The sequence below is a fragment of the Amblyomma americanum genome, chromosome 7 (genome assembly GCF_052857255.1).
Source record: "Amblyomma americanum isolate KBUSLIRL-KWMA chromosome 7, ASM5285725v1, whole genome shotgun sequence".
In the NCBI taxonomy this organism is placed as follows: Eukaryota; Metazoa; Arthropoda; class Arachnida; order Ixodida; family Ixodidae; genus Amblyomma; species Amblyomma americanum.
The window spans coordinates 94,796,476-95,084,833 of NC_135503.1; the positions used below are offsets into that span (position 1 = coordinate 94,796,476).

At 46.9% G+C, this 288,358-nt stretch overlaps 6 protein-coding genes, 1 non-coding gene and 1 pseudogene across 11 annotated transcripts in view; 4 read left to right on the forward strand and 4 right to left on the reverse strand.

The window, feature by feature from the left end:
- Window positions 1-3,233: 3,233 nt before the first annotated feature.
- On the reverse strand, window positions 3,234-80,516 carry LOC144099418 (cytochrome P450 3A14-like). Its single transcript, XM_077632709.1, has 14 exons — window positions 80,319-80,516; window positions 68,766-68,862; window positions 66,081-66,133; window positions 64,860-64,956; window positions 60,748-60,873; window positions 59,534-59,771; window positions 57,007-57,131; window positions 55,169-55,256; window positions 45,953-46,022; window positions 41,687-41,795; window positions 15,195-15,286; window positions 10,413-10,553; window positions 9,224-9,386; window positions 3,234-3,839 (listed from the first exon to the last, which is right to left on the reverse strand). Exons 1-14 carry the CDS (start codon window positions 80,372-80,374, stop codon window positions 3,690-3,692), a joined length of 1,605 nt encoding a protein of 534 aa, XP_077488835.1. The 5' UTR covers window positions 80,375-80,516; the 3' UTR covers window positions 3,234-3,689.
- LOC144099615 (U2 spliceosomal RNA) lies at window positions 22,599-22,734 on the forward strand (annotated as a pseudogene).
- On the forward strand, window positions 47,527-52,846 carry LOC144096828 (uncharacterized). Its single transcript, XM_077629693.1, has 2 exons — window positions 47,527-48,282; window positions 52,829-52,846. The coding sequence occupies exons 1-2, from the start codon at window positions 47,527-47,529 to the stop codon at window positions 52,844-52,846; spliced, it is 774 nt and encodes a 257-aa protein (XP_077485819.1).
- A 21,419-nt stretch (window positions 80,517-101,935) lies between the features above and the next one.
- LOC144097956 (uncharacterized) lies at window positions 101,936-117,441 on the forward strand. The gene is made up of 4 exons (XM_077630547.1): window positions 101,936-102,306; window positions 105,489-105,666; window positions 113,544-113,893; window positions 116,967-117,441. The coding sequence occupies exons 1-3, from the start codon at window positions 101,936-101,938 to the stop codon at window positions 113,790-113,792; spliced, it is 798 nt and encodes a 265-aa protein (XP_077486673.1). The 3' UTR covers window positions 113,793-113,893; window positions 116,967-117,441.
- Window positions 117,442-118,701: 1,260 nt separating this feature from the next.
- LOC144097346 (glycerophosphodiester phosphodiesterase 1-like) lies at window positions 118,702-120,322 on the forward strand. The gene has a single exon (XM_077630087.1). The coding sequence runs from the start codon at window positions 119,175-119,177 to the stop codon at window positions 120,096-120,098; it is 924 nt and encodes a 307-aa protein (XP_077486213.1). The 5' UTR covers window positions 118,702-119,174; the 3' UTR covers window positions 120,099-120,322.
- Window positions 120,323-132,276: 11,954 nt separating this feature from the next.
- On the reverse strand, window positions 132,277-223,625 carry LOC144099419 (cytochrome P450 3A14-like). 3 transcript variants are annotated; one of them, XM_077632710.1, is made up of 14 exons: window positions 223,450-223,621; window positions 198,023-198,119; window positions 196,992-197,044; window positions 186,386-186,482; window positions 184,532-184,657; window positions 162,967-163,204; window positions 161,931-162,055; window positions 157,819-157,903; window positions 155,482-155,551; window positions 152,109-152,217; window positions 149,840-149,931; window positions 147,594-147,734; window positions 135,610-135,772; window positions 132,277-132,901 (listed from the first exon to the last, which is right to left on the reverse strand). In XM_077632710.1, exons 1-14 carry the CDS (start codon window positions 223,506-223,508, stop codon window positions 132,815-132,817), a joined length of 1,542 nt encoding a protein of 513 aa, XP_077488836.1. In that variant the 5' UTR covers window positions 223,509-223,621; the 3' UTR covers window positions 132,277-132,814. The 3 variants fall into 3 exon arrangements, with proteins under 3 accessions (XP_077488836.1, XP_077488837.1, XP_077488838.1); XM_077632711.1 differs by lacking the exon at window positions 147,594-147,734 and having other exon boundaries at window positions 223,450-223,624; XM_077632712.1 differs by lacking the exons at window positions 132,277-132,901; window positions 135,610-135,772 and adding an exon at window positions 147,373-147,518 and having other exon boundaries at window positions 223,450-223,625.
- A 25,559-nt stretch (window positions 223,626-249,184) lies between these two features.
- The window catches only part of LOC144099421 (luciferin 4-monooxygenase-like), a 41,377-nt gene continuing 2,203 nt past the window's right edge, over window positions 249,185-288,358 (reverse strand). Inside the window, exons 1-10 of one of the 3 annotated variants that reach the window (XM_077632714.1) lie at window positions 282,569-282,712; window positions 275,700-275,847; window positions 270,749-270,950; window positions 267,373-267,476; window positions 261,292-261,494; window positions 260,590-260,758; window positions 255,400-255,675; window positions 253,421-253,565; window positions 251,802-252,074; window positions 249,185-249,379 (exon numbers count right to left, since the gene is read on the reverse strand). In XM_077632714.1, coding sequence (XP_077488840.1) covers window positions 249,252-249,379; window positions 251,802-252,074; window positions 253,421-253,565; window positions 255,400-255,675; window positions 260,590-260,758; window positions 261,292-261,494; window positions 267,373-267,476; window positions 270,749-270,950; window positions 275,700-275,822 — 1,623 coding nt within the window. In that variant the 5' untranslated portion in view covers window positions 275,823-275,847; window positions 282,569-282,712 and the 3' untranslated portion in view covers window positions 249,185-249,251. Of the gene's footprint in view, window positions 249,380-251,801; window positions 252,075-253,420; window positions 253,566-255,399; window positions 255,676-260,589; window positions 260,759-261,291; window positions 261,495-267,372; window positions 267,477-270,748; window positions 270,951-275,699; window positions 275,848-282,568; window positions 282,713-288,358 lie in introns of those variants that run through there. The other 2 variants (XM_077632715.1, XM_077632713.1) reach the window with 2 other exon arrangements.
- TRNAS-ACU (transfer RNA serine (anticodon ACU)) lies at window positions 286,254-286,325 on the reverse strand. The gene has a single exon. It is a non-coding gene; the product is annotated as a tRNA-Ser (tRNA).

Consider the following 288,358-nt stretch of genomic DNA (forward strand, 5'->3'; position numbering starts at 1 on the left):
GGAGCAGCTCGGAACGTTCTTTGCTGAGGACGGTGGTAAAAGCCAGCAAAAACTGAGTCTTGAAGGAGCCCCATGTTGTTATTGTGGCTTCTCGGTTCTCAAACCAAATACGAGCTGCACCCTCCAGTGAAAAAAACACGTGCTGCAGCTTCGAGTCGTCAGCCCACCTGTTGTATTGGGCTATGCGCTCGAACTTCTCGAGCCAGTCCTCCGGGTCCTCACCTGGGAAACCTTGAAAGGTGGGTGGTTCGCGTGGCTGCTGCAGCGCGACAGACGACAAAGGGATGGCATCCGGCATGCTGACGGGGGTGCTTGTGGGCACTGATGGTCGCGCTGAGGTGAGTTTCCTGGCGGTCGGACGAGACTGCAGAGGCCGGAACTCTGGTTGCAGTCCTTGCAGCCGCCGGCTACTTTGATGGGTGTGCGTAACTTCGACTCTCAAAGTGTCAAGCGGGCTAGAGTCCCGGCTTCTTGGAGGGGTCCTGAGCATGGGGTGCACCACCCAGCACCTCCACCAAAATGTCACGCGTGAATGCGGTGATCACTGAACACAGGAACGCAGGATCCGACGAACGTCTGCACCACAGCTCAAGATCGCTGACACCTCCACTTCCTCTTCTTCGAGACGGCGCGTGCTTCAGGTCAGCGCTAAGCGAAAATGCGGAATGGACTGTGTCAATATATATATATATATATATATATATATATATATATATATATATATATATATATATATATATATATATATATATATATATATATATATATATATATATATATATCAGAAGTATTTCATGCAATGCGTGCGTGATTTTACCGAAAACAAGGGCGCAGTTGCTTTCCAAAACAAATGTGGTGTCTGTGTTGATGATATTCCGAAAATAGTTTTGGTCTACTTCAACTCAACGCTCGCTTAATCGGAATCATTCTCGTTTCCTTCAAAAGCAAGGAATTTGATGGACAGGCAATTTGTCTGGATAGACAAATTCTTCCACCCAACACTGTGAACAATCTCTGATCTCACAATCTTGGAAGAATTATTTTTTCTAGTTCTAGATTTTTCACCTTTGCCTTTGACATCTTCATTTCGTGACGTGTTTATATGTTTTCTAACTCGTGGCTGTTACAATTCGGTCGATAAATATGCAGTACTTTGGCGATCTTCGGAAATAAAGTTGAAGTTCAGCGCTTTTTTGCCTTCGTGCCGTTCTGTGCACTTTCCTTGCGCTGCTACACGCTGCTGAAAACGACTGCTGTTACTAGCACGCACTCCAACATTTGCAAATTAAACTGCACCCGCCAGCCAGACCAACCATGACATGAACTATGCGCCTTTTGAACTTTGTTCCTTTGCTTAACGTAAAAGCGCACAAAACAAAGACGTAGAATGAGACAACACGAGCGCTCGTGTTGTCTGTCTTATTCAACGTCCTTGCTTCTTGCGCTTTTACGCTCAGCATGGAAATACAACTCGCCCAGAAGCGGTCTTTATTATTTTCTTTCCTCTGAATTGGATATCTGATTCCAATGAGTGAGACGATGGTGGTATATCGTGTACCATAGCGCAGGTTGTTACGCGTTCTCTTTAGCGTTTGACCACACGTTTGCGGCCTCAGTCACAAGTTCGCTTCCTGGCGCTGTCATGTTTGTAGCGCGAGAGTTTGTTTTGTTCGTGCAGTATAAATTTTGCGCGCTTCGTGAACTCGTTGTGCGCAATAAACTGTGCTTGAGCCAACGCTAGCGTCCTGGTGTGCGCCGGTGCTTGGGAGGGTCACAGCTTGCATTGTTCCAGGCTTTGGGTGTAACGGACGGACGATCACCGCGAGGATGAGCCATATAGTTGTATATTTTTCAACCTAGAGTAAAGGTGATTTGTTCACAAATAATTTTGTGAAGCAGCTGACATAGCGCTGTCCACCGCGTCAGTGACTAATTACCACCCGAACTTCTTCCTCTTTTTAGCTGATATACAAGCATCATTCGAACCATGCTCTCCTCCTAATCGCAGCTGCTCATTCCGCTTAGCTTGATGCGCAATGAGGCGGTGCCCCCCCCCCCTCCTTTAGCGCCCCAGGTTCCCAACCGGTTACCACCGGCTACAACTTGTCAAGTAAGCCACCTGGTGGGCAGGTGAACAGCGGCACAGGGCAGGTGGTATGAAAAATGTTGCCATCGGTAGGACTGGGGTTGCTTGGGGTTGGGTTGCGAAAAGGTTTCTCTTCCCGAGCTGAATGGGCTGCCACCTGACACGATGGTCAGGTGAGCAGCCTGCCACAAAACCCGCTTCAGATCAACAGACAAACACACAACACCGAAATGCGGGGATAGCCACTATAAGTGCTAACGCAATAAAAAGCAGTTGGTAAGCGCGAAGAAGGTATTTTGGGCTGTAAGGAGCGTCTGGATTTCTATGCGACCAAAAAAAAAAACACCTTTCTTTTGAAATATAGTAGCTGGAGACGAAACCTGGGTATATACTTTCTAGTCCAGTGACAAGGCACAGTCACTAAAATCGAATCGCACGTGCCAGTTGAAGCTCCAGTAATTCATTATTTTGACAGCATTTGGACAAATATCAGGTGCCATCCTGTTTGATTCTTCAGAGGACAGTGGAACACCGAACAATATTATCTGCATTGAGCCTCTACAGAACTTCAGGAAGCTGCTCGTGAAAATAACCAGATTCATTTAAAATCTGCCTAAATACTCCAAAAAAATCTCCGGCCTCAGAATTCATTCTAAAATTTAGAGGTGAGTTAACAAATGGGCAGAGTTCTGGTACGACACCTCTTAATATTAATAATAATAATTGGTTTTGGGGGAAAGGAAATGGCGCAGTACCTGTCTCATATATCGTTGGACACCTGAACCGCGCCATCAGGGAAGGGATAAAGGAGGGAGTGAAAGAAGAAAGGAAGTGAGAGGTGCCGTAGTGAAGGGCTACGGAATAATTTCGACCACCTGGGGATCTTTAACGTGCACTGACATCGCACAGCACACGGGCGCCTTAGCGTTTTTCCTCCATAAAAACGCAGCCGCCGCCGTCGGGTTCGATCCCGGGAACTCCGGATCAGTAGCCGAGCGCCCCCCCCCCCCCCTCCCCCCCTCTTGAAGCCCACATTTCGCACTGTGGAGACTCCTATATACTCGCTCCAACGGAAAAAATATCTGAATGCTCACAGATTTTGCGCCCTACAACAAATTAAATAGGCAATAACGCCATAGTTCATTGAACAATTCCCGCTATGTTTAAAAAGTACATCAACAATGTGAGCTCAAAGTTGGGCCAAATGCTTACGCTTCGCTGCGGAACATTTTGTGTAACACCATCAATGTCTTCAATATGTCATTTTTATTTCTACAAGATGTCAATAAAAATAATTAGTGCTTTTCCACGTATCGCCATGCATGTGCTGCATTCGAAACATCCTTTTCATAGAAGAAGACGGTTCCTGTTTGCTTCAACAATATTTACTTACCTCGATACCCGGCCGTTAATAGCGCACACCTCTATCGGACTGACTTTTCTCTCTCTGCCTGTTTGTCTGTTACTGCCAGGAAGAAGGAAGGAAAGTGCACAGGCCTGCTCACTGGCTCAAGCCGAGCCACAATCGCTACCACAAAAATGCTCGGGGCCCCTCAAATTCAGCAACTGCATCCAGAAACATTACGTTTCTGCAATGTCTACTCTAAGTGTTTGTCTTGAAGGCTTCTGAAGTTGGTAGCGTATCCATGATGCGCCAGTCATCCTTGGACGACTTTCTAATGTGGCGGAGAATTATCCATGGCCCATTGATTGGTGTTGACAACATTGCGCGAGACGCCAGCTCTAATTCTTCCTGAAAAGGAAAGAAAAAGGGATAAATGTAAGCACCATATATATCTTTGGCTCCCTCAAAACAGTCCTCTTAAACGCCATATATTTTCTCTTAGTTCTCTAGTGATCAGCAATACGCTATCACGCAGGCCGTAGCCAAGTTAAGTAACACCGAAAGTTGGGCAAGTTGGTTGAAGTTCATATTTGAAAACAGCGCAAACAACAGACGGGTATAAAGCACGGGACGAAACGTTTCTCTTGCGATGAGCTCACCACGTCACTCCTTTGAAGCTGAAAACATCAATCCGGTTGCTTAAACGGTAGCATAATAGGAAATAACCTCAGCGATGCTCAGGCTTTGAGCTTGAAGCTGCACTGCTGCGTTCCTCGCAGGCATTACGGGGCACGCGTCACATATTGGCTTGTGTGAGGTTTGTTGTCAGCGATTATCCCTTCTCCTTCACTTGGTTCTTGTCAGTCAACTCCTAGGGAATTGAACCAGATAGCAGGCTCAAGCAAGGCTACAATGTAATCTTTTTCCGCGCAACGGAATGTGTCCGGAATGACGCTCTTGAATTTAACCTAAATCAACGGATTGAAGTGAGACGAACCGTTTTCTTTTTTTGGATTTCGAATTAGGCTCGATGGTTATACCCGAACAGCACCTAACAATTGGAAGGAGAGATATGTTTCACAGTTTGTATCATCGAGCTGACACCCCTGGGCCTAATTTGCAACAACAAAATTTTATTCTCTGCAAAACTAAAATACCGTTCCTGATTTCTACACTCCAATCAACATGGCTGCCAATATTCAGTCTGTTTCAAATGCCCTCATTTTTCAAATTTCCCTTTTTTCGTTTCAGCGCGAAAATCATGTAAGAGTCTTAAACTCAACTTTTTTTTCTCATAATATTCACACTGTCCCTGCGCGCATACGTCTTCAACCTCATGCCTCGTGGCGCCTTCTTTTCCAGATGGATATGAAACATGTTAGGGAGGGAGTGCACTGAGATGATTGTTGAACATCCAATTTACAGGGTGTTAAAGGAGAATATCAACCAGGGACGACCAACTGGAGGCGCCATATGAACAAAGAAATGAAAGCATGTCAATAAAACTTCCTGAAACCATCCTAATGAGCCATGTTTTGTTGGCGAGTAATAATACACATTTATAAGATGCACTGGCAGTGTTTAAGCAATCATTAGTATTACGGAAACGCCTTAGCAGCATGGGACGAAAAACGATGTGATATTTGCTTATTTATTGACTAAACCAAATAGCACTTGAGGCCTTCAAAGAAGAGACTTCCTTTTGCGGGATCATACAAGAGCTTTTGGTCTAAAAAGCGAGTGGAGCGATTTGTAAAACAGTTATTGGAAATGCAAAGCAAATGCGATGCACGTATGTACACGGGGAAGGAAACCAACAATTTTGATGTCACCATGACCTCAGGAAGGCAGAAATATATCATTAGCCTGTTGTTTTGAAATGCTGGTAGAACTGATGGCCACGAAGGATGTTGTGACACCTGTGTAATGCACGTAAGACAAAACAATTATCTTGGCTCTGCTCTGAAATGCTTTCACTAGACTATTTCAGATGGCAGCTTGTAAATGTGTTGTCGTCTCTGAAAATCACGTTTAAGTTCGCAGAATATCTTCAATATTGACTTTTCACTGGACCTCGCGGCATTCTTTGTGTCCGTGTAGGGGGGGGGGGGGTGGGATTGACGTGTGCCCATAAGATGCCTCTTGTAAGGCGTCTTTGTTGAATGTGAATGCCTTCTGACGTCAAACTAATAAAGAAATATCGCTGCTCACAACTAACAGACGGGAGTTTCAAGTCATCTGTTCCGAGCAGCGGAAGTTTACATTCAGTTAGTTTAGGTTCGAAACAAAGAAAAAGATGCATAAGTTCTGCCTTCATTTCAGATGAGCACGAGTGCACGCGCGAAGTGGGAAGGGTCCTAGAAGTTGCAGTTCCGAGCATGCAAACAAGATATGTTTTTGGTTACCGTAACAGACACGTAAATGTAAGTAGCTTTTATTAAATTGCCGAACAAGCCATTTCTACGAAGCTTAGCCAGCTATACTCTGGCAAAGACAACGGCGGATAAGATTAACGAACTGCCAGTATTTATTGAACAGCGCAGCCTTTAATGCAGAAACTAAACAGGGCGGCGTACTTAACTAAATGTTGCATATTTATATTTAACAAAACATTAATTTTTCAACCTCTAAGAAAAATAGAGCTCATCACTGAGAGTGCGCCGCGTACTACAAATAAGTAGGAAAGTGATCCCTGAGCTGTTAGTGCAGTAGTACGGGCAAGGCACCAGAAAATCAGAGTGCCACTTTGACCTCTCTTTGATCAATAGTTTGCAAATCATCGTTTCCGCAAGGATTACCCAGCAATTCTGGACAAAAGATTTTTTGAGTGGGAAACCGTTTATGAACGCATTTTTTTTCATATAATGTAAGATTTCGCTATTACAATCAATATGTCCGCAGATCGCCCGACGGCAGTCTTGTATTTTTCTTCTATTCACGTTTTTGCTATCGTCAAAAGCATTCTGTATTGTTTTTCTGTGGCAGTATTAAATGATCGAAGCGAATGCTCGAAGCACCTTCAAGAAAGATTTTGCTACATATCAGAATAATGGATCATTACCTTCAATACTTTCAACGCATTTCTTAAAGGTTTCCAATTTTCAAAATGTTTGCCCGTGAAGCTTGACTTGCTCTTGTAAACTATAATGTCCGAAAACTGCAGCCGGAAATAATTCACATAATTTTAAAATATATATTAAGTGAGAGTGCAGTAGATGAAAAGTTAAAACATTATTGTGACCATTGTCGTTTCCAACGCCGCGGCGCGGTGTGGTTTTTGGTTCCGTTCTGCGGCGGTAATACTACTTCGTCGGAGTCGAAAATATAATGTTTAAAAGGAAAATGCGCATCCAAATCTAAGGCAATTGTGCTCTCGCTATTTTTGTCATGAGCGCAAATAATTCTGTAAATGCTAGTGACTGATGTCTAGAATTGCCTCAAGGTCTACAGAATCCCGCCAAGGATAGTGCACTGATATTCCAAAGACATTGCTAAGTTCTTGATATTTAATCGGCGTAAAATCTCGTTCAAGCTTGTCTCACGGCTGTAACAAACGTGACTTTTTCAAAACGTAGGCCTTTGCAGCAGTATTCAGTTACAATTAAAAAACATGTTTTTGTTTCTTTCTGGAGTCGACCCATTTTCATCCATTTTCTGAAAAGAAACTGGGGCTGGTGCACATTGCTATGTTTTGCTCAGCAGGGTTCACAACTTTAAGCAATAGGAAATCGCTGTAGCTCCGTTCACCCCCGTGCATAACAATTTTTGTCTCACGAAACTGCGGCATATTTCATGAAAAACTTAAAATTCATTTATTCTTCCGAGAACATTTGCCCTTAAAGTACTCAATCTATTTTAAAAAAGGTAGGTATTTTAACTCAGCCATGCGTGTGTACGGGGAGGGGGCGGGGGAGATTATTGGTGCCTTGTTGCAAAAAATCTAGAAGATAATTTTCCAAACACTACGGACCCGGGTGATATCACTAAGAGTAACCCTAAACTGTGCACGCATATCCCAACTTTGAAAAATCTGTTTCGCGGCCGGTTTTTTTATGGTGGACGGTTGTTTGTGCAGGAGTCGAAAGCGAAAGAGTAATTACTATCCCGGCAAGCACCCTCCATCCATGCTATTGAGAAAAAAAAATGTCTGGAGAAGCTTCGTAGCCCCCCGCGCAAGTGACATAATTCCTCTAATATGTACGCACAAAAAGGTGAAACTGTATGCATAAAAACTTTTGGCAGGAATAATGTTATCTTAAAGGGACCCCAAAAGGGGGTCCCAATCAAGGTGCGATATGTGTGAGATGTTAAAATACGACGGTTCACAATTATCCCCCCCCCCCCACGAATTATTTTAATGCGTTTTGTGGAAGCTGAGCTTTATGCAGAAAAAATTTGAACTTCCGCGTCTTCGCGCCTTTCCCTCTCCTCTCGCACGCCAAAACGGCGGCGCTCCTCCGCCGGCCCCACTCACTGGGCACCTTCCGTACCTCAGCCACCTGCGGCGCGCGCGGAGTGGCCGCAGCCGCGGTAGCGCGTGACGTGACGTAATGTGGCGCTGTACACCAATGATAACCCCCGGCTGCTGACGTCATTTGCAAGACGTGACGTCGTCTGCAAGGTTTTCATGCGAAAGCCCGGCACCGCGCGTCGCTGCGAGGTGCGAAAGCAGGAATTTTTAAAAATGTATTGTAAATTTCCCACTCGCTTCTGAGGTCTCGTACGTGGAATGGGCGCTCGGTGGCTTCTACTCTACATAGTGCAATTATTTTAAAGCCAAGCTCAAAGACCCCTTTCTGTGGCCCTTTAAGCAAAAGGGATTAAAACACAGTGTCAGGAAGTTTCACTGATATGCTCCTACTGAGTATTTTGTCACATATTGCCGTTTTCCTCGCAAAGGCATGAGTAGTAAAGACGCGTGTAATCAGAGGTGACTTTCATCAAACTGGCAGCATCAGGTATGGCGGCTAGGGAGGCGGGGGTGGGGGGCAGTTTTTCACAACCCTTGCAAGAAATCATGTCGAAAATCCGGCAGAAAAGTTCCTCAAATTGGCATCAGCACCGAAGTTCGGTATGTTTTTCGTCAGTATCCGAGATCATTACAGAAAAGTAATAAATGCTCTTCAATTTCCTTCAACGTTATTCCGCTTGTAGGCGAGAGAAAAAAAGCTATATTATGGGCTTGTGGCGAAAACATGTGTACGTTGTTCACCAAATATAGCCAAAATAGGCGCATGGAGGTCGGACGAAGTATCGTTCTTGCACAATAGATGTTGCCCTCGTCCTTTTTGTTTATATGAATAAGCTCGGGCGGCTGTTTTCGGATATATACGTTTATAAATATACAGTTTGCTTTAACATTTGGAATGCCACTAAAACGTGTTTAGTTCAGTCATTCTTTACTTAATCAACGTGGCCCTTTACAAGAACTGATCTTGTTGCGGGTGGGACGCAGCTTGAGGCGTTTTATAAAAATTGTGTTCATAAACGGTTTTGCGCTAAAATTTTCTTTTGTCCAGAATTGCTGGGCATGCATCGCGTGTATGTAATTAAGGGCACAGAAACCGGCAGCCATGATTCATAACTCGGTATTTTCTCTACAAATCCTGGAAGAATATCCACCATGTGAACTGAAATTCAATTTAGGACTTGTATTCTTTTATTGAGCGCGGCCTTTATCCACTGAAGATAACTACTGCTTAGTTTTGTCCGCAGTGCAAGGCTAAATGTTTGTAGTGAACACATTAGATTTATATACTGAACACTTCTCTAGAGAAGATGTTTTCTCTCACCGTTTGAGAAGGACCAAGTTCCAAGTGGTATCTCATAAGCAGCCTTGCTATGGTAACCTTCATTTTCAATACCGCCATGCTTTTTCCGACGCAAAGTCGCGGCCCCAAACCGAAGGGCATGAAGGCGGTCTTTTTCAAGTGGGCTTCATTTTCAGGAGCGAATCTGCGGTTAGAACGCAGGGCGTTTTATAAACATGTAAAATGCAGCAGTAAAAGAACAGTCGAAGTTAAAGACTTCAAAACTTCGTTCAAAATGATTCTGCTACCTATCGAAAAACTTCATCGGCACTTCGTTAAATGGAGTCATATTTCTAAAATACCCAGTATTTTGCATATTCCCAAAAGCTTGTACGCATGTTTTTGCACCCTAAACATCCCCTCATCTGTCTCGAGTATCTCTTCTATCTGTGAACTACCCCGGCAACGTTCACGTTTGATGGTTGCTGGACACAGTTGTTCGTGTTTTTTACCTTTTATGTTTCTCACAGTTCTTACTATAAAAATGACATGCGAGGTAATTGTGCTCCGGCCACCGCTCTGGTTCAAAACGGGCTCCATTCAGCCGTTCAGGAACGGAGCATGTGACTGCTTCGTCAGTATCTGGATTATCACTGCCAGTAAAAACTACGGGAAGTGTGATCGACAGTTTCATGTTAGTTTTACATAAGTCTTTGCGTTCGCATTTACCCTTTTCTCATACACCGCTCAGCAAAGGGCTTAATGTTTCTGAACAGTGAACGCTGAAAAAAGAATACGATGTCTATGTTCACGTACGGCGCCGGACTATACGGAGGAGCGGCGCCCCCTCATCCATTTTCTTCATGGCGTTGTTAACCTCTCCGCCTGCAGTGAGACAGGTACTGCACTTATGATTCCATGATCACGGGCACAACACCCAACCCCGAGATTTATGGGATGTGCTCTCAGCCTCTGGTTTACTGTCTCTTCAAAGTTACGAAAGTTCGGCTCGAAAATATTTATTTGCCAGTCTCCTGAGGAGCCCAAGGCTCAATAAAAAAGAATGAGCATAATGGCCTTTTTTGACGGCTGCCGGAACGGCGTGTTCGCGCCGTCTCAGGTGATAAAAGCGCTCGCTGGCAACCGGCCATTCTTGCCTCGGAGTCTGGGCCTAAGCGTTAGCAATCGACTCGACGGCATAAGAACGCTCCCGGAATAGATGAGATCGCACCTGTCTGGGTTGAATTGCGAGGGGTCGGGCCAAAATCGAGGATCCCTCTGAATCTGGTAGATTGGGGCCATGAAGCAGGTTCCGGCCTTGAACTTTGTGCCCTTGTATTCAAAATCCTTCTTGGCTTGCCTTGTCAGAAACCTGCAAAATGACGAACACGCCCTCAAGAATGCGCGGAACAGTGCACGCACTGCCTTCTCCTTTAAAAAAAATGCACGTTCCTGAGGCGCCTCCTTTGCAGAAAACCTAGAAAACATTCTGGATTCATGTAACACTGCCATCACCTGTCCTTTCTTCCTTGCCCTCGCCCTCTTTTCTGGAGTGCTTGGCCTCCGCTGGGCTCAGCAGATGATCAGCGGGTTTCAGCCCATTTTTAACTGGGCCTTACGGCTGGCCCTAAATAAGTTTTAAAGCGAATTCATTACTAGCCCTATCATGAGAACAGCCGGAAGCTTGTGTGCGTGTGTTACCCTATTTTTATCCCAGGGTAAAAATAGGGTGACATCCCAAAGTGGCTGTATGACGAACACACCATGCTGAGCACTGCCGCTTCAGACAGTCATACACACGTCGTGAGTCTATATACACTCTTCATTGGCCGACTTATTTATTAATTTATTGGTGACGCTTAATGTGCCGCACTGCATAAAACGTGATGTCAGTAACGAACGTCAAAATACGTTACAAAAAGCATGAAGTTCTGTTATGTATAAAAAGTAACATAATCTTCGGGCCTAAATGTTTTCCCTTAGCTACGAGTAGAAGTTGGAGTCATTGTTTGAAGACAGGCCTGCCTCTTGAAGAACCCTAGCGCGCACCAGCGAAGTTCCTAGGCGTTTCCACAATAGGTGGCGGACAGTGGTGTCGGAAGCGTGTCCTTCGCAGTGAGGGCATTTTTCCGGGGCAGGAATTTTCTCATTTTGCCACTGGTAGCAAACTGCAGGCGTAAGGGCCATACCGACCCGCAGCTGCCTCAGACAGACCTCTTACACCCGTGATAGATTGGGGGCAAAGGGATAGGTACACGGGGGATTGAGAGCACGTGTACGCTGCCTGAGGAAGACTGAAGACGTTAAATGTGTCAGAAGTGGATCTGGTGGCAAAGAGGCAAGGGGAGTTTGTTGGAAGTCCGGTAAAGGACTTCCGACTTCAATAGCGTGCCTGTTTTCCCGACTACATTCGTACCAAAATAGATACGCAACCATTTCTGTGGAGCGACCGGGTGCAGTCATATGATTTCTAGTTGCATAAGATTACATGTGCGGCTCAAGTTAGAGGCTAGCTTGCGACAGGGATCCGAACCAGCGACATATGTACAGTGAATTTTATTTCTTCCCAGACTCTTTCCAATTTCTTTAAGGCGCTGTGCAGGTCTTCACCTCGATGGAAGACAGTTGCTGTGCTATTTCTTTCTTTCTTTCGACAACAATTTTCGTAATAAAATTGTGATAGAACCTTTCATCAGCGTTCCGGGTGATGTCCTATACGCGCATGTGTGTGTGTGTCAATAGTCAATAGTCAATAAGTTTATTTTCCAGGTTCAATTGGAGGGTTTCCTGGCTAAAAACTGCCTGGGCAGCTCGATTAATTGGGTCCAGGAAACCCCTACAAGCAGTAGCACACGACCGGTATAAGATATTTTGCAAAACCGGTCACACAAACAGTAGTAGATTAAATCAAGAAAACACTCGACACATATATACACTGATTTCAAAAATGTTCAAAATTGAGAACACTGAAATGGTCATACATATGTAGAAAGTAAAATACATTAACACTCAAGCAAACGTTCAACAATCAACAAGTGGAGGGATTTGAACAAAATATTTCCTCAGCTCAGCTTTTGTATATCCCGTTGTATGTTAATATGTGTTTAAAACATGAGGCAGATTATCAGACAACTGTAATTTATAATCGGTGCGAAAACGGGGTATATTCTGTGTGTGTGTGTGTGTGTGTGTGTGTGTGTGTGTGTGTGTGTGTGTGTGTGTGTGTGTGTGTGTGTGTGTGTGTGTGTGTGTGTGTGTGTGTGTGTGTGTGTGTGTGTGTGTGTGTGTGTGTGTGTGTGTGTGTGTGTGTGTGTGTGTGTGTGTGTGTGTGTGTGTGTGTGTGTGTGTGTGTGTGTGTGTGTGTGTGTGTGTGTGTGTGTGTGTGTGTGTGTGTGTGTGTGTGTGTGTGTGTGTGTGTGTGTGTGTGTGTGTGTGTGTGTGTGTGTGTGTGTGTGTGTGTGTGTGTGTGTGTGTGTGTGTGTGTGTGTGGGTGGGTGGGCGGTCCTTGTGCGAGCGTTGGTGGGTGGCAATGCACCCAGGGACAGCAATCCTTTTTCGCCTTCCCACGCGTAAGCAGTCTTAAGTGTCTCTGCCAATTCTTTTTCTTTCTCTTCATTGGTGAAACAGGAAATAAATTGAATCTCTGCACGAAATAAACCATGCGACTCCTTCTTGCGAAAGCCAGCAGGCGATACGCAATAAAAAAAGAAATCTAATTAGATTCGTACAAGCCTTCGTAAAAAGAAGGATAGCATATGTAGCTCTCTTCTTTAATCCAAAGGAAGCGGAAAAGAAAAAGCTCGACGGAATTATTCGCAGGTGTGTCATGCAAGCGCTGGGGTAGCCCATCCAAAACCCCTGCTGAAAGCTACTAGAACTGAGTCTCAACAGCACGCTGGACGAAATTGTAGAAGCCGCAAAAATTTCGCAGTGCGAATGTCTCTCGGAGAGCGTCACGGGTAAGGAGATCGCAGGTGCACTAGGAATGAATTATGCAAATCAACTGGCTCGAAAAGTAGATATGCTTAAAAGTGTGCGTTATAGGCTGACCCCACCACAACCTAAGAACACGCATCCCGTTCACCACAGGGATCGCAGAGAGAAACGGGCTGAAGCCCTCGGCAGACGTTTCATAACCTATTGCACGGAAGACGGCGCCTGAGTGGACGCAGCTAACTGTGGGTGAAATGGTAGATAGAGCCGAAATGCATCTCTGAACCGGCGCCTCAATCACGTCGAGCTGCCCGGAAATTGCAGAGGAAGCTGCCATCGCCCTCGGGATTGCGAGCATGAAGGCGGAAATTATAGTCTGCGATTCCAAGGTTGCAGCGATGAACTTCGCCAAATGGAGGATCCCCTGTTGACGAACGCAATCTTGCCGACCGCAGTGGAGGAATTCAAAGCAATAAGGACAGCAGCGCACGCATCCTTCGCTGGTAATGAAGCATCTCACGAGCTTCCTTGAGGTGTCGCTTTCAGAGCTATAGATAGTACTGAGAGCCTCACATATAGGTATCGTATATTACACAACATTCAGATAGCAGGACCGGGCACCCCCCCTCCCCCCAGGCAACAAAATCATAACCAAAACCAGACCACCACTGGCGTCGCCTGCAAACGCATACATTTCCGAACGAATATATTTAAAGTCTTTATTTCCCGGGTTAATATTCAAATCTATGGAAGTTCTGTAAAAATAAAACTAACCTTAATCATGCCCTTTGGAAATGCCCTCTTGTCACTCCGGAGGGCCACGAAATAAAGTTACTTGACCAATGAGAAGCTTCACTACTTAGCTCTTCTTCATAGATCCAAATTGAAGGCGTCCCACTGGCCGAAGTCGCTGCCAAAAGTCAAGACCACTTTGTCTTCCTCTAGGCGGGAAGCCTAAAAACCCCTTTCTGCTGTACAATAAAAGTTTTGCTGTCTAATTCAAGCCTCTTCCTCTTCCTCCTCCTCCTCTTCCTAGCAAGCAGGCCTTTCGTATCGCCGCAAAAAAAAAAAGGAATGGTATGCGCTTCTTGAGTGCAGCCGCACGTACTGCGTTGAGTCTTCTTGTGCGCAGCATTATATGCGTTGCTAATCATATATTTATTTATACTGCTGCTAAGCTTACAGCAGTTTATATGTTAACGCTCAAATGCTCTGACACTAATCTTTATTACTTTGTTTGGGAGGCCAGAGGCCACCAGATTCATTTCGAATCTTCGAAGCTATGCGTAAAAAGTTCTATATTCTTCCAGAATGACGGGGTATGTGCTGTAGGCGCAGGTGGCCACCAAGCCTAACAGCTGGACAACAGTGGTATTTGGTAGGTGTTCAAGAGTAGCCCAGGCCGCCGCATGAACATACAGCATAGGCGCAGCCAATCACTTTCAGAAGTTCTGTGTTTTGAAAGTAAAGATTTGCGACATAGAATCAGATGCACCCACACTCAGCTAAGAGCGGCATCAAGCCAAAAGCGCGCTCCACCATATACTGGCTCGTCTCTGCATTTCAGATGACTCTAGATTAGAGCTACAATTCTATGCCTTTCAATTATACTTCCTCCACGAACATATTACTAATCACTAAAAAAATTGCATTCCTGGTCAACCAAAAAATATAGCTTGTGTCGAAACAAACACTGCCATTTGTGATTACTACCACTCACATCCGTCACGTAGTGCTAAATTACGCAGAGCTACTCTTAACTGACCAGAGACGTGATGCCAAAAAGGTTGCATAAGTGTAGAAGTTTGGAGCATTGTGGCCCTTTGGAGCTGAACAAAGCCACCCGTACACGTGCACCGGATTTAGCTAGAAGTGTGCATAGTTGAGACAGCCATTTTATCCAGCCTAGGTGGTCCGTGCATGATATCATAACATCATGAAACGCAATCCGTGCAGTTAAAAGTTTTTTTCGGAGAAAGACAGCAAACGTATCTGCAAAATCAAGTTGTCAAAATGCACGGTTAGAACGTTTGCGATCCTTAACAAAACACGCAGCCAGTAAAGTTCACAGGAAGCTTACGTGAGACCAGGCGGATACAGACGCAGCGTCTCGTTGATCACCTGGTCCAAGTAGGTCAGCTGTTTCACGAGTGCGTCGAATTCTAGCTTTCCCTGATATGAAATGCAGAAAACAAAATTCACAGGCGTTTAGAGAGACCGCACTCGCTTGAAAGGTCAACCTCAATGCTTTCAGTTTTTTTAGAAAGCTCTCAACATAGTTGATAAACCCCTAAGCGAGAGGTATCAGTTTCAAACTCTAAAAATGCGAAAAGCTTTTCATTTCTGCTCACAGAATATAACGATTTGCAAGGGTAATAAGAGATACGTTCTTCCTAAACTCTTTATGATCCAGGGCAAAAAATACCCGGCACCAGATATTATGGACAAAGTCTAGCATTTCCCTGCTAAATTTTTAAAATTGGAAAACTGTAAGACACTGTTATGAAAATATTGAAGGTAATGATCCAATATTCTGATATGTAACAGAGTCTTTCTAAAAAAGTGTTTTCAGCTATCGCATCGAACAGTTAAGATTGCCATCTAAAGCCAATGAGTAACGCTTTTGACGATAACAAAACGTGAATAGAAAAAAATACAAGACTGCCGTTGGGTGCTCTGCCGATATATTCATTCCTGTTCTGAAATCTAAAACATGAAAAAATTCGTTCTTAAACGGTTTCCCGCTCAAAAATGCTTTTGTCCGAAATTGCTGCATATGGAGCAAAAAAATATAGTTTGTGATTTTATTACAAACATATGCAATACTAACGAAACAACTAGATATTTAAGAAAATTCACGCAGTGTCCAAATATATTCAACCTGCGATAGCTACTACAGAATTTAATTCGGTACTTGACCGTCTTATTGCTAATACTGTGTCATTAACGACTAAAACTGGCTTGGTATCATCTTCTATTAAGGACCACCTCCTGCTATATACCCGCGTCGCCAGGCGAGAATTTGAAAAAAAAAGCGGTAATGAGATGGCTTATTAAACCATTACCAGCCCATTCCTAAATGCCTTGTCTGAAGCGATAAATGAGTGTGCTGGTGGCAGCATATCGAAACGTTAAAAGATTCAAAGTAGGGATATGAAATGTTTACTGCTATGCTTAAGCTATTTTATAGTGCATACTTTACGATAAAATTCCGAGATCCAGAAACCATCAATTTTGCAAACCACACTATGAAAACAAAATAGGACACAAGAATAATCAAAAATTTCCTAGTACCTGTGCATTAAATCTCATCACTAAGCAATATCGACAAAAGTTACTAAAAAACAAAGATCTGCGAGAGCCGAACACCAGAATTCATTTGCAGAAGTTAAATCCAGCCTATCTGACCTCTTCTGGATTCGCTGAAAGTTAATGGACAAATACCGACTCACAATGACCTTGCTAACACATCAATAATTTCTTCACCAATATCGCTATAAGCAGTTCTTCATCAGGTGCTTTACACTATAACCACACTAGAAACCGGTAAATGAGCAATAGGTGCTATCCGGTATTTCGAATTTAAAAAGCGGGCGACACTGATGGTTTGAGTTTTAGTTTCTTTATTCTACCACAGCCAAAATTTTACGTCATAGAAACATACGACAAAAAATGCTGTACAACAAACTGTGATAAGGGAGACGGGAAAAAAGCCATGGTTTTGTGGCTTGACAGGCCCTACCTCCCATAGAACAAACATCTACACCGACAGTGACAGCAAGGGAATGAGTACCATTAACAACAAAACATCACAAAAACTGAAATAACCAACAAAATATCATGTAATGGCAGAAAATAAATGAAAAAAATGAAACTAGACATGTGACTAGAAAAATGATACACTCAAAAAAACATTATTCGCACCTGCCTGATGCGATAACTCGGACCATGTCTTTTTTTTCTGTAATCTACGCAGGTTTCCTGCAATGAGGTGTACTTTATTGAGTGCTTGTGGAAGGCTGAAACAAATAATCTACATATCGTGATTTGTGCGAGGTGCCGCTACGAACCAAATTTATTTCGCAGACACAACGTCTGTAATATGTGGCTGATATTAATGCGCCTGTCTTTGTAGAAATTTTGAAAGCCTGTGCAGACGCCTATCTTTGCCTAGCTATATGTGTGAGGCCAATGAGCGGACATGGGAAGAGATGCTCGTATGACATATATATCAACGAAACCAAAAGTCACCGAAACGAAAGAACAAATGTGCAGTGTAAAGGTTTGGGTAAGTTGGTGGCACGTGTTAAGCGAAGAATGGCGCATTATGTGTGAGTTACCCTCTTGCCCTCGTCTTGTTCTGTCGCGCTAATCTTCGCTGAGCATTGGAGAATCCTTCGAATTTTTCCTAAATATGTGCTGTTTACCAATAGAAATTAATAGTGTAATGATTGTATCTCTGAAATTTAAGTGATTACGAAGTGTAAAAAATTATAGGGACACAAAAGCCATTCTTATGATGTGTAAATGAGAGAGCATTGCATGTCGATGGGTGCGCCTCTCATTTCTTGACGGGGACTTACGTGGTGAACATTGTTTCGCTCCAGCAGCTCCCTTCGCACGTTTCGCTGCGTACCTATGGTCGCGTTCTACGTCGGCAATGACCAGCAGCCTCTGGCCAGGCTTTGCTGCCTCGCCTGATGATGTAGACGCGAGCGATTCAACATGGACGACGAAGACTCCATAGCGCAGCAACCTCATTCTGCGAAGGCTGTAGGCTAACTCACCGGAGTTTCCATGAATACCGCGGTTTACGTGGAGCATTGTATTTCCAGGGGCATCCCGCCGAGGGATGCGCTACTGTTTGCTGCATGTACCATATCAAGTCAGGCTGGATAGTGGCATCTCGCCCAGTGCATGCGGCGGACGGGGCCAGCCGCTTCTATCTCGAGCATAGTCTGCTTTGTTGTTCTAATGACGGGAGGACGACCCGAGGGAGGACGTCGGGCTCCCCCAAACATGTGTTCCTTCATCGCGGAAGTGAACTTGCCCTGCACAGAATGGGAGAGTCGCATTCTGCAGTGCGAGAAGGAGCGCTTGCCTCTCTTGCCTCAGCGGCGGCGGTACTACTCCGCGCTTCCAGGAGGGGTGATGACGTCACTCGTGTGCGGCGTTTCTGCCACGCATACCTGCCACCCGTGCCAGCCAAGGTTTTCAGGCGACGGCGAGGTTTTCGCACAACGATCCAAGTGATGCTCTCGCATTAAAACTGCCAGGCTGGTTACTACTGGTTCTCGGTACATTGAGTGGCAACTGTTAAGGTATTTTTAGTTCCCGTAACGTTGCTGTGGAGAGTATGAGAGCAGCCACATGTCTCATAGTTCTAGAATATCCGTTGTAGTTTTCCACTCATAGTCGTGTTTCATCAAGGTCTGCTCTCCACTCCTCCGCTCCAGAAGCACCGCACCAGCGATGATCCTCACGTCGGGTGGCGCTTTCTGTAGACGCTGCCGCCGATGGACCGTGCTACATTTATCTGCTCTCTCCCTACCCTCCCTCCTCCTTCCATGGTAACCACGTTCCGGCTGGGTACTGTGGTACGCATTCCTACTCTCTCGCCATGCCCTCCTCCTCTCACGGTAACCCTCTCCATTCGTGGTAACTACGTTTCGTATGTTTACCATTATAACCGCCCTCTGATTACGCATTCCCAAAATTGCACCATGCTCTCCTCTTTCCACAATAAGGGCAGCTACATTCCGGATGATTTTCGTGGCGACCACCGATCGGTTGCTCCTACTTAACTCTCGCCGTATCCTCCTCCTTTTACAGCAACCAGCCACCTGTCGGGGATACCCCAACTCTTCCCATACTCTCTTCCTACCTCAGTGCACCCACCCTATAAGTGGTTCTCGCTGTAACCGCACACTGGTATCCCATTTCTATGCTCACGTCTACCTTTCATGGTAACCGCTCCACGAGTGGTTCCCATTGAAACTCACCAACTGATTATGCCGAAGACAACTATATGTTCCGATGCGAAACACAGAAACTCCGATGCGAAACACAGAAACAGCTGCTTAACAGCTATCGAAGTAAAACAGTCACAAGTCGCCGGTAGGATCACAACCCACGACCTCCGAATTTTGCTTGCAGGGCTCTATCGAATGAGCTACGATTGCCGCTGTCCAACCTTTACTTTCAGGAGTAGAACACCAGTGCCACCCCCATCCATAGTGCCACCCCCACCCCATCGTAGTGCATCCTGCATTACCTGTATTACCTTCCATTGTCTCCTCAATAGCTTAACGAGGGCCTTGGTTGTGGCGGTCGTGGTTCCTTTGGTATTATAAAAAGGTTTCCACGCGCCTTCCGCCGTCAGCGTAACGTAGATCTCCACGTGACACTCGCGGAAGCACACGACAAACTTCGTCCGCCGCTATAGACGAGGGTGGTGCTGTTAACACTCTCAAGGTTAGGGGACAGACGAGATCAATTTTCCCCAAAACATAATACTAGACAGCCACCGCCGTAGGTCAATTCAATTCAATTCTTTATTTACCAGAATACTGGACGGTCTCCAGAGCTAAAAGTTGCTGCCTATAACTTGACTGGGTAGAACAGTTCGTAGAGCAGCAGACAAGGAATTTGGAGGTCGTCACGCACGATGGCGAAGGCAACGTATGGTTGTTTTTCTAATAGTTTCTGATTATCTCTCATTCAGGGACAAAACTAAACTCTAAATTTCACATTAACGAACAAGATAATTTTTTTAAAAACTCGAAACATCCTCCTAGGCTCCTTGACATCGCTGACTGGTTTTCTTCATACGTACTACACGACTGATTCCTCGTCTTCGCTGTGCGCAGTTCTCAAGCGTGCGTCTGCCTGAGCCGAGGAACCTGAAGCGGAACCTGAGCAGTTGACATTCAGCCGTTCGCCTCTTCAAGCCGGCCGCCGCTCTGTGGTCTTTCTTCCTCTCTAGTCTTTGCCCAGGAACATTTGTTTACCCGTGATGTCCGGGGGAGGTGCGGCATGGCGCACCTCATGCTTCAGACACCTCCAACAAGCCGAGATTCTATCCCCCTGGGATCTCCTATTTTAGTGATTACGCCTACCCACTAGGGTAGCCGAAGGCTCCGAGGTCTTCACCCTGCGTTCGAGCCTCTCCGATTTCACCATACCGTGGGGATACAGTCAACTACACTGCAGCATCCCCATCAGCACCCACGCAACCCCCCATGAGCATGCGGTTTGCATTCCCATCACCGTCTTTCGTGTTGTAGCAGTCACGGGAGCTACCGACCTTGCAACGCTTCCTAGGCGAATGCCCGCAAGGCTGGCTCGAGAAATTTCAGCTCGCTGCCCAAAACAACAGGTGGGCTGACGACTAAACTCTACTTAATGTGTTTTTTTTTCTCTGGGCGACGTATGTCGCACCTCGTTAGAAAACCAGGAGACCGCAATAATAATGTGCAGTTCCCTTAAAGCCTAATTTCTAGCAGCTTTCACCACCAAGCTACGAAAGGAAAGAGCCGAGCTGCTCCTGCAGGCACAGGTTCCGCTCGCAATCAAGCGCGTCCTAGGTTACTTCAAAGACATGGCGAAGTTATTCTGTCTGGTTGATCCCTACATAACCGAGGCGATTGAACTCTGTTATCTGATGAAGGGCATCAAAGAGCAAACCGTCGTTGGCTTAGCGCGAAGCCCCGCCCCCTTCTCCCCTTCACAATCAAAATAATATGCCCGAGTCATCACCACGAAGACGCTCAAGATGCGATCCTAGCAGAACGAGCGCTCATCCTCTCTCATTGCTGCTCCGTCGTCGATGCTTATTGTTGTGGCATGCTCCGTGAGATGGTACGGTCCGTCGTATGCGAGGAGTTCCACAAGCTCTTTTCGACTACACTGCCACCGTAAGTTTCTTCACTTTCGAACTTGACTCTTGAAAAAGTGCAGCAGGCGTTCATGCCACCCGAATCTCTCTCATAAAGACCTCTACAGGCCGCGAAATACGCCGCAGCCGTTCGTAATGCCGGCCCGCCTCAGGATCACATTAAATGTCATACGCCGGTACAGGAAAATACCAACATGTCACCGTTCGACCTAGTTGCCGACAAGCGAAGTAAGCATGATGCTGGACGCCATGTTACCCCATCTGGACGACGACAGCCTGCATGCTGATGTTCACGTCTTTCGACAGCTTACCGAAGAGACCCGTAAGCTGGCCAGGTGCGGATTCAAAACAAACAAGTCCGGGATGCCCAATGCAGAACCCTCCCTACGTCGTTGTGCTCCGTACCCTACTAGAGACAGTGCATGGTTCTGGTTTCCTATTCACCGATGAGGGCTCCGCAAAAAAAGTGGCAGTGGTTTATCTCTGGTTAAACGTGGAGTGACGCCGAGTGGAACTTGCTCAGTCGGGTTGCAAAGGCAGTCTTTCGCCGCTCCGTTTCGCTGGGCGTTCCTTCTTCATCGTAGTCCCACTTGACAAGGCGCATGCGCACAGCTGTTGCAGCTCGGTGTCGCTGGCGCGCCGCGCCGCCGGCAGCAGCAGCTGCTGCGCATCACGTGACCAACCACGTGACCAGTGGTGGCCGCGGCGGCCACGCTGAAGGCTCGAAGAGGTGGCGTAGTGTATCTATCGCTACAAAACTACTATGCCGATATTTGAACCGTACCGACTGATAAGGCCACTTGGGGACCTCAACTATTAAGCCTTTTCTAATGGCTTTCAAAAGTTGCGAAGATCTGTGTTCCTTCTGGTGGTCGACGTCATCCGTCTGAAAACTTATTACGGCCGGTCATAACGGTCATATCATAACGAGCCTTTCATTTCACTTGTCTAGGATTCTCAAACGCAAACGGAGCCCTCGGTTCTGGGAGTCTTGATTCGAATGGTAAAATAAAAATTCCTAGCACAGCTTTCACCCTTACTGTTGATCACGTTCCTATTGACTCTTGCGGTAATAGAGGTACAGCGTCCGGCGCCAGGGACAAGAGTGGCGCTCGTGAGCACTCTCTCGTTTAGTGTACCCGCTACATAAGTGGCACCGAAAGTATCGGTGTGCACATCCGCCACCGTAGCTCAGTGGGTATATCACCGGATGAGAAATTTGGTGGTAGCGTTCAGATTCCATATGCGGCATATGGTAGTCTTATTTCTACCTTTTTGCCAATAGCCTTTCGAAGATAAAATTATTACACTACTCATATTTCATTTAACAGCTCCACATATTTAAAAGTATTGAAAAATTCGGCTAAGGTCCTTTGTTTTAGTGACAGTTGGCTTCCTTCCTAAGTACATTGTTGTTGCCTTAGGAAAATGAAACATGAAAAGGTGTCATATTTTCAGAGGCAGAAAGAACGAGACTGTAGCGCCCCTCGCTCCGCGCTCTGGTCGCAGTCCCGGACGAGGCGATGGTGACGAACAAGCAAAAAAAGTTCCCGCTAAGCCACATGATATCACCTGATATCTGATTTAATATCTCCTACGCGTCCCATTTGGATCCAATATATTAAACTTATTTTTGGAATTTTGGCAGAGCGCTTGAAGCTTGTTTCATCTCCGCCTCAAGTTAGCCAGGAATTGCACTGCCTCCGGGATCGGCCTGGGACATTATAGCGCGCACCTTTTCTTTCACTCTTTGCTCTCCTCCCTTTCGACTCTCCTACTTTCAACACGTGGCAGCCATTGTGGCTCACCTTGAGCAAGCGGGCAGGCCTGTGCAATTTCCTTTTTATTTTTCCTGACAACAACAGCAAGCAAGCAAGGCCGCTGCAGGACGAGCAGTGCAATAAAAACAGTCCGAACATCAACGCTGTCTGAGCTGGTTTTTTACCGCCTTAGCTCCGACAGATTTGGCGACCCGTCATCGAACACGCAACCCCATCCTCCATGGATTCCGCTGGCTCTTCCACCATTCCTACAGGCGGCAACATGACACAGGACGGTCTGCCTAGCAGCGCTTCGTTGGCCGCGTTCCAACCAGTCAACCTGCCGCCATTTTGCCCCAAGAGCCCCCGCGACTGGTTCCGGCAGTCTGCAGGTTGAGGCGCATTTCCAGCTGCGGCGCATCATTAGCAAAGAGACCAAGTTTCTCCATGTCATGTTCTCCCTGCCTCCTGACGTCGCCGAGGAATTAGCGGACGTCCTTCCTTCGCCTGATACGACCCGACCCTTCGACACGTTGAAGGCGGCTATCGTCGACCGCAAGTCCGCATGTGAGCGCAGAAGACTCCAGCAGCTACTCACCTCTACAGACCTCGGTGACAGCAGTCCTTCGCAGCGCCTCTGTCGCATGCTCCAGTTGCTTGGAGACCCCGCCGCCCAGCAGGACACTCTTCTGCTTGAGATGTTTCTCTGGCGTCTTCCCAAGAACATGGTGCTTTCCCTCGCGCCTGCGGCTGATGCCTAGTTCTGCAAGCTCGGAGAACTCGCTCACCATGTTGCGGACTGCTCAAGACACCCCAACCACATTGCAGCGGCCTCTGCCACCAGCTACTTCCACAGCCGGGCCAGCTTGCGATCATAGAAGGGGGACTAGACGCTCTTAATTGTTATTCACATCGATGTCCTCGCGCCCTTTCCAGCCGTCCTCCGCCAAGGTTCAGGTCACCCGCCACTCCCCGGTACCTTCGTGCTCCCCGGAGCCCCAGCCATCCAACTCGTCGCCAGACACCTCACTCTCAGCTGTCTGCTGGTACCACCGTAACTTCGGCAGCTCTGCCCGAAAGTGCACTCATCCGTGCTCCTGGTCAGGAAACGCTGCGACCAGCCACTGACGGTGGGAAGTTCATGGTGCTGAGAGACGGGCATAACGCCTCTTTTATGTCTCTGACAAGATCACCAGTACCCGTCTCCTGACCGACAAAGGAGCACAAGTCAGTGTCATGGCGGCCTCTTGGGCAGATCGGCGTCGCAACGAAAAGACTTTTTCGCTCCAAGCGATCAACTCCCCCGTAACCTCGGACTGCGCCGCACCTTTCGTTCGATTTTCATTATCGCTGACATCTCGCAAGCTGTTCTCAGCGCTGAAATACTCAGTTTCTTCAAAATCACGGCCGACATGCGAGTTCATCAGACCGTAGATCTCAGCGCGCACCTCGTGCACTTCGAGCTATCATCTCCGCTTCTCCGTTCCCGAAAGTTCGCGCTGGTTTTCCCAATCTTACGAAGCCACACACCAGAGAGTCAACGGGGAAACACTCATCACCCAGCTCACCGTGACCTCCGGTGTCTGCACGCCATCGCTGCCTGTCTGAAGAACGCCTCGCCGTCGCTCGCTGTGAGTTTCAACACATATTTTAACTCGGCATCGTGCGTCCTTCCTCGAGCAACTGCGCATCGCCCCTCCACATGATACCAAAGAAAGATCCGGGCGACTGGAGATCATGCGGATATCGCCGCGTCATCAGAGTTCACACCTTAACAGACAGCTATCCACTTCCTCTTATTCAGGACTTCACATCAATGCAGGCTGCGTGCACGCTCTTCTCTGAGACTGATTTAGTGAAGGCGTACCATCAAGTTCCCGTGGAGCCGGCTGCTATTCTGTACCATTTGGACTCTGAGTGGCGAGGATGCCTTTTTAGGATTGCGAAACGCCGAGCAGACCTTTAAGCAAACTATCAATGAGGTTACGCGAGGACTCGACTTCGTATTGCTTACATCGATGACCTCCTCGTCCCCAGTTCGTCCAGTTCTCAGCATGAAGCTCTCATAGTAAGTAACTTTATTTGCAGGAAGTAATACAATTAATCCCTGCGGGTGGCGTAAATCTAAAGGCTCGGAATCGTGACGAGGCCTTAGCCCCCAATTGTGTACAGCCTGCAGCAGCAGAATCACATTTTCTTTACATAAAACACTTACGCGGTTTCAATAGCACAAACATATTCCCGCACTACCAAATACAACACGAGTACAGCAGTTAAACAATACAATAGAGCAGTACAACACAAGTACACTTAGGGGATTTTGTTAAGGAAAAAGGGTACAGATACATTCATTTACAGCCGAAAGTAACAGTTGTCAGAAATCAAGGAAATAAAAAAGTATGTTCGTGAGAGTTTCTAATAATACCATCCGGTAGAATTGAGCCTTATATTGTGTGGTGCAAAAACAGAATATCAGCTACAGACTACATGATAGCCATCTACACAGGTTTATGGATTCTTGTAGTTTATTCATGGCTCTAAAAATAATTTTGAGGAGAACAATAATTCTTTATATGTTCTTTTAAAAGCTCTGATTGGCTGGCTGAAGTCAATATCAGATTCGTGTAGGTTAAGTATTTTGGCTACTTGGTAGTCCATACCCTGTTTGCCATAGTTAGTTCTAAATTCTTTAATCTTTATTTTAGGGTTTCTAATTTCATATTTCGAGGAAGTATGGCAGATTTCTTCAGTACACAACTGTTTTTTGTAAATATATTGCATTAGCCTTAAATTGTATACTTTTATACCTGGAAGGATGTTATGTTTAGAGAAAAGGGGTTGCGTGGCTAGGTCTTTTATTGGGCCTTTGTAGTTTTCAAGGATTCGAAGTACGCGCTTCTGCAGAATTAATATTCTCTCATAATTACCTTTGGTGGTAGTACCCCACACAAGCATGCCATACAACAATTTAGAATAAAACAATGTGCAATAAATAGATCTTTTCAACCATAAAGGTAAAATATAGGATATTTTGGTTAGGCATGCAACGGTATGCGCGAGTTCCGAAATTAGGTGATTGACATGAAAATTCCAAGACAAATGTTCGTGAAACCATACTGCAAGGAACTCATGCACCTGCACTTTTTCCAAGTAATGGTCTTCGAACATTACCTGAATATCAGTTGGATTTTTGTTGATGGGCCTGAATACTATGTATTTAGTTTTTGTGCATTCAGCCGTAATTTATTTTTTTTCAGCCATTGCGACAATTCTACCAGATAGGCAATAATCTCCTCTCTTATTTCCTGAATTTTTCCACCTGTAAAAAATATGCTTGTGTCATCAGCGAATAGCGTGATGTCAGGTGTGTGTTTTAGCTCAGTGATGTCATTAATATACAACAGAAATAGAACTGGTCCCAGTATTGAGCCTTGTGGGACCCCTGCTTTTGTAAGTAATTTTTGGGACCTCACTTTGTCCAACAAAACGTACTGCTTTCTCAGTGTCAAGAAACTCTGGAAGAGATCGAAGCTAATACCCCTAACGCCGTATCTGTGCAATTTCCTAAGCATGATATTGTGTTTTACCGAATCAAATGCTTTTCGCAAATCGAGAAATACACTTAAGGTGTACAGCCCAGCCTCCTATCAAGGATATAAATTATTTGATTTTTCACTTTTACAAGTGCATCTTCTTTTGTTTTGTTTTTTTGAAAACCATATTGAGATGGCGAGAGTATATTATATTTATTAAGGTATGCTATCAGGCGCTCATGGATGCACTTTTCATAAATTTTTGAAAATGTGGCAAGAACGAGAGTGGCCGATAATTTGAAATATCATTTTTTATGAGATATCATACATGCGCGCCATATTCCATCGACTTGATGATTATGGGCTGATCATCAATCCGAACAAGTGATTCTTCGGCGTCGCTACATTAGAGTTCCTAGGCAATCTTGTCCACAATGTAGTCGGCCTCTCGACCGCAAACTCAAGGCGATTCAAGATTTTCCTCCTCCTGCGTCAGTTAAGAAGCTCAGAGAATTCTTGGACCTTCTGAATTTTCATAGCTGCTTGTTCCCGAAGTCCGACAATTCCCTGAATCCCCTGACGAAGCTTTTCGTTACCAAAAAAGGTCATGCTGCGCCACTTGAGTCGACTGATGACGCTTCATCTGCATTCGCTGCTGTCAAGAAGGCGCTCGCACACGCCACCTTCTTCATACACCCAGTTCCTATCGCTCCATTGCGCCTCGTCTCCGATGCATAAAACATTGCCTTCGGCGCAGTTCTTGAGCAGCACGTCTCTAGTTGGCAGCCTCCCGGTTTTTTCTCGGAAAAGCTGAAGCCACCTGATGATAAATACAGCACCCTCGGTCGAGAACTCCTAGCGGCGTACCTCGCCATCAAGCTTTTTCGCCATTCCTGGAGGGCCGGGACTTTCAGATCGTAATAGACCGTAAGCATTTTGTTTGCCAAACCTTTGTCTTCCAACGGCATCACAACTCCTAAACTGCAGGCGAGATCCGCTAAATGTGCTTTATCTCCGAGTTTGCAGTGGGTCTGAATCACGTTCATGGGCCGGAAAATTCTGCTACTGATGCACTTTTCCTGTGTCGGTGCAATGGTGTCCGAAGCACCAGTGGACGTGCAGGAGATAGCGGCGGCACACCTCAACGACCCAGAGCTGCATCGTCTTTGCTCCTCATTCACATCCCTCTCCTTCAGTGACTGTCCGCTGCCGTTTGCCTCCAACTTCATTACATGCGAGATATCGACTGGTGTCTCAAGCCCTTGCGTACATCTGGCTTTCCGGCGGGCAATTTTTGAAGAACTGCACCGCATGAGCCACCCTGGTATTCCTGCGACGCAGAAGCTAGTCACATTTCGCTTCGTTTGGCCAAGCATCAAAGCAGACGTCCGTCGCTGAGCACAAACCTGTCTTCAATGCCAGCTCGTGAAAGTTCACCGGCATACTGTCACGACTGCCTCTCCTTTTCAGTCTTCCGACGCGAGGTTTTCCCATGTCCACATAGACCTTGTTGGCCCGCTCCCGTCATCATCTGGGGCATCTAACCTGCTCACATGTGTGGATCGTTTCTCCAGCTGGCCTGAGGCGTCGCCCATTCCTGACACTGCGGCAGAGACAGTTGCTTCGGTCTTCATGGCCGGCTTCGCGTGTCGTTTCGGCTGCCCGTCTGTCGTCACCACCGCCCGCGGCCGCCAGTTTCCATTATCCCTTTTACACCGCCCTCTCAAACATACTGGGCGTCAGCCAAATCCATACGAGCGCCTACAATCATACGGCAAATGGCATAATGGAACGTCTTCATCTTCAATTGAAGGCGGCCCTTGCTAATTATCAGCCAAGAGAAGGCTGGTCTCACCACCTTCCTCCCCTCCTCCTGGGAATTCTCTCAACCCTGAAGGCTGACCTCGGCTGCTCTTCTGCTGAGCTAGTCTACGGTGTTCCCCTACGCCTCGCTGGGAAATTCTTCTCTCCTGCGCCCCGTTCGTTCATCCATGATGCTTCCATCTACCTCCGAGACCGGCGCAACACATTTCGCCACATTACTCTTGTCATCCCTGCTGCCAGTCACCGTCAATCCGTGTTTGTGAGCCAGGATCTGGACTCCTGCCACGACTTTGTCCACTGCGAGCACGTTCGTCCACCCCTAGCGCCGGCCTACGATGGACCGTTCTGCGTGCGCCATCGTGAGACGAAGACGTTCACGCTCACATCAACGGCTGTGAAGACATCACGCCTGCTGATAGACCAAAACCAGCTCACATTGTCGCTCCTCGGCCTTTGGTCCCTTCTGTCATTCTCGCTTCGACTTTGCCGCCATTCTGTGCGGCCTCCTCCAAACATGTTAGCTGGGCACATCCTGTGGCGTCCGTTCCAAGGGAGGGGGGGGGGGGGGTAGTGCCCCTCGCACCGCGCTCTGGTAGCATGCCTCGGCGTCAATTTAAGACGCTTTGTGGCGGGGACAGAGAGCTCAACCTGGCCATGCTGACCAGCTTTTTCCTCTGTGCTTCCCATTGCCTACGCGCTTCGTCGTCGACATGAAGCACGTTATATATATTGTCACGTAGTGGTGACGGCAGTCGAAGCAGCGATGAAGACAGACGAAAGGTTCTTCTAAAAGAAAACTGTTTATTGGGCTGACTTGCGCCCAAAATGAACTGAATCACTCGGCGGCGGCGAAGCGACAAGCGTGCTCGACGGTCGTCGAACAGAATGCCCGCCGCTGTCGGCCGTGCTCAATTTAAAGCTGATAGCGAACATTCGAGATAAAGGGCGCAAAGTTACTAGAACCTTCCGGAACAACGTAGAATCAGCTTTGCCTGGCTGCGATCAATCGAGATAAATCTAGTCGCGTCTTGCGTCGCAAACAAAGCGATAAGGTGGTGTCGCGGCATATTTGAAAAACGAACAAACACTGCAAATATTGGCGGCATTACTCCCCTCTCAAAGAAGCATCGACCCGATGCACTAAAACAAATAATGCGACCAGTAAGGGAAAAAAACGGATCTTGCGAAAATAGAGCATGGAAATGCAGCGGCCTTTAGCGCGCATAATACGGCTTCAGACGGACTACATGGACAACTTCTGGTCGTACGCGGCGTCGCTGGGATGCAGTCGTTGCGTCAGGGATGACTTCATAATCCAGTTCACCCAGCCGACGTAGAACCTTGTACGGGCCGAAATAGCGGCGCAAAAGCTTTTCACTCAATCCACGGCGGCGAATGGGCGTCCACACCCAGACTTGGTCTCCTGGCTTGTATTCCGCGTTGCGTCTTCGTAGGTTGTAGCGTGTGGCGTCGGACCGCTGCTGATCTTTGATCCGTAATCGGGCAAGCCTTCGAGCTTCTTCTGCGCGTTGAAGGTAGGCGGCAACGTCGACGTTCTCTTCTTCTGTAACGTTGGGCAGCATGGCGTCTAGCGTGGTCGTGGCATCCCTGCCATGGACGAGCCTAAAAGGCGTCATCTGGGTGGTCTCCTGCACTGCGGTGTTGTAGGCGAAGACAACGTAAGGCAGGATGACATCCACGGTTTTATGTTCGGCATCGACATACATAGCGAGCATATCGGCGATGGTTTTGTTCAGGCGCTCGGTCAGTCCGTTGGTCTGCGGATGGTATGCAGTTGTCCTCCGGTGGCTGGTTTGGCTGTAGCGCAGGATGGCTTGCGTGAGTTCCGCCGTAAATGCTGTTCCTCTGTCCGTGATGAGCACATCGGGGGCGCCGTGTCGAAGAAGAATGCACTCCACGAAAAATTTGGCCACTTCTGCTGCCGTTCCGTTCGGTAGGGCTTTCGCCTCGGCGTAGCGGGTCAGGTAGTCGGTCGCTATGATGATCCACTTATTTCCAGATGTTGACGTTGGAAAAGGGCCAAGCAAGTCCATGCCAATCTGCTGAAAGGGTCTTGAGGGAGGTTCAATGGGGTTCAGAAATCCTGCTGGTCGTGTGGGAGGAGTCTTTCGTCGCTGACAATCTCGGCATGTTTTCACATAGTGTGCGACATCGGCAGACAGTCGGGGCCAGTAATACTTGTCTTGAATGCGGCGGAGGGTGCGAGTAAACCCGAGATGTCCAGCTGTCGGCTCGTCGTGTGAAGCCTGTAGAACGTCTTCGCGGAGACAAGTAGGTACAACAAGGAGGTAGGCTGTTTTGTTCGCTGTAAAGTTCTTCTTCACAAGGACCTCATTCTGCACACAGAAAGAAGACTGTCCTCGCTTGAATGAAGCGGGAAGTGAAGAAACCTTGCCTTCCAGGTACTCGATGAGGCCTTTTAGGTTGGGGTCCGAGCGTTGCTGCTGAGCAAAAGAGCTTGCGCTGATGGGTCCCAGGAAGGCGTCCTCATCGTCGTCCAGTGGCGGTGTATCTACAGGGGCTCGTGAGAGGCAATCGGTGTCAGTGTGCTTGCGTCCGGACTTGTAAACGACCGTGACGTCAAACTCCTGGAGACGCAGACTCCATCGAGCGAGTCGGCCAGAGGGATCCTTCAACTTGGCAAGCCAGCAGAGCGCGTGGTGGTCGCTGACCACCTTGCACGGCCGTCCGTAGATGTAGGGTCGGAATTTCGACGTAGCCCAGATGATGGCAAGGCACTCCTTCTGAGTGGTCGAATAGTTAGCCTCGGCCTTGGAAAGGGAACGGCTAGCGTATGCGATGAGCTTCTCCAGCCCGTCACTTTTTTGAACGAGAGCGGCGCCTAGTCCCACGCTGCTTGCGTCGGTATGAACTTCAGTATCGGCGTTTTCATCAAAATGCGCAAGGATCGGTGGGGACTGTAAACGACGCTGAAGTTCCTTGAAGGCTTCTGCTTGCGGCGCTTCCCATTTAAACGGCACGTCTGCCTTCGTCAGTTGGGTCAGGGGCTCGGCGATGCGCGAAAAGTGTTTCACAAATCGACGGTAATATGCGCATAGTCCGAGAAATCTGCGCACTGCTTTCTTATCGGCCGGCGGTTGAAACTGTTCAATAGCAGCTGTTTTCTGCGGGTTTGGGCGTACTCCTTCCTTGCTAACGATGTGGCCTAGAAACAGCAGCTCTTCGTAGGCAAAGTGGCATTTCTCTGCTTTCAAGGTTAGGCCAGACGACTTAATTGCGTCTAGTACTGTTCGAAGTCTTTTGAGGTGCTCTTCAAAGTTCGAGGCAAAGACAACGACGTCATCTAAATATACCAGGACAAATCTGCCACTTCAGGCCTGCCAGCACTGTATCCATTACTCGCTGAAACGTCGCTGGTGCAGAACAGAGACCAAATGGCATCACCTTGAACTCAAACAGCCCATCCGGAGTTATGAATGCTGTCTTCTCGCGATCTCTTTCGTCGACCTCAATTTGGCAGTAGCCGCTCTTGAGGTCCATCGATGAGAAATATTTGGCGTTGCAGAGGCGGTCCAGTGTGTCGTCGATGCGGGGGAGGGGGTAGACGTCCTTCTTTGTTATGTTGTTTAAGCGCCGGTAATCCACGCAGAATCGAAGTGCGCCGTCTTTCTTTCTCACTAGAACAACCGGTGCCGCCCATGGGCTGTTTGAAGGCTGGATGACGTCGTCGCGAAGCATTTCTTCGACTTGGTCCCGGATGGCTTGTCGTTCTCGCGGAGACACACGGTAGGGGCTTTGACGGAGAGGTCGGACGTGTTGATCCGTTATAATGCGATGCTTGGCAATTGGCGTCTGTCGCACCTTCGGCGATGTCGAAAAGCACTCACTGTAGTTTTGAAGCAGATTGCGGATCTGGTCTTGTCTGTTCCGGTGCAGGGCTGGGTTGATGTCGAAAGTGGGCGAGTTCTCTTGGTCAGGCGGATCTTCTGCGGAGGGGTCGGAGAGGGCGAAGGAATCTCGTACGTCAGATATTTCGTCGTAGAAAGCAATCGTCGTTCCTCTGTTAATATGCCGGTATTTTTCGCTGAAGTTAGTCAGCAGTACTTCGGCCTGGCCATTGCGGAAATGTGCGATGCCTCTTGCGATGCTGATTCCTCGGTCTAGTAGCAACTGCATGTTCCCCTCGATGATGGCTTCAGTGTTTATGGCTTTCGTGGCGCCTACGGTCACGATAACGCTTGAACGGGGTGGGACGCTCACTTCTTCCTGCAGGACACTTAGGGCAACGTGATTTTCCCGAGTTTTCATCGAAGCGATGGCTGCGTCCGTCGAAAGCGTGATCAGCTTGGATCGTAGGTCGATGATCGCCTGATGCTCATTAAGGAAATCCATACCCAAGATCACTTCGCGGGAGCATTGCGGTAGCACAACAAAGGTCGCAGGATAGGTATGTCCTTTGACAGTCACTCGCGCTTTGCATCGTCCTGATGGCGTAATGCGGTGGCCCCCAGCGGTGCGAATTTGTGGGCCGTCCCAAGCCGTTGTGACTTTTCTGAGCTGCGCAGCGAATGTTCCATTCATCACCGAGTAATCGGCTCCTGTGTCGACTAGAGCGGTAACTTTCCGGCCGTCGATAGTCACTTCTAGGTCGGAGGTCCTGGCTCTTGCATTGCATGTCACTCTCGGCGTCGGGTCACGGCTTCGTCGCGTATGCGAGTCACGGGTTGGGCGTGTGGTCGAAGCTCCTCTGGGTGGCGGCGTCGATTTCAAGGTAGCTTGCTTCGTGGTTGAGGTTCTCATTGTGGGCGGCGTCGGGGCAGCGAGTGTCGGTTCTTCATGCGGCGTCGCGGGTGCAGCGTCTTCATGGGGAGTGGTCGGTGGAGGATCTTCGGCGTTTAGCTCGTGAGCAACCTCACCTCCAGAGGTTGCTGCCTTTAGTTTCCCCTACGGGGGCTGGGCGACCTTCCTCGTACCGCGGCTGCGTAGCTGCGGCGTGGCGACGCAAAGCGCGAGGTTGACGGCGATGGTGAGCGCGAAAAGCGGTTCGGCGCGTACTCTTCTCGACGCACGTACTCGTCGATTTCGTGTGGACGTTGTCCGAAGCGTGGTCGTGGGGCGTTAACGGCAAATCCTCGAAGACCGATACGTCGGTACAGGCAGTGACGAAGAATATGGCCGGCCTCACCGCAATGGAAGCACAACGGCCGGTTGTCGGAAGTCCTCCAGGCGTCGCATTTCCTGGGGCTTGAGCGTCGGTCATAGGCTGGGCGGGTAGGGGCTGGGAGGCGGCGTTGTGGAACGATTGGCTCATCTCGGGGAGGACGTGGGGGTTGTCGCTGGGGCTGAGCAGTACTTACTGCAGCGGCGTAGGTCATGGCCTGGGGTTCTGTGGCCGTCGGGGTGTCAAGTGCCTGTTGCACTTCTTCCCGTACCACATCCATCAGAGTCGCTGCTTGTGTGTACCACCAACTCGCCCGTTTGGCTATTGTCCTTTCGGACGATTTCGCGGATAACTTCCCGCAAGCTGTCGCTGGTGGTGGCCGGCGTGTCCGAACGGATTGCACAGGCCGAGGAAGGGCGATTGTACTGCCGAGCTCAGACGTCGAGGGTCTTTTCAATCGTGCAGGCTTCTTGCATAAACTCCTCGACTGTTTTTGGCGGCTGGCGGACGAGGCTTGCAGAGAGTTGTTCTTTTACGCCGCGCATTAAAAAACTGAACTTTTCCTCGGTCATCCCGGGCTCGGCGCGGCAAAATAGGCGCTTCATCTCCTCGACGTAACTGCGGACAGGCTCATTCGGAAGCTGGATCCTGGACTCGAGGAGTCGTTCGGCTCTTTCATTCCTCACGACACTGGTGAATACCTTCAATAGTTCTCTCTTGAATAGCTCCCATGTCGTAAAGGACGACTAGTAGTTTTCGTACCACGTGCGTGCGGAGCCATCCAATGAGAAAAACACGTCTCCAATCTTTGCCGCATCATCCCACTTATTGAATGACGCTACGCGCTCAAATTGGTCCAACCATTCTTCAGGGTCTTCGCCTAGGGATCCATTGAAAGTTGGCGGCACCCGCGGCTGCTGCAGTATGATCGGTGTCGACATCTTCGGCGAGGTTGCGTTGCTCGTAGCAGCGTCTTTTTGCTGTCTGGTGCGGTCTGGCATTTTCCCGAACTCAGGCTCCTCTCCCTAGAGACGTCGGCTGGCTCGCTGAGCTGCTGGTTCGTCCTCGGGTGTGAAGCGCTTAGGGCTGGGTTCACGACTTGAAGGGGGCGTCCGGAACATGGAAGGCTACCCCGCACCTCCACCAGATGTCACGTAGTGGTGACGGCAGTCGAAGCAGCGATGAAGACAGACGAAAGGTTCTTCTAAAAGAAAACTGTTTATTGGGCTGACTTGCGCCCAAAATGAACTGAATCACTCGGCGGCGGCGAAGCGACAAGCGTGCTCGACGGTCGTCGAACAGAATGCCCGCCGCTGTCGGCCGTGCTCAATTTAAAGCTGATAGCGAACATTCGAGATAAAGGGCGCAAAGTTACTAGAACCTTCCGGAACAACGTAGAATCAGCTTTGCCTGGCTGTGATCAATCGAGATAAATCTAGTCGCGTCTTGCGTCGCAAACAAAGCGATAAGGTGGTGTCGCGGCATATTTGAAAAACGAACAAACACTGCAAATATTGGCGGCATTACTCCCCTCTCAAAGAAGCATCGACCCGATGCACTAAAACAAATAATGCGACCAGTAAGGGAAAAAAACGGATCTTGCGAAAATAGAGCATGGAAATGCAGCGGCCTTTAGCGCGCATAATACGGCTTCAGACGGACTACATGGACAACTTCTGGTCGTACGCGGCGTCGCTGGGATGCAGTCGTTGCGTCAGGGATGACTTCATAATCCAGTTCACCCAGCCGACGTAGAACCTTGTACGGGCCGAAATAGCGGCGCAAAAGCTTTTCACTCAATCCACGGCGGCGAATGGGCGTCCACACCCAGACTTGGTCTCCTGGCTTGTATTCCGCGTTGCGTCTTCGTAGGTTGTAGCGTGTGGCGTCGGACCGCTGCTGATCTTTGATCCGTAATCGGGCAAGCCTTCGAGCTTCTTCTGCGCGTTGAAGGTAGGCGGCAACGTCGACGTTCTCTTCTTCTGTAACGTTGGGCAGCATGGCGTCTAGCGTGGTCGTGGCATCCCTGCCATGGACGAGCCTAAAAGGCGTCATCTGGGTGGTCTCCTGCACTGCGGTGTTGTAGGCGAAGACAACGTAAGGCAGGATGACATCCACGGTTTTATGTTCGGCATCGACATACATAGCGAGCATATCGGCGATGGTTTTGTTCAGGCGCTCGGTCAGTCCGTTGGTCTGCGGATGGTATGCAGTTGTCCTCCGGTGGCTGGTTTGGCTGTAGCGCAGGATGGCTTGCGTGAGTTCCGCCGTAAATGCTGTTCCTCTGTCCGTGATGAGCACATCGGGGGCGCCGTGTCGAAGAAGAATGCACTCCACGAAAAATTTGGCCACTTCTGCTGCCGTTCCGTTCGGTAGGGCTTTCGCCTCGGCGTAGCGGGTCAGGTAGTCGGTCGCTATGATGATCCACTTATTTCCAGATGTTGACGTTGGAAAAGGGCCAAGCAAGTCCATGCCAATCTGCTGAAAGGGTCTTGAGGGAGGTTCAATGGGGTTCAGAAATCCTGCTGGTCGTGTGGGAGGAGTCTTTCGTCGCTGACAATCTCGGCATGTTTTCACATAGTGTGCGACATCGGCAGACAGTCGGGGCCAGTAATACTTGTCTTGAATGCGGCGGAGGGTGCGAGTAAACCCGAGATGTCCAGCTGTCGGCTCGTCGTGTGAAGCCTGTAGAACGTCTTCGCGGAGACAAGTAGGTACAACAAGGAGGTAGGCTGTTTTGTTCGCTGTAAAGTTCTTCTTCACAAGGACCTCATTCTGCACACAGAAAGAAGACTGTCCTCGCTTGAATGAAGCGGGAAGTGAAGAAACCTTGCCTTCCAGGTACTCGATGAGGCCTTTTAGGTTGGGGTCCGAGCGTTGCTGCTGAGCAAAAGAGCTTGCGCTGATGGGTCCCAGGAAGGCGTCCTCATCGTCGTCCAGTGGCGGTGTATCTACAGGGGCTCGTGAGAGGCAATCGGTGTCAGTGTGCTTGCGTCCGGACTTGTAAACGACCGTGACGTCAAACTCCTGGAGACGCAGACTCCATCGAGCGAGTCGGCCAGAGGGATCCTTCAACTTGGCAAGCCAGCAGAGCGCGTGGTGGTCGCTGACCACCTTGCACGGCCGTCCGTAGATGTAGGGTCGGAATTTCGACGTAGCCCAGATGATGGCAAGGCACTCCTTCTGAGTGGTCGAATAGTTAGCCTCGGCCTTGGAAAGGGAACGGCTAGCGTATGCGATGAGCTTCTCCAGCCCGTCACTTTTTTGAACGAGAGCGGCGCCTAGTCCCACGCTGCTTGCGTCGGTATGAACTTCAGTATCGGCGTTTTCATCAAAATGCGCAAGGATCGGTGGGGACTGTAAACGACGCTGAAGTTCCTTGAAGGCTTCTGCTTGCGGCGCTTCCCATTTAAACGGCACGTCTGCCTTCGTCAGTTGGGTCAGGGGCTCGGCGATGCGCGAAAAGTGTTTCACAAATCGACGGTAATATGCGCATAGTCCGAGAAATCTGCGCACTGCTTTCTTATCGGCCGGCGGTTGAAACTGTTCAATAGAAGCTGTTTTCTGCGGGTTTGGGCGTACTCCTTCCTTGCTAACGATGTGGCCTAGAAACAGCAGCTCTTCGTAGGCAAAGTGGCATTTCTCTGCTTTCAAGGTTAGGCCAGACGACTTAATTGCGCCTAGTACTGTTCGAAGTCTTTTGAGGTGCTCTTCAAAGTTCGAGGCAAAGACAACGACGTCATCTAAATATACCAGGACAAATCTGCCACTTCAGGCCTGCCAGCACTGTATCCATTACTCGCTGAAACGTCGCTGGTGCAGAACAGAGACCAAATGGCATCACCTTGAACTCAAACAGCCCATCCGGAGTTATGAATGCTGTCTTCTCGCGATCTCTTTCGTCGACCTCAATTTGGCAGTAGCCGCTCTTGAGGTCCATCGATGAGAAATATTTGGCGTTGCAGAGGCGGTCCAGTGTGTCGTCGATGCGGGGGAGGGGGTAGACGTCCTTCTTTGTTATGTTGTTTAAGCGCCGGTAATCCACGCAGAATCGAAGTGCGCCGTCTTTCTTTCTCACTAGAACAACCGGTGCCGCCCATGGGCTGTTTGAAGGCTGGATGACGTCGTCGCGAAGCATTTCTTCGACTTGGTCCCGGATGGCTTGTCGTTCTCGCGGAGACACACGGTAGGGGCTTTGACGGAGAGGTCGGACGTGTTGATCCGTTATAATGCGATGCTTGGCAATTGGCGTCTGTCGCACCTTCGGCGATGTCGAAAAGCACTCACTGTAGTTTTGAAGCAGATTGCGGATCTGGTCTTGTCTGTTCCGGTGCAGGGCTGGGTTGATGTCGAAAGTGGGCGAGTTCTCTTGGTCAGGCGGATCTTCTGCGGAGGGGTCGGAGAGGGCGAAGGAATCTCGTACGTCAGATATTTCGTCGTAGAAAGCAATCGTCGTTCCTCTGTTAATATGCCGGTATTTTTCGCTGAAGTTAGTCAGCAGTACTTCGGCCTGGCCATTGCGGAAATGTGCGATGCCTCTTGCGATGCTGATTCCTCGGTCTAGTAGCAACTGCATGTTCCCCTCGATGATGGCTTCAGTGTTTATGGCTTTCGTGGCGCCTACGGTCACGATAACGCTTGAACGGGGTGGGACGCTCACTTCTTCCTGCAGGACACTTAGGGCAACGTGATTTTCCCGAGTTTTCATCGAAGCGATGGCTGCGTCCGTCGAAAGCGTGATCAGCTTGGATCGTAGGTCGATGATCGCCTGATGCTCATTAAGGAAATCCATACCCAAGATCACTTCGCGGGAGCATTGCGGTAGCACAACAAAGGTCGCAGGATAGGTATGTCCTTTGACAGTCACTCGCGCTTTGCATCGTCCTGATGGCGTAATGCGGTGGCCCCCAGCGGTGCGAATTTGTGGGCCGTCCCAAGCCGTTGTGACTTTTCTGAGCTGCGCAGCGAATGTTCCATTCATCACCGAGTAATCGGCTCCTGTGTCGACTAGAGCGGTAACTTTCCGGCCGTCGATAGTCACTTCTAGGTCGGAGGTCCTGGCTCTTGCATTGCATGTCACTCTCGGCGTCGGGTCACGGCTTCGTCGCGTATGCGAGTCACGGGTTGGGCGTGTGGTCGAAGCTCCTCTGGGTGGCGGCGTCGATTTCAAGGTAGCTTGCTTCGTGGTTGAGGTTCTCATTGTGGGCGGCGTCGGGGCAGCGAGTGTCGGTTCTTCATGCGGCGTCGCGGGTGCAGCGTCTTCATGGGGAGTGGTCGGTGGAGGATCTTCGGCGTTTAGCTCGTGAGCAACCTCACCTCCAGAGGTTGCTGCCTTTAGTTTCCCCTACGGGGGCTGGGCGACCTTCCTCGTACCGCGGCTGCGTAGCTGCGGCGTGGCGACGCAAAGCGCGAGGTTGACGGCGATGGTGAGCGCGAAAAGCGGTTCGGCGCGTACTCTTCTCGACGCACGTACTCGTCGATTTCGTGTGGACGTTGTCCGAAGCGTGGTCGTGGGGCGTTAACGGCAAATCCTCGAAGACCGATACGTCGGTACAGGCAGTGACGAAGAATATGGCCGGCCTCACCGCAATGGAAGCACAACGGCCGGTTGTCGGAAGTCCTCCAGGCGTCGCATTTCCTGGGGCTTGAGCGTCGGTCATAGGCTGGGCGGGTAGGGGCTGGGAGGCGGCGTTGTGGAACGATTGGCTCATCTCGGGGAGGACGTGGGGGTTGTCGCTGGGGCTGAGCAGTACTTACTGCAGCGGCGTAGGTCATGGCCTGGGGTTCTGTGGCCGTCGGGGTGTCAAGTGCCTGTTGCACTTCTTCCCGTACCACATCCATCAGAGTCGCTGCTTGTGTGTACCACCAACTCGCCCGTTTGGCTATTGTCCTTTCGGACGATTTCGCGGATAACTTCCCGCAAGCTGTCGCTGGTGGTGGCCGGCGTGTCCGAACGGATTGCACAGGCCGAGGAAGGGCGATTGTACTGCCGAGCTCAGACGTCGAGGGTCTTTTCAATCGTGCAGGCTTCTTGCATAAACTCCTCGACTGTTTTTGGCGGCTGGCGGACGAGGCTTGCAGAGAGTTGTTCTTTTACGCCGCGCATTAAAAAACTGAACTTTTCCTCGGTCATCCCGGGCTCGGCGCGGCAAAATAGGCGCTTCATCTCCTCGACGTAACTGCGGACAGGCTCATTCGGAAGCTGGATCCTGGACTCGAGGAGTCGTTCGGCTCTTTCATTCCTCACGACACTGGTGAATACCTTCAATAGTTCTCTCTTGAATAGCTCCCATGTCGTAAAGGACGACTAGTAGTTTTCGTACCACGTGCGTGCGGAGCCATCCAATGAGAAAAACACGTCTCCAATCTTTGCCGCATCATCCCATTTATTGAATGACGCTACGCGCTCAAATTGGTCCAACCATTCTTCAGGGTCTTCGCCTAGGGATCCATTGAAAGTTGGCGGCCCCCGCGGCTGCTGCAGTATGATCGGTGTCGACATCTTCGGCGAGGTTGCGTTGCTCGTAGCAGCGTCTTTTTGCTGTCTGGTGCGGTCTGGCATTTTCCCGAACTCAGGCTCCTCTCCCTAGAGACGTCGGCTGGCTCGCTGAGCTGCTGGTTCGTCCTCGGGTGTGAAGCGCTTAGGGCTGGGTTCACGACTTGAAGGGGGCGTCCGGAACATGGAAGGCTACCCCGCACCTCCACCAGATGTCACGTAGTGGTGACGGCAGTCGAAGCAGCGATGAAGACAGACGAAAGGTTCTTCTAAAAGAAAACTGTTTATTGGGCTGACTTGCGCCCAAAATGAACTGAATCACTCGGCGGCGGCGAAGCGACAAGCGTGCTCGACGGTCGTCGAACAGAATGCCCGCCGCTGTCGGCCGTGCTCAATTTAAAGCTGATAGCGAACATTCGAGATAAAGGGCGCAAAGTTACTAGAACCTTCCGGAACAACGTAGAATCAGCTTTGCCTGGCTGCGATCAATCGAGATAAATCTAGTCGCGTCTTGCGTCGCAAACAAAGCGATAAGGTGGTGTCGCGGCAGATTTGAAAAACGAACAAACACTGCAAATATTGGCGGCAATATAACAACCATGACGACCTCCAAATATCGCGTCCGCTACTCCGGACGCGATATTCGGGGATCGTGGGTTCAGATTTCATGTTACGGCACGATTGTTTTTTCTGTTGCTTTGTAAGTAATTTTCTTTAAGCGACAGGTTTGTCACAGTATTATTCTACCATTGAGTGGCACTACAAATAAAAAAAAATAGAAACATTCCCCTCTGCACCTTGGTTTCGGTGACTGTTGGCTCACTTCATATGTTTGTCAAACAAGTCCCTAAAATCATTTGTGCCTTGTTTGTTTGCTAACACACACACACACACACACACACACACACACACACACACACACACACACATATATATATATATATATATATATATATATATATATATATATATATATATATATCGATTAATCATTGTCAATTAACTGGAATTATACAAAGTCGATCTAAATTACAACGGTAAATAATGCGTTGTCCGCTGAGATATTCGCCAAAATGGGTTCTGACTTGCGCCTCGCCTGATATCTGGTAGGATAGGATAGGATAGGATAGGAAAACTTTTATTGAATCATAAGTATTTAGGCGATCAGAAGTCTTCTTGCTTGCTTCGCGTGTCGCTGTCTTCACGCTGCGCTGCAGGGAAGGCTTCTTCAGCAAAGGGTGGTCCCTCAGTCCAGGGCTCCACTGAGTTTGGCTGCATCCCGTGCGTGCTCTACCATCCTCTTTTGGACGGCGAGCTCGCAAGAAACTTGTTACAATCCACATTCATTCTTATGTACATACGTATCAAATCATTAGTATAATATGCACACCTGCTTTTATTGTGACATTCAAATAATGTAGTTCTCAATGTTTAGCATGTAGCCAACTTTTTTGTTTTTTACTATATATTTTTCGAAGATAATATGTGATTATTTTAAGCATTACCTTCACTGTTCCCTGAGCGGCTGGTTTAGCGGGCCAGTCAAATTGTATATAGGCAGCTCCTTCTCACGCCGTTTTATGTATTTTGCTATAAATGAAAGTAAACATTTCATCTTTTTTTTAATTTTGGATATTCAGCCCCACAGAAAGGTACCGTCCTGAACCTGATGGCTTGAAGCCTTAATTTATACGGCAATAATCGCAGCTGCTCGACGAGAGCCCAAATGTACGAGGGTTGAATCAAGTTTCGCAGGCGACCTAAGGAAACAGTGGGCGCGCTCTCTCTTTACGTGTGCAGGGCTGCAATAACCGATCCCTGTCAGCCAGCCGACTGATTAAGTGCAGCCCCGAAACATCCGCTATATAAGGACCGGTAAGCTGAGCTTCTTATCCAGTGCCACATTCTCGTTCGCTTACCTGATTGCCGACGATGTCGTCAACTTCTTGGCGCACTTTTTCTTGGACGTCCGGGTACTTGGCGAGGAAATATGCCAAGTAGCTCAGAGCCGTCGCTGTTGTTTCGTACCTACGTTGAGGTGCGAGACACGTGTAAATAAGAAATAAAAATACGAAAGCAGGGAGGTTATCAAGAAGGATGCTTCGATTGGCTACCATACACAGCGGAATGTTGGGAGGGGGCGTGAAAGAGAGGAAACAGAACTCGGTTAATTGGCAAGGACCCCGTGGAGACACGAACAAGAGTACAGGAGTACCATGCATGCCTTGAGGGCTGCTGAACGCTGCCGCCACTGTAGAGCATAGGCTCCGGCCTTCACCGCCAAACACACAGCCTTCTCACAGCAGGCATTCTATCACGAACCATCTATTCTAGAAAATAAGGATGAAAAATAAATTCTTCCCCTACATGTCGGAACAATGCAGCTGGCGTCGCCATTGTCTCCAGTTTTGTAGAGCTGCAAGCACTGGACTTAGCACGCCAAGCAACTGCAATGTTGGCGAGAAAATAGCGCATGCACCGTGTTGATAAGAGTCTTCGGGATTTTAATAAAAGTCTTTGAGGTGCATCGGTTCTTGGCCTTCGGTCGATCATCAGTAGGCTAAGTATATTGGTTTAACTAATTTCTCACATTGTCTCAACAAGGCTTTCCGAAACCATGTTAGCAGGAAGCGCTGCTTATTGCCTTCACGCACAAAATACAGCACATTTTACATCATTCATCATATGGCGAATGTATATTTCAGATTTTTGTAATGCATTCGACGATGTTTACCACAAGCTGAGTCTGCACAAACTAAAACAGTTCAGTATTGATTGCAGTCTTCTGAAATGCATCAAATGTCCCCTTACTAATCGCTCACGATTTGTTGGAGCTAACTTTCACAACTCCCCGCTTACACGTGTGCACTATTGTCTGCCGCAATGTTCTGGTCTTGGACACTTTTGTTTCTTACCGACACAAAGGTCCACTGAACTATTTAATGTTCAAGTTTTTGCTGAGGACTTCTTTGCTTTTCGTGAAATGGCTATAAAGAATGGTGTTACTCAACAAAATTATGCTATTGCTACAATGGACTGGTGTAACATATAGCTCAGGAAACTACTTGTTAGCATTTATAAATGCTAACAAAATCCAAATAATGCACTTGTCCCCTAAAGATTCAAGTCTCTCGCCTTACCACTTAAATAACCCTGCTTTAGAATATGTTGTCTCATACAATTTCCGCGGAGTTTATATTACAAATGTTTTTATCTTGGACAGCCCAAATAAATTTGTTCATCAAGGATGCACATCCCATGTTTATTTGTTTATTTATTCCAATACCTTCAAGGCCCCTGGGGTCAATACAGAATGTAGTAGAATGCATAAAAAAATATAAATTTGCATAATTATAACACAGGAATTGCGGCAATGCAGAGAAAATCTGGAAGAAAAATTTCGGAACAACAACAATAACGCGGTAAAATGTACATTATATGCGTGGTCACTATGGGATAAAATGTATTCAAGTTCAGAATAGGTTATTTCCGCCGCAATTATTCAAGTAAATCATCTTCCAATAAACAGCTCTCTTAACTAAACTAATGCGCCCAACCCTGGAGTACGTGTCATCAGCATTTGATCCCGTCCACGTTACCTTTAAGGATTTTCTTGAACGTGCTGAAAAAAGTTCCACTACCGTTACTTTTTTCGAAATACAAGCGCACACCCGCTATATCGAGCATGAAAACTACCCTTGTGTCTTCATATTTGCAATCTCGGCACAAAATTTTGCAATTAGCATTATTTTTTATGGAGCTTTAACTTCCCAAAGCGATTCAGGCTATGGGGGACGCCATAGTGAACGGCTCCGGAAATTTTGACCACCTGAGGTCCTTTAACGTGCAGAAACATTGCACAGTACACAAACCTTTAGAAGCTTGTCTTCATCTAAATTCGGCCGCCGCAGCCGGGGTCGAACCCGCGTCTTTCGGGTCAGCAGCCAAGCGCCATAACCAGTGAGCCACCGCGGCGGCCTATTTGCATTAATAAAATTTTTCTTTATCCCATAATCGACAGCCGACTATTTCTTCAACCGGCATGTCGTCTTCATCGCTCTGGTCACATTCGCAAAGTCGCTCTGGTTGTAACACAAAAACTGTTTTTGAGCCACATATTTCATTAGAATCCCGTGAATAGCGCCGCCTTCCTGCTGAAATTTTCTCAATCGACAAAAACCAACTTATTATAAACTGTTTAGCTAACATTTAGTGATTAAGTGAACCTGTTGTCTATAGCTCTTTATTGCAATTTTATTCATTTCGGTTTGTTGTAACCATTGGCCTCTGTAATTCCTATGCCCCTGTAGGTAACAAAAAAAATAAATTACTGCCAAAAACCGTAACTTCTGCCAGCACTAGTGTCATCATAGAGAAAGGTCTACAAGAATATGCCAGTATATTCGCACTGATTTCCAGCAATAAACTGTTCCTTTAAAAAGTTTGACACTAGGCCTTTGTCTGCATGCTCATAAATACGAATGAAGAAAGTTGGCGAGGCAGTGTCGCGAAGTGACCCAACGCTCCGCGTGAGCTACCTTGGACGATACACAGCTGGACGCCCCGCTCCAGCTGGAGTGTACATAGTGTTGTGATCGTGTGCTTTCTCTTCTTTTATAGACTGAACACGCCGGCAACCTGTATATGTGTAATATTGTGCAAATAGCTTATTTGTGTATGTTACGTCTCCCCCTATTCTTTATTACTGTCCCTTCAACTCTTCTTATTTCATTTCTTCATTCTGCCTGTTATCCTTTATTTTCGCTGCCCCAACTCATGTGCGCCGTAGTGATGGCAGATGCCAGGGCTAGCGAAAGTGTTTTCATTCCTTTTGATGTTATATTTCCTTTTATTTTTGAATAAATGCTACTACTACTACTACTACTACTACTACTACTACTGCATAGCAGTAATTCTAACAATTAAAAGGTGGTCTTTTCTGTTAAGATTACGGGGTCTGATCGATTTCTTGTCTGCAGCTGCTTAATCAACGCACATATCAAGCCTGTGTGGAATTTCCTACAGAAACGCTTTGTAGCAGGAACAAATTATCCTATGAGCGCTTCTTACTAGGACAGCTACGAAACAATTCAAAAGCAATAAAAACTCTAAACTAAAACGTCAGTTCCGCTCTGTATAGGCACTCTGGCAGATGATGCTTGCTTTTGATTTGTTACCTTTTTATTCTTTACAAAGCCATAGGGAAGTAAGTATGAATTCGGGACATTTGAACACACTGCTTCAATTCGCTGTATTTCACGAAGTACAATCTTGTACAATCCGTCAGATTGAGCTAAAAATCAACTTGCTTCAACCAAAAACATTGGTCCCCATCGTATTTGCATGTTTTCTGAGTCGTAATTTCGTCGTAGAGTACATACACATCGAAACAAGCATGCTGCAAATCCGCTTGTCAAGATGTGATCCAGTGACATCAAGGCACCTACTATCAGACGAGATTTTTACTTCCGCGGAGGAAAACACCTGGCCTTTTGTATTCTCAAAAAATTGAGTTGAGCGCCAGAGGCTTTGCTCTCTGCTTCTTTTCTAGAAGCAACCTCTGAAGCGCAATGCTCGCAGTCGTTATCTCCTTCACTGTTTCGATGAGACACGCTATCAGACACCGAGCCCCATCGCCTCCACAGGACAAGTGTCACTGAATAGGACATGTGAAACGAACAGCGCCAAATATCGTGCCCACGGTGAAGCAGTAATCACAGATTTTCAGGCACAGCTTTTGATTGACCAAATGTGAAGCAAAAAAAAAGTCGATGGCGCTTTTTTTTTAAGTTGGTATATGTGGTATGGTATGGTTGGGTAGGGTAAGGTTTGGCATGGTAATTGTTATAGCAAGGTATAGACCTTGATAATTAACGTCCAAAATATGCACCTACGCAATGACAGGCCCCGTAGAGGATGGGTCAGGATTAGTTTCAATCAACTTCTTTAGCGCTCAGTGACATCGCAAAGCACGTTGGCGTTTTGGTAGTCCATCTTTGTGCAAATGCGGCAGCCCCTGCTGGAAGCCTATCAGTGACATAGCGTTCATGAGCTGAAAGCCTTAGCTCGTGAGCCAACGCAGCCTGCTCTCGAAGCCACCCATCCAGATGAGACTTATCTGCCGCGCATCTTTTTGTCTTTATTTGCCTGTGTGAGTGGGTCTGTGTGTGCGTCGTAATTCTCACCCGGCAACGAAGAGTGTAGCAGCGCTGGTCTTCACTTCTTCAATGTTTAGTGCTCTGGAGTTTCCCATTCCTAATATGAAGAGAAACAAAACTCTGTACGACATGCTAACATAACAAGAGTCAGAAAGATCGCTCGGTAGAATGTCATAACGATCAGAATGACAGAAGATGTCAGCACTCGAGGCATCTTCGATGCAAAGCATTCAGGTTTGTGGATTCGGGCAAAGATCTTCGTATCTGGCTCAATTAATATTTATATACACTACTTTCTCATGAATTCTCGAACCTTATCACAGTGATTACTCCTAAACAAAACGAAAAAACAACTGTGTACGCTGCATTCCAAAACAGCTGCTTCAATATCGAAGCGGGAAACAACAACAACAAGACGACAACGAAGTTCTGACTGTGTTCTAGCAGGTGCCATCTTCTTATAGGCTAACAACAACAGTTGTACTTGCTCTACGCAAGCGACACCCCACTATTACAGCAGTTGCAGTAATTACTGATTCTTTATCTTTGCGTTCGTCCCTCGCTGCACATGTTGACGGTCCCATTTTAACAACTTTCTTATCCCTACTTCCTCCGCACTTGAGCCTTGTTCATTTAGTATGGGTTCCCGGTCACAGCCGTGTGGCCGTAAATGAGATTCCTGACAATCTCGCAAAGGCTTCCCTCAGCTGCCCCGTATTGCCAATCATCCCAGCTTCAGCTTATATTACAGCATCTAGATTTCGGCGACGTGCGTTTTTAAGCACGCAAGACACAACACTTTTAACATCGGCGGATTATAAGCACCTTAAATATTATTGGAACAGCAAAATTTGTTGCACTCGGCGGCTTGAAGTATCACTTACGAGGCTGCGCTGCCGCATCCCCCCTCTAAATTTCTATTTACACAAGTCGGGTTTGGCGCTCTCTCCCCTTTGTGCATTTTGCCGTGAGCCTGAATCTATAGAACATTTTTGGCTGTATTGTCCCTGATTAAACTCTCTGAGAAAAATGTTGCTGGAGGAGCCCTTGCAGCATCTTGGCCTTAGTTTCAGCAGCCCGCTCTTGCTATCATTTGGCGCCACCATATTTGGGTTCAGCCACAGATCCGTTTGTACCGCTGTTCTAAATTTCCTGGTAGAATCTCACCGACTGCCTTGCTAAGTGTTCCAAATTTTTTTCTTTTCTATCAATTATTACATTTTGACTGAATCATTATTATTTAATCCCTCTCTTTAATATTATTCTTATAATTTTGATATCAAAACTCTTATCCCTTTTCTTTTCTTGAGGAAGAATTCACCGGTGTTGCGCTCCCACGTGCTTTTCCTTTTTATTAACTGTGTTCAGGTGAATAGCCAACCGAATCTGGGCCAATTCCCCAGTGTGGGTATGTGCCATCTTTTGATAGGCTAACAACGACAACAACAACAACATCTGCGTGCCGCTCGTAGCTGTTCCTTCACTGGTGTACATAGCTGTAAAAATATTCTTTCCCGCAACATATTTGGTGGAGGTGCGTCTTTCCCCTACGTCTGCCAACGACGGAGCTCCGCAGCGGCCCACAGCTGCCTTCGCTCATCATGGCCATGCCACTACTCGTTCTTTCTGCTCCTCGTGACTCTGGGACATTTTCTGGCACCGACAACGTTGACGTGGACGACTGGATCCAGATGTATGAACGCGTGAGTACATACAACCGCTGGGATCCAACCCTTATGCTCGCCAATGTAATTTTCTACCTCAAAGACACCGCCCGAGTCTGGTACGAGACTCACGATGACTTGACCAGCTGGGACGTCTGCAAGCAGAAACTGCGCGACCTGTTTGGACGGCCGCTCGGCCGAACGCTCGCCGCTAAGAGGGACCTTGCATCCCGAGCTCAAACTTCTACGGAATCCTATGTTTCGTACATTCAGGACGTGTTGACCCTCTGCAACACAGTTGACAATAACATGCCCGAATCTGAAAAAGTGGGTCACGTGTTGAAGGGGATCGCCGACGATGCCTTCAAACTGCTCGTGTACAAGAATTGCACTACAGTCGACGATATTATTAAAGAATCTCGCCGCTTCGAGGAAGCTAAAAGCAGGCGTATTAGCCAGCCGTACACACGCCTCCCCAACACTGCTGCCACTTCCTCATGTGAAGACCTGCTGCACCGGCAAACTCCTGCGCCTCCACAAATAGTGACCCGCATCATTCGAAGTGAACTCGAAGCCATGTCCCCTGCCTCCCTGCACCTACGTGATGGCGACAACCACTTGCCCACCATCTCTATGGTACAAGCCGTCGTCCGTCAAGAGCTTGCTAATCTTGGCCTCGAACCCCTCAGCCCCGTACGTCTTTCATCCCAACCCGACATCACTGCGATTGCTCCTGACCGACCTTCCTACTTCGCTCCACGTCGACGTAACCTTAACGACATCTTCGAATTTGATGCTCTTGTTTTGGCTCGTACCTCTGTAGTGACGCATCGCATAAACACTGGTGATGCCGCTCCTATCCACAGACGTCCGTACCGCGTGTCTAGCGCTGAACGCACCGTCATCAATAAAGAGGTGTACAAGATGCTCGCAAAAGACATCATCGAGCCCTCGTCAAGCCCTTGGGCTTCACCAGTTGTCCTGGTAAAAAAGAAGGACGGCAGCTGGCGCTTCTGCGTTGATTACCGGCACCTAAACCGCATCACAAAAAAGGACGTATATCCTCTCCCGAGGATCTATGATGCATTAGATTGCCTCCACGGCGCCAAATATTTCTCTTCAATTTATCTTCGTTCGGAGTACTGGCAAATTGCCGTTGATGAAAAGGACCGTGAAAAAACCGCCTTCGTGACGCCTGATGGCTTATACCAATTTAAAGTCATGCCATTCGGACTCTGTAGCGCGCCGGCTACCTTTGAACGAATGACGGACTCCCTTCTTCGCGGCTTTAAGTGGTCGACCTGCCTCTGTTACCTTGACGATGTTGTGGTTTTCTCGCCTACTTTTGTCACGCACATCGAACGCCTCTCCAGTATTCTGAGTGTTCCGTAACGCCGGACTCCAGCTGAACTCATCGATATGCAAATTTGGTAGCCGCCAACTCACTATTCTCGGACACCTGGTTGATGCTTCTGGTGTCCGCCAAGATCCAGTTAAAATTCAAGCCGTCAAGGACTTTCCTCTTCCCAGGTCGTCGAAAGATGTGCGCAGCTTTGTCGGCTTGTGCTCGTATTTTCGCCGTTTTGTCAAAATTTTCACCGGCATTGCTCGCCCCATCACCGACCTTCTCTAGAACGACACCTCCTTTAACTGAGGCCCTGCTCAACAGCACTCATTTTCCTCCCTCGTTCAATTGCTAACCTCTCCGCCCATCTTAGCCAATTTTGACCCGTCGTCTCCCACAGATGTTCGCACCGACGCCTCCGGATATGGGATCGGTGCCGCGCTAGCCCAACGTCAACAGGGACAAGATCGCGTCATCGCTAATGCCAGCCGCATACTTTTCGCCGCAGAGCAAAATTAATCCATTACTGAGCGCGAGTGTCTTGCCCTTGTCTGGGCTGCAGCTAAATTCCGCCCGTACCTGTTCGGCCGCTCATTCGCTGTTGTCACTGATCACCACGCTCTCTGTTGGCTGTCTTCACTAAAAGATCCCACCGGTCGCCTTGGTCGCTGGGCTTTGCGCTTCCAAGAATATTCATACTATGTAGTGTAGAAGTCCGGTCGTCGCCACCAGGATGCTGACTGTTTATCCCGGTACCCTGTGGAGCCACCTGACCTAGAAGACGCTGAGACCCTGCCCTGCCTCTTAGCTATCACTGCTCTCACCGATGTCGCCAACGAACAGCGCCACGACTCATCTTTACGCCCTATCTTTGATGGACTCTGCATTGCAAACCGATCTCCGTCTCTGCAACTTTATGTGCTCCAGAATGGCATTTTATATCGCCGCAATCTACGCTCCGATGGTCCTCCATTGCTGCTCGTCATACCCCAACATCTACGCTCTTCTGTCCTTGAAGAATTGCACGATCTGCCGACAGCCGGCCACCTTGGCGTGTCCCGCATGTACGCTCGAGTACGGCACCACTTCTCTTGGCCTGGTCTGTATCGTTCCGTCAAGGGTTACGTTGCCGCTTGCGACCTGTTTCAACGTCGGAAAAGGCCCTCCACTTTGCCTGCCGGTCTCCTACAACCCATCGACGTACCTCCGGGACCTTTTCACCGTGTTGGCCTCGACCTTCTTGGCCCTCTTCCCACGTCCCTCTCCGGCAACAAGTGGATCGCTGTCGCAGCTGATTATACGACTCGGTACGCCATCACGCGTGCTTTGCCTACCAGCTTCGCTACCGATGTCGCCGATTTTCTTCTCCAAAACGTCATTCTTCACCATGGCGCCCCTCGTCCACTGCTCACCGACCGTGGTCGTTATTTTCTGTCCCGAGTGATTAATGACATTTTTCCTTCGTGTGCCACGCAGCCCCAGCTCGCGACAGCTTACCATCCACAAACCAACACGCTTACGGAACGGTTCAGCCGCACGCTCACTGGCTTGTTAGCAATGTACGTCTCACCAGACCACCGAGATTGGGACGCTGCCTTGCCTTGTGTGACTTTTGCGTATAACTCTTCACGGCATGACACAACCGGCTATTCCCCTTTCTATCTTTTCTTTGGTCGGCACCCCATCTTGCCTTTGTACACACTCATGCCGTCTTCTTCAGTCGCCACCACTGCTTACGCTCAGGACGCCATTGCCCAGGCCTCGCTGGCGCGCCAAATAGCCCGTAGTCGGCTCCGTGCCTCACAAGCTTCCCAGAAGTCTGCCTACGACCGCCATCACCGGGCGGTCGAATATGAACCCGGATCACTCGTCCTCCTCTGGACGCCATCACGCAGCGTCGGTCTCTCCGAGAATCTCCTTTCTCACTACCGTGGCCCTTACCGTGTGGTGCGCCGCGTCACCGTCGTGAATTATGAAATTGCACCCCTTTCGTGCTCGCAATCGCCCTCCGGCCCCTCCACCGACGTCGTCCATGCCTGCCGCCTAAAACCTTATCACGACGTTCATACGTCCCCACTCTAACGCCGAGACGGCGTCTCATCAGCCGTTGGTCCTGAAGCGGGAAGACGACGACGAGACTGAGCGAGTGAACGGGTGGACGAAAACGAAGACGACAACGAAGTTCTGTGTTCTGAGTGCCGCTCGTAGCTGTTCCTTCACTGGTGTACATAGCTGTAAATATATTCTTTCCCGCAACAATATAAAAATGTCTGTGTCTCATAACTGTATTTTAATCAATTAAAATATATGAGCCAGCTTACTATTCATTCTTCACGGGACATTTAGAGGCTAAAAGTAAGAGCGCTCTTTTAAAAGTTATGTAGATTTTGTTCGAAGTGTAAGATTAGCCATTGCCTTGAAAGTTGTAATGCGCCAATTTTGATCCTAAAAAGGCGGAGCCTCCACGGTAGTCAGTTGAAATATATATATATCAGAAAGCCCTACTCTGCTTGTCTAAGAAGTACGAAACCAAACGCCGTGAAACAATCGGAGCAACACACTATGAAGACAACGGCGCAATTTGTTGATTTCAGAAGGCTCCGTATTAGCATCCCAAAATGGAAGTTGGTCATATATATGCCTAGTATTCCTGGACAATAATTTTAGTTCTGAGGTGACTATGCGATATTATAAGGAACTGTTGTAGAAATAACAAAAGCAATAGCACATACCTCTGATGCGTACTAAAACCTTTTGGTTGGAAGTTTTATCATTGCTCGCATCGGGGAGTTAAGACTGCCTTACAAAACTAATGGACAGCGTTTCTGACGATAGCAAATAGGTCAACAGCGACAAAACGCAAGGCTGCCGAGGGGAGATCTGCGTGTACATTGTTTGCAGTAGTGGAATCCTACAGCATAAGAAAAAAGTGCTCCATAAACAACTTTACGTAGAAAATTACTCGTGTCCAGTATTTCTGGGTATGATAAGTAAGCTGAAAATAGAACATTTTCGTTTGAATCAATTATCTATATGCATTTCCGGATGGTAGCCTATGTGTTGTGAACGATGTGATGCTTAGGTGGCTCAGTACAACATATGGTCCTAAAATGATCGTTAAATTGGCCACAAGGCAAAGGTGCCAGCGAAGACTATGGTGCCAGCCTGCGCTGTTTGGCGTAGGCATTGCAGCGACTGAAGCTTTGTCTTCGCTGAGCAAGAAGCACGTAGATGCAGGACGTGCCTTCGCTCGGACTATCCTACCGCCCCCGTGTGACATAATGACGATATGTCCGTGTGCATGGACATCGACAGTGAATCTCCGTGGTGGCCCGTTGTCATCATCATCGAGCACCCAATCGTCGCCGTCAGAAGTCGTCAGTCGTAAAGGCTATAAAAGCACTGCGCTTGGACCTCATCATCAGTGGGCTTGATGGCAGCGGCAACACATGCTTAGCTGATGTTTGTTTCTTTTGAAGGTATGTTTTCTTTCTTGTGCACATTGTGTCGAATCTCAAAATCACTTCCTGCTGCTATTACCTTGCCCACGTAGTCTGGCCTCAATTTCACACGATTTGTTTTTTTCTGAGTCGCCTTTTGTAAAGTGGTGATGTTTAGCATAACCCAGGGTTCCCTACGAAAAATGACACTTCGGCCAGGTCAGTGATAGGCCTGCAGCACGCTCGAGAAATGCTTCTTCTGGCTCTGCGCCTGCTGCAGTTGATGTGTCAAGTGCTGCTTGAGTATTTTTCTATGTTTCAAGGCTTTAGTAATGGTTCCGGCACATCTGCTCAATCACCGGAATTCGTTCATGACATTCCATAATGCATATAATCTGGACTGTGGTGTCAAATTGACGCAGTTTTCATTGATTTCCAAACTCTTTTGACACAGGGAATATTTCCAAGTTAATGATCAAATTAAATCTCATATTGAAGAATTACACTTTAGTGACTTGTACCTTTAATTTCCTCTCTGAGCGTGCAGAGTTGGTTAACAGTAGTTCCTTCCAGTCTTTTGTCGCCCTTGTAACATCTCTTGAGCCACAAGGCTCGATCTTAGGACATTTTTATTGCTTTGGATCTTTTTAAGATTATTATTGCATATTAACGAACTGCCTTGTAACATCTCGAACATTCACATGTATGCTGAAGATTGCCCTTTTCATGACATGATTCACTCTTTAAATGATCACTCTCACATTAACGAATCATCTTCTACTCTACAGGCGCTGCAAAAGCTGGCAGATGAATATAATATCCGCAAAACTGTTGTCGTTATCCGGTAATAGTCCTCATCGATTTTTCACTATTCTTTTTGTAATATGTTCTTGAAAGGGTGTCCAAAAGCAAAAGTCAAGGTAATATTTTTACCTACAAATTATCATAGTCTATACACATTGGCTTCATTTGCAATCGACCCCTAAAAAATTTGGATATATCAGACGAACAATAACCAAGGCTCCGAAGGAAACCATGTAACCAGTGTATAAATACCTAACCCGTCTAATTCTTGACTATGGTTTTTTTCTTTTGAAATCTTTACAAACTAACAGACATTCAGAAACTTGAGGCCTTCGAAATATCGTCGTGATTTTTTACCTTCTTCTGCCATCGAATCATTACATTTAACTACCCCCGCCACGCGTCGGCATACTGTATCGTCCATTCGCCCTAGCGACTCTGAAGCGACAGGTACTACTGGGGAAAAAACCTTCCGGGACGCGAGGTCAAGGAAATCGTTTATTGTAGCTTCACCTCGCTACCCAGTCGCCTGATATTGTGAGCAGAGGAAGGGGCATTTAGGCCATTGGTCCCTTCATGCAATGTCCAATGGTACGCGGTAAGAAACCGTATTTGAACACAATGTCGGAAAAAAGTAAGGTGAGGGATTACGATTATAGTAACTTCTTGTTAACGAGGGCATGACACTCGTGATGTACTACTGGGGACAAAGTTTCTGTGATGCGAGTTCTAGGAAAAACTTTTATTGCAGCTCCACCTCGCTACCCAGTCGCCTGATATCGTGAACAGAGGAAGGAACATTTAGGCCTTTAATTTCTTCATACAATATCAGGCGACTGGGAAGCGAGGTAGAGCTACAATAAACGTTTTTCCTAGAACTCGCGTCACAGAAACTTTGTCCCCAGTAGTACATCACGAGTGTCATGCCCTCGTGAGCAAGAAGTTATTAATATATTGATCTCCCGCCTTACTTTACTCCCACTAATGTGTTTAAACACGGTTTCTTTCCGCGTACCATTAAACATTGTAATACATTGCTTGGTACCGTGCAGTCTCTTCTAAGAGAGAGATTTATGTATGCCATAACTAATTGACTGCCTCTTTTTCTTTACTTACTGTTTCCCACGCACCCAATTTGTGTAGTGTGCACCATGTTGTCAACTTTTATGTTTTAACTTTTGCTGTCATGTCTTAGTTTTGTTTGTATCTATGGTGTTTTTATGTGCCCAGTCCTGCGATAGCCCATGCAGGAGCTGCAGTATGTACAAATAAAATTGCAGCTTAGGTGATGACTATCACGTTATCTATTGAAAGCTACAACTTGATCAGCGTGAGCAAGCATGCTCAGAAAATTTGCTCTCCCTTCGTAAACACAAAGCCATCGTTTATTACTCCTCCAAAACTTTCCCTGTGCCTATCATTTTAAGCACGGCACATCGATCAGCACGAAAGTTGTATGGTTGCCTATTTATGAGGGTACTTGCGGCGTTTCAGTGTCCTACTCTAGGCTGCTGAAAACCAGAATCCTTTCAGACGCAGAGTGCAAGCAACAGCTAAACGCAAGCGCTTTGCTGTCGTTCTCTATTATTAATTGCCTATTATGCCCTGCGAATGAATAGACCAGCGGGACTGATGACGAGTGTAATGGATATTCAAAACTGAAAAAATGAAACAGCTTACTTTCTTCAGGTGATGTTACGCAGCACCATTTGGTGGTCGGTGTAGAAATTTTGATTTAAATATTTTTTTGTCTCGTGCTCTAGCGAGGCGCATAGAGAGACAGCCTTCGGTGATATAAGGTGGAGAGCTGAACAAGCATAAAAGGGCATGCTTGTTTGGCGTCATCAAGAGAATTACACTTTAATAAAGAGAAGTGCTCAATCTAGGTGGATATTGGAGGGTTAGCAAGATCTTCTACAGCACTTACTCTCAGCGACATAAATTTGTAAACAGATTGCAAGTATAAGAGTAGCAAAAACACAAATCTCACCACATGCCCCTCGACCATTGTCGCTGATCTTTTTGCGTTCAACGTACTCTGCATCCAGAAGGTTTTGAAGAATATCCGGCTTTCGGAACTGCAATGAAAACGCGAACAGGTGAACACATACCGCAGGAATCAAAATTTGAAATCAATGAAGCTTTTTGGAATCACATACAAAGTGCGTGCAATATTTTTGCGGTCGCAAATACTCTCTATTAACAAGCTCCTGGTCATAGCAGATATCCAAGCATTGCTTGCACTCGGCAGTGGTCACCAGCATTATAAAAAGCAAAGGTGCCGCAGGATATTAAGCGCAAGGAATACCTTGGTCACCTTGTGTTCGCCAACACAAACGGAAGAGAGTAACCTTGAGCCGGGTGGAACGCGTTATTATCCAGATTATCTTCGTGGCACTCTCGCGAAAAAATGTTTGCATGCTGTGTCTCGGTATGGATTTTATTTTTGATGTGTCTCAGCTAGTTTAGCAAGGAATAAAAGTATACTCAGGCAAGATAAGTGCAGGCAACTCCAACCATGTTTTTGAACAGTGTATCTAGTTACTGAGAGTATTTTGCATATTGGGTATTTTTAATACTTAAATAATTTTTTTTTAAAATTAAGTTCTCAGCTTTTGTGTTCTTGGCGCAATTTTTGTTTCTAAGATGTACACCACGACAACTAACTTCTAATTCGTCAGTTTTTATTTGGTGTCTCATGAAGGCGTTTTTTTCCTGTCGAAATCAAAGCGCGCGAAATGCTGAAAATCGCATCAAAGTCTCTAAGTCGTGGTACTCGTGAAGAAAGCCGAGTTCGGCGGTGCCGGTAATTCCCGTCACGGGGTAAAAACAATGAAATGTGCCCTGGCAGCGCATTTAAGAGTTCAGAGCGGTGAAGAACAGCAGGCGCGCCGGTTCCCTGTAGCTATACGCGGGCAGAAACAAAGCGCCGTTCCTGGTAATCATCATTCCTGTGTTTTGTCTGCCAGGAAGAAAAAAATTTCCAATACATGCGGCGCTAGAGGAAAAACACTGTGCGCCGTATACGATCGCAGCTTTTTTTTATTTTGGGCCGCGTATAGCTGTCGGCGCCCGCTGTTTTTGCCGCTCTGAACGTGGACAGGTTACAGCTGTTACATTTACTGTTGGCGCCAGGGCACACTTCCCTGCTCTCGAACCGTAACATTCGCGGCATCATATAAAGCGGCTACACTCACGAATACCGCGGCTTCTCCCGCTTAACCCTGGAAGCTGCTACAAGTGAGGTGTCTTGTGTCCTGCAATTTCTGAATCTCGCTATTCTCGCTTTTCTAGCACGTGAAATTTTACTTGTAGTGAGTCAATGAAGCGGGTAGATCGGCCAGAAAGGCCGGCATACCTTTCGTCCACTACAAATTTTGGACAAACCGACGCACCCTTCGGATTAATTCATCGGCGGTGCAGATATGAAGCCTCAGAGAGAACGGCCAGCAAAAAAAAAAAATACATTCACGAAAGTGAGTCTTAGGAGTGAGCTCCGCCTTGCCTTTTGGTTGCGGGATAAGTGCCGGGGTGCAGCATGTCTTGGTTATTAAGGGCCATCGACTGCAGTGGCAAACTAGAGCTTCGTTATTTCATTTTTTGGCGGCTGGTATCTCTGTGTACCATTTTAAGGGCATAAATCTCCTTTTCTTCCCTTTTCTTTGTTCTTTTCTAAAACCTATGTACTGAGAGCTCGTGTTCCATGCTTGGAGGTTGGATTAAACCCTGCCCTACTTCCTTGGGTGCCAAAACAAAGTGGATTACTTAAGAAACCACAAACCATTCAAATGCAGCACTCGTTCGTAGACACAACAAAAATACACTCACCGAAGGGTCCCTTTTTCTGATCTCAATAACCTTTGCCACCTGCTTCGCCATCATGTCGACGTCCGCCATAATAAGCGAAAACCAGCTCAGTGGCTTCATCAGCAATCCAAAACACGTGGTGCACTCTAAAAGGAAAGAAGTCGGAAAGGGGGCCACACGATGTTCTAATGTAAAAGTACTGTGTCGTAGAAAGGCTAAATTATCGGTGTCTTTAAATCGTGCGTATTGCTTTCCAGCGTTATTTCCTTTTTCACAAAATGTTTACTTACCGTAAACAAAAAAATATGTGACCGGCAGTCTGAACCAACAGCAGATTCCGTAGATAAGCTTATTCTTCGCCAGGCCTAGCTTCCTACGTTCTTAGGTGTTACCAACTCGCTCAGTGAGGTAGTGGGCCTGCACGCCATCTTAAGGCCTACACGCGCCCGTTATCCACATTAAACAGCCCCAAAAAGGCGAGGACGGAACAAGCACAACAGCACCAGCGCTAACATTTAACTGAAGATTTATCACCAGAGACCACATTTATAAATTCTCCAGCAAAAAGAAACACATACACTGAAACCCACTGTTTCCAATCTTAATCCTCGGACAACGTCTTATCAAGAAGGGCAAATTCGCGGCTAACCAGTGACAACGACGGTTTTTCGACACACGCGTAACCCCATTTGTGAATTTTATACGCTTCTACTAAAGGACTTACTGTCTGATCCTTATATTTGAAAATAACGGACGTCTGATGAAGCACTGGAGGGCACCTGTGTTCACGTTCCCTGCAATGCAGAGCTAAATTCGTTGTCATCACCTCTCGTCGTCATCACCTACTCATGTATCGCTTAGGCAGAAAAAAAATATTACTATCGCAATAACCAGCTGATCCAGTAGAACTAGACAAAGAAGAGAAGATAGGGGAGGTTCACCCAAACAGAGGGTCAAAAATTAGCAGTCAGAAAACAAAACTAATGTCCAACAATCTTGCAACGGAACAGCAATTCACAGTTGGCATCGAGGTGTAGGTAAGTAGATAAACATTAATGATTAAAATCAGGGATTGTTTCTTGAGGCTTGTGGGTGAGGACCTCATTCCGGGGCTCCACTGGCTTGAGCTGTCAGACAGACCTGTTTTATGAGAACTGTTTGGTCCTCGAAACGATCGCTGGTTAGCATCGCCTCCTACCGCTCAAATGATGTGTACTGCATCTGTAAATGGTTCGGTTTTGCCCCGCATCCCCATGAAATGTGAAAGTGTTGGGCGAGCCTGGCACCATAGGCATGTGTCACGGTGTGGTGTTGGGAGCATGAGGTGAAGTTTGCGGAGATGAGGGAAAGTGTTCGTTGGCATCTGACGCCAAGAGATAGCAGAGTGCGTGTCTAATTTTATGTGAGGAGGAGGGTATTTTCGGAGCCGAAGACGCTGAAACTCAAAGCTTTCTTTAAACGTGGGTTCTGGAAGTACTAAAACAATACGTCCACATAGGGCAGGCAGTGAGCGTTGATCCGGACCATGAGTGAGAAATAACTAGAAGAATAACAATGGGGTGGAGTGCATATCAAAGCTTCTCTCGGATCATAAATAGCATTTTACGAATATACATAAAGAGAAAAGCATTCAACAGCTGCATCTTACCGATGCTCACCTATGGGGCGAAAACGTGGGGGCTTAAGAATATGGTCCAGCTGCCATAAGGCAGAACTTAAGTGTTCCCTCCAATTTTTTTTGCGTATTTTCCAGGAAAATGGAGTTCACGAAGAAATTTCTTAATTTCCACACTTTGCTCATCGCTGTTTTGAAGCTTTTCGGCCATAGTGACTGGAGATAATAAAATTACGCTTTTGTCAGACCTAATTCATTGGCGAAAACCTGTTCACTGCAGGTAAGTTCCAAAACACAATATTTTCCTTCAAAGCGCTCCCAAGCCTCTCCGAAGTTCTCAAGGGTGTGGTGTCATGCTGTTAACGTTCCCCAGGTGCGAAGCCGAACTGCTCCAATGCCGGCCTTCTCATGGCGCCAGGGTGACGAAATACGCACACAACGGTGGTTACAGCGTTCGTGGTGTGTGTTTGCATATTATAAAAGAAAACGTAGCATATGGACGGGACGTAGAAGGGTGAAGACAGGACGATTGCTACACTTACAACTGAAATGAATGAAATGCGACAGTAAACCACACCCCATCGCAGAGCAACAACACACATGCGCATAACATAAAACAAGGTAAAAACAAACTGATAATCTTAAAACGTGTGGAAAAAGATAAAAAAGGAGAAATGAGAAAGAGCGATAGATAATAAAAGGTGCTAAGAAAACTCAAGTTCGTTTTAAAAACTTCAATTCCTTCTCCATCAGATACACAGATGGGGTACTAATGCACGTACCTTCCTCGGCGCTATGTATCAAACGCGCTAAACTCTCTTGTGTTTAGTTTTTAGAGCTATCGGCCATATTTCTTTCTCGCGGGAAAGTAATGAGTTGGAGCATCTCTTTTTTTTCAGCAGATTTATAAATTACGACAGAGCGCTTACTCACGGGCAATCATGTGCAGACGGCCAGCCATCAGCTTGCTGCAAGCGGACCTGGCGATGGCTGCGAACGGGTGGTCAGGCCTTCCCTGGAACCTCTCGTCAATGCCGAAAGACCCGCGAGCGATGAAATCCATCGAGAGCTGCTCGAACTTCTTCAGCATGTCCACTTCGACGCCTGATGTGGCATGGTCTTTGAGAACTTCTAGTAGTATTTGGACATCCTGTTCGATTAGCGGCATCAACTGCAATTTCGATAACAATACAAAGGCGAGCTGGTGACAGAGTGCTCGCCTTCGGCTTGCTGGTGCTTGCAAGTAAAGATTAAATTGTTAGCGGTTTTCTCTCTCTAAGATTGACATTTTTGATCTTTCGTTAGTTTTCTTGCGTGGAATTTATATCGAGATCCGCTTAAGTTTGGCCAAAAAGAAAGGGGCGCTATAGGGGCAAATTCTTTTGCTGCCCCCCCCCCTTGCAATTTATTGACACTTATGCTCCAGCGAATAATTCTTTTAGGTGACAGTTGCAAAAGAAACTTAGAGTACAATTCACTCAAAACCAAAGGAAAGACGAAGAGAGCATCAACAATGAGCAGTTTATGTCATTCCAGAGTTTAAATTATGGCATTAGTCCCATCGTTTCAAATAGGTTCGTTCCAGTCGCAGTATGCTCCGTGTCAGCAACTGCCATAGGTTTACTTGGAAAACCGAATACATTCTTTGTGAAAACTATCACCCGGAGAGTTTGGCCCTAAGATACCCTCTGAGGCGTTTCAGAGCACTTAAATGTCGTAAGCTTCCTAGCGCTGAGGGTGAGGGCTTCTCTTTCATTGCAGAGGTTGAGGGCAATGGCAATGCACTAGGAGCCAAACTGCGGGGCCCAGAAGGAACCTCCGTGGGCTCGAAACGTTTCGCAAAGATTGTATGCAGAATTGAAAGGAGGTATTATTTTCCTAAAAATGCTAGGCGCCAAAAAAGAACCAGAAGATTAAATTCATACTTCTGACTTGCGCGGGCAGTTTCTTGAAGCTAACCTCACTATGAAGCAAGCATCTTTTAGCGCTCCTGGCGACCCTGCACAACCTGTATGTAGCCCAAGCCTCTATCCTATATGTTATTTTAATAGGCGAAATCAGCTGACGTGGACAATGACTGCCTAAATATTGCATGTAACGCAAATCTGTGATGATGGCGTTGCGGTTGCCCGCGCAAATGCTCTTACCAGCTTCAGCTTCGTGGCGCTGAAGCCTGAGGCCACTGAGTTCCGGATGCTCTTCCAGCGGGAACCGCCGACGTGGATGATCGACTGGCCTACAATAGGGTGCAACTTGTCCAGCATCATCGTCAGCTGAAGAGTGAAGAAAAGCGTGTGGTGTAAATAACTTTGCAAGAAATCGCTGAATGAGGAAGCCAGAGAAGCTCTGAAGCGAAATCAGAACTTCTATCGCAATCGCGTGCCTGTCTTCTTTACTCAGTGAAAGTGCCCCATACAAAAATGTCCTATGGCCGGCTATAGAATTTTGTCCCAAATAGCTATAGACCTTTCCTATTTCTGCCTATAGCTCTCTATACAGGCTGATATATTTTTCTATGGAGAGCTTAAGACAATTGTATGGTTCCAAAGCTATAGCTTGAGTGGCATAGATTTTTCAATAGCTGGCAATAAGCACCTCTATGAGTGCTTATAGACATTCATAAAAGGCCATAGACGGACATAGCTTTTTCATAGACGCCCATATGAGTTTTTTGCATGGGGCAATCCAATTATTACCCGTTCATATTCGCTTGTTGACCCCAGAGGTGGCCCAGACGTGTGATCAGCCATCTCGTACGACGGAGCTGCGGGGTTCCGCCATTTCCCTGTTCCGCCAGGTATTCACCGGATCACGATCTGTACAAGCTATCTCGCGGCCTCTCGCTTGGTTTCTTGGGCCGAAATAATTGAAAAATTCATCCCTGACTACTCCTTGAGTGGTACAAAATACTATTTTTCTCAGCGTCTTTTCACATCACCTCTCCTTCTACCATTCAGAAAGAAAATGGTAGTAATAAAATTCTCGTCAGCGTTTGCAACTTCCGTCAAGAGACTGTTTTCGGAGATGGTTGAAGCTTACTACCTTGTTTAAGAAAATTGTTTCCAAGAATACCGCAAATAGCGTTCCCTCCTTTGCTGAAATCTAGGCTTTCAAGGACTCTGTTCTCATCTAAAGCTGGCGCTGGTAGCAATGATCTATTCCCGAGGGCAGCGCACTTCCTCCCCTCTTCGAAAACGCTGTGATAGGTATGCAGTGAGTGCCGGAGATTAGGTATGCCGGAGTGCCGGATCAGCTCAAACTCGATCAAATCTTAACCTGTGTCTAATATTGTCGTCAGACGTGCGGACGACCCAGCAAAGCAAACCCATGAGCCCACCTGGCTTAACACATGCTTAAGCGCGTCTACTCGCCTTAGCTTTATATAACATTTATTCACTGCTCATAGAGTCTCCAAAGCAGTTACGGAGGGGGTTCTCTAGTCTAGGACTCCTACGGCCGCTGCGGCAGATTGGGCTCGTTCGACCAGTGAAAGCTGGTCTCCGGGTTCCCAGCTTGACACAGTTGCCTCCCACAGCTCCGGCGTGACATTGTGTACGACTAGTGCTGCTGATCTGTGTTTGCATCACCATGTGGTGTGATACAGTGTGGCTGTCTCTCCGCACCATGGGCATGCGGGTTTGTGTGCAGTGGGGTGTATTTTATGTATGCTAATTAAGCATGGATATGGGCTTGATTGGAGCTGTCTCCAACTTTAGAGTGCTCTTTAGTTAGCTGGCTATGGAATAGGTGACAGACTCTCTTTAGTCCTCTACGGTGCTCCGTTATATCGCCGTACGTCCGGGAAACTGGCTCGAGTCGCAACGCATCATCCGTCGCTCGGTTAGTATAACCTCGAGCGAAGGCGTCCGCTGCATTGTTCCCGGGCCGCACGGCGTGTCCATCTCCACATGATGTAATGTTTTACTTCGCTTGAGCCGCCTTGGGTTCGAACTTGGAGCGCTTTCTTGACAATTCTACATTCCAGCAAGTTCGACGAACCGCCTACTAGTCCGAGGTGCTTACCGGGGATTCGCCTCTTCTGTTAAATGATGATGATATCCTCAGGCTTAATGGCACACACTTAAAGAAGGGAATTGCGCTAAGAAAGACACGGACGAGAAAAGAGAAGGACGGTCGTCCGTGTCTTTTTTAGCGCAATTCCCTTTTTTAAGTATGTACGACCGACTCGCCCAACAACGTGCTCTCCTGAATTAATGGCGCATACCCACGGCGGGGGATTGGCCAGGGTGGTCTCTTCTGTTGCCTCCGGCTACTGCGAAAACAATCGCAGCCTCGTCTTTTTCAGTTAGGATGCAATCCTTTATGGTGACGCTGGCTAGCTGTTGTGAACGTAGTCGATTGCTGCTGCCACCATGGCTCTGTATCTGCAAAGCTGGCTGCGTCTACGAAGACGTATTCTTTCTTACCAGCGATGTGCTTTTCTAACACCCCAGCCCTTGTTTCCCTACTGGCCCGGTGCAGTTGTAGCTGTATGTGCTTAGGAGTGGAGTGGGCAGGTCAATCTGATGTCCGGTACGTCCACTGTCTCTTAAATCTTCCTGTGTCTGTCAGGCTAACGTAGTCTGAGTAAGGCAATGCTCGTGTTCGTATGTAGAAGGCGTTCGTACTGAGCCATGAGCGCTTTCTGAAATTATAGACATGTGTTGGAGACTCGAGATCCATTTGAGTACCCGTATGTGCTCTCATAGCTATACCCAGTACCGTCTTATATGCGTTATGCAGCATAGCTTCAACATGCTTGACTTTTTATGAGGCAAAGATTTGGTATGGTAGCTTGTATGTGGCTATATAGCTCGTATCAGTCTAACCGTATCCTCCTTCTTGAAACCTCGTCTTCCGTTGGCTATGCGTGTAATCATCCGAGTATCCGAGTAACTTGGTTTGAAGAGTTGAAGAATAGTCTGAGTGTGTGGTTCACTCTGTGGTTAGATTGTAGCCACATGCCCAGGATTCTTAGTATGGCCACTTAAGGAATCTGTCTGTCAAGATGAATGTTCAGTCTACCGATCTTGTCGTATCAACGCGGTTAGATGCGTATAACTTCAGGCTTTTCCGGCGAGGAGGAGAGACCGCATTCCATGACGTACTGGCTAATTAATGTTGGTAACGGCTTCTTGGAATTGCTCCTATTTTTCGCCGAGGGATTGCTCGTATCACCACACAGAGCACATAGCATGGCTGATGCCTTCGATGAGTTCTAGTCTTTCGGAAGCCCCGATATGGCTACGTTACGAAGTTGCAGCCATGGTGCGATGATGCAAAAAAGTCGCGCTTTATTGTTGTTTTTAATTTGGAGATGTCATAAGGCATAATTTGGAATGGCTGTTAGCTGTAGAAAGTCGTGTAGGCAATTTTCATGCAGGAACCTGATCAGGCTCTGGTTCTTTTTTGTTGTCCGTCAAGCACATGGATAAGTCTTCTTCCCTCGTTGACTGTCACACTTCCGGTAATGTTTGTGTCCTTAAAGGAATTTTCTCTGCACAAACCACAGAAGGTCGCGAACATCCGCTTCTGCGGCAAACATGGCACCCTTCCAACTTGCGACTATCTTGGGTCTTCTTGGGAGCCCCATCACTACTTGTCCATTCAAATCTGCTCCCCCTTGGTGGAGTGTGTCTGCCTAATGCTGTACACGCTTCGCGTGTGAGTCGTACTTTAGTTCGAGCCCGCAGGAAAAGCAGTCGTAGACAGGGCGCCTTTCAAAAAGAGCTCCATATGCGGTTACATTTTAAAGCCTTCAACGCCGTGCATTTGTAGTCGGGCTAAAAATAATAAATATTGGACTCAACAGAAATTTATCACCCAAAAGACACTACTGCACTTGACAACCGCCAGTACTGCTATTTTAGATTTACTACAACAGCATGCAAATATCATTATTTAGCTTTCATTAACTTCATTGCAAACACATGGAACACACAATGCGTTACACGCCCATTCCTTAGTCGCTCTTCAGCTGCTCTTCGCTACATCTAAGATCAATATAGAATCGTCGCCTTCCGCTATTGGGCTGCCATAAGTGTTCTTAGGCATTTTAACAAAGATTTGTGACGTTAACCAAGCCTTTCAGGGGGATACAACACTTTGGATGTTACAGTCTTCGGGAATAAAGGTATGCATGCCGCCTTACATCAGTGGTGTCGTCGTTAAGACAAAAGAAAGCTCCCTCCTTACTGCGGGAGAAAAACAGATATCCAATGGCCGGCAAATACCTTTTGTGGGCTCATCGTGCACTCACCCCTCGATAAGTGAAGTTCTTGAAGTCACGCACGTTGACCTTCTCTATTAGGTCCAGGTCCATGGTCACGACGAATGGCACATCGCCGTTGTAAAAACTGCGCGGCGACCGGAAACGGCATTCACAGCTCCGTTACGCTCAAGGAGCTAATAAGTACATCTCAGAAAAAAAAAATTATACTCCTCGTGGACAACCTCTCGCAATGGTCTATTAATACATTGGTCATTGAATTCTTGAGAATTAAACTCCACTTTCTGGCACAAGGAGTAACTTTCGATACAGACAGGCGCTAATTTGAGAAAGAAGAAATTTTCACACCAAACGCGTTAATCTTGCTCAGTTAGAAAGCCCTTGTGACGGAAGAATAAAATTGAAGTTGCATATTGAAGCGAAAATATGTTTCTTTTATTTTGGTGGAGACAGCCATCCGATACCGTACACTTTCGGGTCACCTGGTGACTACAACGATGGCCTCACATTCTGAAATATATGGTTCGAGACAGTTTTCAATAGGACTATCCGCATAAATTCTTAAGCAAGCACAGCTCACTCCATATATCAGTGGGTCCTGTTGGCAGCAGTAGTTGGGGCTAGGCTAGGAGGGTATACCGAGTTTTCGATCTTTGTTAAGCGCGCTAATGCTAGCGGAACACTTAGACACTGTGCCACGCAGAAAAGGAACAACTTCGTTTTCGTTTGCCATCATCACAGCTTGAGGTTGGAGCGAGAATCAAGACACGATTGGTTACTGCGCTATTCTTAGCAGCTGCGGTGCAAAGGAACACATTGCGAGCGGAGAGTAAGCAGAGAGACTGCGTCCTTGTCACTTGACTTCTCCTATGTGTCCGGTCCAACCACAAAACAATGATCCGCCCCAAAGAACGAAATATACGGAGACAGTGAGCACATTTATTCCGCCCCAGACGCTTCGAAGCTTTCCCCTGTGTCTGGCGACCGTATTTTAAACCACGCTGCTAAGGTCTTCACTCATGTGAAGAAGGCCTATGTTTGCTCTGTGTTGTTTCCGACAAGTAAGGTTACAATGAGGACTCAAGAAAAGTACTTTGTATTCTTGTTGGTTTCTAACCATCCGCATTTGTTTATTAAAGTGTATTGACTTAATTTACTGCACTTTCGAGTCATTGTGTACGATATTATTTGCTCCACATATTTGAATCGGTTATATTCAAATGTCATTATTTCTAGTTAACACAAACTGACCCAAGCGTGTCGCCGTATTTTTCAATCCAACCTCCGATGACTTTGTAGATGTCCTGCGAAAGAAAACAAAAATGATGTACAATGCACAAAAACTGTAATGAATACCCAAATATTCCTTGAACAAACAAAGCCCAGTAACTGAGATGGCATCCCACAGCCAGAGGCCGCATTTGTAAGGTGCTCACATGCAGGAATATACGGAAATTTCCTATCACCTACGTAGCATTACACTGAATCGTGAATCATCGTCACGTATCCAAGGTGATGTGAATTTTCTTCTAATTGCCTAGCGCGACGATGGATGCTCACGCAAACGTTTTCTAGGTACAGCTGCTGCCTAGTCGGGCAGTGCGATTATTGCTCCAAAAAAAGACTAAAGAAATGATGCGAAAAAAAGCAGTCTTGATATTGTAAATCCGGTTATCATCGGTTGAAATATGGTTAAAAATCTACGAACAAACTTCACTGGATCGCAGGAATTCTGAGAAACGAACTTCAGTTAAAGAGTTTGATGGAAACAATGAAAAAGTATAATTAGCTGAACACTAGGAATGACAACTGTATTTGTGAATGTCTGCTGTCGTGACTTCGAGCTGCTTGAAATTTCCCAGTCTTTGCAACTAGATCTGAAAAGAAATCTGAAAAAAAAACCCGCGCAGCTGAAGTTGTGAATACGAGCAGTTTCGTCTCATTTATCGAATGTTTAGCTGAAGCTGCGAAAAAAAAAACCTGCTTGAAAAACGTAAATAAACTAAAGGATGAAATAAAGTAAACTCTCGAGCCTTTGAAGACACGTCATCACAAAGTTTCATCAAATTATACTAAACGCGACTAATAAGTCAGTTCCTCACACTTATTTATTTCCCATTCAACTGTCATATCAATTAACCCACGCAGCTCTTCGTTCATGCCCATACATATCAATTGTCGTGTTTACAAGTTACATTCGCACACAAACGAATCTTCTTTCAAAACTATAAGTATACAGGTATAACATGATGCACTTGAGCTTCTCATTATACTCAACCTGCACTCACGGCCTTGCTACAGGAAATGCACTATCACGAATTAATGTTGGCGATGCTAGTTCTCGGCGTTTTCTTGAAATCAAGCACCAAAGCTTTCAGTTTAATGATCTTACTGGCTTATAAGTACGTCAGCTAGCTTTGTGAAGGGCTGGTGGGGTGGTGGTAACCTTATTTTATTAAACATTTCAGCACTTTGTGAACAGGGAGGGGCCCTTAGCGCAGGGCTCCTACGGCCTCGGCTCTTTGCGGCGCCCGCTCAAGCAGCTGTCTCTGTTCCTCTACTCTTGAGCTGGACAGCATGGCCTCCCACTGCTCATGTTGTAGGTCTGGGATTTTCAGGGTGGCCTGCATGCTTTGGAGAGCCCGTGTAGTATGTGTGACATTGCCCCACACAGTGTGAGGCAATCCCCGCATATAACATGCACGTGTTTGGGTATGATGTGGGTGTATGTGGTGCAAGAGGCTGATGTGTAGGCAAGTGTTCATCTGCAACTTCCTAAAAGCTACGGCTTCTACCCGCACGATCTGTTTGTGCGGAGGGGAGCAGATTTGCCATTTGAGATTGTGGGTAGGTCAGGATGTCTCAATAATGTTTTTAGGACTGGCTGCGCGGCCGCTGAGTATTTTTTCTTGGCTCGGTTAGTAAGACCTGAGGCTACTAAAAACGGCTATGTTTTCGTTCTGAAGAAGGAAGTAGAATTTCGATCGCCTTACAAAGCCTTTCATGTTAAATGTTTGCCGTTTTTGTGTGTTTACTGGTGCAGTTACAAGAACTACAGTAGAATTCTTTATGTGGGCAGTCTACGTGTAGAAGTAATTTAATTTTGGGTGTTATGCCCATATCGCAGAGTGGTTATCAATGCATGAAAATCCGCTCAATGTGTTGAAATTTATGTACAATTCTCGCGATAAGTTCAGCAAGAGTGTTATTTGGTAGGTGACTTAGACGGGTACTTGATTAACCAAGTGAAGAATGAGAGTCATTGGCTTGTGTAGATGACATACTTACCGGCTTCTTGAGATATTCTGGCACGGCGCATAAAGGGTTTCGAATATCGGGCACTTAATACAACAACTATAACCCCATAGCGTCGGGGAGTTAATCAATAGCCCGGCTGTTCTACTCAGTGTGAAAAAAACACAATTGAAACAAGGATATGGAAGCACGTACGACATCGGGTCTTGGATAAGCGGTTGGGTAAGGGTCGGAGGGGGTTGGGACACTAAGGCCCACAGCTAAGGCAACAGCAAGTTCATCGACCGGTAAAAAAGTGAGCTAATGGTATTTGAGTGGAAAGTAGTTATTGCCTTAGCCTGATTTGTTATCTCGCTTGAGTGGCTTTATTCCGGCGTCTAGCAGTTCATGCTCAACTTCTTAGAGAACTCTGTATTGTACAGATGCCGTCCTGGTTAACAGAGGAAGTCTTTTTCTCTTGGCTATAGAAATTTCTAATAAGGCTCCCTGGGCGTTGCCATATGGCTCACTGTGATGCTGTGTGCACTCCACGCTAGCACAGTGGAGGTGGCAGGGGAACCGGTTTGCGGCAACCCGGAAAGAAAGCGTTTGGGCACCCTCCTCGCCGGATAAAAAGGTCTATACCACGAGCGTTAATGCGTGGCCCAGTGTGCATACTGTAGGCCCGTACATCGTTCTCACCGTGGAGTGGTACTCCATCATGTTGCCCCATATCAGGTTGGGCTTTGGACCGGGAATTCCGATCCTCCTGAAATACGAGAAGTGTCGCCACCGCCACCTGAAAGAAAAAGGTGGGAAACATGAAAAGTGCCTGTCGCACGTGGGCGTAGTATAGGGCGCCACATTCATTTCACGGTCCATTCAACTGTGGCTGGACTCTCAGTCGTGTTTGGATGTGCACAAGCACGCTGGTGTATATGATATTTTTAAAAGAAGCTGTAATAAGGCCCCAAATCGGAGGCAAATTGGTCCGAATTAATATCAGACGAAATACACAAGTATAAACACACGTCCAGTTTCTTTTTGCCATATCAACGTTTTGTTCTAAGATCATTTTGTTTTTTCATGTATAATGATTCGCGCCTTCTAGCTCTCCATAACTACCTTATCTATGATCGACGCTGTGATGCTGACTTGGTTCCATTGTATCACTTGGTGTCGGCATTTTACATGTATCTGTGTGGAACTATTGATTAAACGACCTTGAAGAAACACCGCACATTTACGAGCAGTTATTGGGCCCTCTGTAAACGTACAAACCAGCACGAACGAGTGATTTTCTACGCTACCCGAAAACTTAATGATGAACTATTACTTACGATAACTTCATAAAACTGCATAAGCGTTCTGTGAAGTGTATACATTGGGACCGATTCCGAGTCGCGTGGAAGTCAGAATTGCAGTCTTCCAGCTGTCATGCGCAGAGTCATACGGTTGTCTACGCGTCAACAACATTGCAGGTAAGGATTTTCACCGTTTCCGTCATATGCGGCATACAGGCATTTATGTGTCAACGTGAGCATGATCTTAACGCACATCATAAAACTTTCTTCAATCTTGAAGTCTATTGGGCCGATGATTCAAGCATAATGCTCAAAAACACACGATATCATTGCCCGAGAAACTTCTATGGCTGTGTCACTGGCAGACTCTTTTCGTTTCAAACTTCACTAAAGTAAGAGCAAATAGCACTGCTCTTTCTAGGCTGGTAACCAACAATATTTATCGCTCTGCACCGCATATACTTGATGTCCCATGGTTGTTAGTTTACATTGAGCGTGTTCGCGGAGACTTGTTTTCTTGGCCGTCTGGTATACCTTGCGACTGCTAGGCCATTTTACAGCCGGGAAGTGCGTTAATGCAGTTACATTGGGCACTCGGAAGTGACGCAGACTTCCGACTATCAGAGTGATTGATTAGCAACTCTCGCTAGCCCCGCGAAATTACTTGTGTATTGTCACCATGTTTTCCGCAACAAACTGCTCGCATTTCGTCTATGCAGGTCAAAACGCATTCACACAAAGCAACTTTCAGTCGTCAGGCCAGCGGGAAACGCGGTTTCTGCGCTGATTTGACCTATTTCTCAACTACACCGGCGCCGACAGTGCGCCGTTCGACTGTCGTTTGCGCTGCCGTCGGAAGATAGTCAGCAGCTGACACGAAACCTCACCCTCCTCAGCAATTCTTAACCGCCTCCGCCTTTCTTTTGCTCCGCATTCAGACATGCTGCATGGCTGGTGTGTCTCCCATATATGTTATAGCCCTTGATCTGATCGGGGAGTACCCCGCATTCTTTCTAAACCGGTATTTAAAGACAACATTGCAGGATGTAATATACACAGAACGAGCGCGACGTTGTGGTTATGGGGGCCAAAATATGCCATATCAAGATGGTGGGCCACCCCCTAAATCTCTCGAAGGTCAAGGTCAAAGTCAAGGTCTTTGAACCGAAAGCTTCACTACGCCAGTTTTTCAAGAGGGTAGTGTAGTTCCGTTTATGGCCTTGAAAAGCTTTAGATGTCAAACCGTGGAGAAGTCACGTAGGCCATTTAGCAGTCAAGTAGGCCATGGTGGCACATACATGCCAAACCAATATGCCGTATAAAGATGGTGGGCCACCCCCTAAATCTCTCGAAGGTCAAGGTCAAAGTCAGGGCCTTTGAACCGAAAGCTTCACTACGCCAGTTTTTCAAGAGGGTAGTGTAGTTCCGTTTATGGCCTTGAAAAGCTTTAGACGTCAAACCGTGGAGAAGTCACGTAGGCCATTTAGCAGTCAAGTAGGCCATGGTGGCACATACATGCCAAACCAAAATGGTGGGCCACGACACAAATCTCTCGAAGGCCAAGGTCAAAGGCAAGGTCAATGAACCGAAAGCTTCACTATGCCTGGTTTTCAAGTGGGTAGTGTAGTTCTATTTATGACCTTGAAACACTTTAGAGGTGAAACCGTGGAGCAGTCACGTAGGCCATGGTGCAGTCACGTAGTCCATGGTGGCGCATATATGCCAAACTAAAATGTTGCACACGCCCAAATCTCTTGACTGTCAAGGTCAAAGTCAAGGTCATAGCCACTGAAGCGAAAGCTTCACTACGCCAGGTTTTCAAGAGGGAAGTGTAGTTCTATTTAAGACCTTTAAAAGCTTTAGAGGTCAAACCGTGGAGCAATGTCACATATGCCATTGAACAAAAGTAGCGTAGGCCGTGGTGGCGCATATATGCCAAACGTAGGCCGTGGTGGCGCATATATGCCAAACCAAGATGATAGGCCACTCAAAATCTCTCGAAGGTCAAGGTCAAAGGCTGAAGAGCTGGGACAACTTGCGATGCTGTATGACGGTGACGTCATATAAAAGGAATTTGAGTAAACAAGCACATCAATCATGGACATAGATACTCTGCTCGACAACGGGGGGGGGGGGGGGGGTAGCTACCGTCTGTGACGGCAATGGATAGCTGTGTATATATACCAAAGGCTAGCCGGGGGGGGGGGGGGGGCGTAGAAACCGGTTTTGCGGTGGAGGAGGAAGATCCTGTCGTGATAGCGCGTCGGAAAGCGAAGCTTCAACGTTTCAATGAGGCTAACAAGAAACGCCGTGCCTTGGAGACAGAAGAAGAACGGTCGACACGCGTCCGTCGAGAAACGACGGAAGAGTGCTACTGGAGGGGAGGGGGCGGAGGGCGGGGAAACAGCACAAAGCAGTTCAGGTTACCAGTAGCGACGCAGAGTCGGATGTTTCTTTCGCTTCTCACCAGGTGTAACCGTAGCTAAACGACAGCTAATTTTTTCTTTTTCCTACTCTAAAGATTTTAAGATAATAATTAATAAATTTTTAAATATCGTCCTCAACACTCCACTGTACACAGAAGTTTTCGAGCGCCATAACAATAGTCCGACCGACGAGACACGACGAAATAGCCTTAGGGAAACCTTTTTTATTCCGCAAAAGCCAAAGTCAGCAAGAAAAGAGACCGATTACAGCGCTTTCATCCGTGACTTGTAATAGTGTGCACGCTATGTCTTTGACGCTAGCGTCCGCTTTTTTCGGCCCTTTTCGCTGCATTCGTACCACCACATACGCTTCCGATGTTTCGAGCAATTGGGTGTGGCCGCTTAGCAGGCTGGGACGCTTGTGATTATGACATGAAATTGGAATAAATTTGCGGAATAAATTTGATTTTATTTGATTTGAAATACGGAACCAGGAACGCTCAAACCGGCCACCTTGAAACGCGCTGCCGGGCGGTTGGTGTGCACCAAGGACAGCAGTCTACCAGATGCCCCTCTCACATCTGCCATCAAAATTGTCTCCGACTTCAAGCCAGTGATTCTCACCTCCGCCAATGGCTGCATATCCCGCACCGCTGGTCTCTTACTACGCTTCTGGCAGTCCTGGAACCCTATAACTGTCATCTAGACGCCAGAACATGCCGACCTCCCTGGCAACGAGGAGGCTCATTTCCTAGCCCGAGGTCTCACATTCCGGGCGGGAGTGAGTCGAGCCCCTTGTGCGGGCCCAGAAGCGCCTCCTCTCCTTCTATGACAACATCTCGTACTACCATAAACAACAAAGGGAGTACGCACCCCCAGCACCATCCCTCACCATAGCGCCGGCCGCACACTGGCGGCAACTGCAAACTCGGACTGCTCCCTACCCGACTACTACAGGCCCGAAACCCAGACCAATTCCCCCCCCCCCCCCCCCTGATGCAAAATTTTCGGCTAACCAGAAGGCTTTCTACGCGCCCTTCTCACATTTCCAATATTCCCTCGTCCCCCATCACCGACCGTGGCGGACTCTTACTCGAGGGGGGTGAGGGGGGTGGGGGGTGGACTGTGCTGACCAGAACTTCCGCTCAAGACCAGCGCCGGATCATCTCAAGTGCTATAAGAAAGATCGCGCAACAAGGGTATGCTTCGCTTTGTAACAGTACCTCCTCACACTGAGGAAGCACCCAAGTATCATATAGGGGACTTCGCTGTCGCCATTTATATCACTGGCAATAAAATTCTCTGCCCAACACATTCCTGCAGCAGGTTCTTGTCTGCATGCCCAAGCCTTCAGCCGCTTTCTCTTGCCTTCGCCATCCGGCGCTGCAGCACTAGGGGTCGGTGCTCCCCGGATAATAATAAAAAAATCGACGGCTCTACATTCAAGGACGTTGCTTCCTCGACTGAAGTGATTGCTATACGTAAATGCTGGCGGGTTTCAGCTACCTGAATTGGAAGCGAAACTAGTGCCAACTATTTTAGCTTTCAGCTCTTTGTAATATTTTTCGAAAAGTCCTGCTTACTTTAGCCACGCAACAGTAAGCCCGACACGTGCTTGCCTTTTTCTGACTTCCTCCCGTGTAGGAACACTCCATTCTAGCCAGCTTGACATCGCTAAAAACATCCTGGAGGGGAGACGACTCGTGCGGTTAAGCTTGCACAGCGGAAGTTTGCATACACCGGTCGACGATCTCCCCTTTGTCGTAGGTTCTGCATTTTACACCGACTTATACAAAGTACTTGGCTACAACCATGCGCTCATCTTCAATTAAAAAACGTGACTAAATCAGGCAATCAAGGAAACTTGTTAATGCGCTCAGGCTGATCACAGACGAAGCGCTCTTTACGGATGCCTTCTTCGTTGGACTGCAGTGCAGCCGACAAACGCGTTTGCATTTTTGCTCTTCTCTTTATTATTATTATTATTATTATTATTATTATTATTATTATTATTATTATTATTATTATTATTATTATTATTATTATTATTATTATTATTTTATTATATGCGGGCATTATAATTTGTGCTCGTAAGAAAAAAATGCCCTCCCTCTCGTTTTCGACAGTAAACGTAAGCACGAAAAGCTTTTCAGTACCGCCGAAGCATACTTGGGCAAGACTGAACCCCTGTGCAAGGCAGTCTCCTCTTGGCCGTACCAAGCCAACCGTCCGCAGGCTCGCTCAGGATGCGGAGTGCAACGGCTCGTGTGGAACAATAGCGCCATCCTTCGGCACGGCGCGGATCTCATTGTAAGCAGTGCAGCGCTCTCACATCGCTCAAATGTAGCGAGAGCTTCGTGTGCGCCAATCGGGTCCTCCGGCCATAGCGTTGATTCCGCACCCCTCGCCGGCGTGCTGCTACGGTGGCAGCGCAGCGCCAGCGGGCAGAAAGTTTCGCTTAAGTTCGTCTAGGTTCTCCTCCGTGTTCTCCCTCTGGTCTGATGGCGAGGCCATAATCGGTGCGCCGGAAATGGGACAAAAGGCATTTCGTGCTTAAAACGTCGCTCTTAATTTATATCGGCAATGATAGTCCTACTGCCAGAGAATAAGAAAGAGACGATGACGTCATTTAGCCAAATATTCTTCCATGACCCATTCCAATCAATCAACTTTCGCCTGAACTTTTTCACTTTATTTTCAGTTACATTTTTACTCATGGCTGGCAGACACACTGCAATCTTTACTTGCTATTATGTAGATTAAATCTACGACTGGAAAAAGTTAGTCACTGCCAATCACTCGTTTCCAGGTCCTATCGTCGGTGGCCACGCCTTCCTCGCTAACTTCACAAATTTAACGCAATCGGTGAGTGCTTGCGGTCTTGTCCTGTTTTTATTTTTATTTTTGTAGCGGGAGCTACACTGGGCTACCAGTCGAGCATTTCACGGTACATGGGAGAGGAAAGTTCTGCGCATGCGCCATTACCATGGCAACCGAAGGGAAGCAAAGTGCGGCGTGCGCTTCCACGTCGCGCACGCCCGCTCCGCCGTCAAAGCCGAGCGTGACGTCACGCGGACGAGCAGTTGTGCGCATGCGCCGATACCATGATAACCAGAGAGACCCCACAGCTGCGCGCGTTCTTCGTCGCCGCCTTGCCGCACGCCGCTCTATCACCCGAACCCCGCGTCGCATGCGCAAGGTTGCGCATAAAAGGCGGAGATGTAATGGGCGTCTCTATCACAACGTTTGACATGCATGCAGAGAAGGAGAATCCAGCCGCTGCTAAACGGAGGTTCTCCCCTGGCAGTTGGCTTGAACCAAATAAGAACGCTGGAGTCTGTGTGTACGCGAAACAAGGTATCACCGCTGCCAGACATATTCCTTCTATCGCGGTGAGTAATGGTGAAGCCTCCTGTGTTCGCATTCTGGAAAGCGGCATTATCATCCAAGGAGTCTCCGTGGCAACGGCAACATCTGGAAAGCAGACGATTGATGTAGTTTCCACTTGTATACAAGCCTACGGCACGGTTTCACAGTTGTGCGTGACTTTGGGTGATTTAAAAAGGAAACAAAACTCTCTTAGACAGTGTACGAAAGAAAAGTTTGACTTTAATTTAGCTTCGGGCCCTAGCGTCTTGACTGAACAATGGGGAACTACTATAGAGCTTGTATACTAAAGAGCCTCTACCAAATCGAAATACTGTATCGACAAAATTGAGACCGCTGCATGCTACTTCACAGATCATCGGGCAGTCATCGGCTCTGTCAAGCAAAATGAATAAAAGATGTGTATACCCAATGTGTATCATTGCTAAACATACAGTGACCACAACAAGCTCCGCGAGGGAAACGTACCTCTCGCTACGTATATCATGGCATAGCCGAGCTAAGCCACTACCAATTTTTTTTTTTCGCTCTTCAATCCCGGTCGTGGGAAAACGCCTGCGAACTGAGGTTGGAAAAATTCTGTGCTGCTGAAACCGATCCGGAGCTCTGCATAACTACATATATCACGGCTCTCATGGCTGCGGTTTGAAATAAATATATATCAGTCAAATTGCTTCAGTAATGCGAATATTTATTGCGCTGTCCCTATTTGAGGTTCTTATCAACAAATCATACTTCTTTAGGAATGAAGGCCGGCTTTTTTGGATTTCACTCTCCGCCCGAGAGCGTAAAGAGCTCGTGAGGCTCCCGGAGAAAGCCGGCGTCTTCGTCGTAGTCATTAGTCACTTTTAGTTGGGGCGTACGCATCTCTTACTGCGTTGCGTATGCTGTGAATAGTGTAAACACGACACATTTAGTTGGCCGTTCCGTAGCGCCCCTTATGCACACGCGTAAACAGTAACGCCATCTAGTCACAAGACGTCAAAACACATTAACGCTCGGTTGAAGAAATTTTCATCCGTGATTACTGATAACTAAAGTGAGTGCATTGCGAGCCTTTTTTTGTTCCAAGAAAAAAAACTATGTAAACCGAAGAAATAATAAGAACTGACTAAAAGGTAGAACCCGACCGCGGCGGCTGCGTTTTTATGGAGGAAAAACGCTAAGGCGCCCGTGTGCTGTGCGATGTCAGTGCACGTTAAAGATCCCCAGGTGGTCGAAATTATGCCGGAGCCCTCCACTACGGCACCTATTCATCCTTTCTTCTATCGCTCCCTCCTTTATTCCTTCCCTTACGGCGCGGTTCAGGTGTCCAAAGATATATGAGACAGATACTGCGCCATTTCCTTTCCCCCAAAACCAATTATTATTATTATTATTATTAAAAGTAGAAAAATGCTTCGCCAGGGGTCGTTGCTACGAGGAAAACACAGCGCATTTAGTTAGGCCTAGGAGCTTGAAAATCGCCAAATGATCAGAAACACAGGAGCTAGTTATAGCTTATACCGGTACGTACGGGCAAAAGTAGGCTATATAGAAGCGAACCGCTACCATTTGAGCGAGCTATTGCGTAAGAGAATCCAGCGGCGACGTGTATTTATTCGAAAGCGGGCGAGCTGGCGCCGCCATCTTGTCAACGCAGCACGTAGCGTCCTACGTTGCGTACGCTACGCTTTACTTTATAGCGGGCGGGCGTCCGCTACGCGCGGCTATATACGTTGTGTTCTGCGCAAGCGCATTTGTTATCCGCAGTGTCGTTGCGTACGTAAGCTCACTGCGTACGTCCAACTAAAAGTGTCTATTGTCGCCGAAGTCTATAAGGCAGCCCCTGCTGCCGCAACTCCCTGCGCCGTTGGCGCGGGAAGAACGTCGCCCAAGCTTTCCATTCCTTTCGGAGGCCATCAGGAACGCTGTGATCGTGACGTCACTGTTCGTCATTCAGGAAGAGGACGGGGGCCTCCAGCAACAGTGCGGAGTGATGCCGTCGTCTTGATAGTATAAAGATCGGACGCTATCGAATTTCACTCTTAAGGGGGAGCTTAAGCGCCTTCAATTGCTTCTTTAATTATGAGGCTACTGACTGTAACATTCCATTGCGAACATATAATTTCGACTAATTTAATCACCCGACGCGTAGCTAAACCTTGCTTTTAAATCACCACTTTCGCTTACTCCGACTAGTGAAGGCTGCCTTAGAAAACCAGTGGGATGCTTTTATGGCAATAAACATCGGTAAAGCACAAGCGTCCCGACGGGAAGTCTGCGGATATATTCATTGTTATTATGAAATGTTATGATGTGAGAAAAAATTCCCCTCACTACCTTCCCATCGATTAAATTCGCTTCACCAGAAGTTCTCGGAACATATTTAAGTCAATTTTATCCCGAACAATTATTACAGAATCACTGGTTGAAATTTTCAGTCAAGTCAAGCCTTAAGCTATCATTCTTAACGAATGCCTCAGTATTCATCGAGTCTGTCTGTTCCGTAACATAGTTCATGATTTATAATTGCAATGCAATTTCATCCCTTTTCTTCGAGTAATGCTTACAAGGCCGTTGTCCAAATATCTACGGCGACTCCATCTTTCGTTGTTTCACTCCCTCCTTTATCCCTTCCCTCACGGCGCTGTTCAGGTGTCCAAATAAATATGAGACAGATACTGCGCCATTTCCTTTCCCCAAAAACCAATTATTATTATTATTATTGCATCCAAAAATAGTATACAACTTTAATCAAATCGGAACTGATGTAATAACCCTCTCGTCTACAGTGTTTCACAAACTTTTTTGTGCGAGTAAAAGGGCCGACGCGAATGTTGTAATTGCTGTTCGTATTTTGTATTCTTAATTTTTTCTTTGTCCGTGTATTCTTTTGAGAATTAATGTTGTTAATGTTTGTGACTCCAAAGTGTTTTTTAGTTTTCTCTTTGTTCAGTTGTGCACGCGCTTCAAAGTGCGAATGTGTATTCTAGTATTATTCGAAATGTGTTTTTATTAAAGTGTCTTCTTCACTGAGTGCACCACTGCGGTACTTGTACATTATGGGTGATGGGAACTCGACAAGCTGCTTAAAACAATAGCTGTGATTTCTTATGCCCCATATTTGTGGTAAGCATGAAATAAAGATTTCATTTGAATCAGAGCAAACGCTTTTTTTTTTCAATCGTTCTTACATGATGCGATCACTTTCCCGAGCAGAAAGCAACAATGACGGCTGCTAACTCATTATGATTGCACCAAATAGCAATGTATATGCAGATACATACGTTTGTAGTGTCGCAATATTGGAGCAAAAGCTTCACTACGCTACCTCGTAACGATTTCGCGGTGCTTGCGGTTTTGATCTTGAAGTGAGCCAGAGGTGAAGCCAAGACTGAGCCATTTTATAACTATGGTGTCCTACTGGATGCTATTCCAGGCACATCAAGGTAATGTCAAGGTCAAAGGTCAAATAGAGATTAATGAGATTATGGCGTGAAAACCTCAGTCGCGTTTTAAGCGTCGTGGCAGTAGTAACAGATGTGCGCGGCATGCGCTGGCAATCAAAGCGTTGTAGCAGAAACGCGGCACTGAACATATCGATCATCGACATTCTTTGTGTTCAATGCTGTTAGCGTTGACAGCGTTCTAGACTCCAATGAACTTGAGGAAAGGAAGGCATATAACTGGATCCCTGGGGCAGTGATAATAATAATAATAATAATAATAATAATAATAATAATTGGTTTTCGGGGGAACGAAAATGGCGCAGTATCGTCCTCACATATCGGCGGGCACCTGAACTGCGCCGTAAGGGAAGGGATAAAGGAGGGAGTGAAAGAAGAAAAGAACGAAATGAAAGTTGGTTGTTGGGGAAATGAAACGGCGCAATATCCGTCTCATATCTGGGCGGACACCTGAACCGCGCCGCAACTGAAGCGATAAAAAAGGGACTGAGAGAATTAAGGAAGAGCTGTCGTAATGGAGTGCTCCGGAATAATTTCGACCACCTGGGGAACTTTAACGTCAACTGACATCGCACAGCACACGGCGCCTTTGCGTTTCACCTACATCGAAACTCGGCCGCCGCGATCGGGTTCGAACCCAGGTACTCCGGACTAGTAGCCGAGTGCCCTAACCACAGATCCATCACGGCAGGTTCGCCTCAGTCGCGCTTTGAGGTACGTGGCGGTGGGGAGAAAGAAGTGGGCTGCATGCATTAGCGCTGACAACGTTGTGGCAGACACGCGCCACTGCAGCAATAGGCCGAAGCATTCATTGGGTGACAAACCTCTCGCTATCGACCATATATTTATCCGCCACCTGGTAGGGTAGGCGCGTTGCTTATCGAGTGTGCGTAACGGACTCAACGTTACCGAGGCCAAGCCATGTCAACTTGCCCCATACACCACAGTTTTCTCCTTCCAACCAGGTTCAGCAGTAGTTGAACCGTAGCAATTTTAAGGCGCAAGCCTGTAATGGCTCATGCTCGCGACCCTGTCCGTCCGTTCGTCCGTCCGTCCGTCAGGCCGTTACGCTCTTCAGCAACTCGGTAAGCAAGAATTCTTTTTGTACGATGGGATTCGAACCACCATCCTTTCGTTCCGCATCCGAGTGCGCTAAAGACTACGCTACTCCCTGCCAGCGCATATGGCGTCCTCCTTGTCTAGAACGCTGGAGAGTGTTTGCGGAAAGGCGTCGAACCAGACGGATGCCTCCCAGACGCCCTCCAGTGTGTCCAGCCATTCAGATTCACAAAATATTGCGTACTTAATATCTTAACCACACATCAGTGACACAAGCAGCAACACCGCGCTAAAGGCTTTCGCCTCGCCGCACTTTAGGTAAAAAAATTGCCACTTGAAATTTTGTTATTAGCTCTATAGAAATTTGTTTTTTTATATTGCCACTATTTGTCTCTCTAAAGCGTTTAGCCTTGACGTTATATATAATCTGTAAATATAAATAATTAAACTATATAAATGAACGTAGGCCGGACCATATTGCTCTGCACCACGATACCATTAAATTCGCGAAGCGATAAAGGAAGGAATGCAAATAAATGCTACAAGAAAGCCCGCTGTTCACTACGAACTATTTACAGAAAAAAACAGGCTTTAGTGCCGCAGGCTAAGTCAATCGAATGTGTGGCTTACGTGAGAAGCGCTGCCACTAGCAGCCCGACTAAAAGGAGAACCACCGTCACTGGCATATCTCCCGCTGGACACGGACACACAGCCCAAGTTTGACCTGGGTGCTGAGAAGCCTCGATCTGCTTGCTGCGCAGCTGCCAAGACTCTGGAGCACGACCGTTCAGTCATGTGTAGGAAACTTCACGTATATACCATACTACCGCCTATCCCGACGTCAGCGCTAATTCCTCCCCTGGCGGCCGAAAAACACCCGGATATTACTCCCACTGGAATAGGGAGAGGGTAGTAGGAGAGGGCGCATCTCGGTCGATTGCAGCTTTTTTGCTCGCTCGAATTGCGCTTCGCATGCTTAACCCTTCTTTTAATCATGAAACTGTTTGTTGGTCGACGACCTTTGTTCCGACAGCTGTTTGTTTCTTGCGACCAAGTGTTTTAAAAACACTTTATTTTCTGGACATCTGCCTACAACGAACACATGCTCTGGAAGGGTAACGGCACAAAAAATGCACAGCGGCCAAAAATATACGTAAGCATTAAAGTTTATGGCTTCACAGCGAGAAACAGGCACGGACAAAAACAGGAAACTACAGGGACGGGCGACTTTCGTTCTGCGTGTTATTCGCCCTTGTCTGTTTCACGCTGTGAAACCAACATGAACGGTAAGCAACTTGCCCAAAAGACAATTCTTCTCATTTATACAATGATTGCTTTGTACGTTGTTACTGCGTCAGGAGGGGCTGAACGATTCGAAGGGTTTCAGAGTTGGGTCAAGACACTTTAATAGACTGCGACGTCTCAATTCGTTCTTTATCAAGGTGTGTTGTGTGTGTGTAAGGGGGGGGGGGGCGTTGTCTGCATGGGCGAAAGCCCAGGATGTTACCGGGAATAATGAATGAGAAAGATGTACAGGAAATTTTTAACACGCATGCAGGTAGCTGATACTTATATGCGTGAAGTCTGTCCAGATGTGTTTGTTCTACTACAGACGTACCAACGCTGAGCAAAAATCTTGTCTTATGACGTCATCTTGTTATGCCTTGTGCTCCGATCTAAGCCGAGCTTACCCGCTTGAGCTGAGGAAAGTTCGGAGTGGCGCCGCGCCAGATGCATTCAAGGGGAGGCGGGCGCCGCGCCCCTAGGTCACGCAATCTTGTGGCGTCATCGCAACCTGCCCTGGCAGTTAAATTAAGTTTAATTTTTGGCCGAAGGAGGTTGCTCGGGAAGAGCAAGATGCGTCACGAAATTCCTAACAGTGGCTGTGGTAGAAACACCCACCTGCCAGTGCAGTGGCGCATCGCTTAATCGCTGCGCTACTTCGCTGGTAGTGGCATGAAGAGAGAGAGAGCGAGAGCTCTTTAAAGAAAACGGAGATTTAACGCGCACTAATATTCGCTGACATGTTCCTCTGCGCAGGGGAGGGAATCGGGCAGTAAAGATGGGAGAAGGGTGCTAGAAAAGAGTGCGGTCATTGAAGACGCTTGTAACGCAGCAGTTCACTGCATGATGGCTTCTTTGGATGAGAGCGAAGTCAAGTTCTGTGCATGTACAGCGGGCGCATCAAGTGTTCGGGCAATTTTGAGTTTGCCTAAATACCAATAGGGTCTAAGTAGTCAAATAATAATATCATTGCACGTCGCTCCTGTCTGTAGCAGCCTGAAGGACCTAATACAGAGTCCGCTGTCAGTTGCACCTGGGGGAAGGACTTGCCGCGTTCTATGAATTTAGGTAGAGAATCACCAGTTCCGTATATATGATCATTACGCCACTTTATTATCGTGTCGTACCCTTAAGGCGAACCTCAAGTGTCCTCTCTAAAATAAAAATGAGCTCATTTTGTACCACGTCTACACGGATTAACTGCATTGAACCTCTTCCACTTTTTTTAGTGTGAAAGCATTATTTTACGCGGTCCCAACCGGGGACCTTCCCTCAACCTTCGGGGTAATGTTGGTGAGCTTGGGTTATTTTGGAAGAGCGACACGCATGCTGCAGCCAATGGAGGCAGGGTAACTTCGGAAGAGCGTCGCAGCAGCTGTAGCAAATGAGAGGGTGACCGTGAAAAAACTAAGGATGGCAAAAGCCCATGCAGAAATAAAATAAATATTGCCACGACTGAGAAGGATTCGACCCAATGCCGCCACGCACAGAACAGTTTCCTTGGCAACTGTAGAGCACGCTCCTATCGCCGCAGCCCATGACGCCTCGTGTTGAACTGCAACTCACTGGCATGCTGCGCAATACAAATCGTCTTTAAAAAATTTTATCTGTGACGCGAACAGGTCAGATCTGCGTAACCTCCATCAGAGCTTAACCCGAATATAATATCTCACTGGACATTCCAGCGGGACCGAAGAAACAAAACCATGAGCCAACCTTGCTAAACACATGCTTTCGCACGTCTGTTCTGTTTAACTACGTTAAACACCTGCCACTTTTTTACACCCTGGGTGCTAGGGCCTTAGTAGGCACCACCTATGAGGTGATCAGAGGAAAAGCGACGTGTGTTCTTCGGATGTCTCCTTGTAATCGCTGCCAAGCCCTTCCGATTGGCGTATTTCAGCCCCCTTCCAAGACATGGCGGCAACAAAACAATTGGAATAAAAAAGAAAGTTCGCACATTTCTTATATTCCTTCGCAAATGACGCGAGAAAGTATTGCGGCATCTCCGAACAACATAACCAAAGCAATACTGTTCCGACGACCGCTCGAGACTGCTTTTCGAATCTTTCGGAACACTTATCCTTGTATTATTACGGTAAGACAACACATATATTTCTATAAAATGTTTTTCATTCTTTGCTTGATTCGACCTGAATGTTTATGTCGTACTCTTGTGACGAGGCAGCAACCCTACAATGTTACGGCTTGTTCCCTACCACGCATAATGCGTAATATTTCTGAGTCGCGTCGAAATAGAGCCAGGTCGATAGCCTCGGAAATCATTGCGTCAAAGCGTGCGCATCGCTACCACCTCCGCTGATCTCTATTAGAACCTTTTCAGGTGAAAGCGCCCTGTCTGTACACTCTCAAAGTCATGCGGCCTTGCTGAACGTCTGAAAAAAGTGTTATCTTTTACCTGGTTGCGTATAACCGCCTAACCTAATCCCGCAGGCGCACTAGAGAAGACGAATCCAGGGCTAGGAAAGTATAGACCACTTCCGTCACAGCTAATTCTGCTGCTATCTACACATTTGGTGTACGCAAGAAATTTTGAAAGGTGGAAAAGTGTCTCTGGTTTCACTCTCTCTCCACCCGTTTTTAAATATCCAAAGCGTCGTAGAGGTTGTGGTGCAAATATAAATGAAATATTAGTCTTACTGAGGCCTGTCGGCAACTGCTCCGCCTGAGTGACTGATTTAGGATACCGCGTCCCTACGACTGACCCATACAATCAGTGTCCTCTAAATACTTCAGCAGTGATCGCGACACTAATTGTCGCTCGGTTCGGGAGCCCTAAGGGTACACGATGCTTGAGACATGGTCCAGGGGAATATTTAGCGTTATCAGGCTTTCCACGAGTGTCCCACGCTTGGCACAAAAATGCGGGCACGCTAAATTAAAATGGTTCTGAAAAACTCGTGCAACAATACAAGCACATAGGCAGAGTTCGGGCGCACTCAGTACAAGGGAGTGGCTCTATCACGGGACCAGCCTCGCCTAACGCAAGAGATTTGCAAATGTGGCTGAAGTTCAGAAACGTGTTGCACGACTAGCTGCCTAGCGAAGTTATCGTCCTTTGGGACAGATTATAGGCCTGGAGTTCTTGAGCCAGAAGATTTGGCACCGCGTTAGCAGCGACTCCAACATGGGATGATAGCCACTGGAAGCAAACCTGAAATCCTTTGAATTGTGGCTTCCTCAGCCAGATGAGATCACACTGGCTAAACTTATCGGTTAAGGTTGAGGTGTTGAATGCTACAGGTGGGGTTAGCCTTGCTTTGTCTGCCGGCAATTGCTCCACCGCAGCGTCCCTTCGATATTAACAATGCCGAATCTACCCCGCTAAGCGCACAGTCTCTTATAATAGCACACATTCTCTCCCGCAGTCACCATCTATGCACACAATCAATCCACACAGTTCACATCACAGTCCACTCCAGAAGTCACCATCTATGCACATATTCAGTCACAGTAGAACATAGGCCATTGTAGTGCCACACTCCATACACACATTCACTCACAGTATAAAGTAGTCCACTCCGGAAGACACCATCTACGCACACATTCAATCACAGTAGGCTATAGTCCGTTCCTGCTGTCACCATTTAAAAACAAGATCCGTGTTCTGCAGAAATGTTAAAAGAAGGCGTGCAGCCTCCCTTCTGCATGTCTGGTTTCCACTCGGGTAGACAATGTCCTGCACTGTGCTGTGACGGGTTCCTGTCTTCTTGAAGGAAGCGAACATCACATGCCTTTCCGCGTTGTACTCTGGGCAGTACATAATATAATGTACGATATCCCCGCACACACCCCATAAAGAACAGAGTGGAGACGATGCTATGCCGTCTTATGCATCCATGCAGGATTGCGAGCAGAGGCCGTGCGAATTCGATGTAGAAGGGTCGCCTGAGATCTTCTCAGTCCCTTGGTCACACATGGCTTGTGGGACGCACTCCACAAGGTACTGAAGTGATCGAGCACCGTTTTCCTGCAGAGACTTTTCCCATCTTGAGGTACGTTTTTTGATGGAATCCTTGAGAGAGCTTTATGGGCGAGACTGTCTGCCACCTCATTACCGTTGACTCCTATGTGAGATGGCACCCACTGGAAATGTAGAGTAAAGCCTCTGCTGTGCAGATTCTGCACCAAGCGCAGAGAGCTTAGAGACAAGGTGTCAGTAGGGAATCCGCGCTCTAACCTCTGAAGGGCAGATTTTGAATCAGTTAGGATGACAACAGGTTGAGCCGGGCAAGACCCAAACTTCCGCAAAGCCTCCTCAATAGCAACAATTTCAGCCGTTGTGGAGGATACGACAGCAGTACAGCGTACGAACTACTTACAGTCCAAATAAGGAATGTAAAAAGCCGCTGCGCAAGCTTGTTTGACCTTGTCCACAGGACCATCCGTGAAAATTTGAAGATGGCAGGCATACTCTGTTTCCAAGTATTCCAGTACAAGCGAACGCGTTGCTGCCAAAGGAGAGCTGCGCTTTGCGCTCACATGAGGAATTGTGACCTTACAGTTGGGGGTCGGAAAAGACCAGGGGGGTTTCAACCGTTTCTTTTGCCTTCGAACATTAATGCCTAAAGAACTAAGAGTATTGAGAGCCAAGTAAGCCTTCGACTTATATCTCTTGCAGAGCCGCTGGAGAAAGGATGGCCCAGCTACCCTCTCTCCTAAGCGGTCAAGATGCATTAATAGTCTCTGAGAAACGATAAGGCTAAGAGGTTTCGATAGGGACTCATGAAGTACTGCCTCATTCGCAGCCGCCTGGGGAGCTCCAATGGCTCTTCTTAGGCCCTTTCTGTGGACAACTTCGAGACGCTCAAGTTGTGATGCCGAGGGGGAAATTAAAGGTAATTGATACATTATCCGGCTGACCGCCAGCGCTTCATGAAGTTTGACCATTGAAGAAGGATGGTTTCCCCATTGCTCACGCGCAATTCTACAGATCACATTGAGACGAGAAGATACGGATGAAACAATCGCGTCTACAGCTTTTCGCCACTGTAGACGGGAGTCAATAATGACGCCCAGGAAACGCGCGTGGTTGAATTGACGGATGCAAGAGTGACCGAGGTCTATCGTCAACCACGCTTGACGTCTTCCTACACCTGGAAACAGAATAAAGCCGGATTTGTCCACTGGCAGAGACAACCCCACACCTTGAAGGTAAGCTTGTGCCGAAAGTATAGCCTGTCGACCTATCAGGGCTAATCGCTTGTGTTGGTAGGCAGTAATCCAAATACAGATGTCGTCCGCATAAAGTGACATATGCACTTGCCTGCAACTTTTTTCAACGAATCGGGTAGGCCAGCCATTACGGCGTTAAAGAGCGTGGGGGAAAGAACACTTCCTTGAGGCACACCTCGTGATAGAACCTTTTCGGTGCTTAACGTACTTCCTAACCGTACACGAACCGCGCGATCACTTATAAACTTGTAAATGAATCTTTACATATGGTCCTGTATGCCCATGCCTTGCAAACTGTTTAGAATTGAGCTCTGAAGCACGCGGTCGTAAACTTTCGCAACATCAAGAAAAATGGCTAAGGTGGAAAGGCCGAAAGCTCTCTGGTGTTCAGTGTGACTGATTAAGTCTAAGACGCTATTTTGGGTACTAAGACCTCGGCGGAATCCTGTCATACATGATGGCAGTGCCTTGCTGTCCTCAAGCCACCATGATAAGCGTCCATTTACCAGCTTCTCCATCAACTTAGCTACACAGGAGGTCAATGACACTGGGCGATACGAGGCAAGGTCTGTCATGTCTTTGCCAGGCTTCAGTACCGGAACTACATGTGCCACCTTACATTACGGAGGAACATCGCCAGTCTCCCAAACTCGATTGACGAAGTTGAGGAGCTCCTTTCTGAGTTACAAGGGCAGATTATTCAGCATTTTATTGGTGATGCCGTCGGGACCTGGTGAACACCGGCGCCGCAGGCCACTGAGCGCAGTCTGAAGCTCACGAAGCGTGAACGGGACGTCCATGATAGACCTGGAGGAAGCAGGTGGTGGATATATATCTATTCCAGAATCAGCGCGTACGAGTGCGTCTGCAAATTCCTCTGCCAAGCACGCAATAGGTTTTTCCTTGCGTATTGCAAGAGCTTCAAAAGGCTTCGAAGGGCGAGATTCTCAAGCAAGGCTGCCAATAACTCGCCATATTCTCGTTATCGATGAGAACACAGACAAACTAGCACAGAATGAGGCATATTGCGACCTGTACAGCTTGTTCGTGTGCCGTCTAATAGCAGAATTCAGCCTATTGAAAGTCGTCTTCAGTTGCCTGTCGTCCTTCTTCCGCACGAGTTGGCGCTCCGCCCTTCTTCTCGCTGCGCAAAGGTTCCTGAGTATTAAATCCGGGGCCGGAAAATGATCAGGTAACGTGACCGCCGTAGTTGCTGCTAGCTTACTAGAAATCATTTTGTCAACAACATCACCAGAAATACGTTCTAGGTGCTTTCTGTACTTGTCCCAGTTGATCACGTTGCTAATTTTAGGACCATGCATACGAAAGTCGGCAGCAAACACAAAAAATCGGATAGTGATCACTTCCCATGCAGTCAGGCGCTGTTGACCAACTCACGCGGACGTCAGGTGAATGCAGTGTCAGGTCTATAGCTCTCGCTGAGGCTGGAGGCCGGAAAAACGTGGGGCTTCCGTCATTGGCAACACACAGGTCCAAACTGTCAATAACCTCTACAAGGTTGCGTCCACGGGAATCCGTGTTCCTGTCACCCCAAACGGCATGATGGGCATTGAAATCACCGCAGATGATTCTAGGTGCTGGGTGACACGCCTGTCCCAGGATTAGACGAGTTCCCAGTATTGGAGTCTGATGTTGTTGCGTTGCCCAACAATGTCCCTAAGAGACCTGAGTCCAGCAAGACGCCTAGGCCCAGTGCGCGCGAGTCGACTGTGCGACCTCCAGCAAAACGTGTCCATGTTTCTGAGCGGCCGGATCACTGCCAGACTCCACGGCAAGGGGGACCCTCATATGCACAAGTGACAAAAAAACCAGCTACTGCAGCCAAGAGTGTGTCCCCGTCGGCATCTTTTATCGATGTTGTGAGTGCGTTGCGCAAAATAAGGAGCTCAAAAATCAAGGTATGTGAGACCTTCTTCATGTTTTGTTTGGGGCCCTGCGTTCATATGTTCCAGCTATGGCGCCTGGTAACCTGAAGAACTTCCTACAGCTGGTGCTTTCTTTTGAGTTCCTAATTTCCACCTTCGCAGCAAACTTCCTTGCGAACTAAAATGGATGGGGCTGAACCTCATGGATCTCATATGCACCGAAAAGCGCCGTTTATATTGCAGTGGAACTGCGCTGGGATTTTAAGTCGGTTTGCTGAACTCAAACTATTCTTGAAAGAGACTTGTGTTCCAGTATTGGCCCTGTCAGAAGCTGGCCTGCCAAGCGGGAGATGTTTGACTGGATATGTCGCCCATAAAAACTGCAGCATAAAGTCATTTCCTGCAGGAAGTGCTGCGCTTTACATAAGAAGAGAAATTCCACATGTTTCTCTAAGCGTTGCCGATCTTTGCACGGATGACATTGAGGTAGCGGCTGTGAGAATACAGCTCGGCTCTCGAACCCTTTCTATTGCATCCGTGCACGTGTCTCCGCAGAAGAAGGTAGCATTAGATTTGGCTAAACTTATCATCGGGTGCGCCCCTTTGTAAGCGTTGCAGTTCACACTTTGAGTCAGACAGACTGACGACTCTTTGGTGTCTTGAGAAAGGAAGATGTTTAACCAACCTTGCAAAGTCCAAAGATCCAGCCGAAGTTGATGACGCAACACTTTCTAAGCACCCAGCCCAAGATATTTCAAAGGCAGGCATCACAAATGGGCTGAGCATGACTATTCATGCCTGCCCTCAGAACCATCACTGCAAACTTCTAGGTAACCATCGTTGACGCTGTTCTGATGTTTCAGAACCAAGAATCTTACTTCTGCCTGAGGCAACGATCGCTTTGTATGTAGCCTGGGATGTTGAGGCGGCAGTGGATGTCATCATAAAACCGTGGCTGGTTCTGCTCACACCTGTGTTCCGCGGGTGACCAACCGACTGTGCTGATGGTGCGACCATCTACAGAGAAGTGACTTTGGGTCCTAGAGTATAATCCACGAAGCTACACCTGAGCTGTCCGGGTCTCTCCAAGGCGAAGTAATTATAGAAGCCGTATTTTGGAGGCCTGCACACGTGACTGAAAGCAACGGGCTTCTTCCAAGAACTTGCTAGAAGAAGCCTGGCACGCAACTTCCAGCGCACTTTTTAAGCCTTTCCTGTTGGTGATCTCAAGGCGCTCATAATGGCTGTCTTAAGGCGACAGAAAAGGCAGAGAGCAAAGAATTCTTCTCATGCCAATAGCTGAGTTCATCTTTAACATTGCTGAAGGGCCACTGCCCCACGTCGCAAGTGCGAAACGTCAAGGATGACGTCAAGAAACCTTGCTTGGCACGCTAGACGAATCTAGGTTCTTTGCATTCGTAGGTCTAAGCGTGTGCAGCGACGTCTTTCGCACGGGAACAGTACAAAGCATGACTTCTCTACCTAACGAGGCCAAATGAGTCCGTATTGCGGAAAGAGCCCACTGCGCTATCACAGCTAGACACGTATGCTGGCAACTGGATACCCACACGCAGATGTCGTCAGCATAAATAGACAGTAGCAGTGGTGTATGGCCTTGTAGCAGGGCACCCGGCAGAGCTCGTCATGGCAGTGTTGAAACCAAATGGCGATAGCACACTTCCTCGCGGAACGCCTCGAGACAGTGTATCTACGCTTCCAAATGTCTTTACAGAAGCGGAATTGCATGCTACGATCGCCCATAAATTTTTCAACGAAGTGTAGAATGCGCCCTGTCGCCTTCAAACTATGTAGCTGGGTAAGAATTGCTTGTAGAATGACACAGTCATAAGCTTTCAACACGCCCAGGAATAAGGCAGAAGCTGAGAGGCCGTTGGTCTTGTTGTGCTCAACGTGGCTGACTAAATACAAAATGCTATCCTGCGCGCTGAGAATGGAACGGAACCCATACATACTGGCAAGAATAGTCTGGTTTCAGCCCACAATTACAGCCGGCTGTAAATCAGTCTGTCTATTAACTTTAAGACGCACAAGGTGAGTGACAGCGATCTGTTCAAAGGGAGATCTTTCTGGGGTTTCCAAACAAGCACCACCCGTGCTATCAACCGTGCTGGTGGAACGTCTGCCGTTTCCGAAATTTCTTTAAAAAAACAGAGCAGATAGCTTAGCATTTCCTCCAGAAGCTTTCGATGCTATTGGTTGCACACTCAATTATGACCCATTGCGCATCGTCTCCGGAATCCAACAAGATCAGTGCGCAACTCTCTCACTGTGAGCACATTATCCGTGGCAGTGGGGGTTAATTCTATGGAAAGAGCGGCAGAGGAATGCTATCGCATCAGCAAATTCTTCGGGAGTACATGTAATACTTACGTTTAAATGCAACGCTAGTGTCTGAAAAGCATTAACCTGACGAGATATTTCCAAGACATGGTTCACAGTTGACAAAATTCATGAAATTAGAGTGAATGCACTTAGTTAAGCACAAAAGGCAATCCACATTTTGCTTTTATTTAATTTTTGTGTGCAGTAGAATAGCGGAATTTAGCCGATTAAACGTTGCTTTTCAAGCCGCATTACCCTTGCTCCGCATTAGACGCCGCTCTGCCCTCCGTCTCGCAATGCACACATTTTTCAAGTCTGACACTGGGAAAGCTGCAGGCAGCAACAAGTCTTTAGAGCATAGGGTGATGTCTATGGCGCTGTATAAAGATGGCGGAGGGGAAAAAGTTGACGATTCACCGTTGGCAACATTGGGAGACCAGTAAATCCACAAGCTCCCTACCACGAGCGTCTGTATACTGGCCTCCCACACATGGGGTAATGAGCGTTGAAATCTCCACATATGAGGTAAGGCTCCAGGCAGCGATCACATAGGCGCTTTAAAGAAAGAGGCAAAGCATTGCACATAACCAATACATTTTAATACGACACCTTTAATCAACCGAGCACAAGAATAAAGGCCGTGGAAATTACATAACTACGGCAAAGTGAAAACTCGGTACGTCTGGGCATGCGCTTCTTTTAGGTGTAGAATCATTCTCTATTGGCAACACAGCAGCCTGCACTTTTGTTACAGGCGGCGTCCACTGCCTATATGTGCACGTTCCAGATAGCAGCACCAGTCTTCGATGAGACGTTGAGGGTGTGACTGACGTTCGCGGTTGCACTTTTTGGTGCGGAGCATTACACTTAACACTGAATGAACAAGCAGCATCTTCGTGACCATAACCCTCAAGTAACCGCTGTCGGAGCGCTCTCTGCAGTGGTATCATGAAGTGGCCATGGCGCCTCGTCTGGCTTGCCGGCGGCAGGGACGCTGTGCGAGGCACAAATGCAAATAAACGAAACCTGCTATGGTAATCGTGACGACTGCGTGAAATACGTACTGCTAGCCGCCCTTCATCACTATTTAATACTCCTGTGCATACGCACAGAGAGCATCCAAGGACGCTTGGCAGCGAGTTAGGATTGCGCGTCCCTCCCGTTGACAGCGGGCGCAGTGAAAGACACAAAAACCGGCCGCATTTTAGTACCTTAAAATGCACGAGACCAAGGACAAGAACACTTTTCTGCACTAAAAGCAGACCACGTAGCACACCGGCAAGCGATGCGCTCTACCGTCTAATAAGTGTGGCCAAATTTGTTTGACTTTTTTTCATCACATCCTGGGTCCCCTTCTCAAAGTATTGGCTGTGGAAAATAAATGTGTAAACTTCTTCTAAACAGTGCCACTATGTCTTTCTTTTCTTTAGTCGCGCTGAACAAATATGCCGCCAAAACCAATGCTAAAACCATGTTGCAGCTTAGCTTGTTTTAAAGACAATATTAAGAAAGTCGCAAGAGCAATTTTTTTGGATGTTTGTCTAATCGCGTGTCTTACTTCTGGTGTGGCAGGATCCTAGATGGCGCCGACTTGTGTAAACATAAGCACAGTCATGAAGTTTCAGCCGTGCTGGAGAAATAAATTCATGTACCTTCTAGGCATCCTGACGTCGAGTGTAGCAATAGAGAGCTTCGAAGTGGACTGCTGACGGACTATGTTCGTTTTTTTTTATTTCTGACTCCCTTTGCAAGCCGACTTCTGCTCATCGGTTTCATTTTCATTTCTTTTTCTGTCCTATGAACTGCCAAGGAGCGTTTTATTATCCGCTCATTGATTTGTCTTGACTTGATGCTAATTATTGGCTAGGGACAGCACATTAAGTATCGCTTCAATAGCGCGTGACGTAAAAGTTCCTTTTCGAATGGGTAGCAGTTCCCCAGACAGGTGCCCAAACCATGACCCGCCTTTGAATATGGCAAGATTCACGTGTGATGACACCTTGCGAAGACTGCGCCGTTGTCAAAAAATTGAAACGCAGTAATGTAAAGTATTTCCCCACGGTTAACTGCCTGGTCCGTAAGGGACGAATACTTCGGCACACACTCAAAAACCATTGAAAGGAAAGACTCTCAACAAGCACTGAGCAGGTGAAATACATTCGTCGTAACCTTTAGCATAGTGTATAACGCCTTCGGTACTGTACTTAGTATACCTTAAGCTCATTTTTAAAGCAAAGACCGTTGAAAAGTGCGTTGAAAAGTGCCGCGAAAAATACGCACCTTATAACCGTACAAATGAAGTTTGAACAACGGCGTGCAGTAAGCAAGCCTCTAGTCTGCCGACCTACACATCAGTGGTAGCGAATATATGACGACTTTCAATAACACTAAGATAATTGCAATCCTATTGTCTCAAAAACAAAATTGTACCAGAAAAGAAACGATGACAACAAGACATCGCGTATAAAGAGAAATATAAACGAACTCTGCTTCTGAAGCCGTGTTGCCGGCCAAGATAGGAAAAAATACAGTCGTTCCCGCCACTTGTGCGCACTGTAAGTGACCACCTCATCATCATCATTAGCTTTAGAAGCCCACTGCGGGGCAAAGGCCTCTCCCATATCTCTCCTATTAACCCTGTCCTCGGCTACCGGTGCCCACCCTATCCCCGCAATCTGATTAATCTAATCGGAGGACCTAACTTTCTGACCCCCCCCCCCCCTGCTAAGCTTGCCTTCTTTTGGAATCCTCTCCGTTACTCTAAAGGAGCAGTGGATATCTTGTATTCGTATTATACTCCCTGTACACCGCCCACTTCTTCCTCGTCATTTCGACTAGGATGTCATTAACACTCGTGTGTTACCTCACCTACTCTGCCCTTTTCCTGTCTCAACGTTACACCTATCATTTTCCCTTCCATAGCTCTCTGCGTGGTGTTCAATTTAAGTTCAACCGATTCTGACCGATGGGTGACTACCGGTAAGATAAAGCTATAATATACTTTTGTCTTGAGGGATATCGGTACAGTGGTATTCATAATCTGATTGAACTTGCCAAATGCGCACCACCTCCTCCATATTCTTCTAGTTGTTCCGCGCTCGTGATTCGGATGTGCAGTCACTACCTGCCCTAAGTAGATGCATTTCGTTAGCACTTCGAGCACCTCGCTACCAATTGTAGACTGCTGTCTGAAGTCTACAATTCTGAAGTATTCCGAGAGTGTTAAACAAATGAAAATTGGTTTTTAGGGAAAGAAAATGGCGCAGTATCTATCTGACAAATCAGCGGACACCTCAACCACGCCTTAAAGAAAGGAATAAAGGAGGGAGTGAAAGAAGAAAGGATGAAAGAGGTGGTGTAGTTGAGGTCTCCGGAATAATTTCGACCACCTGGGGATCTTTAACGTGCAATGACATCGCACAGCACTCGGGCGCCTTAGACTGTTAAACATAAGTCCAGGTTTCTGCATATCAATTTTTAGACCCATCGCTCTGCTCTTCCTGCCTAACCCAACGATCATATTTTGCATATCAGAGGCTGTGCGACTTATCAAGGCAAAGTCATCAGCGAATCTCAGAATATTTAGGTATGCTCTAACAACTTTTATACCTAACACAGTTCCGAATTCAGGCCTAGGAATATCTCCTGTGAACAGGCGGGGAATAGCATGGGTGAGATCATGTCTCCTTGCCTGACGCCTTTCTTTATTATAATTTTATTGCCGACTATATAGAGGGCTAAGGTAGCTGTAGAATTGCTATTGACATCTTCCGGTATTTTAACATTAGGCTCTTCTGCACCCTGATTCCGCAATTCCTTCACTACTGCTGATGTTTCGACTGAGTTAAATTATTTCACGCAATCTGGGAACGCTATATATATAGGGGCTAACTATATTCTGGACATTTCTCCATCGCATGATTGAAGGTGTGAATATATTCTTCTGTTATGTATCCTTTACGAAAGCCTGCCTGATCATTTGGTTAATGTAAATCTAAGGTGGTCCTTACACTGTTAGGGTTAACCTTAGTAAATATCTTACAGGCAACCGACAGTCAGCTGCTTGGTCTGTAATTTTTGAAGTCCTTGACATTGACATCTCCTTTCTAATCGATTATAATTATGCAGCGTTGCTCAAAAGTTCTAGCTCGCTCAAGGTCTTATGTCGTCGCGTGTACAGGACGGCTAGTTTTTCTTGCACAATCTCCCTTGCGTCCTTCTAGAGATCTGTTATTACCTGATCATCACCACCAGATTTTCTCCTTTGCATTGCAGGCAAGGTTTTCTTTACTTCGCATTGTTTTACTGGCTGATTGTATTATTGATGTGTGATACTGTCTATCTCATTTACATCCTGATTACATCGGCTGCTGTATAGTTCTGTGTAAAACTGTTCGGCTACTTTACTATATTATCCTTGTTACTAATGACATTGCCCACTTTCTTTCTGAACGCATGCATCTAGTTCTGACCTATGCCTCGTTTTCCCCTCACCGCTTTCGGGCTACCTTCATTCTTTGTAGCATGCTCGATTCTATTCGTATTAAACTTGCTTACATCAGTTACCTTTTCCGCTTAATGATTAACTTCTACAGCTCTAGAAGTTGTATTTTGACTGTAGGGTTTGATGCTTTCTTGCGTTGGCATTTATTATTCAGATGTATCGTCTCCGGAGAGTTTGCCGGTAACCTGTCGAACTACCATACCGCTTGCCTCTGCTGTGAGCTTCGTAACGATAGCTTTGATGCTGTCGTTCATACATTGAGCATTTAGGTTGTCATCGTGAGTTGAAGCCGAATATCTCTTCTGAAGCGACATCCTGAATTCCTCCACTTTATTATTCCTCCACTTTTATAAGTTATTTGTGTCTGAGAACTCTACTAATAACTCCCCCCTGGCATTCCTAGAGTCCATACTATAGTCGCCTACCGCTTCTTCTGCGACGTGCTTCTTGTGTACCTTCGCATTGAAGTCACCCATTAGTACTCTGCACTCTAATTTTACTTTGATCGTTGTCGATTCCACGTTTTCGTAGAAGCTTTGAACAATCTGGTCATCATGGTTGGATATAGACGCGTAAGCCTGTATCACCATCAGTTTGTATTTCTTATTAAGCCTAATTACGATGCCTGCCACTCTCGTTAATGCTAAAGCATTCCGCTATGTTGCCAGCTAAACCCCGATTGATGAGGAATCCTGCACTTAGTTCTTTTCTGTTCCCTAATCCACGATAACGTAGTACGTACCTAACACTTGCCGCTGTATACGCTTCGCCTGTCCTGCTAACCTCTGTGTCTAATAACATCCCATTACACACCTGTTTTTTCCTCGAACAGCACTGCTCAGCTAGCCTCACTGGACAAGGTTGGAGCCCCATACGTTGCCAGGTGTGTTTCCAATGGAGGCCCGTCCGGAATCAGAGTTGCTTAACATCCTCCACTAGGTCACAGGTCTGACCGCCGCCTTAGACAGTCACATGACCTCGCGGCATCATCACAGCCTGCCCACTAGATTGTGAGAAAACCACCCACCGTGGCAGGCTGCATTTAATTTAATGTTTGGTCGGTCTGTAAGGAAAACCTGGGCCGCAGATGACCCACCGCTGCGAGCAGCTCTTATCCAAGAGCAGTGGTGCAACTCTTAACCGCGCACCACTGCGCCAGGTGGGGTATGAGTACTCCCAGGGATCTATGAATGTAAAGTAGAAGATTGCCTGCTGCATATCTGTGAATTAACCTATTACGCTTACGAATTAGCCTTATTAACTTGCTTAACGAGCGCTTTTTATCTCGCCAGGATGTCACCGGGCAGCTGTACCGCTGACCGTTCAAATGACGTACTAGGCATCATTAAGTGTAGGAGTTCGCACCAATACCCCCATGAGATGAGGTGCACCGTGTCGTCATCTGTAGTGGACTCTCGAATCCGCCTGATGGGGACGTAACACTAGTGCACAGTCTCAGTTCGGGTCAATTTAGTGAAGCGGTGGTTGTCTCAAATCGCCGCCTATCTGAATGGCGAGCTCTGGTGTGCGGGTACTAATAGGACGCAGCAGAACTGAATTAGAGTGAACTAGATCATAAAGTGTGCCAAACGAAAGCCGAAAAATGAGTCAAAAGAAAGGTAATTTCCGCTAGGATCACTGCGAAAGTTATCCTTCCCTAGGTGCCTTTTTAGAGGCGGTAGAACCCGCGCGCTGCGTTGCGTAGTGGTTAGTGAACTCTCTTCACACGCGGAACATTAGGGTTCGCTTCTCGGTGAACGAACAGTTTGTTTTTATATGTTTTATTTTAAACCACAGTTTGTTTTCATGCAAACAAGCCGTGGTAGCTAAAAATGCCAACCGAAACTGAAGCTTGTGCAGCGCTGCGTTGCTGCTGCCGTGGATTTACAATGCATTCTAGGCACTGTAGTGGATTTCATCATGTCAAAACATAACGGCCGGAATCTCCGTGCCACGCAGCGCCAATTTTGAATGCGCATTTAGAGCACACCCATTACTCTCCAAGCTCCAATCTGTGCTTACACGCCCTTCAAACAGAGCTGGGGAATTGCTTCGTTCAGCTTGACGTCTGCGAGCTGCACAGAGTGTGTCACGCAGACGTGCGCTGTCACTGAACGAAGTTTTCGTCTGCGAGGTGACTGTAGTGTTTTCTTTCAGCTTGTAAAAGAATGAAAGTAAAGCACAACTGGATCAGCTCATACTTGGCGGCGGCACACTGCATACAGTGCAGCGAACGTTGCGTTGTCAAGGGTCCTACAGGTACCGGTTAGACATATGTCTGCCGATGGATGCGCGAGCTGCATGATTGCGAATCATGGACTGCTAGGTCATCAACAAAGTGGGCACACTTCGGTCTAGTCCCTGTGGAAGTAGTGAACTCAGAAGTGCAATCAGGCATCCTTACGGAACTGCAGTGCAGCGTATGCAACAAGGATAGCGTTAATCAAAAAATTGGCTGAGTTATACACTTAACTGCTTGAAGAAAAATATTGCAGTAATGAAGGCACAAGAGCACCTTCGCACATCAGGCTATATTGGGAGTGTATACATGTGTGCAGGAGAAATGGAAGAAAACGCGGGTAAAGTAGATATTGTTCATTATTTTCAACTCAAAACTTGTACATAAGTAATCTTTATTTCCTTTCAGTGTACAGTCCATAGGAAGCAAGGAAAAGGCTATATTAAATCGTCTTGTGCCCCCCCAAACTCCACAACTGCACCTCCGAAGGGGGAAGGAACAAAACTGTTGCGTTTCGCATTTTCTGATACATTGTTAACTATAGGTAACTACGTGGTAATCAACTAAGTACCGGGTAAACAGACTATGATTGCGATCATGAAGACATACAGAAACTGCAATAGCTGTTTGTTCAGTCGCTCGCATTCCGGCTCGTCGGGAAGGATAGTAGGGTTAAGAGGCACAGTTTAATAAAACCACAAAGAACCACAAAGAAGTCATTGCATCTCTTTGAACATGTTACGTGAGCACTGAATTTACTTTTCCTGTTTGTCAAGTTCAAAGAAAGCACACTACAATCTCCTCGGCAGTGACGGTGCCAAGGGCAGGCGAGGGGTGGCGGCCGCCACACGACAAATTTTCTTCACCACATGGCAAATTTGCCTACCGTTTCAGGAGAAATGTAATTGGAAGAAAAGGGGCACATGTACAACCCTCACTTACCATGTGACACCACTTTTATTATTATGATGGGAGCTTTATGTTTAAAAAGAAGGGGATCACATGCATTAGTGGTATTGCTGTAGCTCTGCGACACAATGAAATTGCTATCTTGTGACGTTTTTGTGAACACCTGTGCCGCCAAGACACCTTTCTTCCTTTGCAGGCGTCCGACTCCCAAACCTGGGTGGGGCTGTTGTGGCTTTTATTATTAAGTTTGCTATTTGTTGTTTTATTTTGTTTTTGTTTTGCTTTTACGTTTAAGGTTTCGACTGCTTTTGCGTACGTCGAATGCATGACACTGCTTTTACTACGATTGAGTAGCACTGCTATTCCTAAGATTTTGTTTGGTTTATCTTTCTATTATAACCTGGTGCTTAGTGTAATCTTTACACAAGTTAGGGCTTTAAGCGAATTGTAGATAAGCCTTCTGCGTTTTGTTTTTAATCTTGTAATTTGCATATTATTTGTTACTGGGTTGTGAGTGATAGAGCGGTGGCATATGGTAAATGAGGATTATAAATGTGCCCCTTTTCTTCCAATAAACAGGTGGTAGTGTGAGCTTGTGTCACCTTTTTCTTCCTTGTGTTGTCTTCATTGCGACGCAGTTTTTTTCAGTCATGCACCAACTCGCCCCACAGGCCGTCATTCTAAAGTGACAGCGCACTTCTGCATGACGCACACTGTGCAGCTCACAGATGTCAAGCTGAACGAAACAATTACCAGCACTGTCTGAAAGGAGTGTTTGTCTTTCCCATCTGCTAAAAGCACAGATCGGAGCTTGGAGAGTAACGTCGGGTGTGCTCTAAACGCGCATTCAAAACTGGCGCTGCAGGTGGCACGGAAATTCCTGCCGGTATACTTTGACGGCAGCAGCAAGGCTTCGCTGCACAAACTTCAGTTTCAGTTTTCAGTTGCGGTTTGCTTTTTTTTTGCTACCACGGATTGTTTGCGTGAAAAGAAACTGTGATTTAAAATAAAAAATATAAAATTGTTCCTTGAGCGGGAATCGAACCCTGTAGTCTCCGTCATGTGTAGCGAGTTTACTAACCTCTACGCTACGCAGCCTGGGCTTTCTGCCAGATCTGAACGATGCCTCATGAAGAACATGCCTCAAGCATCTTCTCGACTTCAATGGGCCCCGAGATTGCCTCGATATTGCTCAGACTGGCCGTTAGGCGGCGCTAAAAGATGACCCTCAATTTCGGTTTCAATGGCTGAGAAAGTCTTATGCACGGCGCCCGATCATGCTCTTTCATCCTTTTCTCGGGGTTTGAGCAACAACTTTTATTTTGGTAATGACACAAAACATGGTTCTCAATGTCTCAGAGTGCAGCAAATGCTTAAGAAGTCTGAGCTGACTTCCACATAATACTGAAATATCATCCGTTTCGATTTCGAGATCTGAAAGCGTGCTGTGAACGCCGTTCTATCATGCCGTTAGGACCCTTTGTCTGCTGCATAACCAGTAACGTTTGGACGGTTTACAACAAAAGGAACATGTTCGCAATATTCATATTGCAACAAGTGCTTGAAGTGGCGAGAAATGCCGCAAAATAAGTATTTACACTGCATGATCCATGGTTGTATTGTACTGTTATCAATGGCAAGAAGTCAGCTACTTCGGACAATCAAAGAGGGAAAATAATTCATGAGATAGAATAAGAACCGCAGGAAGTCCGGCATTACCTGAGCTCTAAACTGTAGCCAGGTGACCCGTGGGAAAGGAGGACTGCATATGGCGCTCAATGAATGGAAGCCGGAGACGTCGCGGTAACCTGCCTGGGCAGTCGGTGGCCCGCAAGCGGCATACCCCTCATATCTAATGTTCTTAGAACTTTGCGAAGCGCGCGTCTGTTACAGTCTTGCTGCGGAGCATTGCGAGAGATGTTTCGATCGGTTGAAGCAGATCTTGGAGAGCCCAGCCTCCGCTGGTCTGGCCGAATGGTACCTCCTTGAATAACGTTGAGAAATTTCCAATAAATCCATGCCCCTCTTCTCTGTTCTTTCCGCAAGAAACACAGCTCACTAGGTTCCTGTGTGATGCACACGCGCACAGTGACTTTGGGAGTAACACAGCACGCCTGACTGACCGGATTTCTCCAAATGACAAGCAGGTGCGTTGATGAAATGACAACTGGAACAAGGGGAGTATCAGACATGGCGAGCAACTTGTTAATATTAAAAAAAAAGCTGCGCTTGAAGGCACAGACACGTGCGCACTTACAAGGAAAAATGGCATGCGTCGGCGCGATGAAGGCGGCGGAAATCGTTTCTTACTGCCGTTTCAAGAATTTTCGGGAAAGAGCTATAGGTTTCTTGTTGTACTTCTTCGCAACTGCGTTCTTGTCTGTTATGTCAAGTGCATGGTTTATTAGCAACGGTTTGATGAACTTCTTGCATATAATATGCAGCAGTGCTTCCCTGTGGCCGCTGTCCTAGTTCTCAAAGGTCAGGACAGGCAAACCCACGATTTTATTCACACTAGTTTTAGAGCAAGCATGCGTCCAGTGGCCTTTTAAGATGCGTTCGGTCTTTGAGCATCACATCGACGTACTTTTTGAGGCCCTGTAACACTCTTCGGAGCGCTGGCTTCGGGTAAACGACTCCACCCCTGTCTTGGTGGTCAGTCAAACTGTCTACAGTAGCATGTCCTTGGCTGGAAATGCAAGCTACAAATTGCAGACTAATTTGATGTTGTGTTTAGCTGCCAGTTTTTTTCCTCTAATTACCTTGAGCCGTCTTTCCCGGAGTTCTAATTGGGCAGTAATTTCATGGCACGAAAAGCCGGGCTTCTTCTTTCGCTGACGGAGCATACAAAACGGAACGCAACAGCAACGCATTTTCACTCGCTACTCCCTCCAGCAACTCTAGTAATCGACGTTTCACTTGTCAAACGCTAACACTAAGTACACCACACAAATAATGTAAGAAACAGCGCACCAGAAGGCATACTTTTTGCTGCAACGGCAGTCACAAGAAAATTCCCTGCTGCCTGCGTGTCGTCTGCTAGAGGGTAATCTGACAGCGCCGCCATACGGCGGATGCGCGCTCTGCGGCGGGCAGAAAAACCCTTGACGCTTCAGGCATGTTCTTCAGGAGGCATTGCTCTGAAAATGCACCTAGGGAAGGATAACGTTCTCAGCGATCCTAGAGGAAATTACCCTTTTTTTGCCTCAATTTTGATACACAGGCGGCATAGGCGTTTGACACACTCCATCTTCTAGTTCACCCTAACTGAACACAGGGACGCTGGACAGCGTTCATCTCTTTTTCATCTTCGCGTTGTTTTGTTTTCTCCTTTACACTATGACCCCTCGCTTTACTGTCAGGTGCACGCACGCCCGCCAAAAAACTATTGCCGCATCATGATCGCCATCATAATCATCGTATATTTGATCGCGGCCGCACGATGCGCCGCATCGGTGTGGGCGCGGTTATTGAAAGTTGCGGACAACGAAAAAAACAATAAACCGCGGTGGGCATTCTTATTACACTTTTGTTTAAAAGAGTACAACTACTCTAAAACAACTTCATATTATATTTGTTTTGTATAATTTTGAATGATTGCAGATTTTTTCGTTCCGCGATTCTGAGGGAAATTTTTCAATCTTCTAATCGTAAACGTGAGATCTTCACTCACCCATGCTTGTTTTCCATAATAAAAAGAGAAAAATAGCATTTTGCCTAAATACTGAATTATGCTGCGGAATCGTGCATAGCCCGCCTACCGGTGTGCGCACGCGCCATCCCATGGCACGCGCAGAAGAAGAGGACTTTCGAGCCTGCTGCCACGGCGCTCCAGCCTTCCGACTTCTCGTTCTCGAAACGCAGGCGCTAAACATCGAAACCGTTCATGGAGTCACTCGAGCGCTCAGGTGTTCCCAGCCTCTCCGACGGGCAGCCACTGGCGTCAAGGTGGCTGCGGGGTCAGCGGGAAACGGATGAGTCGGAGATTCCACCGAGGAGACCGCCCGACCCTGCGGTGGACGCCGACGATTTGCTGCGGGAACCGTGGCCCCCCGAGGACAGTTCACACGCGGGCTGCTGTCTCCGCTACACCTCGTTCGTGATCGGCCTGGGCCTTGCCATGTCGACGGCGCTCTTCCTTCCGGTCGCTGCGCTCCTGGCGCGCATCAGTGACTACCAGGGCGTCTGCTTCTCCCTGGACGAAGACATTCGGCGCTCTCTCAACTCTAGCTTGCACCCGTGCGACGACTTCTACGGGTAGGCTGTCATCATTCGCCTTTCTTTCGTGCTTGCTTACATGGTGTCCGTCTTGGATGGAGTTTCTAAATTTACTTCAGCGCTATGGCAATAATGGTTTATGTATAAGCAGAACGTGCAGTCTGATTCCTTCATACAATGTGATCAAGCTGTGCAGTGCAAAATTTCTAGATAGGCATGTTCTAAAATACCCGAAGTGTGCGATCATCGGCAGGCGCCTAGGCTGCCAAGGATCGGAGATTTGTGAGCTACAATTGGCTATAAATTACTGTGTAAGCTTCTTCGAGCCTTAAGTTTGTTGCCTTAGGCAACGCGAAAGCACCGAGATGTTGTAGTACTTAAAAAAATAGTTCGCCAAAACTGAAAGCAAACGGAAATGACCAACAAAAATTTTATATTTACGCTCGTGTCGCTAGCTGAAGATATTTCTTAGCCACGGCATTAGAAAATTACGGTTCATATGTTCACTGGGCAGCATTTTAGAAGGTCTTCCTCAAGAGCTTGCGAATATTATCTGTAACACAGGGTATAGCCCGGTTGGAATGAATCTAACAGACATCTCATCTGTGTTGCTTAAGAACTAACTTTTATAAAACAAATCGTCTTACATTTGTATTTGATATTGCTGCAAATGTCCTACATCGCGCTTTCAAAACATTCGTTATCGTCGCAGAGCACGATATTTGTGAAAACTTTGCGTGCAACCTGATTAGGATGTATATCTATCATCTTTATTGAATATTTAAGGCGCACGTGAATGTGCACTTATTTCGCAATTTTATTTAGGCTTTCATAAAGTCTCTAAAAAACTGTATGGAGATTGGTGTGGTGCTTCGTAAGTGCACATTTCTTTTCCTCATGCGTTGAGGTAACACCAAAGAGGAGTCCTGTCACTCCAGATCGACTCGTTACCGTCACTAGACAAACCGCTTTCATATGTCAGAAAAATGCATGAAAGGAAAGTACACGTGGCGACACTCCTCCCATTTTCCTGTTGTTGTTGTTGTTGAAAACTTTTATTGTCCAACAGAGAAAGACCACACCGCCTGGGCCGCTCTGTCTCACCCCCCTTTACAGGGGAGATGACTTAGGTGCGGCCCAGCCGCACGGGATGGTCGCATTCGATGCTGGCCGGGTTGGTTTCGCCGGCGGCCTCTTCTGCCAGTTGGACGGCGGTGATTTGGAGCTCAGGGTCCGAGCTCCGCAACAAGGTTTCCCAGGCTTCCCTACTGCTAATGTTTTGCGCCCTGCCTGGAGAGTAAGCGCACTCCCAAATTATATGGTCGAGGGTTCCTCTCGCCCCACACTTTTTACATTTATCGTCCTCGCAGTCCGATCGGATATGTTTGTTTAGTACTGGGTTTGGGTATACTCCAGTCTGCAGGCGTCTCCACGCCGTCGCCTGACTCCTATTTAACGCCGTGTTTGGTGGGGGAAAACACCTCCGGCATTGCTTGTAGTGTTCTGTAATCTCTTGATACGAGATTAATCGCCCTTCTCTCTCACGTTCGGCCTGAGCCGACCCATCCTGTACAGCACGGAGGTAGAGATCTCGAGCTGCACTGTGGGCCGCCTCGTTACCGCTGACAGGTTCGTGCGCCGGGGTCCAGATGATGTTGATCGTCCTATCAATCTCTCCTTGTGTTAAAATTTTGGTAGTGAGGGGGTTTATCCTCCCTCTGCTGAAATTTTGGATTGCAGTCTTACTGTCGCTAATAATATATCTAGCTTTGGTGCCAGCTCAAGCGATCGCTATCGCGGCTTCCTCCGCTATCTCGGTTTCTTTCCCTAGTATGGTGGCCGCCGTGATGAGGGTGCCCTCCCCATCTACCGCCACTATGGTCATGTATCGACTGTGTCTGTCCCCTGCCGCATCTACGTAGGCGACTTTATTTCGGGGTTTACCCCGATATATTCTTTCTATCGCTTCCGCCCTTTTCTGTCTCCTTTCCTTATTAAACTCAGGGCGCATATTCTTGTTTTCCTGCAACTGCACCTGATGACGGCAACGCGTTCCAGGCCATAATTGGTTCATCGCTTTCAGTGCAAAGCTACTTCGCCGTTAATGTGAAAGTACCCTTTCAGTATAAAGAAAACAGCGCGCCGACAACAGCCAAGGTTGCGAAGTGTCTCATAATGGAAGAGAGCGCAGTCCAGACGGCAGACAGGAGAACACACAAACACAAGCGAAGAGACCTTGTCCTGGTATTGTAAGCACTCATCCGGCGTGTAGGGGTAGTACCCAGCAACTTCAGAACTGCTAACGTTCAGCAAAGTTTACGTTGTGCGGTTGAAGCCTTTGAATGAGCGAGAGCTCTGGTGAACACGCAGTAACAAAGGGACGTAACATTATTGGCGTTCGGGGCCGGTAGACTGGGGAAGCCGTCGGCACTCTTTTCCGATTTTCCCAGGAACGCCGCAACCTTCCAGGGTAGAAATAACAGTAAAGTATATTCGTCTCGTGGTTGTCTGGCAACAGTTTGCTTTTTTTTTCCCTTTGAGGCCTTATTAAGTTCTGGTAAGAAATAAGGTCAGAATTCCTCTCTTCTAAAACAAAAAACTGGCACCTGCCCGCTCAAGTTCTTCACCATCACCTCTTTAGAATGGCTGGAGTAATTGTTTGATAGGCTCCGTCCCCAAATCTGCCCAGCATACTGAACGGCGTAACTAATGCCACCAGTCGCAGGCTACAAGGCGTAAATAATGAGCCTCAAATGTGCCTCTGCTAAGTGATTGCTCATATACACAGCCGCACAGTTAGTGTACCGAAAACAAATCTTTTCCCATTCTTACATGGAATAATTTGTTGATCGCTGCAGTTGGTTATCTAAAGTATTACAGGGTCTTCTAGTCCCTTCGCACTGTCGACCCCAATACGCGTACTGGAAATGGGCAGTGCTCGTACTGCGTGTCGGTGCGAGATAGGGAGCGCAAAGTGCTTCTCTTGACAAAATGTGCAGTGTTAAATACTGTTGTTTGTCTAGTTCTGTGCCCACTTAGAATGTGGAGCAAAAAAAGGCGTCGACATTTTCATTTGAGCCCTCAGTGCCTCAGATTATTTGCTGAATGAATATATTAGAGGTGATGTAGAATAAAGATACTCAATGCATTCCTCCCATTTATGCACACGCTTTTCAATATCCCAAATAAAATGCGTCAACCCTCACCGTTCCTCTCGTTAGGCGGCACGTGTATGGCGGCTGGGACAGCACAGAAACACGCTACCTGGCGCCCTTGGACAAGTACCACCTCGCCTTCACATGGACCACCATCAAGGCTATTCTACTCGACCGAATCCCTCGGCACTCATTTAAGGCTAAGGACAAGGCAACAGGACTCATATTTCGCTGCCTGAGCCCGGTGAGTGAAGTGGGTACGAAGCTACTTAACAGCTGGCACAGCTCCTCCTGTTGTGCAGACTCGTGACGCGGAAAAGTCTGCGTGGATAGTGTGCAAAGAGGCTTGAAGGAATGGGTGAGTCGAGTCAGTTAAGATCAGAAAAGATCAGAGTCGAATAATGGGCTGCTGCCGGACATCTACTCCTTGGTACTGAACCCCACTGCCATACAACAACCATCTTGATTTGTTGCATGGCTGTCGCTGCCGGGGCCCAACAGTCCCGTGAAGGTTGTTTCGCCTCTCCGATAGCCATAGTTAGAGTGCAGTGATTCTTTACGGCGCAATGCCGGCTCGTTGGCCGGGATTTTGTTGTGGCGAACAGCCAGATTGATGTCAGTGTACATTAAAGATCCCCAGGTGGTCGCAATTATTCCGACGTCTACTACGGCCCATATTTCTGTCTCCCTCTTTCACCCCCTCCATTATTCCTTACCTGGCGGCATTTCTGGGGTTTCCGCCAAAACCCACGCAGTTCCTGCTCATTTCGTTTGTCGAAAAGTTTTTTTCAAAGATCATGCCAACCGCATGGTGCAGGTCATCTCCACCAATTGGACGGATGTATGTATGTGTGTATGCATGTATGTATGTATGTATGTATGTATGTATGTATGTATGTATGTATGTATGTATGTATGTATGTATGTATGTATGTATGTATGTATGTATGTATGTATGTATGTATGTATGTATGTATGTATGTATGTATGTATGTATGTATGTATGTATGTATGTATGTATGTATGTATGTATGTATGTATGTATGTATGTATGTATGTATGTATGTATGTATGTATGTATGTATGTATGTATGTATGTATGTATGTATGTATGTATGTATGTATGTATGTATGTATGTAAATTATGTATGTATGTACGTACGTATGGATGGATGGATGGATGGATGGATGGATGGATGGATGGATGGATGGATGGATGGATGGATGGATGGATGGATGGATGGATGGACGGACGGACGGACGGATGGACGGACGGACGGACGGACGGACGGACGGATGGATGGATGGATGAAAAAAACTTTACTGGCGACAAATTTAATATGTTCGTGACCCTTACGCGTCACTGGGCGCCGTTTCGATCCTCGGTCCAGGATGCCGCACTTGACAGTTGCCAGCGTGGCTCGGCGCACGAGAAATTGTTGCGCTTCCTCGTCCTGGCTGGCCAGCAAGTGCTCCCACTGCGTCACGCTCGGGTGGTCTTTTTTTAGGCTCTAAGTCTGCCTTAGGACAGGTCCATGTGACATGCTCTAGTGTAGGTTTACCCTGTCACCACCGACATTCATCTGCATATTGTGTAGGGAAAATCTTGTGTAGTTTGTGCAGGTGGGGGCGGGTACCTGTTTGTAGTCTGCGCCAGTCTACCGCCTCATCTTTGGATAGCCTTTTGTGTGGAGCTGGGTAGCGTTTCCGCTGGCCCCTGTAATGATCGAGTATGTCTGAGTACGTGGGTCGTAACAGGGTCAAAGGTGCCCGTGGTGCAAAATGTTGCGTCTGCCCGGTTGACGTACCCTCGAGCTTACTCGTCTTCTGCCACGTACTCCTCCCCTCGTTTCCCGGAATCCATACTTTATTATGTTTAATGTTTATGTGCCTTCTCGTCGTGTGTAGAATATGATTGGAGATGCTGTCGATCCTGCCCCTTGTGTAGTTTCGGCATGCTTGTTTAGAGTCCGTCACTATAGTGAGGTGGTTCTGTCCTGTGGCGTTGCCGTGCGATATTGCCAGATCAATAGCGGCCTGTTCAGCTGCCTCTATGCTTGGGTTGTTTATCGTTGCGCTGATTATTTCTTTCCCTCCTTCGTCTGTTACAGCGGCGATCGTTTTGAGTTGGTATAGGCACTTTTGCTGCGTTCATGTAGACTACGCTGGGATTGTCGCTGAATTACCTGCTGAGTGCTCGGACTCTGGCTTGTCGTCTTTCATGGTGTATATTGGGGTCCATGTGTCTTGGTATGGGTCTTACCCGGATGTTATTTCCGTCTTCATTATTAACCTGCTCCTTGTCTCTTTGTGTGCCCGGGGTAGCCCTCATTTCTCCATTATGATCAACCGTGGGTTCTGCCCTGCCACATCGCTGGCTTTTTTGAAGAGGTCTTTTATTCTGGGGTTCTTTTGTTTTGGGGGGCCGTACATGTTTATGATGAAAATGCTACCATCCCCTGGTTTTTCGGGTACAATTTCTAGAACCGTGTGACGTACGTCCGTATCCGTTATGTTGGTTTTGCAGATAGCCGTAATTGATTTATGCACTAAGGTTACGGCCTCACCGGTAACGTCTCCGTCATACATCGCGTATCCTTTTGGGCTTGTTTTAGCCCTGGCCACGTATTCTTGGATGGAAATAACGTCCGGCAGTTTTTCTTGGTTCTTTATGAGTGGTATTAACTGAGGTTTTTTTTTCCCTTTATTCCTCTACAGTTCCATTGCCAAATCTTCAAGCTTGCTTTCTTGTTTAGCCTCGTGTGTTTGCCGTTAGGTATTTTGTGTGCTTGCTTCCTGTTCGTCGGAATGGGATGGGCCTATTGTTCATCTGTTCTTTCATGCGTTTGCTGTGTGCTTCCTTCCATGTAGTCGCAACTTTCCCTTTCATGTAGATGGGAGCCGCCGCGGTGGCTGAGCGGTTATGGCGCTCGGCTGCTGGCCCGAAAGACGCGGGTTCGATCCCGGCCGCGGCGGTCTAATTTCGATAGAGGCGAAATTCTAGAGGCCCGTAAGCTGTGCAATGTCAGTGCACGTTAAAGAACCCCAGGTGGTCGAAATTTCCGGAGCCCTCCACTAAGGCGTCCCTCATAGCCTGAGCCGCTTTGGGACGTTAAACCCCCATAAACTAAACTAAACTTTCATGTAGTTGTATTTTCCGTCCATTTTCTTTACGTCTTCACTGACCTTGACATGGTGCTTCACTGCGATTAAAGTTGCTCTCACCATCTCCCAATCAAGTTCTTTGATTTGTTGTAGTTGGTTTTGTGCTGCTTTTATGGCGGCCACTTCTGCGGAATCTGCTAAGTTGGAACGTTCCGACTTGTTTGCGCTCCGTGATGGACATGGGTTTCCTGGCGTGTTCAAGGTTTTTTTAGTGCGTTTCGTGTAGCGGGCTTTTTGTCTTTCGGCTTCTGCCTTAAGTTTCGTGTTTTGTTCCTCTAGTTCCTCAACTTTTCTATCGCTTTGAGCAAGTCTTTCTTCAAGTTTTACTATTCTGCCCTCAAGTTGCATTCTCTTAGAGTGTGACACAGTGTTTGCACAGTCATGTCCAATTGGCCAGCTCACTTTATTCTCCGATCTCTGCTGTGGCTGGTTGAGATGTTGCTTCTTGTTTTCGCTCGCCAGGCTTAGAATGTGCACTCTGCGTTCCTGGAACCCGTTGTTTATCGACCTGGATTTCGACCGCATTGCTGATTTTGATGTCGGTCTCGTGCGCTTGTCGCCGTTTCTGTGGAGTGTTGCGTTGTTGTCTAATGGTGACTTCCAATCGCAGAGTTGGAGCACTTCTGGAGCAACGTTTCCTGCCCTTTTCGGAGCAACTGTATTCCAAACGCAGATTTGAGGCACGGATCGAGTCTTCCAATCGTAGACAGGGAGCGGTTGCCTAGCCGAGATTGCTCCGTGGAGCAGTCGGGACTGCTCCGCCGAAATCGGCGGATCCGACAGGAAGTTTGCGTGGCGTTCTTATTCAGCGGCGATAGCGGCGCCCTACATGCTCTGGCCTGCATGCTCTGGCCAGAGCAAGTGTACTCCAATCGCAATTTCAGGTCGCGCGCTCTGCGCCGGATTCAGGCGCTCTGTCACAGAGCGTGCAGACCGCTCCGGGCCTGCGATTAGAATTCACCATGAGCTGAGCAGTTGCCTTGTGGCGTCTGCCCCTTGTTTTTCTTTGGATCTGCTGGTGCGTGTAGTAGCGTCTCCGTTGTCTTGCGTTCGTTGTCCTGGCGGGGTCTTGCCCTTCGGTTGCCCCGTTTGGTACCTAGCTTTTTTCCACCGCATCTCTCAGTCCTTGTCTCCAGTGGTGTGGTATCCACCGGAGAGCGCACATTTTCTTTGGTCGCACTGATGGTTTTTCTGGGGGTCCCGGGTTCCACATTATTTGCATACCTTCGCCTTTGGGATGGGGCACACGTGTCTTCTATGTCCAGGCTGCATGCATGCGTGGCACACCTGCCTTCGGAGTCGGTACGGGTAGCATTGGTGCTCTGCCACTGCAAAAATGACTTGCTTGGGATGGAATTTGCCGTCAAAGAGGGGCATTACTAAGGAGGATTGACCCAGCATTCTCGCCCAGACGATTTCGACTCCATGCGTTGGGACTCTAGTTGCGCCTGTAGTTCTTCGGTCTTGAGGCCCGGCTCGTTTCCGTGGATGACTCCCCGGATCCCATCATCCGGCACCGCAATGTACGGGTTGACCTCGTTGTTGACTCCCTTGATGCTGAGTTGTTTTATCTGCTTCATTTGTCTTGCCGTCACGTCGGATGGCGTGCTCATGCTGATTATATTGGATCCAGGTGGTATTCTGATAATGAGGTTCTCTCCTCCGCATGCCTGGTGGTGGCCTGTCGCCGCCTGGATTGCTTTCGAGATGAGAAACTGTGGAAACTGTTTGATTTGCAGCCCCTGCTGAGGTCTGAGCATGACTTTCACGTCGCTCTTGGGTAGCGGCACGTGGTTGTCTCCGCGATGGCGCCGTGCCGCTTGGCTTCTCCCAGTTGGTCGCTGCGTCCCGTCCGGCTGGCGTCTGTAGCTTCCTGGCTGCGGCTCTCGCTTTCTTGTCTTATGTTGCTTTTTCGAGCTTTTGTCGTCGTCGCACCATGGCCCGCATAATTGGCATCAAGTTATCCGCGCCGTCGTTGTCGTTTTCCTCCCCGTCCGGGTCGGCGCCGCTCGCGCGTTTCCGGAACGTTTCGGTAGAACTTTCGTCCTCTGAATGTGAAAATACACGTGGGCTGCATGCAATATCATGCTACCAGTAACTACACGCTACCATTACATCTGAATCCAACGTAAATACTGTATGCAGATAGAGTGAGAAGTAGACAGGTGGGAGGTAGAAAACAAATCGAATTTTCTATGCGCTTCTATCAGCACAGATTCTACAAATAAGAAGTGCCCACAACGATGAAACGACTCTTTATACAGTACATACTGTCCATAGGATGTCTGGATTTTTTCACTAAAGCAGAGAACTAATCGAATAGCAATTAGGATTCCGTGAACTGGATGGAGAGTGTATAAATAGATTTTATCGTTTGGTTTAGTCAGGTTTATGGGTGTTTAACGTCCCAAAGCGACTCAGCCTATGATGGACGCCGTAGTGAAGGGCTTCGGAAATTTTGACCACCTGAGGTTCTTTAACGCGCTCTAGTGTCAAACAGTACGTTGGGCGCTAGCATTTCGCTTCTATCGAAATGCGACTGCCGCTGCCATATAGACTGTATCAAGAAGCGAGCATTTAAAAAAAAGAGGCCGGCAAGGGACCAGTAAGCGCAAGGCAAGTTAAACAAGCCGGCGCAGTAGAGTGTAATCCGAAGACGAATGTTTCACAGCATTGCTGAACTGGATTCTCACTTAGCTCTAAAGCGCCTCCAGTCAGTACGTACAGAGATTGGAGATCCCACTTGGAAAGCGCTAAGAAGAGCTCACTTCTCGATTTCATAGGTATACGCCGTGCCATATTTGCATTCTTGTCGCTTCGAAGTAGATGCTAAAAGGAAAAGCGTAAAGAGGAAGGGACGAAACAACTCGAGAGGACATTCGACGAGCACCTTTTTATTCGAAAAGCCGAAAACACGCTTCTAACAGACGCATTTGAAATTGACCGTTTAAAGCGGCACAAGGTTTAACTCCCGTTGTCGTAGAGACATACGCCGTCCGCGAACCTCTATGAGCCTGGGCAAGAACATGATTCCAAACCAGAGGGCCAACTTGAAGCGAACATAGTGTGCTTTCCGTTCTCATGGTATGCTGATCAGTGCACGCTAAAGGAACTTGCACTGAGAGAATAGAAGCGTACCATCCACCGGTACGTTGAAAGGCGCTCGGGTGACGGCGGAAATCAGGGGACAGGAAAGAACAGCTCACGTCAAAAACAGCTTTGTGGCTGTGCCGTTTGGACGCGTGCAGTTTTTTTCCCTGTACCGGTTTTCCGCTGGGCCGTTTCTCCCTGTGCTGTTTTCTGGGCGCTGTATTGACGCTTGCTGTTTTGACGTGTGTTGTTCTTTCATGGCGCCCAGTCGGTGTGTCACTGCGATATCCTCTGCACATCCTTCGGAATGCGCGCTACTGGACGCTGTGAAAGTTGCCCATCACGGGAAAAAAAAAACTAGGAGTGAGCATGAGCTGGAATTAGAACCTTGTTATAAAAATAAGCTTTGAAAGCAACATGGGAAACAGGCCCTCAGATGGCAGGCAGTGGTAGCTCCTAGCCGGTTTTCAGTTTAGCTTGCTGCGTTTTTGATGCCAATGCGCCCCTCTGTCTCTCGAAGTGTGCCATGGTCACGTAAATTGCTCCATGAAATGCTGCGTAGCGGGGTGGAAGAAGGGCACGGAAAACGCTGTCTGCGGATTTTTGTTTTCTCGGTGATCATACTGTGCGCGTTCCTGACGAGCTGGTTGACGAAGACGTTACCAGCAGTTTTGTTTCAGTGCACTTAAAAACACTGAGCACGGTGGAACGTTTGTAGACGAAGGAATTTAGGTGACACAGAAATGCGCGGAGCGTATTCCATGAGAGCCACTGCAGAAGACAGACATGTTTTCTAAGAAGCACCACAGTAGCACTGGAAGGCATGCACGGTGAGCTTCCGCTCGCTACGCGTGAGTAACTTAAGCGTGTACCAACCCGGTCAGGGTGGCTTTCGGCACGGCTAAGCTTGGCGCTAAGCATAGAGGACACGAGACACGTCTAGTAAAGAAGAGTGTGGGTGGCGGAATAGGTTCGGTTCCCAGCATGCGCTTTGACTCCTCGCGGAGTTAGGCTTGTGCATCACTGTAGCAGCCTGAAAGCTCTACCTGCCCGCGAGAGTGCCAGAGGAATACCGACATTCCAGAGTTCCCGTTCAGGCTACCTTGCGCGCAGTAGATTTTATGACTCGTATGAAAAGGTCTGAAATCTTGAGACGAGGTTCATCTCGACTGGGTAGAGATTAAGCTTACACGCCTATGTTTTTGACATGTTAACGCGGCGAGTCCCAGGATTCATGCGCACTTCTCTTAGGTCGTCGTGAGAAGTGCTTTAGCCGATCAATGGAGCCGATTGACAGGGTAGAGCCTGAAAGCGTGTTCTGAATAGGAAGCGCTACGCGTGTTCTACGATGAAAATCTGCGGCATGGCAATGGCAAATGTGCCGCGCCGACGCTGCATAACCTTTCACGCATTAACTATTATGTGCAACGAAAGAGGCTGTGATTTTGTTGTGTAGCCTCTTATATATTAAGCTAGATGTAGAATTTGAACGATGATCATTGAAGTTCTCTTACTCACCGAGATATCAATGCAACTCTCGGCCTAGTACAGCTGACTTTACTTGTATACAATGTACAGCCGATCGTCAGCGCGTTCGGCAGAGGTATCGTCCGCGCCACTTTCGGGAGCGGTATCCAGAACCTTATATAATCTGGTGGATTTAGCAATCTCAGACCTCGATTCAGTGAGAAGTTGTTTGGCGGTAAAATTTCAATTCTTAATCTTTAAATGTTAGGGAACCTACGACTGCTAGAGCTGCTTTTTAGTATTACTCTAACTATGATGACTATGGCAGGAGCTACAAACCTGCCTGATAAAAGTGTTTGAAATAATATATTAATTTTCGGGGCATCTCGTATCTACCAGGAATACGACGCCAGTGAAGTGGAACAGGGTGCTCTGTCGGCGCTAAACCCCGCGAGACAGTTCACTAAGACGGTTACGGCCAGCGGACTCCTGCCCGGCGCAACCTTCAGGGAGTTACAAGACGTGTCCCTGGCAAGCATCGCGGTTCACATCGCCAGTTACCTGCCGAACATGACGGACTGGCACTCTAAAACCGCCGCCACTTCCGGGGCGTTCACTGAAGCAGAGACTGACCCTGACGAGCATTGACAGGGTGTCCAGAGCTTCCAGGGCTTCCCAGAGGACCAGCTTTTCTTCCTGCTCACGTGCTTCTCACGCTGTGCGCAACCAGACGAGAGCGCCTCAAGACGGTCAGTTCTTCGAATGTTGATTCGTGCACATTGCGGATCACTTGTTGTGGGAGCACTTGAGAGCTTGCTTTGCTCCCTCGCGCAGCTTTATCTACAAGAGCACTGCGCAATTGGCGCTCAACACTTATTGGAACCTATCAAACTATGCGATCACTCTGCCCATACAACGCTCTATCTACGAGCCCATCATGTCTGCGAAGAGGTGGGCGGGATGGCTAGTTTTATTCCCCCCCCCCCCCCCCCCACCATCACCAGCCCCTCCGCAAGGCTGTACATTTTTTATAGGTATGCACACTGGTCCTCATCACTTTCAAAGAAAATATTCCTTGAAATTTATTCTTATTCCGAAACTATTTCTTGCGCTTTCTTCACGCGCTTTCGAGAGCCCTTGGAGTCGCTTCAGACACGTACTTAAATTCTGCGACTGAATTATTTAAACGCCTTCTGGCTGTACTGGTTCACAAGCACTGCCGGAAAATGCGCTATTATTCTCCAGCGATTAAGGAACCCGGACACGTTTACGAGCGCTTGGTAAACGCTACAAATGACAAAGGTTCGGGCCGCGCGATAGGCGCGGCGTCTTGTGTGAATCGCACGTGCTCCAAGAGCAGCGAACCAAATGGGGCACTGGTCCTGTGGTAATATCCTCTACCATAGTATCACGGCTTTGATGGCTTCCGGCAACAAGAATATCCTTCCTCGGGCACGTTTCGCGTGCCGTAAGTATGCCATACAGGTTCGAGCCCGTTGCCCGTGTCGGCACGCGTGCGCTATTATGAGCCAGTGGAGTACCTTTGTAAATGCTAATGTTAACACGTTAAGAAAGCCTACGCCTGTTTCCGTTAGTGTACTATAACCTGCAGGGTCTCGTGAGCGATGCGTCACATGAGCAGTTCAAATTGGTCGCAATGATGAGTCATAGATCATTGGTTTAGGTACCCCATAAAAGTCATTGCACGTGGCTTTGAGCGCCCGTACGTGGACACTGTAAGAGCAGACGCTGGAACTCTTGCCACCCAACGCAAACGCCCCTTTAGCAGTTTTCTCTACGAAAAGTGTTTCAGAAATCTTTTGTGGAAATAGAAACCCCTCCTACCCACTACTTCGTCCAGTATTCTTTAAGGAAAAGGAGGTAGTTGGCTATGTACACATTTTTGTCCCTATCATGAAAGGTTAGCAAGAGAGCCCGAGAGCAGACTTCTGGAATTGTTTTCTCATGCGCCTTAACTGTATTAGATTATCTTGCATGACAGGCATCAGCGTTTCCTAAGTGCATTTTCGTGAGCCGGTACCGGCAAGGAAGGGAGCGGTCAAGTAAATATTTTAGGTCTGTTTGTGAACATATTGATTTAAATAATAATAAGCACTGAAAATTAAAAAAGGAATGTAAGCAAACGTAAACCGTCTATGGTAGTCTAGATCTGTTCTCGAGCACGATGTCGCGCGGTCGCCTCTCTGTAAGATTTGAGATCTTAGTCCACGGCAACAGCGCTCGGGGGTCAAAATCAATATGAGGTCTTCAAATTACCGTTTCATAAGCGCAGGCGTTAAAGTGCACATAACATACCAAAATTACATTGTAGTGCACATAACATTCTTGTCACTGAGGAAGAAAATGTCACGTTAACGTAGGGACTGGAGTTAAAACAAATCTATATCGAGTATACATGTAATAATTACACAATTATCATAATATAGCTCCGGTCCACAAATAGTAAAATATGACAAAACGTTCTCCCCTTTTGTTACGTGGTTTCTGTAGCTGTTTGAATTCCTCGTGTAGAGGGTGTTTCTTCTAAGACTTTTTAGACTTTTTAAAACTAGGCTTTTTGAGTGAGAAGAGCGCGTTTTTCGGCATGGCAATTTCAACCATGTAGCACATCAGAATACAGCGAAGGCCTGCTAACTGGCAGGTTGGTTAACTAATATGTAATAGTTAACTTACTGTTTAGCTCCTTAATATTTGAGAGGCGTGTAGCCCGCCTAAGTAATGTGCATATCAGTTTTTAAATTTATAAAAACACAGTTATCCTCGGCGCTGTGGGCCAACAAAATCTGGCAACATCGCGCCCAAATACAGGCTCTCTCGAGAAGCTTGCAGGCAAAGAAACCTCTCGAGTGCACGCAACTCTTCGAAATAACCGCCCTCTATATGTCGCAACGAGAACTTCATTTCCCTTCCCTTGTCTGCTCAATCGCTCAATGATGGCCTAGGTTACTGGCAGTCTTGACGCCGTATGTAACGTAAGAGGGTTCTCACACATCTTCCGCTCCCTCCGCTTGACCACGTTCCAGTTCACACTAGCTGGGATACAGCACATACTACGTCCGCCGCTATGGACAAGGGTGGCGCTGGTTAACTCTTAAGGTCAGGTTACACGGAACAAAAATATCGCTGAATATAGAAGGCTGGACAGCCGCCGCCGTAGCTCATTTCGTAGAACACCCGCCGCGAAACTCGGAGGTCGCGGGTTCGGATCTCTCCGATGGCATTTGGCTGTTTTTCTTTCAGCTTTCTAGTCAGTTATCTATCAGCGATAGAATAATTATAACCATTATGATCCCATTTATTAAGCCCACAAGTTATAACAGTAAACATTCCGCTATGCTGCTTGGTTCTCAGTGACTGTTCGCTTCCCACAATATATGCCCCGTTTAGAGTCATTCGTCATTCTTGGAGCGTTTCAAACATAATGGCCCAACTGGCGGAAAGAGGCTCCTAGTTTTATACATTTCCTAACATTACTGATATGTCCCTGCTGTATTTGAAGCTTCTTTAAAAGCCCGTTTACTGCTCAGTTTTGCGCGCGTTTAAGTGCCCCAGGGAGTGGAAAGTAATGTGCAGCACTGAACCAAGCCATAAGCGAAAGCGCGTTTCGTTGAATAAAAACCACTCAGAAAGGTGCCTTCTTCGGTGAAAATGCCAGAAAATATTAAAAAGGAGGAGCTGCGCTAGGAACTCAAGAGGGATACGAATGAATAGCTCTTTACACTGAGTTTGTCTTGTTTTTTGTCCTACAGTTTTCTGCAGCTTACGTTCGCAAAAGATGTTTTCACTTTTTGCCTTTTTCAGACTGCTATCTTCAATATGGCTCTGCCGGCATCCGTCCACTTCCGACGTGTTTTCAAGTGTGGACCACAAAACAGGCTTTTCGCAAATTTTACGTGGCCAGACTTTCTCGCATCCTCTACTACAACTGCGCCCCCATAGCTAGCTGAAGCATTTCCCTAATTGTGCATGTAAATAGACAAAAGTGTTTTCCTGATTGTGTCACTAAATATGACTTTAGCTTCCGTTCCTGTAAAGAGAAGGCATAAGGAGTAATCGTTCTCTCCCGATATATGTCGAAAGCTTCCCAAATATTTTTTCCTCCTTTTTGAATTGCATTCACGTTTTCCCGCTTTGTTTTGTGTGTTAACACGATGTGCTTTATGTCCTGTCGCTATCAAACATTGGTCGTGGTACCAGTGTTCACATAATCTCACATACACACTTCCGCAAAACTCACATCCTGGACACTTGATTATGAACCCAGCTCGGCCACCTAAGCGGCAAGACGTACCCAATGCGTTATTAGCAGTTTTTGATTACAAGGACTGAGGTTTGTGGCTTGAATGTTAATGCTGTAACGCTGAGATAAGTCATGTGCTTCTCAGAAGTGTGAACATAGAGCTTTAAGCTTCAACTAATCTTTTCTGAATAAGTGCAGTATGTTCTGCTTTCAAAGCGTTCCCAGATGTGTGTAGGAAAAAGGTTGACGCCGATTTTGCTAAACTTTTGCACGTGAAATGTGCGTGGATATGAGAGGGCAAGGAGTGTTGTTTTCTCGTGTTTTGTGAGTAAGCTCAAACGTTATCGCTTGTTTTTTTTTCATCCCTCAGCTTCACCCTCAAAGATCGATGAACTTGCAATTGAACTGGTGATAAATATTCCGCCGTGTTTCCTGTGTGCCGTGTCTTTTGCTTTTCATGAAACATCTAAAAGCTCTCCAGGCACCGCCTACCAAAACAAACTTCTTGATATCATGTAATTGGCTTCGTTATGATGGCTCGTCAATGCGCGGAGACGATGCTAAAAATCTTCCCCTCAACCCCGCCTGCGTTTATTGATCTGTGCCTTCTCTCTTGCTCTTAATCATTCTCAACAACAATTATAAGAATTCCGTGCCCGCGTCCAGTCCCAGGCACGACTTTATTGGCGTATCCTTATACATCACGGATGAGGCGTGTCCAAACGGATCTCCCAAAAGGTTTGTGAAGCGAGCCAGCAGTGCACGGGGGTGTCGTAACTTTTAACGCCCTCTTTAATAGTTGTCAGTCCACGCCAGAGAGTCTCCTGCAGTATTCAGCGTTTTTGAAAGAATGCATTACGTTAGTAGCCGCATTGGCTTCGCGCATATGTTAGGCGTACCATATTTAAGGTTAACCCTTAAAACTCGAAAATATGTTTGATGAAGCCAGTTTTAGACGGCGGCCACCTTTGCTTGAGAAAGGCATTTGCCTAGCAGTGGGAGTAGTCATGCTCCTGATGATGATGACCTTAGGGTGCAAGACTCAATTTCTGTTCTGAAGGAGAGATTTGGCCGCTTGTGTGGTAAGGAGGAGTTTAGTGTCTGCCTAAAATAAAACTTTTGTGCCTGGCAACAGTATTTGGGAATTTCATATCCCAGGCAGTGCAAAACTTGGATCTCAGGCTTCGTATTTCAGAGTTGTAAGGAATGTCACCTGAAAGCAAATGTCGTCGTCTTAGTTCTGAATGGCGAAAATGAGCACCGGTGGTTCCCTAGGAGTATACATTCATGCGGATGCCCTGCGCCGAGCGGACGCGCGGGAAACAGGGAAAAGATCCCGTATGTGCCTTGGGTAGGGATATGAAAAATGCTCTTCCGCTGGGAACTTCGCTTTAGTGGTGGAAGCCATGTGCGTTCAAACAACGTGAGAAGAGGACATGTTGGCCTCATTAGCCGATCGCTCAATCCCCTAGAAAACCAAGGCCTGTTTAACGTTGAATTTTTTAGTTTCTCGACCTCTTCTCAACCTTTTTCTTTGGAATTCGAGTGTCATTATTCATGGTGTTGACGGACCGCTAATATGCGCCATGCGGTGTGACGGAAGAAAGAAGAAGATTCACTATTTGCTGCTGCAATCTTGGCTCTTAGGCCCAGCAACAAAGCCATTCGAGGAAGCTGCTGTGGTGATGGTAGCCGCCACTAGATGTTCCGCGGACAGTGGGTGATGTCTATATCCTCGGCTTATTACCGGCGCGTTCCTTGCGCCGTTAATGGCGCCGTGGTACTTGACGGTGTTCGCCATGGCTCTGATCTGCAACCTGGTACTGAAGGCTCTCCGGCCACGCCTCAGCGATGCCCGAGCCAAGGAAGTCATACTCGGTGGGCGAAACGGGAGCGACGGGTCGCTGCCACCAGTCTTCGCCCATCGTGGCGGAAGGCGCGAAGCACCGGAAAATACCCTGGCTGGCATCCGCGAGGCCAAGCGGTGCAACACGTCCGGTGTGCACTTGGAACTATCCTTCACGAGCGATGAGGTAGGCGTTCTCTTGCATGACGACAGTTTGGAGCGGACCACGAACGGGGTGGGTAAGCTGACGAGCACGACTTTCGTACACCTGAGACAACTCGACGCCGCCAGCAAGCATCCACTCGCGAAATGCTACCGAGGGGAGCGCGTACCGACTATCGACGAGGCTGTCCAAGAATGTCTGCGGCTCGGCCTACGACTCATCATCCACGTGAAAGAACTCGGTCTCCGCTCCGCCGTGCGCCTGAACCGCTTGTTCTACGAGAATCCCTCGCTCTACCACCTCGCGCTCGTCGCCTCCCCTTCCCCCGAGCTGATCTACGGACTCCGACTCCGAAATCCGAACATTGTGACCGCATTGACCTGGCGGCCCGGCTTCTACGCGTACTCGGACGAGGAGAACCTTAAGGCCCGCTTCGAGTCGCCCGTCAAGCACTGGATTGCGCAGGCGCTCGACTGGATTGCGGATAGCGCTTTTCACTGCGGCTTCACGTCTTACGCGACCGGTGTTTTGGCCGTGCTGGTGAACAGGGATTCGTTGAGTGCCGACTACGTGCGCGCGTGGCGTGACCAGGGCATACATGTGATTGCGTGTACATCCAGCAGCTCGAAACAGAACGACTTCCTGCGCAAAGTGCTCCGAGTGGCCATCATTACGGACCTCTAATGCACGGCCTAGGCATGCCGTTTACAGCTGTCAGCTTCCTTCCTTCTCGGTTGTGTTTCATTATTTTTCCTAATGCGAAGCTCATAACATACAAATTCGGATATTTCTATTAACTTGAAAAATTTTTCAAAGTTTATTTTCCTTCGATGCCCGGAAGCTTGGGAAAGTTGGACGGCTGCTCAGTTGCATAAACTCCAGAAATATTCAAATAAAAATTAGTTATCTCTCAGGAAGCCATGGAGCCTTTCTGGTCCTGTCCGCCTACTCTCATGCAAAGCCAGTTCGGATGATACTATGCCATGCATGTTGTATTATGGACCCTTTCAGTAAACGTCGCCTCAGCAAGATATAAATGGTGCAAAAAAAAAACAACTGTCACGTTTATAAAGTAAATAACAAACTTCAGTGACACACTTCATAACCAAATTGAGCTTTCCACATTTACCCCAAGATGATGTGTGCCATGATTACGGTTCCTTTTTTTCATTAAAATCACTGCAAGACAGACTTCTCGCCAATATTTCTTTCTAATGGTTACGTTACTAGACAGATATAATCGCGCATTAATTTATTTTAGGAGGCGTAAAAACTTTTAAATATTCATTAATTCCCCAACTAGATTAATTAAATCTCCTAACTATTGGCCAAGTTGAGAAATTATCATTGTCAACGTTCGTTCCCCGTATTCTTTAGAAATACGTTCTCTGTGCTTGCCTACCAAAATGTTAAGCATTGGTAATCTTGCCTGTATTATCCTGTTCTGTTTAATTATAAACGAGTGTCCGTTTTATCATAGCCTCTTCTATTTTTCAAGAGGAGGCTATGGTGTTATCCTAACCTCCTAAAATCCTCAGCAGGACTGCAGCATTTATAAACAATATAATCACAGGAATGAGAGAAAGTTCGCCATTTCTGCAACTTTTTTCAGGAAACATTGAAGTTTGAGCAAGCAAGACACAGGCAGAGAGGAATTCGACACGGCATCCGCCGCTAGCACTGTACACTACATTCGAGCTCATCTCCACTGGTTCCTTCAAATCACATTTATTTATTTATTATTATTTATTTATTTGTTTCCTTTTTTTATTGCTACAAACTGCAGTCCCACTGAAGAGCTCCGGCAGGAGACCAAAAAAAGTACAAGGTAGGCCACTAATGAAAAAAACCGTATCTCTAAAGCATTAGCGCTTCTAAATTATACTGTGGTAGCTTGTTCCACATTTCATGTTATATTTAAAAACTCGTTTCTATTTGCAAAGTCGGGAGCTACCGATTCTGTGTTCCTAATTCTTGCTCACATGGGCGTTAGCGCTATCCAATAAAATCAGGAGCCATAAAAACTTGCAATGGCGCAGTGATGGTGGTAGTGGTTTTTTATTAAAATAATAGTAAAAAGGAAGGAAAAGATTTTTGCTAGCCCGGCATCTGCCATCGATACTGAAGCAGCTGAGCTGGGGCAGCGGAAATAAAGGATAGCAGGCAGAATGGAGGAATGAAGTGAAATAGGTGAGGGGACAGAAAGAGAGGATAGGGGGAGAAGTAATATATACAAACTATTTACACAATAAGAAATGTGTCCAGGTTGTGCGCGTGATTAGTTCATTTTAGAGGAATTAAATCATACACGCGCACAGAACTGTGTTGGTACAAATGGAGTGGGGCGTCCAGTTATTAATCGTTCAAGGTAGAACTCGCGGAGCGTTCGGTCACTGCGTGTAACTACCTGACGGAGAACAGACGGGACGTCAAGCCCGTGTGTTTGAGGAATGCACAGAGGCTCACCAAAGTTCGCTCACGAGTGCGCGCACTGCCCTGCGGCCACAATAGCGTCTTGATGGAGTCTGGTAGTATGCCCTGCGCCCTATAGGCTGCGAGCATATCGCGACGAGCATCGGCGAACGCGGCACATTGCAGGAGCAGGTGTTCTAGTGTTTCCACTGCACCACATCCGTCACACACATCACTCGTCGCGATTCCGTGACGCACCCGTCGTTCCCCAGGCCACACGCAGGCAATGCGCGCGCGGAGCATCATTACACGTTGTGACCGTGTAAGTGCGCGACAGCCGGTGATACTGTCAATGCGCTCACTTCCTGCGATGCGTGGGTCGGGGTGCTGCTTTCGGAGATGGTCGTGGATGGGCACACGCACGTCCTCCAGCATAAGGGGCAGATCTCTGGCAGGTAGTTTGTGTGCAGCGGTCGAGAGGTCGTCAGCTTCTTCATTGCCGGCGATGCCGCAGTGACCGGGCACCCACTGTGCACGCACGGCACATCCTCTCTGCGCGAGGCACTCGATGCGCGAGCGAATTTCCCGCACTAGTGGGGTACCGCGGCCGTTAGACTGCAGGCGGCTGAGGGCGGCGCGGAAGTCGCACAGCAGAGCACTCCTGGGCGGCGGAGGGCCGAGGGTGAGCAGCAGGTCCAGCTCGAGCCGGATCCCCATCAACTCCGCCGTGGTGGAGGAGCCCTGGAAAGTTTCGTGTTGCTGGCTGTGCAATCGCAGGGCGGGAATGGTAGCTGCCGCTGCTAGGGAGCAGCTGTCGCGGGCCACTGAGCCGTCGGTGTACACGAGAAGATGGTCCTAGAGCTCCTCTGTATGACGGCTCTGCCCAGCTGCTGCACAGCACAGAGGGGTGTGCTCCGCTTTCCCGCAATGCCTACGATCTCTCGCTGTACGTCCGAGGCAGCAGGCCAGGTCGCGCAGGAGCCGTAGGGGGGGGGGGGGGGGGTGGCCCTTGTGTCATTTGCTCATACACGAGCAGCGCCGCGCCCATTCGTGAGCGCGGGTGCGAGCGCATACACTGCAGCAGCGAGCCGCCGTCCGGTGCGCGGTGAAGCCGGCGCAGTAAAAACAGAAAATTCAGCCTTTCGATTTTGTCCTGATTTCTCAGGGACTGTACGCCGTGTTGAAACATGAGAATTGTTGGTGAGATGGACAAGTATTTAGAAAACATCAACCTAACAGATTTATGTTGAATGGTTTTCAACGCTTTAAGGTTACTTTCTTTGAAATCCCAGACAGTGCACGTAAACTCATGTTTCGGTTTATTAATGGTTGTAAACGCGAACTGTCTAACGTTTGAAGGCGCTTTATTTTGTTCGTCTCTGGAAATAAATGCTGAGGAAGGAAGGAAGAAATCCACACGTTGCCAGTATGTTTGTTCCAGCTAATGTTGTTCTTCAGTGGTATTCCAAGGGAGTTGCTGTCTTTACAGGGAATGGCGCAGAATGCTGCAGAAAGCTCCGAACCGTCGCTGTTATATCTTGTTCACAAATATAAGAAAAGAAATACGACCCAATTATTTGCTGCCCTCCTACCATCACACTCACCAGATATGAAAAGGCTAGCTGAATAGGAACACGGTAAAATTTATTGAAATTTGAAATTTCAAAAATTAGCATTTTGCCCAAGTTCATGAGGCAAAACAAGACACCATACCAAAATAATCAAAACACCCATCCGTCGATAATCCAGACGATTCTTGCGAAACAATTCGAATTTCAGAGAGCGCGCTCAGATCGAACCCAGCTCGGCTTTGTTCTATAGTCTACGCAGTGCACAGTAGACCTCTGTATGTCGCCTGTGTACATGAACCTCCGTTTTGTCGTTATCGACGTCAGCCTGACCTCAGAGGTGGTCACAAAGCATTCATGAAAAGAGTTAAGGATGGTTTGCAGGCGGCGTTGCTTGTCAGTGTTCAAATCAAGATTCAAGTCGGCCATAATTGTTTAACTGGGTCTTCCTGTAGTAGTGCCCCTGTACGTTGACAATGCGCAGTGGGCGGCGGGCTCACTAGTTAGATCGAATATACTATGGCTGTATTTTTCGGCAAGGGGCTGCATTCGGCAGTAAAGTTCGTTACTGGAATCAGAGTTCACTGGTTGCCCAGGGCGACGATGCCCCGAGCGATGCAGACTTGTTGGCTCAGCAGGTTGGACTACTGAGCGAGCACAGTCAAGAGGCCAGTGAAGCTGATAGCGCAAATCTCTATCCTTGCGGAGCAGGCGCCGAGCGGCATCATAACATGGCCGCCAGCTGCCCGCAATATTGCGAAAGCATTATATGGCTCATGCGAAGGAAAAGCGGTCACCGGAAGTTGTCCGTCGCGGTGGCAGAGTGGTAAGGCGCTCTTCTACTGAGAGGGAGAACCCGGGTTCAAACCCGATCGCGACGGCCGCGTTTCAATGGAGGCAAAATGCAAAAGGCACCCGTGTGCGGTGCGATGTCAGTGCCCGTTAAGAAATCCCCAGGCGGTCGAAATTATTACGGAGCCCTACACTCCGGCACCTCTTTCTTCCTTTCTTCTTTTACTCCCTCCCTCATCCCTACCTTACGGCGCAGTTCCTGTGTCCACCGAGATATGTGAGACAGTTACTTTACCGTTTCCTTTCCTCTAAAAACCCCCTTATGTAATGCCCCCCCCCCCTTATGCAATGCCCCATTGGGGCCTTTAAGAGAAAATAAATTATGATGATGATGATGATGAAGTGTCGCAGCTGGTCGTATGCAAAAATTTCCGAAGTGGTGTTGTAGTCACATACAGCAGCAGCAACAATCGCAATGCTTTCGCATTTCTCTGATGAAGCAGATTTTCACGCCCTATTTTCTTTGTGCTCTTTTCTTTGTGTTCCGTACCAAGTGCCAGCACGGCCGCGGAGCCCTCCACTACGGCGTCCCTCATAGCCTGAGTCGCTTTGGGACGGTATACCTTCAGCAACCTAAACCTAAACTACTCCTAACAGAGAAATCGGCTCCTTGATCTGTGAGGGCAGTCACATGGTGATTGACCGCGACCACCGGTATTTCGGCGGAAACAAGCTCACTTTCTGCAACGTGGGTCGGAAGGAGTCGCACTGGAGGGTCGCGATGTTCGTCGAAATGAGGCGCCGAACAGAGGCTGTTCTGTGCGTCGGAAGGCGGTTGAAGTGGGTGGAGGAAGCTCGGGTTGAAGGGTTAAGTCGGTGATCGGAGGATGTACGAATTGCGGACCGACGGCGGCCCTACCCGCAGAGGTCGCCGTCCTCAGTTTTTCTCAGCGTGGACTAGAGGACAGCCGGATGGACAGAGAGCGGCCAGAGGTAGAGAACCCACAAGGTGACTGCACCTGGACTGGCAATGTGGCGAGGGCGCAGGGGGGACACTGGCCACCAGGAATTAGTTGATGTCATGGGGTCGTTCACCATAGCGTTGCCGGGGTGCGTGTGGTGAAAACTTCCGCCGGCCCATCCAACGATATGGTTGGTGGCGCAGTATGCAGCCGGCTTCACCACAGCGGAAACACAGGGGCCGGTAGTTCGATGTGCGCCACGCGTGTGTTTTGCTGACGGGTGTTCGTGCGTCAGAGAGAGCAGGCGAAGTCGAGAAGCGTTGATGCGGTGTGGGAGGAGGAGGGAAGCAAAACGCCGCTGGTGCTGGCGGAGAGCAGCATAACTCTTCGCTGTATGTCATGACATACGGCGCAGGTGGCGGCTGGTGACAGGGCATTGCCTGCACCGCTCGACGGACTTCGACACGCACGACATCCAAAATGGCTCCGACACCCGAGTGTTATTCCACAAGGCGAAGCTTCTCTAGCTCTTCGTGCACAATGCTCCTGACAAGCTCATGGACGGCCTCAAGAGTTGCTCCTATATTTTAGAGCAGGCGCTGGCTTCACTCTCTATGCCATGCAGTGACATGTGGGTGTCCATAGCGGTTATCTTCGTAGGACGGCTGTAGCGCAAGAGCCTCTGCTGCAAAGCGCGCTCCATGCTTCTCGCCCCCCGACCAAAATCGACCACAGTGCTAGAAGTGTCGCGTACAAGTCCTGCGAAAAATTTCTCTTGCACCCCTCTCATAAGGTGACGTATGTTCTTCGCTTCAGACATGGAAGGACCTGTGCGGTTGAAGAGCCGCGTCTTGTACGAGATAGAGACGCTCTCATTTGGCCCCTGTGCTCGGGACTGCCACACAATTCCTGCTCGCTCCTTCCGTTCGTTACTGCCGAAGGCGTCGAGCAAGTGTCTTCAGAAATCTCACCAGGTGGTTATGCCTGACTCGTGGTTTCAAAACCACGTCTTGGCGGCGTCTTCCAGGGCAAAATAGACATTCCGTAGCCTGCGGTCCTTGTACCACAGAATAAACGCAGCGACCTGGTCGTAGCTGGTCAACCAGTCCTCAATGTCTCCCCACTTGTCCCCATGAAACGATGCGAGATTGCGAGGCGCATGGAAAAGCAACGATGGTGAAGTGACGAAATTCTGGATAGTTTGGCTTGCCACAGTGTAAGTCATTGTACGCGGTGGTGTCGTCAGGGGTCGAAACTCAAGATAAAAGCCTCGCAAGCGGAGTCTTGCCTTGCCGCGGCACGCCATCCTGCTAATTGTTCTCCGCTCCTCCTATTTCCCTCATTCCGCCTGTCTCGCCGGACGAGCGCCCTGCATTGATAGGTGACCTCCGTGCGTGACATTTCATGACCAAAATCCACCCTGCATCTCAATCTCCCCCGCACCACTCGTCTCCCTGCTTAGTCCTATTCAGAATTCCTAAGCACACCGAGTTGCGGCACCATTCCTCACCAGTGCATCGCTCGCTGTAATTCTCATTGTCATGATTTTGATTTCTGCTTCAGGAAAGTTTTTTCAGCGTTGAAACAAAATGGGTACGCGAAATATGAAAAAAATAACACGTGACATCCTGCTAGCAATGCTAATGCTCGATATGACCGATGTAGTGCTCACAAAGCGGACCGCAATGTTTATTATTGTCCTAGAGCCTCTCTTGGTCCTCAAATTTAGGTCCTAGATTTCAAATGACAGTTCTGCAATGCTTCTTCCTGCGTTTCGTAATTACAGTGTCCTATTGTTCTACTTTCTTTAAAGTCTTGACATAATCATAGATCTCCTGCACCTCCTTGTCATCGTGACTCATCTATAGACCTACACAGCCTTCGATTTGTGTCTTGTATCTAGTGTGCATTTACTTTCACTGCTGCTATCTTATCCTTAAAACTGAATAATCGCGAATGTTCCGCGCTGTGTTTTCACTCGAAAAAAGAGGTACAACTCACGCACTCGATGTCCTCATAAGTGAGGAAGGCCTCTATGGCCAAAGGCGTGAGTAGTAATCAACCCACTGAACATCATTTGAATCCTCACAGGTCCAAAAACATCCCATTTGATGCCCAATACTTCGCCGAACAGCTCATTCAGGCTAGCCTTACCCGATCATTTTCAATCGTTACTATTTTCTATGCAGCTTTACTCTTTGTGCACTGACCTGACACAGGGATTTAGCACGCTCCTTTGCATCATAGGCCTTCCGGTGGATTTCATCAGCAAGATGCACGGTAGGCACAGCAGATTAGAAGTGATAGCTATCAGAGACACATATGTGAACGACAATGACTCAGTACTACACCTGGGAAGCTCAATGCTCTTCTGATAAGGAATTGATTTTTCCGAACTCGAGGAGCAGCCCCTTTAGTGTAGTTTCATGTTCCTCAGAATAAATGCGTGTGAAGTCGGCATGCTGGAGTGCGTTAAATGTCATTGCTGCCTTCTGGCGAAATTACTCATATATACCCACGGTAGGGGACTAGCCACGGTGCGTTAAAACCTCAAACAGGTGATACATGTTTCCACAGTCAAGATGGCAGACATTGGATAAAACCTCGCTTAAAAAGTAATGTAATTGTGTAACTTATAATTAACAAATGAATCTCTCTGACGCTATCATATAATCATGGAAAGGTTCACACACTTCTTTCAGCACATGATCCTTGACGCTTGCAACAAAAGATAGGAGGACAGGAATCGAACGAAAAGGATCTGCAAATAATTCCTTCGCTGACAAGCAGACCACCAGCAGGAGAGGAAGTGATCAAGTGGTTCAGTTTCACCCCATGAGCCACAAAGGTTGGGTGCAAAGAACCCCGATCGCAATAAATATGGCTTTGTGTTTGTATCCTGCAGCGCAAGAGAATCATGAACATCTCGCATTGTTGTGAGCTGCGTAAACGAGAGAATGCAAAATGCTGAAGATCCGATATAATAAGCAGGGGCTTACTGCTCAAAGAGTTGAGATGAAGGAAAAGTTAAAAACGTGATTGTGAATTGCATTGTGTTTGGAATAAACGAGACAACGCGACAGCAAATTGCAGACATTGATTTAAAAATCAGCAATTTCATTATATATAATGCCCCAATTTCCAGGTAGCAGTGAAATCGCGCCTCTTTAACCTTTGGGGAAGTGAAAAAGCCGTTTGGAATGGCTCAGGAAGACATCCCTCGAGCCTTCGAATGGTTTCAAAACAGAGAGGCTGACGGCAAGGAGAATGAGGTTGAATAAATTGCAACGCATCTGATTAAGGCCAACTATATCGCAAGGAGGTCATCAGTGAATATGTGTGTAGCGGCGGTGCGAAATGAATGCCTCTAATCCGTAATAAATAAATGCCAATAGTGGCGCCTTCCTTTTCTGGTAGGCATCAGTGAATACTGCAGCGTCCTTTGGATAATATAACAAACACTCCTCCACTATTCCATTTACTACGCTGCTGGGCAAATGCTTTGTATATGTAGCAGGATGAGGTCAAAGTAGCACAACTAAATTGATCTGTTTGCCAAGGATACCTGTTATTGCCACTTTTGTTCACCCTATATATTAAGTCCCTCGTGCTCAGTATTATTAACAGCTTACCTATGAGTGCTTTCTGTCTAGCTCAAAATGTGAAACCAAGATAATACCCTATGCTGATGACGGCGGGTTTCTTTATCCTAAGAAAAAGAATGTACTTGATGCTTTTTATCTGACTGGACAGTTTTGCGAGGTATCAGGTGCGGCTTTTGATTTAGATAAATCCAAACAATTTTTACTTGGGTCATTGGGGTAACAAGCCAAGTCAGTTTTGTGACATAAGCTGGGACTGTAGCGCCATTCAGTATGTCGGGGTCCCTCGGAAAGAGGTTTGCGAGAATGGAGCCCACTGGAATTCCCAAACCTTTTCAACGAAATCACAAACACAGGCCTGGGCTGGTCGGTTACTGTGTTTGCTTGGCCACAAGTCCGCAACATCTTGGTTCCAAAGCTTGCCTACGCCCTACAAATTCTTCGCTGTGCGAGGAATAAGGAGGAATAAACTTTATTAGGCTCTTTTGTAGTCTTTAGCACACTTTGGCCCCAGGTGGCCTCCATGAAGGGGCGACCTCGAGGATGTAATCTGCGATGTTGGTTTGTACTTGTTTGTTGTCACTGCGCATGATCCTTTTACAGTTGTCAGCTGAGCGATATGGCAGCAGCTTTCTGGTGGGAGGGGTGGGAGGGGGGGGGGGTTGATTTCCATTGCATCCCCAGAGATTATGGTCATCATCTGCGTTACGGCTTTAGTATTGTGATGCATTTAATGGGAAAGTGTTGCCGGTGCAGTTCATTCAGCTGCAGAGGCCATGCGCAGCTGCTCTGTTAATGCACGGAACCGCTCACCTCCCCTCTCCCCCTTACCGCGCGCGGCTACCGTTAGCGGCTGACGATAAGATCTTGCATACGAATAACTTTGCGGCGGTGTTGCCCCAAGTGCATTCGCAAGTCCTACCTGATTAACTACATTGAAGCCACTTTTTTCTAAAGTTGGTAAGTGACACCAGCTACAAAATTTTGATTATGCTGGAAATTCCTAGCTCTATACAAACGTCAATGTCAACATCAATGTATTACATCCTTCCTGTGCTGCAGCCCGCTGCACGACCGGAAAATGTTCGGTGTATTTTGTCACCATACTATCGGCACCCGCCTGTGACGCTTTTGCCAGTGAATGTAAATATGCAACTTTGGTTTTCGAAGCATTCCTGGTAACGTCCAACGCCCACTCCCAATACCTTTCAAAGAGTTTTTTTGCACATGTGCAGAGATAGCAATACAACTTAATAGCGTTATAGTTTTGTGATAGATGACAAGTCTGAGTTTATTTCTTCTGAGAAAGTACTGCACGGCAAATTTCATAGCCGGTTTACCCAAACACCAAGCGGCCTCCAAGACGGCTGCTACAGCGTCAGTGTTGTCATTGCGCTCCTACCTGCAGCCGAAGTGCCCTGTGGCGCCGCCAGAAATTTTGTTCGAGGGGGGCTCATGTTGCAGCGCGGCCTGCTCCTCATAAAATTTGTAGAAGGATCAAATACATTAATCATAACTGCATTGCCATTGCCAATGTTATTGAGTATGAGATGCTGCAAACAAATTCTTGAACGCTACGCAGTCCCCTGACAAGTAAAATATGTATTATTCATAAAATATTATGTCCGTATGTCCCCAAAACTGTGGCTGAAATAATTGACATCAATGCTTCCATATTATTTGTCTATTTAGTAAGTAAAGTAATGTATCATGAATTTTAGAACCATATTAGTTTGAAACCGGCAAAGTAGTGCATGTCGCTGATATGAATAATAAAGTTGAAGACAAATATTTTAACGAATCATTGTCATTCAAGAACCTTGTTTACAATTTTGTACATGTGCAATTTCCAGGAAAAAATCTCAGTGACAATATCACCCGTTTTAAGGTATTGCGTGGGCGCACCTGTCACCGGTCCAGTATTGTGATTTCCCCGCCATTATAGCCGCAACGGAGAGCACGAAAATACAAAGGAATATCACAGATGTGACGATACACCTTCAGAAAGGAACCCGCCGCGGTGGCTCAGTGGCCAGGGCGCTATGCTACTGTTCCGCAGTTCCCGGGTGCGAACCCGACCTTGGCGGCTGCGTTTTTATGGAGGCAAAACGCTAAGGCGCCCGTATGCTGTGCGATGTCAGTGCACGTTAAAGTACCGCAGGTGGTCGAAATTATTCCGGAGCCCTCCACTACGGCACCTCTTTCTTCATTTCTTCTTTCACTCCCTCTTTTTTCTATTCCCTTAGGCGCGGTTCAGGTGTCCAACGACATAGGAGACAGATACTGCGCCATTTTTTCCCCCAGAACCAATTATTATTATTATTAATATTATTACGATTATTATTGAAAAAGGGCAAAAAAGCGCCGCTGGGAACGAAGTTCACTGCATGTACACACAAAACGTGGCAAGAAGAGATTTAAATATGCGTATATTCCCTTATAAATCTATATACCTAAGATGAAGTTGCTCTATATATAAGGTCAACTAAGCCAAATAAACACGTTGCGCAATCACAGATAGTAGCATTTACGCATAGAAAGACAGACTATGCTGCAAGAATAAAACTGTGATCGCAGAAATCTTGATATGTATTTGGGCCATGCTGTGATCGCGACAGCGCCATATGGACAGAATAACAGATTGCTGAAATCAATACGAAAATGTGTATTTTAGCTGCCTGAAAAGCGCCAGCAATCATTCTGCACAGAAAGTTAAAGAAGGGTATTGGTCTGGTTCAGAAAAGAAGCAAATGCAGGTAGCTAAAAAAGGAAATAAATGGACCAAATAAAGCCACAGATGATGCTACAAGTTGTACTACCCAATATCCAAGAGTGTTTGTTGGGAAACGCAGTGTTTGCCGAGCATTCAGAGAGCAAGGTCGGTCAAATTGGTTATTGATGCCCTCGTAATTTTCGTATTCGCATGGTAACTTTGATGCTAACATTTGATCATGATGCTAACATTTGCAAAAGCGGCAAAAATTTTTGCGGTTTTAAAGCGTAATGAATAGTCATATTTTTTTTCTAATTACGCGTTTATGGTCCTGAAAGAACAGAAAATTTTACTTGCAATGGTTTTGCTGCTTCGCTATGTAAAGGACAAAGTTTATGAGAAATTTATATCCATAAAGTTTCGGAATTAAAATCCATGCGCTCCGTAGATTCCGCCTCTGCCGCTAGATGCCGCGACGAGCCCGCTCGTCATCGAAACGCCCTTGAAACTTTGTGCTCGGATCGGGCTCCTTGCATTATGTGACTTCAGGCGCATGGGCGTTAACTGCCAGAAAATTCAGCCCTAGTTCGCAATGTTCGCACCGAAATGTCTTTTTGAGAGTGAAAACAACATTTTAGACAAAATGCAGGATGATTTTCAGCGCCGCTGGTTGTTTTGGTCGGCGGTGAATAACAGTATGAAAAAAATTCAAAGGGGGGCTGAAGCCCCATAAGCCACCCCCTGGCTACGCCCCCGGAAATACCCGTTGTGTGAACGCAGTGACAAGGATTATATTTCAGACAAGAGCAAAAAAAGTGATTTATTCATTCATTTGTTCTTTTAATATTTAGTCAGTAACATTTGGAAGAGCTGCAAGGTGTCGTACCAGTTCCGAAGACAATTCATTGCTTTTCTAGAGCAAGTCCAAAATATTATCCTATGAACAAAGGCCTTGACAATTTACAATGAAAATCAGCTTTAAAGATGCCATAACATCACAAACCGCAAATAGTGGTCTGCGCCAATTACTGTAGAAACCGATTCCAGGCGGCTGTGCTGCATAACGCTACTCTGCTGAAGACGTTGGTGTTATTGAGGCGCTTATCTCAAGGCCTTTGAAGTAGCTGACAGGTCATCGTATTTCAACGACCTCTCGAGAGAAAAAATAATAACGGTGCATTACGGTACATATAGCATCTGTGTTGCATGCGTTAACTATGTCGTAAAAGGTCTAAAAAACAAAGTGAGTAAAATTGTGTATTAGGGCCAATGCGTCGTGGCCTTGAATCGGGCACATTTGGAAGTGCTTCAAGAAAAACTACCGAAAAAGGACACATAATTACTGACAGCACTACGGGTTCTTCAGGCGACGGAAAATAATCCATGGTCCGCTGACCGGCGTTGACAACATCGCCCGAGAAGCTATCTTCATTTCACCCTGAAAAAAAAATCGCTTTTTCATTTTATAATTCTGTTGAGTTGGGTTTATTGGCTATTGGTACTTATTACTATGCAATAGATCCACTTCAATAATGTCAGCTGATCCGTGCAGTGAAAATGGCTCCAACACCTTCGACACGTCGGGCTACGTCACCGCAGCTGGGAAGTTGTTCTCACCATTCGCATTCGTACAGGTTAGTTATATCGAAGCCTACGCTTTTCGCGACAACAATGTCTGTCTGGTTGCAGTGTCGTGGCTACCCGATTTTTGCAAGCACTTTCCTTCAGTTGCATTGAACTTGTGTCGCCTTTTGCTTTTAGCTAGTGATATTAAGGCAAACCCTGGTCCGATGTCGAAGGCGCAAGAGGAACAGCTTGACTCAGTGTGCAATGCAATCCATCGTCTGGAGACAAATAATGCAAGCCTTCTCGCATCTGTTATTAAAGCTTTAAAAATGCATACCACCCTTAAAATTGACTTAGATACGCTAACTAAACGTGTCGATGAACTGGAAACCAAGCTTGTCCTGTGCCTAGTAAGCCACTTCCAGAAACCTGCAACAGCGATGTTCGCAAACTCCAAGAGAAAATTGATGACCTGGAAAACCGTTCAAGAAGGTCGAATACATTGTTCTTTGGTGTTAACGATACTGACTGTTCAGAAATGTGGGAAGACACAGAGGTTCGTGAATTCTGTCAAAATAAACTAGCTGTTTCATTCCATTCTATTGCGAGGGCCCACCATTTCGGCTGCTATTCAACTGATCAAAATCAACCAATAACAGCGAAATTCTACAATGAAACAGAAAACGACACTTTGCTAAGCAGCGGCAACACGCTTAAGGAAACCAACATAAATATAGCGCGTGACTAATCGCTTCCTGTGCGCGATAAGCGTCGAAAAAAAACTTTGGCAGTTCCCGAAGTCGATAAAGAAGGAGAGTGACCATCCCCGCCTTGTCTTCAACAAGCTTTTTATAAACGATAATTTCTACGTCTGGGACACGAGCGCCAACTACGCAGTTCGTCTGGAAACCTCAGGAAATGATGCGCCTCAAGTAGAAGCTCGGACCCCGGGAAGTTCCGATGACTGACCCAATCACCTACCTGCCTTACCACATTAAAGTAGCCCTTCCTTGTCTCCACTTGATAAGCATACTCGTGATAACGCGTTATTTTTCCTTTATACAAATATCAGAAATATCCTCTAGAAAGCCGATTCTATTTCCTCGCTCATCGACTCTTGCTCTGCATCAATAATCCCGCTCACGGAAACGTGGCTCACGAACAACGTTCCTGACGAGAAAATTTTTTTACTCAGGCAACGTACGACAGGCCGAATCGCAGAGGCGGCGGTGTTCTGTTGGCAATAAAAAATGACTTATCCTTTGTATCCATTATAATTACTACGCTTCTTGAATGTGCATGGGCTTTGCTAAAATGTAGTACTACAGACTTACTTATTGGTGTTTTTCATCGGCCCCCGGATTCGGGCAGTGTTTTCGATGCCGAATTTTATCGCATTCTGAGTGAAGTGTGCAACCGGCTTCCGAATTGTGCGTTACAAATATTTGGTGACTAATTACCCCCATATTGATTGGGCAACACTATCTCTCGCGGCGAGTGAAAAATCTGACGCATTTCTTCAGTCATGTTTAGATTTTTCATCATCTCAACACATCATGCAACCCACACGGCGCACTGCCACTCGCTCCAGCATAATTGATCTAATCCTCCTTAATATTCCTGACATTTGAACATACATCAGTTATCTTGATGGGCTCTCCGATCATGACATCTTTACTGGAAGCATTGTTTCTTCAGAGAGAGGCAGGAAGGTGAATAATAAGAAAAGTATATACTATAGCAAAGCTAACTATGATGGAATGAATGCTTAACTATCTCTCTTTACTAGCGTGTTTCTTACTAGCTTCTCGTCCTTTACAGTTGAACAAAAGTAGATTGCGTTCAAAAATGTGTTCTCCGCCCTTGTTGATATGTATATACCCACCATAACAATTAGGAGAAGCAGTTCGGCACCATGGTTTAACAAGCGACTTCGACGCTTAAGCAACATAAAAAAGCGATCATACAGGTAAGCCATCAAGAGCAATCACACATCATCATGGCTTAAATATAAGCACTGCACCAAAAAATACCAGGCTTTACTTAAATCCTCTCCTCTACACTTTTTTAATCATGGCCTATCATCTATGCAGACTAAACACCATCGAAAATCAGCAGATTAGCGCCATGACCACTGATCCGGCGCTGCGGAATGAGCTATAGCACTCCACTTTTTTTAAACAAAAATACACCAAGTGCCCAGGTTTCGTACTCGTTTCAAGGAAAGAATTGTTATATCCTAAGACACACTTGCGATCAGTCGAACTTTAAGCCTTCTGCACTGAGGTTTTGAAGGAATAGTAGCGCTGTCGCATGGCCGCAAAAAAAAATGTTAGTAAAGCAGTACAGTGTTTAGTGTGTACGAGGCCACGTTCGTGTTCATTTCAAGAGAATTGTAATATCCTAAGAGAGACTCGCGATCAGTCGAGCTTAAAGCCTACTGCACTCAAGTTTTGAAGGAATAGCAGCAATGTCTCATGGCCCCAAAAGTTATGCTAGCAAAGCAGTACTGTGTTTAGTGTGTACGAGGCCACGTTCGTGTTGAATGGGAAATTTTAAAACTACGCATTAGGGTCTCACCATCTGCGACGGGCCAAGTTCCAAGCGATATCGTTGTAGAAGCTTGCCCAGAGTTAGCTTCGCTTTTAGCATGGCCAAGCTTCTGCCAACGCAGTTCCGTGGTCCCATGCCGAAAGGCATGAATGCCGCATTGTTCAGTTGATCTTCGTTTCCAGGAGCGAACCTGGAATTTGAATACAAAAGAGCTTTAAAGAACCTACCGCAAACTGCTGTATTACAAATATGTTTGGTTGAGTATGGTTTGCTTTATAGGGGCTTAACGTCCCAAAGCGACTCAGGCTATGAAAGACGCCGAAGTGAAGGGCTCCGAAAATTTCGACCACCTAGGGTTCTTTAACATGCACTGACATCACACAGCACACGGGCCTCTAGAATTTCGTCTCCATTGGAATTAGACCACCGCGGCCGGGACCGAACCCACGTTTTTCGGGCCAGCAGCTGAGCGCCATAACCACTGAGCCACCGCAGCGGCAAAAGAGCAGAAAAAGAAACTACATCAATACCGCAAAACGCTGTATTCCAAATGTGCAGTGCTTACATCTAGAGGACTGAATATATGCTGTGTGTATTGCGTTCCACTGAAATTAACCGTTGCTGTTGCGTTCATTTACTTCTTTTCTCTGGATTTGTTTCTACTTTGAGCAACACCTAAGACATTGTCGCTCGATTAGATTGCATTAAGAGTTGACATACACGCTAAAAGAAGTTATTTGCCAGAAAATGCTGCTTTGGTCACCCATGTTGCCTAATGCACCAAAGGTACGAGTATTTGTCGACCAACTTTATCACTTATGTTCTCTCAGACGGCAGTCGAGTGCGGCTGCTCCTGGAAACAAAAAATAGCCGAATTGGTTTTCGCATTTAATAAATGAATACATGCAATGTGATATAGCACTCCACGTTTTTTTCAACGAAAATCCACCAAGTGCCCAGATTTCGTAACCATTTCAAGGGAAGAATTGTAGTATCCTAAGACACACTTGCGATCAGTCATCGATCTTTAAGCATTCTGCACTTAAGTTTTGAAGGAATATTAACGCTGCCTCGTGGCTGCAAAAACATGTTAGTAAAGCAGTGCAACGCCGGGTATGTCTGAGCCGCAGCGTGTATGTCGCCTGCTTCCTGTGCTGACTAAGCTTTTCTCTGTTCCTTCGAAAGAGCGAAAAGGCCCGACATCAGTAGCGGACCTCATTGTGAGCTGGTTGCAGCCTAACCTTTCGAAACAGAGACCTGCGCATGCCTTTTGGCGAAAATTGAGAGCATGCGACGCCGATCTGGTTTTTGTCTCGAAACATTGTTACTGTAGCTAAAGCCTCGTGCCTCGTATGCTGCCATCAGTAATATAATTCGAGTTTTCGGCTCTGCTGTTAAACACGCCACATCAAGAAAGGCTACGGCGCAATGGACAGGGGCAGCCCGACAGAGTTGTCGAAAGAAACATCGTTTCCTTTATGGTGGCTACTCCGCACTCTATAAGGAGAATTGTATGAGAAACAGGAGCGCTATGCCGTCGCCGCAGCCCATCGCCATCTCAGCCATCGTGGAATCCATCCGGCCTACCACGACGTGAAGAAACTTTTCTGTGTCGCTTGTGGCTAGGTGTAGCTTTCACCAAGCATTACTCTTTCTCAATCGGTATGGCTGATAGCCCTGCATGTGCCATCTGCCGGTGTGGCGAGAATATAGCCCACATTCTTGGTGAATGCCCTGCGTACAGCGCCAAAAGGCGGTCTCTCTGCCGTGCGCTGGAGCGTCTAGATCCACGCCCAGTGACGGAAATGAAGATTCTCGGCCACTGGCCGCGACGATTGTCAGCTGTGAAGGCCTCCAAGGCACTGCTCCGCTTCCTGAGAACGTCTAGCCAGCACGATAGGTCGTGACTTTACCAAACGCTGTGACTTTGCATAGTGACTTCAAATTTCTGCTACTCTCTTTTCTCCTATCATTTATCCCCTCACCCTTTTCCCCTCGTGCAGGGTAGAAAACCGGCTATTCTTCCGGTTAACCTCCCTGCCTTTCCACCTCCTCCTCCCCCCTCCTCCCCTCCTTCTGTATAGAAAACAGCCAATTTCCTACTAGTGTTTATTCGTAGCCATGACAGAAAGTGACCGTTGGGCTACTATGCAAAACAGTTGCACAAATAAAACTATGAGTCAAGCATCGAAAGATGGGGGGAGGGGTGTATGGATACGCTTAGAACTTTCATTACCTCGCTAGAAGTAGCTATTCACTATTAAGGCATGCAGAAGTCAATGCCCGCGTGTTAGTGCTGTGAGTTCACTTTAAATAACGCCGAATCGGCAAATTTGATGCCAAGGCCCCACTACTCCAACAGCTCATGGTCAACAGCTACCACAGCTTAATTAGGTTAATGATAATATAACTGAGCAGCAGACTGTGGTTGAGGCGTTTTCGCTGAAATTCTAAGACGAACGAGATTTTCGTGATTCAAACTTTGCAACAGACTCAAGTACCGGTGTCTTCATTTTTTAATGGCTAAGTTAGTAGGAATTGTACCAAATTACTAATAATAATTAATAATTGGTTTTGGGGGAGAAGGAAATGGCGCGGTATATGTCTCATATATCGTTGGACACCTGAACCGCGCCGTAAGAGAAGGGTTAAAGGCGGGAGTGAAAGAAGAAAAGAAGAGAGAGGTGCCGTAGTGGAGGGCTCCGGAATAATTTCGACCACCTGGGGATCTTTAACGTGCACTGACATCGCATAGCACACGGGCGCCTCACCGTTTTTCCTCCATAAAAACGCAGCAGCCGCGGTCGGGCTCGAACCCGGGAACTCCGGATCAGTAGTCGAGCGCCCTAACCACTGTGCCACCGCGGCGGGGCTACCAAATTTCCCCAAATTTCGGATTTCGATGACTAGGTAGCGGCCCACAGAAAGCATGAAGTTTAGTCATCCAGTTAATAAAGTCCAAGACCGGCCGGCGGAAAGAATCGAGCCGAAAGACACGTCTGTTGGTACCTGAGAGTGGTTTTTTTATAATTGCGATGACTCTTGTGGTACTGTTACTGGAAACATTTCGATGTTTTTCTGCTCCTGAACTTAGTGCCATTTAAAGCTTTTCTAGACCTCCACTTCACATGTCACTCGCCTGGCTAGCGACATTCTGCACAATGTATAAATACATGGTCTTCAATTATTTCTCGTGTTTTTATGGCAGGAAGCCCTGATAAATTCTCAGCATCTTAAAATATTCTATCTGTGCCCTAAAAAGCGAAACATCTAAGTTCTTATGGGCTTCATGCGTTGAAAAGCAGACACAAAAATTTTGCACTGCCCAGCAGACACAAAGGGGGCCCTTTTTAGCAGCATATTCGTGGCACCCCTTGCGCAGCAAAGAAAACAGTTGTGCACAAATTTCGCACAAAGGAGGCCTATGTGATGCGTTTCTCGCGATTCACGACAGCATAGTCTCCTTTCATCACAGGTACCTAATCGTATGCCATGGCTGTCACGGTCTGACACCATGCGATGTATTCGCGTACGCCTGTTATGCGTCACTTACTCGTAACGTAATCCCGGCCAATACCCGTCAACAGAGGCTATGACGTAAGTTTAAAGCCCAGCTGTTAGCGCCCATTGCTGCGTTCAACGTCGGCGTCGTAACCGACAGAGGAAACCAAGAACAAAGCGGAGGAAGAAAGTACGGCGGTAGCGAAGAGAGCACGTCGAGGAAACCAAAGAAGGAAAGTACGGCGAAAGCGAGGCAAGTGCCAGGAGGACAGCAAGGGAGAAGATACAGCGCGAGTGGTTGCTTCTGGCACGGAGTCTACAGCGCTGTCTGTTTTCTCCCTGCCGCGAAGTATGTTCCATGGGATATCCGTGTGTGCTTACGCATGCTCCGCATGTGATCACCTGTGGTGCAAACGCCGCAAGAGCTGCGCACAAATTTTGCATTAGCGAGAATCGTAATAGTCCAGTGTTTTTCACTTCACCTCCTTTAATCTGAAGGAGCAATGACCACAGATGCCAGGATCTCTCCTGTAACTTCGGCGTCGATAATATTTTCCGAGCCATTGACCAATTCTGCCGTCTCCTTTGGCGGACTTTTACACAAGCTTAAACTGAACTTAACGGTTTGGTGTAGAAAAGTTTGCGAAGAAAAAGTTTTGCGCAAAACCATTCGCGCTTTCAATCTGGACCTTATTTCTGCATGTTCCATTGTATGAGGGTAACAACAACAGCAACAACAACCTTACTTCTGTGTTTGCAGCAATTTTCGTTAAGAGAGAGTGCCTCGTATATACATAAGGCGTCCTAGAGCGAAAAAATTAACTTTTTTACTTATATAGGCTGTAAGGTTTCTGCCGACAGCCGGTGGTCTGATTCAGCTGCGTATTCGGCCAGGACACCTGCAACCGGGGTCACTGCACGGCGATAGGCATTTTGGTTCCCACGCTCGGTCCTCGCGAGGTTTATTGGATTCGAGACGGAGGATTCCACTGCCGTTTGTAAACCTTGTTCGCGGAAGATCGTGCGGCCCGGAGGCAGTTAGCGGCCGCCAGAACCGAGCAGGGTCTGACTCACCCCTTCAACTATGCCCGCTCGCCGGCGTCTCGCCCATTCGGACTTCCCGGAAGACGTGTCCGGCTGGACCGTGAGAACTCTCGTTCGGAAGCGAAGACACGCTCTCTCTGGTGGGGGCGATTGTCCAGCGGCACCCTCTCTCTCCGGCGAGGCATGTGACGGGGCCGTGTCCCTATGTGAAGTGGTGTATGTGTGTGTGTGTGTGTGTGTGTGTACGACAGCGCAAGTTAGGCCACGCCCAACCTGGCGAAGACATTCTCGGACCTGGGGAATCCTAGGGACCGGACCCTTTTTAAACCGGACGACGAGTGCCGTGAGAGAGGAATCCTCGATCATCCTCAGATCTTCTCAGATCCTCCGACCTTCCCCCATCACCCTCCAATGGGTTCCAAAATCTTGTAAATAATGTAAAATAAACCCCCTGTACAGTTTCCTTCATAACCAAGTCCGACAAAGTCATCCGAAGAAGGGACCTGCGGTGCTGAAAGAGTCAGCTCACTCAAGGACCCCTCGTCCCCAACAACTGGTTGGCAGCAGCTGGGATGGACCGTGCGACATCGTGTTTTCTCAACCGGTAAGCGTTTCGGCATTTTGCTATAGGATTCGCCAGGCTTCAGATTTTGAGAGAATAATCTAGAATCACTGGGAAGTGTATGTCAATTGAGAAAGGGCAATCTCACGACATTTAGAAGATAGCATTGCCAAAGCAGAGAAGGCATTGTCATGGACCTTATGAAATTGTCAAAGTCGGACTTGCTGTTGTTATGCGAGGAACTGTCAATAGAAGTACAGGGAAAAATTACAAAACTTGAAATATGCAAGACAATTGAAAAGCACGTAGATGACGATCAGCTGGTAGATACGTGGAATTTGGTACAGGAAGAAAAAAGAAAAAGGGAAGCGGAATGGGAAAAAGAGAAAGAACGGCAAAAGTGGGAAGCTGAAAAAGAAGAAAGAAATCTAAAGCGATTGCAGCTTGAAAGCGAAAATCGAAAAAAGGCGACAGTTCGAGAGCCGGGTCTCCTGAAAGAGCAAGCGATGTACAATCATATAGAATGAACAGATTCATGCAGCCCTATGAAAGAGGAAGGGACATAGGATTGTACCTGGGAAACTTTGAGAGAACTTGCGAAAGGGAGAACTTTGCTCGCAGTACATGGCCGCAACGGCTTCTGACACTCTTGCCATGTGAAGTAGCTGAAGTCATAGCGAGACTTAGCACACAAGAAGCAGCTGACTACGAAAAAGTCAAAGCCAGCCTGCTAAAAAGGTACCGGCTGTCAGCCGAAGCTTTCCGACAGCGCTTCAGGAACGCAATGAAAAACGATAGCGAGGGCTATCCGGATTTCGCGTATGGACTAAAGACGAATCTTCTAGAGTGGCTAAAAGGAGCCGAGGTTTATGAAAGCCGAGACAAAATCATTGAGTGTTTTTGCCTTGAGCAATTTTACCGAAGCATTCCCCAAGTGGTGAAACTGTGGGTTCAAGACAGGGAAAAAGTCGACACAGTTGAAAGGGCCGCTGAGCTAGCAGAGGAGTACGTTTCGCGCAGAAGGTTGAGCACTGAAGAGGGTGCGTCACACGCTCGAAACGCGATGCAAGATAAAGGGCCTAGCAGAAAGACGCGAAGTGCTAGAAGTTCGAAGCAATCAGAGGCAACGATGGTACGCCAGAAAAGCGTGAAGAACAGGCGAAGAGACAGGGAGCAGACAAAGCCGCGAAAAATGAGTTTGAGGCTAGTAGGCCAATTCGTTGCTACAACTGCAATGGTGTCGGGCACTTTGCAGCCAAGTGTACAAAGCAACGTTTGGCGTTCTCGTGCGTCGAGGATAACGCCGAGAATCTAGAGCTCCTTAAGCCATGCCTGCTCGAGCTGCACGTTAACGGGAAACCGTGCAGGGTGCTTCGTGATAGCGCCGCGACGATGGACGTTGTCCACCCGTCTTGAGTGTCAGTGGACGATTTTAGGGGAGAAGTCTCGTGGATAAAACAGGCAGTAGAAGAACACAGTGTATGCCTTCCCAAAGCTAGAGTGATAATTTGTGGACCGTTTGGAGACCTAATCACTGAGGCCGCAGTTTCGAAGGCCGTGCCACTTCAATATCCTTACCACTTCTCGAATCGATCAGACCAATTGCTACGCGAGAGAGGCCAGAAACTCGGAAGCGGGGTGATACAAGCTTTGACAAGATCGAAAACTCGTCAGCTCGCATCTGAACTAAGTCAGATTCCCGAACCTCAGGTAGCCAGAGACGCACCAGCCAGCATATCGTTGCAATCAAATGAGGAGGGAAGTGAACCAACGAGGAATGAAAGACAGACAGCTGACCGAGCAAATGAGCGACGAGGGACTTCAACCACTAAGTCGGTAGAGGAATCATAAAACGCTGAAGGATCCGTTTTATCTCCAACTTCGCGTAGTTTTGATCGCCTTCTGCAGGTGAACAGGGAGTCCCTAACAAAAGAACAGAAGCAGGATCCCACTTTGGAAAGACTGCACCTTACAGCTAAAGAGGGCATCGCGAGACGCAACATAACGATGCATGAGAAGGGAGGCTTACTATACCGACACTACCAGGACAGAAAAGGCAAAACATTTGATCAGCTGGTCGTGCCCGAAAAATACAGAGCGGACATTCTGAGTCTCTGCCACGGAAATGGCTGGGCAGGACATCTGGGAATCAATAAAACAAAGGAGAGCCTATTAATGGAATATTATTGGCCGGGTTGTTTCAAAGATGCAGAACGCTACGTAAAATCATGCGATGCGTGCCAGCGCGTGGGCAAGCCGGGAGAGACATGGAAGGCTCCACTGAAAATTGTTCCATTGATCTCGGAACCTTTCCGCCGGCTTGTAATAGACACAGTAGGCCCTTTGCCTAACACGAAATCAGGGTATAAGTACTTGCTTACTATGCTATGTCCCGCCACAAAATATCCCGAAGCAATTCCGTTGAAGGACTTGAGCTCCACAGAAATAGTTGATGCCCTTTTGTCAGTGTTCGCTAGAATAGGATTTCCGGCCGAAATCCAAGCCGATCAGGCGACGGTCTTTACAAGCGCCTTGACGACCACATTCCTAGAAAGATGCGGAATAAAACTGTTGCACAGCTCGGTGTATCATCCGCAGTCCAACAGTGTAGAGAAATGGCATTCGGTGCTGAAGCGGGTGCTACACGCTCTTTGTTATGAGCATAAAGCAGACTGGGAGGATTGTCTGCCGGCCACACTTTTCGCTTTACGAACAGTCCCCCACGAAGCTACGGGGTTTACGCCAGCAGAACTCGTGTACGGAAGAGCCCTCCGCTCTCCCCTCCGAATGCTGAGAGAAATGTGGGAAGGGACAGGAGAGAACCAGACAGTGGTTGAGTACATGCTTAAGCTACTGGACCGCCTTAACAACACGAGGGAATTAGTAAATCGAAATATGAAAGCTGCCCAGGAGGCCGCAAAGGTCTATTATGACAGAAACGCTCGCCTTCGAGGTTTCACTGCGGGCGATCGCGTGATGATCCTCCGGCCATCGAGAAAAAACAAGCTGGAAGTTCACTGGGATGGTCCAGTAGAAGTGTTGCAAAAACTTTCGGAGACGAATTACGCGCTAAGGGTTCCAGGCAGGGGAAAGCAGGTGAGAATCTATCATTGCAATCTGATGAAGCCGTTCATGGAACGCAGCGGGATCGTCAATCTGACTCTAAATGAACCAGAAGAGCTGGCCAGCGAGAGTCAGGGTTGCAAGGGAGGTGCGGACGCTAGTGACAACGTGGAAAACATTCTGGCTCACTCTGTGAATGCAGATTTCCTAAGCGGGACACAGGTCGACACGCTAAAGCAGTTGTTGAGCGAATTCGCTGACCTATTTAGCAGTCGCCCGGGAAAGACACACCTCCTGACACACGAAATCGAGCTCACCTCGGATGAGCCGGTACGGTCGAAACCCTACAGGGTATCACCGCGGCAAAAAGAAATAATGGACGCGGAAATTCAGCGCATGTTGGAGTTAGGGGTTGTAGAGCCAGCGGAAAGTGACTATACCTCACCGCTAATTCTTGTTGAGGCCCCAGGGAAAGATCCTCGTCCCTGCGTGGATTATAGAAAGCTTAATGCAATTACCAGGGATCAGCTATACCCGATTCCCAACATAGAGGAAAGGATAGAAAGGGTGAGCGGCGCGAAATTCATTTCCACCCTCGATCTCGTACGGGGATATTGGCAAGTTCCCCTCTCAGAAAGCGCGAGCAGGTATGCCGCTTTCATCTCCCCAGCGGGCACCTTTCGACCCTTAATGCTTAGTTTTGGGTTGAAGAATGCCCCCTACAGCTTCTCGAAACTCATGGACATCGTACTGAAGGACATGCAGCGCTTTGCACTCCCTTATTTTGACGATATGGCAATTTTTCGGAAACCTGGCAAGAGCATCTAGAACCCCTAAAGACCGTGTTTTCCAGTTTACGACAGGCTGGACTGACACTGAAGGCAGAAAAGTGCAGATTTGGTTGCGCACAGGTGACGTACTTGGGCCACGTTGTAGGCCAGGGAACTAGGAGCCCATCCGAGTTAAAGATTGCCCCGATCGCAGCATTTCCGCAACCACGGACGAAAACGGCCATTCGCTCATTTTTGGGATTAGTTGGGTACTACCAGCGATATATTCCTAACTACTCACAGCGGGCTAGTCCCTTAACTGACGCCTTGCGAAAGGGAGCACCTACTAACGTAAGTTGGGATAACCAAAAAGAAAACGCCTTCAAAAGCCTGAAGGAAGCACTCGTGTCCCGACCCTTGCTCAGGACCCCTGACTATGGGAAAGAGTGCATAGTCCAGTGTGATGCCAGTGATAGAGGGCTGGGTGCTGTCTTAAGCCAAGTTGGCTACGACCATGAAGAACACCCAGTTCTGTACATCAGCCGCAAACTGACCAGTAGAGAGGAAGCGTACAGCGCTTCCGAAAAAGAGTGCGCGTGTTTAGTTTGGGCAGCGCAGAAGTTGTCGTGTTACCTGTACGGAGCAAAGTTTGTATTTGAGACTGACCATTGTCCTTTAACGTGGCTGCGACAGATGTCCCCCAAAAATGGTCGCTTGCTCAGATGGAGTCTGGTTCTCCAACAGTACAATTTCTCGGTGCGTTATAAGAAGTGGAAACTGCACGGAAATGCTGATGGCTTGAGCAGACTGATGTAAGCGGGGGAACTAAGAGGTCTCCTCCTGTGTGAGTGTTTTTTTTTACTTTGTTCCGAGTAATCCGGCTGTGGCAGTTGCAAAAGATGTTTCGCGCTCAGTCGGCACAACATTAACCCAAATTTGAACACAATTTTTTAAAACTGTATTGTTGTCAATGGAAGAAGCCTCGTGATTCTTTGGCGACGTCCGAGCGCTTGCGGGTGGGGCAGTGCTTTGCTGTTTGGAACGTCCCACCTGCGCTTTCCTTTGTTGGCGGTGCTTTGGGTTCTGCCTTGGGGGCGATGATATTGCAATCCAGGGGACCAACACGGACGCCATCTCATCTCTTCCTGCCCAGCGGTCGTCAACGCTGGACATTCGAGATTTTTCGGGCCGCGGAGGAGCTGTAAGGTTTCTGGCGTATTCAGCCAGGACCCCTGCAACCGGGGTCACTGCACGGCGATAGGCATTTTGGTTCCCACGCTCGGTCCTCGCGAGGTTTATTGGATTCGAGACGGAGGATTCCACTGCCGTTTGTAAACCTTATTCGCGGAAGATCGTGCAGCCCGGAAGCAGTTAGAGGCCGCCAGAACCGAGCAGGGTCTGACTCACGCCTTCAACTATGCCTGCTCGCCGGCGTCTCGCCCATTCGGACTTCCCGGAAGACGTGTCCGGCTGGAGCGTGAGAACTGTCGTTCGGAAGCGAAGACACGCTCTCTCTGGTGGGGGCGATTGTCCAGCGGCACCCCCTCTCTCCGGCGAGGCATGTGACGGGGCCGTGTCCCTATGTGAAGTGGTGTGTGTGTGTGTGTGTGTGTGTGTGTGTGTGTGTGTGTGTGTGTGTGTGTGTGTGTGTGTGTGTGTGTGTGTGTGTGTGTGTGTGTGTGTGTGTGTGTGTGTGTGTGTGTGTGTGTGTGTGTGTGTGTGTGTGTGTGTGTGTGTGTGTGTGTGTGTGTGTGTGTGTGTGTGTGTGTGTGTGTGTGTGTGTGTGTGTGTGTGTGTGTGTGTGTGTGTGTGTGTGTGTGTGTGTGTGTGTACGACAGCGCAATTTAGGCCACGCCCAACCTGGCGAAGACATTCTCGGACCTGGGGAATCCTAGGGACCGGACCCTTTTTAAACCGGACGACGAGTGCCGTGAGAGAGGAATCCTCGATCATCCTCAGATCTTCTCAGATCATCCGACCTTCCCCATCACCCTCCAATGGGTTCCAAAATCTTGTAAATAATGTAAAATAAACCCCCTGTACAGTTTCCTTCATAACCAAGTCCGACAACGTCATTCGAAGAAGGGACCTGCGGTGCTGAAAGAGTCAGCTCACTCAAGGACCCCTCGTCCCCAACAAGGCTTAGTGCCAGATAAAAAAAGAAGATAGCTCTTTGTTATAGTCGAGAGCAGACGTAAGCATGAGATGTTTTGCAGTAGCTCGTTCCAGGGCAAGGTCTTGTCTCGCCAAACACAACCATCCGTCGGCAGCGGCACTCGGGCGACAGACTGCAATGCTTTCAATGTTTTACAACGGGTCTCGCATTGCGCTGAACAATGGCGCAATGGCTTTTTCATTGCATTCCGCCTGCGATAATATCCGGTTCAGTGCATGCTTTCTATCACCTTCGTTTCTACCTTTTTTATTGGGATCGAGATTACAGGACTACGATGGGGTGGTGCATTGAGGAGCGCCGTAGTTTAGAGCTCCGGATTAGTTAAAGCCACCCGATTTTCTTTAGAGTGCACTGACAACGCGGAGCCCACGCGCGTTCTTGTCTCCATCAAAAGCATTTAAGGGTCATCAATTGGATTTATGCGGAGGAAATGCGACAGCATTCTTTTTTATAGCTGATATATCCTAATTCTGATTATTTTTCAGTTCCGATTAAATTCCTCGGTTGGTTCTATTCCAACTAACCAACTGAGGTTATTTTCCAATTCTGATCGTTTATACTACTTTCGCTCGCGTAAGACAGCATTTTTCATATGATCCAAGTCATTCGTAGTCTAGCGTCCTCTCTCCTAAATGTAGAGAGAAGGTGGAAGAGGAAGGAAGATGAGGAAGAGAGGGGACGGGGGACAGGAGGACGGTTGGCAGGTGGGAGGTGTGGCCACCTGCTAGGTGTGACAAAGCTGGTCGGCAGGTTCTCGCTCTAAAGAAGCTTCGCTGCTTCCATAAAATACTGCCGCCGAGAACGGGATCCAGCCCGCGACCTGGGATCAGCAGCAGAATACAAAAGATACTAAGACACCGCCGCACGTTAGGCACAAAAAGAATTGGCCTCCCACCTGTCCGGGTTGAACTGCAGTGGGTCGGGCCAGAAGCGTGGGTCCCTCTGAATCTGGTAGAGGGGCGCCATAAAGCAAGTTCCAGCCTTGAACCGTGTGCCTTTATACTCGAAGTCTCGCTTGGCTTTCCTCGTCACAAACCTGCAACGCCACGTGACTGTAAGACGTTTTTTTGGGGGGAGGGGGCATGTACGCGAAATTAGATGCAGAAGCGGCGCCGCTTCGATATGGTCATCAGCTGTTCACTTACATGGTAACCGGGGAAAATATGGGGGAACCCATTACCTGTGTAGGTATGTTAACCTCGTGGCACTGGTAAATGTGAGCGTCGAAGGGTTGGGGGAAGGGCAGGACTGGAGCTTTCGTGCAACGAAGAATATTAGTGCACAGACGTACACAGACGCCGAAGAAACCATGGCGATGTTTTCCTGCAATCACAGCAGCGCTGGCCGAGAGCGGGCTGTGCCAATGCAATTTGGTGAACAGAAACTCATACCATCCCACCCAACCTGGTCAGCTCTTAACATTATGCGTGAAGCATGGGGCAATGTCGTCAAGTGAAGCCCTCGGGAATGCCTTCATAGGAATGTACTTCCTGCCCAGTCATCTTGCTTCAGCCGGCCAGAGCTAGCGCAATTGTTCTTATGGGCCACACATTCTAGTAGCGGTCGATAGAGCGTTAATGGCCAAAATGACACTATGTTACTTACGACATGCATATATCCTTCTTTGTTCTACACAAATATAAGCTACCGACTATGATCTATTCACCTTCAAGTCCCTATATGTCTACTTGGCTAGCCCGAAAGTAATGTTCTCATTTTTTTTTGCTTCAGTTCAACGTTATATGCAGTGACGTTGCGCGCTACTTTCCGATATTAATTTGTAAATGTTTGGTTTGATAAGAAAGCGCCACTTCTGCTTATGAGTTGTAGTTCGGAAAGCAGTCTTTTAAAACTAAACTCATGTTGTAGTGGTTTTCTTGGCGAAACTTTCACGCTACTGGAAGGCGCTTCTTGTAAAATGCCTTCATGGAGGCCTCTCTAATGTAGAGCTAGGTCCATTTAGCTCCTGTCTGCGTCGTTCTCTTTCCGTCCTTCGCGTTCCATTTGTGCTGTGTTTTCATCATGAACGCTATCCAACTCACCCAACATTCGGCTTTGCTTTATGTACAGCTAAAAGCAATAAGAAAGGGAACACAGGAGCTCGTGGTCACCGCACTTCGCAGACCGCTGTCGCCGAAATGCAGAGAGAGTCGCGGCAAAGGTGCATGCTCAGTAAGCACGGCCGGCTGCTCTATCCGCGCATGTAACTGGTGCCGCCCATTCTCGTCGTCTGTCCATGGCAGCACTTTGCGAAGCACGGAGGCCACGCGCTCCCGTGTTCCCCATTATATTGTTCCTAGCTCTACATCTAAATGAAGTGAAATGCCATCTACTATCGAAACCATGCGTCCTGTATCGTGCATGGTAAAAGGGACAAGTAAATGTCCCATAGTCGATGCGTCAAAGACCAGGAGTAAGAAATGAGTATACATGTTGTGTTCACTCTTGTCGGACGCGCCCGTTTTTTTATTTACACAAACACATTTGACGGTTTGTACACGCCAGAAACTAACTCTCAAATCTGTGTTCTCCTCTAAACGACACCGTTTTGATAACGATGATGCGTATATGTGCTGCACTCTATTACTACGGTCCCTCATGTCACATATTTATAGGTCGCGGCCATGCGTAATTGAGAGGACTTCCAGCGACCTGCTGATGGTTACAAATACAGTTCGCATGCAGCAAGATTGAAGTACCAAGCCATATGAGCCATATGCATCACGTCATATCAGTCCACGGTGAAGAATAGACGGAAAAGGTCTCTAAATTTGGGAAACCCCCTTGTTTAATTCGTTGCACAGGGCCACTTTAAACGTTTATATTCATTACCCTAGGTTTACGGTTAGAAAAAAAATTGAAACAAGCTTCTTGATGGAACTTTCCTTCTGGTGGCGGAAAAGAATGGCCCAATTTTCAGAAGAAGTGAATACTGCAATGATAAGACTATAACGCCATCACTTAGGAACTGCCCCTATGTTGTGCTAGTGTCGGGGTTCTCGTAAATCATGTTTTACCGTCGTTCAGTTACCAGGTTTAGAGATTTAGCTGGAAAATACAAAATTACGCATGATTTTATAGCGGTCGTGCTAAGTCTGTGCGGTCATTGAACACGCCACCAGTAGTTGGGGGAACACTTACGTGAGGCCTGGAGGGTACAGCCGAAACGTCTCGTATATTACTTGGTCAAAGTATTCCAGCTTCTTCATTAGTGTATCAAAGTCTAGTTTACCCTGGAAGTAAAATTAAGAGAGCAAATTTTCATGAACAGATGGCGCTAAGCAGAGAAAGAAGTGAGGCACAGGGATGACGCAGCTTTCCCTCCTGATAACGCTTAGCATATCCAAAAGCTGCGCCATTCACAAAAGCATTGTGCACCCCGACACCACCATGACTGCCATCCACCGAGCCCCCCAAGCAAATGTCCGCAGTACAAGGGCACGGACCAAGCTCCCCTCGAAGACCTCCGCGACCAGTACTTTGGCTCTCATCAACCCCTCCCCCCCCCCGCCCCATAGGCAGGTCACCTTAATCCTGAAGTAAACGCCCCCATCACCTAATAGGAGGTATATGCCCCTGTACGACCCACCACTAGAGCGAGTACACGAGGGGCAGGTAAAATCACCAATGCCATTCTGCGAAACTTATCCCCCGAGGCTCTCCAAGCTTTCACACAAGCATTAACGATTAGATATGTACTTCGTGGTATCTGCCGCCAAAATGGAATGAAAAATAATCGTGAAACATAACAAACCGCCATCCATCTCGGCGCTTCGACCAGTCTCCCTCACCTCCTGTCCTGAGAAGCTGTACAAACGGGTCACGCCTCCAAAATTACATAAAGAAACACTACTTGTTTCGCTCCTTCATGTTTTCCTCCACTAAAGTCGCTTGTCTTCTACTTCAACATGACGTACCCACTAATACACCCTCCGGGCCTGAGCACCTCCTCCTCACCGTAGATAGAAAGGAGGCCTTCGGCAAAGTAGCACACACCGAAATTCTAGGTGGCCTCAAGCACATCCACTGGAGTTCTGGCATACTTCAGAACGTCTCTGTCTTTCTACGCAATCGCACCGCCACAAATGGCACCGGGTTTCTACACGATCACTACTGTTCCACACCTCCAACAAGGGTACCCCACAAGGGTGTCCTCTCATCCCTTGTTTACAGCATTGTCAAGGCCGCACTTGCACTCTGTCTAGACGCACACGAGGACATCGGCTGCACCATGTGCGCCGAAGATATCACCCTCTAGTCCACCCCGAGGCTCCCTAGCGGATGAGAAGGCAGGCCTCCAAAATAGAACGTTTTCAACGCAAAGCAGAATGAGGTGTGCTCCGGATAAATCTGAATTTCCTCCAATCCATGGACTCTCTACAAGCGGCCAGGCGTTAACATCCTAAAAATTTGGAAACAACCCATCGAGGAGCGCATGCTTGTGAGTGTACTTGAGCTCTTGATTCAGCATGACCACAAACCCAACACACCATCACCACTCTTCGTGTAACCATTTCCTTCATTAAGATAAACGCTGTATAATCAAAAAATTATCGCGCACTGTGCAATTAATTTGATATAATCATGCTTTCGCTTTTTCTACAGGAAGAAAGCGGGAGATATTAGTCGCCTGAAGGAAACTTCTCCTGCTGGCACTTGTTCCGCCTATATTCAAATGCCAATCCCCGAGCGGAATTGTGCCCATGTTAGGTTGATTGGTGATTTCACGAAAAAGCAACATATTGTAAGTACGTGAGGGTTATGCTGCGGGCTACTTGATACAACATAATAAGAAAGGTGAACAGCGCAAACACAAGACGAGGTAAAGACGAACGACACAGGCGCTGAGTGACAAGTTTGTTCGAAGATGTGCACACAATAAGTAGCCTTGAGGTGAGTTACCAGCTGAACAGTCAACCTCATGGGCGATGTAAAGAGCCGAATAAAATCGATAAAAATATGCAGTTTAAGAAAGCAATGAAATTACGCATTTCATAAAAGCGATGAAGTTACAGCAAGAGACGAAGGAATGAGACTGTAGGCAGATTGACACTTGAAAACGAGAAACAAGATATGTGACGAAAAATAGACCTTGAATCTTAAGGCTTGGAGGTTCCGTAAAACGGGGTAAAAGAGATAAGTGGTTAGAAGAAAAAATGTTTTATGAAGGGAAAGATTACGTCTCCAGATAGGCTGTCTCGGTGGTTAGCAGGTCTATGGACGGACTGGTGACACATGTAGCACCGCGGTTTCGAATGAAGCAAACCTGATACGAAACCGCGCCTGACAGAACAACACTGTACCATTAGAAAATTAGGTAGGCGTACAGCGGGAAGTGAAACCACACTTCATGATTCTCGATCGTGACGCATGCACGCAGACCAGCAACACGGGCCTGTTTGTTGCTTACCTCTGTTCCCAAGACACTGTAAATTTCTTGACGAACTTTTTCTTGCACATCAAGATACTTAGCCAGAACGAAAGTGAGATAGCTCAAAGATGTCGCTGTTGTTTCGTACCTATGTTAAAGTGCGAAAAACACAAGTAAAGATTGGTGATCTTGCAAGCCTGCAGGTACGCAAGAAATGATCCTTCTTTTGTCCACGCCATATTTCTAGGCAGTGAGGTTAATTTCGAGGCACGGCATTCGGGCATGTGTGTGCGATGTTCCAGCGCATGACAGTGCATTGAATGCACGCAGGAATGATGACTGCTCACTTCAGAGGTGTACTATTAGTTTTCGGTAAAGGTCTTTTGTTTCCTGTCTGCTTTCGTTCTCACTTAGCGATGCTCGAAATGTAAACAAACGTGCTTACAAAATGTCTGCAAGATGGGATCTTAAGTTTTAAAGCTGATGAAGCTCGACAGAGTGCCAATAAGTTAAACGCCGCTGTGGTCAGTTAATAAGTGCTGGCCTGCTTTCAAAACGGCACAGCTTTGCAGATTTATGCTAGCAGGAACTTCGGGGTACGCTTAAAGATTACATTTACGCCCCAGAGCTGATTTGTAGGCACTGGGATGTAAACGTCTGCACAAATCCGGACAGCCTGGATTTCTCTGACCTGCTCGGACTAATATCTCGGTGCTGGGTCCTTTTTACTGTGTTTTGGCATTGAAAAAGTCCTCGCAGCTAACTGGGAAGCGTTGTGCTGCAGAAACGCGTAGCTGCAGAGCCTATCTGGTTGTTGACTCTTAGCTTGAAACCCGCCAGATTAGAGCAGTCTATGTTTTATTTATTTGAAATACTGCCAGTCTCTAGTTGAGAACTTAGCAGGTGGGCATTACACGTATCACAGCAAAGGATAACATTTCTAAAAGCGGCTGTGCGAAAGACAGCTATAAACTAGACAGTTCATAGCACAGAAAAAAACTCAAAATAAGTTGACAGATTTGCACAAGTAACTGAAGAAAAAACATGCTCGTTCGAAAACATTAACATTAACATGGGCACAACACACCGTGTACTCTTTAAAATAGACAAAAATGCTGAAAAATCTTTCTGACCACTACTCTAGTTTTAAAACACGGCTTCTAGTTCGGTACAAAAACTTGAAAATGAATCAGCGTTAATTATGGATTCGTCTAGACGGTTCCATTCTCTTGTTACTAGCGGGAAGACAGAATTTTTGAAAGTGTTAGTGTGATAAGGATATTCAGTTAGCGTATACGCGTGCTGGTTTTTTAATGCACGTTTTAGCGACAGTGAAATGTACTTTGATGAATCGATCTTTAAAATGTTATTAAGGAGCTGATAAAGAAATTTTAGTCGCGCGCTTTGCCCTTGTTGATAGCGTTTCAAGCCCGGAGATTTCAGCTAGTTGTGTTGGTGTGTCATTTTTTTGTATCTGTTGTGAATAAACTTCACTGCTTTACGTTGAATTCTGTCAAGTCGCGAAATATTGGTTACAGTCTGAGAAAACCAAACAGTGCTAGCATATTCGAGTACAGGCCTAACAAACGTTTTTATAAGCTAAAAGTTTAGTTTGTGTCGGCGCAAGACGAAGACACATTTTAAGAAAAAACAGCTTTCGTAATGCAGTTGAAGTAATGTTGTCAATGTGTTTGCCCCATCTAAGATCGTTACTTAATTTAACTCCTAAGTGTTCGTGTTAATTGACAAAGGCCAATGGAGAACCATTGATTTTCTACAAGAAATTTGATGGTTGCTTTTTTCTAGTTACTGCAATGTAGCAACACTTACAGCAATAACTTAATGCTGGGTGAATACGTGGGTCTTCATGGCAAAGCGAGCGAATGGGTGGTACAATAGGAAATACGTGGGCTGTCACCAAAGGTGCCTAAAAGGAGCTTGTTAGTGACAGTCAGTCCGCATTTTGATACCGGGACGTACGTCATGAGCAATGTATATATATATTTTTTTTTTATTTTCAGAATCTGCCGCTCCCCCTTGATTGTTCCCAAAGCTTAGTAGACATTGTAATTGAAAATATTGAGCATGACGACTACGTTTCTATTAATGTAGTAGTAAGCATTAAAAATGTCAAGGGCATGTATTTGCTGTTCGTTAAACGCAAGAAACTGTTAAAAGCAAGAAAATAACATATTTCCACCCAATACGAAAACGTCGTGTCAGTTTAGACTTCCATTTGTGGCAGATCTGGCGCTAGAGTCATATTCTGCAACGAGGCACACCCAAGCTCTGGAAAGCGATAAGCGGATGTTGTGCTTAACTTTGCCGGTGAATGGTTGTCAGAACACTCCAATAAAAGGTAGGTCGAAATAACAGCATTAAAATCAAAGTATCTTTCACGGCATGCCCAGCACGTTTATTGCTCGTAGAAATGTAGAACAGATAAACTGATCGTAGAAGAACCAGCAAACCCACACTTTTACGATGATTTTATGTCCGCAATGAAAGCATTCACAGGTGTGCAAGCTCGAGAGCCTTTAAGAGGTGGACTTAATTCTTTCAGGTTAGAGACAAACGCTAACCATGAAGACAACAGCCTAGGCGTTCGTCGAAGCGAAAGCTAGTTTGTATAGTTTAAATAGTGTCGTGAGCTTTGCGTGATTATTTTCCATAACTTCGATAAATAGCTGCATGGTGGATCACGTGCAAAATAATTAGCAAGGACGTGCAGCAAGTTGCGAAAAGCTGCGAAAAGAGCTGTGCTTTAGGCCATCTGCAGTGCTCCATACGAAACGGACACTTTTATAATTTGTATTATATGAATGTTTTTAGCGGGTTGTAGTTTCATTCAACTTACAACTTCTTGTGGCCTTGCGTGTCGTTCGTTCTCTTGTTCTTTTTTTTTTTTTGCTAAGACATGAACGAACTCGCCCAGCAATTCACGCTCCTGAGAACTTCTAAGATCTTTTCGAATTTTCCGTCTTTCGAGCCACTAAAAGAAAAAAAAACGGCTCCATCGTTTCGCATGAGAGAGACATAATTATGGGCCAGACAGCTACTACAGCGTGAAGTCCTTTTTCCAAGGTACGTTAATTTGGACGAATTTAACAAAAATAACCCTAAAAAATATTCATTCGCCCCTTAGTCAAGTTATCAGATATTGGAAGTGGTTGGATTCTACATTTTTGAGTGGCATGGCTCCATGTACTCTCCTCCGTACACTTTCTCAAACCTGATAACCTTCATTCATCGTCATTGCGTCGATGATGACGATGATGCTTGATGTTGTTGTCAAAACGGCATGTGCAAAAAGGAACAGCATATTACTACGTGGCTTGTGGAATCGAGAAGCGTAAAATTTGTACGCATACACAGTACCAAGCAGCGGCATACTTATCTTCTCTGTCCTTACCCGGCAACAAACAGGGTGACTGCGCTGGTGATGACTTCTGCTGTGGTCAGTGACCTGGATTTGTGTATTTCTGGCAGAGAAAAAGGAAAATAAACGCCCGTAATATGCACTTTAAAAACAATGCCGGCATAGGCATTCTGGCACAAGATAAAGATATGTCACAAGATTAACGGTGAGACACCCCAATGTTGCGCAAAACTGTCGCTTTGCGTTGTATGCAGAGTATGTATAAGCAGGCAGATGCATATATTTTTACAGTCTCCTTCGACCGGCTGCTGAAACTGATCAGGGGCATGCTTTTCCAGCTGGGCTTCGATAAGCCCTCGCCTATGAACGTACGAATTTTTGTCTATAAAATCAAAACCTTGCTGACAAAAGTGGCTAAACGCAGGAACGAATTACAATGATAACCATTCATAATTTGGGTGACCAGATAATATTAGTGATATGCAGCTATTGTTCAATAACACTGATGTCTTCAGTGAAATTGGTGATGGTGACCTTGTTATAAAATTTCTTAGATGCAAAGTCATGGACGCAGTTTGGGAGCTTTGGGTCCGAGAAAACAGAATTTATTTTTTGCGCACGAGAAATTGACCTCAACAAAAATCATTTAGGAACAAAAGGACATGCGTGCCACATGTAGATTCACAGAAAAAAAATTTTTTCCATAAATCCGCATCTTCCAAACTTTGTGCATGACTTTAAAAGAAATATTTTCATGTAGAGACCCAGAACAGTGCGTTATAAGCAAAGAAAAGTTATGTGAAATCAAACAATGCTAACGAGACACTAGCTCCGTGCTAATGGCATTCAAGTCAGTCCAGATGTTCTTCATGCCAAGGTATGGTGTCTTGTCACAATAAGCAGATGATATCTGGTCGGTTCCCGTCATTTAGACAGGTCGTGAACAATCAACCATTTTGACATTCGAACATTATGCTTGAAGGCACATTGTTCATCAGTTAAATTTAGAATTGTTACTTTAGCAATACAAAAATGTATCTTTGGCCTCCAACCTGCACTTCCCGTGTTGTGCTAAAAAGAGGTCAAATTTAGAGTTTTCCTGCTAAGATCCTGGACCAACTCTTGAAAGCACTGAAACATGGCAACTTCTCAGACGGAGTGCTCTCCGCAGATGGCTGCACTGTGGTCACTGACGTAGGCAATGGTACATTCACATGTAGTCTGCGGCATAAGGTCCGTTCTATAGCAGTAGCTCCCTCCGACCAAGGACAGATCTTCCGGAGGATCAGCTCACGACTCTGTGCACGCAACCGATCACCAGCGATTTTTGCAATCTTTATTGTCAACCAAACGGGAGGGGCCTGCCATGGTGGTAGGCCGCCAAACGATTTGAAACGCCTTACGGGTGCTATTTGCGTGTTCCTCTAGTCGTAAACTCTCATCAGGAGAGCATCGGTTGGAGAATTCCAGTGGGTTGTACACCTGCATCGTACCATGTTATCTGCTATGTGCTCATATTAGGGCAAAGAGGAAATCAGCAGCCAACGGGTCGTGTGCTTGGCGCGCTGACCCCTCCCCCCCCTTCCGCCAAGTCTCCTTCCCCCATCCCGATTCCAGGTAGCGCCTCCCTAAAGGGTTTGAGAAAAAAAACCTAACCCCTTCCCCCTTCAACGTATTTGCCAATAGTAAGGCAAAGATCGGATGCGCCGCTCGACTGGCGGCGCCATCTATTGGACCCTTTTGTAACCACTACAGTTCCGTCAAATCCGGGTTTCTCCGTCACTCCGCCGGCAGCGCCTACGCCAGCTTTTCTGTGACACATGTCGTTTGTTCTTTCATATAAAAACAGTAAAAGTTACGGGTCTTGCGGGGCATAACGTAACTATAGTCGATTTTTAATTACACAAGTGAGATACATGAAGATGCTTCGTTAGCACACAAACCAGTAGAACCGCTAAGAGAACCAAACCCCATAGAGGAAGATTTTGGCTCGTGGATCGCGTGTCCTAGACTCTCATTGTGCCAACGGGTAATAAATGTTCGGCACTGGCCACGAGAGCTTAAACATGTATAATCTCGTCATTGACGCGACATAAATGTCTATCTATATGATTCTGTGCGTTTCCCACTTCAGCCGTCACATGCTACTGTTTGTTAAGCCAGTTTAGTTGAGCAAAAACAGAAGGCAAGGCGCTAATGGAAATCTGAGATAAAACAACATTGTCTTATTTTTATCTGCAGTTGTGAGAAGCCTTGCGCAAGATATTTCGGCACTTCAATTCGTCTTTATAGAAGCTTTGGCGGAGGAAGACCTGCTAAATTTTCACACAGGTATTCCAAAAATAAAACACGGAAACACACACTGCTTACCACTGCTTTTCCGGTTCTCTTTCTGCTTTTCATCCTCGACGTATTCGGCGTCCAGCAGATTTTGGAGTATATCAGGCTTTCGATACTTCACAGAATTAAAGAAAACATAGCGCCGAAGTCATTGATAGGAGACAATGAGTTCAAAAGTGTTAGCCGATCTCGGATTGAAGCACGAGCGCTCACTCTTTTATCCCCAATGCGCAAACTCCGCCATCAAACAGCCCATGCTGCTATCCAAGCAATTCTGGAAACTTGTCACGTATAGAGAGATAGATTGTCCCATTCATCATTCAAAAATGTTGGTATTTTTTGTACGCTACACGGAACGGTCATCGCAGCATGACAAGTTTGCCTTCTCTCCGTGGAAAACAGTTTGACCTCAAATATACTTAACTAAAACAAACAACTACTTCTGATATTTCTGATACCTTGTTGCAAGGAACAAAATCTACGGTCCAATCTAACAATGAAGGAATTGCGCATGCTTTATGTTCTTCTGCCCTATAAAGGACTACGCATTGACATATAAACTCCCAACTCCTTTCTTGCGTAAATGGCGAAATCTGGCGACACTGAAGAAGCCCACATCTGTGACTAAACAAACATGAAAATAGGAGCGAATTATACGTCAGTGCATTCAGGGAGAGTATAGTTTACGAGAGTTGTTTTAAAAATCCCAAGATGATTGACGATTCCGCGGTTTTCATGCGAATGAACCATCGTTAACCGGCTAGTGATAGTTTGAAATCGGTTACAACGATCTACAAACCACTGGAGCACTTGAGCGGGGGCCTAAGGTTTGGCAAATCCGCCTTGCTTAAGCGAGGAGCACGGTGTTTGGAGCCTGGCGCAAAGGTGAGTAATCTAATGTTTTGGCGGCGGTCTTGCGGATACCGACCCAAACTTCACAAAACTGAGGAAAGAGCTAAGAGCAGATTACCCTGTATCCACCATCACAACTTTCTCTTATTCTCAGAATAAGAACATAAAATCTGCGGGCAACGTAGATTTGGACGACAAATAAGCGGGAGAAGCGCTGACTTAAGCTTAACTTTAGTGCAGCAATAGCTTAATTTATACAGTAGTGCAAACTGCTGGGCTAGTTGGTTCATATTGCATAGAAAAGGAACCAGCGAAAATAGACGTTCTTGTCTTGCGTCTATTTTCGCTGGTTCCTTTTCTATGCTTAATTTATACATTCAGATCGAACCCTAAAAACAATATAAAAGAACAGGCAATCAAAGCGCCTATTTATCAAGGCTCTGCACGTGAAACGGTGAAAACCAAACACAAGAAACTGGCAATCAAAGGAATTGCCGGTTCATTTCCTTTGTTTTTTTTATTGTTCGGCGTGGCCAAGCTTGACGAATAGGCGATTTGATTGCCTGTTCCTGCGTTTTGTTTTTATACTTCCGTTGGGACTTATAAATTAAGCTTTTCCTCTACTGAAGCTCACCTGAAGTCAGCGCTTGCCCCGTCTTCACATAAAGTCCGTATTATCTACCGCGCTGTTGTCCACCGTGACATTTACATTGTACTGACATCGCACAGCACACTGGCTTTTTTTTCGCCTCTATCAACATAAAGCTGCTGTGGCCAGGATCAATCCTGCGACCTTGCCAAAGACACTAGTGCACTGTGCTGGGTCCGTTATTGCATTTCTCCCGATGTTACATGTTGCAGCAGCTGTCTTGGGGCTCTGTTTAAGGAGCTTAACGTACAGAAACGACTCAGGTCATGAGAGACGCCGTAGCGGAGGGCTTCGGATAACCTCGACCACCTGGGCCAGGATCCAACCCGCGTCTTTCCGGTCAGCAGCCAAGCGCCATAGCCACTGAACCACCACATGATTTGGGCCTGTGAAAAGAATCCTTCCCCCAAACCCTTCCCCTTCCCGAAAGGCATGGCATGCAGGCCTGCACAATTGCTCGGGTCCGGAGTCTTAAAAAGCTCTAGTCCAATGGGATCGAGTATCGGCCTCGTCCAGCGGGGTCCCGGACTAAGGACTCCATTTATGTAAATGGCTACTTTTTTCCTGCAAACTCTCATCACTAAATAAAGTTTTCACCACTACCGCCGCGGCACCTACCTTTCACATGAACTTCTTCGAAGACATGAGGAACAAGGAATGGACAGCGGCATGCACACGTTCATCCGACATATGTACCTGTTTTACTATCAGTCACACTTCAATACCCTATAGAGTAAGTCGTGCGTGCCGGCCACGTTCTTTTCCATCTCCACTCTCTTCAGACGAGAGGAACAGCGTTCGTTTAGAAGCAGTGACGTATTTTTTTAACGCAGCCATCAAGTTTGCTTGTGCAGCCTGGAGTCGGCTGCTGCAGTGTGCCCCACATGTCCACATACATACGAGGGATGTTCCTAAGGTAGGTTTCGCAATTTGTTGACACACGGAAACTTTATTGCCAAAACAAACACGCCATGGCACCACGAACTATACTCCTTGCACTATTTTTAAGCATAATCGCCACCCATTCTGAGACATTTGTCGTAGCGTCCAATCATTTTGAAGAAACCACTGTGGTAAAACTGGGCACCTTGCGAGGCAAGTAACTGTCGCAGAGCCTGCTCCACCTCAGCGTTGTTTTGGAAGTAACCCACCAAGAGTGAGGCTTTCAATGCAGGGAACAGGTGAGAGTCCGATGTCGCAAGTTCGGGGGCTAAGGCCGGGAGCTCCAGTCTCTCTCATCCGAAACGACGAATTTGATCTTGTGTGGGCTTTGGTGTGTGTGGTTCTGCGTTGTCATCCGAGGTCACGAAACCTTCACTAAAGAGCCCTAGTCTCTTTTGTCGAATGGCGTACCTGAGTTTGGTGAGGGCAACGCAGTAGCATGCCGCACTGATGGTCCCTCCGCGGAGAAAATCAGGGAAAATCACACATTTCGCGTCCATGAACACTGTGGCCATGAAGGATGACACTTTAAATTTTATCCTCATTGGTGAACTGGGATGGTTCCACGTCATTGAGGTGGGCTTGTTTTCAGTGGTAAAGTGCTGCATCCATTTCTCATCGCCTGCGATGATTCTGAACTGGAATTCATTTCTCTCGCGCGTACCGCGCCACGTGACCGAGGCTGACTCCCATCCTTACTCTCCTGTGATCCGGGATCAGGTTCCTCGGCACCCATCTTGCAGACACTTTTCAGTGGCCCAACACATCATCATAGAGCATGTGATGGGTCTGAGCACGACCAATACGCAGTGTGGACGCCACATCTGACACAGCTACGCGCCTCTCCGCTAACACCATATTGTGTACTCGGCTAATGTTGTTTTCACTCGTGGATGTGAAAGGCCGCACTTCGGCCTTCGTCCTCTACACTCTGCCTTCCTTCACTGAACATGGAGCACCAGCGACCACCATTTGACGCGACATGACCTCTTCACCGTGCACGGTCTGTAGGCGTTCATGGATGATAGAAACCCTTATGCCACGTGCCCATTCACACCGAAAAATCGCACTTTCACTAGAGGCCACGTTGTCGACTCGCCTCTCTCTACCATCGTGTCTTGTACTCGAGCAACCTCGTGCACGCCGCTCTGCTGCTACTTTCTCTTCTTCCGCACTCTGCGCATACGTCATTCCTCCACCGTTGACACTCCCTCCGTCATCGAGCCATCATCGGGTGTGGATTATTAAGGCAATTGTTTGTTTCACCTGGTGTAGCGACTTTATTTTTTTATGCTGAAACTTACTTTAGGAACATCCCTCGTAATACTAGGCACCAAAATTTTCAAAAACATGCAGCAAGTTACTACGCCAATCACAACTGCGGTTTTTGATACTACAGACCGCAATTTTTGCAAACTTTCGCAGCGGTAGAGAAGCAGCAGTAGATTATATCCAAACAAAACTCGACGAATAGTACGAGGAAACTATTGGCTTCTTGAAAAAAAAAATAATTTTAGTCCATATCCAGACGCTAAACATTTTTGCCCATTTAGAAAGCGCAAGGGTAAAACCGTGAGTTTTCACACTGACACGTGCAAGCAATTCAAACACGTGAAAAAAGAAATCACCACCTCCAACTAAGATTGGTCATTGTGTGGTCTTTAAAAATTCTTTAGGTGATTTATTTTATTATACTCACCGAGCGGTCCCTTCTTCGTACTTCAATTACTTTCGCCGTCTCTCGTATGACCTTGTCAACGTCGGCAAGGACTAGGGAAAGCCAGGAAAGCGGCTTCGCTAAAGGACCGAAGCAAGTGGTGGTTTCTGCGGAAGAAGCCACCCAGGCAGCATTACGAGTGATGAGCAACAAAAAGCGAAATCTTCGAACATATAATGCTGCAGAACGTAGGGCTAGTTTCTAGTTCTAGATCTAGTAAAGGACGAAACAAGGCAAAACACTGAGAAAAAAAGACTGTGTGCACACGGGTGTGGCTTAAAGTCATACTAACTGGAAAATTATTTTCAGTGAACACGAGCGTTGTTTTTGAGGATAGGTCATAGAAATCATAAAGAGCTGAACAAAAGGATGGATTCCTAAGTTAGGAATAAAATAGAGGATGCCTGAATAAATACATAAAGGTCTCTTGAACTCTACTATAACCGGCGAGTCCATCAGCGTGCGCCGCCTTCCACACGACTTGCTATGGAAAGGCAGTGCAATTAGAGCACCATCGCAACTACAATTAGAGAATTCCGTGATAAGTCTAAGCCTGAAATCATGTGGAAAGCCAATGTATTTTTTGCCAAGCTCCCATCCAGTTCCACAATTATGGCAAGGTCTCTCGCGCATAAGCAACCCCTCAGTAGCATTCGAGGGATAATTTCGAGTGACAGTGGTCGAAGTGTCAACCAACCAACTGCCGTTTTTACCAACTGAGCTTTGCTTCAGAGCGCCAGGATGAGCCACGACCCAATATGCGCCATTCTAAGGAGTAAATGGTGAGGTAGCACACTGTACCACCTTGAAGGACAAATGGTGTTTAGCAACGCAGAAAAGCGGCGACAATTACTGCAGCCAACATGCTACTCATGAGCAAAAAGTATGCTACCTCCAGCCGTAAATAAGCCCTAACCGTTTTCTCATCCGTACTACTTCGGAACAGAGAGCCGGCAGCACATCGCTTAGTATACAACCACCCACAGTGAACATTAGTGTCAGTGGAGCGTCGACTCACGTGCGACCATGTGCAGAGTGCCCGTCATCAGCTTCCGGCCTGCAGTCCTCGCGATGGTTTCGAACGGGTGGTCCGGTCTTCCCTGGAACCGCTCGTCTACGCCGAACGATCCGCGGAACAGGAAGTCCATTGCCAGCTGCTCGTACTTGCGCAGCATGTTCACCTCCTCACCAAGTTTGGCGTGCTCCTCCAACAAACTGAGCAGTACAGCGACATCCTCTTCCAGTAGAGGCATCATCTGCAGAAGTGCAAAACTACGCATAAATTGTCTGCGAAAAAAAATCAGTATGGTTAGGCACCGCCATTAAAGAGAGGCACGCGATTCCAACACTATTCCATGTTTGTTGTGGCAATGACTCCGTCTTATTGTGGCGAGTGACGGCTGCAGGTTTTCTCCTCTATATTGTATCTTCAGCTGTGCGCGTGACAGAAATAAAGCAGCTCCTATTTAAGCGTTAGAACTTTTCCTGGAGTTTTGCTCTTGTACAGCACGTTCTTCTGATACTATCAAAGGCCAAGACGCAACCGCACAAAATCTATTGTCTCTAAAACACGCCTCCAGCGAAAAGTTTGCGTTTTCAAAACTACTCTACCATTTAATACGTGCTCATTCACGACGTCCACAACCTAGGGGGCTGTTATACGCCGTAGCGGAAATGTTCTGTCCAAAAGCGGAAGACCATACTGCAGACTCTCTCTTCGTCGAGAGCAGATGTAAACATGAAATGTTTTACAGTAGCCCAGTAGTCGAACCCTCTCTGGTGTGATGTAGAGGGTGCGAGTGGCACTCTTGAAGTCCGTAACGACCACGCAATGCCACACCACACCCCACTACAAATCCCTTTTGCCGCCAGCCTGTTTGAGCTGAGAATGAGCCCGAGACGAACTCGCTCAATGTCAAAGCACTGACTTGTGAGCTTACTGCGCTTACTGCGTCTGGAGTCAAACCAAACATCGTTTGAAGCACACAGTTTACATGACCTCGACAAAACTCGTGTTAAATCGTCTGTTTCAGGGAAAGTGTAAAAACGTCAAGGAAAAAAAGTAGCCAACAAACAGAGGCTTTTATTCTCAAAAGCGGCTCTTTCCTTTGGATATTCGACTTAACCCGCACTCGGCCGAGTTCGTGTAAACGCTGAAAAGAACACAAACCAGCCAAACCCAAACCTAACATCTGTCCCGGTGCATGGGCCCCAGAGCGTGCACCCGAACTGCGCCGAACCGCTGCCTTCCGCCACCATCCCTGTTCTTTTTCACAGATTCCCCGCATCTGTTCGTCGTTTAGCCCGATGGTAGGGCGCGCAGAAGGAAAACCTTATCGCATCAGCCAATTCACACCAACGAATATCGCGGCTTGCGAGCGATGAGGACGCTTTCACACATGGCGCTATGTGCCGCTGCCGCCAGACTAATCTTCGCTCCTGTAAGGCCGCAAACTCGCCGTCGCCTCCGTTTCCGTGCGTGATTCCGACGTCTCTTGCGCACATGCTCTGAACTATGAACTAGTTTGAACTTGTGACAATGCTTTTACAAACACCAGGTTAAACTCCCCGGATTCCTGATTTGTATGTGTGAAATTCTTTTTTTTTTCTGTGCCCCCACGTTTTTTTTTTTCGTTTCCAAACGGTTTGAAATGTGCATGTGTGTCTGTGCATGCGTGCAGGTTCCGAGCGTTTGTGCGTTCGCTTGCACTGCGTGCCAACATGTGCTAATTTCCCAAAGGAGACAATTCACATTTCGAATGAATGCAGTTTTGTAAAATAATTCCAGTGTCTGTTGTTGACGAATAACGCAGTAGTGCCCCCTTCCATATATTTAAGCATCATCATCATCCATAATTACATATCCTTTTAAAAACACCCTTTCTATCCGCCTTACCTGCGAAGCTCTTAACGTGTGCGCAAATAACGTGTTTTTGCGCATTTATTTTTAAACATTCTGTGTTATATTAACAAGCTAAACGTGGTGCTCTTTAGTGGAAGAACATTTGCGTGAATTGTTCTCAGTGTGATGAGTGGTTACGCGGTGGCTAAGTGGTTACGGCGCTCGACTGCTGGCCCGAAAGACGCGGGTTCGATCCTGGCCGCGGCGGTCGAATTTCGATGGAGGCGAAATTATAGAGGCCTGTGTACTGTGCGATGTCAGTGCACGTTAAAAAACCTCAGGTGGTCGAAATTTCCGGAGCCCTTCACTACGGCGTCTCTCATAGCCTGAGTCGCTTTCGGACGTTAAACCCCTTAAAACGAAACAAAATCACCTAAAAGCAAAAGAGATCCTCGGTGTATATGTCTGTACCGTGTTAAAACTGCTCGGTGGAAACAAGTAGGGAGACACGTATAGGAGGGAGACATCTGAAATTTCTGCTGCCTGTGTCTTTCCAGCATCCGTTTGACTTTTGTTATGTTGCACATCATCTTTTTGATGAAGTCACCAACTAGACCGGCAAAAAGCAATATGCCGTGCAATGACTTCGTTCAAAATCTTAGTCCATAATTCACCCTCCTTTTTTTATTCTAGCTTTTTCCAATATTCCTAATCAGTGAGATTTAACTCCGCCATGTGGCAATCTCACAAATCAAAAACAGAATGGCTCAAGGAAATCCACCTGCCCCGCCAAAAGCATAACTGCATTTTTTCTAATCCGTTCAACCTTCATAAAGTTTTCTCTTTTTGTTAACATGCGGCGTGGGGAGTTGTACAACGGCTAGCAGGTTATCAGAGGGGGCTGACGGGTATATAGGCATGTCGTGACAATAGATCCGTCTGGAAGACTATTTCGCAATATAGAACACAGATTGCACTTTGCTAATCTATTTCCAGCAATTTCAGACGACAATTTTGAAAATTGAAAACTAAGATATTTTTACGGTATAATTGAAGGTAATAGTTCACTGTTCTGTTATGTAGCACAATCTTTCTTTTAAAGTGTTTCCATAAGTCGCACCGAACAATTAAGAATAACAAAGAAAATCAATAGGGAGTGCTTTTGACGAAAGCAAAGACGTTAATAGAAAAAAATCAAAACTGCCGTCGGATGATCTGCAGATATGTTGGCTGTTATCGTGAAATCTTACATTATATGAAAAAAATTGCGTTCATAAATGGAACGTTCCCTCACAACCATGCTGGTGAGTCGAACGACCTCGATTCCTCAGAGTATTTTGTTGCTAGCTAGCGTTATAGTTGTAGCAATAATGCCCCGTTTGCGTCAGCCAGACCGTCCTTTGTTTCCCTCAGAGCAAGGCCCACCATGGTCGTTGTGCGCTCGGTAAAGCGCGCGATCACGGTTTTGAACGTTGTCAGCCGCGATTATCCGGGGGAGGCCGTAATTATCTCTCCTATTAAAACCCCACAACATATAAGCCAAAAAATCTAGAAACAAAGATTTTTAAGGAAACATATTTTCTTTGTATTTCCCAAAATACCCTTCCAGAAAAATTCAGGGGGGGCACTTTGTTGACCTAAAGTGCGGTGAGGCGAAACCCTTTAAAGCGATGCTCCTGTATGTGTTGCAGCTGTGTGGTGATGTTGATTTAAGACTACGAAGAGCGTTTAGGCGGCATCCTTCCAGATCGGCGTTCAGGAGGCGTCTGGACTGGGACGCGAACGCGTATTGCAGCGCTGCCAGGAAGTCGCGGAACACCAACGCCCGTTCGGCGCGACGCCTTACCTGTTGGACAATTTAAGGAAAGGAAATGACGCCTGTCTCAGATACCTTGGTGGACACCCGAACCGCGCCGTAAGGGAAGGAAAATGAAATGAAAATTGGTTTTAAGGAAAGGAAATAGACCATGTCTCACATATCTGGGTGGACACCCGAACAGCGTTTGACTGACAGCTATAGTGTGACAGATTTCGCGGACGGACGGACAGACGAACATTGATGAGCCATTAAAGGCTTTCGTCTTAATATGTCGGAAATGTTTATTCCATACTGGCGGATCTCTAGGGGAACTCGTGCTCTCTTCATATGACCTTCGCATTTGCCGCGCAAGCAATAAGAATTTTGTAGCAAGAGCTATACTGGGCTACCATTCGAGCATTTCGCTGCGAGCCAGGGGAGGAACTTATGTGCATACGCCGTTACCTTGGCAACCGGAGACGAGCAGCAGGTGCGGCGTGCGCTTCGCCGTAGCCGCGGCCGCGCGCCTGCTCCACCATCGGAGCCACGCGTGACGTCACGCGGACGAGCAGTTATGCGCATGCGCCGATACCATGGTAACCAGAGAGACCCCATAGGTGCGCCACGCGTTTCGTCGCCGCCTCGCCGCACGCCGTTTCACATGCAAGCGAACCACTCGCGAACTCCGCCGCCGCGGCGCATACACCCTCTCTCAAGCGGTGGAGGAAGCCCCAGCGGCTGGAGCGGCGAGGTTCGGGCAAGTTGGAAATTTTCGCTGCGGCGACGCGGCAGCACCGCATCTCAACCAATGACGGCCCGGCTAGGGTGGCTAGACTGGCCCGGCGTTGCCACGCGAGTTTGTACGCCGCACGTACGAACTTTTGTTTATGAAAAAATTGTATAAAGTGCTGTTTAATGCTTAAAACGCAATAATTATATTTATTTAAATAAACTGTGAAAAGAAATGACAAAATAATGCTTATATAGCACGCTTTTATTGTGTTTGCAGGCCACCAAAACCGGTTGCAGGCGCATATCTTTTGTCCCCAACATTGGTTTTCGCAGCGGTGGGAAACGCGGAGCGGCGATGCATGTGAAACGATAGCTCGCGAACCGCTTCGCAGCGCCGCGCCGCTGTTCGCTCTGTTCGCCAATTCGCTTGCATGTGAACCACCCTTATCACCCGAACCGCGCGTCGTATGCGCAGTATTGCGTATAAAAGGCGGATATGTAATGGGCGGCTGCATCACAACGTTTGACATGGATGCAGAGAAGGAGAGTCTCGCTGCTGTTAAACGGCAGAATAGACACGAGAAGATAACTGTTTCAATCCTGAGGTTGTCGCCTCGCACTTGGCTACCCAACAGAGAGAGAATTAACGTGAGATCTAAGGAGACGCCCGAAGACAGAGAGGAACGGCTTGCCAAACGGAGATGACAGACTGCTGAGCGTAGTAGACGGCGCACAGCCGCCGAGGTGAAGCCCAATGTCTCTCACTGATAAGCAAACAATGACCACAACAAGCTCAGCCAGGGAGACGTATCTCTCGATAAGGAAAACCTGACATAGCCTAGCTAAGCCCCTGCCAATTTTTTCTCCGGCAGTTGCTCAGTCCGCCGCCATTTTTGGCGCGACGACCCCACAGGTTGCTCCCCCAGCCTGCATCTGCGGCTGCGGGGCGGCGTTCGCCAGGTAACGCGCTGTCTCCCGCTTGTTTATGTTTAGCGCAGCACCAAAATCAAAGAAAGCAAGAAGCATGTGCTTATTCTGCGTGCCCTTAATGTATTAAGGCAGCCTTTAATGGCTCACCGTTGTCCGTCCGTCCGCGAAATCTGCCACACTATAGCTGTCCATCAAACGCGGTTCTCGTGTCCAGGAAGGGTGCTGCCTAAGCGCTCTTTGTAGTATTTAATCAACATCTTCACCACACATCAGTGACACAAGCAGCGACACTGCGCTAAAGGCTTTCACCTCACCGCACTTTAGGTCAGCAAAGTGCCCCTCTGAATTTTTCCACATGTGCGCAGATCTTTCAGTGATAAGAATGTGCTCGATGAAAACATTTAAAAGGAGGAATCACTCTGATAATCCTCAGAACTTGGTCGAGATTTTGTGGTTTGAAATCAAGAATAACGTGCTGTGACATTCCTTGTGTGTGCTACGAGGTTCCGCGTTGGACGGCGCGGCGTAGACGGAGACCCAGATGACAGCAGCATCATCAATTACCCAGCCATGCTCTTTGAGTGACGACCAAAACGAAGGGGTTTAAGCCCAACCGGACCCAACCGGACCCGCCGCCGCCGCCGCGGGGAAACGGGCTTTATCCTCCCCAATTGGCGTGGCGGTTCCAGGGGCGGCCCTCCCGAGCACATTCCAGGACAAGGGAACTGTCAGCGGGCCAGAGCGCGCCTTACCTTGAGTAGCGAGTGTCAGTTGATGGATGGAGAATGGAGGCCGGTGACCCGCGGGAACTGTCAGCGGGCCAGAGCGCGCCTTACCACAGCCGACGCTATGCGCTACCTCGAAGACAACCTTCTTTCCCTCGGACTCAACACGTGAGGGGGGCGAGACCATAGTGCGGTGGTATGTTTGTGCGCCCAAGTGAAAGCCCTAGCCCCCCTCCTTCCCCTCCGGCGTGGGCGTCCTCACCCTAGGGAGTGTGGAGAAGAGGAGATAAAAATCGACAAGCAGTACGGAAGAAGGACGCTCAGGACGACATCGTTCGCCAAGAGGGCCTTCAGCGCCGAAACCCGACGGCGTGCAGCTACCACCAGCAACCGCTCGAGCCCAACTCCGGAGCCACTCCATCACCCCCATGAAGTCGTCGGCACGTAAGCTCGGACGCCCCAGCCTCTGAATCTTAATCATGTATAATTATTGAATATATCTGTTTGTTTAAACTCAGCCATACGGTGTCTCTTTGCCTCTCCGTCCCGTGTGGACCTGCGCATTATGGGGGTCATCACACTGGTGTCAGAAGTGGGGTCTCAAAAGCAAATGTCCTCTGAATGCTGCGACATTCATGACTTCAAAATTGTAATCAAAAGGGAATCACGGGACTGATTGTGGGACTTTTTCCCCCATTTGAGAGGCTTGAGGCACCGGAGGGCTTGAAAAAAAAAAATGTCTTAATCTGAGGGAGCTCCCACTCCACAGCCGTCGCTCGGAGCAAGCATGCTGCCATTAGGAAGCGTCATTCCGACGTTTACGGGAGATAAGACAGGGGTTCCAATCTGCGATTTCTTTTCCATGCTAGAAGAGATTGGGAAAATGGGGGGATGGTCCGATGCTCAAATGCTGGGAATGGCGAGGTGTAAGATGGCAGGAGCTGCTCATGATTTTGCATGGCGAGACGAAAAAGTAAAATCCATAAAATCATTTGCGGAATTTAAGAAGCTCGCGTTTGAGCATTTCGACACTGAACCACGTCACGTGCGGGTACAGAGGTTCCGTGACGCCGGACAGATGGTAGGGGAGGACGTGCGAACGTTTGCGTCGTGGCTTCAGCGCTTAGCGCGCGATACGTTAAGCAGGGAGGAGGAAGGAGACCAGCTAAAGAAGAAATACGCGGAGGATATACTTGAAGAGGAAATGACCGCTTTGTTCGTGGCTGCTCTGCAAGACCCCGTGCGCCGGTTCGTGCTCTCGCGCAAGCCGAGCAATTTCGACCAAGCCGTGGAGGCCGCATTGGATGAGGAACGAAATGAGGCGTTAACGACAGCCGCAGCGAGAGTACGCGTCATAGAGAGAGCGGTGCTCAACCCTGAGGTTGCTCTCTTGACAGAGCGATTAGATCGCTTAGAACAGCTGCTATCTCAGCAGGTAGTACGCCAGGTTGAAGCGCGCGCTCAACAGCGCTCATTCGCTGGAAACCGGAGACCGCCACAAAGCTACAGGCGCGGTATGCGAGATTTTGAAGAAATCGTATGCTTCGCTTGCCAGGGTCGCGGACACATCGCCAGGTTCTGCCAAAACGTGCGTCGTGGGGAGCCACAAAGAGAAGCAGGCGAGACACGCCCTAAGCAAGCCTACAGCGGGGCTCCAGATACCGAGACAAAAAACTAGTTAGTCCTCCCCAGCCTGAGGAGCGTGGGGAGGGAGCAGTGGATGATGAGGTGGTGGTAGTTTGTGTGGCCGACGAGGCATGCCCTGTTGTGCGTTGCAAGTTAAATGGTTGCTGCATGGAATTGTTGATAGATACGGGGTCAAAGGTGACATTGCTTAAGGAGAGCAGTTTTAACACGCTTCGAAGGAAGGGGGACCGCGAGGTGTTGGAAGCGTCTGGTGGTATGGCAACCAAATTTGTAGGCATAACGGGGGATCCTCTTGGCATAAGTGGACTCTACCGGTTACACTTCTCTCTCGGCGGAATTGCATTGGAGCACCCCTGCTACGTATGCCCGGACACGGTGTCTCTGCCAAACGGAGTGTCAGGTATATTAGGGCAGGATGTTTTGAGAAAAGGGAAGGTAGTAGTCTCATTCTCTGAGGAAGAGGTTAATGCGGGCGGCTCAAAAGTTCCGTTTTTGAACAGGAGAGGGGCTGAGATTCGCATTACTGATATTGACACCTGTCAAACAGTGAGATCATTGGAGAAGGTATATTCGCGGGTTGCCGTCAGGCTGGTCGAGGAGGCGGTCGTCCTTCCTTGGTCGGAGCACATTTTGTACGCGTTTGTGCCTTCAGATGTAGAGAGCGGCGCCGTGGGAGTGCTTGAGCCGGTCGACTCTCTCAGCAATGGCCTGAAGGCAGCCGCGTGCCTCGTGACAGTTAATGACGCCCACAGAGTGCCCCTACGGGTGGTTAACTGTAGCCAGCAGCCACTGAGCCTTCCCAAGAACAAAACATTGGCATTCTTCACCTCTGCGATAGAGAAACCTGAGCCCACCGATACGGTACTCGCCACTGTAGAGCATGCTAGTCCTTCGGCTGCTCCAAAGGTGTCGTTCGATCTTTCTCACGTAAAATCCAGGGAGAGGGAGGCTCTGGCTGGTTTGCTAAACGACTACTCGGAGGTATTCGCCGCGTCCAACCTGGATTTGGGCTGCTGTGGCGTTATAAAGCACAGGATAGAAACCGGCACTTCATCGCCCGTTTACCAGCGTGCGTACAGGATTCCTTACTCCCAACGTGAGGAGATGGAGCGGCAGGTGCAGGACCTGATTGATCGCGGCATTGTCGAACACTCAAAGTCACCCTGGGGAGCACCAGCACTATTGGTGGAAAAGCCAGATGGCTCGTATCGATTGGTAGTGGACTACCGCAAACTAAATGCCGTAACTCGCATCGATCCATACCCCATCCCCAATATACAGGAGACGCTTTCTCAGCTGGGCTCTGCCAGGTACTTCACGGTAGTGGACATGGCGGCGGGATTCTGGCAGATAGCAATGGATCCGGCAGATGCCGAGAAAACGGCATTCAACACGCCCTCAGGGCACTATGAATGGAAAAGAATGCCGATGGGTCTGGCCAACAGCCCTGCTGTCTGGCAGAGAACCGCTGATGTTATCCTGGCAGGCCTTCTGGGGAGGCTGTGCTTCGTGTATATGGATGACATAATCGTATACAGTGACAGTTTTGAGAACCATTTGCGCAATATTGAGCAGGTTTTGGTGCGACTAAGAGGAGCGGGTCTCAAGCTGAAGCCCTCTAAGTGCCAATTCCTCAAAAACGAGGTGAAATACCTAGGGCACGTTGTTTCAGCTGACGGCGTGCGACCGGACCCTGAGAAACTAAGGTGTGTCTCGGATTTTCCATCCCCGACTAGCGTCCGCCAGGTCCGGCAGTTTCTCGGCCTGATCGGTTACTACCGAAGGCACATAGAGGAGTTCGCCAAGCTCGCTAAGCCGTTCACCGCCTTAACAGCCAAAAATGTCGCCTTTCGCTGGGACGAAAACGCGGAGGATGCTTTTGGGGCCCTGAAAAGGAAGCTAATGAGTGCACCGCTGTTGCGCCACCCGGATTTTAATTTGCCCTTCGTTATGGCCACAGATGCGTCAAAGTTCGCAGTTGGTGCCGTGCTATCTCAGGTTATCGAGGGCAAAGAACATCCCATTGCTTTTGCTAGCCGACAGCTGAGCCCCACAGAGCAAAAGTACGGAGCTACGGAAAGGGAGTGCCTCGCCGTTGTCTGGGCAGTAAAGCACTTCAGATGCTACCTTTACGGCCGCAAATTCAAGCTAGTCACAGACTGCCATCCTCTGAAATGGGTGATGAGTGTCAGGGACCCTAGCTCGCGACTCGCTAGATGGAATCTACACCTGCAGGAATACTGCTTTGAAGTTGAGCACAAGTCAGGAAAGACACATCTGAATGCTGATGCACTCAGCCGCACAGCTGCCGTAGCAGCTATAATTGAGTTTGTCCCCGTAGTCGACCCCGCCGAATTACGCACAGAGCAGTGCAAAGATCCTGACCTGAAGCGAATAATCGAAAGCTTACAGGGCGCACCGTCTCACCCCGAACAGCTAGGTTATTTCATTGGCAAAGACGGCACCCTGTGTCGGCGCACGAGGCCAACCAGGAAAGGGAGACCAGAGAAAACCGCTTGGGAGAGAGTCGTCATACCTCGGTCGTGGACAGAAAGGGTTCTTCGCGCGTTTCACGATGCGCCATGCGCCGGTCATTTTGGCGTAGCGAAGACACGCAGGCGTGTGGAGCGTTTGTACTTTTGGAGTGGCATGCGACAGGATGTTAGAGACTACTGTGCGAAGTGTCATTCCTGTCTCGAAAGAAAAACACCCAAGGGACGAAGACCAGCTCCAATTCAGCCGTTCCCTGAGGTTTCGGCTCCCTTCGAGCGGACAGGTATGGACATAATGGGCCCATTGCCCACGACCACTTCCGGAAACAAGTACATTTTAGTATTTGTCGACCACCTTTCAAAATACGCGGAAGCGGTAGCACTCCCAGATCAGAAGGCAGACACGGTTGCAAGAGCATTTGTCGAACAGATCGTGCTCCGACATGGACCCGCGAGGCAACTCTTGACAGATCGGGGAACGAACTTCGTGTCGCAGCTAATGAGGAGAGTTTGCGAGCTGCTTAAGATCGCTAAGAAGCAGACAACACCGTACCATCCGGCTTGCAACGGCGCGGTGGAGCGACTGAACCAAACCGTGGCCGGGTTCCTGTCGCATTTTGTTTCGCGCGACCAGCGGGACTGGGACTTGTGGCTCCCGTATGCAATGTTTGCCTACAATTCTGCAGCACACGAGAGCACGGGCGAATCGCCATTCTTTCTTCTCTACGGCCGAGACCCGGACCAGCCTAGTGAAGTGCCAGAGGGCCCCCGTCGTGTCCCATACGCTTCACTGGACGACTATAAGGTTGAGCTAGAATCGCGCTTGCAAGTGGCGAGGGACATCGCAAAGGAGGCCTTAAAGAAAGCGGCGAAGCGCAGGAAGGAGGTGCACGATCGCAGTGCTAGAGACGCGCCGTTTAATGTGGGGGACAGCGTGTACATTGAAAACTGCCAAAGGCAGATTGGGCTAGCTCGTAAGTTCCAGACGAAGTGGAGAGGACCGTGCGAGGTTGTCGAGAAGCTTTCTCCGGTAAACTTCAGAGTCCGAGACGTGAACCGGCGCTTGATAAGGATACACGCAAATCGCCTCAAGTCGGCACCGGTTCAGTATTCACGAAATGAGGAAAGGGAAAGCGCGGATTTTGATGGGGACAGAAGTGAAGCGGAGCGCGCAGATAGTTCGCAAGAAACGCCCTCTTCTGCATTTGTTCGGCAGGCGCCACAGGTGACGGCCGGAATGCCACCGGATTTACTTCATGCATTGCTAGAAGAAGAAGCGCGCGAGGTTGCCGCGCAGATAACGCCAGGAGAGGCTCCTGCCACGAGCCCTCGCGAGTCCCAAAGCAGACAAAGGGTCACAGACTTACTTAGTATCACTCATGAAGGCCGATATCCGCTGCGAAATCGGAAAGTTAAGTCGGACTAATGGCGTAAACAGAGCGGAGTTTTGAACTGGTTAGAATTGTGTAATGCCACAGCTCATAACATTGCTATGTGCTTATGTGTTAAGTTATCGGAGTTGGTAGTTAAACCTTTCTGTCATTAAGTAACACCTCCACAGGAGAGCATGCGGAGCGCATGCAGAACCTTCCCTACTTCCTTTCGTTATCTATATTTTTGTCTGTGCCGTGATCGTGCTAGAAGTGGGAGCTCCTTTGTAACTGTGGTAAATTTATTTCGTCCAGTTTGGACTAGAAAGGAGAGGCTTGGGTGCTGAGTTTCATGTTTATCTGTAAAAGAAGATCAGTGCTGCCCCTGGAGACGCCAGTTATGATAGCGGAGGCATATGGTGTTGTGCAGTGGTGTTGAGTGCAGCGAAAAGTGTTTTGTCGGACGCACTGTGCGAGGCGATTCAGAAAGACAAGGGGAGCTGCGTGGACTCAAATGTTCGGAGAACATTCTTCTGGAGGGTGAGCGAGTGTGACATTCCTTGTGTGTGCTACGAGGTTCCGCGTTCGACGGCGCGGCGTAGACGGAGACCCAGATGACAGCAGCATCATCAATTACCCAGCCATGCTCTTTGAGTGACGACCAGAACGAAGGGGTTTAAGCCCAACCGTACCCAACCGGACCCGCCGCCGCCGCCGCGGGGAAACGGGCTTTATCCTCCCCAATTGGCGTGGCGGTTCCAGGGGCGGCCCTCCCGAGCACATTCCAGGACAAGGGAACTGTCAGCGGGCCAGAGCGCGCCTTACATTGAGTAACGAGTGTCAGTTGATGGATGGAGAATGGAGGCCGGTGACCCGCGGGAACTGTCAGCGGGCCAGAGCGCGCCTTACCACAGCCGACGCTATGCGCTACCTCGAAGACAACCTTCTTTCCCTCGGACTCAACACGTGAGGGGGGCGAGACCATAGTGCGGTGGTATGTTTGTGCGCCCAAGTGAAAGCCCTAGCCCCCCTCCTTCCCCTCCGGCGTGGGCGTCCTCACCCTAGGGAGTGTGGAGAAGAGGAGATAAAAACCGACAAGCAGTACGGAAGAAGGACGCTCAGGACGACATCGTTCGCCAAGGGGGCCTTCAGCGCCGAAACCCGACGGCGTGCAGCTACCACCAGCAACCGCTCGAGCCCAACTCCGGAGCCACTCCATCGCCCCCATGAAGTCGTCGGCACGTAAGCTCGGACGCCCCAGCCTCTGAATCTTAATCATGTATAATTATTGAATATATCTGTTTGTTTAAACTCAGCCATACGGTGTCTCTTTGCCTCTCCGTCCCGTGTGGACCTGCGCATTATGGGGGTCATCACAGTGCTATGATCAATTTCTCGCACGTCTCACGGTTCGTGATGAACTGAAAAGATAAGGCCGAGGGGAAGGGAATGAAAACTCTGCGAGTAAAATTTTACGGTTCCTCCCGTAAAAATATACTACCGGGGATACAAGCCTCCACGACGTGTGTGTGGTAGTAAATCCGACAGCGACGTTATAAGCTGGACGATACTTTTAGAGTTCAAATTGAGACTCACGTACACTAACATTCAAGTGTGAAGCAAATTGATCGCTCGGATATGTATAGGGTAATTAATTACGCCGCTATCGTTTTTCGTGCGTCCTGAATATTTCCGCCCTCTATACGTCCCAACTTCCTTAAACGAGTGACCCGTATCGATAGTTCAAAATAACACTTACGAACAATGTGTTAGAAAGTGTCAAGAAGAATTGTAGTGTATTATTCTCAGCTCAAACCAGCTGGCACGCGGTCTTATAGTGCTCGGCCTTTATCCCTCATTGTTGCCGCGCTCAAGTCACCCTTGGGTTTTCGAAATTGTCCTAAACGCAATAGGCGTCGTAAGTTCTAAGCTCACAGTAACCTTTAAATTTTCAAGTCCCAAAAGCTACTGTCCTTCTCCTTTCTGATCTTAGTTAACCGTTTAAAGTACTTCCTGTTATCGCCGCCGGACTGCATTATTTGAGGCCATGAGTTGGCCCAATAAACAGGTTTCGAGTTGGGCGCAAGCTTGCTTGTTGTCATTGTGGCCTTATATTAACCTCAACATTAAATAACAGAAGCAAACGGTAAAAGTTGCGTGTGCTGGCACAGATATTGATGCCTACTGAGTACTACAAGTTCAGAAACTGTGTATAATCGGTGACTTAAGCGACCATTATGGGATCACTTTTTTTACTCTCGAGGTATATTCAAACTGGGCAATGTCCTCAAGCTACCTATGAAATATTTTGTTTATTTTTTTTACAAAAGAAGGGTTGAAATTTTGCTCAGTCATGCAGTTGAATGTCCGATGCAACCTATTTTCTTAAATTCAGGTATCTAACTCCGCAACTCTCGCATTCGAGGTGCATGCTGAACCACTTGGCCACTGCAGTGGTGGCCAAGTGGTTGAGCATCCTCCTCGCATGCGGGAGATGCCAGGTTCGATCCTCAGTGCCGCCGTGTACCAACCGGTGATACAATGCGTACAAGCTTTCCCCTGGTCTGGTGCTCGGCTTCTTTAGGATGAAATATCTGGGAAATGGGTCTTTGACCCCACCGTTAGAAATGGAAAATACCTTGTGCCATGGCGCTCTTTGGCCGCAGATGCCCTTGCTCCATAAAAACCCATAATATTCAAATTCAGGTTCTTTTGTTAACATGTAAGCATCACAAATCTTAATTTTCAGTTCCTTTCATTGTAAGCTAAGACACCCAGTATAACGGATTTCTTTAAGGTTTAATAGAGTTACGTTATGGTGCGGAAAAAATGCTCTTTAGGGTATTACTTCGTTTTCTGAGCGTTATAACTTAAGTTCAATTTCTCGGGTCATTATTGAAAGCCATAAAGGTGCCAGGAGAATGCATTATGGAAAAATGGCATTCATCTCCTCTCAGATGAGTGCTCGCTTGTGCAGGCCGATTTTATTGAGACACAACGGCATTCCGAACTGACTGACTTGCTGGAAGTTAGTGCCGGCAGTTACAGTCAAGAACAGAAACATTTTGCGTTGCCATCGAGTGGGACGAGTGGTCGAAAGATGCCGCCGAACTTCAAGATGTCTCTCCAAGAGCAGCCGTTCTGTGCCTCTTTGACATCGCCCGCGTGCAACATGCTATCATCCCACCGCGCTACTGTTGGCAGTGTTGGGTTATGTCTTTACCCGTTCCTTTCGCGAAATACATGATGAGCATTGCTGAGGAGCCCCACGAATTCTTGCCAATGTCTCTGTTGTCCAAAACTACATCAGCTTCCCTTGAAATTTCAGCAGTTGTATTTACGCTGCAGAATCCTTTACTCTTTGAAAACTACCATTCATAACATTCACGTCGCATATCATCCTGCACACTCATAATAAGTGCCTGACGGTAATAATAAGGGCCGAACTGGAAGTGAGCGCGCGTTCTCCTTCCTCGTGAACTGCGGTAGCAGTGGCGGAGCGGGGGGGGGGGGCAGTGGCGACACCACCGAGATGCGGCGGAAGGCGGGAACAGACCCCACTGCGAAAGACATAATAAGACAGCGCGCTACCCTGCATACCAGGCCGACAACCAGGCAGACCTCTCCTGTTCCATTAAAGTTCTTCTCCTCCTCTTTCTCCCTCCAAACCGGCAGTGGCTCTATTAGTTTTTATTTTGTTCTTAAATAAACCACGTCAGCCTATTCAGTATGTTTGCTTCATAACCGCAGTCATTTTGTTTTTTTCTGATGGCTCTAACTCAGCGATTACTAACGTCTTAGCTGATGTGCCACAAGGATCTGAGCATTGTCATCTCTTGCTCCATATATAGATGGTGTTTCACCATAGATTTTACACAGAATAAAAAAATAGGCTTTTTGAGTTAGGCTAGTGCTTTTTGAGGCATAGTATTTTCAGCGGTGCCGTACATCAGAATGCAGGTAAGATGAGCTAACTAGGAAGCTGGCTAACCAATATTGAATTGTTAACTTTTTATGTATCACTGTTAGTCTCCTTAATTATTGAGAGGCATCTGCCCACGTTAAGTAAAAATCATATCGAATTTTAGAATTTCAAAAAACCGCGATTACTCTATATAGGCGTTGTGGTCCAACGAATTCTGGCTATTTCGAGGAGTTGCGTGCACTGGACAGGATGCTTTGCCTGCAAGCTTCTGGAAAGCGCATGTATTTTGGCGAGACGTAGCCAAAATTTTGGGCCACAGCACCGAGGTTAACCGCGTTTTGGGAATTCTGAAATATGATATGGATATTGCTTAGGGTGGCCTACATGCCTCTCAATAATTAGGAAGCCTAACAGCGGTAGTTAAGAAGTTAACTGTTTAATATTAGTTGTTTAGCCTCCTGTTAGCACACCTTAACTGTATTCTGATGTACAACCCCGTTTACAATGTTATGCAGAAAAAATGGGCTGTATTCCGAATCTGTGTCATAATAAAAAGCGTCATAATCTGCCACAACGGGCACACCTGATTGGCCGAAACGCCGGAAGCGGATGTGGTGGGTGGGATGCAGCGAAAAGGGTTGAAGAAACCGGACGGTGACGTCGAACACATAGCGTACGCAGCAGATGCCCGACAGCCAACATTGCGGCGCGCTCTGAAGTGGAGCCTCTCGCTTCGAAGTGAACTCGTTAAAGGCACACTGAGGAGAAATTGAAGTTGGCTTGTATCGATAGAATACCAGCTCCTGATCACAAAAACGCCGCTCTTACTGAAAACAAAGCTCTTGTAAGGTAGAAAATAGCAAGAACCAAAATACAGGTATCGCCGCCACAGGCCAATCTCGCAAGTACAAGCGTGGTGACGCCGTAGGACAAGAGACGCCACCTTGGAATAATTTTCCGTCCTACATGGTTGTGCGAATTTCTGAGGCTGACAAAGGTAGGTTGCGCGGTTCAATACTGAAGGAAGTTTTGTTTTAAAACCGATAGTGCACTTTTATAACACAAGGGAGGCAGACAAAAGACAACCTGAATGTTGGAAGCAAAGAAAACCGATGCTTAGCGGCGCCACAGGCGGCCAGGAGAGTTTCGATTTTTTATGACGCTTCGCGTCTATGAGCTTTGCGTGCCCCGTGGTTTTGTTTTTGACGCGCCTCGATTTACAAGCGCCGAGCAGCAGAGGAACTCCAAGTGCCGCTTCAAGTGCTTGTTAACCTTTGAAGGAGCCTGTTAAGGCTTGTCAGATGGTCTCCACGGTCGATGAAAAACTATGATGGCACGATGGTCGGTGATCGTACAAGGCAGCACTTGTGTATTCGCACGCTCGCGCGACGAAACATTACCGGTTGTGCCAGTCAGCTTCAAACCACTTACCGGAAATCGTTCATTAGGGACGGGATACAAGACACAAGGCAGTTCAGAAAAATTGCTGATGGCCTAGCTCTGTTAGACCAGGATATACCTAGCGAAAGCGCGGAGATTTCTGCATCAGAAGAGTGCATTCACTAGATGCGCCTTTACTGATGGATGTAACTTGTTCCGTCGTGGCGGAGTGGCAGCGTCTCAGCCTCAAACGCCAAAGGCCCTATTTCGACTGCGAGCCTCGGCACAGGATTTTTTTTTTATTCAGTGAGTGAGTGGGAGGGAGGTTCCAGTGGCTTCCATGGATGCCGCCACCGAATATGTTGTTAGCGGTTAAGCGCAGGCTCTGTTAAGGCGCGTGTATGCTCCGGCGTAACGCGCGCGCGCTGCACGGCGACGTCACATCAGCCAAAGCGAGACCCTCTATACTCCCACTGCGCTTGACCGCCGACGCGTTCGGCGGCTTCGGCGCACTCTGACCGCACTGGCGGGGAGACTTGGAGCAGGCCTCTATTTGGCGCCGAGTGCGCCAGCTCGGCTAATTTAATGCATTCGCAGTACATATCTGAAGGTACATGCAAGTGGGCGAGAGAGCCCGATCCAGTGGATCGGCCCGTCGGATCTTGCGGAAGCCGTTGAAGCGTCGTGCGCCGGCTTTAGTTTCAAGCCGCCAACATTAAACGCGACCGCCCTTAAGCACCCATCAGTTTTTTGTGGGAAAAAAATAAATAAATAACTTGGCCCTTGCAACCGTGGGAGACCTCGACGCCGCCTGCTGCGCCGTGCAACCACGCCGTTCAAGGAATCACAATCCGTTGGCCCCATAGTCCCGGCCAGCCTCTGATGGGCGCAAGGCGCCGGCCTTGTCCTGGCTCCTCGCGACTCCCCGAACTGGGATTAAGATATTTAGTTTGCGACAGCTGCTCACTGAGGAAGGGGGAAAAGATAAGATCCGCCGGCGCCTAACCTAACCGTGCTCCCTCAAAAACATCGCACGCTCTCTGGGGCTGAGGTCGCTGAAATGCAGGCCGGAGTTCTTGCGAGAACTACGTCGTCGGGTTCGGGAACGGGATCCATCGTAACGCTGGCAAGACGCCGGTGCAAACGTAAACGAAGCGACGGTAGCGACCCGCGATAGATGCCTTCAACGTGCGGCGGCGGTGACATTTCGGCAGCTGCTAGACCGCATCGCTAGCCACCAGAAATCACGGAGTCTCCGTTTACGTCACGTTTCACGCCACTCAGTCCTGGGACGTCATAAGAGTTCTGCGTGACGTCATAAGAGTTGTCGGGTTTGAATCGGAGCGGCGGGAAAAACTTTTCCAACTTCGAATCGAAATTTATTTGAAACAAAGGCATATTTCGCTCCCGCACAAGCGGCAACAAACCCACGAAATGCCGAACTATCAGATTTTGCTAACAAAAAAAAATTGATAGGGTTCTCCTCAGTGTCCGTTTAATGTTACCGCGCTTTTTGGCCCGTGAACTGGCTATAAACTGGGTACGGGACTTTCGTTTCGTCTTTTCTTGCCTATAACAAATTGTATGGACAATAAATTCGGCCTGTTTTTTATTTCGTCGGACGATTAAGTAGATCCTAGGTCTAACGAGCACCGGTTTGTTGCAGAAATTGTTCTCTTTATTCAAACTGGATGGCGCTACTATCACCGAGTTCTCTCGTCTGCGTGTGTTGAATGATTTAACATAAAGCAGAATGACCTGCAAAATATTTGCGTTTATTGCGCGCAAACGTGCATTTCCTATTCTACAGGTCTCCCTTAGCTGTTGAAGCGTACTTCATCCTGACCGTATGTAATGTATGCCAGCGTGAAACCGCTCATGTGCACGGATGGTCAGTCGCCAGCGACGCGTTGCTACACCAAAGCGTTTGACATGCCACAGGTGGTTTCTGGTGCTCCTTACGGTTCTTGAAAGCCGCGATGGTGTTGCTCTGCATCAATGAGCTCGCGAGTCAGCTTGCAAGTTAGTTTTAAGGATTTAACGGGCACGCGTGCGCTTCGTACCATGGTGAACCTATGAAAACTTCGTCTGCGAAGTCTCCCAACGCATATATAAAGAGAAAAACAGTACGAAGATTTTTTAACTCATCCCGTTTATTTATTGGCAGTGCCTGCATAAAGTGACTGAAACAGCGGAAAGTACCGTCTGCACGACCGTCCGATAACAGCACGAATTTACATTCAGCTATGTTGCAGACGGAAAGTCGTCACTGCGCCTTGGTTCAGCCAGGCACGGAGCGCACATTGTGCAGCGAGTGAGTGCATGCTGCAAATCTTCCTCTCCGTTCCCTTTTCCTCGAGATAAATGTAAAACGCCGTGTTGTGCGAACAAGCTACAGCTTCCTTTTATTTACCATCGGCGATCGACGGCTGTAGAGGCCGCTTTCTGTCACTGAAAAGCCACGCGTGGTTGCATACAATATTTTCTTGTTTAACTACACCTCCGGCCTTTACGGTGCAGAAAAGAGTGCCTGAACTATATTGTTTGTAATTGCTGAGGTTAATTGGGTAAATAAAACAGCTTTGATATTAATCCTTTAAAGTGGAATCCGATGCGCAACCAAACTTGTGGCTGAATGTTTCTTCTGTCGCATTGGTCGCGTTCTTTTTCTCGGCAAAGAGCAAAAGCGCCGCTGAACGTTTGGCTGCGGCAAACGCAACGCAGTGACTTCCTGCCGCTGCTAACAGTCGCAAGCGAACCGACATCCGCTTCCGGTTTTTTCGACCAATCAGGTGTGGCCGCTGCGGCAGGTTGTGACGCTTTCTATTATGACACAAACTCGAAATACGGCCCCAGCTCTCTCCTAACTCAAAAAACGATTATTTGAAAACAGTGTAAAATTGTAAGTTAAACGCTCTGTATATTATTCGAAAGCCTTTTAGTAAGTCGACTGACGTTCATCTTTGTTTTTCACTCAACAAGCAGTGATAATGACTTTACAACCCTGTCGCTGTGCTATCCACCACGGTGGCCCAGCGGTTATGGTGCTCGGCTGCTGATCCGAAAGACGCGGGTTCAATGCGCGGCGCGACGTTCGCATTTCGATGGAAGAGAAATGTTAGAGGCCCATGTGCAGAGCGATGTCAGTGCACTCTTGAAACTTCGTTTTCTTAACGTGACAGATTTTTAAGTCCTCTGCGCGAGACAAAACCCTGGCACCCGTCACTCGTTTAGCGCCGGAGGCGGCTCCCCCCCCCCCCCCCCCACGCCTCCCCGCCCCCTCCCCTCCGTTGGCAGGTGCTTGGGAACTCAGGGGAGAGAGACCAAAGGCCGAGGTTGGAAGAGACCTCCTCCGTTTGAAGTGGCAAGGCAAAGCGGCAGAATGAGCGGAGAGGCCCAGTGTAATTTTCGGAACTCTTGTTTCCTTCCTTACGAACAGTTAGATTGTTTCTTGTTTCTTGAATTAAACCAAGTTGACTAAAACGACAACAGTCAGCTGTCATCAACAAAGAACTAAATCAGGTGGCTACTACATGCACGTTAAAGAACCCCACGTGATCGAAATTATCCCGGGCCCTCAACTACGGTGTCCCACATAGCTTGAGTCGCTGTAGAAATTTAAACGCTATAAAACCAAAACCATGTTGCTGCTTTCTCTGTCTGGTGGCAACTGTGCCACCTATGGGGAAGGAAAGGAATTCGAATTTGCTATTCTAAAATTACCCGCGGTTCCTCTATTTGTACAAATTTTTTTTTCATGCTATCTCAGAGGGAAGTATATTAGAAAACATTCCGAGTTTTGTTACATATTTTCAAAGCAGCGTTTGAAATAAGGCCGAAGAATTTTTGAAGCTAAGAGCCCACTTGTAACTTTCATGTCGTCGCGTTCCTGAACGCGAAAATCTGCAGAAGCTTGGACAGGAAAAAAAATTTGCTTTAAACATTTTATAAAACCTAAGGTTGAGTTAATGAAACTTCTTGCTCTGACAGTACTCTTTTCATACCTAAGGAGAGACACAACTGCAAATAGTACAGGGCGCCGTATGTTACTCGCTCCGCCCGTCTGCAGAGGGACACAGGCCTCATCAGGCATTGTAGCCTTTAGCCTCTGCTCCTGCAGCAGGCCCTGTATGTTCAGAACAGATAATTGAATGAATAAATAAATAAATAAATAAATAAATAATTTGAATTACTGAATCTTTTTTACCCAGATTTATTAAATAAGACTGCATATGTTTACTTCTCCGCCGACCGCATATAAAAATGGGGGAGCTGCTAAAGAAAGCCTCCTTTATACAACTTGGTGACCCGCAACATCCACTTCAGAGAAGCTGCAGCTTCAGTTACAAAAAAAAATAAAACCTGTAACTAAATATCGTTACATTAGAGAACACCATCTGTCGAGTCTGTCTCACAGCGAGAAATTTTAAATTCGTTAGGGTCAATTAAGCGGGTAGCCTTCTTGTTTAGCTTTGAATATTTGTTGCGTTCGCTTTGCATGTTGAGTTGGCCTTACTTCTGCACTATTAAAAGGGCAGCGTTTTCGCCAGTTCGTTCCCGTGATTCCCTGGTGTTTTTTTATTCATATGAAGCTAAAACACAGCGAGGCCTCCGGCTTTGAGCAATAACTGATTAGATGACAACCGCAGCACGTGACGACCACATGCCTATACAGCACAATAGCCACAGCATTTTAAACTGGCATCAGTTTACAGCATGTAGAGTGTAGGAACAGAACATACCAGCTTTAGTTTGGCCGCGCTGAAGCCTCTGGCCAATGTGTTCCTGATACTCTTCCACTGGCAGCCGTCCACGTATATGATCGACTTGCCCAAGAAGGGGTGCATTTTTTCCACCATCATGGTGAGCTAAAGAAGGGGAGAAAGTTTTGTTTTCAGGCCCCCTTTTGTCACTTGAGGCCCCTTCATGAGGCACCTCTCTCTGTGGCAGGAATGCGTGCTAGGATAACAAACAGCATTGACAGCGAAAGGAAGAAAACACATGGCCAGTCCCCCCTCTGCGTATGTGTGATTTTATAATGCCTACAAAAACATCAACACTTCTGAAAGCCCCAAAGCAATGCGAAGCATAACTGCATTATCGATTGCTGTCCGAGATTGAGTAATATGTCGTGTTAGTTAAAAAGAAACCATGCACATCGCTGAGCGGTGCACTATGTCGTTTCATTTCCGAAGCTTGCTTAGTTGGCTCTGCAGCTCGAGGCGGTATTGCTTCCCTTTCGGTTCCTCAACACATTCCTTCAACCCCCTCCCCCATCCCCCACCCCTAAATGACTTCGGTCATTTTTTTGCTTCACGCTAACGCCAGACCGTACAAGAGTTGTGTTGGTCGCATAAAGACTGATGTTACAGTTAATCTCAAAAGTGACGATCGCACTTTGCCGTCTCTTCCCTGAAACAGTTTGTCTTGAGATCTCCACTGCTTCCGCGGTTGAAGGCTGTCAAGAAGAAGAATCAAGACGCATTCCTTGGTCGTTTCTCCTTGAAGCTCGTTCTGAACCTCAACAGTTCGAAGGTGCTCAAGATATTCTCTGGCCGTCCGCGCTAGAAGGCTTCTGTGGTCTGCTGCTCTGGTCTAGAGTCCTTGAAAGGGTATGGTGATTTGGTCGGCTTCGTTCTTTCTCTTGCTAGGCAGCGACATGAAGCGCTTTTCTGCTAAAAAAAGAAGGAAGAATAAAGAAGTTATTTTTAGAAACACTACGTCCAAAGCCGCACGCACGTAGAGTCCTGTCGGTAATGGATCGCGCTGGCAACGCCCTCCACAAGCGGCCGGGGTGAGCCGCCCGGCCATACATTGTCCAAAGCAGCACATATGTCAGGCGTGCACTACGTGGCGATCACCAAGTGGGGCGTCAGGCTCGCCTCCTCAATATATGCACAGATGTTCACTAATGTTCTCTATCGGGAGCGTGCACTGCCGCGCCGCCCGAGGAGTGCCTTGAGGTTATCCGTAATGATTTCTATTGAACTGTACTCCGCGAGCATCTCGCCACACGGCTCCGCGAAAGATGGTGGTCTCATCGCCTGGTGTCGTTCCATATGTCGCTGCGCTCGGTATCACTGGGCAGATGCTTCGCAGTAGAAACTAGGTTTTTCTTCGTTATTCGCCGCCGTCATATCCAGGTAGTTGCTTTCGCTTGGTCCCGGCGAATATCCCGGGTTTAGGCACTACCTTATATTATGCTGCGATCGTTAAAAAAGACAACTTCGTTTAGCTAACCGACGACTGACACCCCAAGGGGCGCTTAGTAGTTTCGCTTTTGAAGCTTGTTTTGCACTACTTGCCTTCCGATTAGGAAATTTTGCTTCCACCTGTAAAAACGTCAAAACCCGACGTGGCTGTGAGGTTATGTACTTGAAGAATTGTGGCATACCTCTCATTTCATGTACGTCTATTACACTTAGCTTAGAAGTTGTTTTCGCATAACAAGCGCCTTCCTCAAAAGTCTACACACTGTGTGTCACCGGTTATTGGCGTATAGCAAATCACCTCCAGTTAATTCAGCGCGATAGGCAATGGGGTATAAAACAGGTAGCTTTACAACGTTGCGTTCCACTTCTCACCACTCCACTCACCCCTCGACTCATGAAGTTCTTGAAGTGGCGTATGTTGACCGTCTCTATTAAGTCCAGGTCCATCGTCACGACAAATGGCACGTCCCCGTCATAGAAGCTGCGAGGAAATTGGAAACATCCATCACAACTGCGTCACTCGCCGCAATTGTGTGAACGACATAACTGTGGAACAAATCAGATGAGCATATGTGTTGGTTTTATATTAAAGAGCAAACTCAAGTTTCCTGAACTAAAAGAGAGGTGTGATAAGGTGTGACTGCCAAAAACTTTCTAAGTTGTCGCATGCCGACTGCTTTGTTGAGATAAAAATCCACGGCTTCCCATCGTACTCCAGGTTCCAGAAGTGGCACCTACAGCTACTCCACTCTATCACGGCCGGATAAAGTATTAATCTCACCAACCCCGCAAGAACGAAGAAAAGTAGTAGTAATGCTACTATTACTCCAATACTACTACTGCCATACTGGTACCTAACATTACCGATATTGCTGCTACCACCCGCAACGGCTGCTATCAACACCACAAAAAATTGAACTTTCCATAATTTCTATTACGTCTTAGTCGAGGTGCTTAGGCATGGCGATGTTACGAACTACTAGCCTGTCATTTATTTCAGTGACAACATTACCATCTAGCAAAAGAATAACGGTGAAGTTTTACATCCGAACATCCTCCGGCAGTGGCACGTCGCCATTTGTCTGTAAGGATGCCCCGATATCCCTATATGGTAATGCTAATAAGCGTGATCTAAACATGGCATTCGTCGCATTACTAAAGCCTAAATTCATGGCGAGAGTTTCCGCCATCTTGGAATCCTCAAACTGTTTTCTCCATGTTTCACATTGGAACGTAATGTGGTTTCTAGAAATGGCAATAGATTGGCCGATTTATTCTCGCAGAAAACTAATGACGCGCCCAAAGAGAAGAGGGCCTGCGTCCGGAGCGCAGGCAGCGAATATGTCTCCTTGGACTGCCACTCGTCCAAGTCCCGTCCGCATCTCTGGCTTAAATAGAAAGTTTGCCTCAAGCTTTTGCGGTCATTGTTGTTCTGCTCTCATTTGCCTTTCAGCGTTCACTCTTACGTGTCATGTACGCTCAAACATGACACTTCATTTTGGGTAATGCCTGTAGGACACAGGCTTTAACTTACAATTCATTCCCAAACTATTTGCTGACTATTACAACATGTGCGCATTTCCGAAACATCAGAAGTGGCCTTGTGCAGGCAATATATATAAAAAAATGGCGTTGTGGTAGAGCATCCGCTTCGCATTCAGGAGGTGCTGGACTCGATCCCCAGTACCGCCGGGTGCCCACCCATTTTTTAATAGGTACAAGGTTTCCCCCGGCCTAGCGCTCGGCTCTTCTAGGGTGAGGTGCTTGAGAAAATGGTCCTGGGCCAAACCGGTGACTTGGCCGATCAGAGATAAGCTCCACCGTCGAGCAACCTTAAATCCGGCTCGTGCGGTAGAAGCCCAATTTGTGGGCCTTTTTCAAAGGTTTGATGCAAGACCCTTTCCCAAAGCATCTCACCCCAGAAGAGCCGAGCACCTGGCCGGGGGATATCTTGTACCCGTTATAAATCCAGTGAGTACCCGACAAATTGGCTTGGTGGGTACCCTAAAAAAAGTACATTTCATGTCACTGTTGCCTAGAGCAGGCTACGGAACCTTAAACACTGTCCCTTGTTAGAGGCACTGGAAAGAGCTCCATGCAATGTTCATAGTGTGCACGCTCGTCAGCATACGCAGGGCACTCAAGCAGGATATGTTATAGAGTTTCGTTCGAGCTGCAGTTGTCACAATTCGGGCTGCTAATTTGACCGAAACGGTATCGCAAGACGTTTGTAAATGCTGCGTTGAGGCAAAGTCGGTGATAAAAGGTTTCCCGCCCGATCGAAAAACACGACAGAAATTTCTGTCGTGCGACAGAGAGACCTGTCGTGTAGTCTGTCGCAAGACTCTCGCAAGACAGAGGCTCTCGCAAGACAGAGGCGCCTGTCGTGGATTCTGTCTCGCGACAGAGGCACCTGTCGTGGGTTTTGTCTCACGACAGAGGCATCTGTCGTGGGTTCTGTCTCGCGACAGAGACGCTGTCGTGGGTTCTGTCTCGCGACAGAGACGCTGTCGTGGGTTCTGTCGCGCGTTCATCACCTATCGTGGGCTCTGTCGCACGACAGAGGTATCTGTCGTGGCTTCTGCCACGCGACAGAAGTACCTGTAGTGGCTTATACCGCGCGACGAAGCTGTCTGTCGTGGCTTCTTTCTTGCGACAGACTCCTTGCGCACCTTCTGTCGCGCGAAGAAAGCACCTGTCGTGGGTTCCAGCTTGGTGTCGCGCGACAGACTGTACTGATGCCTGTATTCATGTTGTATAGAATTTAATTGTCGACGTTACAGACACTGCATGTAGCTAGACACTAGTTTTCGAGCGACAGAAGTGTCTGTCACATCAAGAAACAATTCCTCGCGGTAAGGAATTTGCAGCATGAGCTCCATCTCCTTAGCATTTTCTAGACTATTTTTCATACTTTTTGTTCACTAATTTGGTCATCGATCTGGCCCCTTTAAACTCCTTCTAGGTCTGCAAGGCTCTGTAGGTGATGTATTCGGCAATTATTTAGTGTGAACTATCTGCGAATGTGATTCACAGATATACACGTGCACATATATATGCACATATGTAACCGTTTGGTCATACAGAATACCTCTAAGGACAAATGAAATGCAATTATAAAGGCAGCATGATGCAAGCAAACTACTTGGTGTCTGCAAGTTATTATTCATTTTGAGAATGAGCTTGTACACCACTGCATGGCAAAACTAAAACATGCTGATGTTGAAAGCACTCCAGCAGTCATGCAACAGGTTGCAATTCCACGCTGTGCTCGTGCAACTGTTACTAGAGGTTGAAGCTTATATTGCTCAGTAAAATGTGTCTACAATAAATGATCATTACAAGAAATAGGGCACTTTATTAATGCATATAAAAAATTTTCAAGAACTATATTATGAAATACATATTCTAATCACAATTAGCACGAACATATGCGAGGTGAGCTGCCAAAAACTTTCAAGCCATTTTTTACTAAAATAATAGGCAAATATTTGCACATGTATGTAAATATGTGCAGTAATTTAATTCACAAAACAACAATACGCAATCAACATAATCTAGATGGCATAGTAAAAGATGTATCAGACAATACAAGCTATGCACTGCAAGCTTCTCTAAAACCTAGAAAAGTTCCTCGCATAGAGGGCTCTTGCACTCACTGGTACACCCAGAGCTGATCAATCTTCTGCAGAAGAGCTCCAACCAACTTTATCACAATAAGTGCAGTGCAGCTTCCCTCAAATAGATATCTCATATGCTGCTGTATAGCACGGAGATACTGTGCAGGCATATTCATAATGACCCACAAACAAAAATTTTAAAATATCAACATTTGCAGTCCTCTGTAAGAGAATCAGTTTCAATGTCACATAACACAAGCAATACAGTCATGCCTTGTTACTGTGGGCACAAGATCCCAAGCAAATGCCAATGAAGCGAGCTGTCCATGAAAACAAATCGTGATGAAAACAAAGAAAAAATATTCTAGATGGCGAGGAATTCTGGGTGGGAGTCTGGATCTGTAGTGTGGGTCGACTCAGTACAGAAATTGGTAGTGATGTTTCGGCAAGCTCCAGAGCCGATATGTTTCTTCAAAAGAAAATCTTTTAGCCATTTGGGAAGCATCAGATTTCGTGAATGTTTGAATGTATCGCCGATGTTGGTGGCCTATATCCGCCGCTTCATCTGCATTTTCATTGGCTAGAATGCCACTGAAATGTTATTCGGTGGCCAGCAACAACAGCCAAATGATGTATATACCTGATGTCAAGGGAAATGGGCCGGTGTTCTTCAGCAGAATGGGCAGGATCTGCAGGGATGCTTTGGAGTCTGTAAATATAACTCATCGGTGGGGGGATTAGCACAGAATATAGGAAACAGCTTCTTTATGCCGTGAAGCTCAGCTGTCGTAGAGGATGTCTTCCGCTGCAGCCGGTAAGGAAGGGCATGGCTTCGAGAGAGCACAGAAAGGGCACAGGACGAGGTTTTGTGAGTAGTTGAACCGTCGGTGAACATGTGAGTGTGCTGCGTATATTCATCGGTTAAGTAGGCTAGTGTAGCTTGCAGTAGAGCTGGCTGTGGCATGCGAGTGTTTGCGTTCACACCTGGAATGAACTTCACCTTTAGAGGTGAGACTTCCATGGGGGAAGGAGAAAGGTAGTAGCTTCTGTGGCTGATTAATAGTGGGGAGGGGCAGGAGCTGCACACTTGGCCAAAGCCATAGTTACAGTGAGTTAGGTGGGCACTCTCTAGGAAGTGCTCCTTCCCATTTAAGATATGGCGGAGGTGGGTGCGCATAGTGTCTTGGGCAGCAATCATATCTAGTGGGAGACAGCCTGCTTCCGCTACTGTTCCTTATGCAGAGGAATACCTTGGGAGGCCAAGGCATATCCGCAAGCAGTTGGTCCACGTGGCCTCGAGAACCTTCTTGCTTGTTGGATATAATCTTTGAAGCATCGGTAGACAATAACGCAAGGTTCCTTCAACGTAGGCTTTTTCAAGCAGAACCATTGAACGGCGGTTGCTGCCCCACCGTGTTCCCGCCATAAGCATGAAAACTTGCGATGCTGCAGCGATCTTTGAAGTTTTTTATCTCAGTTGGCCACGAGACATTCCAGTCTATCTCACCACCTGGAAATCGCTGTGATCATACAGCAGGTAGTGACCGTGCCCCTAGGAGGAGCGGATATCTCGTCATCATTTTTCTTGTAAAAGCCATGTCAACACTTTTCTGGCAAGATACGAAGAACTCATTAGGCCAGGTACATCTAGGTGTGCAGTAACGCTCTCTGAAGACGTTGCTGGGTGATATAGCGTGAACGTGACGCGTTCCGGCTGCAGATGTGTGCATAAATCTTTATGCGCACTCTTGGCGGAAGGTTTCATGTTATGTGTATAAGGGTAATATTGAACAGGACCGCGTTGAGCACCGCTGCCTGAGGTACGCTTCTCTACACTGCGTGAAACAGTGTTGGGCCATCTCGGGCACTCATAAAAATTTGTCCTTATTTATATAGTGTCCAATTCATTTCTATAGCTTTCCTTTGAGGCCAAGGCTAGCCAAGGCTGCGATAATCGCATGGTGAAAAAAAGTCAAAAGCAGCCTTGATGTAAAGGAAAACAGATATCCCGGTATACTCAGCATGGAGGACCTCTTCAAGTGACGAGACGAGGGCGATGACATTATCAGTCGCAGACTTATTTCGATGAATCTCGTTCATTTCTTCGGTATTCTAATTTCGGGTTTCGAGGAACCAAGTGATGCGCTTGCAGATCATTCGCTTCATAAGATTACCTACGGAGCTCAGTAGGCCGGAAGTACGTGTAGCTTATTGGCTACCTACAAGGTTTCAAAACAGGCGAAATTTTCTCCAGCTTCCATTCTGTGGGAACCTCAACATTCATCCAGGAGGAACTGTAATATTCCAGCAGTCGAAGGCGATAAAGGAAGCAACATATTATCCACTGGTACCTTCCAGCATGAGTGCTGCCAGCCCGCTACGACCCCCTTCAACGTTGGGAGAAAGAGGGATTTCACCAGTGGACAAGGTTTCGCTTCTAATTGTTCATCAATTGTTTACCGCTCTGACCGATGGCACGAAAGACAAGCGCAATGGAATGGGTGCATGAAGGTTTTTCTACTGACAATGCTAAGTTACTCGAATGGTAACCGAACACGGCGCACTACTCATGCTTCCCTGCGGTTGAATAGACCAGGTGAAAATTGACTACAGTCGGGTAGAACTAAAGAAAGAAGCGTTAGAAGCACCTCAAAGGAGGTCCTCCAGCCAATGGCACAGACCAATTCTCACAATTCCGCGATTGATCTATTTTTGTTCTGCCACTCCCTGCCATATCACGCTGGCAGGTCCAAGGGGATTAACCACGACATCATGGGAGTCGGTCGACAGCCTTGGCGGGAAGGCCTTGTTTGAGTTGTATTTGCTGTTTCGTTATTGAGTTGTATTAGAGTATAGCTAGCTATACAGAATGCATTAGCACTTAAGCCTGCACTTAGCGATTTCGCGGATGTTTGTCTGAAGCCTTCTCTACCTTGAAGCAACCTAAAGAGGCGATCCCATCTTGCGCTGATGCAGACCTCCTTCAGTACTCCAGGAACGAGCTGTTCACGATAGGCTGTAAAAGTTTGCCTGTTTACAAATTTCGAGACTTCCCTGCCCGTTACAGGTAAAGTGGCTGGAAACCCCCTCCAACTGGTCGTAATAAAAACCTCGGTGAATTCTGGCCGGTAGGCTCCAGAAAACCTCCGGAGCTTCCATTTTAGGCTTCGTATCACAACATCGGTGTATCTTCTCAGTCAGAGAAGGTAGATATCCCCGGCAGCTTGGAGTTAAAACATTCTTATCCTGCTCGCAGGGCTGGAGATTGAGAACTCAGCTTATATTTGACACCTGAGGCGAGGATCCACCCTGTATTCTGTAGGATTGTGAAGCTATCAAATAGGTGTCACCAGTAGTAATCAGGCAAAGTAATAATAAGAATGCAAGGAGAGCTAACATTCGTAGTTTTAATGAGCGTTGATGTTTCTCTTCTCTTTGTGCAGTAGCACAGTGGTTTGGGCCAGTTGGTTGCTATCCATATTGCAGACTACATTCACAGCATAAATAAACCGCACACAGAAGACCAGGAAAAAACAATAGAGAACTGTAACACACTTCCAACTGATTATATTTGAAAAGACTCGACGTTTAAATACATTCAGATATCATGAGGTAAAATCTAATCAAATTTCTCCAAATAAGCCGTTTCATTCCCTAGCAATGGCAGTGAAGGCGTGCTGGCGCAAATGTCACCACCTTTCTTAATAAAGAAGGCTTCAATGATTTAACGCTGAGCTTGTCCTTGGCGTAACCCATAAACTGCGCCTTGTTAAACATTGGTTTACATTTGAAAGTATTGCAATGTATAGCAAGATGGCCGTTTATACCATACTTAACAAGATTTAAGTGTTCTAGCGCTCTTTCGTTAAAAAAAACACCCTGTTTGGCCAATGTACATTTTTTACACATAAGGGGAATGCTATAAACAAATTTTGTGCCTTCTGGTACCTTCTTCTGTCTTGTTTTCACTGGGCAAGTTTTTGTCATCTTGCATGGTGAAGAAAAAATAACGTTAACGTTTTATCGTCAGGCAATTTTCTTCAGGTTGTAGGACATCTTATGTAGGTACGAAATTACTTGAGTGCTTTCTTGCTTTTTTTCTTCTTCCTCCGGTTTTTAATTCTTTCTTTTCTGCATCAGGCTCTCGCAAACGGCTGAAATACAATCATAAGGTAAACCAGGAATGCGTAGCCACTTGACTTGCTGATTTACACTGTCGGTCATTTGATGTGGGCACGTTTTTTCCAAGGCGTTGTTGATGCAGTTCAATGCAATCCCACGTTTTATGATATTATAATGAGCGCTGTTAAAAGGGAGGAAGGTCTTTTCTGACCAGGGGTTATACTTCCAACAGATGTGGTTAGCTATGAAAGGAATTCTAAGATATAAAGACTGTATGGTCTTTGCGCAGAGAAATTCTTACTTGAATTTTAAACCTCCTGCTGCTGCTTTAAATGCCGTGGTAATTTCTGCAACTGCGCCTCCAAGGGATGAAATACGCCAATTGCAAATAATCACCCAGTAATCATCGACGTATCTAAAAGTTCTTTCAACATGCAGGCCATTTCGTGAATTGTGAATGCGCTAATCAACAAAACAAAGAAAGGCGTAACATAGTATAGGAGCTGCTAAAGAGCCTTTTCAAATGCCAGCCTTTCGGGTATAAAAACGACCATTAAAACTGGTGGCCGTTCTCTGAAGATAAAATTCTAAAAGCGTTAGAAAGTTATGACTATTGAAACCTGAAAATTTACGAAATGGCACTACTCCCGTCTTTTCAATGAACTGTCTCACGGGTTTAAACAATTCGTCATGTGGTGCGGAATAATAAAGTTCTTCAACGTCTACGGCGAAACCGATGATGTCAGAAGCAGTAAGGTTTAGCTCTTGGTTGAGATTTTGGACGATCTCGTGTGATCCTAAAACCAGGAAATGATCTTAAAACTTCAACCTAGTTAACTGCCTCTGTAAGTACTGTCTAACTGCAGATTGCCAAGAGTTCTTTTCTGAGACAATGACTGGAAAGGGTAAGCCACTTTTGTGTGTTTACAAGAAAATAAAGGTTCTGGGCTTCCGTTTTCAGATTTATTTTCTAGATTTGCAATGGAATCGAGAAACATTTATTGTAGGAGACGAACTGCAATTGTCTTCTGGGGGTTCTTATTGAATTTCTTTCATTGAAGTTTTTTCACGTCCCATGTTTTTGTACACCAATATTAAGGCCTCCAATCGCCGATTTCCCTGATAATCTTCCAGTCACTCTGTGATCTTGAAGATCATGGTTTGAGGTAGGCCACCTATTTCACGTAACCTTGTGCCGTCATTAAGGTGTGCCCATTGTATTGCGCGCAAACTGTCCAATAGTCATTCGTCGCGAGATACTGCTCGGGGAAGCAACCTGGGTTTCACAACATTACTTACTAGATATATTCAACTATTGTCTTCATTCGAGTGTAAGAGGCACTCCAGTAAATATTAGGGCGCTGAAACCGCGAAACAAAGGAATGTCTGCGCACGCGCACGCGCAAGCACTGCTGGATAAGAGACAGCGTGAGAGGGCATCCACACTATGGTGGGTTCGTCGCTCCGCCGCAAGGTGTTGACTATGCTCGATATCACGGCAAATCGCAACATACCCTTTCGGCGGAGCTTAAGTTCGATTTTGCAGATTTTTCCCTGAAGCCTCCTTGACATTGAAAATCGATCCTCGTACAGAAACCGAAGTGAAGACCAAAGTGCTGTCACACCTAATTTGCATCTGGCCCAACCGCTCAAAAGCGTCATCATTTTTTTTTAATCGGAGCATTACTTAGGTACCTCACACAGATTTCGCCGTGTATACAGCCTCACAACGAAGCTCCGTCGCCGCGGAAGGACTAGTAGTATCGCTGCGCGTACGCATATGTGGCCGGTCGGATCGCAGGAGCCCAAGTGCTGCGCCTCTTCCGTACCAAACTTGATGCATTCGTCGTGTAAGAGGATATGGGGCCTCGGAAGTGACTACCATCCACAGAAGAAGAGCTTCCCGGAAGGAAACGTTAACGTGCAGCCACCCAGCCCCGCCGATACGCAGGGAAGTAGGACGATGCCAAAGAACAGCGCATACAACAGATGCTGAAAGTCGGCCACAACGTATCATCAGTGCATACTTTGAACTAGCGGAGCCTACAGTACATACGCGAGGACACCCGAGAACGGACTGCCGGCGAGACCACCGAGGAAGACAACGCGGGGCTCCAAAAGATGCGTGAAGTTAGGCGTCGTAGTGTCTGAAAACAACCATCAACTTCAGGGGCCGCTGACTAGTTAGAGAAGCACTTCATAAAAGCCGAGTTTGGAACGTGTTGCAGCGTGGGCAATACATTTTCGTTTTCGCCGGATCTCGCGCATGTAAAAGAACGACACGGAGTGGACTATTTTGTACTGTGAGTGAATGTGTGTATGGAGTGCGGCACTACAATGGCCTATGTTCTACTGTGACTGAATATGTGCATAGATGGTGACTTCTGGAGTGGACTGTGATGTGAACTGTGTGGATTGATTGTGTGCATGGATGGAGACTGCGGGAGAGAATCTGTGCTATTATAAGAGACTGTGCGCTTAGCGGGGTAGATGCGGCATTGTTAATATCGAAGGGACGCTGCGGTGGAGCAATTGCCGGCAGATAAAGCAAGGCTAACCCCACCTGTAGCATTCAACACCTCAACCTCAACCACCACGTGATACTCTCAATGCGTCGTTGTGTTCATAGTGAGATGCGCCGTCAGTATCACGGCGAGTGCTCTCACACTTCGCATAGAATCGGCGCCGTAGTATCTGCAAAATTCTGTAAACAGTGAACACAATATATTAGAACCCATTTCTGAGCATGCCTGTCCATCGCTCTACAGCCCGACTTATCACACGGATGTGGTCATGTGTTAAGCCTTCATTACCATCATCATCGTAGGGACGTCAGATTCAGGATTATGCCGCCCCCCATCGATTTTCCTCAGCGGTGCACTGCTGCCGCCGCGGTGATCCTATTGTAGATCATTCACTGATCTCACGTCCTTAGAGGACTGTCTCCAGCCGTGCTGCGTTTCGCTTTCTCTGAGATGCACTCGTCACCTTAGCAGATTGACAGCCATGTATGTTCATGTCTCGGCCATGTCTATATCCTCTTCCGGATTTCAGGTTCTCCTCCGTATGTGGACGTTCTGTTAATAATCAGTGAGTGTTTTTTAGAGGGCATAGGAATTCGAAGCTAGTGGCTCCCACAAACAAGCGAGACAAATGCTATACCCTCAGGCTATCGGTATACGATTGACTCCAATCCAATTTATTGGTTTCGGTTAAAATCTAGAATGAACATTCTTTTTTGCACTTACCCAAATATATCACCGTACTTTTTTATCCACCTGCCGATCACCTTGTAGTGGTCCTGCGAAAACAGAGGCACGAATGTTGAAGGAGGAGTGACTCCGAAATTGCTGGAGATGTTAGCCTTGTAACATTCTACCTGGAGCGCTACTTGAGAGTATGGTGATACACATGGTCTAGCACTCGCAAAAATACCCGAGCGTGTAAGAACACTACCGATTCACACAGACACACACGGTGCCTATTGATAGAATGAGCGGCGGCGAAAGCCTGTTCACTCTTATAGCGACACTCTTGCATGAGTGCCTTACTGGAGCTGAAACGAGGCTTGGACGCACGCAGTCTTGCGCACATTTAGCTTATATAAACTAACAGTCACAAAGTCGCCCATTTCATTGGTAAAATTTTGGGTCACCATCTTCAGAGCATTGGATGTCTACAAAAAAAGAAACAGTTATAGAAATTAAGAACTAACGGTACCTTTCCCTCGTCTACTCGAAGAGCCCACCTCGCGGAACGCTTTTGCGCCGCACATCATTGGTCAGCCGGTATCAAAGGGAATACGAAATGATAAAATCATACAAGCACGATCACATAATTGTTTTAACATTATCTTAAAGTGCAGCTCCAGCTATAAAACAGAAGCTAAGGTACCGGCATAAAACCGTGACACATTTTTACCTCGCTTCTAGGGTGAAAAAGAGACAGTGACAGCTGCCTTGGACCTCATCCCAGACACTCACAACTTGGCGCAGGGTATCAGGCGTGGTAATATTCCTATAGTTAGGACCATCAGCCGGAAATAGAGGCAGAACGAATGATAAGCCAACAGGATAAAATTTCAGTGACTTCGAACATGTTTTGCTTGCATGAGTATGCTTATGTTTCCTTCTTCTTTTCGTTACCTTCAGCTCAACCTGTGTGATCCCAACCATCGACGCAAGATCCTTCTACAAATTATATGTTTTCATTGTAGAGCGAGTGAAATTTCTGCCCTCCTCCGGTCTCGATGTACACAAACATTGCGCCGGGTTCTCACCGTGGCATGGTACTCCATGATGTTGCCCCAAATCAGGCTGGGCTTCGGTCCAGGGATTCCAATCCTCCTGAAGTACGAGAAGTGTCTCCATCGCCACCTGAAACGGAGAAAATCTTGAACGGGCGTGCTGCCAACACCAAAGTAAAAAGGGCCAGAAGATTTTCGTGACACTCAGTCAGCGGAACACTGCTGGGCTTATGAGTCTGCATGGGGCTCGGGACAGGAGTTCAGAAACGGCGCATCTTTCTTCCTTCATGTCTTGGGAACGCACATGATGAAGAAACAAGCCTCCTGCACTAGAAAACCTGCAGCAAACAGGCATTGCGCTTTTGTTTACTCGCTGTAGGTCACGCTAGCAGAGGAAAACATTGTAGCCAATACTACAAAGTGGATCTCTTTATAGTAGTTGTATTATTGGTTGAAGAGTTAAAAACTGATTTATTTATTTATTTATTTATTTATTTATAATTTTATTGTAGCAAATAATAATCTGGACTTTCACGCAAGCCGTGGTGAAGGGCTCCGAAATAATCTCCGCAGCATGAGGTTCCTTAGCTTAGACTACATATAGGGATGTCCTTCGAATCCCTACTGAAACGTTATATACGAGCCACTCGTGTGGGATTATTGGTTTGGTTTGGTTTATGGGGGTTTAACGTCCCAAAGCGACTCAGGCTATGAGGGACGCCGTAGTGAAGGGCTCCGGAAATTTCGACCACCTGGGGTTCTTTTACGTGCACTGACATCGCACAGTACACGGATTATTGGTATACATTGAGATTATTGGTATACAGACTACATAAGATATAGAAATGTATATGAAAATCCGTATCTTCTCTGTATGAATTCCGTAAGCATTCCAAGTCATTTCCATAAAATATATTTAGAGTCCGTAAGTTTCCTTACGTGCTTCAGTTATATTTAGCCGATATCGACTGCATACTATCTATACTGAATTCATAAAATTTTGTATGAAAACATATGAAATTATGGAACTCCTCATATGGAAACTTTGAGTAGGGATGCGTGGCCATCGAATACGGCAGCCGCGGTCTCAATCGAACACGCAGCTTTGATATCAGAACCCGAACATTATGCGCCACTGAACCAAAGCAGCGAGCCAGTAGCTATGCAAGCGACGTCCTCAAAGACGAATAGCATTGGTGTCAGCGTCGGAGTAAATATCAAAGCTATAGTCTAAGCCAAACCTCCCGCGTTCATTTGTTGACCTTGGACAATGACATAAGCCGCCATTACTCTTTTGCTACTGTCACATGGGTACCTCAAGGCTCGTAAAGGAGTACTTAAGCACCAACGTGGCATTAATGGTACACATTCACCTTTAAAATATAGGCGAAAAAACGCAAATTCATGGGCTAGTTTGACATTTTCTTTACTTATCGAAAATATGGCACACCAATCTCGCCCGAGCGCACAGGACATGACAACCGAAATTCATAGCTAGCAGATTAATAGTCCCGAAAACCAAAGAACAAATCAACAAACAAATGTTAAAGCAAAGCCTGGAAAAATATACACAAATACAGGGTACAAACTGAAAAAAATTCCACGAAGTTAATTTGGAGCCACTTTGCAAAGATATTACATTAAATTTAGATTACCGGCAATGAATTCCTATCTGCGATTGCTTTCGGAAAGATGTGTAAATCCTTTCGTACGGGCGAAAATTCTGACTAAGCAAAGATTGTGACCGTATCTGATTTTTCGTGCAATATAGGTCCTTATACAATCAAGTAAGACTTTATTTACCTTACCAATAAGATTTTACGGAGAAATATTAACGTTTTAATTTGTCTATGCGTTTGTAAAGTACGAATTTCGTGCTGTTTCATTAGTAGGAAAGGGTACTCACGCTGTTTACTGTATTTCTTTTATATGAACCAAACGGATTTTCCCTGGACCCGCTGCAACCCAGTAATGTCTTTTTTTATTGCCGCGTTCTCGGCGCAACGGCATAGGGACAAGGAAACAAAATAAAAAAAGCATGTGGGGCAGTTTTCAAAGAATGCAGCAGCGCCTCACTTGTAAGAGCTAAGTGCGGCGTTAAAAAACTGCACAACATGTAAGTGCGCAACCCTCATCCTGACATCCTTTTTACGGCATAAAGCGGTTAACTTAACGAGCCTTGGCGTGTTATTGTCCCAGGAAACGTTGTGCAGCGAAGGTGTTCAGCAAGGTATTTGCCACACATAAAACTCTCCTTACGGTTCGAGGACCTTATCAGTTTTAATGGCACTAAAGATAAATATAGATTTCCCGGCGCCGATAGACTGCCGCTTGCTAATCAAAAACAGACCAGTCTCACTCAAAGAAAGCAGGGAAGTAGTGCCGGACACCGTTGGGACTGACACAAATTGAAATAAAAATGTGACGGTAATACCGTACATGCACACCGTCGCCCACCAGCTCAAAAAAATAGGGAAAAGAGCAGGTGTGCATGTGGTGCTTTCCGCACCAGAGAAGCTGTCGAAACTGTGCAAGAGGGTAAATTCCATCATTACTGGCAGCGATTCCTGCACTGTTAGGCACAGGCAACCTTTTGTAGAGTGTGCAAAAAACGTAGTGTACTCTATACCTTTGCCCTGCGGCCGAGCCTACATTGGCCAAACTGGCGGATGTCTAAACAAGAGGCTCATGGAACACAGCAATAGTGTCATCGGGGCATCCCGTCTTATAGGCATACACTGCCGTGATTGCCAACAGTGTAAGGAACGTGGTCTTTTTTTGGAAAAAACAACAGTTCTTCATAAGTATGTCAGCAAAACTCCCAGGGAGATAGCAGAGGCTGGCGAGATTGCAAAAAAAGGGGATTATTGTGTCAGCACCCCTTCGGTGTTGTTAGGTGACAAAGAACGTCGGGTCTTAGGAATTTCCAACTAGGGTGTCATGGTTTTTGTTCTTGTTTGCGTCCTGACTTTTAGGTTTTGGCTTTATGTTGTCGTCCTTGTACCTGTGATGATGTGTTTCCTTTGCGGGTTGGCGCCGCTACCAGTCCCACATGACTTTCCTTTTCGTTGCTGCGCATGCCTGCTGTATGCTATATGTAGTCGCTGCGCGCAGCAATAAACGTTGTTGAAGTCGGCGCTTTGTGGTGTCTCCCCTCAAGTCCGTGTTTGTCCTTGCGCTGTGAATGTAAGCATCACTAAAGACGGAGTGTGTCTACACTAGCAAAAGCCCTTAAAATAAAATATAGGTGTCGTATTCAACGCCTGATTTCGCAAGTAAAATTTATGCGCCGAGACCTATTTTTGAGCGTGGATTTGAGACTACGACATTCCGCCGTTGACTTCAAAACGGTGGCAACATGTCTTTTTTATGTAAGGGTGTGAGGAATTGAGTTTTTGAATCCAATATCCTCTGCGATAAATGCGTCTTTTGCTTCCTGATAAACGGCACGATAGCCAGAGAGCGGTAGGCAGTCACTTTTTAAAGATAACAGTGAGTTGGTGGATGTGCGCTCAGTGTCGCTTTAAGAAATTCGGGGACGCGTTTCGATTCCTAAGGAATAACAAAGGCAAGCAGATGTTCTGAATTTTGTGCTGCCGTGAGGATTTGCATTTATTTCATGTCCGATGAGAAACTTTTCGCGAATGCTCATACCCAACAACACTGGACAAAAGCATTTTTAGACAAGAAACCATTTATGAACGCAATTTTTTCCATATAAGTTAAGATTTCACTATAACAATCAATATATTGACCCAGTGCATTCCGCATTTTCGCTTAGCGCTGACCTGAAGCACGCGCCGTCTCGAAGAAGAGGAAGCGGAGGTGTCAGCGATCTTGAGCTGTGGTGCAGACGTTCGTCGGATCCTGCGTTCCTGTGTTCAGTGATCACCGCATTCACGCGTGACATTTTGGTGGAGGTTTGCTGGGTAGTGCACCTCATGCTCTGGACCCCTCCAAGAAGCCGGGACTCCAGCCCGCTTGACACCTTGAGAGTCGAAGTTACGCCCACCCATCAAAGTAGCCGGCGGCTGCAAGGACTGCAACCAGAGTTCGGGCCTCTGCAGTCTCGTCCGACCGCCAGGAAACTGACCTCAGCGCGACCATCAGTGCCCACAAACACTCCCGTCAGCATGCCGGATGCCATCCCTTTGCCGTCTGTCGTGCTGCAGCAGCCACGCGAACCACCCACCTTTCAAGGTTTCCCAGGTGAGGACCCGGAGGACTGGCTCGAGAAGTTCGAGCGCATAGCCCAATACAACAGGTGGGCTGACGACTCGAAGCTGCAGCACGTGTTTTTTACACTGGAGGGTGCAGCTCGTATCTGGTTTGAGAACCGAGAAGCCACAATAACACCATGGGGCTCCTTCAAGACTCAGTTTTTGCAGGCTTTTACCACCGTCCTCAGAAAAGAACGTTCCGAGCTGCTCCTCCAGACACGCGTCCAACTACCAAACGAGACCGTCCTCGTTTACTCCGAGGACATGGCGAAGCTCTTCTGCCTGGCTGATTCCAACATGTCCGAAGAGAAGAAGCTGCGTTTTTTTATGAGGCGCATCAAGGAGCAGATCTTCGCTGGGTTAGCTCGAAGCCCGACCAAAACGGTCGCCGAATTTGTTTCCGAAGCCACTACGATGGAAAAGATGCTCGACATGAGATCCAGACAGTACGAGCGTCCGCCGTCGCTGGTGTCTACCAGCGGTGTCGATGCTTCTAGCCACGACATCCTTCGGGAAACCATCCGGACCGTCGTACGCGAAGAGCTTCAAAAGCTCTTTTCAGCCGCGGAGTCGCCGCAAGTTTCTTCCATTTCGGACATTATTCGTGAAGAGGTACAACTGGCGCTCACGCCGCCAGATCCTCTTCACCCGAACACAACACCCCAGATGATGACATACGCCGCAGCCGTTCGCCGTCCACCGCCGCCTCCAAGTCGCCCGGATACACCTGGCCACATTCACCGCCAACCACACCCACCTCACCCTTCTCAGGTTCTCCCTCGGAAGAGCTACGTCTGGCGTACCGCCGATTATCGCCCTCTGTGCTATCACTGCGGCGGGCCCGGTCACGTCTACCGCAACTGTCGTTACCGACGTATGGGTCTGCATGGGATATCGTGTCGATGCGCCCCGACCACAGCGTGGTCAATGGCTTCCATAAATAAGCGATTACCTGGCCGCGACACCCGAAGCACCACACTGCTATGCCCGGTCGCCGTCTCCACGTCGTTTCTCGTCTCCGCGACGTTTTTCCGCCGACATTTCGCGTGGAAGGTCTCCTAGTCCCCGTCGGGAAAACTAGAAGCGGCAACCTTTGGGGGCAAGGTTGCTCACCTGCGACATGTCCAAAATCCTCCACTGCTGCACAAACATGACCGACCGCTTATACGACGCACCGACGATCACCAGACCGATAACACGCCTCGCCGCATCAATTCTTCGCCGCAACGAAACCGCCTGGTGCCGCACCGCAGCTTAAGCGGACTCCGCGACGTTCCCGTACACCTACGACTACAACTACTGATCTGAAAATTTTAATCGACGGTACCGACGTCACCGCACTTGTGGACACCGGCGCCGACTACTCGGTAATCAGTGGACCTTTTGCTGCGACTCTGAAAAAGGTGACCACACCTTGGACGGGCCCACAGCTTCGTACTGCCGGGGGTCATTTGATCACCCCAGCTGGTACGTGCACATCACGATTAACCATCGAAGAGGACACGTACCTGGCCACCTTCGTCGTACTCGACCAGTGTTCCCGGGACGTAATCCTCGGAATGGATTTTTTTGACAGAAAATGGCGCGGTCATTGACCTTAAATCGAAGTCAGTGACGTTCTCCACCGAGAACGCAATCCACAGTGCTTTCGAACGTCCCGCGGCTCTTTCCATCCTTGATGACGTCACCGTTCCACCGCGTTCGAGCGTTGTGGTCTCTGTCGGCGCGAAGACGCTGCGAAAGTTTGAAGGTGTCGTCGAAAGCAAACCAATTATGCTTTTCGACCGCTGCCTTGCTGTCGCCAGAGGGGTCGTTTACCTCGAAAACGGAGAAACCGAAGTCCTGCTTACGAATGTTTGCAGTGAGCACCAACATCTTAGCCTTGGGACTACTGTGGCCCACGTTCATAGTATCGCCGACATTCGATGAGCGCCCAGTCTTGCCATGGTGTCGTCAACAGAATTTCACACCGGTGTTCCCGACTTCCAGTACGACATTAACCCCGCACTTTCGCCGCAGCAGAGAGGCCAAGTAGAAAATCTCCTCCAGCGCTACGGCGATACCTTCTCGACTTCTTCCCGCGTCGGTTGGCCAAGCATCGGATAATTACAGATGACGCCGTGCACCCTCTCAGACAGTAACCTTACCGCGTGTCATCCACGGAACTCGCCGCAATCAGCCGTCAAGTTAAGGAGATGCTTCGAGACGACATCATTCAGCCCTCTCGTAGTTCCTGGGCGGCACCTGTCGTCCTCGTCAAGAAAAAAGATGGTACACTGCGGTTTTGTGTGGACTACCGTCGCCTAAACAAAGTAACTAAAAAAGATGTTTATCCCCTTCCTCGAATCGACGATGCTCTCGATCGCCTCTGCTATGCAAAATATTTCTCATCCATGGACCTCAAATCAGGATATTGGCAAATCGAGGTAGATGGACGGGACTGAGAAAAAACCGCATTTATTACTCTGGACGGGCTCTACGAGTTTAAGGCAATGCCATTTGGTTTGTGCTCTGCACCCGCGACGTTCCAACGGCTGATGGACACAGTTCTGGCAGACCTGAATTGGCAGACATGCCTCGTCTACCTTGATGACGTTGTTGTGTTCGCCCCAACGTTCGAGGAGCACCTTCGGCGCCTTAAAGTTGTGCTGCAAGCCATAAAGTCTTATGGTCTAACGTTAAAAAATGAGAAATTCCGCTTTGCTTACTCTTGGGTCACGTCGTCAGTTGCGAGGGAGTTCGGCCGGACCCGAAGAGAACCAAAGCTATTGCCAATTTCCCTCCACCGCAGGACCAAAAGGAAGTCCGCCGCTTTCTAGGATTATGTGCCTACTACCATCGCTTTGTGAAAGATTTTCGCTCAAATCGCCGAACCCCTGACGCGTTTGACAAGGACAGACACGCCTTTCACGTGGTATGCCCCTCAAGCACAAGCATTTGAAACTCGTCACCTGCAAGGACCTCCAGTTCTGGCTCACTTCGACGAAAACGCAGATACGGAGCTTCATACTGACGCAAGCAACGTAGGCCTGGGTGCCGTTCTGGTTCAAATCCACAGCCGTCGAGAGCGAGTCGTTGCTTACGCCAGCCGCTCTTTGTCTCGCGCTGAAGCTAACTACTCAGCAACTGAGAAAGAGTGTCTAGCGATCGTGTGAGCGACGTCAAAATTTCGACCCTACCTTTATGGAAAACGTTTTACTGTAGTTACGTACCATCATGTCTTGTGTTGGCTTGCGACCCTCAAAGATCCATCAGCCAGCCTTGTCAGATGGAGTCTGCGCCTCCAAGAATACGACATGACAGTGGCGTACAAGTCCGGCAGGAAACACTCGGATACCGATTGCCTCTCGCGTGCCCCCGTTGAATCCCCAACGGAGGACGGAAACTACGACGACGACATCACCTTAAATGTGATCAGTGCAACGAGCCTTGCTGACAAACAATACGCCGACCCAGAACTTCGGGACCTCATTGAGTTTCTTAACGGGACCCGCCCGACTGTTCCGAAGGCTTTCAAGCGCTCGGTAGCGTCTCTCTGCGTTCTCCATGGTGTCCTCGTAAAGAAAAATTTCACCGCAAACAATCAGCAATACCTTATTGTTATACCGACGAGCCTAAGGGACGAAATCCTTCAAGCTTCACACGATGAACCGACTTCTGGACATTTGGGTGTAGCCCGCACGCTTGCAAGAATCAAAGAGAAGTATTACTGGCCCCGCCTTCAGTCGGACGTTGCACACTACTTCAGAACGTGCCGAGGCTGTCAGCGTCGCAAAGTGCCCTCAACAAAACCTGCTGGATTCTTGAAGCCTATCGCACCACCATCGCGGCCTTTCCAGCAGATCGGGATGGACATGCTGGGCCCATTCCGTCTTTCTCATTCGGGAAACAAGTGGGTCATCGTGGCAACTGACTATCTGACCCGATGCGCAGATACATCAGCTCTGCCAAGTGCCACAGCCCTTGACGTAGTAAAATTTTTCATCCATCAGATCGTTTTGCGTCACGGTGCCCCAGAGACCCTAATCACCGACAGGGGTACAGCTTTCATGGCCGACCTCTTATAGCAGATTTTACTTCACAGTCATACAGACCACCGAAGGACGACATCCTACCACCATCAGACGAACGGGTAAACGGAACGCTTAAACAAAACGCTAGGTGACATGCTCTCCATGTATGTCGACGTTCAGCACAAAAGTTGGGACGAAATGCTCCCATGCGTCACCTTTGCATACAATACGGCCGTTCAGGAAACGACAAACATGCCACCGTTCCGTCTCGTTTACGGCCGCGACGTGACCACGATGCTAGACGCCATGTTACCGCATGCGGACGACATCGACCCGAATGCGGATCTTCACACCTTCCTGCACCTCGCTGAACAGGCTCGTCAGCTGGCCAGGGTGAGGATTCTCGCTCAACAATGCCGAGATGACCAACACTATAATCTCCGACGCCGTGACGCTCGGCACTCGTCAGGAGACCGTGTGTGGGTCTGGTTTCCCATTAGCCGAAGCGGACTTAGCGAAAAGCTCCTCTGCCGGTATTTTGGACCTTACAAAGTCATCAGGCCACTTGGAGACCTGAACTATGAGGTCGTTCCTGACGGCTTTCAGAAGACTCGGCACTCCCAGCACCCTGAGGTGGTACACGTTCTCCACCTCAAGCCTTACTACGAGCCGTAGCGCTAGAGCTGGACTGACGGCCGCACAACACGTGAACTTCCCTTGGTGAACTTTTTTTTTTCAACACACCGGCTACGCATCGGGACGATGCTTTTTTTTTTCCGGGGGCCAGTGACACAGTGCATTCCGCATTTTCGCTTAGCGCTGGCCTGAAGCACGCGCCGTCTCGAAGAAGAGGAAGCGGAGGTGTCAGCGATGAAGAAGAAGAAGAAGAAGAAGCGATCTTGAGCTGTGGTGCAGACGTTGGTCGGATCCTGCATTCCTGTGTTCAGTGATCCTGTATTTTTTTATCGTCGAAGCCTTCCCCATTGTTTTCTATGGCAGCCTTTACTGTGCGGTGCCATCGATGGAAATGCGTAAAAAGAAAGATTTTTGCAAAAATATGAGAAAAATTAACCAATATCTTCCATATTTCCATAAGAGTGAATTAGATATTTCCAATTTTCATAATTTTTGCCCGAGAATGTTTGACATGCTAAAAGCAGTACATTAATATCTGGCTCCTGTGTCTCATAGTGCATCTGTCATATCCGTTGATTTTTAGACTTCTTTCTTTCTAATCGTGAGTGTGCCTATGTAGAATAAACAAGAAGGAGAAAACACTGCGCTGTGTTGCGCCTTTTTCTTTCTCCTTCTGCCTATGTACTGTTTCGCAATGAAGATGAAGGCGGCAATGCCAGACTTGGATGCCCAAGATGAATAAAGAAACTTTACAAATATTCATTAACTGGAATTAAAGCAGATGCTTTGTTTTTGTCTTTTTGTAGTTCTAGCACTTGTTACATCGGTTCCTCTAAATTAGCACGTCTAATAAATATGTGAAGAAGTGTGTAGGTCATAAAAAAATGGCGGTGGTTTAGCTCTGGTTAAACCTGGAGTGACGCGATAGCTACAGCTGGCTGAGTGGAACTTGCCCAGTTTAATAGCAAAGTTAGTCTTTCGCAACTCCGTTTCGAATGGCGTTCCTCCTTCATCTTCGTCCCACTTGACACGGTGGCATGCCCACAGCTGTTGCAGCTCGGTTTCGCCGGCGCGCCGCGCCGCTGGCAGCAGCAGCTGCTACGCACCACGTGGCTGGTCACGTGACCGCCCACATGACGAACCACGTGATCAGCCACGGTGCCCGCAGGTGCTCCGCTTAACGTGACCAACGACGCGACCGCGTGGCAAGGCGTCGCCACGCTGAAGGCTCAAAATGCTACCGCAATGTACCTATCGCTACAAAAAATTTGATTTTGGACTCTGGCTCCTAAGGGAACGACACATTTGTGTAGCGAATGCGTACAATGGTCTGGTTTGTGCCTGTCGTTGCGGTGATCGTTGCTCCCTGGTGAGGTATTTTTGTATTCACTCAAGATACGTATTATAGTACGAATCTTAGATTATGACCGCTGCGTCCTTCGCAGTGGTATCAGTCAGGTATTAGGAACAGCGTTCAATCCCGTTTCTCTTAAGGCCTCAGAGAAACGCATGGGTGAATTCTCATGATTGCCTGCAGTCGCACAGTGCTACCGTTGCCGAACAGTCTAGCTTTGGTCTGCCGCTGGACGGCAATACTCCGTAAAAAGGCTCCCGCTGATAACGCGCATAACGCTTTTGTATTTTGATATCAAAGCCCGTTGGCATATGTTCCTGGCCTGACTTCCTTGCCGGTTTGTAGCACATGCCCAATGTCCATACTGCAAGTATGCATTAGGGCCATTCCTCTTCTCCCAGCCGTCATTCTTTCTTCCGCTGTTACGCGCCACACTCCCTCTGACGCGCTCCAGCTTCGAGTTGAGACGGCCGACTCGTGTGCATGGAATTGCAGGCTGCAGAGCTATCAATGAGCCGCACCAGTGAAACTTGTTGTTTTTGAAAAGAATGCCTGGAATGTAACCAAAATTTTGACAGCCGGAGAAACCGGTTACTCGGGGACGCTTCTCGAATGCGTCTGAACGACTTGTTCATTTCACATGCACCATCCCTTTGAAGCTACCTCATACTTCGTCCTTGCAAAGTGCCACTGCAGATGTCATCAAACTTCGAGGTCTTACGTGAAATCCACAGCTTTGCGCTGCAATAAGCACGGCACCTTGCTAACCGCTTCTCGCGAGGCGCAGTTACAGATAACTCATGAGCGTAAGCTTTTTATATATGCCTTAAATTGTTAAAATGAGAGCAGCCTCAGCGATCTCTCAGTGACTTTGGCGTGTGGCTGTTGATCCTAGGCTGTCGAGATGGAATCCAAGTCACGACGACCGAATTTCGATGGAGGCGAATTGCGAAAATTCCCGCATGCTGTGCAATGTCAGTGCACGTTACGTAACCCCAGGTAGCCGAAATTATCTCCACTACGGCATCCCTCGTTGTCCCTTGAGTCGCTTATGAAACTGAGACCCTGCATGCCGATAAAGCGTCGGCCAGCTACAACAAGCCTGGTTTTATTTTTGCACGAAACGAGATGGCGTATTTTCAGAAGAATCTGCTCCTCCTAAACATGCCCCAGTGGCGCCTGGATTTCTTCCATTTCTTTCGCTTTGCAACGAATGTTATTCTTTCTGCCATCCTGCTGTCCAATTGTGATGTCTCCCGTTCAAGGACAACGCATGGGATTCTACATCACCGAAATGACGTAACATTTCCCGCGTTGCATGAAAAATTAGATGACGGATGAGACCATGGTCGTCATTCGCGGTTTTCTCAACAACGTAGTCCTATTTCATCGCAACAAAAGCGCCGGCAGAGTTTCTAAAGCCTTACTTAAATTTCTCGATAATTTTTAAGTCTGTTCGTTTGCTGAAAAAAAAAACGGTCCATTTTTTTTTCTATATATATCTCTAAATTTCACTCCTTTATTAGGACTGTAAAAATAGAGACGCGAATTCGAGTGCATGTAGTGGCCAGAAAATGTACAGAATGTATTGCTGCTGACGTGGTCCTTAGAATTTTCTTAAGCAGGTATAGGCTACACAAGCGGATGAAATGCTATGATTTAGGTCTGAAACCCTTAGTTGCAGCGCCTCACTCACAGCGAGACCTCTAAAGTGTCCAGTCCCTATTCTTTATCTGAAATTCACCCTGTAGCTGCATCGCAGATATTTTCAAGTTTTGCTCTCTTTAAGAATTCAGGCGCTGCGTTTATATGAACACGGATATCGGAATTGGCCCCACTACTGAAAGCATCATGTTTCAACTTTGAAAAGCATGGAGGAGGTGCAGATCAGTTAGCTGGGTTTCAAAAGCAGTTTCAGCCGCCGCCTCAGAAGAAAGACTTAATTGCAGCTTTAGTGATACGAAGAGCAGAGCTAGCTGGTATTGCAATTTGAAGACAACAACCGAAGCAGACGAGGGGAGAATTGTGTCCGTTTTTTTCAATGTTTCCTTTCTGTTCGCGCTGTAGCATAAATTAAAGTGGTTTTTACGCTCCTTAATAAACCTCGAACGCCACACGGCTGCAGAGGTTAGAAGTGTAGTTATGACAGCATGATTTATTTCATGACCGGAATTGTTTTTGTTTTGTTTGCACGCTTAACTTTATACTTATATTTTCGGTCGCGTAACAGAGCTCATTCCCAGACTTCGGTGCACTTAATGAAATTGTCTTCAATGTATTGAATTCGTTCATTTATGCTAAAACCCTGCAAAAGTGCACGCGCTTGAAACACCTTTTCCTCGAAGCTTCTGGGTAGAAAACACAGTATGTCTGTCTGCGGCTTCTACTTGACCCTGGCCACAAAGGTGACCATAGCGTTGAGGCTATGAATACTGGCGTCGTCACACCGGTACGAAATGCAGGTGCGCATGTTGTGGTTAGTGAAATCTCTTTTATAAAAAATATTTGAAAGATGCTCTAAGTATCTAAAACGGTGCGGACAACTCAACCGCGACAGCATAAGTGTGAGAACTCTGGACGGACAATGGACGCTGGTGAGATTTCAAACCTTTTGAAGCGCCATAGAAATCCGGAAGATAGAAAGCGCTAGCCATAAAGTTGATGGGTTCGTTGCTCGAACGATATGCGATATTTCCGGTGCGATACCACGCACGCACGCCGGAAAAAGACATTAAACGAGAGGTCCGAATATATGAATAGCTGTACACAAAATGAAAGGAAACAGGGAATATTTTTCCACTGCATACCGGCAGCGTGCCTGTGGCGGCTGCAAAAAATAAACGCAAAGTTCCCTTCGAGCTTCCATACGATATGGACCGACATATACTCATGGTAGTGAAGGCCCATACAAACGAGATATAAAGGCCGGAATGCATCGGCACACGCTCGCATGTCACATTTAATATTGTTTGGACCTGCACAACAGCTGCAAGAAAGCGTTAAACATGGGTCAGTTACAAATAAATAAATAACTTCGACACGTGGTCAGTGATGTCGTCCGAGCAACATCTCTAGAAACTGGTAAAAAAAATATTATTTTTTTATTCTTCAGGAGTGCCCCTCTCTTTTGGCAAGCCAATTCACTGGCATCAACCTCATGGCCGCAAGTAGCCATCGAGAAATGCAAGATTAAGTAGCTTACGTGCTTTTGCAGTGGAAAAAAAAGACAACTTCCGGTTTCTCATCAGAGGATCAATGAAAGGGCCCTAGAATTGAACCTAAATAATTAGTATTTTTTTAAACAGCCTTCCTTTTATTAAGTTGATTGCCTCCAAATAATATGTCTTTTTCTTCTTGTGCAGTCAACAGTAATGTATGAAATTCAACAGGCCTATTTTTCTCAGTTCTCAACGTTTTTTCCGCGACTTTTCATTAACGCCACGAGCACAACGGTGCGACTAATATGCAGAGTCTTTTAAATATCGGCACTAGCTGCGCAAGACGAACTCATATACACTACGCTTCGTCCGTATGTTTTGCAGAACTATTTTTCACTTTCCACAGCATATTTACAACAAGATTATAGAGACCACAACACACTTGCGTCATTACCGGGTTCGCAACTACATTTTTATATGCCAGCGTAAGCTTCCAGAGGTAAAATCTCGGTTCTGTGCAAGCTTCCACGTCAGCCTTCCGCGGTGTTTATACAGCGCACTCCGACTGTCTTTTTAAAGTTATGTCATTAACTCATAATCAGGTTATGTCAAAGGCGTCGTTAACTGCCTGCTGACCCGATCAGCCCCCATAAAATTTTTCAAAATAAGCACGTTGAGCTGCTGTGAGGGGTTTAAAATCCCGTACTGATTAGAGAAGCCACTCCAATCATGGAAACATTTCCTCGCTCAACGCACGAAATGCATCACAGCTCATTTTTGATGATCACTGTACACTTTCTAAAAAAAAAAACTGTTATTTTTTCAAGGCGAAGCGCATCACATATCCTGTTCTGCGAACACTAAATTATTGACTGGAATCTCCTGCCTTTTAAAATTGCCACTGAACCGACATGGCTCAAGCCTTATGAACGTACAAAAATTTACATCGGAGTTCAATATTCTTCTTGCTGCTGGTTTTTTACTTATTGTGCTCCTTGTGTTATGCCTTTTTCGCTTGTAACATACCATCTTCGCTCATGGTTTTCTGCAGTACTTCACGGCTTCTTTTGCTCTCTTTTTCATGTCATTGTTGGCTCCTTCTTACCCTCCTGCACGTCAGGAGGAATTCTTGAAGACTTTTTATCAATATAAAATTCTCGGGAGGTACTTGTGGGTCGTTTGCTTTAGCAGCCAAACATTCGTTATATTCAAGGTTGACACATTAATCAATTTCTCACACGGGCGCGCTTAACCACTGGTAAGGTGAACGAGACTTTGGCTAACTGTGGTTACTGCTGTTAGCCCGGCGGGCGAAACCGGGGTTGCACCGCTAACCACGGTTATCGCGAACCGAGCTTGGCGACCTCGATTATCGTAATTATCGTACAAGATGGCGGCGTCTGTGGACGGGAAGTGCCCCGTGACGTCCGAGTGCGAAAAGCGCACCCGCTGGCGCGCTTCAGCGACACCCATACTTTTTTTTCTCACAAAATCATCTTTCGAGAGCACCACACTACAATACCTAGAGCGCATATTGCTGTCCGACGGCACTTTTACGCAGCCTTCCATTACCGTCCGACAGCGCTGCTGGCAACAACTCTCTGCAGCACCGTACCGCGGTTCTCAACTTACGCATTCTGGTGCTGTATCGTCGAAAAAAGACAGGTCCCTGCCGCGTCGTTAAAGCAAGTGGCAAGTTCGCAATGATCGCAGTACCTCATTTAGCGAGTTTACAGCAGTAATTCAGCCCGCAAGCGCGACAGACGACGGCGCTCTGACAGCGTGCTACTCCATTGTCGTCTCTAGGCCTAACCTGTTTAGTGGCGAAACCACAGCGGACTGCCCTTTTGAATTGATCAGTGCTATAGGATGCGGTCTACTCACGGCACTGCCTTACTGACTACGCCATTGTATTTTGTTAGACGAAAGATCTGACCTAGTTAAGCAGTCCCATAGCAACGGAGCTGGCGTGCAAGCAGATAAGGTCAGCTGCTATGCACCGGCGGCAACTGCTACGCCGCAGTGAACGTGACCTCGCTTGTATCGCTGTCATTATTCGTAACGTCATGCCAACTCCGTACATCTCAGCAGTCATCAAGGATGATTCATTTCGGAGGTTGGCTTATTCCAGGACTTCTTATTTACGACAAAAGGAAAGTTTAGCACGGTTTTCTGACGCTGGCGCCAGGGGCCCGCCGTAGAGGTGCTGCCTTGGCACGGACGGCTTGCGGAACGCGCGACAATGTACGGCGGTGGAGGAAGTGCCTCCACTGGACGGCACCGTCGGACAGGACTCTAGAAACCGCGCTGAAAGACTTTTGCAAATGAGCCCTGACTCTACCGATCACCGCGACACCTCGTTCAATGCACCCGAAGGTCCGTTGGTTGCCGTAACCATGAACGATGGCGAGCCGTGTGACAACGGCGAACCGTGATTTGCGATAACCGCAGTTAAGTTCGGTAACCATGTTTAGACTGCCCGTGCGACTAAGATAGGAAGTTCGTGGCTGCTATGGCTGCCTATGGCTGCTAGGTAGGTTCTTTATATCAGAGGTCAACGAACTAAGTTTGTTAAATCCCAGTTCCAAACACGAAAGTTCTTTATATCCGAGGTGGCATATATATCTTCACTAAATCTGAGGTAGTACACGATTGTTACCTGTATACGCCGTTAACGCGCGGATGTTTGTTATACAGGAGGTTAACACCCGAAAGGTCGTTATATACCAGGTAGTCGACAAATATCGTATAGGTAGTACAGCAAGTTCATTCGTAGCCCAGTGGCCGGTGGGCATGTTTCCACGTGCTCATCGCGGCTTGTGGGCCAACTGCCAGTGGCTACTAATGGTCAACGATCGTCATTTCCGCTTGAACTGACCCCTCTAATTATACCGCATTAAAATAAACCGCCGACCAAAGACAGAAAGACAGGTGCTTGTACAGACGGGCGACTCACGGAAAATCAAGAAATTTTTACTCTCGGGATATTACACCCCCATCGATAATGTTCAGGTCCGTGTTTTGTGCATATGGTCAATGGGTTCAAGAATAGGCCCTTTCAATTGCTCGGAACCTGTTAACAACGTACCATTTCTTTTTACCGAAGACGACGGCCAAGTCAATGTAGAAGCACGTATACGTTAAAGGAGTTTTCTTGCCGCGTAAAGGTGTGGGTATGAACTGAATGTCTTATTTGCAGGAAGGCTCAATATAATTTATGACCGCGCCAGAGCTTCAACTATTGCCGTAAAGTACTTCGCTGCTTGCCTCGCATAAATTTATTTAGGTCGATAATAGCAGTACTCTACTATACTGACGAAGACCCCAGAAGGACATTCTAATGAATATGGGAGGCCATATGATTGAAGACGACGATTCTTAAGGTTCTGAAAGCATGAGAACCTTGTCTGCCTCGTAAGAATCGGTATCTTAGGACGTACAGAGGGAAAACGCTTGTCTAGAACACAATCTGGGCGTGTTTCGTGTGCAACACACGATATCTAACGAAAACTTTTAGTTAAGAATGGTCTGGATGTAAGTATGTGCAATTAAACTCACAGAATTTGATTGTCATCTTTTGCCTTCCTGGTCGCAGCAGCTTGGGGAGCTGCGAAACACACAGTTCGGTCGTTCTAGACACGTGCTAAGGTACGAATTGTGCCTAGGCAAGCAGTCGTCTTTAGTCTAGTTAACCTTGCATGCGGAGTTCCTTAGGATGTGTGCTTCGCTCCATAAGTGCTCCCTGCTTTGGCCACCTATTTAACCTTGCTCTTGCTGCGCACTCTGCCTTGCTCGCATGGCTCCAAAAGTTCCACTTGCTTTGGCCAAATTACAGATCATTCAACGGAAGCTAATTATATTTCTGTCATTGTGCTGTCCGTGGCAGTGTGACATGGCAAAGTGCCCACGCAATCAATTGGAATGGCTTTGTACGCAGTGTCACTGAATATCGCTTAGCTGCCATACAGTTCTTTCACCCTTATTACGTCACCGAGAGTTCATAGATTGGCGTAGAAAGAAAGTGTAATTTTTCCTCCAGCTTCGGTGCATTTTGACACAAAAAAAAACCTTCATAAATCTTTGCGGAGAGCAGTGCTGTCATCCAATCGATGCAGGTATGACTGAGCAGGTTCGCAATATAGGGCCTTCACGCTTTTACCGGGAACAAATGAACTTGTTATGAAATTAAAAGAATGGCTGTACGCTTTTTTGTAAAAAATGCCCCGGGCTAGGAGCCACAGGGACGGATTTATGGGGTCGGCAGCCCCCTGTAATAGTCATGGGATGCACATCAGTGAAAAGAAAAGGCCGATCTGAGGCGGGACATAACAAGCTTAGCGTCAGTTTGCTATAGATGGTGTTGCGTGGAAGTTCCGAGTAGATCTGTGACACTGACGAGTAACTGATAAATTTATGTCCAAAGAGCTATGCACACATTATCAATACGAAACAACCTGAGGAGATGCAAAGGTTTACGTTTTACGCACGTGTAACGTCCCAAAGCGACTCAGGCTATGAGGGACGCCGGAGTGAAAGGCTCCCGAAATTTCGACCAACTGGGGTTCTTTCACATGCACTGACATCACAAAGCACAAGGGCCTTTCTATAAAATTCGTTCGCCGCGGCAGGGATCGAACCCGCGTCTTTTGGGTTAGCGGCCGAGCGCCATAAACAGTGAGTCACCGCGGAGGCGCCAGATGTAGAGAGAGTTGTAGCATTGAATTATAGCGTGTCTATTTTAACATTCGTTCCAGATAATGAGCTTTGCTATAAAAGCTGTTAGTGCTAACCACAGCCGTGTGCCACTTTAGAAGCAAGGTTTCGAAGAGCTGAAGTATCGCTGATTACTTTTTTTTTGAAGAGTGTATATGTATGGCACTTGAATTGAGTCTGGTCATATGTTTAGGGGAAGCCCCCAGGTGGAGTAAATTTGTACTAACATGACGATCAAAATAACCATTATTTTTAGTATTAGTAGTAAAAGTGGCATCCACTTTGCAACGGGGTGGTGACGAGTGCCACCTTACCCATCGAGTAAATTGGTGAATAGTTATATTCCTTTTGTGAGAGTCCACCTCCTTTATTAAAGTCTGAATCCTGGTCTGTTCATTTTTCGCTCGACGCAATTCAACGTTATTTTTCGTGTCGTAAGCAATATTACCATGATTTCTGTGACGTATGGAAGAATTTATCTATTCTGCTTTCGTGCCACCAATACTCCAGTCTTCTCTTGCTCGTCCCTAGAGCTGATGTGTTAATTTTCTTTCACCATCATTAAACCCAGAGCTACTAGATAGCAGAACATGTCCTTTCCGACATCTGGTTGCATAGCTTTACAGTGTTCCAGAACATCTTTAGTGTATTTCACATTGCTCGCGCATGCTACACAAATATCATCTCCCTGTTCATACTTGGTTCTGTATTGCCTTGTCTAAGGCAACCTGATATAGCCTCAAGCAGGAGGGTACCGCCTCTCGATCTCGACATACAAGTGGATTTCATTCTTTCGAGCTCTGTATTCACGCAATGATACTTTTGTTTCCATTTGTTTGCCTCCGCTCAACAGTACCAGCTTTGCGGACCTTCTTTTTGACGTTTTTTATTGTCATGTAGCCCGTGTAGCCTGTCATAAGCTTTCTATTCCGTTCCCTCCATAACGCGTACACGTTTTTGCTGGACAAATATCTGAAGACTCTGGCCGCCCACCCCCTCTTCTATTCCATTTTTCGTAGTCTTTCATCAAACGATATTCTGCTCTGTGGTTCCCTCGCCTCAAAGGAAGACCAATCGATATAAGCCTGTACAGCTCCACTTGTTGTTTGTATGGGCCGCTAAAACTTATCTCCCAACCTTTCTTAATTAATCTCTAGTCTTTGTGCTGCATCTCGTATTCAGCACAGCATCGCGTTCGCAAAAGTCAGTTCCGGTACCATTACATTCTGCCACAGTCCTCGTATTATCTCATATACATTGAATCTCCACAGTGCTCTATGCTTTATTACGGCCGCATTGCTCTCTCCTTTCGACTAGAGATTTACATCATGGGTCTTTAGGTATTCTCTTTCTTCTCTAAGTTCACCCCCTCCCCCCTCCTCATATATCTGTACCTCTCTACGAGCGGTAATCAACGCTCCTCTATAAATACTGTTCCAGTCCCGCTATCGTTGAGTACCAAAACGCCCAATATCGGAACTGTGTAATGGCATCCAACGTTTGCTGTTTTTTCTCTACTGATATCCGAGATGATTTGTAGCTCGTTTTGGCTATCTGCAAAAAACTACCACTTCATCTCTGCGTAAAACCTCGGAAGACATTGGGCTATTGTTTGCCCTTGTCGGCTGGCTACATGCTAAATTAAACCCAGCTGTACTCTCCCTAGCTTGCGTTCCATCGTTTCCCAATCAATCTTGTAGAACAGTGGCGACAAGGACAACACCGGTCGTAAGCGCCTTTCTGTGTTTACCTTCTCTTTAATATTTAGCCTTTAGCCCTTGCCAGTTTATTTGCGCTGCAATATCCATGCATACTGTCCTTATAGCTTTATTATTTCGGCATCTAGCCTCGCTTCCGTTAGGAAGTCCCACCGTACTTCCTGGTTTACGTTGTCATATGCACCTTTGATATCTAGAAAACCCAACTGTAGCGGCCTGTATTGCGTCCTAGCTGTTTCACTACACCGCGTTACTACAATCAGATTGTATTCCAAACGGCTTCCATGCCTAAAATCGTTTTGCTGTTCTCCCAGTATTCCATTTTTCTCCATCCATGTTTGCATCTTAGCATTCTTAGCCTGCATCCCAAGCCTGCATATAACCGACTTCATCGTGATTGGTCTGTATGAGTCAGTGCTTGCTTTCTCTCGTTTGCTTTTATAAATAAAATTTAGTCACTTGCGCAGCCAATCTTCTGGTACCTGGCTACTCTGAAAGACTTGCTATATATCCTTGAACAAAACCTCCTTGCCTTTCTGCCCAACCTCAGTAACCAACCTTCGACCGGTTGCTATATTCTTAGGAATCCATCTTAGCGCTCTCCTCCGGTCCATGTTCTCCAAACTTAACTTTTCGTCTGCCATCTTCAGCGTCACAGCGTCCGTTGGCTTAAAGAGCACCCGCCCATTTCCTTTAAATTAATCGCGAACTACCGCATCGATGTAGACCAAACCCGCTGTGCGTTTTAGACTCTTGCCTTTTATAAAATCGTGTATGTGTCCGTCTTCTTGGCTAAAGTGGTATTCACAAAGAAGATCCTGAACCGGATGGTGGTGGTGAAAACATTTATTACGGATGAATAGGAGGTATGTTTGGATCAGCCCGTAAGGGACCGATCCGTACAAGCACTAGGTAGAGGTCCCTAGTATGGGACCCCAGTGGCGGTTGCCGCCGCCCGGGCGCGCCCGACTAAGGCTTGTTGGGCCTGTAAGTCGTGGCAGCCGAGCAGGGTCGCCTCCCAGTCCTCCCGGGTTGGGTTGGGGATAGGGGGAATAGCGGGGTTGGAGGGGCAGGCCCAAACCATGTGATAGGTGTCAGAGGACACTGCACTACAGTGTGGGCAGCTGCCACTAAAGGAGGGGTCAAAATGTTTTAGCGCTGCCGGGCACAGCAATGTATTGGTGAGAAGGCGGAGAAGGAGCCGCTCATCCGCCTTCTTCAGGCCTTTACATGGACTAGGGTAAAGGCGATGACAATTTTGATAATATGTTGTAATATCTTTGAATGTATAGACCGGATTAAAATCGGGTTCCTGATCGGATGGGGAGGAGAAAACAGCCCGGTGAGAGAGCGCGCGGGCGGCTGCGTCTGCTGCCTCGTTTCCTGCCAACCCCTGATGAGCAGGGGCCGATATGAGGTAACGGTGTGCGGGGTCCGTATCCCGTATGCAATTTTGGTATATTCGATAGGCTAGGAAGGGAGTGCAGCCTTGTTCGACGTTCCGACAGGCCCCTCGCGAGTCGGTGATTATGTATTTTGAATTGGAATGTGAGGCCGCGAGAGCAATCGCGACCTCCTCTGCTTGTGTTACACTGCGGGCTCTGAAAGTTAGGCCGTTAACTGTGTTGCTGTTGTGAACTACCGCGGCCGTGTAACATCCCCTGTGGTGAGGGCCGGAGGCGTCCACGTAGTAAACACCTGTTTTGTTGCCATAATATCGGGCTAGCGCTTCCGCTCGTGCCAGGCGCCGACCATTATGGTCTTCGTGTGACATGTTTACCGGATGAATGTGGAAAGGAGATGCACGGCGTCATCGATCCTCAAAAGTCCACCCCTGTTCTCGGATTCCATATTCACGAGGGCAGCGAGGAACCGCCAAGAGGGGGCCGCCGGGATGCGGAGGCAGAGGGGGAAGGGTCGAAAAGGAAAGAAGGGGCAAAAACAATACCCTCTTGCCAGGTTGTGCTGGTCTCAGGACAGGAGAGGCAAGAAAAACAGCAAGGGGAGCAAACAGAAAAGATGTGAGAAAGGAAGCGAGAGGAGAGAGTAAAGAAACACAAAAAAAGAGGGGAAAAAACACAGAATTACAGCAGCGGACGGCACCCTAGGCATGCTACTGAAGACGAAGGTACCGCCACATCTCCTGGAGAGACGGGGACATAACATTCGTACCTAACGAACGATCTAGAGGTCGGTGGAAAACCAGAAGCTTCATGGCCGCGCGGCCTCTCGAAGGCATGACGTGGACGCCGTCTCCCTCGCTTAGAAACGGATTCCAGTGATCGTGTGAATACTCATATGATTCCAAACTTTCCAGGGACGTACCTATTCTTTTCGGTCATCTGCATCATCCAACGTGCTCCTTTCGCTTTAATTTTACTCTCCACAAGTACGTGGACCTAAAACCCGCGTTGTCGATACTTGTCCCATTTTCTTTCCACCTCCTCCAGGCTATCCCCTGCCCCCCTTGGCAGCTCTGCGCTCCCTCGATGCCTGTCTCCTGAATTGAAATGCCTCTTTAATTTCCGCATTCCACCAGCTTCGAGGCTTCTTTCTGCATTTCCATTAGTTCTTTTCCTCTACCTTTCGCATTTCTTTCCAGATTAAGCCAGTAAGGTTTTTTTTTCGGATTGTGCTACTTCTTGCGGCGCTCGTTCCACTATGGTCGACACTCGTTTGCTGCTCAAAAACGTTTGGCCCTCATCCTGGCCTAAGACTGTTTTTCAGTCTGGATTGCACCAATCGAGGGTGATCCGTTTATGGTCATTCCTTTAGCTGCAGAAACCCTCTTCATCTACTTTAATTTTTGGTTTTATCTTTCATAAATATCTTCAGTGACAATGCTGTAGTCAATGCTCCTCTCTCGTTTTTCCTATGTCTACATTCATCATCATCATCATCATCAGCCTTACTACACCCACTGCAGGGCAAAGGCCTCCCCCATGTCTCTCCAATTAACCCTATCCTTTGCCAGCTGCATCCACTCTTTGCCTGCAAACTTCTTAATCTCATCCGCCCACCTAACCTTCTGCCGCCCCCTGCTACGCTTACCTTCTCTTGGAACCCATTCCGTTACCCTTAAAGACCAGCGGTTATCCTGCCTTCGCATTACATGCCCTGCCCAAGCCCATTTCTTTCTCTTGATTTCGACTAGGATGTCATTAACCCGTGTTTGTTCCCTCACCCACTCTGCCCGCTTCCGATCTCTTAACGTTACACCTATCATTTTTCTTTCCATGGCTCGCTGCGTTGTCCTTAACTTAAGCTGAACTCTTTTCGTTAGCCTCCACGTTTCTGCCCCGTAGGTGAGTACCGGTAAGATCATGCTGTTGTACACTTTCCTCTTGAGGGAGATTGGTAAACTGCCACTCATGATCTGCGAGAATTTGCCATATGCGCTCCACCCCATTCTTATCCTTCTAGTTATCTCCCTCTCATGATCAGGATCAGCTGTCACTACCTGCCCTAAGTAGACGTATTCCGGCACAATTTCTAGGCTCTCGCTGCCAATTGTGAACTGTTGTTCCCTTGCTAGGCTGTTGAACATTATCTTGGTTTTCTGCATGTTAATTTTTAGACCCATCGATCTGCTCTGCCTGTCTAACTCGTTGATCATGATTTGCAGTTCACCTCCTGAGTGACTCAGCAAGGCAATGTCATCAGCAAATCGCAGATTATTTAGGTATTCTCCATTTATTCTTATTCCCAACTGTTCCCAATTCAGGCCTCGAAATACCTCCTGCAAACATGCGGTGAACAGCATTGGCGAGATCGTGTCTCCTTGCCTGACGCCCTTTCTTATTGGAATTTTATTGCTGACTTTATGGAGGACTATAGTAGCTGTGCAGTTGCTATATATATCTTCCAGTATTTTGACATAAGGCTCTTCTACCCCCTGATTACGCAATGCCTGTATGACTGCTGAGGTTTCCACTGAGTCGAATGCTTTCTCGTAATCAATGAAAGCTATATATAGAGGTTGGTTATATTCTGCGCATTTCTCTATCACCTGATTGATAGCGTGAATATGATCTATTGTGGAATATCCTTTACGAAAGCCTGCCTGATCATTTGGTTGATTAAAGTCTAACGTTGCCCTGACTCTATTAGCGATTACCTTAGTAAATACTTTGTAGGCAACGGATAGTAAGCTGATCGGCCTGTAATTTTTCAAGTCCTTGGCGTCTCCCTTCTTATGAATTAAGATAATGTTTGCATTCTTCCAAGCTTCTGGTACAGTCGAGGTCATAAGGCATTGCGTATACAGGGTGGCTAGTTTTTCTAGCACGATGTCCCCTCCATCCTTCAACAGATCTGCTGTTACCTGATCCTCCCCAGCTGCTTTTCCCCTTTTCATTGCTTCTAAGGCTTTCTTTACTTCATCTTTCGTTACTGGCGGGATGACGCATTGCTGTGCACTGCTGTCTTTCTCATTAGCGCTCTGATTACATTGGCTACTGTACAGGTCTGTATAGAACTCTTCGGCTACGTTAACTATCTTATCCATATTGCTAATGACATTGCCCTGCTTGTCTCTTAATGCATACATCTGGTTTTTACCTATGCCTAGTTTCCTCTTCACTGTTTTTAGGCTACCTCCGTTCTTTATAGCATGCTCGATTCTCTCCATATTAAACTTCCTTATGTCGGCTACCTTGCATTTATTTATTAACTTTGATAGCTCCGTTAGTTCTATTCTATCGGTAGTGTTAGATGCCTTCATGTTTTGGCGCTTCTTAATCAGATCTTTCGTCACCTGAGATAGCTTCCCGGTATCTTTTCGAACTGTCCTGCCGCCTACTTCTACTGCGCACTCCGTAATTATTGATGTCAGATTATCGTGCATTGAATTAACATCAAGATCATCTTCCTCAGTTAAAGCCGAGTATCTGTTTTGCAGCGCTATCCTAAACTCCTGTGCTTTCCCTCTTACGGCTAACTCGTTAATAGCCCAGTGGATTCTGAGAAAACTGCGCACTGTGGCAGGTGGTGGATCAATTATTTATTGGCTTCGATAGGTTGCCTGCGAAGAGCAACCTGCGTCGCACAAGCCCCACCGATGGCAGCACCAGCCATCGCAGGGCAGTGCTGCATGGCTTACCCACTGCGCCACTGCGCTGGTAGTGGTATGAATACTCGCAGCGATCTATGAATTTTCCGTAGACAATGACCAATCCTGCATATATGGGCATTAGCCCAGTAAAGCTATCGCGTCGTACGATTAAGACGGAGATTAAGTGCCCCCTCTATTATTTAAAGTCGTCAATGTGTTATTAAAAACTTAATGGACTCTTCATTGTACTCTTTACACTCTCTACCAGTCTACAAATAAACTATTCCCATCCATGAGCTCTTTCCTCTCACTGTGCCACTGATCCACAATGTTCTTCACCTGTTTCATTGAAGCGCCGCCAAGTTTTAACCTTGTGGAATAAGTACTCCGATTCCTCCCCGTTTTCTTGCTCCTGCTTTCCGGTTGCACCCTTCTTACACGTGAGACCTTCACTACGGCGTCCCTCATAGGCTGAGTCGCTTTGGGACGTTAAACGCCAGTAAACTGAACTAAACTAAACTAAACCTTCTCACACGTAGTATTCTATTATTCGGGCCCTACAATAGTGCACGAATTCATTTAATTAATGACTTACGTGAAAAGCGCCGTTGCTAGCAACACGACGAGAAGGAGCAGTAAGGCCGCCACGGACATAACCTCGCTGCTGATGGGCGCACCGTCAGCTTCAGGCCGGAATGATGTCGGGATGCGAACGCGGCGGACTTAATAGCCGCCAGCTGCGCTTCGAATGACGTCCGTGCGCGCGTAAACAGACGATCGCGTCGAGCAACCAAAACGTTTAGCTCCTTTTATTTTATTTTTTTGTATTGGCTTTAAGCCGGGCAATGCGTTGCTGGACTAGGTTCTCTCTCTCAATTATGTTTTTTCTTTGTATTTTTTCTCAGAGGACAAAAAAGGGTAAAAGGGTAAAGGGTGTCGCCCGCTCGCCTTGCGTTTTCGTCTCGATACAAACTATGGCTTCAGTGCCCTTGTGGGAGAACGGTATTGAAGCTATGACGTATGGGTCATCGACACTCAGAGAATGGCTTGCTTGACAGGCACAAAGATTTTCCGCATGTCGACGCATTTTTGCGCCGTACGCACTTGTGATAGGCCGAAAGCGTCCAACTGTGAATACCATAGCCGAGATAAGAACAGACGCTGGCTCGCGCGTATCGTCTGCTTACACTGGGGGCCTACACGCGTGTTATAATTTGTTTTCGCTTTGATTGTTATTGTCCACCATTATACACAGACAAGGCGAGACCATAACCTTAAATCTATGCTTACATCGTTGAAGTGCAGAGCTGCATCAGTGACTTAGTCAATAAAGAAAAAAAGCATCAGTGACTCACTACGTCGCTTCACGCAGCAATTAACGGCCGAGACAATATAACAATTGCAGTCCAACTATATTTTTTTTCTTTGTCAATGGCGGGGGCTTCGTCACCCGTGTTAGCACTAGGCCAACCGGTCGGCGCCATGCATTGCGGTAGTTTAATCAAGTTGACAGAAAAGATTAGCCTCTTCGTAGACGCCCAGGTCTTTTTAGAAAATGCCATCTGAATTGATTGCGGTTAATTTAGCGCTCGCATATTTCCAAAAATACTGAACGAAAGAAGTGGGGGCGGGGAGTGCGGAGGGGGGGAGGGGGAGGAGCAGGCATACTTTACTTTGTATCCTTCATAAGCCCTCCATATTGCTTGAACCTATTGTTTCTACAATTATTTTCTAATCTGGTCGTGTGCAACCACGAATGGCTAACCTCTGCGATAGTACAGAAATTTCGGTGTCCGAGAGGAATGGCAAGTGAACTGAATTGGTATGAGAAAAAAAAAATACGATTTTAGAGAATTAGGCCTAATGCGAATTACCAGCGCTAACACTTCGGTTTTTCAATTCGGATCCTGTTCTGGTGGTAGTGGTTTCATTAAAAATAATTGTAAAAAGGAAGGAAAAGATTTTTGCTAGCCCCGGCATCTGCCATCGATACTGAAGCACCTGAGCTGGGGCAGCGGAAATAAAGGACAGCAGGCAGAATGGAGAAATGAAATAAAAGAGGTGAGGGGACAGGAAGAGAGGATAGGGGGAGAAGTAATATGTGCAAACTATTTACACAATAAGAAATGTGTCCAGGTTGTGCGTGTGATTACTTCATTTTAGAGGAATTAAATCACACATGCGCACAGCACTGTGTTGGTCACAACTGGAGTGGGGCGTCCAGTTATTGATCGTTCAAGGTAGAACTCGCGGAGCGTTCGGTCACTGCGTGTAACTACCTGACGGAGAACAGACGGGACGTCAAGCCCGTGTGTTCGAGGTATGCACAGAGGCTCACCAAAGTTCGCTCACGAGTGCGCGCACTGCCCTGCGGCCACAATAGCGTCTTGATGGAGTCTGGTAGTATGCCCTGCGCCCTATAGGCCTCGAGCATGTCGCGACGAGCATCGGCGAACGCGGCACAGTGAAGGAGCAGGTGTTCTAGTGTTTCCACTGCACCGCATCCTTCACACACATCACTCGTCGCGATTCCGTGACGCACCCGTCGTTCCCCGGGCCACACGCAGCCAATGCGCGCGCGGAGGATCATTGCACGTTGTGACCGTGTAAGTGCGCGACAGCAGGTGACACTGTCGATGCGCTCACCTCCCGCGATGAGCGCGATGAGCGCATCGACAGTGTCCTGTTCTAGATTATGTTTTCAAGGTCAAGCAGAGTTCAGCAAAAATCGGCGAATTCGGTGAGTGTGGTCCATCGTGCTAGCGCACTAAAACTGGACGGGTCTTAGGCTGCGCTTTAAAGCCATGAGACGATAAAGTTAATGGTTTAATGCCCATGCATGCGAAACCGGTGATTCTGTACTTAACATTCACCCGCCGCGGTGGCTAAGTGGTTAGGGCGCTCGACTACTGAACCGGAGTTCCCGGGTTCGAACCCGACCGTGACGGCTGTGTTTTAATGGAGGAAAAACGCTAAGGCGCTCGTCTGCTGTGCGATGTCAGTGCACATTAAAGATCCCCAGGTGGTCGAAATTATTCCAGAGCCCTCCACTACGGCACCTCTTTCTTCCTTTCTTCTTTCACTTCCTCCTTTATCCCTTCCCTTACGGCGCGGTTCAGGTGTCCAATGATATATGAGACAGTTACTGCGCCATTCCCTTTCCCCGAAAACCAATTATTATTATTAACATTCATAGATCCCTGGGAGTCTTCATGCCACTCCTGGCGCTGAGGTGGGGCGATGCGGCACTGCCCTCCGATAACAGGTGCAGCCACCGGTGGGGCTAGTGAGACTCGGGTTGCTTTTCCTGAGCAACCTGTGGCGCAAACAGACACCTGGCAAAATCGGTGGGTGGGTGGTTTAGTGAAATGCTTTAAATTATAACGCATACACTGTATTTTCGCATGCAAAGCATATTTCGCGCAACTTTAAGCAAGGATATAAAAAACCGGCGCATCAGAGCCGAGTGAAACCAACGACATGTTCTTTTCTGTCTCCATATGCTCCGCACATCATTTTTAATTTACGTCTAATTAGCTCATTAGGTAAAATTTTAATAAAAAAGTATAATTTTGACATCATGGTGGCGTGCTTTTCGTCAATTTGTACAGGCGATTAAAAAACAAGCATTTAGTTTTTTTGTGTGGTGTGTGTGGCATAGTATCTCCTACGCGATAATTGTGTGGTTCATTTAAAGAAAGCTCGCGAATTACAAAAAACAAGACCACTGGAATGCGCTCATGTTCAGTCTTATTCCAGAGTTTCCAAACGTGTTTTGAACAAGCGAAACCTGTGCTCCGAACGTGTAACCGCCGCGGTGACTCAGTGGTTAGCTTGCTCGGCTACTGATCCGGAGTTCCCGGGTTCGAACCCGACGGCGGCGGTCACGTTTCGATGCGGCCGAAACGCAAAAGGAGCCCGTGTGCTATGCGATGTCAGTGCACGTTAAAGGTGGTCGAAATTATTCCGGAGACCTCCACTATGGCACCTCTTTCTTCTTTTCTACTATCACTCTCTCCTTTATTCCCTCCCTTAAGGCGCGGTTCGGGTGTCCACCGAGATATGTGAGAGTTACTGCACCATTTCCTTTCCTCAAAAGCAATTTTAATTTTTTTTTGCAGCGATAGCTACACTACGCCACCTCTTCGACCCTTCACCACTTGAGCTCCGTGGTGGCGCCCTTGGTCACGTGGTTGGTCACGTGGGTCGGTCACATGGTGCGGAGCGCCTGCTACTGGCGGCGGCGCGGCGCGTATCAACTGCAACAGCTGTGCGCATGCGCCGTGTCAAATAGGACGAAGGTGAAGAAGGAATGCCCAGCGAAATGGAGCGACGAAAGACTGACTGTGCAATTCGACTGAGCCAGTTCCACACAGCCAGATGAAGCTGTCGCGTCACTCCAGGTTTAACCAGAGATAAGCCACAGCCATTTTTCCCTGAACGGGCCCAATTCAGCTGCATCTGCTCAATTTGACGTTCTGCGCAATGATACATTTAGAGAACACGGATGCCACCTTTATCTTTCATCTTCGCTAAGTTTGTGCAATACCTCAACAAATGCTGCGTCTGAATTGGCTGTCAGTCACTTATCGCAGATCACTCTTCGCGTTTTTCATGTTCCGGACGAATGTGACCACCCACTTTCAGGACTATGCTGAGAGCTACGTCGGCCGCTCACTTATATAGTGAGCGCCTATTTTTTGTTCACTCACACCATGTTTCGCAGCGCTCCAATACGGGGGACCAAGAGCGCAATCACGTGATGGTTTTATATTTCTCGGTCTTTCTTTAAATGCGGGAAAATTGTACCAAGTAGGGTATATGTTGCTGCAAAAAAACGTTTTCGGCTGGTTCTCAACCTCCTCTACAGCTTAACGAAACGCGCGTGATCCTAAATTGTGTATTAAAATTTACTCGTAAATCATCTTAGCTGAGCGTGCCTCCTGCGTGTATTTCCTTTCTTTGTTCTATGCATTTCGCGCTGAAAAAAAAAACGCATTCTAGGTACAAAGACACACTAGCCTGTATTTCTACTTTATTCTTAGCTAATTGACTAGTTAACCTCGAATTTAGAAATACTCTGAGAAGCGCCACACAACAGAAATCAATGCGTCGTTAGTCCCACCTAGCTCCGGTGCGCCGCTTCTTTAAATCCTTTGTTCAAGTTACGTGACACACCGTGTATATGTCCAATAGTTCCGCGTCTTTGCGAGTGGTGTTGCTGATTCTGTATTGAAATCCCAAAGCAGCAAGTGGGGTATTATATATGCCGTGGTAAAACGCTTCTAATTACATTTGACCACTTGGGCTTCTTTATTTGGCACAGGAGTTCCGCAATACTCGGGCATCATTTGGATTTCGCCTCCTTCCAAATGCAGCCACCGCTCCGCGGTTTTGCCCCGCTACCTTCTTCTCAGCAGCCGTAGGTTTTGAGCACTGAGCCACCGCGACAGGTGCTAACACTACCTTCGTCAAAACGACGCCGCAGTACCAGGGGGCTCGAAGCTCGTCAAGTGGAAACTTCCACTTTTTCTCCGAGCCCTCTTCGTCCTCCGTTAATCTTTTTCTGGGGAAGAAATAAAACATTGATTGATTGATTGATTGATTGATTGATTGATTGATTGATTGATTGATTGATTGATTGATTGATTGATTGATTGATTGATATAAAAACAACGAAATGCATGCGACTCTTAACCTAAGTATAGAACGCACTAACATCCGAGATCCGCTACGCGCAAGTACTCCTCAGTCATATATATTTAGATGGCGGGGAGTACTCGTACCAGTTCTCGTGCGGTGGGGCCGCGGTTAAGCGATGCTTCACTTCCCCGGCAGGTGGCTCTTCCAGACACAGCCACCGATGGGGCTTGTGAGATCCAGCTTGCTCTTTTTGCACATGTTGCTCATGTTTGCACGGAGGCATTGGAGGCTCATAATAAGGGCAGGACGGATGTGGGAACTACGATGTAAAATGGTCAAAGGAAAAAAGATGAGCCAGTGCAGGAGAATAAAAGGTAATTTTTTACGCTGTTATGCCACACCACACTCTCCGTACAAGTTGTGAAGCTGAGTTCTAGTGCCCGCAGGAATGCATGCTACACCAAAGACAAAAAATAAACAGCTACTTGTATTCATTACCTTCTGCACGGAAAACGAGGAAGTCGCACTATGAAAACGTTGCTTCCAAGCTATACCTGCAATGTCATTCCCGCATTCGAGTGAATATTTTTTCAATTATGCCCCACTTCAACTCCAACTAAAAACTTGAACTTGTGTTGAACTGCACTAAGTGTGCAGTTGGTGGAACTGAACTTGTGAAAGTTAGGACACAAACGGATGAGACACGGGCGAGGGCAACACCTGACGGTGCAAGTTTTTCACATAAAATATTTAAAACTTCCGCAGAACTTTAATGCTATCTAAAGGTCGTCGGGCGCTGTATGCTGAGCTTCATATCCATCCTGGCCTCATAACTGGTTTGTCGTTTGAAACTGGTTTTGTAGTTCAGCTCGTGCTGTCGAAGGTCGCTGATCGCGAATTCCTCTTCTTTATTGGGACAATGGCTTTACCTTGCCAATATGCAGTGCAGGTGAAACTTCACGATGGAAAGTGAGACCGCCTGATTGCGATCGTATTCATTCTAAAACAGCTCTAACACACACTGAAGAAGAAGGAAACGTGCGACACGAGCGCTGTTTTAGAATGAGCACCTACTGACTGGTCGCCCAGGCTTGTACGTTGGCGTTCGTATCTTCCGTTCGTTCAAGCTCTTTCCGTTTACCCCATGAAACATTTTCAGCAAGTAAGCGGTTTACTGGCAACCCTTATTCGTATGCTACGTAATGCCTTCTACTCTTTTCTAAATTATCTCAGCTTGCGGCACACTGACTGTTTGAGACATTAGGAGCGGCATAATCGGTACGGGTCAGGCTTCGGTTACTGCCACCTTAAATGCTCTCTTTGTAAATATATATTATATAATGTTTATGCCGCGGTTATGCGCTACAACGGCAGCGGGTCAGGGGCACTTTTGCTCTAGGCACCTGCGATTGCGATGGTTTGCATTCGGGACTGTGATTCCTGTTTCCACCTGAATTCGAAGACTGCACCCAGCAAATGTGTGGCTACGTGGCCTTCCTTGCATTTTGTTCATGCTTTTCACGACCTTGCACCAGCGTTTCAAAATCTTTCTAGTGACAAAAATCTTCATCGGCGGCCTTTTTAATTTTTAATGCATTTTTTACATTATGCTAATTTTACGATTGAAAATATCTATTCGTTGGGATGTCTTCCGATCCTCGTGGTTTGCCGCGAATTCTTATACATGTTCTAAGAACATTGTAGTCATTTTCAACACATCCGCTGAGTACAGCGAAGTGTGACCGTCTTCGAAACAGGTCATTTGCAATCGCTCACCCTCTCCGACGACATTCATCCTACAGATATTAAAAGCGTTTGCAACACAGGACATGGAATCAGAGTGCTAGTTGTTGGTGGGTCTTCAGGATTTCGTTCTAAGGACTAGCCGATAGATACGCGGAGGTTCCGGACCACCTCAGAAAATACTTTAACATAGGGCCTATGCCAAAGAACATGGACCCTAATCTCCACGCAAACCGACGCAAGGCTAGGGAAGAATACGTCGAACGAACGCTAGCCCCAAAAGACAACACTGTCTACACAGACGCTGCCGTCTATCCATGCGGAGCAGAACATGCAGCCGCAATGGTGGTAGTAGACAACGAAGGACACCTAGTGACGAGCGCCACGGCGAAAGTCGCTGGCGCAGCGGAGGCCGAGGAAATTGCTGTCGCGCTGGTGGCAGCAGAAGGCTATAGGACCGGCCGCCCCCTGATTATTTTAACAGATTCGAAAGAAACGTGCAACAACTACACAAAGGGCAGAATTAGCAAAACGGCCCTCAGGATACTCAGCGGGTTAGCCCCTACCATGTTAAATAAACCGAGACACAATCTGATTTGGGTCCCAGGCCACGCGGGGGTAGAGGGGAACGAAAGGGCAGACAGCCTAGCTCGAGGCGAAGCAATCCGAGCAGGACAGTCTAACGCCCCGGAGTTTTATCTGCAAGCCTGCGAGGGGGGATACGCAGAACTTTTAAACTTACACAGGGGGATCAGAATCAAATATCCACCACCACACAAAGCTCTGACAAAAGAGGAGGCCACCATCTGGCGTAGACTACAGACAAAGACCTTCTCCAACCTACACATGCTCAACAAAATGTTCCCATCATAATACAGGGCCACCTGCCCGTGGTGCGGAGCCACACCCACACTTTATCACATTACTTGGGAGTGCGAACGCAACAAAGCATTCCACAAATACGAACACCCGAGTGCGGAGCAATGGGAGAGCCGTCTCACCAGCAGCGAGCTCACGGCCCAACGGGCCTTAGTGAGGCACGCGGGCGATGCAGCACGGCTCAGTGGAGCCCTGGAATAGGGGCCCACCCATGCTGAAGAGAAGACTCCGATCGCCAGCGCCAAGAACGAAGACGACTGAGCTTTCGAATCCGCTAATCTCTTGACTGTATCAATAAAAGTTTTCGCTCACTCACTCTAAGGTGGCCAGAAATTGCTCGTAGAACAGCAAAGATCACTCATTTAACCACTGATCACATGTTAAGAGTGCTTGAATACAATTACCTCAGCGTCGTTATTACTTTCAGCATCATGTTGAAAATATATCGCGTACATTGGAACCATTGTATTTAAGGCGCACATGCCGCAGGGTCCCTTAAGTCACCAAATTACTATCAGTATAAAAATTTGTAAACCGCCCATTTCTCGAATGCGCTGCAGTGGTGCGGAATCTCTACAATCGTTATAACTCTAACAAATTCATCCTGTAGAACTGTGAGCTATTCACTTCGCAGTAAGGTCGAAGGTTTCTTGCATTAAATAAATAACTTAGAAAACATAGATAATATTACGAAATATGGCGTTCCAAGAAAAAAAAACGTTTCCTTAGCGGAAACACTGCTGACACCATTGAGGATGTGAACCAAGCTCTAGCAAGATTGTCGCCATAGAACCATGTAATGCTAACATTAACACCTTAAAAACAAAAGCCGTGTAGTTTAAAAAAGATAGGCAATTCCTAGGCGCAAAAATTCAGCTGCCGCAGACTGAATTTATTAATTGTTATGGTGTAAATTATCTTGCCTCATCGAGACCCACACGCCGCGGTAAACATATTAGGCTAGGACCTGAAAAAGTAATTTTCACTTGTCAGTTGTCACTGCACGTTAAATAATTTGTAACTTGTAAATGAAGGGCTTCAACGTCCCGATGTGATACATGGGCGATGAGCGACGCCGTAGTGAAGAGCTCCCGTTTTTAATTCTGAACCCTGGGGGTATTTAAGGTACACTGGCATCGCACAACAGACGAGCGCCTTTTGTGCGTCGCGACCATCTAAACCCGGCAGTTGTGGATAGAGTTCAACCCGGGTCTTCTGGCTCAATAGGCAAGAGCCCTAATCACTCAGCTGCCGTGGTGGTAGCGCACGTTAAAGTACCCGAGGCGGACGCAATTATTCCCGAGCGCTCCAAGACAGCACCGCTTTCTCTCTTCCTTCTTTCGCTTTATCCTTCACTCATTGGATCACGGCGAGGTTATGGTCTACAACGAGGATAGAGGCATTTAGCACACCGCGCCAGACTATTGCGCGCCACCACTGCGAATGCATCTTCTCATTGCACAGACAGAATCTACACCAGAGCGCAGGCTGCCGTGCCTCCTTCCGCGTGCCTCGTACAGATTCTACGTGAGCCGTCGTAATCATTACTATCGAGTGCCGAATTACTGAAGGAAGTAGTGTCTTTCTCCTACTTTACCGACATGCTGTATTGTGGGAGCCTCGGCTAGCTTATTCAAGTGCCTTCCACACGGCGTCACTTTATCTGACTTCGACTACATTCTTTTGGTGTCCGCACAGTCAGCCTGAGAGATCACGGACCGATGGCGTGATCGAGTGCGCTGGCAATCAATGCCACCACGAACAAAGGTTCCCTTTGAGACACCCGCACGTCGCCACCTGTAGCAAAGCGCCGTCCGCTACATGTGTCCTCTCCACACCAGCCAAGGTTTCTTGAATCTGACGATATAGTGCTGAGTTGGTGACTAAAAAAAAAAAACGTTCTCGCGTGTTTACAGTAACGATGGTCACTAGTGCAGAGCACGTCTGATTCAAGTCCACTTCTCTTCGGTAAAAACTGGGGATGACATCACAATGCAGTTTTCTCGATCTAATCCGTGTTTCCCATTCCCTCCAACGTTTTTTTTATGTCACTTTTTTGTTAGATTGCATCGAAGTGGATATACCTAAGCTATTTTCGGTTTACTGAATGAGAGGACGAACGACCAAGAAAGACCTTTGGGTAAAGGGACTAATATGAAGTAACCAAGAGAAATGTTCAATAGACTCGGAAGGGCAGAACAGCTTACGATGGGCAGTGAAGCATTGAAAGTTAGCAGGAAAAACTCTCGGATGCGGGTACAAGAGTGAAATACATAGAGAAATAATAATGGCCGGAGTGCATTTGGTAGGCGCTCACCATTCATGAATGGCAGTACCAATCTCCTTCAAGAGTAATATGTATAACATGTGTATGTTATAGACAATATGTTTAAAATGCTGTATGTTAAACTCAAGGCTAATGAAGAGGGTTCTATATAAATTGAGGACAACGCAGTCAGTGAGCTTAAAATCAGATGCTGGGCGAGTTGGTACTTCAAGCTTACATTCACAGCGCAAAGACAAACACGGACTTGAGGGGAGACACCACAAAGCGCCGACTTCAACAACGTTTATTGCTGCGCGCGGCGACTACATATAGCATGCCGCGGGCATGCTATATGTAGTCGCCGCGCGCAGCAATAAACGTTGTTGAAGTCGGCGCTTTGTGGTGTCTCCCCTCAAGTGCGTGTTTTGTCTTTGCACTGTGAATGTAAGAACACAGTGAGCTACAGGACGAAAAATAACGGGTGTAACTTTAAGAAACGGGAAGAGAACGTCGTGGGTCATGGAACGACTACGGGAAAATGGCATCTTAATTGAAATCAAGAAGCAATTGTCGTAGGCAGGACATGTAATGGGAACAAAAGATAACCGATGGATGATGAGTGTAAAAGAATGTAATCCAGCAGAAGGCAGGAATAGCAGGGAGTGGCAGAAAGTAAAGCGGGCGGATGAAGTCAGTGTGTTTGCATGGATAAGGCAGCCGCAGCTGGAAAAGTTTTATTTGCAAAAACGTAGTTTTATTTTTGCTCCATGTTTACTACTGTTCTTTGTGGACTTGATGTCATATTTATTTGGTGCTAACGGGTGCTCATATTTTTCCACATACGTGTTTGGTGGTAAGCTTCAAGTCTTTACATTTCTATATTAAATCGAAAATATTAGTAACTGTACCCTGTATTAATCGCTATCTCTGTTAAAAACATGTTAAAAAAAATGTTTATTCGACACTCAATGTCTTGCCATTTAATGGGACCCGAGCGCCGTCAAGTTAATGAACATCTCACATTTTGTCTGTGGCTCTACATGGCTGTTCGAAATGAAAATAAACTGCAAACTTTTAAGGACTGAGTTACTTGGAGAGATATGCGAGATGCCTTTGTCGCTAAGTGGAGGTTGCGTGGATGATAATAATGATCCGTATATTTCAAAGGTATTTGGCTCAGATGTATTTGTTCAATATCTCCTCATGCGTGCGTGCGTGTGCGCATCGTTCCCGACCGTGCTACAGCCAAAATGACCGAGGTTTCAAGAAAATTTTAGGATCTACGGAGCAAAACTAACTCGCAGTTGTACTAGGCTTTTTGACCAAACCAGGATATTTCTGTAGTTGCCATCGCTATCTAAAAAAATGAACAACCTAACAGTTTTTATTATTCGCAATTATTTCTGCACTGAAATTTTCTGCAGCCTCTCCGGATAGGCCCTTTACAGTTATTACCAGGCAAACACCTGGCATGTAAGATAAGGTCTTTAAAAGCCCGGCACACACAGCTGCAATGTTTTAATAAGGAAATTTGTCTGTGATGTCCCTTTGTCAAAACGATGGCGTCGCTTTGGTGTACACTCTCTTTACAAGGGCGCAAAGGGCGTTTGCTCTACAGAGCCACAGGAAGAACACGTACATGTCTGGTCCAGTCTGTATGCTGTCCACTCTGACAACTGAACCTTGCACACAAACCATCTGTCTGAATTCCTTACAGCAGACAGAATGTTAGGGCTTGAGAGGCTTCGTATTGTAAGACCCACACATGTAGCGATTGCGAAAGTGCCCATTTTAATGAAGACGACATCTAAACACGCCGTGTTTTAATTGGAAAGAGAAATCTGCAGACCTCCATTTTTTCTTTTAGCTGTCAAAAATGAATGTTCTCGGAAGTCAGTTTGGCAAATGTGATATACCCATCTTGGAGGGGGTCAGGACAGTGCGGGCAAAAATATTCGTTCTTTTGTGCAGCGAATTTAAATAACAGCAATTCTTCTCTGGGGGCGAATTGGGACTCGCTTTGCGGTGGAAGCCAAAGCATTCAACCGTTTCCCACCGCCAGCAGCTCAACAGGTGAGAAAAGTGGTGTGAGTGAAAGCAGCTTGAGCTCTCGTTCAGAATATGCGCTTGAAGCCGCGGGATATAAACGATACCAAGGAATCCCATGGTGAGCCGTAGTAAATTGAAACAATTTTTTTCTTCTTTTACAGCATGGTTCAGCTTTGTCATGCTCTCTAACCCATTGCAATAGAGGATAACATTGTCACGCTCTCTAACCTATTGCAGTAGAGGACAACATGGCGTCAATCCCAGGACGCGAAGTGCCAGATCTAGGACGCTGTAACCAGACAAACAAAAGGATTGTTTGCCCCCTTTTCTAAGATAATATTGATTTTACCATGGTGGCCTGCGGCGATCCTGAAGTTGCTGTCACGGAGAGGCGTCATCAATACCGCGAGATAGCCTTTAGGCAGGGTGGGTTCTGACATATAATTTAGCAAAAACAGCCTAGTGTTCAGGGATAACCAAGTAGACTGAGGGAAAAGGGAAGGACTTTTTGCCACGTACTTGAGAGGTTCTTTAGGAAGTGAACATGGCAGTCCACACTACAGGTACGAGGACTGATTAGAAACACGTGAAGAGCCCTACACTACATGTAAATGCACACAGACTATGAGCAGTTCAAAATTCACCGACTTTTCTTTGCTTCGTTATTAGAAAAAGGAAGGCGCAGTACTTGACTCACTCTGGATGGGCACCTGAACCACGCCGCGTAAGAAGGGATAAGAAAGAGAAAAAAGGCACCACAGAGAAGTGTTCCAAATTATTTCGACCACCTGGGATTCTTTAACATGCATTGTCCTCTCACAACACACAGCGCCTTTTCCCAGCCCGCCTGCATATGACGATGGTTTCCTCAATAAAAAAAAAACCAACAACAGAAAGAACTTCTTCGCTCTCAGCGTAAAGGTGGCGCTTCCCCAATGTTCACCAACAAAGTTAATTGTATAAGTGATTGGCCAAACAGAACTCGTGTTCATTGCGAAACCAGAGCATCGACCGGAGCCCTGCTTATTCATTGTGAATTTGTACGGAGGTGACCAGATTCTTCTTTAGAGCGCATGCGGCGATCAGTTGTAAAACCGCTCTAGTTGAAGTAGCGCAAACTGCTCCCCTCCTCATCCTCTTTTTTTTTCTCCGTTCGGCGCTTCAGTACAAGCGCTCCCGGTGCCGTGCCTGGTACAGTAGACGCCATCTGACACGCTATGGGAGGAAACGCGTGGTAGGCTTTATTCCAGTATCGCGGAGCAGTTTTTCGGGCATCATTTTTCTTCGATAACAAATAAATATCTGTGAGAATGCCATGCTGACACTGTTCAAAAAGAACAGAGAAAGCAGTTCTTGAAATCGAAAAGCGTCCGCGCCGTGAAAGCGCGCGTCGCATGCAAGCACTGCCCTGGCCGTGTAACGCGCTGGGAATATAGCAAAATAAGCACGTTGAGGTATTCATTGTCCCAAAGGGGTGTCGCGGGATCCCTTATCGCATCTTTATTTGAGGGGCGGAGGTGTTTTTACTTGTTCAGGGTGTGAAGGGTTCACACGGTCTTGTTTCAGCAGTGCTCAGAAAAAGGGCCCCTGCACTGTGTCATATAGCAGCCATCTGAACCTCACGGTAAGTCCCTGCATCTAGTATTACAAAAAAAAACATAATTCTACACTCTTCACGTGAAACTTTTTCCACTGTGGCGTATGAGAAGTAGTGAGCATATGGAGGGTGGGTGGGTTCCAGTGCGCTAAAATATTTGGTGTGGCTTCCGGCTCCAGCTTCTTAAAACCAGTAAACGTAACTGGTTAGTAGTGGCCTTCTGTGATATGTTACTTAGAGAACCAGAAAAGCAAGAATATAAACAATGCGCAAAAAACTAATTTTACCTAACTCTTGTAGTTACGGTTTACAGTGCAACTTGATTAAAAGTCTTCACTAATGAACAAAAACCGCGCCATATGGTTTACTGCCGTATGCTATCATAGTGCTCAGTGATGTTGGCCGCTTAACAACAATAATGGCTAAAATGTTAAAATGAATACACATGCAAGGTTACGCGCAGTGCATATGACACTTACAGAAAGGTGAAATAGATTGACGCACGAACCAAGTTTACGTGTTCAAAAGCGCAGTAAAAATGTATTGTGCAATGAAAGAACTAGTTGTGAAATGGACCAAAAGAGAGACTGTACAAGTTTCAAGAAAATAAAGCAGTGCAAGAAGAAAATTGCTCTCTGCTGAGTCCAGTCGAGCGTCCGTTTAAGCTCGGCTAGTAGAATAGTGAGCGTTGTATAACAGCGGCAACGATGCGTTAAGTTCTGGTGGAGACTAAAACAAGGCCAAAATGAAAGCGCTTTTATCTCACAAGGCAGCCACAGTTGCAAGAACTTTGAAGCCATGATAGGGAAAGCGAGTGGTCGAAAAATATTTTGACTAAAATGCGGTGCGCTGAGATGCGCAAAAGCTGCCAGGCGTAAGCTATGTCTAACAGAGGAAGCAATGGAAAGCAAGAACACTTAATATACCCACTACATTTCTACCACTTAGGGTCAGCTCGCTGAATCCAATAATAAAAATAATCGGCTTTTGCGGAAAGGAAATGGCTCAATATCTGTCTCATATATCGGCAGACAGACACCTCAACCGCGCCGTAAGGGAAGGGATAAAGGAGGGAGTGAAAGAATTAGGTGCCGCAGTGGAGGGCTACGGAATAATTTCGACCACCTGGGGACCTTTAACGTGCACTGACATCGAGCACATTGAAGATCCCCAGGTGGTCGAATTTTTTCCGGAGCCCTCCACTACGGCTGAATCCAACGAAACCAAGTTTTTCCCCTTACTGCGGCCCCGCCGCGGTGGCTCAGTGGTTAGGGCGCTCGACTACTGATCCGGAGTTCCCGGGTTCGAACCCGACCGCGGCGGCTGCGTTTTTATGGAGGAAAAACGCTAAGGCGCCCGTGTGCTGTGCGATGTCAGTGCACGTTAAAGATCCCCAGGATGGTCGAAATTATTCCGGAGCCCTCCACTACGGCACCTATTCGTCTTTTCTTCTTTCACTCCCTCCTTTATCCCTTCCCTTACGGCGCGGTTCAGGTGTCCAAAGATATATGAGACAGATACTGCGCCATTTCCTTTCCCCACAAACCAATTATTATTATTATCCCCTTACTGCGTTGCGATCGTCGGATATATTGGACAGAAAAAAGCCTGTTGTTTTCACTTTGCCGGATGCAGCAACCGGAGGGACAGCAAAACGGCATCACAACCAAGTCCTAGCGGTCCCCGTCGCTAAACGCTTAATCTGTGAACCCCCTGCAAGTTTCACTCGAAGGCAACCGCTTGTACCTGGAACACTGACGTCGCGCAAGCACGGGTGTGGCTTTCGGTCCGTGCCGAAGAGGAAAAATAAAAGAACACGCCAAAGTGTCCCTCTCCGTAAAAACAAAAAGCTCACCCTCCCCCGTGACACAGATCGGCCAATAGGAAACAGGAGGTAGCTGATCGACAGGAGGGGGTGAGAACGCAGCACCGCGTAGGGTGGACTGGTGGCACGATTTAAGAATGGCCTTACTTTTGGAAGCTAAAGGTATTGGTATGACTGCAAAGGAGCCCTCCCGAGAGTCCCGCACACGGATTTCTGCAGATGACTACACGGAACACTTCGGAACGAGCGTGAGTAGAGCCTACATTGATACCGCGCCTATGACTAATTGTGCACCGTCGGACACAGTACATTTCACTCCCTGAATGCGCCGGACAAATCCAATCAGCGTTCTTCGATGTCTGACGTATTTCAGATATTAATTTCCGTGTACGCTCGGTATCATGGTTGGCGGCGGTATTTATTTATTTTATTGTATTTTATTTTACCCTCACGACTTACTAAAATCTAGTAGAGGGGATCGGAAGAAATACAAACGACACTCTGCAATTTCAATAAGAAGAGAAAAAGTAAAAACGAAGAAAATAAAGGCAACAACAACAATAAAAAAAAACAAAAAGAACAGCAGGTATCCGAAGCACAAGTGTAGGTATCAAATACGCGACTGATTGGTAGAACAGAATGCAACATAAAGTTAGATGCTTTCGCAAGAACGGATAAAAAAAAATGAAGGAACAGTCATACAGAACATGATAAAAGAATTCAGCGCGAAAAGACAAGGACGAACGAAGAAGTGGACAGGCAGCGCCAGTCCTGTCCACTTCTTCGTTCGTCATTGTCTTTTCGCGCTGCATTCTTTAACCATGATCACTGACCAAAAAGCCCAAACAGCCCCTCAGAACATCACAAACGCCGAGTGCGAGTAATGAAAAAAAAAAGTACTTCAAAATATGTTAGTAAGAGAAGTAAGAAAGTGGTGGTTGTCGATGATAGCGACCAGGGCAGCAGGTAGGTGGTTCCAGTAACGGGATGTTTTTGGTAGAAATGAATGTGCGTACGTCATGGCGTTTTGGCGAGGTATGACGACTTAATAGCGATGATCGACACGTGCAGAAACATGAGCGGCATCTATGATCAGGCACGATCTGAGTTGGTCGTTATGATGATAATTCTTATGGAAGAGGCAAATACGAGAAATCAAACGATGGACCGCAAGAGGGGCCAAATTTCGACTGTTTCATGTTAGGGACGCTTGCCGCGCGGTGATAATTATTGAGGATAAAACGAGCAGAGCGATTTTGTACACTCTACAAGGTTTTATTCAGTGATGCATGTCTAGGGTCCCATATAGATGTAGCGTACTCGAGATTGGGTCGGACATAGCTAACATATAGCTGTTTTTTCAGTGAAGATGGAGATAGTGAAAAGTTACGTTTTAGATATCCAAGCAAGCGATTGGCTTTGAATGTTATGTAGTTAATATGAATCTTCTAGGGAAGGTTATTCGTGATGTTTACTCCAAGGTACTTATAAGTTGAAACGGAGACAAGTGGAGAATGATTAATAGAGTAACTAGGACAGGAGGATTGACTTCGGGAAATTCGCATTGTTTTGCATTTCGCCGTGTTAAGTCCCATCTGCCAAAGACAGCACCAAGAAGCGATATTATTTAATTAAGTCTGGAGTAATGTCACAACAGAAGCATTAGCTATTTTACGGCAGATTACGCAGTCATCAGCGAAAAGACAAATGGAGCTTGAAACACAGTCGGGCAAGTCATTACTATAAATAAGAAAAAGCAATGGAGCCAAGACGGATCCCTGAGCCACTCCTGATTGGACGGGTACCTCAAGGGGGTCAGTCTCGTTAGCTGTGACATACTGGGTGCGGTTAAAAAGCAATGCGATTATCCAGTTAAGTACTACAGGATCGATGCTAAGGTGACTAAGTTCTAGTATAAGAAGTTGATGATTAGCCTTATCAAAAGCCTTGGAAAAATCTAGAAACGGACAATCAGTAATAAAACCTGAGTCTAAAAATGAATCTAGATCATTGGTGAACATAAGTAGCTGTGTTTCGCATAAGTAGAGTTTGAGGAATTCATGCTGAGAGGGATGAAAAAATTGGTTTGATTCGAGAAAGTTGACGTGGTTGGGGAAGATTATGCGCTCAAGTAAGTTTCAGGGTATTGATGTCAAGGAAATGAGGCGATAGTTAGATGGTGTGTGTGAATGGCCAGATTTGTAAATAGGAACAGCTTTCCCTGTTTTCCAGTTCTTGGGTAGACAGCTCTCCTTAAGTTGACTAATGATACCTCTGATTCCGGCGAGATCAAAAGCAATGGGGTCCATCGGGGAAAAGTGAGCATGAATGAAAAGCGGGTATTCAGTGGCTGATAAACTAGCGAACGAGAGCCAAAAGGTGTTGTTCAATAAGGCTGCACGTAAATTTTCAGGGACCTGTTTGTCAGATTTGTCAACCAGGGCGATTGTTCGATCGTTGGAGCTCTTTACAGTGCTCCTAAATTTGTTTCGGATTTGTATTTATTAGGAAAGGAACTGTTATTTTAAATTCTATTTTGCTGTTTTCAAAGCGTTTATGTAGCTTTTTGCTGCCTGATTGCATATTGACCATCGGTTAGGGCTACATCTCATTATAGCTTGGCGAAAAAGCATCTTTTTTGTTAGATAAGCGTTTTAAATAGGTGTTGTACCATGTACCAGGGCGCGTTGTATGAGTCATGGATCGTACTTAGTGGTGTGTATCTGTCAGCAAGATGGACAAGTTTACTTTTAAAAGGTGACCAGAGTTCGGCAACCGAATGCTTTGAGTAGGTTAGCAAAATATCATCGAAAAATGAGGAAATCTCCATGTTAATAGCGCCAAAGTTGGGTTTGTTGTAATCTCGGATACGTTTTTTCTTGTCGCTTTGCTCCAGTAGATGGAACTGAAAACGAAAGGTGTAGTATGTCATGGTCGCTGAGGCCTGGTACGTGTGACACCGCAGAACTGATGTCAGGAGCTGATGTAAGGACTAGATCAATCAAAGATGATGACGATGGTGTTACATGTGTTGGTAGATTAAGAAGCTGAGACAAGCTGAAGTCAGAACAAACAGTGACAAAGTTGGAAGCTTCAGCGGCCCTAGAACTAGCGCAAGAATTGGACCAGTCAATGCTTGGAAAGTTGAAGTCCCCAAGCAAAAAAATAGGTGCACCTGGAAACTGTACAGTGATTTCGTTCAGACAATCGTGGATACCTTCACAAAAAGCCGTACTGGAACTGGGAGAGCGGTAACAGGCAGTAATGACAAGTTTTTTTGAAAGTAACAGGTCATTAATATCTGTTTCTAGGTCGCAACAACAGTTATAGGAAAACACTGAAAGCGTTCATTGATAGCAATTAGGACTCCACCGCCCGTTCTATCTGCTCGATCATAACGAAATGCAACGAATGATTGTTGAAGTCGAACAGTTCATTTGATGGTATTTTATCACAGAGCCAAGTTTCCGTTAGGGCAATTATGTCTGCTTCAGGGTCGTTAATTAGCGCATTTAGTTTGCCCTCTTAATTGTAAAGGCTGGGGATGTTCGTTTACAGCACGGATGCTTTCGATACTGATCCGCTTCCCCCCGCCCATTCCCAACTTTTGGACGAGTACGTGCGGCCACAGCGTGTAGCCATAGTAGGTGGGGCCTCGTTATAAACTGTTCGGCTAGCGGGTGTCACCTCGCGTATGTTGTTGGAAAGCGCGTCATAAAAGTAGCATTTGTCATTGGCAAGCAATTTATTGTGACGTAGCTGGTACATTGTTTTGAGCGATTTGGCGAACTCAAGATGTTTCTTTGGAGCTTGTCGAGTAGCAGGGCAAAAGTCCTCGCTCATGCTGAAATCTCTGTCCTTAAGGCTGGATCGTTTGTATAATACCAGTTATTTGGTCTTGTAGATTGTGAATTTAACTATAAGCGGTCTGTTTCTTGCGGAATCGTAACGGCCAATTCTATGAGCATGGGCTACCGCATCTGATGTTAGCTGCAGTTCAAGTTCGTCGGAATGTAGACCTGAAAGTTTTTCCTCGGACTGCTGGGTTGTTTGATTCGTCACCTTTGATTCCGAAAAACAAAATTGGCAGCGGCTTAGCTCGGCTATGCCAGGATATGCGTAGCAAAAACACGTAGCATACGCATATAGTAGCATATACGTAGCATACCTTGGTTAGCCTTGGTTAATCTTGATTGCAAGTCCAGATTAGTCTGGTTGTCTGGCTAGTTGTTGTCAGGTGGTTCGTCACGCGGTTGGTCACGTGACCAGTCACGTGGTTGGTCACGTGGTGCGGTGCGACCACGGTAGGAATGCGAGCACGGTGAAACTGCGAGCTCGTGGCCAACAGTATTTTCGCAGTAAACTTAAATTATCGCGACGAGAATGGCCTTCCATCTGATCAAGTCGAGTTCGGAGGTCTATGGAATCTTGTTCAAGGCGGTTAATGTTTCTTCGTGCTTCATTCATGTCTAGCAGCACGGTTGGGAATGAAGCGGTTTGCTGCTCAACACTTGCTAAACGTTCATTTTTTTCAGATATGGTGTTAGAGAGCGAGACCTGCTCCTGCTTGCTTTCAGTAATAGTCCGGGACAAGTTAGCTTGGTTTGCTTGTATTTTGATGCATCTCGTTGGTTTCTTTAACCATTTTGAGCAATTCAGTCATATCGCTCTCTTTCGCTCCCGGGTTTTCTTCAACATCACCACACATTAAAAGAAAGAGCGAGAAAAATGAGGCTGCCAGTGTCCCAGGGCATGGAAGCACAATAATAAATTGATAATCTGATTTAAAGCATTTAGTAGAGAGATATGGACGACTAACCTGCGCAGAGAAGATGATAACGTGTGAGCGCATCATCGTGGTCGAGATGCTTTCATGCCCACTGAAGACAAACCGCTCGGCACCCGCTTTTAAACCCTCCATTTTTCGATATATGGATGTCGCTGAGGCTGGACTACGATGGATGAGGCCTGGCCAAGCTGTCCAGATGGCAAAAAAGCAGGGAAAGTTGGTGGAAAGCGACAAACCAGCGAAACTTTGTCCAGGCAATTGAGTATCCCTTTAACTGGAGTAGTAGGTTCCTGCGTTGAAGGGCGTTTACGCACCATGGTTGCAGTAGTGGAAGATAGCAGAAAGCTGCGCAAAGAAGACGATACCGTGTGAGTGCGTCATCGTCCTCGAGGTACTTCCATGCCCACTCTTCATGACGAAGAATTCACCAGTGTTGCGCTCCCACGTGATTTTCCTTTTTGTTAACTGCGTTCAGGTGAATAGCCACCCGATTCTTGGCCGATCCCCCAGTGTGGGTATGTGCCATCTTTTGATAGGCTAACAACAACAACAACACTCTTGTTTGTGTCCCCTGTCGGTCGTAGCAGTGGGGCAAATTCAGGGTGGTAGGATTGCGTAGTGAGAGTCAAGCAGTTGCGTAGATTGGAGAGTAGCTGTTTCTGGCCTGGGCGTTTGATTTTCGCTCGACAGATGGCCCGATTTTACTCGCGCTGTGCTCCTCTAGATTACCATCTGCTACTATGCACGGGAAGAGTTATACTTTTCGTTAAAGTATGTTCATTTTATTACCGAAAACGAGTGGCTTGTGTTAACTGCGGGTACTTGAGTGAGACAGCAATGTCATTGTCCCCACTACTTGCGTCCCCTAGAAACCACCTTGACGTCCTCAGGGATTCCTCAGGGGCCATCCGGGGTCCGTGAAATGTTCTGAACTCCGACGAATTGGAATAAAAAATTCAGGACATAATTCAAAATTTTTCCCCACAATAGAACTACGACCGATCCAATGAAATTCACATTCCACAGAAGCCTTTTTCGCTGTAGAAAGTCATCAATCTACACCTCCACATCCCCTTCAATCGGCCCCAATTTCTCCGTACACAAGAATTCTCCTAAAATAAGAAAGCCTATGGCGCGCCACACGAGCACTTCTTCCACCGTGTGTTACCGACCTCCCTGGCTACCTTGCGCGATGGGAGGAGGGCTTGCTTCGAAAGTTACGCCTCCTTGTCGCCCTCACCCCAGCAGTGACCTGGTCATGGCCGGAGCAGTACACAACGACACATCCTATGATGCCGACCACGATTTAGAAGACTGGATGTCTCGGCCGCAGCACCGGATCTTGCTAGATTTCTTTCTGGAATCCGGCGCCTAGCTCTATGCATCAATAATACTTTATGCCAGCTGGCAAGCTGTTGCAATAAAAAAAAATGCATTCCGATTGTGCCGTTTTCCGCAAGCCGATTCATTGCAGCCTCGGAACTGAAAACGTACTACTGCCTATTTTCATGCAGGTCATGAACCATACGTGTTCTGCTATACGCTGAAACCCACTTCTTGAAAGTTTACAGAAACTTGTTTCTTTGCAACGAGCCATTATCTTGCAAACGAAAATTTTGAAGAGGATATACCGATTCTCCTGCGGTTTGCCTCTCACTTCTGCACTGAGAAAAAACGAATGCTGCTACCTTGGTTTGCAACGAAGAGACGTCGCTAACATATTTCGTTACGTATATCCTGGCATAGCCGAGCTAAGCCACTGCCAATTTTTTTACAGTTAAACCCAGCCAACTTTAAGCCATTCCTATTCGTTTTACTCTCGCTCCGAGCACGTCAAAGTAGGCCTTACGTGAGGGCGGGGACCCTGCCTTGTGCAGTAAAATGTGCCAGAGAACATCTCCCGGCTGTCATTGCCTTTTCTCGCACCTGTGAATTGTCTTCACCGGCCCATAACGTGCTCCTAAACTTCTCAAACAACGCTGCACCCTTCTTGGCTGAGCTGTTTTATCGTCTTGCTCTTATTTCCTCGTGCTCATGTGTCGTCAGGCTAATTCTTCCGTTCCGTTTATGGGGGTTTAACGTCCCAAAGAGATTCAGGCTATGAGGGACGACGTAGTGAAGGACTCCAGAAATTACGGCCACGTGGGATTCTTTAACGTACACTGACATCGCACAGTACACGGTCCTCTAGAATTTCGCCTCCATCGAAATTCGACCGCCGAGACTGGGATAAAACCCGCATCTTTCGGGTCAGCAGCCGAGAGCCATAACCACTGAGCACAGCGGCGGCCGCTAATTCTTCCGTTCTTTCACTTGTTCCACGTAGCTTTTTACAACGCTGTTGTTTTGTGTACTCCTGGCGCATACTCTTTTTTACTGCGCTTTTTTTTCATAGTGCCAACAGGTGTTGCATCAGTAGAGATATATAGCAGCGTGCGAGATCCACAACGCGATGAGAAAACGTCAGCCATGTCGTCAGTACCCAAGCTACCTTTCATTGCTCCGAAGAGAATGAATTCAGGAGCCCAACATGAATTTCATGCTGTGTAAGGTAAAAAATTCCGTCAAGACTGAAATCTCGTGCACAGTGTTGAAGTGCCTTTGATGCCTGGTGTTTTCGAGTTGGAACAACCAAATTTTCTTCTCTTTCGCTTTACTCCGGAAAGCCAGTGTCGTGAATTAGCGTTCGAAGCTTGGGAGTGAGTACCTCCTTTAAGCTCAGAGCAATCCAGAAGCATTTTTTATTGCCCCCATAAGACTTTGTGCACCATATTATCCGTTAAAAGCAGCGTTATGAACTTTCTCTGCGACGACCACTTCTGCATGCCGCCGTTCCAGAGACTTACCATCGGTGACAGAGCCATTCAGGAAAATGACAGTAAGATCAAGTAAACTACCTCACCGTGCTTCTTGTCCTTGTGTATAGGCTATCGAGAGTATCGCAAGGTGCACACTTCGTGACGTTGCAAGGCTGCCATAACTGTTTCCCACAAACTGACCCTAATACCTGTAGAGGAATACAGCCTTGTCTGATCGCAATTTACAATATTGTGTTGATGAGCCTGGTCGGGGCGCTCTCTACTTTTGCGATGCGATAGCTGCGCACAGGTGCGATTCAATTTTTTTGAAAGGCACGGCCATATTTTTCATGCAGGGTGAACTGAAAAGAGATTGCCTACAGTAAAATAGCACTAAAATTCGCGCAACTCTTCCACAGTGGATGAAGCTCATGAAGCATCAGGTCATTGACGGAGACGGAAAAGGCGTTAAGGCCATCCTAGGCCTGGACCTGGAGAAGGCCTTTGTCAGCGTTCGGCACTCTTATATTCTTTAGTCCATTTCGGATCTTGGCCTCGGCGCGCGATTTCATGACTACGTCAGGTCCTTCCTGTCATGCAGGAAGGCCACCTTGAGGGTTGCGGAGCTGGAGTCAAAGGCGTTAAACCTTGGAGACAGGGGCACTCCTCAGGGGGCCGTCATCTCGCCCACACTGTTCAATCTGGCATGGTCGGGTTGGCCAAGAGGGTAGTGAGGGCTATATCGAGTGTGTTCTGCAGGAGGCAGTAGATGTAATCGAGACCTATTTGGACCCGACGGGATTAAGGTGCTCCCCCTCCAAGTCGGAGCTGTTGCTGTACAGTCCCACTAGAAGGGGAACCAAGCCAAGGGGATGGATCCCCGTGGACAAGCTGAGCATTCAGCTTCGCACAAGAAATGGCGATCTCATCCCTAGGGTAGATAAGATCAGGGTTTTGGGGATGCTGATTGAGTCGAACGGCGCCAACACGCTGACGATAAGATCATTGCCAAGACAGAAAATACGGTACGCCTAGTGAAGAGGGTCGCCAACAGGCAGACGGGGTTGAAGGAGGATAGTCTGATTAGGCTTATGCACGCATTAGTATTGTGTCACTTTACTTATGTGGCGGCCATGCACAAGTGGAAACCATCAGTGAGGAGAAGTAGATACGCAGATTAAGAAGATCACCAAGAAAGTGTTGGGAGTGCCGATGTGCACCAGCAACGACCGGCTTCTCCAGCTGGGAATTCATGCCTTGGATGAGATAGCTGAGGCTCAGGAGAGGACGCAGATGGTGCGTCTCTCTATGACTAGCGCCGGTCGGCAGATTCTGAGAGAGTTAGGTGTTCCTAAGGAGAAGATTTCGCAGCTTCACGTCGGTATTCCCTTCAAGGTCCGCCAGCGGTATCATGTCAAGCCTGTTCCCAGGAGCATGCATCCGGAGCGAAATGCGGGTAGAAGAAAGGCCCGGGGGGCTTGTTTGCTGAGACTCATTCGTGATGAGAATCAGAAGGTTGGCTTCGTCGATGCTTCATTTAACGAGGAGAGGAAGGTGTTTACCGTAGTTGTCGTGGACAATGAGGGCAGTGTCGTTAACGCTGTTACCGTTAGGACTGATGGGCCAGAGGTCGCGGAGCAAGCAGCTATTGCTCTCGCCCTGGTTGACAGGCGCAGGCCTTTTGTATACAGTGATTCAAAGTCGGCCGTTAGGGTTTTAAAGAAGGGCTCGCTGGCTAAGGTTGCTTTTAAGATTATGGAGACCTGTGAGATCTCTCAACACTACCTATGTTGGTTTCCTGCTCACCTTGGGATGGTTGAGGGAGCCCTTCCGAATCTCAATGAGTCCGCTCATGAGGCAGCGCGAGATCTTACCCTCCGCTCTGCCCCGCGCCACGGCGTGGCGGTACTCCCCGAGAACAGAGACTCCCCTTCCCCATACAGTGAGATCACGAAGTATTACCTTCTTAATCGCAGGGTTTATGGTTTGCCGCATCCTAAACTAAACAGGGCTCAGGCACTGCAGACTGGTACTTATCCTTGCCCACGAAGGTTGAACATGTTTTATCGTGACACGTATACGGAGCGTTATTGCCAGGATTGTGGTGATTTTTCCACGCTCGAACACATGCTCTGGTCTTGCGCAAGAATTGAAGACTCGGCGATCAAGGACGCGTCCAAGCGGGAGGCTGCTCTTCGCAGCCCGCAACTGGATGAACAATTCTGGGCTGTCCAGCAGGCTCACGACGTGGCCATGAGGCTTGGTCTTCCGGTCCCGACGTGGGAGCGGCCCGCTTAGTGGTTACTTATCACTACTTGCAGGACCTAATAAAGTTTTCCATCCATCCATTCATTACTGGACAACGCCTCGCACAAGAAGGCCTTATCAGCAAAAGCAACAGGAGAAAAACTGCTCTTCAGCACTGGAGGGAATGCTGTTCAAATTACCCCGCAAACTGCCGCAACGAGAATAAAATTTAAATTTAGAAGACGAGTACATGTGAATCCTGTTCTCTGTTTTACCACAAAACAAGTTCCGATACCTGTACTCATGTTGATTCGTTTTGTGCATACGCTGTGTCACCAGTTGAACTCGTAACAAGTGGTTACACGTAGCCCTTGCGTGGTTGTGTCCCTATGTTCAGGGCAAGTACGCGCTTTGCTCGAGCGAAACTCCAGTACCGGGGTGCAATATAGCCACCCCCCTATCACAGTCAGTTCTCAATCGATGCGTTTACGTTCAGAACGAATAAAGCATTTATTGGAAGAATGTTCGTTTCGTTTATTTTGTGAAAGAAAAGTTTACTTTTTACAGAGCAGTTCTACCAACGCACACTTGTGCCAGGGCGTGGCGACTGATTTTTCCGGTTTCTGTTTTCGGCAGCGAATCGAAGACAAAGACGCCTCCGTAAAGATTTTTGTGCACAGCCAGATTATCTGCAAGAAACAGAATAATACATGAACTAATTAACGCCATATATGTCCTTAGTATATCAGTCAGTCAAACGACATTGTTAATTTTAGTAGAACACCAACCAGGGGAACATGGTAGGAGAAGAAAAGTGTCTTAACATGACCGGATACATTTGCTTGACACACATGTTATTGATGCTGTAATAAACCGCCGCCAATGTTTGAGAAGTTTCGCACTCGAGCCTTCTGTGGAGCCTAGTGAAGGTGAAGATACTAGCATGAGTCGAATGCCTCAAGGCTTGTTGGAGCCGCCGCGGTGGCTGAGTGGTTATGGCGCTCGGCTGCTGGCCCGAAAGACGCGGGTTCGATCCCGGCCGCGGCGGTCGAATTTCGATGGAGGCGAAATTCTAGAGGTCCGTGTGCTGTGCGATGTCAGTGCACGTTATAGAACCCCAGGTGGTCGAAATTTGCGGAGCCTTTCACTATGGCGTCTCTCAAAGCCTGAGACTCTCTGAGAGGTTAAACCCCCATAAACCATAGACCAAGGCTTGTTGGCTCCCGAGCAGAATAATATTTTAGACGTTGTTTAGCACTGAACTTTTTTTTGACTGATAATATGCTACTATTTAAAGAATAAAAGCCAGGCAATTGTGGAAATGAGCATCGCACAATTTCCAGCAGAAAATGGAGGCGTGCAGCATGCATAATTATACCCCTGGTGCACAAAAATACTAACAGCAAACGAATTTAAGACAAAACCGTAAAATGCACTCGAATCTAGGCCGCTGTCTGTTCTAAGCCAACATATTAAAATTGAAAGCAAAATAATAAAAAAACTTTCCTTCAATGCAAGCCAGCTAAGAATACAATTGAGGAGGTCCCAGCACAGTCACTGGCTACGGGACCTCCTTCTGTATACATTTATCCAGGCTGTATTTTCTTCTTCTATAAATAAACATGATTATAATTCTGAAAAAAAAAACGACAGGAGTGACAGCACAGAAACGGCATTTTTATACACGAATCTGGTGCACCTCACTCGAGGAACTGATGTCCTCAAGCCTCCCGAGCTTAGGACACTGTAATGTGTTTAAGAGCTTGGAAGCAAACCCCTTGAGCTGTATACTTTTGACAAAGACTGTACCTGTCATAAATTGTGATGAATTAAGGTGAGACTATTTTTCCAACAAAATATGTTAACAACGTAAGCAGACAACGACAAAAAATGCCGGTTTTTGTTCCTTCAAAGTTTCTTTCGTTGTCACAGTTTGTCTGCAACGTTGGTAGTTTAAACCATAGTTGTAGTTTAAGCCATAGTTGTATTTTAAGCCATAGTTGTATCTTAAGCCGTCGTTGTATCTTAAGCCGTCGTTGTATCTTAAGCCATAGTTGTATCTTAAGCCATAGTTGTAGCTTAAGCCATAGTTGTAGTTTAAGCCATAGTAGTAGTTTAAGCTATAGTAGTAGTTTAAGCTATAGTTAGAGTTTTAGCCATAGGCCCGATGCTTGACGAAATAAACAGTAAAAGGACTGTGCGGCGACGGTCAAGCTCATAACTCTTAACGCCGAAGCAATACAGACTAATAGATTCCAACACTTGGGCTTAAATATTGTAAAAGCTCGACTTCGATTATTTCTACTTTCAGATCACTTCCCTCTTCGTCTCTGGCTCAGACGCCGCCACGCCCTTACAATCACGCGATTCAATAGTAGGCGCAGAATCAATAGGAGATAATAGAAATCAAATATTCGCTTCATATTGGCCTCAGCTGCACATTTTGGAAGTCCGCTCTAGTATAATGGTAAGACGCCGGCCAAGCTATGGACGTTTTCTTTAGCTCATTATCGCACAATGATGCGCACTACGCAAAAAACCTTTCTGAAATGTTGTACAAGGCTTAGCCGCCTCTTTAAGTACAGTGCGATTGCATTAGAGATCCATTCTGTCAAAGTACTCCTCTTTAGTCTAGATTATGCCTACACGCCCCTATATGCGGATTTGGTCAGTGTACTTTACTGTTTCCTTCTCAGCCAAATTTCAGCCAAAAATTCAATGTAAGTGAATAATTTTAATTTGCACCGCCCACAACCCGGTGCGCAGGTTTGCATCTGCAATGGTGAGCAGGTTGTTATCTCGTTTAATTGTGATCTCGGCGGCAGTTAAAGTAAAGGTGGTCTCAACAATCTTTAATTCAAGTGCTGCCTGGCATGGCGCTCAGAATGATCACTACCGGTGGGCAAATTGTGATGACGTCACAATGTCACGTGACCTCTCTCGACCAGCTTCCGTACGCCACCATGGCAGGAGGGCCAACCGCTTATTCATGACACGGACGGGCGCACGGAAGCCGGCTTGTCTCAAGAACGAGACCTCTAACTCTAGCGAATTGCTAAGAAACGAAATGTTATAATGTACACATATGGCAAAAAGCCAGGGCGCACCAACCTGTGATGGTGGCCTTTATCTTTTTGGCAAGCTGCGCAGGGTCGCACTTGCTGCCACTGAGGTCCTTAAGTACGACGGCAGCTGCCGGAGCCTCGCCATATTCGGAATGCGGCAATCCCACCACGACCACTTCGGATATATACTCCGAGTGCTCCTGGAGGATGAGGTCTTCAAGCTCTGCGGGAACAACTTGGTTGTCCATGCACTTGATCAGTTCCTTCAGCCGCTGTACTACGTAAAGGCGGCCATCTTCGTCATAGTATCCCGCGTCCCCTGCATAAACATGTGTATACGTGAGAACCGAGTACTAGTCCTGGTGAGTTTTAAAATCTTGTTTGCTGGTTTGTGGGGGTTTTAGGGTTTAACGTCTCAAAGCGAGTCGGGCTATGAGGCACGCCGTAGTGGAGAGCTTTGGTTAATTTCGACAAACTGGCGTTGTTTAACCTGCACTGATATCGCACAATAAACGGGTCTCTAGCTATTCGCCTCTATCGAAATTCGACCGCCGCGGCCGGGATTGCACCCGCATCTTTCGGATGAGCAGGCGAGGACCGTGACTACTGAGCCTCTGCGGCGGCTATATAACTCTGTTTGCCGTCACAGAGAAACTGAGAATAGATTTTAAAATATTTGCCAGTGCGAAACTTCAAGCTGACTTCTTAGTAAGATACTGATCAGCTTAAATGGCATAATGGTCAACTCTGTCCATGGATAAAGCCGAACTCCAAACTAATGAAAGCACACTAATGTAATGCTGAGTGCAAATTCTACAGGCAATGTATTTCCACTGGCCACCTGTAGAACACCCCGTGTTATATCAAAGCATTATTTTCGGCCAACTATATCTTCTTTGTTATCCAACCTCACCTGTAAAAGCTTAAATGGCTGTGAATGTCTCTCACATACGCCTCGAATGATTTCGGCTTAATAATTTGACACACGAGTTCGGAAATAGGCCTTTAGTTTCAATAACGTTATCCTTCATTCTTCTAAAGAACTTTCTCATGTTCATGATTTCCACTAAGTGTTTCGAAAAACACCAATCAACTTCTACTTCAGTGTCTCCGCCTCCGCTGTCTTAACCAATGCTCTCCAAATATCTTAAATTTTTTAGTTCACTTCGGCCGTAGATGAATCGCCCGTGAATGACAACCAATAGCGCACCAAGGATAAGGGTAGCGTTTATCGCCACCGCCAGCCGCGAATGCTCATGCGCAGATGGTCCCAAGGCACCATGTCCACCCGCAACTGGTCTGCACTTGAACTGTCGAGGTAATGTGCGCATGCAAATTGGCAGCTGCCAGCTAGGCAAACACCAGCAATAAACAGTATGCGCTGCTCGAACCTTTTCACGGTTCCGTACTCCGAGCTGTCATCGCATTTGTTAAAGAAATTGGTCTTGTTACGGCGGTTCTGTGTTTTTGAATAAACATTCGAATGACGTGCAGTCATTTCAACTCATTCTTTATCAAGATCATGTTTTATTATGAGCGAGAAGGTGATCATTTCTCTCTCACATATTCTGCGAAGCCAAACATGCGCTTCTCATCGACAATCAACTGCTTGTCAGCAAAGATCCACCCATTATGAGCATATCCTTAGAAAAATCAGCACCGCACCTGACTTGCACCATCCATCCTCGTCGAAAAGCTCTGCAGTCTCCTTTGGTCTCTTGTAGTACTGCTTCATCATCGTTGGTGTACGAAAGCATATCTCACCTATCTGGTTGGGACCCAGTTTTTCTCTTGTCACCCTATCAACAACCTGCAAAAATTTAGTTCGCAGGTTGAGCTCAATATAATTTATCAGCATTTATACAAGCCAATCAGCCAGTTAACAAGCGTCGCAATGAGCGTGACTTTTTCTTTTTTTTTTGCCCAACACATAGATTGAAATGATTTTTGTTTCGTTTCCAGATAACTCCGCTGACATTCTTTTTCCCTCCGCAAACCATAGCACCGTTTTCAGAAATATCCTGAGCAAAAATTGTCGCAGACAACCGGGAACACAGAATCTTGGGAATGAAGGCAATAATAAAAAGGCAAGAAACAAAACGAACAAAAAATAACAATCAATAGTTTTGAGGGTTTCCACAAAAAGTTGTAAACTGAAAGACTCCGGTCTGCACCGCGTAAACACAACAGGCTTAATCTAATTGAGGCATAAAATAATCCGTCCAAGAAAGGACAACTGATCATTTTGCCACCCCAGGCGAGAAATAAAACAATGTAGGAAAATGACAGGAGTACCAACAAAAACCACATGCAGAGGTACGAGCCCGAGCAGGCTGCCCTAACCTGCCCAGGTGAAAGATTGATGGGCTGGGCTGTGGGAACGGGATGTGGGCTATCAGGGTGGAGTTATGGGACTCGGGGAGAGAATACAGTTAGCGTGGGATTTTTTTTTCAAATGATCCTGATATAGTCCAGCTCCTTTTCAGGCTTCCGTAGAGGGCGATCACTCGCTGTTAGCAAGATTTGCGGCCCTCGGACTTCAATCGTGCTTACATACCACTGATAAACGTGTGCCGGGGTTTTCGGCTGTCCGAGTTAGGGACGACGACCAAGATTCCTACCTCCAAGCCAGCTTCCGCCATTCTGACCTTCCACTTGTAATAAGGGAACCGAGTTTTCGAGCCACCCGTCGTTTGAGGCATCGGCTCTTACTCCAAAGTACTCGCTCGCAGCGGGAACCCTTTCACGACGTTCGTGGTGTCCTACCACACGGCATTTTCCCCAGACATAGTATGTGAAACGCCTGCCTCCAGTCTCCAACAGACAGACGTCTCCTTCCAGATGCACAATTCCATACCACAAGTTTCTTTGTTTTTTTGCTCTGTGTGTGCCCCCCTCCTCTATATTGTTGTTGTTGTTGTTGTTTTTGTTGTTGACCTCACACAATGGCACATACCCACAAGGGGGATTGGCCATAACCAGGCGGTGACTATTTAAATGACCAGTTGCATGTGGCAAGCATGGGATGACCTACCAAAATTTGGATCGCAGTTTCCGTAGCCTATACTTAGAGCCAGGTTTTACTGTATGATTTCGTCGTCTACTAACCGTTACTCGATATTGGCTACCGAGCTTTCCCCAGTTTCGGGTCTTACTGCCCGCACTTAACTCCAAGCTATACCAAAAGGGCCTTCAGTGTTCTCTGTGATACACACTGATTAAATATCGTCATATATTTTTGAGCCGGAGGACCACTGAGACTTCAAAGACCTTGCTTCAAGGCAGCACCACTCAGTGCACATTTTATCCCACATTGCTTAGAATTGGAAAGCCTGAACGAGAGGGAGCTGTTGTGCTGGTGTGTAAAACCTGTAAACCAGGCTTTTAAGCCTGTCTCGCAAATGTATATCAGAAATGGAAAAAGAAAACGAAATAACAAAGAACTATCGCGAGAGAAAATGGCTAGCTTCGAGGTATATAACGGTCCGTGGTAAGGGAAAAAGGCGTCATGTAAACGGTTTACCCGATAAATAAAGTATTTGGATAAACCTTTGACAAGGAATTTTAGCCGCTCCATTAGAGCCCAGGACAAGTGTAGATCAGAAATGGGGCTGAGCGCCCTAGCGTCATTCCCGTAAACTTGCCTTTATCTTTGACCACGGAGCTGGGAAGCCGACGTCCGTCCCTGGAGCATCTTCGATGGGGGGCGCGCAGATGATGCCGATGGACTCGGTCATAGCGTAGGCGTTTGCTAAGCACTCGAGGTCGCTGAATGCGGCCTTAACGGTCCTGCGCGCAGCTTCTGTAAACACGTTGCCCGCGATGCCGACACGGCGGACGCCGGGGAGGCGGTTTCTCGTCTTGTGCATCTCAGATACAAGCATTTTTAAGTGCATCTGGAGAAATGATACAGCCGTCACCTGCAACAAACGGAGGCATGTAAATTTTACGCACACCGTGCCGTGAACATACCACAATTATCTTACTAAATAAACCACGCGGGCTGCGGATCGTAACAAAATACAGTCTAATACCTCCTCAAACATTTATTAATGATCGGTGACAACAGAGGGCTAGCCGCATATATGAACGAAAAACTACACTCTGCGAATGTGAAAACACATAATATGGGAATTATGTTGATTGAAAACAACAATTAAACAAAAGAAAGGAACCAAATTTTTATCAGATCGAGTTTCTTGCAAGAGGACAGTTTAAGCAGACAAGGAAGATGGATGATCACGTCGAATAACGCGTGAACGATAATTAATTAGGCGCGAGGGAACGAACTTGTTCCCATCAGAGCGGTGAGAGTCCACTTATCGAAACTTACGTACTCCAACTGTATTTGTTCTCATGCACGTCCAATGGGTTCTTTTTATGTTACGAAGTTACGAATATCAACCTACATTAATTTTTCCGTTATCTATACAGTCTGGGACGTCTAAAGTGCTGGAAAGCTTCCTCAGAAAAGCCGGAACATTTGATGCGATAGCATTCAGGATCTCGTGTCGCAGAAAATCCGGTGCAGGCTTTGTTGACCATGATTAAGAAACCCTCAGAGAAGCAAACTAGGAGGCAGGTTGGCCACCTAGGTCACGTAATCCCTTGGCGCCATGAAAACTTGCCCACCGGATTATGGTGGTGAAATTAATGATTGGTCGTGTGGGGTTGCTCAGGAAAAGCAACATGGGTTGCACAACCTCCACCGGTGGCAGCACCTGGCACGGCAGTGCTGTGGCATATCCCTTAACAGCTGCACCTCTGCGCCAGGAGTGGTATGAGGACCCCCAGGGATCTATGAATTTTAACACGAGAGTGACCAAATCTACGTACGTATACGGGTATTGGCGCATTAAGCTATTGCGTTATACCTGTACGGCGAAGCTTAACTCTCCTCTCCAGTTTTAACGAGCCAGTCAAAATTCCTGACATTTTACTCTTCGTTGGAAAGGGGGTAGAAGAGAGAAGTGCGGTGAAGAATGAGTTGGTTTAGTTCTATGCGGTTTAAGGTCCCACAGCGACTCGAGCTGTGAGGGTCGCCGAAGTGGGGGCTGCGGATAATTTCAACCGCACGGGGTGTTTTAAACTGCACTGACATCGCACAGTACACGGGCCTCTAGCATTTCGTCTCCATCAATTCGCGTTTGCAGCGAGCACTATAACCACTCAAAAACCGAAGGGCTGGAATCACAAAAATTTTGTTCGAATAAACAGAAAAGAGGAAAGATCCGTTTTGCCACAGTGCATTTCAAGCAGAAATAAAGGAACATTGTAATGCTTTTTTTACAAGTTAAATATATCGCGTTCAAGCGAAAGTTAATTTAATTTATTCTATTAAACGAAGGCTCTGCGCCAGGGACTCAACTGAGGCTAGAAAAGTTTCATTCCTAGCGCTGAAGAGCGTCGGTCTTATATATTAGGGGATCTTTTTTTTTTGTTTTACTCAACTGATATTTGCAAGCACGAAAATGATTTTTAAATTTTTTTTAAAAGTGAAGCATACTTTCGACAAATTAAATTCACAGGAGCGAAAATGAGCTTTAATTATATTGACATACTAAAACCGCCTATATATTTTTCTGCGTATATTAAACGTGCTCAAAGCTTGCATTAGGTGAGCTACTTTACACAAATTTTAAGAATGTATTTCGAATACTGAGCATCAATTTTCAGGAACATTTTTCCAGCATATTTTTGTGCATTCAAGAACACAAAATATGTGTGAAATACAATATAAATATCAACCGTATATTCCAAACGTTAATTTTTCCTAAGTGTATATCTATATATACATATAATACAGATTTTAAAGTTGTTAGAGGCTTGCCAAAATATGTCTTTTACTCATTCACAACTCAGATATAAAAAGCGTAGATCAGTGGTCGATGCGTTTATTACCCATGGATCTTGTCAAGAAACTGCTGTATCTTTGAAATGACACAATTTCTTGAGCGACAGTGTTAAGGGACTCATGTGTCTTAGAAAAACCGCATGCGACGTTTAACTGTGCCAGGAATATACATGAAAAATCCCCACAGGAGAACATAGGGGTCCGGTGAGCCAAATAGGTCACGTGACCGTGACATCACTACCAGCCCATCGGACTGCCTGCATACTGCTCATCCTGGAAGGCGGTAATTAAATTAATCAGTGGTCGCGAAAGGTTACTAGGGAACAGCAACCTGGGTCTCGAAAGCCCCACCTGTGGCAGCACCTGCTAACGCAGGACAGTGGCTCATCATAAAACCGCTGCACCACTCCAGAGTGGTATGCGTACTCCCAGGGAGCTATCTAATAATGCCAACTAGAGAGTGACAAATTGCGCAAATATGGGCGTTCACCCGTTAAATCTATCGTGTCATACCCTTAAGCTGACGCTTATATAAGTGTCGGCTACAGTTTTCCTTTTAGCCTAATACAAAACAGCTGTATGGTGCTCTAATCCAGTCGCCCTTATCTGACAAGCAGCATCATTACATCAAACACGAATTAAAATAGCGTAACACAAAACCGCGGCGAGCTTTTCTGTATGTTATCCGCCACCGTATCTCTCCCTTTCTAGCATATGGCTCAAATTTGGTGCAATATGCTCGTTTGGCTTCAAGAACAAACTGTACATTTTTAAAGAATTTTGAAGATTATTGCGGCGACATCAGCAGATTCTACTTTTTGTAGCCCGCTTAACAAACTTATATCACTGAAAGCCGTACAACATACATCATTGACACCATTGGTGCTTTGAGATAGAAAGTCTGTCTAATTTTTTTTCAAGCGATGTTTATTGCCTCAGGGCATAAAGGTTATGAAATGAAAGATGAAGAAGATGCTTAAATAAATGAAAAAATGGGCAGATTTATTTAAATCAAGTAGTGAACGATGATATGAACCCTGTGTCCAGACAATATAGGAATCCGGATTCTCCGGTGAGAGACCCACCGCCACCAGGTGCCCAATTCTCCTCGGCTTCAGCGCCGGGCAAACCCACAACAGGAGGTGGATATCCGCCACACAGTCTCTGATCTTGCAGAGTGGACACCCGAGGCAGGGATATAAATCTTTGAATTGCGGCCACATGTGTGTGAAGGCTGGAGTTAGGACAACCCCGACCCGTATCCTCCGAAGCACAACCTTCTCTGCACGGGTAAGACCACGGGGGAGGGTTACCGCACACGGAAGGATTAGAGCACGTGTGCGACGCCAGAGGTGTTCCTTTCTTGTTAAAAGGAGGGTGGTGTCATCTAGAGTGAGGACTCGAGGCAAAGACAAAGTTGGGGTCCAAAGGTGGATCGCAGAATCTGCGCGGCTTTGTGCGCTCAGGAGGTCACGCGGCACCCACTCAATACGGATTTGCTGCGGGATGTGTGCCGCTAGACGATGGATATCTTGGCAGATTTACGGGGTGCGACTGACTCGTCGTAGTAGGCGTGTGACGTGAAGGGCTTCGGTGCGAATGACAATGCGGGCCGTGGGTAGCATGGGAACGGCGGCCACAGAGCAAAGTGCCTCTTGAACCGCAAGCATCTCCGCACAGGAGGAGGAAGGTCGTTCTGAGAGGCGAAACCTTTACGTTTTGTTCAGGGCAGGCTTGCATGGACAGTAAACTGCCGATGTTGTTTCGCAGGCCTGGATGCTTTCGTCAACGTACATAACGATGGAACCATGCGGCAGATTGGCGTCTTGCTCTGTAATTCCGTCGCGATACGACGATGCCGTGCGGGTAGATGATGGCCGACGTAGATCAGTTGGCTTGCTGTCGCTTAGCTGCACAAAACGCCAAGAAGGAAGTACTGCCAGGGCGGCTGTAGAATGGAGTGCGTTGAAGCATATGCCCTCAGTGCACACGTTGTGTGTGTAAGCATTGACATTCGGCGGCGAGCATCGCGTCGTTGCTGCACCAGATCATCTAGTGTACTCAGCTGCGCATTTTCTTGGAGCGCCACGATCGGGGTAATGCGGGGTAGGCAAGTGATGGCCCTCACTGCCTCTCGATTAATCGCTTCTAGACCATCCTATTGAGTCCTCGTCAAATGCTGGAATTGGGCTTGGTAAACGAGGCACGGTTGCACAACCGCCAGCACCAACTGTCGTGAAACATGAGAGCGGGCTCCACCTGTTTTAGGAGCAACGCGTCTAATCAGACCCAACGCTTGAATTGCTTGCTTTTTAGCCCGAGAAAGCCAAGCATTACCTGTTCCCGACTCGTGTATTGTCAAGCCCAAGATTTTTACTGTCGAACTTTATTGAATTGGAGTTTCCGATAGATGGAGGCGAATTGGTATTGCAGCGAGTTTACGGCGCCCACATTGGTTGGCGACTGACACGAACGTGGTTTTGCTCACTGAAAGCTGAAGACCAATTGAAGAAGCATAAGTCGACGTAATATCTACGGCTGATTGTAGGGCTGCTGCTTGAGTCATCAGGTCGTTGTGAGTGCTCCACACCGTTATGTCATCAGTATACAATAAGAACTTAATCTCAGACATCATGTAAGCGCCAAGCAGGGAGATAAAAGCAATATTAAATAATGTTGGCGATCACACCGATAAGTGGGGAACGCACCGAAGAGGCACAAATGATCTAATGGTCTATATGCAAATCCCATCACTTCAGCGCCTCTTTTTCAGTAAGATAACTTGCCGCTACAAGGATCTACAATCCTAGCTGTTCTTTATTTCCCTTGAGGAATTCCACTGAGAACATGCAGCCATCATTTAATAACACGGCCGTTATAGTCATGCAATGTGCCCCATGCATTAAGAATTTGAGGATATAGATAAATAAAGAAAGGAATCGGGGACGCGCACGCTATGACGGCACTGCCGCCATAGTACCTTGTACTTTGCGACGAGTTCGCTTATGCGTTGTAAACTGGTGCCCGGTGACGTCATGACTGTTGTGATGCCCAGAAGAACGCTGATCGCGGTGCAGATGAAGCCCGACGCATGCGCGATGGGGCTCCCGATGAGCACAATGTCACTTTCGTCCCAGGTAAAACAAGGCCTGCGAGAGCGCGCATAACAATTAATGCATGAATATACGTTCGTCAGGCAAGATTAGCTACCGAGACACAACCTTCATATTGATTCTCATGGTGCACGTTCCTTTTAGTGGGCTCCCACCGGCAATGGAATACAATGAAATTTAGATGCACTTAGTATTCAGACTGAGTCAATGTGGAATAGATTATACTGCGTCGGCTCCAGACGCAGTCACACCCTCAACAGTTTTCAGAATTGCATAAACAATATAGTGTTCAGCTATGCGACACAACAAAGCACAACGCATTCTGGGCATCGCGGTGCCCCAAATTTACACAACGCAGGCATAGAGCGCGCGCAACTCAACCTGTAAGCAAGCGTCACTTAACGGTAACCCTATTCGCGCAACTCTAAATTTACATATAGAAACGTCATAACTAAACCACTTTCGATTTAGTGCTATAATTGGTTTCGGTCTATCTATTGTGCATTGGCCAGTTGCGCATCCCAATTCCTTGATTTAAATGCTGCATCCATAAGTGCCCATCCGCGCACCTTTCAATGACCGTGTTGCCCACGAAGTCATAGTGGGTACCGACCGCTCCCTTGGGAAGGCCCGTGGTGCCTGATGTGTAGCTGATGAAAAGCACGTATTCTCTGGGATCCTGGATGGGTACCTCACGAAAGAGTGCTTCGTCCAGGTCTCGAAAGGCAACCGTGGACACAAAGCCTTCTGCTGGGCCCATGGAGAACAAGTCCTGCGCGGGGGATGCAAGATACTTGAAACCATTGTGAGAAATCCCTGGAAGTCGGTCTGCATTAACACCACCCTTCACTTCTTATTCCCTCTACGGACCCCGTTTATGAGCTTGAAAGAAAAATGAAAAAAAAACTGCCCTGTATACTTTTTGTTCTTACGTTCTGATTTCCGGTCCATAACAAAAATACGCAGAAAGGGAGTGGCACTTCCTCGTTAATTTGCATGAACGTGGTTTTGCAGACAGCTCAAAGCAATTTAAGATAGAATAGGATAGGAAAACTTTTATTGAATCATAAGTATTTAGGCGATCAGAAGTCTTCTTGCTTGCTTCGCGTGTAGCTGTCTTCACGCTGCGCTGCAGGGAAGGCTTCTTCAGCAAAGGGTGGTCCCTCAGTCCAGGGCTCCACTGAGTTTGGCTGCATCCCGTGCGTGCTCTACCATCCTCTTTTGGACGGCGAGCTCGCAGCTGACGAGCCGGCTCTCCCAGTGCTCCGCACTCGGGGGTTTGTGTTCAGAACTACTCCAACATCACAGAGGGGTGAGATATAAATATCCTCTAGGATAACAAAGGAGGAGGCAACAGATTGGCGTAGATTACAAACAGGTTCCTTCCCCAACCTCTTTATATACAACAAGATGTTCCCAACGGAATATAGGGGCACATGCCCGTGGTGCGGGGCCACACCCACACTATTTCACATAACATGGGAAAGCAATTTAAGAAGATCCTCGTAAACGGTAAATGTAACGGGAGTTCCATGCAATCTCTGAGCATGAAGAGATAGAGTGTATACCACTTACGTATTAAGCTCTGCGCTGTACCCTAAGCAATGACGTCTATGGCACCAATGAAAATAAAGTTAATACAGTTTGGATTTAAAAACTGAAAGGGGCACTTAAGCTCCGCCTTAAGTGTACGACACGATAGCGTTAATCGGTTAATGCCCATTTATGCAGAATTGGTCACCTACTCTACGTTCATAGACTGATGGGAATCCTCATACCACACCTGGCGCAGTTATGCAGCAGTTCAGCGATGCTCCCCTGTCCTGCGATGGCAGGTGCTCTCACCGGTGGGGCTTGTGAGAACCAGGTTGCTCTACCCGGGCAACCTCTCGCCCCCATTCATTTAAACTGACACCTGCCACGGTGGCATTTGCTCACAACCAAGGGAGCTTGTGATGACGCCACAAGGTCACGTAACCTAGCAGGCCCACATAGGTTGCCGGAACGGCCGGTTGCTCCGGCCTTGATTAATGACACAGATTCAGTGTTATTTCGTGATTATAACATTGAACAGTTAGGTCACTTTTATGAACAAAATGGTTTGGTTTGGTTTATGGGGGCTTAACGTCCCAAAGCGAATCGTATAAGGCTCTTGTTGCGCTTTTTCCTCAAATGGTCTCTGTTTGGATTGCCGGAATAATCAAAAACTATGAGCAGATTTCAAACATTTGTTCCGGAAAGGGTAACGATTTGTAATGGCTCCGCAGACGCATGACCAGAGGCCATTATAATGCCGGCGACTCGTTTGTTGATCATTAGTAAGGCATGAAAGGCTGCAAGGCTGCCTTTCATACCTTCCTGCATGGAAGGCTGTTAGCGCACCTTTATTAAGAAACAGTATCGTCGTGAAAGCGCGTACAAATGCGCTCAAGACTCGGTACAACCCATAGCAGATAGGCAATCACTTCTGGGAAGCGCTGGACGCCACAGCAGATTGGCGCGCTGTTGGACAGTGCTTTGGCCGTAACAGTACCGCTCGGCTGGCACATGAGACATTCGCTCGCACAGATTTAAATTTGTCATTCGGAGAAAAAGCCCTGTGCGTTGTCGCGCTAATTCAGGATTGATCAGGAGAGTTGTGACGTTACACGTTGAGCTGTGGAGCGAAAATGATTAAAACTCTAATTTAATAGTGACTATTAGCTCGTAGAATGACTCAGATGTCGCTGTGACATTAAGGACGGGAATTAGTTTCACAGAGAAGAAAATTGGAATAAGTAGTTGGTGAGCGAGTCCAGGAGCATTCGGTTGCGAATCAGACACGATACTCCTCTGCCACTGAAGCACACTCATTCGATTTGCTTAAAGCGAGAACTTGCGTGTCACGTGGTGTGCCATGTGGTCTAGCATGCCTGTTGACGTATGCTAATTGGCGCGTGTAACAAAAAGAGGTACTTGTTAAGAAAAAAGTACCAAATACGCATTAACGCTGCCGCGTCATACCGTTAAGGTGAAGATGAAGTGTTCCCCTCATTTTGCATAAAATTAGTGCGGCTTTTCTTGCTGCCAACTTTGAACGTATTTACCTCGAACGTAGTTCACAGGAAAAGTCGTAAGGAGATATATGACAGTCTAGCCCGGCGTCATGTTTCTGAGTTCCCGCTTAGCTGATCGGTGAATGGTGAACTGATTGGCGAATGGAGGAGGCTACCGTTAGGCGCAAGGATTTATGCCCCCATGCATTCTGAAGATCGTTTACGATTTGGCTACGGGAAAAGTCAAAGTAGCGAAGAAAAAAGCCTTGACAGGACGAGCGAGGCAAAAGTTCTTCTGAGAAATGAAACCAACGCGTACCGTACTGACGTTAAGAAATAAGTGAGAATTTATCTTTGTCTCAATTAAGTGAACGACTTTCATACCCAGCGTATTCCAGTCTGGTTTCAGATCGTCACGTGCCTGTCGAATAAAATATAGCCGTTAACTTTTGCAGTGGTCAGGAGACTTAAAAAGCATTATACGAAACACCAACCGGCGGCGCCGCAGCGTAGTACAGCTTGATGCGACGCCCTACCGCTCCTAACGCGCACGCGGCTAGTTCGTCTTCTTTGTAGCTCAGAGCCAGGGTTCTGTGGGGCTACGCTGTTAAACGCTCGTTTTTTGGTTCAGCGCCTATGTTCGTAGTGATGTTGCAATAATATCACGTGGCTAAGGCTTGCACACTTCACAATACCCGTGGCTGCTTCATCTTCATTGTGGCTAAGAGCGGAGGGCGTGCGCGGCCTTCATAATGCTTCATAGAAAAATTTTGTTAACCTGAACGTGGACTTGGCTGATGACGGTGCGCCACCGGATATTTACATGAGTCCAGAGGCCACACAATGAGATTGCACCTCAGATTTGGGAAGCTGGGCCGAATGCCGCACGACCCAGTTCATAATCGTCCACGACCGGCCACCAAGGCGGCCATTGTTCATTCAGCTTGACTAACAGCTGCAGCGATACATATAATTGGGCGTTATCTGTGTATAGAACGATACGCAGCAGTGCGTGAAACTTGGTCGTTTTATTTGTTAGCCTGCGTGTGCGCAGAAATTCTTACCTGCGATTTGCATACTATCTCCAGTTTTTCTTCTTCTCGCCCTTAAAACCTCCTTGTAAATGTTACAGGCCAACGATCGTCAAATTAGTGAAAGATGCCCTTGTGCGTACCTCCCAACCTCTGGTCTTTGTCGACAGAGTTGGATTCAGCGACCGGATTATTAACATTCCGAAACCCTTCAATGACCCCGGCTCAGGACTCAATTTCACCCTGAAGGTGCCGAAAGCGGATGAGTTTCAGTTTTTAGATATTAGGCTACATGTTAATCCCGCATATTTCTGCTGGTAATATCGTCCCACGTCAATAACTTCGATCCCCAAATATAGTTCTGAACTTCTGAGTATTCCAAACTCGTGAAGAATGGCACTGCTGTTTCATGTCTGCCATCTAGCCTACAAAATCTTGCATACATACTCTGCGGGGTAGCTTTAACGCACAAGTGACCAGATTGTTGGAAGCATGCTGCAGGCAACCAAATAATGTAATAGTCCAGTCATATGTAAAGGTAATAAAATAGTCAAAAGGCCCTTCATCTCCCACCAATGAAAACTCAAATATGCTGTCTTCAGTATATGTACCGATTATGTCATCGGTTAGAACATGGGCCAAAAAACAACGATCATACAGGAGCTCTTTCCGCCCCCGTAAGATTAGGAACATTATACTCCCTTGCACTAAGAAGCACAGAACAATTTGATCGCGATTCCCGGTCCAGCAAGATTAAACACAGAGTGAAGTACGTGCGATGTTCATCTGCTGTCGTGTATAAGATTCTCTTTTTGTGCGAACTTTTGCACATAGGCCAGACGGGGCGTTGTGTGAACATCCGTCGTAGAGAGCATAACAACGATATCTCATCTGGAATGGCTGAGCATGGCCCCGAATGCAGAAATTCCCGCCCTTCCTTTGAGGAAACCCAAGCCCTGTTTCGTCACCCGCAACAACATACCAGAGAGCTGATGGAAGCATTTCACACCGCCCCGTATGGTATTGTATCCGCACACCATCACTGTCGCTGTCAAAAAAAGAAATAGGATTTTTCTTGAAGTTATAATTTTGCTTTTTTTTAACTTGAACTAATACCTATCACTTTTTGTTATGTCGTCGCTTCATATTTAAGCAACCATGACCTTTGAAATAAACCAGTAGTGATGTGTCCTGTGTCCTCATTTTTCTCTGTGCTCCTAAAGTTTGCGCCTATGAATCTCATTATGAACATCCTTCCAGCAGCCCAGATTTCTGTTTTGTTAAAAAATATCATGCCTTTAAGTGCCTTTACTTGAGCTGCATACACAAATTAGCAAATAGGAGCAGTAGCCCTCGTGCACGTTCATTATTTGAACAATGCCTTTAGTGTAGATTTTGTTCTTACTTAACCGACTGCGACTGCAAAACTGCCACGCAAAAAACTACAAATCGTCCCAGCTCCCTCCTGCGTAAATGGAACCTTTCCGCACCTGTCTACGTAGTCGCATACTCCCAACGATAGGTTTCAGATTGTTTGGTGGCCATGTAAATTCTATCGTGAAAAATTCTATAGCGTAGATATGCTTGACATCAATGATCACGTGGCGATGCTACCGCAGTCAAACAATTTTTGCGGAAGCAAGGTTACTGAGCAGAATTACCTCGCAAATAGTGCCTGCCACAATGTTCAAACCGTTTATAGTTACCGCAACAAAACGGAGTTTTTTACATAGCGCATCAAATTCTGTCGAAGCAAGAATGTTTTCTGAAAAGCTAAACTTCCATAAAGAACATGTTGCCCTCTACACACAGCCTTATTCAGGTTTTATTCAGGTGTTACACCAAACCAGCAGTGACGAAGAGTGTACTGCTGGTGGGATTAGTGTGGTGCGAGAGTTTTAGCACCCCGAAGCTTCACAGAGGCGATGGCTTTATGTAGTGAGACATAGATTGAGGCAGCTACAAATATTTCACGTTCATCAGTTTGTCCGGAGAAATAAATGCAAGCTAAATACCTGTACATTTTCTCTATAGCTACATGGTAATTTAGGTCTCGATGCTTACGAAGAACCAGACACACAAGTAATGTTAGGGAGCTCATGCAAAAGGTGAAAAAAAATCTTGTAGTGCATGATTACAGAGCCCTCCCATGAGGTCAACATCAGCAGGAGAGTTTTTGTGGCACTCTAAACACGAATACGCCTTTATTAGAGTAAAAAGCGAGTAAGCTATTCTCTAGTGCACTCTCTTTTGTAAAAGGGTGTGCGCAGATGACAGTCTACTCTCTTTTTACTTTTTTATATTTAGAGTGATAAAGTTGATTCATTCTTAACACCTATTTTTGGCTTCGTTTTCGTGCATCCTTCTATTTGCTATGCAGTGAATTGCATCCAGCAGCACTGGCGCTACTACACACCTTAAGACATAAAATGAAGACAAAAGGATATATGTGAACTTCATTGCAGACATGCTAAAATGGGTTCGTTCAATAAAATCTGTAAGTTGGCTGCAAATAACCGGTAGGCAATCTTTTACCTGCTACGGAAAATAACGTGTGGTACCAATGCGGATAGCTTCAACTTACTTTGATTGGCAAAGACGCCACAGCCTTGGCGGTCTTCTCAGCAAAAGCTGGCTCCGTGAGAACGTGCGTGCAATCGCTGTCGCTGAGCTGGTAGCGTAACTCCCCTTGACACGCCGAAAAGAAAAAAGGCGTTATCAGTAGCCATCACCGCATTGCATACGCCGCATGGCAGACTTACGTGACTCTGGTCTCACATGTAGAACCAACCTTAGCTCTATACGGTTAGCGAGCAGGAAACAAAACTGCTTGAATTTTATCACTTGCATACCACTTGGTTCCCGTAAACACGGCAGCCTCACGCATTTCAGTGGCTTCTAAGGTGATACCAGAAAAAATCCCACTGTCGCAATGACAGAACTTAACATTCGCACTTAAGAGGTTCGCAGGTGAAACTAAAGCTGTTGGATGGGGATGCAAGCTTGTGCCTGGCAGCAATGTCTGGCCTTTTGTGCAGACAACCTGAGGCTGGTAATATGTTTGCTTTTTATGTCCAACATTCTTGTACAAAAATTTTGATCTTTTCAAAAAATGTAAGGTACTGTCATGGAAATACTTAATGTAATAGTCTATTCTTCCGAAGTGTAGCAAAAGCTTTATACTTTCTCCATCGGTCGCATGGAGCAGTTAAGACTGCGATAGAAAACCAATGGGGAACACTTTTGACGATAGCAAACGCGTTCATAGTAAAAAAAAAATGCAAGCGTGTCGAAGGGAAATCTGCAGATATATTGAGCTAAGGTGAAATTTTACAATAAATGAAAACATTGCGTTCATAAACTCTTTCCGGTTCCAAAAAGCTTTTGTCCAGAATTTTTGGGTATGCACAGTCCAATCTACAAAGAAATTGGTATCGTTTGCAACCATTTTTCTTTGATTGCTCTCGAAGTTTTTTAATCTGTTTCATTTCTGACTCACAACCCATGCCAACGAATCGTAAGAAGTGTGGGTTTACATGGTTCTGTCAGAGAACGTCTTGAAGGAAAGCCAAAAAACACCCGGCCACACTTTGAGACTATCCCAGAAGCGGCGTTCAGAGCTCAATTTTTGGAGTGGTTGTTCTTTCATGCTCAGTGGCTGAATACATTGACCCAGAGCACCGTTAGCAGTTTTAATAAAGCTTTATCGAAGCACCAGGTTTTTAAAGTATGCTGCTTAACTGGCGCCAGTCATGCTTCCAGGCCTTTTGAAGAAGTGGACATGTGTGACTGCAATACTGTAATGGCCGATAAAAGAGACGGCCTGACATATATCACAGGTCGAAGAGAAGGGTAATGCCGGAGGCTATAGTAGAACGTTCTTGATTAATTTTCATTTCCTTGAAATATTTCCTAGGAGAACTGCCTACAACTTCCTAGAAGTTGGCCTCGATGTTAGTGCTGCCGCTGGGGTCGCTTAGAGGCTGCTATCTCGTGCTTAGTGCCAAAGCGCCACAGCTGCTGAGCCACATGGAGCATACAGCGGAACTTAAGCAAAGTATCAACGCTTTGTGTCATTTATGTGTTAGTCCCCGGGCTCAAGTCCGTAGGCAGAGCATATATCCTAACATGCTGCCTTTCCTACTGGCAGAAAAAACAACATGACTCCAATAATTAGGCTGCATCACATGGCATTCTACAGCGCCGCAAAGAAAAAAATCGAGATTAGAGAGAAGGAAGGGGGCTGCGTGTTGGACTCTTTAAAAAGCACCTGCACCGCTCCTGAAATTACCGATCTGTCTCTGTCCACCGAGGCAAAGCTCTCTTCAGCTTCTTGCTCACCATGTTCTCAAAGTGTCTTAAGCTCGTTACTCACTGCTACCTTTCCCTTTTCTGTGCTCTGCGTGACATCGCATTGAAGCCATTTCCATTTCCTTGAAGTGTACTGCTAGCAGTCCATTATCAGCGAATCAAAAGGGATTTTTAAGTACGCTCATAAATTCCTACAGGCAACGCAATTCATTTTTATTGCCAAAAAGGCCTCCTTCGTTAGAGCGTTACATCGCCTTTTGTGCAGCTTGGGCCCATACCGCGGCTGCGATCACCAGAACAAGTCATGCACCATCGTCACCCGCCACCAGTCCGAATTCTTCCCTCTCCCGATTCGCCAGTGCAGCGAGCCAGGCCAAAGAGTCACGACCCAGGCTGACATCTACGTCTTGCTTTGCTAGTAATCCTCTACCTCCCAGCCATAATGGTTTCCCTGTTTCCTGTTTATGCGCGGCATCATTGCTACAGTTCATTGGCGGCAGTAGCGTGAACGCTAGTTCCACGAACCGAGTGTAGAAAAAATTCTTGAGGTAACTTCCTCGTCAGTTGCGGCGGCACAGGTATTGAATCCATGAAAATTGCAGGAAAAAAGTAAAAGGAAGAAAAAGTTAAGAGTGATAAGAAAGGTATTCCAGCCATAAAAAAATAATTGACTGCTCTCCACATACATTTTAATATGTTGATAATGTACCAAACACTGCTACATATGTTGAGGTTGTACTCGACTCGTACTTAAAATTTGACGTCCACATTTAACCCATAACTTCGAAAATCTCTTTGGGAATTCACGTATTAATTAGGACCTGCCTGTAGTTTTAGCTACATACCCTTCATTCTCATTATGATGACTATCTTTATTACTACCTTTTTATTGTCGAGAAATACATACAACACTCACATTTCGTGCCTTCAGTACTCACAAAATCCATCTATTCGTAAAATCACTTTTACTCCATACAGATGGACCATCTCCCACTCTTATGGTAACCTAAATGTTCCGCCGATAGACCATCATAAATTAGTAACTTTATATCAAGCACGTAGTTATCAACTCCTGATTAATTGCATCAATCCGCCAAATTTATGGAATAAAAAAATATATTGTAATCATGATAATTTACTTCTTAAAAACGTTGGGAAAAGCTAAGCAATTCTTATGAAGCGTAAATGCGAGAGGACGTGCAACTGGACCATTCGGTCAGTGCACAACTCAATGACCGGTGGGTAGGTGGTGGCATGCGCCTACAAATTGAAGCAATTATGCACATTATACCTTTTCTCAAAACGAGCACAAGGCCTAGAGGAAAGTAAATGTGAATAACTGGCTCCCTGAGTGAGTGGGCATATTTGTCGCGATTTCAGGTACGTTTCGGTGGGGACACCGGTAGCCTATTACCCTAGGAGGGGTTATGATGTCATTTGCAAGCCGAGTTTTGACCAAGGGCGTCTGATGACGGAGGTGTTTTCGCACAATAAACCAAGTTATGCTCTCACATTGAAAAGGTAGTACTACGGTAACCAATTAGTGCTGTTTTCAGCGACATCCATTTTTGAATTATTTGCCCACTGAAACATAATCATGAAACATAACTCTACACTTCAAACATAATCATCATGCTCCTCACACTTACGTTCAGTGAGAGACGTCTTCGCCAGCACGATGCTTGCTCCGGCGAAGACGCATCCCCACATGGCAGCGAAGCTCTCGACGCTGGTACCGACGTGGACGCAGACTCGGTCGCCAGGATCCAGGCCGTGCTTTTGAAAGCCCGCGGCGTAGCGCTGCATCAGCTTGAATAGCTCTAGGCGCGTCACCTCGACGGTGCCATCCGCCTGCGTTTCATTTTCCAAATTTGTGCTTAAAGAGATTGCGTCCAGACCGAACAAGTATCAAACTCGCTTGTACCGACAGGTGCAGTTTGCAACGAAAAGCTTTACCTTTTATTATTTGGTGTCTTTTTTCGACCGCAGTGGTGGCCCAGTCGTTTGAGCATCCGCCTCGCATGCGGGAGGTGAGGGATTTGATCCCCAGTGTCGCTGGGTACCCAGCGGTGGTACAATGGAAGCAAGCTTTCCCTTGGCCTGGTGCTCGGCTTCTTTAGGGTGAAATTTTTGGGAAATGGTCTTTGACCACACCTTGAGATGACGAAAACACCGTGCCATGACGGGCTTTGGACCCATAGGTCTTTGCGTCATAAAAATTCAGTCATAATTTGACCTCTTTTTCACTAGTTGACAATGAGGCAGGAGCGCTCATTGCGAGCTAAGCACAAGCTGGGACGCCGCCGAGGGTACTGACAAATGATTTCTAATAAAATAAGTAATCTGGAAAATAATTAAAATGTGGGCGCAGTTAACTGCGTGCACTTGTTTTACGTCTCCGCCAAGGAAGGGTACGTGTTCCAGTCGACAAAAGCATGACGGCTGCATTTTAGGGTTGACGTCTATTCAGAGCGAATAGATGCGCAGAGGGAACCGTTACAATTTAATACTGGCAACAGAAAAACCTTGAGATTTTCGCCAGGGCTTTACACCACTGGCAGCAGATAATTACATTTTATAATTTAGCTCGAGGGTATGAAAGCCATCGTAAAAGATCACAGCCTGTATGCTTATTTTATTGCTGCAGGTGCCGTTTTTTTTATGTGCTTAAACGGTTTACTAAGGCCAAATATTTCAGGAGTTGCTATTGAACTCTTCATCCAATTTATCGGGCATTCCACATGGAAAATGGCGCTGGACAACCCCTTCAAACAGAGCTTGTTCACGTGACGTCATTTGCGCTGTGCACCTATCCACAAAACCTTGGCGCACAATCCCGATGTTTAGCAAATCAGAAAACAGGCACATTTAGCATACCGGGTACCGCGCTACCGGGTACCGCGCTACCGTTGCCGTTAGCGGAGTCCCGGACACCGCGCGCCATCAGTGCGCGTGCGCAGATTGCTTTGAGGGCAACAGATGGCGCCATATTCCCGACAGCTACGGTTTTGTGTTTAAGGGCAGGAGTACAGTCGAGATTAGAAATAAATCAGAGAGCCGTTGGCAAATAAGTCCTATACGTAGCCACGGCAAAACGACGCACGAGGATGTATAGGGGGACATGTGCTGAGCATCGTTTGAAGCACGTAACCTCGTTGTAAAATTATTAAATGAAGAACGCCTGCAGAAAATGTACGATAACGGGCAGTCAGCTAAGGTATTTAAATACTTATATAGAAAGGGCGCCGACTTAGAATGGCGGAAAAGGACTAGTTTAAACCAAGCAACTATATGCAGGAGAAAAGGACGCAGTTGTAAAGAGCTTTAAATGACAGGTGAAAACACAAAAGGCAAAAACTGGATTTGTTCAATAGAAAAGAAGCAGTGTAGAACCTTATCAAATTGGAAAAGGCAGCTGATCAGGAAGGATTCCATTTATGACAACTCAAGAGGCAGTGCCTTACTCTTTGAAGCTATGTCAAGGTGTCTAAGAAAACGCAGCAACAAAAATAAATGCAATCTAGAAGATGACGCATCTGCAGTGTGTGGTAAATCTGGAGAAACAATTCAACATCTTACACTTGAATATAATGGTATCCATCCGGATGTCGATGCAGGCACAGTCCCTCTCCCTCACGCCCTAGGGTTTAGAGATAATGGTCGTGTGAATGAATCTTCGGTGGAGTTATCAAAAAGCGATTTGAAGATTGGTGGCTCAACAGCAGGTTGGTGGCATAATGTTAGAAGTGCAGGATTAAAAATGCATTTAAACAAAATAGCAAATTGTGCACTGATTTATAACCGTTAAATAAATAGAGAAAAATGAATGAATGAAAAAACGTCGAGCATAGTGGTAACTGCCACCATCCAGTTTCAAAGAGGACACTCCTGTCTTCCTTCCGTCCGTCCGTCCGTCCGCCCGCTTGTTTGTCCGTCCGTCCATTCGCCCGTCCGTTGATCCATCCGTCCATCCATCCATCCATCCTACGCCCGCGCCTACGGCATCCGGACCAGTCAGTGCAGACGCACTGGCGGTGGCTTTCGGTACTCCGGTAACGGCAACACGGCACCCGGTATGCTAAAGGTGTCAAGTGACCCTCCCCCTATGGCGCCGCCGAGGAGACGTATAAGCGCCCTTCGACACGCCTATGAAAGAAGCGCAATGGGCTCTACCTCCGCACGTTCATTTGTGCAGTGTCTTTTGAGCCTGCGGGCACCCTTCACTTGGAGCTTTAAAGTTTTTAACCGCCCAAGAGTACGGCCGCTGGGGGCTACAGGGTTGCCGCGCAGGAGCTTCCTGGCGCCCGCCAAATCTGATGGTGAATAGGGTCTAAAGGTGTACTACGTATAACAAATGAGGTTCAATGTCTAACTACTACATTTATCGCTTTTTCTTGATTTACTACGCTGCATGTACACAACATTTTAAAAACAGCGGCAAACAAGTTTTCTCTCTCTAAACGAGAAATTAAAGTCTAATATAGCAAAGAACGAAGCGGCAAGTGGTCCTCAAAGGAGGCCCGAGAACCAATCATGCCGACCTATTCTCTTGACGTCACGTTTGTCTTGCACCGGGCTGACGAACTTTTCCCATGCAGCCCACGCTGGTTTCATCCACCTGTCCCCATCGTCCGCCAGGGTGTGCTCTAAGGCCGACATTCGTGCCGTTCGGTCATATCTCAAGTGGATATAGGCGGAGAGCTGTCGTTGTTCTCACTTTCACATATTTTGTGTGTTTTCCTGCTACCAGCGGGAATGATCGTTGTGGGCTTCGTCTAACGTGTCACTGATCAGCGTTGTCGGGAAACTTCCTCTCTTCTTTCAGTGATATTCTCTCCCATTCCCCATTGATTCAAATTTATCTTCGCTGATGAGCGGTCGTCAGCGAATACTTTGTACATTATGAATAATGAACGTTAACGCCCCGAAGCAACACATGGGTTATAAGGGACGGCGTAGTGGGGTCTCCGGATTAATTGGGGCCCCTAGATTCTTCAACATGCGCTGACATCGCACAGCACACGGGCGTGTTTGTATTTCTCCTCCATGAAAATACAGGATCCGCGACCAGGGCACCAGCAGCCCAACGCGAAAGCCAGTGAGCCACCGCGACGGGCTGCAATCTCGTTTGTCTGCGTTCGAACTTCTAAATGTGAGGAGCTGCACCAGTAATGCACCCATTTCTTCTCTCCGGTAGGTATATGGGTGCGTACGGAGGTAGTGAAAAATCATTGCTACTTACGGCTGCCCTGTTTCTCTACAGCGAACGTAATAGCTGGTTGCTATTTTTGTTTTTTTTGTTTTTTTTTCGGAGACTGTTTCAGTGCATCTTCAATGTTTTGGCAGTGAATATCATACGAGGGTAACGCGAGGAGAGTTATGAAATGGCTGGGCAACAGTCTTGCGCACACAGTGCGTGACCATAGTATAGCGTACTTTAACACCTGCTTTTACGTTTGGCACGTGCGTCGAGCTACTTGTCGCGTGCGCCCATTTTCTCTCAAAAGGTAACTGCCGTGGCATGGCTAGGTTGGAGAAAGGCGCTTTTTCCTGCTTCCTCTTTGTAGGCATCACTGCTCAGAGCCAAAGTTTGCCAAAAGTAACTGGGCAGCAGCGCCGGCAGCGGCAGCGGGGTCACAGTCGAGCGGCGGCGCTGCGGCAGCCGTCGCTGTGGCCAGCTCCTCGGCTTCACGGATATAAACTGGGCGACGTATACGCCCTAACCATCTCAGTATTGCAGCACTCCGAAGAGCGAAATCGTACACCGCTCATGCTGGCCGCTTTATCATCCAAGTAAGGAGAGTGAGGGTGCAGTCTTGCCGACGTGGCTACTATGGTAACTTTTGCAAAGAGGGTTCGCGACGGGCTATTAAATTCTCCTGCTGCTCAGATGAAGTGTGTATTTTGTCGCGCTTCATTTTCACAAATATTGCCTAGAAGCAGCATTGGTTAGGTGCATCCATATGTTCCTTGTCAAAGAGGACCTTTATGGCGCACGCTTAGAGGGATTTTGCCGCATCTTGGCCATGCATTCGTGAAAACTATTTATGTATTTAATTGGTTCTGGATTTCGTTCGTCATCTTCTGTAGTGCATAGCTCAGTATTGTGCTGAGCTGCACTTCAATGTTTGGTTTGGTTTATGGTGTTGAACGTTCCAAAGAGACTCAGGCTATGAGGGACTCTGTAGTGAAGGGCTCCGGAAATTTCGACCACCTGGGGTTCTTTAACCTGCACTAGCATAGCACAGTACACGGGCGTCTAGCATTTCGCCTCCATCGAAATTCGACTGCCGCGGCCGGGATCGAACACGCGTGTTGCGGGCCAGCAGCCGAGCGCCATAACCACTGAGCCACCGCGGCGGCACGACCTTCAATATGTGCATGCAAAATAGCTTCAATATATTAGTGTATTACGACCCTCTTAATCATCAGATATCAAAGACGGAATCCCTCATTATTCACGTAGTCTTTAAATTGAGCAGGAACCTAAGAACTGACCGCATTCTTGTTGGCTGCCTTTTAAGAGAGTACCCTCGCCTACTTTTTAAGCTGATTAATTCCCGTTTTCACATCTAGTGAAGCCACACGAAGTATACTTACCAGCGCCAGCTTGTCCGGGTCAATGAGTAGCGCCTTCTTGGCAGCGTCGTAGAACGAGCAGCATGGCATCTCGACCGCGGGATAGGGAGAGTGGACTACATTGTCTTCGATTGTGGCTCTCATTTTCACCGGTGGACTGGCAGCTGTTCTGGGGAGAAGAAAAAACGTTCTACAATTAAAAACTACTGTAATAAAGTGTTTCCATGAAAGCAGGCAACTGCGCAGTTGTGTTCGATTCCACCAGTATATATTCCTTTACATTCCGATGATGAAAGAAAGAGCGAAACGAAAGGGTAATATGACACAGGGAAATAGTAAGTACCAACTCGCCCGGTAATACCCATCGTCAGGCTTCTTAGTAAGAACATAATGCTCGTTCTGAGTGCGGCTTTGAAAGGTGATCATTTATGACGGGCACATTCTGCAAAGTACTGGGTTCGCGCCAACGCGGTTTAAAGTTCAGCTTGAGGAGTACAGGAATTTCTTACTGATATTACTGCCATTTGGAGGGCACTAACAGCACCACGATTTCGCAAGTTTATAACATCGTGTTTTCCAAGGATGGGAGCTAAAAGCATTTCATGCATGGCGTGAAAGAAACTACTCCTTTTAAAACTAATTAACATTGCTCATGGCAGGCGAGCTAAGAGGAGTCTCTTTCGGAAAGCCTGCAAAAGGGCAATGTAATTTTGGGATGACTACGAAATCGAGATGTATAAAGCTGTGGCAAGAGGAGCATGCGTCTAGTGCCAAAGAGCGCCAAACACAAGGTTTTTGGTCAGCTGAGGCTACAGTATGGCACATGCGAAAATTATCACCGGTGTACGCAGCCGAATAGTAATGAGTATGTGCATGTTTATAGTGTGTCGAGGGGCTGTATAAGTCAGGTGGAATGGCCTAAAGTGGTGTATGGCGCCTAAAAAGTTTCGTAAGAGCCATTGCTTCTAAAAGACGAGGACAGGCAGCCTAAACCATATCTCTTGCTTCAGCAAGAGGGGCGAGGCATCTAGCAGCTGCGGCTAAACTCAGCCTTCTGCTCAGCAATGAGGAGGAACTGAGGTTACATGGAATAGGAGATCTCTTGTAAAAAGCCTACATGAGTTATAGATTTAAAAACCCTTTATAGATTTAAAAACTCTCTGCGATGAAAACATGCGGTCTTCATCTAAATATAACGAAGGGTGCATCGGTATTTCAAATGCGTATAATTCAGGGAAGTGCTGCCGTCTCTCTGTCTCCAATATCAGGGACATGATTAATATGTTAACAAATGAGGTGTGGGCTCCACATCTCGCGCATTGTGGTGCCGGTGTATCCTTCAAAATACGTGAGCAAGTGGTGTATGTTCGTCTTATCCTCAGTCGTCAGAGAGCAAGTTCTTTGAATTTATTTTGTTTTTTAGTGGCATATCTTCCAATCCCTGGTTTGATTGTGTGCAGCTTGTTCTCTTTCCAATCCTGCTACCACTCTTTGCGCAGTGCCGTCCTAATATATGGCTTGAGATCCTGGTACGGAAGTTGGTTTGCATCGATACGACTCAGTTCGGCAGCTGACGCAGCAAGCCTACCAGGTTCCTCATTTCCATCTATGCCACTGTGACCTGCTACCCAGCGAATTGTAATTTTAAGACAATGTCCGTGCAGACATAAGACATTTTGAGGAGGGAGTTACTACATGGTTTTTGTAGGGTACCCCAGAGGACTAAGCCATAATCACACTTAAGTAATCTGAGTAAATAACAGAGCTTGGGATTTTCTTTTGGAAGATCAGGGCCTATGGAGCTGTCCGCTCTCATGCTAGATTCCAGCTTGAACCGCGTGGCATAAAAATAAGCAATAGAGTAAGCGCTTTCGAAGGGACATCCTCCTTCATGAAACGCAGCATCCGCACATGCATTCAGCTGTCATTTAAATGAGGAAATAACGACTGCTGTCGTTGCACTGTACACACTCCATGAAAAGGATCCACGGTCTTGCTCCGCCCGAAAGACGATTACCAAATATTTCTCTTCGGCAAGTGGAGTAGAGAACTCCTCTTAGGCACACTGAAGAGATGGCAAAACTGAACTTGCCGAGTCTTCACTAATTCCCTAATAGTATTATGAGCGCCAGTCAGCACGGCTTCCCAGCGCACCGGTGAACAGGATCTCTTGTTCTCTTCCTGAAAAACCTTGCAAAGAGCCCACCACAACAGCAAGATTGTCACGGTTGTGTATTTAGACATTAATAAGGCGTTCGATACCGTTAATCACACGATACTGCTTGATAAGCTTTGTAGTTACGGTTTTAGAGGGAAAATAGCAGACATATTTACCAGTTACCTCACCAACCACGAAGAGCATGTTATAATGAATAACTTGATCTCTAAACTGCAGGCCGTGCTAACTGGGGTGCCACAGGGCTTAGTACTGTGGCATATATTTTTTTTTTCTGTACGTAAATGCCTTTCGCTCAACCTTAAAATATTCCCGAACATTAAGGTACGCTGCTGTCACGGCGTTAGTATTTAATGCAGACTCAATAGGAGAACTAACAGCAAAATAAGCGAAGAACTAGTTAAGGTCCTAAAGTGTTTGCTACCAACCAGCTCACTGTTTATGCTGAGAAAACGAAATACACTGTTCAGCTCCGGGGGAAAAAATTTAAGCTTGTTCTTATGTCGAAAGCTGTACAATCCTGATAGTGTATTTGCTCCGGCTTGACACATTCATTAAATATCAATGATTCAGCAGAGAGGGCAGCACCTACAATATGCAGCTTGGCTTGCAACAAACTGTTATGGGCGATGCACAAGCTTGCAAGACATCCATCGGAGCTCCCACTTGGCACAAGCTTTGTGCGATCGTTCATTATAGCTCTTGTAAAAATTTCTGTTTACGAATGCGTAGATTTGATATTCTGGGCAGGTGTCCCATGACGAACATTGCTTGCTGTTTTCCTGGGGGAAAATGGCGGATAGTGATGACATCTGACCGGAATCCCCTGAAACTAAGTACTTAGGGTTTCGTCGGGAATATTATAAATATGAAGACCAAATCGAGCGAATGGTAGACAACAAAAAAGATAGAGATTAAATTATAATAAACTTCGGTAGCAGCCAATGCATTGGTGTTAAATTTGCTGTCTTCCAAACGGAGCTTCTTGCTCTAGAAACTTTCAAACGTGCTCGGGTTTCTGTTAACAGAGGTCTGCGGCGTCATATTTAGTTACTTGCACTTTATCACATTAGTATGTGGGGTTTAACCTCCCGAAGCGTCAACATGGGTTGCGAGGGGCGCCGTGGTGTGGAGTTCCAGATTAAGATAGTGAGTTGAGCGGGGTCCTTAAGGTGCGCGGAGATCTCACAGCAAAAGGGCAGTTTTCCATGTCGTGTCTATCGAAATGTGGCTGGCCGTAGTCTGCGTTCTAACCCGTGATCTTGGAATCAGCAGCCGAACTCCAAAGCTAATTAGCCACTGCGGCAACTCTTGCATATCACATCTGAGACACTGCTCAATGACACACAATGACGCTTTCCTCGAGCAGCGTAGAAGCCGTGGATTAAGAAAAGTTATTTTCATGATTGCTTCCGTGCGTTAATTTGCGACAGCGCGGTCCCCTCGGCGCAATAGCTAGCCTACTCCCATTTCCGAATGTTTTTTTCCCTCTTGTGGAATTTTATTTTGGAGCTCACGTGATGTTGCTGTCCAGGAAGTCACTAAATCTCTCTCGAGTTTGCGATGCAACAGAATAATCTCGGATTGTCTGGATGTGTCGACAGCGAACGCCGTCCGCGTTCTTGCTCTTTTGACAACTAGAGCAATATAGCTAAGCCCTGCAATTCAAGTCTGGTTATCTGCGTGCTTGTTATCAACATTAAAATGCAGGCAGGAGGCTTGCTTCAGTCTTGCAGGTTGGTTTCAAACTGGGCTCAGCATCTACACGTCCTCCGCTGTCGTTTACTTTTTTTCGGTATGATTATGGGACAGAGGACTAACTGAAGTTGGTCATTATAGATACATTACCTCGTTCTAATGAAAAATTATACCATTTTCACTCTGAAGTGAGTTGTTATGAACTAAAAAGAAAAAAATGCACGTACCAACAAGACAGGCCGCTTTTTCAATCTAATTGCTGTGGCATGAATACTGCTCTTCGCGGATCCGTGAGGCTACATTTCAAAGCCGTTCACTGTAAAACGGCCATCACGGTACCTTCGTCATTTATGGCTTAGCAAGTTTTCATCGTGTGAAGAAAGAAAAAGTTACCAAATCAATTTTTCTGAGAAATAAATGCTTTTTTTTTTCGTCGTGCCGAACAAACGTCCGCACGGATATAATGCGCATTGGAATCAATTTTTCCTAAGAACTTGGATTAGATGGAGTTTTTTTGTGGCTTCACTTTCAAGGCGCATAACTTTTCTGGAAGCATTTATGAGAGCAGATCAAAACACAAAATTAGTTGTCTACCTTAAGAAGTGAAGGATGTTTTTATCCCGATCAAAATGCCAAAACAGATAAAAAATACTTGACATTTATTTTATACAAATGCAGCAAATATACGCCTGACGCCAGCAGTCAAATTTGATTTAATTCATCGCAAGTCATATTGCTTTTGTTGTTCTACGCATAAAGACAGGAAATGTGTAACAAACCGAAATAATTACGATACTGTTAAATGTATGTGTAATAGGCGAATGACCAAAATCAACGTCCTCACTGAGAAAGAAATTCGCCACAGACACTTAAAACTGCTTACGCGTGGGAATGCGAAAACATTATACTGTCCCTTAATTGGTGCATGGAAACCTACTCCCACACGCTCGTATGTCATTAGCAGGAAGGCACTAAGAAGAACGGCTGAAACACAAGTTTGTTATGAAAATTCGTTTTTAGGGCAAGAAAATGGCGCAGTAACTGTCTCACATCTCAGCGGACATCTCAAGTGCGCCTTAAGGAGCGATGTAAAGAACCTGGAAAGGCATACAACTGAATGTGCATATATCGTCGATTCGAATCCCTGTTGCCAGCTAGCTGTCAACTCCACTAGTACATACATGTAAGTTATATGCAATGAGAAATCGTATGACCCCAACTGGAACGCTGTACGACACACGGTTGCATCGGTTTTCGTACGAACATTGTCGGGAAAATCGGTGCCGAATAGATGTCTGCCAGCGCGGCGTATATATAGAAAAACAACATGTATACAATTTCTGAAATGGCGGTGCTATATATATATATATATATATATATATATATATACACTTATGAACAGAGCCAACAGTCACCTAAACCAAGGTGCATAGGGGAACGTTCTTTTTTTATGTGTTGTGCTTTTCAGTGGGATAATATTACTTACATTAATAAATCGCTTAAAAAAATTACTTATAAAGCAGCAGAGAAAACAACCATGCCGCCGGTGGGATCTCACCGGTTTCGCGCGGATGAAGGGAAGGCAAAAACTACTTTAAAGAAAAACGAGAAAGAGGATTAAGAAGAACTGCAAAAGCCATAATCCATTATCCAGGACTCAAAATCCGCCAATACATGTATTTATAGCTCGGCTTTACTTTCTGTTAAGTTTTCTTTGTTTTCATCATGTGCCTGCTAACTTTTTTCTAGTGTTTTTGCATAATCTGTAGCCGAAAAGCAAGATTTCTATATTCGCAGTACGTCACATGACACGCAAGCTTTCTTTATATGCGGACTAGGTTTTATATCAATATGCTTCAAAACGTCTGGCGCAGCTCTGTGGGCAACGCTGAAATGGCACCGCCCATGACAAACAAAACTCCATGTTGGTATCCCGAAAAAACCATACGGAGTGTTCCAAACATCTTGCGTCGAATTTTGAGTACGTTTATGCAATAAATCAACAAATGAGCAATAAATAAATAAATAAATAAATAAATAAGAAAAAATAGACATAAATGGCAATAAACAGGTATTATCAGTCTCAACGAAAAAATGCACAATCAACATCAACTATTAATGCAAAAACAGTTTTATTCGGCTAGAAAACTTATTTTCATTTTCGCAAGATGCGCAGGAATTTAATACGTTGGCCGTATCATTGAAAGGGTGTTAACTAAAAACAATTTTTCTTCCTTTTCAAATAACACTGAATTTTGATCAAGTAAATTTTGAAAAATTATATTCCGTCAAAGTGCCATTTTACTGGAACAAGATGAAAAAAAATTGTATTTCATCATAATATGGTTTTTAAAATGTGCCTCACAACTTCACATAGTAATCACTCTGGCGTAAAAAAAAAGCACAATAAGAAACGAATAAACACATAGATGCACATGTTTTAGTATTTGTAGCTGCTTGGCACTAGAACAGACTATATCTCTAGCTTTGCTGACGGCGTGTCTGAACGGAAACCATTGACAGAAGCGCGAGAAAAGCCGAGAGCTGCTGAGCATGTTTAGGGTGGCACCACAACAGAACACTTGAATTGTACCGTGCTTCGTGCTAGGAAGCTTGGCCTCGTCTATTTTTAAGTAGCCCTCCGTTGCAGGCCCTGATCGAGGGCTAGCTGGCAGCCGTGCGACATTGTTATCGAGTTGGGAAGACGCTACAACTTACGGGTTCTCTCACACATCATGCGATGCCGATCGTGGGACCGAAAACGGTAGGAAATGGGGTGTCACAACCAATGCGCCCAGCACGTGTATACTGTGTGTCGTGGTGCTCCAGAACCAAGGTCAGTAATCGCCAGCTACAGTCCATAAAGCGTTGCGCGTCGCAGTTTAGACATCTGGAACTGGTTTTATGCTGCACGCAAAACGCTTTAACTGCATCCGCCGGTTTACGTGCACACGCATAGCTAAAATATTTCCGAAAACAATTCAAGCAAGTTCCGCAAGAGCTGGCGGCCACGTACCTTTTCTAGAACCTCGACGGCGACGACGCGTCGTCTGCCGCCAAACAGAGCCGACAGTAGTATCCACACAGCTGGCGGAAGGCAGTCCAATGCTGTGAAACGCCCGAGCCTGAATGCTCGCGTTAAGGTGGGAGGCGCGGCCGTTTTTCAAGATAAGATAACGACGAACTTCAAGGGATCATGGATTTCCGAGATAGGATAAGTGCTACAAAACTTTTACAGGCGTCTGGGCTGAGCGAGAGGCATGTGACAAGCACAAAGACGAAATCCAGGGCACTCGTGATCCGTTCAGCGGCACTGTATATTCCTGATAAAGGCCTCGACCGCCTAAGCCCCTTCCTCTTGAGATGGGCTAAGAGCCGCTTTGAGTATCCAGCGGGCCACACAGGGAGCGAAGAGGCGCGTTTATCAAAGCAACGCTCGCACATGTCCCCTACTGCGAAGTCTGCGGTGCGTGATAAGGAAGACTGGTCGGGATGGCTAGGGTGCTGCTTTTCCTGATGATGTTTTTGTTTTCCTTTCAGCGAAACAAGGCCTCTTGTTGGACATGTATTTAGTTTCCCAAATATAATTACTCAAAAAGACTGTTTGCGTACCTGTACTGCGTCCAATGCCAAATAATGAAGGCTAAAGTTTCCATGCCCAGTCTCTGCGTGTAATTGAGTGACAGGGGCGGTTTCTCAAAAATTTGCAGTGCAGACAGCGGCTGCATCAAAATAAGGACCGAAGAAATAATAACTGCGTACAGAACAACTGGTAGCTCATTCTGTATTGGGTAGCGCTGCCACTAAAAATTTGAGACGAGAAGAGAGGCTATGAACAAGACGAGCGCCTTTTGTCTACTGGGAGCCAAAGTCGCAAGAAAGTGGTGGTCTTGTTCATAATTTGTATTTTTCCTAACCAGTTGTCAGAGATAGCGCTGCCGTATCCAATAAACACTAAAATTTTCTATCACGCTACGCTGAAAAAGGAGTACTGGAAAAAATGTCCCCGGAAAATATGTCGCCGGCAAAAAGTGCTCATCTTTACCTACACCGTTGAAAAAGGTATATTGGTGCCCATTAGACACCACTTGTCCTATGCCGCCCTATCGTATCTGGGAGTGCTATGCAATGCCAGTGGCGAATCATGTGTGAACAAATGTAAAAACAAAATTGACAATACATAGTGCTACTCAGATTTTTGGAGATGGCCGTATGTTGTGCTGCTGTCCCGTTTCTGTGGTTTTTCGAACTACATAGCTGTTTTGAGGCTTCAATGCAACCAATACAGCGTGGCCATTTAATTACAGCAGACCACTGAGGAAATTGTAAATTGTGACGTTTAACGTCCCGGAGCGACGCATATGTTATGTGGGACGCTGCAGTGAAGGGCCCCACATTTGCTCAGTCCACTGCAGTTCTTTAGCATTGGCTAGCATCGCCCCTTACACACACTTGTATAGAGCACTCGAGCGGTGCCGCCCGGTGGAAATAAATCGAAATTTTGAAATAGGTATTGAGTTTCACTGATTATAATTGCGTTGGAGAGAAGCCTATTAGACATGTGAACCACGCAGGCACCAGTGCCTTATCCCCAGCAAAGTAGCTGCGATAAGATTTAATTTAATTTGCTTCACAGCACACCCCTCAAGCGCTCTAGAAAAGTGGGATCGACTCTGTACATGGTTGGTATTTCAGCCCCATTCAAAGGTACCCGCCGCAGCCGGGTTCAAACCTACGGCCTTGGGATCAGAAGCCGAACGCCGAAGCAACCGAGGTGGGTCAGCCCTCTGAGTGATGAGGTCAGATACTGGGGTACATATACTGATACGCGCGCCTTGCTTTCAGCTCGAGACTCCACGTGGACACTTACATACGAGGGTCTTTTATGACGCTATTAGAAACCTGTATTTGCGCGTTTCATCTTTTTGGATGACCCATCAGAAAGAAATAGTCATATTCTGAAGCTGCACAAGGGTTCAGCATCAAGAATGTGCTAATGAGAAAGATGAATAAATTTTTTCTACTTCCGAGCCATGGGATGCATGTCAAAATATACAGTTCGTCAGAATTCCTTCTCTAATCCTATCGTTTCTGCACAATGATGCTAAAAAGTACTTGGGAGGCAGCATGTGGCAGAGCTGCGCACGCGCACAATGCTTTACATGCGTTATCAACGTGAAGTCACACGCTTCGAATTACCCGTTCGCTTCTTCTCGCTGACACAATTTTGATCAGTATGTGAATCGCTCAAGCGGCCTTTGGAAACGATATGTTTGAAGAATGAAGTTCACGAAACCTTCATAATAAACAAATACATCCACCCAACAATGATGGTTGAATTTGAAAATGGCCGGAGCAAGAAAAACCAGAAATATTAGTCACGAAATTCTTTCCTGAGCGCAACTTGCAGACATTGAATATATTCCACCTTACATACTTCAGCTGCGGATAAATGGTTTTTGGGGGGTTAACGTCCGAAAGCGACTACGGCTATGAGGGACGCCGTAGTGAAGGGCTCTGGAAATTTCGACCACCTGGGGTTCTTTAACGTGCACTGGCATCGCCAGTACACGGACCTCTGGAATTTCGCCTCCATCGAAATTCGACCGCCGCGGTCGGAATCAAAACCCGCATCTTTTAAATCAGCAGCCCAGCGTCATAAACACTGAGCCACTGCGGCGGCTCAGCTCCTGATAAAGCGCTCAAACTACCTTCTCCCAAATTTTATAGGTTCCGAAATGTTCTGATAAAGCGCTCAAACTACCTTCTCCCAAATTTTATAGGTTCCGAAATGTCTTGTGTTTTAGTTAAAAGCGTCCAGTCTCCTGGATTGTAGACGGGGCAGTATTCCGACAGTGTGCCAAGCAATTAATAAGGCTGACAAAAAAAAATGAAAAAGATTTCAGGCACATCGCTTCGAGTGGACTCGATCAAACACCTCTTGCTACTTCTGTCCTTCCCGACCGGCTTTTGCGTAGAGAAACCGGAGGATTTGCTTGCCTGTCGTGGGAATTTTTTCTCACCCAATGCCTCCTCAATGGCTGTTGGGCCTTCCAACCTCAGGCCATGCTGGAGAGCAGTTTTATTTACCTATGTTTATTCATTTATTTAGAAATACTGCCAATCTCAATCGGGACCTTCGCAAGAAGTACAAATAGACAGCAGTGCAACTGTATGGGAACAGATGCTTTTAAGTTCATAGCGCTAATGATAACCGATTATGAATAACATGAGAGTAACAAGCAACAAATGACAAAAAGCATGATTTGTTATAGATTATAAAGCAAAATTTTCTTTAGTTGAGACAGAACACTGGAGCAGTCGAAATTGTGATTATAATTCACATTGTAGAACAAGTAGGTGCGCTTCATGAGACTTAACCAATTTTTAAAGATGAGCCAGTTACACATGATGCTAGGTTATTCCATTCTCTAATAGCTAACTGAAAGAAGAAATTAATAATATAATAATAATTGGTTTTAGGGGAGAAATGAAATGGCGCAGTATCTGTCTCATATATCGTTGGACACCTGAACCGCGCCGTAATGGAAGGGTAAAGGAGGGAGTGAAAGAAGAAATGAAGAGAGAGGTGCCGTAGTGGAGGGCTCCGGAATAATTTCGACCACCTGGGGATCTTTAACGTGCACTGACATCGCACAGCACACGGGTGCCTTAGCGTTTTTCATCCATAAAAACGCAGCCGCCGCGGTCGGGTTCGAACCCGGGAACTCCGGATCAGTAGTCCAGCGCCCTAACCACTGAGCCACCGCGGCGGGGCAAGAAATTAATGTCTAAAACAGTTTTTGTTGAATCAATATTCTTCTAGTAATTGTGAATGCCTGTGTCGAGTTGCTCTTGTTACTGATTTTTAAATATGCCTTAAACTCTCTGGTCTCACCATGTAAGAATTAGTTGACAAAGTAGCTTCTGTCGCGCAAGCCTATCGCGATTGTGTAACATGAGTATTCCAGCTCTGTTTATTAGTTTTGTGGGTGAGTCAGTTGGCATGTATTTCTTAGAGATAAATCTCACAGCTTTTTTCTGAACTCCCTCCAGTGTCTTTTTTAGTTTAATTGTAAACATAAGCCAGGTTGCATTCGCGTATTAAAGTGCGCATCTGAAAAAGTACTGTAGGAAAATAATTTAGGTTTGATTCGTTTCTCGAGTAAGCAACAAAAGCTGTAGCTGCCGGCGCAGCACTCTAGTTGAAGCCGCGATGCCAAAACACAACGATAAAGTCACGCACGTACCCGTACGCGCATTGGATTTTCCCGTGTGCATAACTGGCACGTCTGTAAGAAATGTTAACACACTTTTATTGCACGTAAAACTGAATTCATGTTGCACCAAGGTCTAGGTACATTTAATAGGCAGAGAAACTTGACGGATAGACTGAATTCACTTTTAGAAGTTCGGCGCTTTGTTTTCTGCTATACCGCGTACTGAGGACATTTTATTCTCTGATCTCAAGAAAAGTGAGTTTTCTCTGTGTCACGGACGCCACAGCATTGCTAAATTGATGTTGGCAAAAATGGATGGCTAAAATGAAACAGCATATCAGGACACTGGGAACGCAGTATAGATAAGCCGCCACCAACGTTCAAGGAACACCGGTGTGCAGAGTTTATGTCTGGAGAGTGCGATACATTGGTTGTGTGCTTAAGGAGTAGTTACTCGGCTTTGTTCTTGACAGCATCCTTTACTCAGTACGTATATTTTTGTTCATTCCTTTTACGTACGTGGTGGTGCCATGCACTTTATTTACTTTGTGTTTCAGTCTGCTCACTAGCCGTTCATGCGGTCAAGCCAAGGGTAACCACCTGCAATCTATACTAGATCGGCAGATTTCACGAGCTTAACGCTCCAGCAGAAAATAGTATTTATTTGAAAAAAATCTTCCGATGTCGAATTTTGTCCTTCGCCAACACATTTGCAGTTCTGTTCGACGCAAGCTTCATTTTCGTGGCAGCCGCTGCGGTTATCGCTTCGTATGACCGTACATTGTCTGTGCCCATTTAAGTTACCTTTGCGCCGGCAAAAGCAGCTTTTTGCTGGGAAAAGAAAAACACAGCGGATAAAAGGGGGCGGTCTCAAAACCTGTCTAGTCCTGGTAACTCATGAAAAGGTGACCACACAATATATTTTCGCTGCAATTGCACGTGCTCCCGCATGAAAATGGCCAAGACAATGGAAGGGCTCTTTACACTACGGCTCCTTTAACAATCGGTTCCCTACCTTTGCTACTTGCGAAGATTCCGCGTCTTCTAATAGAATATAATATAATACTCGTAATTCAGCAACGGCTTGGTTTTTATTTCCGTTTGCTGAAATCTTTTATTGCTAGTGCATTGGTGTGTGTATTACGCGACAGCGTAAGCGCCCCGTGTCATAAAAAAGCTGGTGTCGGCGTTGCCGTAGGCGTCGTCGTTGACAGGGGGAAAAAACCCGGCATTTTTTTCATTTTCATTTCATTTTTATATACACCACAAAGATGTGGGCAGCCTCAGGCAAAAAGCGAACAAATTTCGCTTGAAGACATACCGAGCCCCCAAGTACATGGCATATAGTGAACATATGGCAAAATAAAATATTAACATATCAAATCCTTCTCTGATAATAGTATATGAGCAACATAGCATACACTATACAGCATACATTGCATACAGCAAGCACACAGTAAATCAAACTCTAACACATATAATTTATAAATCAGCAACAACAGCAAGAAAACAAACAAATGAACAAGGTATGTATCACCCTTCCGCCATTCATATTTGATCAGCTGCAACAGGAACCTGGTTTTGAT

Excerpts from the sequence above, each read along its gene's own strand:
- LOC144097346 (XM_077630087.1), top strand. The coding sequence starts at position 119,175 with ATGGCGCCGTGGTACTTGACGGTGTTCGCCATGGCTCTGATCTGCAAC.
- LOC144096828 (XM_077629693.1), top strand. The coding sequence starts at position 47,527 with ATGGCCATGCCACTACTCGTTCTTTCTGCTCCTCGTGACTCTGGGACA.
- LOC144097956 (XM_077630547.1), top strand. The coding sequence starts at position 101,936 with ATGGAGTCACTCGAGCGCTCAGGTGTTCCCAGCCTCTCCGACGGGCAG. Across the intron at positions 102,307-105,488 it reads CCGTGCGACGACTTCTACGG|GCGGCACGTGTATGGCGGCT; the intron begins GTAGGCTGTCAT and ends TCCTCTCGTTAG. Across the intron at positions 105,667-113,543 it reads TATTTCGCTGCCTGAGCCCG|GAATACGACGCCAGTGAAGT; the intron begins GTGAGTGAAGTG and ends CGTATCTACCAG.
- LOC144099419 (XM_077632710.1), bottom strand. The coding sequence starts at position 223,508 with ATGTCCGTGGCGGCCTTACTGCTCCTTCTCGTCGTGTTGCTAGCAACG. Across the intron at positions 163,205-184,531 it reads GCGCGGCCAAACTAAAGCTG|ATGATGCCTCTACTGGAAGA; the intron begins GTATGTTCTGTT and ends GCACTTCTGCAG. Across the intron at positions 149,932-152,108 it reads ACAGTGTCTTGGGAACAGAG|GGTAAACTAGACTTTGATAC; the intron begins GTAAGCAACAAA and ends TTTTACTTCCAG.
- LOC144099418 (XM_077632709.1), bottom strand. The coding sequence starts at position 80,374 with ATGCCAGTGACGGTGGTTCTCCTTTTAGTCGGGCTGCTAGTGGCAGCG. Across the intron at positions 59,772-60,747 it reads GCGCCACGAAGCTGAAGCTG|TTGATGCCGCTAATCGAACA; the intron begins GTAAGAGCATTT and ends TCGAAATTGCAG. Across the intron at positions 57,132-59,533 it reads CCGTCTGCACATGATTGCCC|AGTGCACCACGTGTTTTGGA; the intron begins GTGAGTAAGCGC and ends CTTTCCTTTTAG.